This window comes from Balaenoptera physalus (assembly GCF_965194825.1).
Source record: "Balaenoptera physalus genome assembly, chromosome: 11".
Taxonomy (NCBI): Eukaryota; Metazoa; Chordata; class Mammalia; order Artiodactyla; family Balaenopteridae; genus Balaenoptera; species Balaenoptera physalus.
The window spans coordinates 34,187,857-34,473,033 of NC_138896.1; the positions used below are offsets into that span (position 1 = coordinate 34,187,857).

At 45.5% G+C, this 285,177-nt stretch overlaps 10 protein-coding genes across 38 annotated transcripts; 6 read left to right on the forward strand and 4 right to left on the reverse strand.

The window, feature by feature from the left end:
* Positions 1 to 14,596: 14,596 nt before the first annotated feature.
* TREM1 (triggering receptor expressed on myeloid cells 1) lies at positions 14,597 to 34,944 on the forward strand (the record flags this gene model as incomplete). The annotated part of the gene is given in 9 exon segments (XM_082413776.1): positions 14,597 to 14,691; positions 14,816 to 14,891; positions 15,001 to 15,160; positions 15,343 to 15,447; positions 15,795 to 15,834; positions 16,647 to 16,734; positions 23,414 to 23,922; positions 27,788 to 27,930; positions 27,933 to 34,944. Coding segments are annotated over 9 exon segments (1,245 nt in total). The 3' UTR covers positions 27,962 to 34,944.
* An 8,919-nt stretch (positions 34,945 to 43,863) lies between these two features.
* On the forward strand, positions 43,864 to 51,246 carry LOC309638357 (trem-like transcript 2 protein). The gene is made up of 5 exons (XM_082414194.1): positions 43,864 to 44,144; positions 46,247 to 46,567; positions 49,082 to 49,502; positions 50,575 to 50,681; positions 50,983 to 51,246. Exons 1-5 carry the CDS (start codon positions 44,090 to 44,092, stop codon positions 51,075 to 51,077), a joined length of 999 nt encoding a protein of 332 aa, XP_082270320.1. The 5' UTR covers positions 43,864 to 44,089; the 3' UTR covers positions 51,078 to 51,246.
* A 4,492-nt stretch (positions 51,247 to 55,738) lies between these two features.
* Positions 55,739 to 73,792, forward strand: TREM2 (triggering receptor expressed on myeloid cells 2). The gene is made up of 7 exons (XM_082414945.1): positions 55,739 to 58,813; positions 59,742 to 59,954; positions 68,772 to 68,876; positions 70,341 to 70,691; positions 72,127 to 72,217; positions 73,338 to 73,531; positions 73,614 to 73,792. Exons 2-7 carry the CDS (start codon positions 59,915 to 59,917, stop codon positions 73,628 to 73,630), a joined length of 798 nt encoding a protein of 265 aa, XP_082271071.1. The 5' UTR covers positions 55,739 to 58,813; positions 59,742 to 59,914; the 3' UTR covers positions 73,631 to 73,792.
* Positions 73,793 to 76,608: 2,816 nt separating this feature from the next.
* TREML1 (triggering receptor expressed on myeloid cells like 1) lies at positions 76,609 to 84,973 on the forward strand. Of its 3 annotated transcripts, none has more exons than XM_082414942.1 (6): positions 76,609 to 77,728; positions 77,915 to 78,247; positions 80,346 to 80,463; positions 80,852 to 80,937; positions 81,432 to 81,484; positions 81,844 to 84,973. In XM_082414942.1, exons 1-6 carry the CDS (start codon positions 77,686 to 77,688, stop codon positions 82,156 to 82,158), a joined length of 948 nt encoding a protein of 315 aa, XP_082271068.1. In that variant the 5' UTR covers positions 76,609 to 77,685; the 3' UTR covers positions 82,159 to 84,973. The 3 variants fall into 3 exon arrangements, with proteins under 3 accessions (XP_082271068.1, XP_082271069.1, XP_082271070.1); XM_082414943.1 differs by having other exon boundaries at positions 80,855 to 80,937; XM_082414944.1 differs by lacking the exon at positions 81,432 to 81,484 and having other exon boundaries at positions 81,844 to 81,987.
* Positions 83,542 to 131,080, reverse strand: LOC309638181 (adenylate cyclase type 10-like; the record flags this gene model as incomplete). The annotated part of the gene is made up of 30 exons (XM_082413777.1): positions 83,542 to 89,598; positions 90,117 to 90,324; positions 90,845 to 91,043; positions 91,660 to 91,777; positions 92,041 to 92,159; positions 92,612 to 92,708; positions 92,798 to 93,002; positions 94,403 to 94,559; positions 95,113 to 95,285; positions 97,620 to 97,745; positions 98,087 to 98,306; positions 99,492 to 99,555; positions 101,776 to 102,105; positions 102,962 to 103,231; positions 105,435 to 105,560; positions 106,243 to 106,379; positions 106,903 to 107,174; positions 109,181 to 109,267; positions 110,496 to 110,685; positions 110,846 to 110,999; positions 114,126 to 114,181; positions 114,676 to 114,865; positions 114,970 to 115,046; positions 119,412 to 119,533; positions 120,225 to 120,452; positions 121,059 to 121,334; positions 121,614 to 121,819; positions 126,442 to 126,630; positions 129,894 to 129,998; positions 130,924 to 131,080. 30 exons carry the CDS (start codon positions 131,078 to 131,080, stop codon positions 89,531 to 89,533), a joined length of 4,926 nt encoding a protein of 1,641 aa, XP_082269903.1. The 3' UTR covers positions 83,542 to 89,530.
* On the reverse strand, positions 129,598 to 157,034 carry NFYA (nuclear transcription factor Y subunit alpha). 17 transcript variants are annotated; one of them, XM_082414925.1, is made up of 13 exons: positions 156,845 to 157,034; positions 151,879 to 151,964; positions 150,701 to 150,848; positions 149,022 to 149,108; positions 146,158 to 146,304; positions 142,054 to 142,185; positions 141,746 to 141,851; positions 140,414 to 140,562; positions 138,237 to 138,410; positions 137,352 to 137,453; positions 130,924 to 134,701; positions 129,894 to 129,998; positions 129,598 to 129,757 (listed from the first exon to the last, which is right to left on the reverse strand). In XM_082414925.1, the coding sequence occupies exons 3-11, from the start codon at positions 150,773 to 150,775 to the stop codon at positions 134,648 to 134,650; spliced, it is 1,026 nt and encodes a 341-aa protein (XP_082271051.1). In that variant the 5' UTR covers positions 150,776 to 150,848; positions 151,879 to 151,964; positions 156,845 to 157,034; the 3' UTR covers positions 129,598 to 129,757; positions 129,894 to 129,998; positions 130,924 to 134,647. The 17 variants fall into 17 exon arrangements, with proteins under 17 accessions (XP_082271051.1, XP_082271054.1, XP_082271052.1 ...); XM_082414928.1 differs by lacking the exon at positions 151,879 to 151,964 and having other exon boundaries at positions 149,025 to 149,105; XM_082414926.1 differs by lacking the exon at positions 151,879 to 151,964 and having other exon boundaries at positions 149,022 to 149,105.
* Positions 157,035 to 158,224: 1,190 nt separating this feature from the next.
* On the forward strand, positions 158,225 to 163,368 carry OARD1 (O-acyl-ADP-ribose deacylase 1). 2 transcript variants are annotated; one of them, XM_082414955.1, is made up of 5 exons: positions 158,225 to 158,310; positions 158,659 to 158,803; positions 159,826 to 159,884; positions 160,915 to 161,027; positions 162,420 to 163,368. In XM_082414955.1, the coding sequence occupies exons 1-5, from the start codon at positions 158,272 to 158,274 to the stop codon at positions 162,520 to 162,522; spliced, it is 459 nt and encodes a 152-aa protein (XP_082271081.1). In that variant the 5' UTR covers positions 158,225 to 158,271; the 3' UTR covers positions 162,523 to 163,368. The 2 variants fall into 2 exon arrangements, with proteins under 2 accessions (XP_082271081.1, XP_082271082.1); XM_082414956.1 differs by lacking the exon at positions 160,915 to 161,027.
* Positions 163,369 to 165,064: 1,696 nt separating this feature from the next.
* Positions 165,065 to 176,294, reverse strand: APOBEC2 (apolipoprotein B mRNA editing enzyme catalytic subunit 2). Its single transcript, XM_082414954.1, has 3 exons — positions 176,012 to 176,294; positions 167,910 to 168,473; positions 165,065 to 165,482 (listed from the first exon to the last, which is right to left on the reverse strand). Exons 1-2 carry the CDS (start codon positions 176,140 to 176,142, stop codon positions 167,930 to 167,932), a joined length of 675 nt encoding a protein of 224 aa, XP_082271080.1. The 5' UTR covers positions 176,143 to 176,294; the 3' UTR covers positions 165,065 to 165,482; positions 167,910 to 167,929.
* A 153-nt stretch (positions 176,295 to 176,447) lies between these two features.
* On the forward strand, positions 176,448 to 204,604 carry UNC5CL (unc-5 family C-terminal like). Of its 3 annotated transcripts, none has more exons than XM_082414917.1 (9): positions 176,448 to 181,083; positions 194,067 to 194,512; positions 195,035 to 195,335; positions 196,077 to 196,339; positions 197,051 to 197,152; positions 197,414 to 197,481; positions 198,349 to 198,449; positions 198,602 to 198,715; positions 200,593 to 204,604. In XM_082414917.1, exons 2-9 carry the CDS (start codon positions 194,128 to 194,130, stop codon positions 200,813 to 200,815), a joined length of 1,557 nt encoding a protein of 518 aa, XP_082271043.1. In that variant the 5' UTR covers positions 176,448 to 181,083; positions 194,067 to 194,127; the 3' UTR covers positions 200,816 to 204,604. The 3 variants fall into 3 exon arrangements, with proteins under 3 accessions (XP_082271043.1, XP_082271042.1, XP_082271041.1); XM_082414916.1 differs by lacking the exon at positions 176,448 to 181,083 and adding an exon at positions 190,363 to 190,449; XM_082414915.1 differs by lacking the exon at positions 176,448 to 181,083 and adding an exon at positions 190,486 to 190,870.
* On the reverse strand, positions 185,566 to 191,096 carry TSPO2 (translocator protein 2). Of its 8 annotated transcripts, none has more exons than XM_082414948.1 (5): positions 191,008 to 191,096; positions 189,591 to 189,747; positions 186,797 to 186,989; positions 186,303 to 186,444; positions 185,566 to 186,070 (listed from the first exon to the last, which is right to left on the reverse strand). In XM_082414948.1, exons 2-5 carry the CDS (start codon positions 189,667 to 189,669, stop codon positions 185,870 to 185,872), a joined length of 615 nt encoding a protein of 204 aa, XP_082271074.1. In that variant the 5' UTR covers positions 189,670 to 189,747; positions 191,008 to 191,096; the 3' UTR covers positions 185,566 to 185,869. The 8 variants fall into 8 exon arrangements, with proteins under 8 accessions (XP_082271074.1, XP_082271076.1, XP_082271079.1 ...); XM_082414950.1 differs by lacking the exon at positions 191,008 to 191,096 and adding an exon at positions 190,046 to 190,329; XM_082414953.1 differs by lacking the exon at positions 189,591 to 189,747 and having other exon boundaries at positions 191,008 to 191,051.
* Positions 204,605 to 285,177: the final 80,573 nt, after the last annotated feature.

Sequence of the window (285,177 nt, forward strand, 5' to 3'; positions counted from 1 at the left end):
GGTTTAGCATAAGTGACTCCATTTTGGGTCTGTTGTCTTGTTTTTAACAGAGCTCATGTGAAATCATGGCTATTCTGACTCATCTTCATCCCCTCCATTTTCTAGAGAAAGAAACAGAGATTCAGAGAGGGGCAGTGACCTACCCAAGCCCACACAGGGAGAAACTAACCCAGGTCTTGGTTCCAAGCCTTGTTCACCCTGGACCCCTCCACTCACTGGGCTTATGTGCAGAGCCCTTCCCTGCTTCCAACAGCACCCAAGGGGCTCCCAGGCTTCCGGCTGGCCCACAAGAGAACTGAGGATCTGAAAGGGTGATGATGGAAAAACAGAGGGCAAAGTGGAGAAGGTGGTCCCCTAGAGATCAAAGGTGGGAATACAGGGCAGAGTTTTAGAGCTTGAAGGAAATGTAGGAAAAAATATATATTCACATAATTTTATAATCTACAAGGCTTGTTCATTTGCACCGTTTATCTTAATCCTCACAACAGTGTGGAGGTAATATGCATCTCCCTACGGGTGAGGAAACAGGTCCAGAGAAGGTCAGTGACCTGCTGAAAGTGGCAGGTGGTTTTATTGGCGTCCGAGACTCCTGAGTTCCATCAGGATTTTCCATTGCGGCTCCCCCTGCAGTCAAAACAGGAAGCCAGGAGGGGGTCATGGTCTGCTGCAGAATGGCACACAGACGCAGAGGCAACCCCGTCCCCATCCAGTCGTATATCAGGTTGGTGGCCCCAGCCTCCTGGCGAGGAGGAAGGCTGCCCCTGGCTGCTGCTGACCAGAAAGGGGTATCGGTGAGGATGCGTGTGCTTTGGGCCCAGGTGGGTCAGTTTCTCACCCGGATTCTTTCCTGTGTCCCCTCTGCTATCCACAGAGAAGAGGAGCTGACGTCCTGTAGGTCTGCAAGTTCACCGTCTGCCCACACATTATCTGTCCCTCCCGCTGAGATCAGCTCTTTTGTCTCTGCTGTGTCACAGGCCAGTCCTCTCTCTGCTATACCTCACTCCCTCTAAAGCTCCGCATTTGTTCTGATGCTTCATGAAGAGGTGATCCTACTTAGTAATCCAAATAGCTTGGCAATGTGGATATTTTCAGTTCTGTTCTTAAGCAATGAGGAGATTGGAGGTAGAGACCATGAGAACGTAGACCAGGTTCACTTAGCCAGTAGGTGAGGAGGAAAGGGGTCCCTGTCATGTGGTGGCGAAAAGTTTGGCAGCACTGCCACCTGCAGTAACGTGGAAAGTGGAAAATGTACCTAATGGACTGTGTGGTGTAGCTGAGATCTCCAGGCAAAGTGGTGAGGGCGCTGCCTCATTCTTCTTGTGGCTTATTATGAAATGTGAGAGGAGAGAGAGAAACTACAGGCAGGGCTATTAAATGTGAAGGGAGCTGGGACTTGATGGCTTTGAAAATTCTCAACCTCTCCAGACAGTAAATGTTGCTAAAATCAAATCCAGAGCACTCTCAGGAAAATATGGTCTAAAGATGAAACCAAGGGTATGATTGTAAAATCCTCTGTGAAGACCTCAGAAAGATCAAAGATAGTGCCTCAGACCAAAGGCCCTTAATGAGTTTAAGGGCATGTGCCTCACAGATTCTTTCAATCAAACATGAGGTCTTCTAAGAAGCTTAAAGACAGTATGGAGGTTTCTAAAAAACTAAAAATAAAACTGCCATATGACCCAGCAATTCCACTCCTGGGTATATATCTGAAAAAAACAAAAACACGAATTCGAAAAGATACATGCACCCCAATGTTCATAGCAGCAGTATTTAGAATTGCCAAGATATGGAAGCAACCTAAATGTCCATCAACAAATGGACAGATATATACATATATATATACACATACATACAATGGGATACTACTCAGCCATAAAAAAGAATGAATTTTACCATTTGCAACATGGATGGACTTGGAGGGCATTATGCTAAGTGAAATAAGTCAGACAGAGAAAGACAAATGCTGTATAACATCACTTATATGTGGAATCTGAAAAACACAACAAACTAGTGAATATGACAAAAAAGCAAAGTCACAGATATAGAGAACAAACTAGTGGTTACCAGAGGGGAGAGGGAAGGGAGGAGGGGCAACATAGGGGTAGGGGAGTAAGAGGTACAAATTATTCTGTACAAAATAAGCTACAAGGATATTGCACAACATAGGGAATATAGCCAATATTTTATAATAACTATAAATGGAGTATAACCTTTAAATATTCTGAATCACTATATTGTACACCTGTAACTTATATAATATTGTTCATCAAATATAGTTCAATTAAAAAAAGAAAGAAAAGCACTATTCCTCAGCAGCAGAAGCCCAAGGTACAGAAGAGATCTTATCTTGAAGAGATTTGCGGGGGTGGCTTTTGTCTAATTGAGTGAATCCCAGTAAGATACACAGGAGACCCACAATTTTTTTTTTTTTTTAAACTTTGGGTTTATTTATTTATGGCTGTGTTGGGTCTTCGTTTCTGTGCGAGGGCTTTCTCTAGTTGCGGCAAGTGGGGGCCACTCTTCATCGTGGTGCTCAGGCCTCTCACTATCGCGGCCTCTCTTGTTTCGGAGCACAGGCTCCAGACGCGCAGGCTCAGTATTTGTGGCTCACGGGCACAGTCGCTCCGCGGCATGTGGGATCTTCCCAGACCAGGGCACGAACTCGTGTCCCCTGCATTAGCAGGCAGATTTCTCAACCACTGCGCCACCAGGGAAGCCCTTTTTTTTTTTTTAAGAGAATGACATTCACAGAACACTGCCAGCTTGGACTGAAAGGCACGAGGGAGCATAACATTTAAAAAGGCCTTTGTGAAGATATACAGATTGCCAACAAACACATGAAAGGATGCTCAACATCACTAATCATTAGAGAAATGCAAATCAAAACTACAATGAGGTATCATCTCACACCAGTCAGAATGGCCATCATCAAAAAATCTACAAACAATAAATGCTGGAGAGGGTGTGGAGAAAAGGGAACCCTCTTGCACTGTTGGTGGGAATGTAAATTGATACAGCCACTATGGAGAACAGTATGGAGGTTCCTTAAAAAACTAAAAATAGAACTACCATATGACCCAGCAATCCCACTACTGGACATATACCCTGAGAAAACCATAATTCAAAAAGAGTCATGTACCACAATGTTCATTGCAGCTCTATTTACAATAGCCAGGACATGGAAGCAACCTAAGTGTCCATTGACAGATGAATGGATAAAGAAGATGTGGCACATATATACAATGGAATATTACTCAGCCATAAAAAGAAACAAAATTGAGTTATTTGTAGTGAGGTGGAATTACCTAGAGTCTGTCATACAGAGTGAAGTAAGTCAGAAAGAGAAAAACAAATACCATATGCTAACACATATGTACGGAATCTAAAAAAAAAGTAATGGTTATGAAGAACCTAGGGGCAGGACAGGAATAAAGATGCAAACATAGAGAATGGACTTGAGAACATGGGGAGGGGGAAGGGTAAGATGTGAGAAAGTGAGAGAGTGGCATGGACATATATTCACTACCAAATGTAAAATAGATAGCTAGTGGGAAACAGCCACATAGCACAGGGAGATCAGCTCGTGCTTTGTGATCACCTAGAGGGGTGGGATAGGGAGGGTGGGAGGGAGACATAAGAAGGAGGAGATATGGGGATATATGTAAATGTATAGCTGATTCACTATGTTATGAAGCAGAAACTAACACACCATTGTAAAGCAATTATACTCCAATAAAGATGTTAAAAAAATAAAATAAAATAAAATAAAAAGGCCTTTGTATCCCCCTAAGAGAGGCAGGAAGCAGGCTGAGAAAGCTATGAAAGTGTAAGCATGGGCTGCCTTTCATGGAAAGTGGGCAGAATCAGAACCCGGAGGGAGGAGCCAAGAGCCATGGGAAATTAATCCCAGGTAGGAGCAGGGCAGAGTCCTCATCAAGGAATTTCCAACATTTGCCAAGCTGAATTTTAGCTTTTCTATGGATCCGTGACTCCTTTTAGCCCTTATTTCCTGCTCTTTTGAACAGGTACATCTATCAGGGTTATCCCATGCCGGTACCACCTTTGTCTGTTGGGTGTGTGTCTGATACCTTGTCTCTCCAGCTCACAGGTCTGCATGTCGAGAACTGTACCTGAGGAGCCTCATCTACACCTGGGCTGGATTCAAATGACAATTTCCTGGACCTCATGCTGATGCCATAAAGGGATGAAACTTTTGGAGGCCTTTCGAGTAGATGAGCATATTTTGCATGTGGGAGAAATGTAGATAATTTGTGGCCAGAGTATGTACTTTGGTAGTTTTAGAGCATGTCCACAAATTCTTTGATATACCTAGCCGAACCCCTCTCCCTCTGAGTGTGAGCTGGACCCAGGGACCAGCTTCTGAGGAATAGAATACAGCAGAGGTAGTGGTGTGTGACTGCAGAGACTACGCTGGAAAAGGCACCGTGACTTCCTCTTCACCCTCTCTGGGATCAGCCACTCTGGGCAAGGAGCCGAGACCTTGTTCCAGCTATCGTGTGGGTGAGCTGCCCCGGAAGAGGTCCTCCGGGCACTGCCAAGCTTTCAGGTGACTGCAGCTCTTGATGACACCCTGACTGCAACCATGGGAGAGATTCTGAACCGGGAACACCCAATTAAGATATTCCCAAATTCCACACTCCTCCAGCGCACTCCGTGAGATAATACATATGTCATTTATTGTTTTAAGCTTCTAAATTTGGGGACAACTTATTATGCAGCATCAAATGAGTTAGAAGGAAAACCACGAGTCTTTCCTTTCCTTTCCTTTGTTTTCCTTTTTGCTTTCCTTTCCTTTGCCTTCCTTTGCTTTGCTTTGCTTTGCATTGCTTTGCTTTGCTTTGCTTTGCTTTGCTTTCCTTTCCTTTCCTATCCTTTCCTTTCCTTTTCACTGGAAGCCACGAGAAGAAAGCATTTCAAGAAGGAAGGAGAGGTGAGCCATACCCACTGCTGCTCATCTTTCCAATATGATGATGTCTGAGTATTGGCCACTGGATTCAGCAGTGTGGAAGCCATTGGAGACTGTGACAAGATGTTTCAGCGAGTGGTACAAACAAATTGGTGTGGGCTCAAGAGAGAACAGAAAGAGCGGTGCCGGAGGCTGAGAGTGTAGGCAGCCCTTTTGGGGGGTTTTGCTGTGAAGGGCAATAGAATGTGGGGCAGTAACTGGAGGTGCCATGGGGCCCAGAGAAGGTTTTTACTGTGTCATAGCCCATCGTATTCTTTTTTTTTTTTTAAATTGGAGTATAGTTGCTTTACAATGTTGTGTTAGTTTCTGCTGCACAGCAAAGTGAATCAGTTATATGTATACATATATCCACTCTTTTTTAGGTTTTCTTCCCATTTAGGTCACCACAGAGCATTGAGTAGAGTTCCCTGTGCTCTCACTACTAGGTATAAAATAGACAACTGATGAGAGCCTATTGTATTCTGATGGTTACGACACGTGAGAGAGGGAGAAAAAGATGATGCAGGAGACGGGAGAACCTCTAGAGTAATTTTCTCCCGTAGACAAGAGAAGAGGGGATTTGGGGCTGACGCAGAGAAGTCAGCCTGAGGTGGGAGCAGGAGAGTGATGGGAAGAAGAGAGTGTGTGTGGTGGGTACAGAGGTGGGGTGATTGACAGGTGCGGTTGGACCGAATGGACATTTCTTTCTCAGGGTTGCACTGTTTTCAGTGAGGCAGGAGACACGGGCACCAGCTGAGCGTGAGGAGAGGGATGGGCAGCGGGGTTTGGGGGGCCAGGGGATGGTGGGAACTAGAGGTCTAGCCTGGAGACCACGGTTCACAGTGAGGTGTTTCAGCGTGATAGATTGGGTTTTCCAGCCCCATTCAGCTTTGGGAAAGGATGCAGGACAGAGTAAGTGGGAAGCTGGTTTCAACCAGGGTTGGAGTTTTGCTGGTGGTGTTCAGTGAGAGGGGAGACAGACAAAGAAATTGAGACTGTGTGCTAAAGCGTGATTATATGGCTGGATCGTGGGATCCAAGGGGAGGGAAGGGATGAGTGGGGTGAGGGAGAGGGATAAGGTGGCAGGGCTAGCGGACCACGATCCCGTGGTGAGGAAGGGGTGCTGTGATCAGGGTAACAGGACTGAGCTAGGGAGACAGGCGCTGGTTGGAATGTGGGCATCTCAGAAATGAGCTGTCCCAGGACGGGGAGCCGCTATGCTTGCTGACCATCTGAATGGGTGGCTGTGGCAGGGAAGAGGACAAGACCATTGCGGGAGACGAGGTCAAAGAACCGAGAGGCAGGGATTTGGAAGGACGGCCCAGGCTCACCACGGATTAGCAGGAGCAGCGTGAGTGACAGTGAGCCCGGGGTTAAGACCAACAAAGAGGAAAGAGGAGCCTTCCCGATTGTATAGGATCCGCGGCAGTGACGGGTGGCCTACGGTTCAGCCTGACGGGCGGGAAATCCCACTGTGGGGCTGGTGTAAGGAGGCTAGGAAGATAGGAAGTGGCAATGAGGAGCGAAGAGGACCCCAACTCTGCCTTCTGGCCTAGAATCAGGAGGCAAAGGGGAGCAGAAACCCAGCAGTTGGGAGAACTATGGAGACAGCAGTGTTCCCAGGGGAGAGGCACATCCACAGAAGCTGAGGATATAAGAGCTTGTGCTGATGACTCGATGTTCCAGAGAGCAGAGGGAGAAGATTTATGGATTTGGGGAGATTGGGAAATGGGGTTCATTTAATGGATTTGTAAGGCCTTATGGAGATGTGATTCTGGGTGATGCGGGAGGACCAGGGAACCCTGGGCATCTTGTCCTTACTGGAGGAGAGAAGAGAGATAAAGGTGTGAAGAGGGTGGTTTGGGGGTCTCAGCGATGGCTGTGGGGGGTGGAGCCAGGATCTTTCACAGGAGCAAGTGGAGATCTGGGCTCTCACTCACTCCTGCCCTTGGCGGTGGGTGGTGGGCGGTGGGTGGGGTGGTCTGATGAAAAACCTGGGGTCCCTCTCTACTCCTTCTAAGAAGGTGTGGAAACTGTGAGAAAAGTGGCAGTAAACTGGTACAGATTGTATGAATCCATCCTCAAGGATAAAGAGAGATAACGAGACAACTCCGGGGCTTCCCTGGTGGCGCATTGTTTAAGAATCCACCTGCCAATGCAGGGGACATGGGTTCAAGCCCTGGCCCGGGAAGATCCCGCATGCCGTGGAGCAACTAAGCCCGTGCGCCACAACTACTGAGCCTGCGCTCTAGAGCCCGCGAGCCACAACTACCGATTCCACATGCCACAACTACTGAAGCCTGCACGCCTACAGCCCGTGCTCCGCAACAAGAGAAGCCACCGCAATGAGAAGCCCGCGCACCGCAATGGAGAGTAGCCCCTGCTCACCGCAGCTAGAGAAAGCTCGCGTGTAGCAACGAAGACCCAACGCAGCCAAAAATAAAACAAACAAATAAATAAGTTTATAAAAAAAAAAAGAGAGAGAACTCCATAAACGTTTTGAAGCTGGGTAATAATTGGATGACTTAATGGACCAGAGAAGACATTAAGAAGCATTTATTTTTACCTTAGAACAGCAAAAAGCCTTACAAAGTGGAAGCACGAGTATCTCAGAAGGCGGAATAAGAAGTGGGGTCTGGAAACCCGAGAAGAGGTTGAAAGCCTGCATAAGAAGCCACTTGGCTCCTAGCCTCCTGTGAGACTGAGGGTGGGTTAGCTGCCCACATCCTCTCTTTCCTCTCATTCACCTTCCTGCAGAGAACTCGAGGTTAGTCTCTGATGAGGGTGAACCTCAGAGATGTTCCGCTCAAGACACCAGGCACGACTGAGAGGAGAGTGTGTTACAACAGGGGGGCTGAGTGAGTGAAAACAGTCCCTGGGCAGTGAGGCCCCTTTGCTTTGCTATGTTTGGTGCCTAGAACCCTGGCATCCAGGCCAATACCCCAGGGAGGACAGTTAAAAGAGTCCTTTTTGGAGAAACTGAGACGTCAAAGAGAAAAAAATGAAACCATGCTTGTCTTAGTCTGTTTGGGCTGCTATAACAAAATACCATAGTCTGGGTGGCTTAAACAACAAACATTTACTTCTTGCAGTTCTGGAGGCCAGGAAGTCCAAAATCAAAGCACAGGGAGATTCCGTGTCAGAGGAGGGCTTCCTGGTTCATAGAGGGCTGTAAACATATTGCCTCACTAGACAAAGCCCGCATGCAGAAGCAAAGACCCAATGCAGCCAAAAATAAATAAGAAAATAAATAAAAAAAATAAATTTATTAAAAAGAAAAGTCTTGCTATGAAAAAAAATCAGCAGAACTGAACAGTGTGCTTACCAACATGGTAAAAATTGTGAATTATATAAAGATGAATGGCTCTGTTTGAGCATCTTTGAGGAGGCTTGTAAATCATGGGGACAGCGTGTGAAGTGGGTGCGTGTGTGTGTGTGTGTGTGTGTGTGTGTGCGCACACATGTGAGTCCCCCTGGGCATGTGTTCCCAACAGCCTCCCCAGGAGACCAGGCTCGGGGGAGGAGGGCAGCCTCGCTTCCACGACTAGGCAACCAGGAGGCACCGAAAGGGAGCCAGGGGACCCCAGGGGACCCCAGGAAAGGGGCTCAGCTGGAGACACCAGCAGATAGAACCGCATAGACCTGGAGACACAGCGGCTGGAAGCATGGTAGATTCGACACCAGTAGTGTCCTGAGTCTTCCTCCCTCAGACCAGTCATGGTGACAGTGAAGAAGCCAGAGCCCGGGTTGTGCCAGATTGAGAACCGAGAGGCCTAAGCCAGCATGCGGGGGCCGAAGCTTGCGATCAGCCTGGTGCACTTGAGCGCGGACACCTCCTTACACCAGCCTTTCTGCTCGTAGGTCCTGGCCTTGGGCGGGTACTGGCACCTCACCGAGAGGGTCTGCCCTGCCACTTTTTGAAGGTGCTGAGCCTTTGAGAGTGCCCAGAAGCCTGGAGAAAAGGCTGCCCGTCGGGGCCGCACCACCTACCCCCAGCGCCCTGGCCACAGAACCACATTCTTGGCAGCCTCTCCGCTCTTCCCCGAGCTTGTCCCCTCCCTCCTCACCTGGGAACGGCAGCGGCAGCAGCAGCAGTCGTGCTCTCCAGGCCACGTGGCCCTTTTCCAGTGTGCCAGTGGGAGGGGACATGGCGGGGGGCTCTGGGGAACTGGAAGCTGGGCCCGATCCTGCTTGGCTCTTCCAGCACCTCTGAGACGGACACAACGAGAAAGGCCAGGCCTGGGCTGGGGAGTGGGAGAACTGGGGGGCTAGATTCTTCGGGCAGAGGGAAGTGGGGCCCTCCAGCTGCAGCTGTGACTCTGGACCTGAAGGATGCAGCCCCGCTCAACACGCAGCCCCCAGTCTCTGCAGAGGCTGCTCCTCTCCTCTGTGCCCACCTGCCCCTTCCCCACCATGACCTGCCCCTGGGGGAGGAGCTGAGAAGGCCTGGAGGAAACTGCGGTCAGGAGATGGGCTGTCCCCTTTTCCTCGTCTTCCTCTCTCTGTGCACTGCTTGGCCCAGGCTCTGCCCTCCTCTCTGGGGAGTCATGCTGAAGGTGGGTGATGGGCTCAGGGGCACTTAGAGGACTAAGAGCTGTCAGCTCCATAGGCCCCCAGGTGGTCAGAATCTTCATGCCTGGCCGGGCCTGACTGGTGGGTCGGGAAGGTTTTATGGGTGCTGGAGGGGAAGAGAGAGGGGAGGCAGAGATTGAATTCCAGCAAGGAAGTGTAGGAGGGTCCCTGGCAAAGGAGCAGGAGAGGGGAGCTGGGAGCAAAGAGATCAGGGGTCCTCAGAGGGGCTGGTGGGAGGGATGGATCGGTTGTCACAGGTACGGAGAGAAGGGAACACAGGAGCCAGGGGACCTGGTATCACCTCTGCACCCTCAACTGTCCACCTGGGGACACTAGAGAAACATTGGTGTAATTAATACATAAACAGATGAAAGACCCTAACATTCTTTTCTTTAACAAATGTTAGCACTTTTAAGATTTTATTTTATTTATTTATTTATTTGGCTGCACTGCGTGGCTTGTGGGATCTTAGTTCTCGGATCAGGGATTGAACCCGGGCCCTCGGCAGTGAAACCGCGAAGTCCTAACCACTGGCCCACCAGAGAATTCCCTAAGATTTAATTTTAAAAAGATGCAATGTACAAAGAAAGAGAAAGAGACGAGAGAGACAGAGAGACAGAGAGAGAGAGAGAGAGAGAGAGAGAGAGAGAGAGAGAGAGAGAGAGAGAGAGAGGGATTGATAAAGACCACGGACCTGTGCTGTGTGGATGTGTAATTCCAGTTGTGGCCACTGGGGGCTCTGCAGCCTAACACCTGCGCTGGGAGCTCTGGATACAGAGTTAATGACGGATGTGGGAATTTGAACCTGTCTATCAAGAGGACTTGATTCTAAGTCCACTGCTTTGCCTTGGACCCCTGACTCCTGCTCCCCACTCCGCCTCGGTGCAGTGGCCTCTTCCTTACAGTAGGAGTGAGCAGAGACCAAGGGCAATGGGACAGACAAAAGGAGGACACAGTAGGGACACTGGCTGTGAGTGCCCGAGGTCCACAGGTGGGAAAGCAGGATGGAGCTTTAGAGCTAGGAGAAACCCTGGGAACAGCGCCAAGCACCCTCTTGCACAATATTAGTTTCCAAGTCGTGTTCCTGGGCCCTCTCTCTTAATTCCCACAATAGGTTCGTGAAGAAGGTATTGCTTTTCTTTCTCACATAGGAGGCGCAGAAACACCAGTGATCTGCTCAAAGTCGGATGGTAAGGTAGTGATGTAACCAGACCAGGCCGCCTGACTTCCGGCCAGACCTGACTTTCAGCTGAAGTCGGACCCACAGACAGGACAGGAAGTATAATCACATGGCACATGCATCGAACCCCCTCTACGAACCTAATTACACACCACACGGGGGAGGTACCCTCCTGAGGGGAGGGAGGGGGCTCTGGCTGGCATGAAGGTGTGTCAGGGTGTGTAGCAACTCTTTTCCACTCCGATTTTCCCCTTGTCTGGCCACTGTGACCGCTGGGCAGGGCCATCACCTTCCGCAGCCCCGAGATCGCTCTTTGCCCAGGTTTTCCTATCTCTGTGTTCCCCCAGCCTGCGATCGGCTCCGAGCTGTTTTCTGCTGTGTCAGTGTGGGTCCTTGCTCCCCAAAACAGGAAGTTCTCTGAGGGTGGGATCTGCCTTTTCTCGGCACAGTGGCCTCCCCACCAGTGTGAGTGGGGTGAGCATCCTCCGCAGGGAGTGGGGGGCTAGGGCACCCCAGGGAAGGACTCTGCTGGAACAGTCTGGATCCTGGCCTTCCTCTGGCAGCTGGGATCAGGAGCCCCAGGTATGGGAGCTGGAGGGAGGGGAGCCTGGGCTTAAGGTGGGGCTGGCCCCCCTCCCAGGGGCTCACAACAGCCCCCGGCACAGTTTGAACTTTTGCAGAAGGGGCTGGCATGTCACTGTGGTGGGATTTGGGGCTCCTTCAGAAGTGTCCTCAGGAGATGGGGGCAAGGAGCCACTCTCGCACTATCAGGGCAAGATACAGCCAGAAGTCCTGTCAGAGGGTGTGGGGCTTGGGGGCCTTGGACCCTCTGTCCACCTTCTGAGAAGGGAACTCAGGAGTTCACACCTTCTCTTCCCAACCTCACTGTGCCCCACGCAGGAGCCTGGAGAGGTTGCTGGGAGAGCCGACATCATGTTCCCAGGGAGTTCATCCCTACCTATCTCCCAGAACGGGTCTGGGCACAGGCTAGAGCTCAGTTTCTCTGTCTGTAAAATGGGCATATTCTGCCTTTTCTCCCATCCATTTGGGTTACCCACTTACCTCCCTTTGGGGCTTCCTACCTGTGCTCCCTGCTCTGGGGACCCTGCAGGGGACCTCAGCAGCCCAGGACACCGAGGCTGAGTGGATCTAGGTTCCTTTCTCCCCACCCCCCTCCTTGATCAACACAGATGGCGCTGATCAGGGACAGCTCTGATTTCACTCCAGGTGGACCTGAGCCCACACTCACTAGCTTAGCTCAGCATTGGCTCAGTGTCTTCCATATTCTGGCAGTTAATATTCATCAGCCCTTCCATTCTTCTGAGAGTTCTGTAAGGTGGACCTCGGCAGTCCCATGGTTACCAGTGAGGAAACTGATGGAATGTGTGCCAGGCTCACGTACCCAACTGTCACCCTCACAGCCTGTGCTCTCCAGCACCTGCCCACAGATGGGCCTCGAGGTGGGAGCTCAGTGTGGGTGGGCCGGATGGGCCCTGATCATGGCAGAGCCACAGGAGCAGGCTGGGAAGCCTGGGCTTCATGGGGGAAGCACTTGGGAGCCACGGTAGTTCTTGAGCAAGGGAGTAAGGCTGCCTGCAGGACAGGTGGCTCTCACTATCTTTGATGAGGACCCAGGGAGGAGGAGGTGGGAAATCCAGGGGCCTGACCTGGACACGTCTGCAGGACTTGGGGGCAGAGTGAATAGAAGCAATAAAGGAATGATGTATATACAGGTTTGATTGTTTGTTTTGGAATGTGAGACAAGACATCCAGGTTCTAGCTCAATCAGCCCCAATCACTCATATATCATAGTGTACAGTCCAGTTTCAAAACTTCTGTTGTTATTGAATGATTAGAGTGTCTATTTTGTATACTTGGTCCCATTAGTCACGTGTTTTGGGGGATGAGAGTGTATAAGCATCCTGGAGCTCTCAATCTATGAATTAATCTTGTATCTTGATTTCAATTAAAGGAGCCCATTTTGCTCTCCTAAGCAGTGAAGCTGTTCATATAAAGCCAGACGTGTATAAGAAAAGGTTGCAGCATTCCTGCAGTAGATAAACACCATTTAGGGTTTCTATATTTCGCTGTTACTTTTATTAATCTTACATGCCACTCTGAGCAGAGCACAGCCGAACCCAGCCTACAATAGCTGACCCTAAGCCGACTCACAGATGCATGAGGAAGAATAAATAAAAGTCGTCTCAAGCCCTGAGTTTTGCGGTAGTTTGTTATGCAGCATTATTGTAGCAATAGCTGACTGAAATACCATAGCAGTTTTATCAATTCATCATAGGTTCACCTGGAAGTAACAAATAATAATAATGATGATAATAATAATAATGTTAGGCAACACAGTTTATCTCTCTCTCTCAAAAAAAAAAGATTAGAGAGAGGGAATCCAAGCCTAGCAAGTTAGCTCCAGAACGCCAGCTCCAGAATCCTTCCATCTTACTGCTCGACCATGTGGGACATCTATTCCCAAAGTTACCACATAGCCCCATATAGCTGCTAGGGCTCCAGCCATCACATGTTCATGCTAGGCAGCAGCATAGAGGAAAAAAAGATAAGAGAAAAGAGATTATATCAGGAAGGTTTCCACAGGGTGTTATGGAAAGCACAGAAGACACTTCTGTTTACAAATTATTGCCAGATCTTAGTCACAAGAGCACACCCAGTTTCAAAGGAGGCTGCAGAACTTAGCCTTTGGTGGGGACACATTGCCATAAAGATAAATTCAAGGTTTTTTACTGGGGGTGGGGGAGAAAGGAAAACACTTTCTTTTTCTTTTCTTTTTTTTTTCCTGTTCTTGGTACTCAAATATTCACTTTATCAACTTGCAAAATATTATGCTTTGTTCAATTTGAAAACCCACTATATTGAAAGTACAAGTGTGTGCAAGTGAGAACGTTCCAGTTGCCCATGAATACCAAGACGTGGAGTGCCTGCAATTGTGTCTCGGCTGTTCTCTAATGGGATAGACGGACGGAGTGGGGGTCCTGGGCTTCCCAGTGTTTAGTTCTGCCAGGTGCCTGGGGGTGCAACCAACCGGGTCCAATTTAGACAAAATCCTTAGTAGCTTTAACACATTGTTTCATGTTTAATGACATCACAGTTGTGTCCACTACAGTGTAGAAGGGAAATGTAATTTGTATCCAACACTATATAGTGCCTTTGCCTGCTGCTCACAAACCTACCCATCAAATAGACTATTAACAATTAAATTATATAGTCGTTGGTATTTTGGTATTTAATATTGTGCCATACACCTTGGGGTGGGTTATAGTGGTGGTAAGTAGGGCAGTTGGTTGGTGGCGGGGGTGGGGGGCGGTGGATGGCCTGGGAATGCTTTACATGTTTGCTGTTTATTATAACGAATCCAAGCTCACGCTCTCTGAAAATCGCCACGAGACCCATTCTCAGGAGCAGAGATAGCCAGGGAGGGAGGTGCGCCTGCGTCATTTCAACCACACACCCTCCAGGCCGTGAGTTCTCTGCTCTCCCTGGGAACCAGAGGAGGGTAGGGGCTGGTCAGGCCCCCTGAGCCCCAAGGGAACGAAGGAGCACGGAGAGGGGAGAGGAAGTACGTGTTTGGGTCGGGGGTGGGGTGGGCAGGGGGACCCAAGAAGCAGCCACAGTGCCTGGGCTGCCAGGCTGGGCAGGGCTGAGGCCCCTGCAGGGCAGAGATGCTCTCAGCGGCTGGAGATCCCCTGGGGGGCTCCCACTCTCCCCGCTGCCCACAGAACCCGCCCTGCAGACCTCACACTCACTCAGTCAAGGCCTTTCCTTTCTCAATCTTGCCCGTTGATGTGCTGGGGCACCTGGGCAGCATCACCCCGTACTCCACTCTACCCAGCCCAGCCCAGGGTGACGGCACCATGGCCCCGGAAGCCTCACACCTGCTGCTGGTCCTGCTGGTGCTCCTGGCCGCGGGCGAGGAGACAGTTGAAGGGGCAAAGGGAGGTAAGGACAGGTGTGATGGGGTGAAGGGGATAGGTGAGCAGGTGAAGTGCTGGCGCCCGAGGGCCATGTGGGGTCAGGTTTGGGGTGAGGGCATGTCCCATCACTCAGCCTGACCTGAGGGCTTATTTCTTCAGGTTCCTGGAGACAGAGACTAGAGGGGTAGTGGATTTGGAGGAGGCTGGTGGGGCAGAGACTCTCCAAGAGCTGCAGGTACTCAAACAAAACAGAACATTCGTATAAAGCCAAAATCTGGCGTAGGAAAAAAGCATCTAAGTGCATCTGGTTAGTCTCCACTTCCAAGCCCAGGATATTGTCCCAGGACTCTCGCTACACGATCCGGGATGACCCTAGCTCTGGCTTCACTAATGTCCCCATGGCTGAGCTCAAAGAGAAGGATTCAAGAAGCTACCAGCGTGCAACCAAGGGTTCCAAAGGTGGCACCATTCTGTACAAGAAAATCCACCTGCTGGAGTTCCCAGGTGAGCTCTTTGCTGAGGGAAGAGGCCTTCCTGGGGTGTCCGGGGACGTACCCCTTCCCCAGCCTCCCTTACCCCAGATCCCACCAGCTCCCTGCTCCCTCCCATACTGACTGTGGGCAGTTGGGTCCCCAGTCCCCAGATTCAGGCTGGCACCTCCATCCTTGGGTGTCCTGTCCCAACAGGTAGAAGCTATACTGGGGGTCCACTGGCTGTCCACACGCTGGCTCAGACACAACCTCAACCCCCTCTGGAGCTGGTTATCCCGTGTGGGCACAGTGGGGGTCTGGGTGAGGCCCTACGGCCTAGGGTCTCCTGCAGACTGGACATTCTGGTTGTTTCAGCCCTGTGTCTGAGGCAAGATCAAAAGGAGCTGGGCCTTTGGGACAAGTGCCTGTACTGTCTCTCCACAGGAGCCCCCTGAGCTCTCCCTGCCTTTGGGGGGAACTCAGTCTCGGGCTTCTCTCTCTGCCCTGGCCTCCCTCAGCCCCTGCCTCGCTCTTCCCACCAGCTCTGGGAGAGGCTCCTCCCCCAGGGACCCTGAGGGGCTGGCTCTGGCCCCGCCCACTCTCCCTCTGGGGACTCTGGGTGGTCATCGCCTTCTCTGTGTTGTCATGATTCACACTTGTTTCTCCAGTGACAACCAGTCCAGTCCCCATCAGTGACTCTGAGCACAGGTAGGTCTGGGGTCTTACCAGAAGGGAGGGGTCTGGGAAGGGCTGGACAGATGACTTGCACGGCCTCTGACTCAGGAAGGGGGAGACCGGGGGCAGGCATAAAGGTCTGAAAGGGGCCCCAGGTCTCAGCTCAAAGCTGGGCTGGCAGGGGAGAAGGAGGGGCTCTAAACTTCCCGCACGATGGAGCTGGGAAACAGCTACGTGTCAGGAGTGACAGAACTTCCATCGTGCTGATTTCATGCATGAGGGAGATGAGGTTTGTCCCCAGTCACTTGGCTACTTCAGGAAGATTCTCCGTGGGCACCTCTGGGTAGTGCATCCCCACCCCCGGCCCAGGTTTGCTTATTGCAGATCTGGGTGTCTTCCACCTGTATCCCAACTGGTCTGCTTGTACCTCTGGCCCCAGTGGCTCTCTGCTCTCATTCCAGTCCAATCTGTCTGCCACCACCCCTCTTGGCAGGGTCATTCCTGTTTCCATGACCTGTGGACTCTGGTCCCTTCTCGGTCCCTTAGAAGCCTCTGACTCTCTTAGGATGCCAGGTTCCCCCAGACTGGGCTCAAAGCAGCTTATTCCCCACAGGTCGGAGGAACTCTAGATATTGCCCCACATGCTGGCACCTTGAGCCCACTGCTCCTTGACCGTGGCCCGGGCGGAGCAAGTACAGAATCAGGCTCCAGCTCCACGAGTCCCAGGGCCTGGACTCGGGGAGTGCCGGAGGCAGCGATCGTCCCAGCCTGGGTCCTCCCTGCTTCTTCTCCTTCCTCTCTCCATGGATCCAAGACTCCCTCTCCTCTGGCTTGGCTTCCCCCAGACACCTGATCGCCGTGCTGTGTGGACTCCTTGTGGCCAAGAGCCGGCTGCCGTCAGCTCTGCCTGTGCTCCTGTGCTGCGGCCGTTGGGTGAGTGGCGTGGGTTTGGCTTGGGTGCAGAGGGCAGGGTGATGGCCCTGCTGGGAAAGATGGTCGGCAGGAGGGAGCGAGGCTGCAGTCACAGAGGTGAGGTTTCAAATCGTATTAGATCCTGATTGGAATATCCCAGGGCTCTGCCCATCTCTGCCTGCTTGTTGGCTTGTCATAAGCCACCAAGGTCCTTTACCTCCAAACTCTCAGGTCTCTTGTCCAAATGTAGCCACACCCACACAGACACACACTCATCTGTCATTCACTCCTTCAGTACAACATCTGTTCAGCAGGGGTCAACCCCTCGGGGAATGACGGATACCCGGAGAGGCGGAGCAGGCTCCGGAAAGGGGCAGGACCAGACAGTACATACACTTCACTTGAAGAAAGCCCTTCTCATTCCCCAGGGCTGGAAGAACGCTTTGGGTTCTGAGGTTTCTGATGCCACCACACCCCCCCACCACGCAGCCCAGGCCCCAGGAGCGACACCCACCTGCCCACATCAGCTCTTGACCTCCATGACGACTGTGATCCTTCCTGAGGAAAGGGCTGTTCCGTGCCTGGGGAATATGCCTCCCAGCCCCTGGATCCACTGCACTGTAACGCAGACCCACGCCCATTGGGACCACTCCCTGTGCATCTGGTCCCATGCCCCAGCCTCTTTCTCCCCAACGTTAGAATCCTCCTTCTCCAGGGCTCCTTCTCCTGCTTTTAGGTTCAGAAAGCACCCAGACCACCACCTCCATCAGCTCTGGCTCCCCTCTGCCTCTCCCTCTCTTCCCTCCTTTTCCTCCACCCAATTCAGGCTTCTCTACCTCACACCATATACGAGAGTCTCTCCCTTACTGGTCCCTTGCCCTCAGCCTCTACCCACCTAGGGGCTCTACAAATGGCCACTGGTCCATCCATCCCTCCTGGGCAGAGTCTGACATTGCCCACCCTTCTCCCCTTCCCCTGCAGAAAAAACCTGCTGGGATTTCTGCTCCATAAGAAATCCATTTCAGCGTCATCAAGGCCTGGCCTGGTGTGGTGTCTCATCTCCCGTCTCCAGCACAAATGAGCCTCTTCAAACTCAGAGAAAACCCCAGTCTCGGAAAGACAGGTGGTGTGTGTTTCCCGCACATCCAAGCATGTGGGGGAGAAAGGCCCAGGCCCACTGGTGTTTCTCTCTTCCCACCCCCAATCTTTGAAAATGGCAGAAAACAAATTGAAAAAGAAGGTAAATCCAAGTTAAGGAGACTGACCATCAACAGATTCAATTTCTGAGAGTTAAAAATTAAGATCAGAAAAATTAGAACGTCCAGAGATGAAGGCTCAACAGCCCAGGATACAAGCAAGAGAATATACCCTCCATTCCCCTTTAGGAAAATCAACAGCATTGCTACCGAGTCCAGGGTCAGTCTGCTCACTGAACAGACAAGGTGCTGGGGTAAGGAATAACGATTTTATTCAGAAAGCTGGGAGTCCAGGAAGATGGCAGACTAATGTCCTGGAGAACCGTCTTATCCAAGTCATAATTCAAGCTTCTTTTACACTAAAAAAAGGGGGAAGGGTGGCTGGTTGCTGCAAACTTCTTGTCAGAACCCTTTGTTCTTGCAGCTGTGCCCCTAGGTCAGGTCAGGATGTTACTATAAATCTCCAACAAGACAAATGTTATTCTCTGTTCTGCAACTTTTTTTTTAAAACATCTTTATTGGAGTATAATTGCTTTACATTGTTGTGTTAGTTTCTGCTGTATAACAAAGTGAATCAGCTATACGTATACATACATTCCCATATCTCCTCCTTCTTGCATCTCCCTCCCATCCTCCCTATCCCACCCCTCTAGGTGGTCACAAAGCACTAAGCTGATCTCCCTGTGCTATGCGGCTGCTTCCCACTAGCTATTTATTTTACATTTGGTAGTGTATATATGTCCATGCCACTCTCTCACTTCATCCCAGCTTACCCTTCCCACTCCCCGCGTCCTCAAGTCCATTCTCTACGTCTGCGTCTTTATTCCTGTCCTGCCCCTAGGTTCTTCAGAACCACTTTTTTTTTGGATTCCATATATATGTGTTAGCATACAGTATTTGTTTTTCTCTTTCTGACTTACTTCACTCTGTATGACAGCCTTTAGGTCCATCCACCTCACTACAAATAACTCAATTTCATTTCTTTTTATGGCTGAGTAATATTCCATTGTACATATGTGCCACATCTTCTTTATCCATTCATCTGTCGATGGACACTTAGGTTGCGTCCATGTCCTGGCTATTGTAAATAGAGCTGCAATGAACATTGTGGTACATGACTCTTTTTGAATTATGGTTTTCTCAGGGTATATGCCCAGTAGTGGGATTGCTGGGTCGTATGGTAGTTTTACTTTTAGTTTTTTAAGGAACCTCCATACTGTTCTTCATAGTGGCTGTATCAATTTACATTCCCACCAACAGTGCAAGAGGGTTCCCTTTTCTCCACACCCTCTTCAGCATTTATTGTTTGTAGATTTTTTGAAGATGGCCATTCTGACCAGTGTGAGGTGATACTTCATTGTAGTTTTGATTTGCATTTCTCTAATAATTAGTGATGTTGAGCATCCTTTCATGTGTTTGTTGGCAATCTATATATCTTCTTTGGAGAAATGTCTATTTAGGTCTTCTGCCCAATTTTGGATTGGGTTGGTTTTTTTTTTTTTTGATATTGAGTTGCATGAGCTGCTTGTATATTTTGGAGATTAATCCTTTGTCAGTTGCTTCATTTGCAAATATTTTCTCCTGGCGCTCTCCTGCTCTGCTGCAGACCAGCCCTGGCTGAGCTCCCTGTCCGGCCTGGGGAGGTACCAGCATCAGAAGGAGCTCTGAGCTCGGAGGCCTGGGCCCTGGTGATGCCACTAATTCACTGGGAAACCTTAAGAGGATCAACGAGACTCCCTGCACCTCAGTTTCCTCACCGTGAAAGGGGATAGTGACAACTGCTTCACAAGGATTTTGTGGAAATCAGATTAGACCACTGGTAAAATAGATAGCTAGTGGGAAGCAGCCGCATAGCACAGGGAGATCAGCTCGGTGCTTTGTGACCACCTAGGGGGGTGGGATAGGGAGGGTGGGAGGGAGGGAGACGCAAGAGGGAAGAAATATGGGGACATATGTATATGTATAACTGATTCACTTTGTTATAAAGCAGAAACTAACACACCATTGTAAAGCAATTATACTCCAATAAAGATGTTTAAAAAAACAAAACAGAACAAAAACAAAACAAAAACAAAAAACACTGATGCCTGGTCCCACCCCACTGGGATCATTTCATTGGTCTGGGTCTGGCGTGGGCATTGGCATCTTCTCACACCGCCCAGGTGATTCTAAGGTGCAGATAAGTTTGGGAATTCCAGAGTTAGATACTCAGGTGACCAGGCTTTGGAAACTCTAAAAGTTGAAAGTTTGTTTTTAACTCTTTCTCCTAAGGTCCCTTTTTTTGCTACCTTGTTTTCATAAAATTCAAATTCCGTCTTCTCTCTCTTTGTATCTTCCTAGCTCCTGCATAACCTCTCGAAATGGAAAATGTAGATTTCCCTAACAATCTGAACTCAAATTACTCAACTATGCACTCCTACCACCTATGATGTAAATAAACCTGTGATGTAAAGACACATGAAATCATTAGTTAGCCTGAGCTGAGGGCTTGTTTCCTAGGCTCCTGGGTGGTGTGGGCAGTGCAGGGCCAGAAAGTTGTGAAATGCCAGTTCTCTTCCCAGGAAGGTGAGTATAAGAACAAAACCCGGGGTAAAGAAGTGGTTCCAGGTCATTGTTCCAGGTTAGTCACCAGCTCCAGGACCCAGGAAATGGCTCAGAACTCTCCATATTTTATCTGGGGCAACCCGGCTGCTGAGGAGTCTGACAGACTCCAGTGGGAAGGAGAGACTTCAAGGAATGAAAAGGGACCTGGGCCAGGAAGAGGGTCTGATGGAGGAGAAGGCATGGAACAGGGAGTGAATGAACTTCACATGCTGAATTCCCCCCTCCTTGCCCTGCTCAAAAATAAACAAATGAGACCTAATGAAACTTAAAAGATTTTGCAAAGCAAAGATAACTACAAACAAGACAAAAAGACAACCCTCAGAATGGGAGAAAATATTTGCAAATGAAACAACAGACAAAGGATTATCTCCAAAATATACAAACAGCCCATGGAGCTCAATATCAAAAAAACAAACAGTCTGATTAAAATATGGGCAGAAGACCTAAATAGACATTTCACCAAGGAAGACATACAGATGGCCAAAAGGCACATGAAAAGACGCTCAACATCACTAATTATTAGAGAAATGCAAATCAAAACTACAATGAGGTATCACCTCACACTGGTCAGAATGGTCATTATCAAAATATCTAGAAACAATAAAGGCTGGAAAGAGTGTGGTGAAGAGGGAACTCTCCTGCACTGTTGGTGGGAATGTAAATTGATACAACCACTATGGAAAACAGTGTGGCGGTTCCTTAAAAAACTAAAAATAGAACTACCATACGACCCAGCAATCCCACTACTGGGCATATACCCTGAGAAAACCATAATTCAAAAAGAGACATGTACCACAATGTTCATTGCAGCACTATTTACCATAGCCAGGACATGGAACCAACCTAAATGTCCATTGACAGATGAATGGATAAAGAAGATGTGGCACATATATACAATGGAATATTACTCAGCCATAAAAAGGAACAAAATTGGGTCATTTGTAGAGACGTGGATGAATCTAGAGACTGTCATACAGAGTGAAGTAAGTCAGAAAGAGAAAAACAAATATCGCATATTAACGCATATATGTGGAACTTAGAAAAATGGTACAGATGAACTGGTTTGCAGGGCAGAAACTGAGACACAGATGTAGAGAACAAACGTGTGGACACCAAGGGGGGGAAAGCGGTGGGGAGTGGGGGTGGTGGTGTGATGAATTGGGAGATTGGGATTGACATATATACACTAATATGTATAAAATGGATAACTAATAAGAACCTGCTGTATAGAAAAATAAATAAAATAAAATTCATGAGCAGTCAAAAAAAAAAAAAGGCACTAATCCCATTCCTGAGGGCAGAGCCCTCATGACCTAATCATCTCCCAAAGACCTCTGCCTCCTAATACCATCACCTTGGAGGTTAGGATTTCAACATATGAATTTTGGGGGGACACAAATATTCAGATTAATAATAGCAGCAATAGTTGTAGGTAGTGGTAGCCTGACTTTGGTAGTGGTAGGTAGTTTGACCCAGCATTACTGTCAGGCCCATTATTTGGTATTCCATGGAGGAAGGTATCCCAGGCCTGGGTGGATAAACTGTAGTCCCTCAGTGAAGTTATAGAGCCCTGCTGTGTCCAGCTGAAAACACAGACCTGGATCTTCTTACTTCTATTCTACTTGGCCCTCCTATCAGCAAGGCTCCATTGGACCAGACCAGAAAGTCATTCCAATTCTAGGTTCAACACCCAAGAGTGTGATTAAAACTTTTGTCCCTGTAATCCAAGGGTTCTCAGCCTCGGCACTATTGATATTTTGCGTGGGATAAATTTTTGTCATGGCGGCCGTCCTGTGCATTGGAGGATGTTTACCAGCATCCCTGGCCTCTACCCATTTGATGCCATTAGCACCGCCCCGCTCCCAGTTATAACAACAGAAAACGTCTCCAAGCATTGCCCAATGTCCCCAGGGGGAAAATTGTCCCCAGTAGAGGACCACTGCTGTGACTCCTTGACATCCTATAATATTTAGAACTCTTTTGGATGCAAGCAACATAAACCCAACTAAAGTAAAAATAGGAGGGGGGATTTCTTGGCTCAGGCAGCTGGGAAGTATGAGGGGTGCTGGTTTGGAGCACAGCTGAGTTCCTGCCTCAGATAATGTTGCCAGGTCTCTCTCTGTCTTTCTCTCTCTCTTTTTCCCTTTCTTTCTTTGCCTCTGCTTGGCCTCATTCTCAGGCAGACTATTTCCTCACAGTGGAAATGTAGCAACTGAAGTTTCACATCCCACTGACCAATCAACACAGCCAGAAAGAGCTTTTTTCTCAATAGCTGCAGCAGTCTCAGGGAGGATTCTGATTGGCCCAGCCTCAGTCATGTGCCCATTTCTAGGCCAATCAGCATGGCCAGGATGATGAGCTTCTTTGATAGGCTAAACCTGTGTCTGTGTGTCCATCCTGGGGAATAGGGTCAGCCCCATCAGTAGGGCTACATAGGATGAGAAAGATGGGCACCCTGAGAAAGAGGTGCTCTGCTACCCAAGGAAGGGGGAGGAGAACCACACAGCCAGACATCAATGTCCACCATGTCCTTGAGATGGCTTCCTCACCGTTTTTCCAATAGTCTCTTGAACTGATCTCTCTCCCCTGACTTAGATGAAGTTCCTCTAGCTGTTCAGTGGAATTACTCTCTGCTAGTAGCATGTCTTCACATCCACTCTGCACCCTGCACATCCTTCTCTATAATCTTTCCCTCCCAACATGCCCCTGTTACTCATGGTCTTAGCATGCATCCCAAGCTCTGTCTTTATTCAGTCAATTTCTTCCTCTCAAAAACAATCATTTATAAAAGTTGATTTGCACAAACCATATGCAGTCTAGCTCTTGTAGTAAAAAAACCAAAAAAACACAAAAGCTCCATAAAACTACTAACAGTGATAAGATCTGGGGTCTAGTGCTAACTTGCAGGGAAAGTTGCATCTTCTCGGGAGATCTTGAGGATCTTGTCTGAAAATTGGGTGATTGAACAAGTAAAAGAGGTGGCTCCTCTTTCTTTTTTTCCAAAGAGAGAAAAGCTATTCCTCACAGAGCCTAACTCTAATTCTCTGCTTACAGAAATCCAAGCTGCATCTGAACTACCTGAGGAAAAGTGTACTCTAGCAGAGGGGCAGACCTTGAAAGTGGGCTGTCCCATCACCCACGACACGGATTCCAACAGCTGGAAGGCTTGGCAGAGTCTGAAAGGTAAAGGGGAGGTCCAGACGCTGGCAATCACAGAGAGAGTCTCGGGGGAGTTCAGTCAAGTCCAGGTGGGGAGGTACTTCCTAAAAGACGTCCCCAGTGAGAGCATGCTGCACGTACGAATGACCAACCTTCGAGTGGAGGACACAGGACTGTACCGATGTGTGATCTACCAGCCTCCCAAGGACCCCGTCATCCTGTTCTACCCTGTCCACCTGGTGGACCAAGAGTGAGTAACCTGGGGGTGGGGGGTTGAGGGTGGGGAGAGCCAGGACGGATGGGGGTAGAGCAGTGGTGGTAGCACCAATGGGGCTGTGGCTCAGGATTTCTAGAAGCCTGTGCTCCCCCAGAAGCTCCTTGTCTCTCATTTGAGGTCCTCGAGAGACATTTGGTCCAACAGTAAGAAGGGGCTTCTTTGGCCCGCGCACCGCGATGAAGAGTGGCCCCCACTTGCCGCAACTAGAGAAAGCCCTCGCACAGAAACAAAGACCCAACACAGCCATAAATAAATAAATAAAAAACCCAAAAGTTAAAAAAAAAAAAAAAACCAATTTAAAAAAAAAAAAAAAAAAAGAAGGGGCTTCTTTGTATGGGATTCCTCTTGGGGAGTAGAGCCTAACGTGCTGTGCTGTTGTAGGAAGTGGGTGAAAGATGAGCGGTGGATTTGGGACAATTTAGTCTCATTCTTCAGGTCTTCACGTAGAAGTCACTTCCTTGGGAAGCCTCTGTGAGTCCCCTCCCTCTCCTAAGGATGCATTTGAGGGCCCTCCTGTGTGCTTCCAAAGCAGTGCTCCCCAGACCTTACTGTGGGCATGAATCACCTGGGGATCTTATTTCAAATGCAGACCCAGATGCAAGAGGTCTTGGGTGGGACCTAGATTTTGCATTTCCGATCTCTTTGCAGACAATGTGGATGCTGCTGGTCCATGGCTCCCGTTTTGGGTAGCAAAGCTCCAGAGCTCACTTTGTGCCCCCTTTCATAGACAGCACTATTTCCCTGGGTTAAGTAGTGGCCAGTTTCCTTATCTGTCTCCCCTATTCATATCTGAGAACCTTGAGGGCAAGACCTGTGCCTTGTTCGGCTCTACATCCCTAGCAACTAATGAAGTGCCTGGCACACAGTAGGGCCTCCGTACATGTTGATTGGATGAATTAAGGAAAGCAGATTAGAGGGAGGCAGGTTCAAATTCCTAGCACCTGTGGAATTCTAAGCCTAAGGAAGACAAGATACATATGCAATATATTAATAAAGATAACTTGTAAAGCAATATGCCACAGGTACAGGTGAGTGCAAGGCAGAGAGAATGGTATAAGGTAATCAGGGAATTATTCTTGAAGAAGGTGGGGGCATATGGCTTGGTGAAGAATAGTAGGCAAGTGCATTTCTAAGGACATGAATAGCCTGGAAATTCCTTTCTTGTTCCCTATCCCCCTCCCTCCCTCTTTCCCACTCATGTTCCCTTCTTCCCTCTCTCCTTCTCTCCCTCTCTTCCTTCTTTCCTTTTTACTGTCTCTGACCCAGACAGATGCCACACTATTTCTTTAATTTTAGCAAAAGGAAACCTTGCTTCATGAATGGCCATGTTCATTTCCCTCCTGAGTTCCATTTACCCTACCACTCATCCATCCATTTGTCCAACCACCCAATGTGCCTTCTTACAGATCCTTCAGGTACCCCTGCCTCAGGTAGAATCCTACCCAGAACTTGGCTCAGATTCCCACCCTTCCTCCTATCACCACCAAGAACTGGAGAAAGCTCCATCCCAGCCCCAGGACTGTGACCCAACCCCTCCCCATGTCAACTACCAGCGTCTCCTCTCCTGGCCTCCAAGTCACCCCCAACAAATGTGACAGATGTCACCAGGTATGGTTTCCAGGTCTCTGGGCCCCTGGTTTGGACACCAAGCCCTTTGATTCCCAGTCCATGTGCTGAGAGTGAGGGATGGGAAGGGTGCAAGGCAGGGGTGGACTTGAGTCATCTCAGTTTGGTGGACCTTCCCAGGGGAGGAAGGAGGTGGTGCTGGAGTGAGGAGGCGATGATATGGCTGCCACTCTCCCCATGGTTCCCCTCTGTTTTGCTTCTTGCCTGCCAGAGGAGTAAGAGAGGGAAATGGCATCTTTGCTGAATTCCAGTGGCTCAGCCAACCCCTGATGGTGTAGTGGAAAAAGAGATGCTGGATTCTAATGTCAGTCAGACCAACTGAAAGTGTAACTCTGGGCCAGTCAGGAGCCCTCTCTGGCTTCAGTTTCCTTGTCTCTGCAGTAGGGTGGGGTGGAGCTAGAAAAACCAGAGCTGGAAGCGACAATCTAGCCAAACAGCTCTGAGCAGCTGCTACGTGTAAAGATTTCCTGGATTGTTAGCTTTGGCTTTGTTTTTTCTTTCTTTCTTTTTTTTAATACTGATGCATGTGACCTACTGCAGACCAACAGAATTAGAATTTCTGGAGGTGGGGCCTGTCTCACTATTTTTTCTGAGATCTTCAGGAGACTTTTTTAATGTGCAGGCAAAGCTAAGAATCGCTACCTTTGCATGCACACCCCTCTATACAGTTTATTATTAAATGTTGATTTATGTTAGAACATGTTTATCATTAAATATTGAATTAACAGAGAAAGAAATATTCTTCCGTATTTCCACTAATCTATCATGTCTTTTTTTCTCCGTCTTCTCTTCTAGTTTTTATTCATGCTTATACATATTTTAGCATAGCAATAATTCTAATTATACACATTTTCATTATTTTTCTTTGCTAAAACTGTTCTCCAATGTTGCTACCTAGTCTTTGTAATTAGAATTTCAGCATACTTTTTTGTCAATAGAAAGCCATGTATAATCATTCGCCTGTTTTTAGACATTGAGATTATTTTCATTTTTTGTAGTATTGATAGCTCTGAGATGAACATATATTTGCAGATGTCTTTTTCTTTTTCCTTTTTTAAAATATTTATTTATTTATTTATTTTGGCTTTTATTGCTTAATTTTATTTTATTGCTTTTATTCCTTAATTGTGCTTGATTCTATTTCCTGGTTACTTCTCTATTTTTTCCACTTTATTTTAATCTTAATCCATGGAGGGGGGTGTTATTTTACTTTATGGTATAAATTATAGAACAAATGCCTTTTTCTTCATCTTGTTATCCAGATACCACAAGACTATTTACTAGACAATTCTTGCTTACCTACTGGGCTACCGATTTCCTTAGATGCTAAATTCTTAGATATCCTTAGATCTATATCTGGACTTCTATTTGTTGCCCTGCTGCCGATTTCTCTTTTTGACCCTGTGTCTCTATAGATTAATTGTGCTCGAACCTATTTCCACATCTGCTGAGTCTAGATAGGCCAAGTTTCCTCACTCATTTGCATCTCTTTCTTATGGTACCTACTGACGTTTACCCAGGACTTTTAGAATCATGTTGCTAAAGTCTATAAAAATTCATGATGGGATCTGGATGAGGATTGGATTTTTCTCAGTTTATAGATGAGGAAACTGAGGCCAAAGAGGTGAGATGACTCTCCCAGGAAGTAGGTCCTGATGCTGAGAATGGAAACCAGGTTTCCTTGCTCTGGGAGCCCTCGCTCTCTCTGCTGCATCACAGCAGGAAGGAGCCTCGTCAGCCTGCCCTTTCTCCCTGATGCCTCTCTGGACATGGACCCTATGCTCTCTACTGAGTATATTTCTAATCAGTAGTTGTTTTTTTTTTAAATTAATTAATTAATTAATTTTTGGCTATGTTGGGTCTTCGTTTCTGTGCGAGGGCTTTCTCTAGTTGCGGCAAGCGGGGGCCACTCTTCATTGCGGTGCGCAGGCCTCTCACTATCGCGGCCTCTCTTGTTGCGGAGCACAGGCTCCAGACGCGCAGGCTCAGTAGTTGTGGCTCACGGGCCTAATTGCTCCGCGGCATGTGGGATCTTCCCAGACCAGGGCTCGAACCCGTGTCCCCTGCATTGGCAGGCAGATTCTCAACCACTGCGCCACCAGGGAAGCTCTAATCAGTAGTTTTAAGCAATGGAACAAGCTAAATGCACAGGACAGGCCCAACTAGTATGGGGAAAGGAAGGATGAGAGCAGATGAACTAAGGGGCGTGAAGGACTTTTGCAAACACTCAAGTATGCAGGAGCATCTGTGCCAAAAGCAGCACTGAATCTCCTCTCTTCCCCAGGGCCCCTGGGACCAGCATTGCCATTCCCGTGGCACGTGGACTCCTGAGTAAGAGCCTGGTCTTCATTGCTCTGTTGTCACGCAGAGGTCATTTGCATCCTAGGCGCTGGAACCCATGAGAATGAACTCTGACCTCCATCCAGGTCCAGCTGGCAGTTGTGTCCAAAGAGGAGTGTGAGGGGCAGGGGATGGGGTAGGGGGTCAATGACATGTGTTGAAGCTGTAGCACAGGTACTTTCTAAGGCTCAGGATCCCACCTTCTTGGCCCTGCTAACTCCCCTCATTTCACTGATAACCTTGGGTGTATGCTTTGCCCCCTCACAAGAGAAGCTACGGCCCCAAACATGCCATTCCACCAGCAGCTCAGGGTGTGCATTAAATACACTGCCCAATGCTTTTCACTGTCAATGTCTTATGGGGGTCGTGAGGCACAGAGCTCACAGCTGCTAACTCTGCCCTGGTCCTTGCCCTGGACCACAACATTTTGGCCTGAATTGGACAGAATTCCCACTAGAGAGCATCCTGTTCGCCCGACTACCAGGGCCGTCCTCTCCTCTACAATCAGATGTTTACATTTCTCCCCTTAATTTATGGCCCTTTCCAACACTCCCAGAAAAGACTGTTGAAAACCACGGAACGAAGAGAAGATGAGATGCCATGGTGAGGATTCCATATTTGGGAAAGGGGAATACTGGGAGGATGAGCTAGGATCCAAGGCATAGGACGGAAAAGAGGATATCATTTGTCTACTGTGTGCATTTATTGTGTGCGTCATCAGGGATGCATTTTGCCACTGGATCCTCAGAACAACCCCATGAAGGCAGAGAAGTACGTGGCTGGAAGGAGACCACATGAGAAGTAAGTCTCCTCTTACTGGCAAGAGCAAAAACTAGAGCTCCTTTACTGAAGACCAAGCACCTCAAAGCCATAGAGAATGGAATAACCGGGAGTCTGCTCTATCTAAATGCTTCTTCCTTGTACCACACGAGGGGCAGGGATGGTGGGTGACCGGCTCTCACCGGTTAGGCTCCTGGAGGCTGTCCCCCATGCTAGTTCCGCCCCCTGCCTTCCTCCTCCTCCCTCTCTCTGTTCCTATAACTCCCCTTTCACTCCCAAGCTCTTCCATGAAATAGGTGTCCAGGGCCACCAACAGATTTAAATCACTAGTTTCTCATTTTCTGCCTCTTCTGACTCTAAAGGGGAAGGGGCCTCATTAGTGGGGAAGAGATGATAGGTCCTTCCATCCCCATTCAGGAACGGCCAAGGCCAATGTCATCCTAAATTCCCCAAGAGAAAACACACTCTACCACCCACAATCCATCTTGTGTTAGGAAAACATATTCTTACCATCAGGTCGCCCTTCCCCTACTCCTGTGAAATAAGTACCCTGAGAGCTAAGGTACAGTCTTCCCCTCCCTGACCCCACTGCCATCATATGAGGACTTCCTCCCCAACCTGGGGACTGAACCCTCCAAGAGGATGGCACTGACCCCAGACAGATTATCTCTGATCATCCAACTGAGTCCATTAGAAGGGGATGAAGGGAATTCATGTCATCTTGGTACCGTGGTGAGAGTCTTCTGAGAAGCACTGGATCCAGAAGCTATTCAGCTCAGTACATCTATTGATATTTTCCTGGCCAAGAGAACCCAGCCACACGGAGGCTGTAAGTGCATGGCATGCATTTCTGAGGTGGCTTGTTTGGGACCTGCATTTTAGCAGTTCCAATGCTTCCCCTGTTTGTGAAGTTGACAAAAAAGGCCAGGGCGAGGGAGGAACCACCGTTAGTTGCTCTCTAGGAGAGGCAGAGCACTTTAGGGCAGTCTCTCTCAAACTGTAGTCCTTAGGCCACCCACATCAGATACTCCTGGAGCATTTGTTTAAAATGCAGATGCCTGGGGTCCCCCCAGACTCACTGAATCATAGCGCGGGCTGTCTCTTGGTGGTTCTCAAGCTTGTTTGGGAGATAGGGTTCTAAGGAGTCATCGTGCTCCTTTCCAAACACCATGACACATTTATATATTCATCCTGAGTTAACCAACTGCATGATTTGGTGTGCTTGTGTGATTAATTTAATTATAGATGAAATAATACTTCAGTTCAATATATTAAACTCGCCTGAGGAATTACATACACTAAATTGGAAGGCAAATGGTTGTACTGGACGCTCTCCCGTTTGCACCATCAGGCCCACTCTCCATCCTTTTCCTCCCTGGTCTGTTCCTGGGAACTGACCGGGCTCCCTTTCCCACCAGCTTCTGGTTGGGTTTGGCCAGTAGGCAGCAAGAAAGAAGGGCAGGGGATGGAAAGAGAATGAGGTCAGAGTTTTTATCCTCTGGGTTCCTTCTCCGCGGAGAGGCACGAGGGGCCCTCAAGGCCCCTTTAAGCCTCGCATCAAACAGCTGTTATCTTCAAGTTTGGGCAACTGCTCCGGTCCCTTGATTTTAGGCCACGGCAGGTAGTCACTCACCACTGCTCCAGCCCCAGCGTACTGCAGCCTCCCTTAGTGGTTTCCCCGAATTCTACCCACACTTTCATTAAACACTTCTCAGTCACCTGTTTCAGTGAGCCACCTCTTTCTTGCTGGGACCTTGACCTACACAGCAGTGTTATGTGGTTAATTACACAGGCCTTGGAATTAAACAGGACCCAGGTTTGAATCCCAGCTCTGCCACACCCTTGACATATGTCTGATCTTGAGTAACTCAGTTAATCTTGCTAGGCCTCAGCCTGGAGATATTCCTCACTGCCTCAAAGGGCATAATAACCAATACGAGTCATGATTCTTGATGCTACCAACTGAATCCAATCCTGGCTAGCAAAGGAATTTAGAAGGCTATTGGTAGCTCATAGGGTCGATGAGAAGGCTGAAGGGCCCGGTTTAGAAAATGGCAGAAACCAAGTTATAACTTGAGACAGTCCAGTGGTGTTGCCGTTGTCACTACCCCTGTACACTTGAAGCCACCAAGTACTTGCCACCATACTATTCCTGGACTCTCAGTGCTTAAATTGCCTCTGAGTAAGTCACTTACAACTGGCCCTGAATCTTGTATCACACCCTTAGGATCCAGAATCCTGGGCAGAATCGTGCATTCGGCCATACTTAGGTCAAGTCACATGTCTGTACCATAGGCGCCAGGGAGAAGGGGCAGGAGAAATATCTGCCTCCATGCTCAATAGAAGGGGAAGTAGAGCTCTGTGTCCTCGTGAGACCCACACATTGGGGCATATCCCCCAAACGGGAAAGGTATTGGGTGCTGGAGAGCCAAAAGATGACAAATATTCATTACACAATCCCAAAGCTGACAGAATTAAATGAGATAACCTGAGTAAAGCACCTGGCACACAGTAGAACTTCAATCCATGGAGGTCACTCCTAGCGCTGTTATAATTGTGGTCTCCAAGCTCATGCCTAGACTAGGAGCTCAGGGAAGTACACACCTCAGACACAGGGAGAGCACCTGAGGAATGCTTTGGGGCCCACCTGACTCATACAGAGCTTTTACAGGTATCCTCTGTTTGAACCACTTGCTTCAGAATCACCTGGGCTGCTTGTTAAAGTGCAGGTTCCTGGGCCCTCTCCAGACTTACCAAATCAGTATGTCTGGGGTGGAGCCCAGGCACGTGTATGTTTGCCGAGCTTCCCGAGTGATTCAGCCACATGCCCATCCTTGGGAGTTGTGGTGTGGCATAACATGGAAGATGGTGGGTCATCAGGAAGGCTTGACTCGGGCCTCGAAAGGCAAGTCAAATCTGGATGCGCAGTGTCAGGCAGGCAGCGATAATGGTAGGAGGGGTTGTGGAATGTAGTGGTCAGTGGTCAATGATGAGAATGCCTTGGTGGCCTGAGGAAGTGAGTGGAGCAGAGGTGGGACATCAGATGGGTGGGTCTAGACTTGCTCTGGTGGAGAACGGGGAGCTACTGAGTGTTGCCCAATTGGGCTGTGACAAAATGAAAGCAGGAAGAAGATGTCACAAGGGCAGTGATCTCTCTTTTCTCCTTCTTCTTCTGCATTTTCCTGAGCTGTCCCCTCTCATCACATTTTCCTCAGGGTTTCTCAACTGCAAACTGACAACCAAGCCTCTCAGGGAAGATGGAAAACATCCAAGTGGGGCCACATCCTCCAGTAAATGGAAAAGGCACTGAAGCGACTGGCACACAGTGGGTCCAGGGAGCAGGGTGGAGTGGAGGGGAAGGGCTCTGGGGGTGGCCATGGCTACTGCTGCTGCTCTAGGTCTCAGGTAAGGAGAGGCAGGGAGAGGGATGTAGACGGCCAAGGGGAGGTACCTACTAAGAGGGGTTTTTCTCTCATTTCTTAAGGAGGGACTGGAATGAGATCAGGGTATGTGCGTGTTAGAGACAGGAAAGCAAGAAAGGAAGGTCATGAATGCAGACTGTGCTGGTTGACCCTGTCCCATCAGGGATTGGATGATGAAATAGAAGGTGGAGATTCTTCTAGAGCATCTTGAGGTTGAGAAAATTATGTGAAGTCAAACAAACAATCTCTCATCGCTGTGCTGATATCCTGGGAGATGTAAAGAAGTGTAAGGCAGTCTCCCCCTAAAGGAATCAGGCGCTAAGGTATAGGAGCATTAATAGAGGAAAAGGCAAATAACGACAAAAGGGCCAAGCAGCAACACGAAGGCAAAACTACGGTGGAAGTCACTCTAGCAAGCCACAGAGAGGGGATGTGGAAAGAAGGTAAGGGCAGACAGAGCTGGGTTCAAATCCTATCTCTGCCATTTTCTACATACGTGACCTTAGGAAGTCCTCTCTCCTCTTTGAACTTCATTTTCCTCATTTGTAAAGAGTACCTACTCAGAAGCATTCATTTGTAAATGGTACCTACTTCAGAGGGTGTCCTGAGAGTTTAAAAGCAGACTGATGTAAACTACTGGCTCAGGATTTACAGCACAGTAGGTGGCTAGTAAAAGTTATAGTGGATGATGATGATGTTCCCAGGTGTAGGGTGGTCAGTGGTATTGGGGGTTGAGAGGAGAAAGAGATTAGTGCCAGCGGACCTGTTCAGGTACACTCCCCATGCTTTTCTTTCGTCTGTATCTGAAGATGGTATTTAAGCCAGAGTTCTAAACTACCCTGGGGAGCTCCTCATTTTACCCTGGGTATTTCCCACATATACATGAGGTATACACGTTTAAAAGCTTCTGTTTGTTTTTCTCTTATTAATCTTCTTTTATTACAGGGATCTCAGCTGAGAACTCAGAAGGGTAGAGGGAAAATGATTTTTCCTCCCCTACATCTGTCAACCTCTAGCTTCCTTCCTCCGCTGAGGTCTCTCCAACTTCAGGCAGCCTTTTTGGACCAGATCTATGAAACCTATGCTGGTGGTTTCACATACGTGCAGCCCACATCTGGTCCATGGGACGTACCCACTTCATTCACCCCAGCAAACTCATGGAGCCCTGGTGGATCCCCATGCAGCCATCTTTTCTTCACTCTACCGTGGGGACAGCCAGCCATTGGCAGTCTCTGCCCATTGTAGTTCTCAGGTTTGAGTCAGACTCCAATCTGCTGTGTCCCCCAAACTCCAGGGGACGCTTAACAAGCTCTCCAAGTTGTGACCCTGAAGCCCCTCTCCCTAAGCTTGTGGTAAGGGGCAGATGTCCACTCCCTTCTGCCCCCAGGGTCATAGGACACCAAAACTGTCTCCTAATCTTCAAAATCCCCACAACTTTACATCCTTGATGTGGGTAAGGTTTAGATACCTTTTTGCGTGTGTTACACTGGTCTCCCAGCTCACTCTGGAATGTGGCATCTATTTCCTTGGGACTTGCATTAGTCAAGGTTCAGCTGCAGACAACAAAATCCAATGTACCTATGTTAAGTAGAAAGGGATCCTTTTAAAATAGAATATTAAATGGCTTACGGAATCAGATCCTACTCTGAGCTTCCGGGAATGACTGTCAAAGCCACGCTGCAGGGTGGGGAGATTAAGGGGCCACTGCTCTTCCCACACTCAGGACTCTGAAGAATCAGTAAACTTTGCAAATCAGGAAGCTTCTGGCATAGTTTCTCCAGACCCACCCCATGTCAGTCACACTCTGTACCACCGAAATGGACGCCTTTTTTCCTACTTAACTCCGTTCCAAATTTGTTTCAGACAAATGCCTTTGATTGGTAAAGCCTAAATTATCTCTGGAGCCCTAGCTGCCAGAAAAGCTGAGAAATGATTGTGCAGACCTTTCATAATAACGAGGCCCACGAGAAGGAGGTGGGAATGGAAGTTAATTCCACAGCATCTGCCCAAACAATCTCAGCGAAAACTGAGATGAAAATAGTTCAACTTTTAAAGATTTTCTTTCTTGCTGTCAATGAAAGACACATTGAGTGGAAAACAAACACCCACTCTTTGTTGTGTTATGGCAAATACCTTCTTTTATCTATTATAGAGTTATGTTATAACAGCAAGTTCCTATTCACCAAAAATAATATTTTGGATATTATTATATGCTATATATCACCCTCAAGCCATAAAAAGATACAGACCCAGAGAATAAATTCCAAAATTTATGGTACTTTTCTTGGAAACTTCAGTGTGTTCTAAAAAATGATTCCTATTTCCCATCAATCTACTTTATTCTATTCCTGGGATACTGACATGATCACTCATTGTGCAGTGACATTTGGAAAATTCAGCTTCCACGGCAGTCACAAAAGTAAAAATAGTTCCACTTTAGCATCCTGTAAATTGAGAGTTTTCAGAACTTCATAAAATCAGAAATGAGTACTTTAGGAACCAAGTGCAGGTCTTTTGGGGTAGGAGTTGCTGTTTCTACCAATTGGGGCTATTATATTGTGATCCTTCCTCAATCTTAATCCAGCCCCGTCTTTGAAAGACTTGCCTTGAACCAAACTTCCCAGTACATTCGGACCTTGCCTTATCTAAGACGCTCTCAGAGCTCTGTTGAGGCTGAGTTCTCCTTGACCTCCGTGAGCAATAAGTTCAGCTTTCTCTTATCAATACGTTGTGCTGGGGATATTTGAGAAGCCAGCATTGGACAATGTAATTAAATCCATCCATTTCCCCCTTATGACTTATATTTTGGGATCTTATTTAAGATGTCCTTCCCAATCTGAAGCACAATAATATTCTGAATAATTGTCTTTTAGACAATGTATGAAGATATTCTCACACATTACCTTCTATTAGCTTTACAGTTTTGACACAAACAGAACACAACGAAGAAATCTGCCCCTTAGGATGGCAGCAGGGTCTTGTTAAAGTCCACCTCCGTCATTTACAGCTGTGCTAGTACTCTAGCCATTAACCACATGTGCCAGTACTCTAGCCACTAACCACATGTGCCTATTTGCATTTAAGTTAATTAAAATTAAACGAAAAATAAGAATTCAGTTCCTCAGTTGCACTGGCCTCATGTCGGAGCTGAACAACCACACGTGGCTGAATGGGCAGGTACAGAACATCTCCATTATTGCAGGAAATTGTGTCAGACAGCACTGCTTTCTGTATTTCTGTTTCAACATAACTGGCCGGCTAACAAAGCTTTCAGTTCCTTGTTATAAATTTAGTGTCATATTAATACAGATTAAAACTTTTTATAGCACACTGTACTTTCACACCTGGGTAGTTTGCTTTAGCGTTTCCATTTAACTAAAGCAGATTTTCCTCTTAGAGAATCACACCTCTGATTTTTTACTTACCTTTCTCAGAGAAAGGGTTTATATTATTTTGGTGCTTCAATCCTTTTGCCCTATTCCCCCCAAGTCTCCTCCAAAGCCTTCTTGTCCTCGCACAAAGCAAGTGCAAGCGCGGCCCATTTGGATGGATGAGGGGGATACACTGCCGGAAGCCAGGGTGCATGGGGGCTGCTCGACAGTGGGCAAAGCGCTGGGGGGCCGGGTGTTGGAGGACAGGGTCCAAATGCCCAGCTCGGCTTTGATATCTGTCTGTGAAGTCTGTGAAACGTGCGCAAGTCCCTGGCCTGCTCTTCAGCTCAGCCTCCACAAGAAAAAAGGCTGGAGACCCGCTCTGGGGTCCCCTCTGCATGCGACCAAGGCACATGCGTGAACAGCGATGCAGAGTTGAGCAAAGCAGGGCTCACACGGTTAAGTTAAGCCCCCTCGGCCCTCGGGGGACTCGCAGGCTGTCTAGAGAGGATGGAAGAATGTCCACAACAGGGTGTTGACACAGCACAGAATCAGGGCCAGAGTGCAGCCAGACGCTACGTGCTCAGGGCAGGGTCGGATGGTGGCGGCAGGCTGGAGTCCTCTGCGCCAGCTTCTTGCAAGAGGGCCCCCTGGTGGCCCAACACAAGTGAGGCTAGTTGGGGAGTAGCCCCCGGAGGCACTCCAGGGGCTGGAGAAGGGGACAAGCTCCAGCAGCCTGAGGCAGGACCAGCGTGGAGTGGGGCCATAAGGGGACTGGACACCCCGGGGGCTAGAGACAGGGTGGGCACAGATAATGGGGTCTTAACGCAGACCCAGGCCTCTAACTGAGCAGAGAAGTCCAGTTAATGCAGGGCAGCTGAGCACTCTCGTGAGATCAGTAAGCAAGACACACAGTCAGGGACACGTAGCTGTAGACCCCTCCCCACTTTGTCCCCTCTTCTCTGGGCTGCCTAGTGACCACTTGGCCTCCAGCTCTCCTCGTTACTTTCCTCAGAAACTCCAGCTTCCCAACTCCTCTCTCCTGTTGTCACCCTTCTCCCTGGGGCTCCTGGAGGCCCAGCTCCACAGCAGGACCAGGGCAGGGAGACTTCTGCTCATTTTAGGGAGCTGAGATAATTATGTTACCTGAACAGGACACTGTGAATACCAAACACACCCAGGGAGAGCTGGGTTATAACCAACTGGGAAAAACAGTGAATTCAACACCCACTGGAATGTATGCCTGATCGGTGTGCAGTGCAGCAAACCCACCTAAAGTAAACTAGTCACTGAAAATGACCCTAATCGGTATTCTTTATGCCTAATCAAACTAAGTGTTTTAAAAATGTTTTCTTTGTTAGCTATCAAGTACTTATAAATATTTTGTACAAATAGTCTCTCTCCCTTTTTAAGTGAAATTTTTTGTTTTAGAGTAGTCTTAGGTTTCAGAAAAATGAGGATATTACACAGAGTTCCCATATATCCCACACCCAGTTTCCCTTATTGCTAATATCTTACATTAATATGGTGCATTTGTCATAATAACTTAACCAATAATGATATATTATTATTGACTAAAGTTCATACTTCATTCATATTTCCTTAGCTTTTACCTAATGTCCTTTTTCTGTTCCAGGGTCCCACCCAGGACATCTCATCACATTGAGTCTGCATGTCTCCTTAGATTCTTCTTGGCTGTGACCATTTCTTAAAATTTCCTTATTTTTGATGGTTTTGACAGTTTTGAGGAGCACTGGTCAGGTATTTCATAAAGTCTTTCATTTGAGAGTTGTTTGATGTTTTTTTCTCATGGGGTTAGGGGTTTGGGGGAGGAAGACTGCAGGGGTAAAATGCCGTTCTCATCACATCACATCAAGGGTTCATGCTATCAATGTGATTATCACTGTTGATCTTAACCTTGATCACCCGGCTGAGGTGGTGACTGTCAGTCTCGTCCACCATAAAGTTACTCGTCCCCCCTTCTCCATGCTGTCCTCTTTGGACACTATGGATGGCCCACACTTAGGGGGTGGGGAGTTATGCTTTCCCTCCTTGAGGGCAGAGTATCTACATAAATTATTTGGAATTCTTCTGCATGGGAGTTTTGTCTGTTCTCCCCCATTTATTTATTTTTTCAATCATTTCCTAGGAACCATCTTTACAGTTCCTCGAATTAAAACTTTGCCCCCCCCCCAAAACCTCCCAGGGTGGAAACACATCATTGACCTCCCCCATGCCTGGAACTGGGGGTCCCTGTATTGCCCCAGGGACCAGAGGGACTCAGGACCCAGCTCAGGCCACCAAGGGCCCCCTGACCACTCATAGGCAGAGCACAGAGTGAAAGAAAAGAGGAACAGCCTCTTATTTCACCACGGTTTCATTTTGGGCATCCTCAGGCTCCCCCAGCAACAGTGAAGGAGTGTGATGGGGTGGAAGGTGTGAGCTGTGGAGAGGGGGAGGAGTTGGGCCACAGGGAGCAAGTGAGGCTTTTTTCCTTTTTTAAATTTTTTGGTCGTGCCACGTGGCATGTGAGATCTTCGCTCCCCGACCAGGGATTGAACCTGCACTCCCTGCAGTGGAAGCGTGGAGTCTTAACCTCTGGACCGCCAGGGAGGGCCCAGCTTTTTTCTTTAAAAGCATATTTTTTTTGAAGTATAGTTGATTTACAATGTGGTGTTAGTTTCAGGTATACAGCAAAGTTATTTACATATGCTGGATTCAAGATCTTTCTCCCAATCCATAGCTTGCCTTTTTGTTTCCTTAAATATGTGTTTGATGGGCAAAATTTTAATTTCTCATTAAGTCTAGCTAATCAAAATTTGGAATTTTGTGGTTAGTGTTTTTTGTGTCCTATCTAGAAAACATTTGACTAGCCAAAAGTCATGAAGATATTCTCTAATGTAAGGCTTTTTTCTTTTTTTAAATTTTTTAAAAGAGGAACAGCCTCTTATTTTCTTCTAGAATGACATTCTAGAAGCTTTATAGTTTTAATCTTTACATTTAGGTTTATGGTCCATTTTGAACTAATTTTCATATATTATATGAGGCAAGACTTGAGGTTCACTTTTGTCCTTGATTCAGTTGTTTAAGCATCAATTTTTTAAAAAGACTTTTTTTCTTATTTAATTATCGTTAGCAAACATTGATTTACTGTATATGTGGGTCTATTTCTGGATCCTCTATTTTATTCTATTGATCTATTTGTCCTTACACGAATACCACACTGTCTTGATTACTGTAGCAAATATTTACATCAGATAATGTAAGTACTTCAACTTGTTTTTCTTTTTCAAGATTGTTTTGGCTATTCCATAACCTTTGCATCTCTGTATAAATTTTAGGATCATATTGTCAATTTCAACAAATAAAATGTCTATTGACTGATGAGTGGATAAACAAAATGTATATCCATAAAATGGAATATTATTCAGCTATTTAAAGGAATGAAGTACTGATATAACGTTGCAGAAAGTACTGCTACAACATGACCGAATCTCGAAAACACTACCCTAAAGGAGCTGATCACAAAGCACCAATACTGTATGATTTTGTTTTCTTGAATTGTCCAGAATAGGCAAATCTATAAAGATAGAAAGTAGTGGTCGCCTGGGGCTGCTGTGTGGGGAGAGGCAGGAAAAGGGAGAGTGATAAGCTGGAAAATGGCCTCCCCAAGGATATCCACGTCCTAATTCCCAGAACCTGTGAATGTTACCTCATATGGCAAACCAAGGGTCTTTGCAGATGTGGTAAGTTAAGGATTTTGAGATGGGGAGCTTATCCTGGATTATGTGTCTGGCACTAAATGCAATCACATGTATCCTTATAACAGGGAGACAGAGGGAGGTTTGAACACACACAGAAGAGACGGTGATGCGGAGATGGAACAGAGGGATTTGAAGATGCTGGCTTTGAAGACTGGAGTGATACAGTCACAAGCCAAAGAATGTTGGCACCCACTGGAAGCTGGAGGAAGCAAGGACTAGATTCTTCCTTAGAGTCTCTGAAGGGATCACAGCCTTGCTAATACCTTGATCTTGGATCAGTGATACTGATTTCAGACTTCTGGCCTCCAGAACTGTGAGAGAATACATTTCTATTGTTTTAAGCCACCACATTTGCAGTAATAGGAAACTAATACAGGATGTGACTGCTAATGGGCGTGGGGCTTCATTTTGGGGTGATGAAATGTTCTAAAACTGGACTGTGGTGATGGTTGTACAACTCAGTGAATATACTAAAAACCACTGAAGTGTATACTTTAAATGGGTCAATTTTATATTATGTGAATTATATCTCGGTAAGACTGATATAAGATGTTTGTGGGGACTTCCCTGGTGGTGCAGTGGTTAAGAATCCACCTGCCAATTCAGGGGACATGGGTTCGACCCCTGGTCCAGGAAGATCCCACATGCCGCAGAACAACTAAGCCTGTGTGTCACAACTACTGAGCCTGCGCTCTAGAGCCCGCGAGCCACAACTACTAAGCCCATGTGCCATAACTACTGAAGCCCATGCACCTAGAGCCTGTGCTGTACAAGAGAAGCCACCGCAATGAGAAGCCCATGCGCCGCAACTAGAGAAAGCCTGCACGCAGCAATGAAGACCCAATGCAGCCAAAAATAAATAAATAAAATAAATAAATTTATTTTAAAAAGACATGTTAGACTAAAGAGCCCTCAAACTCATTAAGAAGAAAACAAACAAATAAAAATGAAAAAATCTGAAGAGACCCATCTCAAAGAAGATATGTTGATGGCATATAGATACAATAAAATATACTCAGTATCATTAGTTATTGGAGAAATGCAAAATAAAATCACAATGAATACTACTACACACTATTAGAATGGGAGAAAAAGTACCTGACAACAATAAAATGCTAGGAAGTATAGGGAGCAACAGGAACATCAATGCAAATGCAAAACGGTGCAGCCACTTTGAAAAACAATTAGTCAGTTTCTTTAAAATTAAACATAATCTTACCGTACAACTCAGCAATTTCACTCTAGGTATTTACCCAAGTGAAATGTAAACCCATGTTCACACAAAAACCTGTGTATAAATATTTGTAGTAGTTTAAAATATTTATTTATTTATTTATTTATTATACAGCAGGTTCTTATTAGTTATCTATTTTATACATATTAGTGTCAATCCCAGTCTCCAAATTCATCCCACCCCCACCCCCCTGCTTTCCCCCCTTGGTGTCCATACGTTTGTTCTCTACATCTGTGTCTCTACTTCTGCCTTGCAAACCAGTTCATCTGTACCATTTTTCCAGATTCCACATATATGCGTTAATATATGATATTTATTTTTCTCTTTCTGACTTATTTGGAATAGCCCCAAACTGGAAACCAAATATGATTGTCCCTGAACTGGGAGGCATATGTATAAACAATTGTGATACAGCCATACAATGGGGTCCTGCTTTGAAGTAAAAAGAAACAAAGTACTGATATACTCAACACACAACATCTCAAATGCATCATACTAAGTGAAAGAAGCCAACTTAATATGCTTGGCTGGAGAAAAGGGAACCCTCCTACACTGTTGGTGGGAATGTAAGTTGGTGCAGCCATTATGCAAAACAGTATGGAGGGTCCTCAGAAAACTAAAAATAGAGTTGCTACATGATCCAGCAATCCCACTCCTGGGCATATATCCAGACAAAACTATAATTCAAAAAGATACATGCACCCCTATGTTCATAGTAGCACTATTTACAATAGCCAGGACATGGAAACAACCTAAATATCCATTGACAGATGAATGGATAAAGAAGGTGTGGTACATATATACAATGGAATATTATTCAGCCATAAAAAAGAACAAAATAATGCCATTTGTAGCAACATGGATGGAACTAGAGATTATCATACTAAGTGAAGTAAGTCAGAAAGACAAATACCGTATATCACTTATATGTGGAATCTAAAATATGACACAAATGAACTTACCAACCAAACAGAAACAGACTCACAGACAGAGAAGAGACTTGTGGTTGCCAAGGGAGAGGGGGTTGGGGGAGGGATGGATTGGGAGTTTGGGATTAGCAGATGTAAGCTATTATATATAGAATGGATAAACAACAAGGTCTTACTGTATAGCACAGGGAACTATATTCAGTATCCTGTGATAAACCATAATGGAAAAGAATATAAAAAATGTATATATGTATAACTGAATCACTTTGCTGTACAGCAGAAATTAACACAACATTGTAAATCAACTATACTTCAATAAAAAAAATATGCTACACACTGTACCAGTTCATTTTTATAACATTCTGGAAAGGGCAAAACTATACAGGGAAAAAAAAAACACAGATCAGTTTCCTAGGAACTCAGGGTGGAGCAAGGGGAGGACTAAAAAAGGACACGAGGAAACTTTGGCGGGTAATGAAACACTTCTATATCTTGATTAGGGTGGTGGTTACAAGTTCCCATGGGTTTCTCAAACTTCCAGAACTTTCTACTGAAAAGGGTGAATTTTACTCTATGTAAATTAGACCTTAATTTTTTAAAATCCAAAATAGAAAGACACAAAAATATCCTGCTATGTTAAATTATTTTGTACATAAAAGCCTAATTAACATATACACAGTTTTAGAGATTTTGATAAATCCTTCCAAATTTCCCTTGCAAACATTGGATCCAGTTTATACCTCTCTGTCAATGGAATGAGAGCATTTGGATTTTTATATCCTTATCAACACAGCTATCAGTGACTGCACTTTTCACAAGGCCTCACTCAGGGCTAGGGACACAGCAGGGATTTAATAGAAGCATTTATTCCAAGCACATGAAGTCCCCACAAGAGATAAATGAGATTTTCCCCGAGTCCCGAAGCCATTTACTGTTCTGATGGAGGAAAGGAAGGAAGATACCATGTGTACTGGGAGGAGAGACAGCCTCTGAACTCAGGGGTCTGAGGAGCAGTGTTAAACTGGGGGAGAATATGAAAAAGGAAAGGTGAATAAGGAAAGCATACTATGTCTTATGGGGGCTGAGAGGTCTGAAGTGACAACTGTATCTCATTTCTATACCCCAAACGCCCAGCACCAGGCATAGCACATAAGACTGTAAGAACAAACAAACTGATGAGTGAATGAATGAATGTTGAGACTAAAGTTTGGGATCAGCAAAGATAAAACTTCCTTGCTTTGGGATTTGGGGGTTCAAGCTCAGTTTAAGACTGTGGCCATGCAAACTTGAGGACGTTTTACTCCAAGTTCTAGCTAAGGAGAAGAAAGTCGGCATAGGTGAGTAGGGGGAGGGCACATAGTCATGAGGGTCCACCTGGGTCCCCACGCGCATAGGAGCCTACGACACAACTCCTGGATGTCAGAAGTCTATCCTTCTGATTCTCAGCCCTGGGGACTGAGTGAAGGGTGGGGTCTTGGGCCAAATGCTGGGTCATTTTAGCTGGAGCTGGGCGGCTGTATAGGAGAGATAGGGTTGGTTGAGAGGAAGTTGAGTGCGCATGCCTGTGTGCTGGCTGGGGGCTGGAGCAGGGGAAGAAGGGGCGGGGGCGTGGTTTCTGGAGAAGAGGTGGGGGAGGGGAAGCATTGGGGCTGCTTTAGGAAGGCTGCAGCAGGGAGCTGGAGTCTGGACAGAGCTGGTGGGTGATTAGAGATGTTGGTAGGAGAGGCAGAGAGAAGGATAAAGGTAAGGAGATGTGAGCATTGAAAAGGAGAGGCAGCTGCCCCTTGTGTAAGTATGAGACAGTGCGTGAGTGTGTGAGTATGAGAAAGTGTGTGAGTGTATGTGTGTGTGTGTGTGTGTGTGTGTGTGCGTGCGCGCATACGTGAGAGCACAGGGGCTCCTCCCCGAACCCAAACTTTATGCTCCGAGTCTTACAATTTGCATCTTCTTTTCTCCTGTCACTCTAACCATGACAAAAATAAGGTTGCATTTGAGCATGTAAGGGGTTATTTGCAAGTGTGAGCCTCAGTGACTGTTCTGACCAGCCAGGAGCCTGGGAGAGAGAGAGGCAGAGTGCCAGAACGAACGCACACATGCACGAATGAGTGCATGAATAAACAAATGGGAGCTTACAAGAAACTCCCTGTGAATGTGGGTTTGTGAAAAACGTTGGGTCTGAGACGCCCCACCCAAGCCCCATAGCCTATATCTCTGGGTCTCTGAGCCCAGAGAATTCCAGGGAAGTCTGTGCCTGAGGTTCTAGAAACCTCACACTAGCCCCCTAGATGAAAAACTGGCTTCAGAGGCTGGCATTCCTAATGGACCAGATTCCAGGAGGGAATCCAAAGAGGGTGAGGAGTCTGCTGACGCTGAGAGCCCTGCCTGGGCTGGGAGGCCCCGGACCGGGTGGAGCAGCCACACCTGCCTGAAGTTTTGAGTAACAGGGGGTGGAAACTGCACCAGCACCGCCCTCTCGCAGGCCCTGCGGGCCCCTGCGGTCTGCTGGTCACAGTGGGTCCCACAACTTCCTCACTTCCCTAAATGGGCAACTTCATATTTAGAACCCCAGGTCTTCCCTGGCAGCCCCAAGTGGCACGTCCAGCATAGGCCTGGGGCCCTAACCTTGGATCCCTGCCCCCTGCTGGACTTGTGCCCGTCCCCACTGCACGGCGCCATGGCTCCCACCTTCCTGCTGCTGCTGCTGCTGTGGCTGCAGGGCCCTGTCGCAGGTGAGAGGGTGGGTGGGTGGCTTACGGGGGAGGGAGTGGTCTGTTCCTGGACCCCCTTCCTGCTTTTCCGTGCTCAGTGATCTTGTGGGGTTGGAGGAGGAGGCGGTCTGGCTGACCTAGTAGCTCCTTACCAGAGACCAGTAAGAAGGTTCCCTCCTAGTATCTGGCCCCGGGCAAAGCTAACCCAGGCCTCACAAACTAAGATAAAGCTCTGGACCCTCTCTGCATGGGCCCCTTTATCTGCCTGTCTTCCTCAGGACCTCTGACCAGGGCCACTCCACTTCCTCACACACAACAAGCCCTCGTCCCTTGGCCTCTGTCGGGAAAGTCCTGTTTGGTTCCTACGGGAATCATTACCTTACATGTGTGCGCTTTGAACTTGCTTTTTCTTGGAATGTTTATGCCACAACCTCCGTCCCTAGCCCCTGTCCTGGGGTGGGGGTAGGGAAGCAATCCCTGAAGCAATCTCTCCCACCCCACGGCTACTAAATGCTCCTTGAGGGGGCCTCACCCAATCCTGCCTTGCTCGCTGCCATGACAACCAAGTTACCATTTCCTGTTCAGTTCTGGGCACCTCCTGTGTGAGGGGTGGAAGGTGGGCATACATAAACACAGTGCCCTGGAGACCCGTTCCAAGGTCGCCCTATCTGTACGCCTCTCCCACAGAGACCCGCTTTTCCAGAGCAGAAGAGTGTCCCCTGGGGTCCCCCAAACCTGCCACCTGCCAAATAATTGAGTTGGATCATTTAACTTGCGTGGGACAAAGTGATACGAGAGAGGGCGTTACCTTACTCCAAGCCTCAACTCTAGTGGCAGCTGGGTTGGAAACTAAGGTGGATGTCTGGGGTGCTGGGCCCTTGGCTATCACAGCTCTGGGTTCCATTGGGAAAGTCTGGAGCAACCTGCATTTGGGAGAAGGAGACGTGCACTGAGCATGTACTACATTCAAGGCACTGTCCTGGGGCACAGTTCTCAGAGCCAGCCAGAGACAGATAAGAAACAGAGACATTAAGTGATCTGCTCACATGGTTAGTCAGTGGTAGAACCTGAGTTTTAACCTATGTTTATTTAGACTCCAAAATGCTGTCCACTCTGTCCTACTGGGGAGAACTGTGTGCGTGTTTGCAGAAGGCTCGGAGGGTGTTCAAGGAGGAAATGCCAAGCTGAGGGTGGGTAGAGCGCTGGAGGGCCCTCACTGCAGCTTTCTCTCTCTCCGTGTCCCCTGATTCACCACCCCAGCCTTAGTTCTACCCTCTCCCCATCAGACCACGGGTTATGAAGCTCACCGACCACATCTTCTTCCTAGGCATAGAAGGCAACATATGAACAGTGAATAATTGTAGAATTCTTTGGTTTACACTCCACTGGGAGTGTATATAAATGTCTGGGCATATCGGATCTACGGGTTTTAGGTAACTAGAATATTTTAAAATTAGACATCACCTAGAATGAACTCAGACAACTTGCTATTTAAAAGATGACTAGAGTAAACCTGTTTGTAAAACAAATAACTACTCAATATTTTCAAAGATTGAATTTTCTTATCTACCTAGGTTTGTTGTGCTCTGGAATTTCAGAATGATGACTTGCATTTGGTTTGTGTCTCTGTCTCATTGAGGGCAGGACCTGACTCTTTCCCACAAGACCCTGAAGACAGGGCTTATGACTCTCCCATCAGACTAGAAAATGCCGCAAAGAAAACGGCTGCGTCTGCTGAAGTTCCCTGAGTGTGAGGGCTGAGTTTCCTTCATTAGACTAGGGGCTCCCTGTGGGCTACGCCTGTGTCTCCACCATCAGACTAGGAGTCCCCAGAGGGCTAGCCCTGTATCTTCCTCATCATTTTAGGATTCCCCAAGGGCACAGGACTACTGTCTCCCCCATCAGTCTGGGAGCTACAGGGCAGGGCTAGTGTCTCCTCCACCAGACCAAGAGCTCCCTGGAGGAGAAGCCCGTGTCCCCCTCCATCGGAGTTGGGCTGTATTTCTTCTTCACACTCTGAGTTCCATGACAGCAGAGAAATATCCACCTCCTCTCCCTTCACCACGAGCTTCGAGTTTCAAGATGCTTCCTTCCTCCTTTCTCAACAAGTCGTGTCTCCCCAGGTGCCCCTGTCGAGAGCGTGTACTCCAAAGTGCGGCACTTTGAAGGGGAGACTCTCTCTGTGCAGTGCTCCTACAAGAGCCGCAAAAACCACATAGAGGGTAAGGTTTGGTGCAAAATCAGGAGGAAGAAGTGCGAGACTGTGTTCACCCGTGTTGGGGTGCAGGGGCCGCGCTATTTGCTGCAGGACGATACCCAGGCCAAGGTGGTCAGTATCACCATGGCGGCCCTGAGGCGCCAGGACTCGGGCCGGTACTGGTGCATGCGCAACAGCTCTGGCATCCTCTACCCTCTGATGGGCTTCCTGCTGGAAGTGTCTCCAGGTGAGCAGGCCTGCTGGGGCACTGGGATGCTGGGGGGGTGTCCTCCCCGCCCTGTACTCCACTGACATCAAATATAACAATAATAATAAGCCATCAATAGGCATGATGTACAGTGGGGTTTTCACAGTTCCTTTACAGACACCTTCATGGGCATTCTTGTCACCCTTTTACAGATGAAGGAAATGAGATCTAAAAAGTCCTTGCGGCTCTGACTTTGTCCAGGGTCACAGAACTAGCAAGTGGACGAGATGAGATTAGAACTCAGGACTCTCTGTGCTTGTTTTATTCAATCATCTGTTCAGTATATATCCACTGAGCCCTGATTCTGTGCCAGGCACTATTCTAGGCTCTGAGGATACAGTGGTGAGCAAAACCAGACCCATTCCTACCCTATGGGAGGTGACAGGCAATAGCACATTGTCAGATAAACAGTTGCAGATAACAATAAATGTTCTTAAGAAAATAAAACAATGTGATGAACTAGAAAGTTCAGTGGTGGGGGAAGCTACTGAATTAGTGGGGAATCAGAGAAAACCTCCCTGAGCAGATGACATCAAGCAGAGCCTGCGTGTGATGAGAGCTTTCTAGCCCTGTTGAAAGTGGGTGATTCAAAGGGCTTTCCAGGTAGGGAGAATTGCATGTGCAAAGTCCCTGAGGTGAGAAGAAGCTGGTCCATATTGAGTGTGGGGCAGAGTGATAGAAGATGAGGTTGGACAGGCAAACAGCAGCCCTAAAGTCCATGATCTGGGGTTTGAGTTTTATCCTAGGTAGAATAGGAAGCTATGGGAGAGTTTAGATGAGGTGATATTGTGCCTTGTCTTTAAGATGATCAAAACTCTCCCTTGAGTATAGAAAAAGAGAGGAGGGCCAAGAACGTAGCCCTGCGCTCCTTCCACATTTATAAGATGGGAAAGGGTGAGGAGCCAAAGAGCCTGCAGAGAACAGCCAGTGATTGTGAAACTTATTATCCACCCTTCCCTGTCCCCCTAACCCAACTGCATCCCCATCTTCTGTTGGGTCTGAGCTAGGGTAACTGCTGTCTCTAAGATATGGAGCAAATCTCATCCCTTCCCTCTCCGGTTCTGATTTAGCCCTAGGGAAGTAGTCGAAACCAGTTTATTGAAGTCTTAATTTGTAGGGATACAAACATGAAATGGTTTTATTTTTCCCTTAGTGTATCCCTCTGTTGTACTATGTCAGATCTCACTTTCCATCTCTTAACCACAGTTTGGGGAGATTCCAACTTTGCGGACCTTTTCAATGATTAGGAAATAAAAAATGCACAGGCAATTAAAAATGCGAATCTTCTAGCAATATATGCTCTTCCAGTCCCCCTTGAAAACCAGGTTTATGGCCCCAGGCACTTGAAGTGGAGAAGGGGGACTGCTGCTGTCCAACTCCCCCTCCTTCATCTCAGGAGGGAGGGAAGGGGCGCTCCTCTCCATCACCTCCCCCTGGTCCTGCCCCTCCCAGCCCCTTGGTATATTGAGGCAGGGATGAAGGAGAGGGAAACGGTTGTGTGACTTCACTGACCCTTGTAGGAGGTCTCTCTCTGTTGGATGTCACTCCTTTTCTGCCCACTCTTAGATCCTCTGTGTATGAGTTCTTTGAAATGTCCTTTGGGGGGTCTTCACACTGCCGAGTAGGATGATGTGGGAGATCTGGCTCCAGATCAGCCCCTTCCCCCATCCCCACCCTCACCAATGCCACTTGTTCTGGTTCCCTTGCCCAGAAAGGGAAGGTCCCGCGCCTTCCACGGTGACCATCTGGTCCTCAGGAGTGCATCCTTGCATGCATAGTAGTGGGATGCAGCAGCAGCTAGCAGCAGCCCTCTCCCCCTCACCATCCCTCTCTCTTTATTTTCCTGTTCCCTGATGAGAAAGACTCAACACTGCCTTCTAGACTGAGCCCTCACAGCTCCTACCACTCCCTCCTCTTCCACCATCCAAAGTCCAGCCTTCTTCTAGCAAATGGGATGATAAAGGCCTGAACTGATGCACGAGGGTGGCAGGACCAGTTCCTGTGTCTCTTAATAAGCCCCCAAGGAAGGCACCTGGCCCTGCTGCTCACGGCGTTCTTTGGGATCTGGGCCTTTGATGCTTCCTTGTCCTCATCTCTGGATCCCAGTCGCCAATCATGGAGCAACTGGGAAAGTTCATGTTCAACATCAGAGCAGAGAAATCTCTGACTTACAGGAATGAGGAAGGTCCAGGGAGTGACAAGAGAGATGGGGGTGGGGAGGGAAGTGTCCTCTTGGCCCAGGTGGCCTGACGGGGGACACTAAAAATTTTGTGAAAGACTCTTCCTTCTTTCCTGTGCCTACTTCCTCCTCCCTGACCTCACCCTCTGAACAAGCACACACCTGGTCCCTCAGCAGAGCAGAACCCTAGGTCCAAGGTCAAGGAGCAAGACAAGGACAGGTCCTACCCAGACAAGTGTGTGGGCTGCCGGGAGCTGCTTCCAGCACCAAGGCCCCCAACTCAGTCGCACTTTCCTCCCTCTCTCATCCCTCAGCCTCCACGACCAAGAGAAACACTCCTCTTACGAAGCTGCCCACCATCCTCCAGAGTGGAACTGTCGTCACAGCTGGCCCAGCCCTCACCTCAGGCCCTGATGCCCCTTTCACCACAAGCACGACGGTGTTCACACCTGGACTCCTCACCTTGCCTAGACTCTTGCCCTTCCCTGCCTCAGGGAGCATCAGACTGACCTCTGTGACGGGCTACGGCTTCACTGGCGCCAGTCCCTCCACCACGGGGCCCAGGAGGACCATGGGGTCCCAGACAGTGACTGCGTCTCCCAGCAATGCCGGAGCCTCCACTGCTGGCCCAGCCTCCACCCCCACTAAGGCTGGGCACCTGTGCACCACGGGATCGCCCACCACAGGAATGTGCCCCACTGGCAGGTCTCTCCTCAACCAATTATCCCCCAGCAGGTACCCGGGGGGCCTGGGTTGAAGGCCATTTTCCCAGACATGGCAACAGTTCTTGGTGCCTGAAGAGACCCCAAGGTGAAATGTTACAGCAGACCAGCCCCTTTCGCCCACCGGGAACTCAGTTTGGCCTGTTGCTGAATGGGAGGTGGGAGAGGGAAGCTGGGATGGACATGGGACAGAAATGAAGGCAGTGGGAAAGGAGGTCAGGGGCTGGGTCAGCATAAGAGTCTGTGGATGAAGAGGAGAGCGTAGGGACCGGACAAGGGGAGCAGCCTGGGGAGTAGGAAGTGGGAAATGGGGACACTTTAATTTGAGTTCCCTGAGGAGTGGACTCTGAGACCAGGATTCACATTGTATTTGGAACACTGGAAAGAGCATGGGGAAGTGAGACAGGGAAGGGAAGGCAGCAGATAGAGAACTTACTGAGGCTGCTTATCACTGTGGGCAGCAAGAGCTCAATCCCGTTGGGGAGACTCTAGGGTCCAGTGTCTAGCAGCCACCTGGAGGGCAAGGGAGCTTGGGTATTTATACACCCACTCTCTTGGTTATTGGTAGAGGGCTGCCTGCCATGTGTGGCATGGAGAGCACCAGTGACCAGAGAAAGCCCTCAGGCCAAAAAATTTTTAAATGGAGTTGCTGAGGACTGGTGTACATGGAAGTGATACAGCAAGGGAATATAGGCAGGGCACCTATAGCATCTGTTCCAGAGGACAAAGGTGGGAAGTGCCATCCTCAGTCACCATGAGGAGAGTAAGAAGGTTGGTTTCTTCTGTCACAAATGGGGGTCTCTTAGAGCCCTTGTCCTCAGCAGATTTGGGGGAATAATGGAGGAGAGGTACTAAAGTGGAGAGATGCTTCCCTTCGCTGGGGGTAGGGGGCTGCACCCCTGACCTCTGAGCACCTCACTTCCTTCTCCCACAGGTGGGCCCCCAAGGAACAGAAGCCATCACTCCCCGCGGGGACTGGCAGGTTTCCCCTGGTCCCACTCCTCTCGCGTGGTGTGCAGAAGGACGTGGGCCAGGGTGGGGCACCCTGGTGCTCACCTCCTCCGCACTCTGTCCTGTCTCCGCAGGCACCAGGACTTCCATCCTGCTGTGCTCGTGGCGGTGCTGGCCTTGCTCCCAGTGCCTGTGATGCTGGTCGTGGTCTATGGGTTCTGGAAGAAGAGGCACATGGGAAGTGAGTAGCGCCCACCCTCCTGGTCCCCCGAGGACAGAGCGCTGGGGGGTTTGACACCCTTTCCAAAGTGCCCGACTGCCCTCGGTCCCCAGGCAGTGTGTCCTCGCCTGTGTCCAGTCAGGAGGACCGTACAGCACCCAGGTGAGGGAGGTGGGTGGGCAGGCAGCGACAGCTTAGCGTAGCCTTCTGGGGCTGAGCCAACAGGAAGCCGAGGGCAGAGGCAGAGGGGCTGGGCTGGCCCAGGAGCTGTGGGTGGTGAGTAGGAGGACCGCCCTCTTCATCTCTGTCCCCATCCTCGCAGGCTACAGCATGTGCCGTGATCCTGCCAGATCCTGGAGGGACCCATCCACAAGACCGGAGCCTCCGTGGAAGCCTGCTTGGTCTGAAGCCACTTAACTGTATGGTGGGCAGGAGCTTCTCCCAGAGGGGTCCCGGGAGACCAGAGGAGGAGTGAAGATGGGGACCTGTCTGGATCCGAGCCAGGCTGGGGATGAGGACTGTGCAGCGCTGGACTCAGGCCTTCCCAGAACCGGAGGCTGCACTGCATCCGCTCAGTTCCCCTGGGCTGCCCGGAACCTGGCGGGGGGCAGGGGGCAGAGCAGGGGGCACCAGGCGGGAAGTCTCTGGGGGTGGGGGGGTAGCCACTGAGGTGATTCTGCTGAGAGCCACAGACGCCTGGGCCCTGGCTGGATGGCAGAGAAGCCCCAGGTGTGCTGTTTGCAGACAGAGACCTCAGCTCCCATAGGCCTTGGAACCTCTTACTATCAAGCTGATGGGGGGAGGGGTGGACAGCTAGGGCTGCCCTCTCCCCACCCAGGGCTCTGTCCTCAGTTTCCCTCTGCTCTTTTCAAGCGTCCCCATGCCCTTGGGGGAAGAAAGAGTCCCAGAAACAGCCCGTGTCCCAAGGGTCCCACCCTGGAGGAGAAGAAGGAACAGTGACTAAGAGTTGGGGGTCAACAAAGGTGTTGGGGATCCCAGAGCTGTCCAAGCCCCCCAGCCCCTGGGCCAAGTGTCCTCTACGGGGCCTCTGGATGGGCCCTGATCTGACTGTGGCTGCTTGTCCGTCGAGTCCTGGGAGCCAGCAGGGACCGCACTCCCGCTGCTGCTGCCTGCTGGCCGGCGCCTCCAGGGAAGGCTGTGACCGGGCAGCTGAGAGCCCCTCACCCGCAGGACCAGCCTGTCCCTGGACTTGCATGCAGAGGCTGATCAGGGCTCTCTCCCCCAGTTCCCACACCCTGGCTCCGGGTCTGAGCTCCTGAAGAGAACAGGGGGCCCTTGAGGGTCCACTGGAGGGGAGGCCATGGCTCAGAGAAAGGGGGGGTCACCTTCCCTCTGGGGACTTATTGTGCCCTGGAAAGAGAGGACCCACTGGTGACACAGAAAAGACAACTCAGAGCTGACCACAGCCTGGAGGACTGCCTGGGCCGGGAGGGGCAGGGAGGATGGAGCCAAGGAGCCTGGGCCAGGGGCCCAATAGCCGGGGGCGTCTGCCCCTGCCTCACTGGCTCGTGCCTCAGAGTTGGCTTCTTCTGCGGCGATGGCTGAAGAATATGGACTGGATTCCTCCCCTAGGGAGGGGTATCCACCACCCTGGAGCCACTGGAATGAGAGACTGGGGGTAGATGTGGCCTCTCCACTCTTGGCCTCGGGACACAGCCCTCCCAGGTGGGAGATCAAATGTCATAGTCAGGGGAGTGACACAGCTGGGGCCTTGGTGGGCAGCCAGCCTGCAGGTGCCACTCCAGGATAGAAGTGGGGAGAGAGGAAGGGGCAGGGGGCAATCCTGGGGGACAGCAGGGAGGCAGCACCTCTTTCCTATGCCCAGGAGAAGGCACTAGAGGGGAGACTCAGACTGAGGAACTGACAGACCTGGTGCCAGGACACACACACACACACACACACACACACACACACACACACACGCACACGGCAATAACCGTCCTCCTGATCCCGGTGTGTAACTAGGACGGGGTTTATTCTCCACCCTAAAACCACACGCTGACGGCCCTGCTCCAGCTGAGAGCGGGATGTTGGTGGGTGCAGAGGCTCAGGACCGGGACCCAAGGATGCCACCTGTCACTGTGGGACCCTGTGCAAGTCACTAACCATATTGGGCCTCATTTTCCCTCTCTTGTGAAAGGGGACACTAATTCCTACCTCTCAAGACTGTTCTCAGGATAAAATGAACTAACACGAGCCTCATACACTGAGTAAAAGCCTCATGCTGCTTGGTCCTCCACTTCTTGTCCAGGTCTAATGCTTGTCACATTCTACTTTTAAAACCATCGGATCCTATTTCTCTGTTTTGTACTTGATGGGAAGGGGCTAGGGAGGGTGCAGGGGGACATGGTCTGGTCCCAGGAGGTGGGTCTGGGCCCAGGCAGAGGCCTTTGTTACCTGATGTCATGCCGGGTAGCTGCTAGGTGGACCGACCATCCTTATTTGCCCAGGATGAGGGGCTCCTGGAACCAGGCAAACTCCCACCCGTGGAGCCTGCTCCCATGTGAATCCATGGTAAGGAAGGACACAGGGTGCTGAGAAGGAGGTGCAGACTCTGTCCCCAGCTTCCCAGCTCTTATGCGCCAGGGTGGCCTCTTTGGACCTCCAGGCTCCAGGACATTTTACCCAAACCCTGGCCCCTTACATCCTCCTTTCTGTTTGCCCTTCTCCCCGGAGCTCCAGGGGTATCTAGATCCCCAGCAGATCCAGGGCGGGCAGGTGCAGGGCAGGGATGGGTATCAGGCCAGGGCTGCTATTGCCTTTGGTGGACGAGATGAGGAGTCTTCCTGAGCAATGGCCTGAGACTATGGGACATACCTGCGAAGGGCTTCCTGTCGTGGCCAAGGGAAGGAACAAATACAGGAAGCCCAGCACCCACGGATGTTCACTCTGTGAGCCCTGATCTGATCCCACAGGACACATGTGTTCTTGCTGTGAGGCCAGCAGGCAAGCCTGAGGTTCACAGTCCCAATGGCTGCAAATGTGCTTTTCACTCTGCATCACCCTGGGTAGGTGGACGCTGCTCTGTGCAGCCCGGCTCCTCCTTCAGGCTGATGGGCTTCTTGCCCCTGTGCTGGGAGTAGTGAGGGAGGAGGCAGCCTCGCGCCTGGGGCAGACCCTTCCCAGCACAACCCCCCTACCCCCACCGATTGACACAGGGGGTCTGAAGCCCCGGCACCCCCTGCCACCTTGGCAAGTTCTGAAGGGTATCCCATTTCCAGAATGGCTCCCAAAGTGACCTGAACTTCCTGTGGCCCAAGGGCAGCCTGACTTCTCCTGCCTGTCCTGCTTCCCCTGCCCTTCTTTTTCCCAGCCTGGTCCCCGAGCACTTTAAACTTCCTGGTGCTAATTGCTGCCTCAGAGTCTGCTACCCACAAGCCCAATCTGCCCCTCTGCTTGTTTACAGGGTTGTCTCTTTTCTTTGTTGTTTCTCTATTAACCATAAACGGCCTGTGACAATTGTTTTTCTGTAGCTCATATAAAAACAATTTAAAAAAATGTGTTTGAGTAGTGTGGCCTTTCAACAAACACTATGGAGTGACTATGGCAGGCTGGGAGCTGGGGCACAGGGATGACCTGAGGGGCAGAGATCCTTTCTCCTCCTCTCTCCCTCCCCCTCCTTCTGCACCCATCTCCCCCTTCCCCTCCCCTCTGATGTTCCTGCCCCCAGCTTTGTTCTCTCCCACCCCTGCCAGGGACACTCCCTGCACCTCCATTCCTGGAAATGACTCTCCATCTCCCTTCCCCTCTTCCCTCAGTCCCCACGGAACTTCCCAGTTCCCAGGCAGGCCTGGGCGGGAAGTCTCTGACCCCTGGGGACCTTGGAAGTGTCCCCTAACTCTGTCATTCACCTTCAGCCCCTGCTTTTCTTCGGTGGGGAGGAGAAAGTTGAGGCTTGGGAGGAAGTGGTAGGAGAGAAGGGAGAAAGAAGGAGGAAAGATAGGTTCTTAATTTGTTACCAAATCCAAGCTCGTACTTCTTCCCACACGACGGGCCAATCCATGGAGAGACAAGCTGTTGGGACAAGGAATAGCGATTTCATTTGGAAAGCCAGCAGACAGAGAAGATGGTGGACTAGTGTCTCGAAGAACCACCCTTGCCGAGTTAGAATTCAGGCTTGCTTTATACTAAAAGGGGAGGGGGTGTGGCTGGTGGCTGCAAACTTCTTGGTGCCGGCCAGACCCTGGAGGGGATGTGATAATCCTTTGTTCTTGTAGTTGTCCACATAGGTCAGGTCACCATGTTCCTGTAAATCTCCAACAAGACAAATGTGATTCTCTGCTGTGCAACTCTGTATCTCTATATGAATGGAAAAGTGTTATACCTTTAAAGGTCAGAGCCTCGAGAATGGGCTATTATGTATATTTCAGGCTATAGACAACATTCTTAACTCCAAGCAAAAGCAATAGAATACAAAGGTGAAAGTAAAAGAAACAGACCCAATATGGAGTCAGGTTTGTTCTTCCCTATTACAATTTCACCATGGTTTCCTCCTGGGCTTTTATGGCTTTCTCCACCCCAGAGCGAGGGAGACAGGCTGACGGGGAAGAGGCTGGGCACAAGAGAGCCAGAGTCCCCTGGAGCCTTGATCTAGTCTCAGATGTAGCACCTGCAGCTGAGGGTCCCACCTATAGGCCAAGGTCTCCCCCTCTTCTCCAGGCAGGCTTCGGTGGATGGGCTGAATCCCCCTGGCTCTGGGTTTCTCTTCTCAGGGGCTTCCCTGCTCCCTTGCTTCCCTCCCCCCATCCCAACTCAAGAAGAGGGCCCATGGCCTGGGAGGCCACATACCTGCTGCCACCTGTCCTGCTGGTGCTCTTGGCCTCAGATGAGGGGCAGGCGAGGGGGGCAGAGGGAGCAGGTCAAGAGGAGGGGCAGATGGCTAAGTGAGATAGGTATGAAGGGGGCTATGGGGAGGAGAGGGCAGGGGCAGGGTGGCACTGTGGCCAGAGGCCAGCTCTGGGGCTCATTCTGAGTGTAGACACAAAGAGGGTGGCTCCCTGCTGGGGGGAAGCCCTCATCTCACAGCCCTGCAGTGGCGGTTGGCGGGGCTCCGTGACCTGAGGGTTTATTCTCAGGCTCCTGGGAACAGAAGCCAGAGTCGCTGTGTAAACTAGAGGACGAGACAACTCTGTGAGATGCTGGTATCCACCCCAGCAAGGCTTAAAGATGAAAACCCACACAGGGAAATATCAGCACATAGTTGTACTGAATTAACCACCATTCCAGGCTCTGGACAAGCCCCAGTAGCTTTGATTCTCTAGCCAGGATGACCTCAGCTTGGGCTTCTTCATCATCGCTGAACTCAGGGCAAAGGACTGGGGGTTCTATTGGTGTGGAATCTACGAGTCTTCCAGGAACTCTGGTCTCAGAACCATCTGTCTGGTATATCCCAGGGTGAGTTCCTTTCCTCCTTTTGTGTGCCTCTCAGACTTCCTGAATCACAAGATGTTAGGGCTGGAAAGGACCCTAAAAATCACTTCCTTCAACCGTTCCATAGCTGAAAACTAGGGCCCCTTCCCCAAGGTCTTTGGTTGGTCAGGGGCAGAACCAGCACCAGAACTCAGGCCTGCTAGCTTTCGGTAGGTTCTTCTTTTCCCGTCACACACATTTCTCTGAACCTTTTTGTCGCTACCAACAGGACTCCTCCATTGATGTGTGATGATTGCAGAGCTTCCTCAGGCTTGAACAAGACTGGCTTATTGGTCCATTCCCAGGTATCCCTACCCCGACCCTGACCCCCAACTTTCTCTCAAAGGGCTGTGCTCGAGATGGGTTACAGGTAGCTGGGTAGGGGTCAAGAAATGTGGACAGACAGGAGACAGCCAGGTAGCGAGACAGACATGAGGCCCTGGGGGTGGAGCTGAGAGGCGTAGCAGCCGAGGCCTCAGAGGGCCTGGACTTGCCCCTGATAGTGAGAGACCTTACATGTCAGAGTGGGAACTTTGGGGTCATCCCTAACCCAAGGCCCTCAGTATTCCTCCTGCAAACTTCAGAGTTGCAAAGCATCCCCTGCATTCTCTGCAATGGTCAGGGCTTGAATGACACCTTCCCAGACTCCTGCCCTATGGGAGCCTGTCCAGCCGTTTGGACGCCTGAGGACCCAGATCAGTGGCTGGGTCATTCACTGCCCAAGCCTTGGCTCATTCCCTTCTCCATGTAGGGCATGGGGCTAGGCTCCAGGAGGGGAATCAAAAACCTTGAGACCCCCTCCTCAGCTGGAGGAGCCCACAGCCCCGCCAGGAAGACAGACAAGTAAATAAAGGATTATGATGCAGGGTGGTAGGTAACATCATAGAAGCATGTTGGGTGGAGGTCCAGTGAAGAGAGGAACAGGTTGATGGAGAAAGCCAGGGTTTGGACTCTCCTGGGGGACTCCCCAGAGGAGGTGACACCACCTGGGCCTTGTTGGATGAGCAGGAATTTATCCAGGGGAGACAACACAGGTTGGGAGGGTGGAGGGAGCCATTAAAGGTTGAAAGTGCATGCATGACATGTTCAAGTGAAAACAGAAGAGACTATAGAACACATCCAATATACAAGTGACAGTGTGATGCCTAATCTAAAATTGTGGCACTTCACAGTGAAGGAAATCCAACACTACTGAGCATAATAGCTCCATTCATCTGCAGGGCCATGTGTGGCCTCCTCTCACCCAGGCCTGGGGACTAGAAGTGGGGAGCCCTGGAGTGTGGGGCAAATAGAGAGGAGTGCTCCCCTCCCTGTCACCTCCTCCAGCTTCAACACTGCTCACCACCAGGAGCACCAGGAGGACCACTGGTGCCATGAGCCCTGTCATTGACAGGCACTGTCCCCTCACCCCTGTCCTCTCAGCCCTTCATTTCCTCCCACACACTGCTGACTGTGCCAAATGCCTCCAACTACCACATTCCCACAGACACCTGGCTCTTGGGATGAAATGGAGTCAGACAGTTCGTTTCTGGTCACTTCACTTCTTTGAGCCTCAGTTTTCTCATCTGCAAAATGGGACCAATAACATTCCCACCTTCATCTGGGGTTCTTACCTTTGGCACTATTGACATGTGGATATTATTCTGAACATTTCTTTGTTGTGAGGGCCCATCCTGTACATTGTAGGATATTTAGCAGCATCCCTGGCCCCTACCCGTTAGATAGCAATAGCACAAATATCCCCAGACTGCACAGCTGTGGCAACCAAAAATGTCTCCAGACATTGGCAAGTTTGTCTTGCGGGACACAACCTCCCCCAGTTGGGAACCACCATTTTACAGGGTTGTTGTGAAGATTAAATGAGATCATGGACTCAGAGGGCCCAGTGCCAGGCATGTGATCAGGGCTGCTTCTTTCTCCTCCTCCCCATTCCAGCCCTTCTCTATCTTTCAGTACAAGCAGGGGAGCTATCCCGGAGCCGCAGGGGTCTAGGGAAAGGGCACACTCTGTGGTTACTACCACCCATGGCCGGATTTCTTCTCTAACCCCGCCTGATGGTTTCCAGGTGGATGATGACAGCGGAGGTGGCAGAAGTGAGAGGCACTCGCCCCGCCTTCCTCCTGGAGGAAGACCTCATCCTTACACACCTGCCCACCGGACCCCAGACCACCCTCCCTTCTCCTCTCCAACCCCTCACTCCATTTCTGGCCATGACACAGGTCCTATGGGCAAGGCTGATGTCTCATTATGGCTGAGGGCAAGCAAGGTCCTGTCTAACAAAAACATTCCCAAACGAGCTATCTGAGCAGGAGGCAGTGAGATTGCAGAAGAGCCTGTGTGACTCACTGGGATTTTGCCCAGGGGGCTCTAGCATCTGGTTGGCAGCTGGATTCGATGACCTTTTACGTCACCCTTGAGAAGTGATGAATCTGCAATTCCAAGTAATCTTTCCCATGATGTGGCAGGACATCACCCTTCTGCCCACATGGCCTGGAGTTCCCAGAGTTCTGAGTCATTCCTTGGGGGCACTTCTGTCTCTGTGTGTGACCATAGAAAAAAGAATAGGTGAACATACATCAAAATATCACTATGATTATCTCTGGGCAATGGGATTAGAGGAGGGAAGGAAAATTCCACTCAATAAAATGAAGAGGACTGGCTCTGGAGCCAGATTACGTGGATCTAAATCTAACTTCTACCTTATATGAACTGTGTGATCCTGGGTAAGTTGTTTAATTTCTCTGGATCCCAGTTACCTGGAACAATAATATTATCTACCTGATGGGTAATAAGGTAACACATGTGAAGTATGTGTTTGCCTAGCACATAGTAAGCACTCAATAAATGTTAGTGTGTTTTAAGAGGTGGGATTATGGACAACTTTTACTTTTTAGAGTGAATTTTCATATATTTTTCTGATAAAAATTAACTGAATATAGTTTTTAAAAGATTTTGTAAATGCTGAATATATTTTACATGGTTATTCTTGTAATAGCCATAATCTCCCTTTAAAGCTGGGCACCACCTAAGTGTGGCAGCTAATCCTGGAGGAAATTGCATGTGGCTTGAAGGTATGATGTTTCATCTGCACAAGAAGTATTTACCAAGTAACTGTTGCTATCATTTGCTGTATGTCATCTACTTAGTAAGCACGGTTAAATCTTGAGTCTTATAGTTTCAATACTAGGTCTTTAAAAATTATCTAATTTTTCTAAATTGAGACTTTAAAAATCCTGCTAAAAAATTTTTTTTCAAAACAAGCAAATTTCGCAGCAACTAATTTGTCTTTAGGACTATTTTTGCTTTCTACTCTAATTAAGGCACAAATTATTGCTCCAGAACTCCTGTGGACGTCTCAAAATTTAGAGTAATTTTAAAAGGGTCTCATGACCAGATAATGTTAGGAAGGGCTGATCTAGATGCACATTGGTCTCAAGATTTATTTCCTTGTTGATCCCTGATTGCCCAACACACTCTGGGTGTAGAGGGAAGGACTTGTGACCTAGCTTAGACCAGGGCATCACAGGGAAACAGTGCCACCGTGTGGGGTCCAGTCTGTGCTAGAGGTGGGAATCAGCCCCTCCCTGAAGAAACTTTTTCTTTCTCTTCAGAAAGGCTGCAATTCTCTAATAATTCTCTTTCATTTTTAAGGCATTATGCATCCGACTATGGCAAGACCAATTTCAGTTGGCAGATCTCTGTGGTCAAAGCCTGGCCTGATTTCTACCCTGATGGGCATTCTGACTTCTCAACTCGATCTTGGACCAGAAGCCCAAGTGTGCCTTTCTGGATGAGATGGCCAGATATGTCCCAGACTTTCTCTGATGACTCATTTGAGGGCCTTCGTTCACTCCCCAAACCCAGGTATTAACCTTCTAGAATCCAGCCACTAAAGATTTTACAATATCAACATCACTTCCACATCTAGCAACAAAGAGGAACTGCCTCTTGTTTATTGCATCTCCCTAGCACCTGGCGTGGTGCTTGGCATATGGTAGGTGCTTGGAAAATATTTGTAGAATAAATGAATGTGCCCCTGAGAAGAGTGCTCCAGCCTCTCCCATTCCCTTCTACAAGAGGGAAAGGGATGCCAAGAAGGAGGGGGCATTTGTAGGCCAAGTTCCCTTCCACGAACAGATGGCTTACACAAAAGGGCTGAATTATCAATCATTTTAACAGGGTTCTTTACAGAGGAGTGGGCAAGGATAAGGGAACCAGTAAGGGAAGGGATCGTGATGCATCCAAAGACAGGGAGCTGTTAACACCCCCACACTTGAAAGAGCAGGGAGAAAGAATTGTGTTATTGGAACTGAGTGAGCGCCAGAGCCATGGAAGAGGGACCACCAATAAGAGCTGTAGCTACAGAGGAAAGCAGCTCCTGCTCAAACCACGGCAAACGTGGAGGGAGTAGGGGGAAGTAAAGACCCCAACTTATTTCTCCTCCTGGCCTCCAAACTCTTGCCAATATCTTCCCTTGACTTGACCCATTAGTAAGCCAGTAGGCTGGGAGCCTGGGGGATGCAGTCCAGAGGGGGTCAGTCTCCTTGGGACAGAGCAGGACTAAGCAGAAAGAACATGGGTTGGTGGAGGGGGCAGGAGAGGAGAATAACCAGCACAGTGGTCAAGGATGTCAAAGGCGGCAGAAAAGCCAAGAAGGGGAGGACTGGGAGGAGGCCACTTGTGACTTCTAAGGATCAGATTCAAAGGCACAGTTGAAGAACATGAACAGCAAAGCCATCTCTAAAATTTTTTTAAAATAAAAGAAATACAAGATAGAGAAGCAAGAAGAACTACAATTCTGCAGCCTGTGGAAGGAAAACCACATTCACAGAAAGAGAGACAAAATAAAAAGGCAGAGGACTTTGTACCAGATGAAGGAACAAGATAAAACCCCAGAAAAACAACTAAATGAAGCGGAGAGAGGCAACCTTCCAGAAAAGAATTCAGAATTATGATAGCGAAGATGATCCAGGACCTCGGAAAAAGAATGGAGGCAAAGATCAAGAAGATGCAAGAAATGTTTAATGAAGACCTAGAAGAATTAAAGAACAAACACCTAGAAGAATTAAAGAACAAATAAACAGAGATGAACAATACAATAACTGAAATGAAAAATACACTAGAAGGAATCAATAGCAGAATAACTGAGGCAAAGAATGGATAAATGACCTGGAAGACAGAATGGTGGAATTCACTGCCATGGAACAGAATAAAGAAAAAAGAATGAAAAGAATTAAAGACAGCCTAAGAGACCTCTGGGACATTAAACGCAACAACATTCACATTATAGGGGTCCCAGAAGGAGAAGAGAGAGAGAAAGGACCTGAGAAAATATTGAAGTGATTATAGTCAAAAACTTCCCTAACATGGGAAAGGAAATAGTCACCCAAGTCCAGGAAGTGCAGAGAGTTCCAGGCAGGATACAACCCAAGGAGAAACACGCCAAGACACATAGTAATCAAATTGACAAAAATTAAAGACAAAGAAAAATTATTAAAAGCAGAGAGGGAAAAACGACAAATAACATACAAGGGAACTCCCATAAGGTTAACAGTTGATTTCTCAGCAGAAGCTCTACAAGCCAGAAAGGAGTGGCACAATATATTTAAAGTGATGAAAGGGAAGAACCTTCAACAAAAATTACTCTACCTAGCAAGGATCTCATTCAGATTCGACAGAGAAATCAAAAGCTTTACAGACAAGCAAAAGCTAAGAGAATTCAGCACCACCAAACCAGCTCTACAACAAATGCTAAAGGCACTTCTCTAAGTGGGAAACATAGAGAAGGAAAGGACCTACAAAAACAAACCCATAACAATTAAGAAAATATCGATAATCACCTTAAATGTGAATGAATTAAATGCTCCAACCAAAAGACACAGGCTCGCTGAATGGATACAAAAACAAGACCCATATATATGCTGTCTACAAGAGACCCACTTCAGACCTAGGGACACATACAGACTGAAAGTGAGGGGATGGAAAAAGATATTCCATGCCAATGGAAATCAAAAGAAAGCTGGAGTAGCAATACTCATATCAGATAAAATAGGCTTTAAAATAAAGAATGTTACAAGAGACAAGAAAGGACACTACATAATGATCAAGGGATCAATCCAAGAAGAAGATATAACAATTATAAATATATATGCACCCAACATAGGAGCACCTCAATACATAAGGCAACTGCTAACAGCTATAAAAAATCAACAGTAACACAATAATAGTGGGGGACTTTAACACCTCACTTACACCAATGGACAGATCATCCAGACAGAAAATTAATAAGGAAACACAAGCTTTAAATGACACAATAGACCAGATAGATTTAATGGATATTTATAGGACATTCCATCCAAAAACAGCAGATTACACTTTCTTCTCAAGTGCGTGCGGAATATTCTCCTGGATAGATCACATCTTGGGTCACATATCAAGCCTTGGTAAATTTAAGAAAATTGAAATCATATCAAGCATCTTTTCTGACCACAACACTATGAAATTAGAAATCAATTACAGGGAAAAAAAGGTAAAAAACACAAACACATGGAGGCTAAACAATACGTTACTAAATAACCAAGAGATCACTGAAGAAATCAAAGAGGAAATCAAAAAATACCTAGAGACAAATGACAATGAAAACACGATGATCCAAAACCTATGGGATGCAGCAAAAGCAGTTCTAAGAGGGAAGTTTATAGGAATATAAGACTACCTCAAGAAATAAGAAAAATCTCAAATAAACAATCTAAACTTACACCTAAAGGAACTAGAGAAAGAAGAACAAACAAACCCCAAAGTTAGTAAAAGGAAAGAAATCATAAAGATCAGAGCAGAAATAAATGAAGTAGAAACAAAGAAAACAATAGCAAAGATCAATAAAACTAAAAGCTGGTTCTTTGAGAAGATAAACAAAATTGATAAACTTTTAGCCAGACTCATCAAGAAAAAGAGGGAGAGGACTCAAATCAATAAAATTAGAAATGAAAAAGGAGAAGTTACAACAGACACCACAGAAATACAAAGCATCCTAAGAGACTACTACAAGCAACTCTATGCCAATAAAATGGACAACCTGGAAGAAATGGACAAATTCTTAGAAAGGTATAACCTTCCAAGACTGAACCAGGAAGAAATAGAAAATATGAACAGACCAATCACAAATAATGAAATTGAAACTGTGATTAAAAATCTTCCAACAAACAAAAGTCCAGGACCAGATGGCTTCATAGGTTAATTCTATCAAACATTTAGAGAAGAGCTAACACCCATCCTTCTCAAACTCTTCCAAAATATAGCAGAGGGAGGAACACTCCCAAACTCATTCTATGAGGCCACCATCACCCTGATACCAAAACCAGACAAAGATACTACAAAAAAAGAAAATTACAGACCAATATCACTGATGAATATAGATGCAAAACTCCTCAACAAAATACTAGCAAACAGAATCCAACAACACATTAAAAGGATCACACACCATGATTAAGTGGGATTTATCCCAGGGATGCAAGGATTCTTCCATATATGCAAATCAATCAATGTGATACACCATATTAACAAATTGAAGAAGAAAAACCATATGATTATCTCAATAGATACAGAAAAAGCTTTTGACAAAATTCAACACCGATTTATGATGAAAAACTCTCCAGAAAGTGGGCATAGAGGGAACCTACCTCAACATAATAAAGGCCATATATGACAAACCCACAGCAAACATCATTCTCAATGGTGAAAAACTGAAAGCATTTCCTCTAAGATCAGCAACAAGACAAGGATGTCCACTCTCGCCACTATTATTCAACATAGTTTTGGAAGTTTTAGCCACGGCAATCAGAGAAGAAAAAGAAATAAAAGGAATACAAATTGGAAAAGAAGAAATAAAACTGTCACTGTTTGCAGATGACATGATCCTATACATAGAGAAACCTAAAGATGCCACCAGAAAACTACTAAAGCTAATCAATGACTCTGGTAAAGTTGCAGGATACAAAATTAATGCACAGAAATCTCTTGCATTCCTATACACTAATGATGAAAAATCTGAAAGAGAAATTACGGAAACACCCCCATTTACAATGGCAACAAAAAGAATCAAATACCTAGAAATAAACCTACTTAGGGAGACAAAAGACTTGTATGCAGAAAACTATAAGACACTGATGAAAGAAATTAAAGATGATACCAACAGATGGAGAGATATACCATGTTCTTGGGTTGGAAGAATCAATATTGTGAAAATGACTATACTACCCAAAGCAATCTATAGATTCAGTGCAATCCCTATCAAATTACCAATGGCATTTTTTACAGAACTAGAACAAAAAGTCTTAAAATTTGTATGGAGACACAAAAGATCCCGAATAGCCAAAGCAGTCTTGAGGGAAAAAAACGGAGCTGGAGGAATCAGACTCCCTGACTTCAGACTATACTACAGAACTACAGTAATAAGACAATATGGTACTGGCACAAAAACAGAAATACAGATCCATGGAACAGGATAGAAAGCCCAGAGATAAACCCACGCACCTATGGTCAACTAATCTATGACAAAAGAGGCAAGGATATATAATGGAGAAAAGACAGTCTCTTCAATAAGTGGTGCTGGGAAAACTGGACAGCTACATGTAAAAGAATGAAATCAGAACACTCCCTAACACCATACACAAAAATAAACTCAAAATGGATTAGAGACCTAAATATAAGACCGGACACTATAAAACTCTTAGAGGAAAACATAGGAAGAACACTCTTTGACATAAATCACAGCAAGATCTTTTTTGATCCACTTCCTAGAGTAATGGAAATAAAAACAAAAATAAACGAATGGGGCCTAATGAAACTTAAAAGCTTTTGCACAGCAAAGGAAACCATAAACAAGACAAAAAGACAACCCTCAGAATGGGAGAAAATATTTGCAAATGAAGCAACTGACAAAGGATTAATCTCCAAAACATACAAGCAGTTCATGGAGCTCAATATCAAAAAACAAGCAACCCAATCAAAAAATGGGTGGAAGACCTCAATAGACATTTCTCCAAAGAAGACATACAGACGGCCAAGAAGCACATGAAAAGCTGCTCAACATCACTAATTATTAGAGAAATGCAAATCAAAACTACAATGAGGTATCACCTCACACCAGTTAGAAGGGGCATCATCAGAAAATCTACAAACAATAAATGCTGGAGAGAGTGTGGAGAAAAGGGAACCCTCTTGCACTGTTGGTAGGAATGTAAATTGATACAGCCACTACGGAGAACAGTATGGAGGTTCCTTAAAAAACTAAAAATAGAATTACCATATGACCCAGCAATCCCACTACTGGGCATATACCCAGAGAAAACCATAATTCAAAAAGACACATGCACCCCAGTGTTCATTGCAGCACTATTTACAATAGCCAGGTCATGGAAGCCACCTAAATGCCCATCGACAGATGAATGGATAAAGAAGATGTGGTACATATATACAATGGAATAGTACTCAGCCATAAGAAGGAACGAAATTGGGTCATTTGTAGAGACATGGATGGATCCAGAGACTGTCATACAGAGTGAAGTAAGTCAGAAAGAGAAAAACAAATTCCCTATATGTGGAAACTAGAAAAATGGTACAGATGAACTGGTTTGCAGGGCAGAAATAGAGACACAGATGTAGAGAACAAACGTGTGGACACTAAAGGGGGAAGCGGCGGGGGGTGGGGGTGGTGGTGTGATGAATTGGGAGATTGGGATTGACGTGTATACACTGATGTGTATAAAATGGATGACTGATAAGAACCTGCTGTATAAAAATAAATAAAATAAAATTCAAAAATTCAAAAAAAAAAAAGAAATACAAAATAATAAAAGAACACCAATTGAAGGGGAAGCAGAGACAAACGAGGGGTTTTCAGGACAGGTGAGACTGTGCTCATGTGAACACGGAGGAAAAAATGGCTCTGGGGGTGGGAGGGCAGTAGAACTTAAAGATACTGGAAGAGAGAGGACATAGGTGAGAAAGCAAGTTCCTGGGGATTGTCAAAGGCAGGGAGGGGGGGGGAGGGAGAGACAGAAAGAGAGAGAGAGAGAGAGAGAGAGAGAGAGAGAGAGCAGTCATCTTGGAAAAGGAAAATGGAAATCTGGGATGGACATAGACAGGAGGAAGAAAGAAAGAATTTAGAGAAAAATATATTGAAGAGGGAGGAAAATAATGCCAGCTACTTTTTTTGAGCACTTGACAATGTGCCATACACATTTACATACCCAGATAGTGAAGCCACCCAGAGAGTTAGGAAACCTGCCCAATAGCTAGTAAATAACAGAGCTGGGCTTACTCACCGTAAGAAGCAGAGCCTGTGTGCTTAACCCTTACTCTGTAGTTTCAGTTTCTGTCCCACTCAGCCTACCAATCCTACACTCTGCCCCATGCTCAGGCTAGACATATTCCCCTGCCCCTGCCAGATCTGGATCACTCCTGATCCAATCAAGTGGCAGGTGAGATTCCCTACACCTATGATGCCTTTCATCAGGTTCAGTGCCTGGGTCCCTTCTTCTAAGCTCCGGTGTTCTCAACCAGATCTTCCCTTTGGCTGGACATCCTGCCTCACTATGGCCCCTGGACAGGGGTTGAGATCTTTAGCTTAGAAAATATGAGATCTTAATAATGGGAGAATGGCCTCAGCTGTAAGTGGCAGAGAGTGACAATGCAAATACAAAGAGAGAGGTGGGAGCACGTCAAGTCTGTGAGGGATCAGAAGTGAGAGAGAGTTTGGGGCTGGAAGGCAGGGGTTTGGATCCAGGAAGATGAGATCAAGCAAAAGCAGGACAGGACCAAAGAGGGAAGTGGGAAAAGGAAATCCTAACTGGCTGCTTAGCAGCAGATGATGTTTGTAGGCTCTAATGTTTGTGGTTGGTGGTCCCAGCTAAGGGTGGAGTGGGTACCACAAGTCACTCTCTCAAGTCCACTTCTCAGGCAGGGCTGGGCAGGGGATTTCCCAGGTTGGGTTGATGGTGTGCCTGGATAGAGTTTGAGTTGTTCCAGTTTTGAGAGGCTTATTTCCCCGCCAGTTGTTGGCAGCCACACCCTTCCCCAGCCCGGGGCCTGTCTGGGTGCTGGCCATGGTCCTGACCGGACTCTTGTACTCCTCTGGCCACCCAGGTTGGCGAGAGTGGGGATGGAAGGATAACAGAGAATCTGAACGAGGGTGAGGATGTTCACCTATGTTGATCTTGATTTATTTCTAGGGAAGGAGGGGGAGTAGAGCTGTGTATTTGAGGATAGTGATGGTTTGGAAGAGCTGCTATAGGCAGTTTACTAGGAAACTTCCGGACATTCTGAAAAGGATTACCCAGCAGCTGTGAAGTCTTAGCCAAAGTTAGACATCAGAAGTATATCATGTGTCCAGTCATGCCTCTGGTTCTAGGGCTTCCCTCAGCAACGGTCACCACTGTATCCAGGAACACTGAGGCTCCAAGAGACCTGAGTTCTCCAGCACGTACATGATAGTTGAATAAATGCATGCATCAGTGAATGATGGCATTCAGCTGGAATGATGTAATAGAGGGGAAAAGGTCTTTGTGCCCAAGTGTGAAGTGGCAGGTATCTTTGAACTCAGATTTAGCAAAAGGAAAGGAAGGGTCCTGTGCCTGGGAGTGGGGTGGTGCAGAAATGTTCCTATGCTCAGACATGAGAATTAGGGGATTGAACTACAAATTAGCACAAGCTAAGAGAAGAGAGAGTTTGATGTGCACATGCTGTGAATTCATATGCATGAATTGGCAAAGATTTCTTGGTGCCTGCCCTTTGCTATGAGGCTTAGAGGAATAAAAAATACCCTTTTCTCAGGTAGGAAGGATGTGAGAAGAAGAGGTCAGAATGGAGCGTAAGTGGGACAGAAAGTAAGATAAAGATTCATGGGATTTCTGAGCTCTGCTTCTGCCTAAGATACAGAAAGCTAGAAACATTTAAAACAGCACCAAAATTATGAAATACTTAGATAGAAATTTAACAAAATATGTGCAAGATTTGTATGCTGAAAATATAAAATATTGGTGAGAGAACCCAAAGAAGAAATATGTCCACAGATTGGGAGACTCAATAGTGTCAAGATGTGTAGTTCCCTCCAAATCGAGCTATAGATTCAGTGTAATCCCATCAAAAGCCTAGCAGGCTTTGGGGAGAGTGTAGGGGGGAGAAATTGACATACAGTGTCTAAAATTTACATAGCAAAGTTACTAGAACAGCTAAAACCATTTTGAAAAGGAACAATGTAGTTGGATTACTCACATCACCTGATTTCAAGACTTGTTATAAAGCTACAGTGAGCAGTCAAGATGGGGTGATGTTGGTAAAAGGATAGACACATAGATCAATGGAACAGAGTAGACAGTCAAGAAGTAGACCTACATGTCAAGTGATTTTCAATAAAGATACTAAGGCAATTGAATGGAGAAAGGGTAGTCTTCTAAACGACTGAGAAGGCTGGTACGGGCAGGACAGTGGGCTGTCCTCTTGGAGGTCTGGGCTCCTCAGCACCCCGCTGCTGGGCTGCAGTGGTGGCTCCTCCTCTCCTCCCCCACCCCACTCCCCCTCCTTGAATCATAAAGCCAGATCCCAGTCCTGATGATTGCTCAACCTCCAGGAGCCAGTTCCTGTGGGCAGCGCCTGACGAGCCTGACCCTCTCCTTTCTGCAGTTCAAGGGAAAGAAGAGATCTTGCACAAGGCACCCTGCGTCTGTCCTCCACAAGAGAAGGGTGACATGGAGCCTCTTGGGCTGCTCATCTTGCTCTTTGTCACAGGTAGGATTCCCTCCCGCCGTTGCCTTCTTTCCCTCTCCTTCCTTGAGTATATGGCAAGTGGGTGGGTGGGTAGGGAGCACTGAGCCAAAGTGTGAAGATGGCTGAAATTCTCGGCATGTCCTGCACCCCCTCTTCTCACTGTGCCCCATATTCTTCATCATCTCCCTCTCTCCCCAGCATCAGATTCTTCATGTACGTGGAAGTGTCAGAGGCTGGTGGATTCGGACACCTAGAAAGGGAAGGAGTTCTGATGGTGGCATCTCAGGCACTAGCTAGTAGTTGGGGGAAGTTTTGGGGGGCACTGGTAAGAGCCCCTAAAATTATGAACCACTTAACTGGCCCCAGAAGAGTAGCAGCGTGGGAGGGAGAAAAGAACCTGGTACTGGCAATCTGCATCTTTGGGGTGCCCCTTCGTCCTCTTGTCCTCAGCCCTGGATGGGAGGTGAAGGAGCTGAAGATTTTGTGATTGAGCAGGGGGGATTGGCACCCCAGATTCTTGCACATGACGGCCTTTTCTCGTTGGGGAAGGGTGCCTCTTGCTCCCCCCAGAGCAATAGGCATACCTGGGTGAGAGGAGAGACTGTTCCAATGGAGCTGGAGCTTCTTGGCTGGAGGTGGAGTAGGGGAAGAGGGATGCGTTGGCCTGCCCAAAGGCAGAGGGATGGACTGGGGAGTATGGCGGGGGCACTGCTCACCAGGTCTCTCTGGTTCCAAAAGACAGGCCACCAGCTCCCCAATCCTTTTTACAAGTTTCTGTCACCATGTGGTTGAAGATGTGGTTGAAGAGAGGGGAGGCTGAGGCAGAGGGCGCTGGGTGATTCTCTTATAGCCCCTGCCCTGGCAATAGACTGGCACTCTAAGCCCACCCCAAGGAGGGTCCCTAAAATAGCAGCCTCATGTCTCTCCCAAAATAGTTCTGAGACTCATCCCTCCTGAAAGGGGAACAAAGACACAGAAATAGGGAAGCTGGAAGCTAAAGGTCAGAAAGAGGAGAATGCAGTGCTGGTATGAGCGTGGGCAGCTGCAAAGTAAGCAAGGATGGCGGGCGTGGGGAGGGGGTGCCCAGCCCCACGTGGGAGCAGCCCCAGACCTGAGAGGGCCACTGGCCCTGCTCTCTTGAGATGGAGGGGGAGTGGGGAGGGCTTGATTTCATGTGACAGGAAGAACACGAGCGGACTAGGACTGGAGGGAACTTCAAGACCAAATGTCTCTGGAAATAGGCCCAGAGAGGGTCAGTTATTTCTCTAAAGATGTCCAGCAAGTCCAATGGTGATAAAGCCAGATCCAGGACCCGGGTTTCCTGGTTTCCAGCTTCCTATAAACACATACCTGGGTTATGCTGCCTTCTCCTAACTTGTGTAAAGACCTGAGTTCCTTAAGTGTGGGATTTCTGTCTCTTCTGTTCATTGAACATAGTAGGTGTTCAATAAACACTTGGTAAGTGAATGAATGTCTCCTCCCCAGAGCTGTCCCGAGCCCACAACACCACGGTGTTCCAGGGCACGGCAGGCCGGTCCCTGAGGGTCTCCTGCCCCTACAACTTCTTGAAGCACTGGGGGAGACGCAAAGCCTGGTGCCGCCAGCTGGGTGAAGAGGGCCTGTGCCAGCAGGTGGTCAGCACTCACCCCTCGTGGCTGCTGTCCTTCCTGAAGAGGCGCAATGGGAGCACGGCCATCATGGACGATGCCCTGGGTGGCACACTCACCATTACGCTGCGGAATCTTCAAGCCCACGACGCTGGCCTCTATCAGTGCCAGAGTCTCCATGGTAGCGAGGCCGACACCCTCAGGAAGGTCCTGGTGGAGGTGCTGGCTGGTGAGTGGGCAGCTGACTGCACCCTGGCCTGCCCTTGGGCCTGGGGTCGTCTTCAGTGTCTGAGCACAGGACCACCCTCAGGGCTTTCGGGGACCCTGGGAAATCCCACAGTGTGGATCTTGTCCCTCCCCACAACTCAGGGTCAACTCAGGGTCACTGTGGATGGTTGTGCAGGTTGCTAACTGCACAAGGGGGTCACAATCCAGCCCTGCTGTCTCTCTCCAGGCTGTGCTCCCTGGTGGAGGACTGCATCACTTGCAGGAAGGGTACAGTTCTCTAATTTGCACAAGGCACCTTATGAGCTAGCTGTGCTCCTGCTTCCCCCAAACAGCTTTATCCATTTGGCATCTGGTTAGGATGTGAGCACTGAGGTGGTCCTTAAGAAGTAGGAGGACGTTCATCTATTCCTTCACCCAACCACCCAACGGACCTACCAACATAGATTAAGCACCAACCTGGTACAGAGAAACAACCCTAGAAAGGAACACTGCTGTGACCCTGGGCAACGTGCTTCTCCTCTCTGGGCCTCCATTTCCCCATCTTTAAATGGAGGTGGCGGTGCCCGTGCTGCTGACCCCACAGGGCTCCCATGAGACACAAGTGACATGACAGAGTTAAAAGTGCTTGGCGTCAGTGACAGCCGTTGCCCCAGCCTCCTGCTGCTAACTGCTTGAGATCCTCATTTCAGGCCTGACTAGGTGAGACGGGCAGTGGTGGGGTCCTTCTCATCCCTGAGCTTGCACAGGGGATGCCCTTCAGGAAAGCTTTCTGTCTGTGTCTCCAGAACGTGGCTGTGTCCCAAAGGAGAACAAATCTGAGGTTACGTATCCCTTTTCTGACTCTCCCCTTGTCCAACTCCTCTCCCCAACATGGCCCCTTATCATGGAAATGAAGGTTGAAAGTAACATTCGTCTAAGGTGGGGAGGGGAGGGGACACCACCTTCCTTAGACCCCAAACCCTACCTCCATGGGAGTAGGGGGTGAGGACACACAGATTTTCAGCCCTATCAGGGTCTAAGGCTCAGCTGACTCCCAAGAGGATAGCAGGAAAAAATAACAACAACAACAACGATAACAATAACCCATAGCTGGTATAGGCAGCTTGACTGTTCACACAGGACTTTCAAAAGCACCCATTATTTCGTTTGATCTTCCCAAAGACCCTGTGTGGTGGGAGGGTGGGAGTTGCAGTTACTGAGCTCCTGTGAGGGGATGGGCACTACACAGGATGCTCTCATTGTATCCTGCAACACTGTTATTAAGAAGGTGTTCCTAACTGCTCCACTTTACAGGTGAGGAAACTGAGGCTCAGAGAGGTTAACAACTTGATCCACACAGGGCCATGTCCCAGAGAGCCTCACCCCACCCAGAGAGGTTCTCCCCACTGTGGCATCAATGAGGGGGGCTAGAAGCTCACAGGCTCTGTCTCCCACAGACCCCCTTGATTACCAGGACCCTGGAGATCTCTGGATCCCTGAGGAGTCCAAGAGCTTTGAGGATGCCCACGTGGAGCACAGCATCTCCAGGTATAGTGACAGGTCTTTCCTAAAATCCCTGGGCAGACCTCCACCCTGCAGAGCCAAGGCATGGGGTGGCAGCTGGGGGGCGGCATGTGCCAGAAGTACAAATTCCAAGGCAATCAGAACACTAAAGTGTCTGCATATGATCTTGTCTAAACACCCCTCCAACGAGCCAGTGTGTGTTGGTGTGACTGTGCCAGTTGTTAAAATACTGCAAAACTTCCCTAACAGTTTGTAAGTAGCTGCTGCTCCAAGACTCCTGAATGGTCGGCCTCCCACTCCCTCCCCTGGCAGCCCTCAGACATATCCACAATTCAGCAACAATGAAAGTTTTAGTATTTTAGTACAAAACTGGTACCCTCAGACCCCTGCTTCCCTGATGGGACCAGAATCAGTTCCGACTGGTTCTTTTTTTTTTTTTTTTTAATTTATTTTATTTATTTATTTATTTTTGGCTGTGTTTGGTCTTCGTTGCTGCACGCGGGCTTTCTCTAGTTGCGGCGAGCAGGGGCTACTCTTTGCTGCGGTGCGCGGGCTTTCTCATTGCAGTGGCTTCTCTCATTGTGGAGCATGGGCTCTAGGCGCACGGGCCTCAGTAGCTGCGGAACGCGGGCTCAGCAGTTGTGGCTCACGGGCTCTAGAGCACAGGCTCAGTAGTTGTGGCACACAGCTTAGTTGCTTCGCGGCATGTGGGATCCTCCCGGACCAGGGCTCGAACCCGTGTCCCCTGCATTGGCAGGCGGATTCTCAACCACTGCGCCACCGGGGAAGCCCCCGACTGGTTCTTGACTGGTGTTTAAACACTGTTAGTATAACCATGAAGTGCACATGTGCATGCGGACACATATACACACACACACACCATACCACACCATCATGCAGAAAACTGCTCAGCAAGGGAGGTAATTGTTTAAAAGCAGTCAGCAGGCAGATCCATGCCTGGAACTCAGGTCTCCTGACTACAGGCTCCCCCAAGCCCCGCAAAGCCTCATCCAGGGATGGTGCTGGATGGGGAGATATCCTCAACCCCCGGAGCTCCTGGTGTCTCCCCATTCCTTCTATGAGGGCAGATTCCAGTCTGTGGGTCCCCTCATGGCCTCCCACATGTCCTCTTTTTTTCTCCAAGGAACCTTTCTGAAGAGGAGAGCCCCTTCCCACCCATTTCCATCCTTTTCCTCCTGGCCTGCATCTTTCTCAGCAAGCTTCTAGCAGCCAGCGCTCTCTGGGCTGCAGCCTGGCATGGGCAGAAACGGAGGACACCCCATGCCAGTGGGCTGGACTGTGGCCATGACCCAGGTTATCAGCTCCAAACCTTGACAGGTGAGCTTGGAGAGCACGGTGGCGGCTGGGGGCTGGTGAGGTGGGGCTGAGAGGGGCCGAGTGAGTACTCTCTCTGTTGCAGAGCTGATAGACACGTGAGAGGAGGACCCACGGTGGAGGAGAGGCCCCGGAGAGGTCTGCACGGACGACCCCCGCCTGCTGCACACCCGCCCCTTGGCCACCAAGTCTCCTGGTTCTGCTTTCGCAAAAGGCCACTCTGCCTGTACCCTGCTTCTCCTGGCCCCTGGAAGCAGGGATTTGTGCGTGTGCGTGTGTGCGTGTGTGTGTGCGTGTGTGCATGGGAGGTGGGAAGGACATCTACCAACTTCTGGACATTGGACATTAAACACTCTCACAAATAAATCCAAGACTTTATGTTTAACTGATGGTTTAGGGCGTCATGAAGGTCTTCTCTTTTGCTACAGGGCTAGGAGAGTGAATTCAGATGAGGAAAAGATAAAAGGTCTGGCTCCTTGGGGCCTAGGGTCTTAGGATATCATGTCCTTCCATTCCCACAGGCTCCAAACTGGCCAATCTTTTTATTCTTCTCTCTCCCTCCCAGACATCTGATTACCAAGCCCTGCCTCCTCCTGTGGAATTTCTCTAGCATCTTCTCCTCTCCTCCTCCTGCCTCCTGTCCATCAGTTCCCTAGGATTACTGCTGGGCCCCCTGCCCTAGGCCCCCTGCCTCCCTCCGCCCCCCTCAAGTCCATCCAATTCCCAGCTGACTCAAACCTCTAGCAAACCTAGAGGTTTGCTTTTATCATGTTACTCCACCTCCGGAGAAATGGCAAGGGCTTCGGTTGCAGAGTGCAGCGTACCAGAGCTGGGGACTACTGGTGCAAGCCCCTTATCCTGTGGAAGGGAAACTGAGGCTCAAAAGGGAAAGGATTTACCCAAAGTCCCTCGAAGAGCCTGGAAATCCTACTTTCACTTGGCGTTCAAGGTGTCCTTCCCTCTAGCTCAATCCTACTCATTTATTTGTATATTTATTCAATAAATATTTTCTGTGCCAGGTACTAGTCTAGGCATTGGAGACACAACAGTGAACAAAACAAGCAAAGATTTCTGCCCACACAGAGCCATGTTCTAGTGGGAAGAGAGCAGACAAACACAATAAGTCAGTCAGATAGTTAGGAGTACGGGGAGTGCAGGAGGCACGGGGGATGACGCAATTCTGAAGAGTAGTCAGAAGGCACCACTTGAGAAACACTTTGAGGAAGCAAGGGGGAAGAGTATTCGGGGTACAGGCAACAGCCACGGCAGCTCAGGGAACCTCACCTTTCTCTTTAACACACACATGCCACCTGAGGTGGAGTGAGGAGAATGGGATGGAGACTACCCTGAGGGTGGGTTGCCCCGAAGAGGAGGAAACAAGTTGGCCACATCCTCAGGTTCTCTTTCCTGGGCCTCAGAGAGGTGGAAGCCCAGGAGCCCCTCTGGCCATGGCCACAAGGGGCTGCGCTGCCCCCTAAGCTGGGTGTGGGTACCTGGGGTTTTGAATCATTGGGAAGGAGCCCCTGATGCAGCCCTGTGTTCCAGCCTCATGTCAACACATCACTCCCCTAATTGCAGTCCTGCCCCAGCCCTGCCTCACCCACTCCCTGCTTAGGCTGCTCTGCTGTCTCTGTCCCCAGCTCCAGGACTCTGGTCCAGTCTGTGTTTCCCTGGTGTCCCTGACTCAGCGGCACGTGAAACTTCCCCATCGGGTCCTGGGGCAGTCGTCTCCTTCCTGCAGACACAGGCACAGTCTAGGAGCCAAGGCTGAGCAGAGCCCAAACTGAGCCCCCTGCACCTCCCTCGCTCCCGCCCCGTCTGGGCACCGAGGGTGATGAGATGGAAGGGGAGGCTCCAGGACGTGCCTGGTCATGGAGTGCCGCTGGAACTTTCCTCCTCTTGGGAGCTCAGCCTTTTCTCCTGCCTGCTCTGCCATGTCAGAGACATCTACCCTGGGATTCAGATTGCCATCGGGATCCCCTGCCTTGGACTCCATGGAGTGCACACTGAACAGAAGGGGTTTTCCAATTTCAAGTTTGCCTCCTACTAAGAAGACGTAAGCAAATTCCTTAACTCCTCTGAGCCTCAGGGTCCTCGCATGTAAAAACAAACAAAAAACCCAACACCAAACCAAAACAAAACAACCCTACTTTGGTGGGTATTTATGCGATTGAAAGGAATAACATTAAAGTCCTGGCCAGATGTCTGGCACATAGTAGGTCCTGGATAAGCACTGGTTTCCTTCCTCTTCTCTAATGCCCAGTGATAGGACACCCCCCTGGATCCTGGCCACCTCTGTCCTAGGCACCCAGCAGGGACTGTATCTGTTTTAGGCACTCAGTAAATATTGAAGAGAGGTCTCCTCCTCACACAACGCTCCCACATGGCTTGTTACTGTGAAAATAATTCTCTTGTAAGGAAATCAAAGAAAGCCTGATACATATTGGCAGGACAGATATACGTACTTCCATAATACTCACTGGGGAGACCCATCTGTCCAGTTAGCCAGAGACTCCGCCAGTGTTAGCACTGAAAATCCTGTCTCCCGGAAAGACCCCCAGTGCCAGGTAAACAGGGACAGCTCGTCACCCTATCACCATGTCCATGAGGCTCAGCTTAACACAGAAGCCGGCTTTCTCAGGCTCCTGCTCCCAGTTTCCCATTCTCAACTCCCTTGCTCCTGGAGGAAGGAGAGAGGCAGAGAGAGGGGAGGAGGAGAGAAAAGAGGACAGAGGAAGGAGGGAGGGTGGCTTTTTCATGCCCCTTTCCAGGTGTGACCATCTAGGTCAGAGCAGTGTATCCTCCCAGCCATCCCCACCTTGACTGTTCCTGTCTCTCTGAGCACTGGTGCTCCCCCGGTGTCAGCAGGTTTATTACTCACATTCCATGAAGGATCCCCAAACCCCAGTTCTGCACAAGGTGACGTGAATGAGGGCCAGATGTTCCCTGTGCAGGGAGTGGGTTTGTGTCATAGGACAGGAACCCCAAATTATGAGACTTGGAGCTTATATAGAACATCTGGCACGTTGGCCCTTCTTCCTCTCTGGAGAGGGAGAGAGAGAGAGAGAGAGAGAGAGAGAGAAAGAGAGAGAGAGAGAGAGAGAGAGATCTTTACTCTGGAACATGAACTAATCTTCTCCAGGGAGGGAGGGGAAGGATGGAAGCAAATCTCTCTGGAGCTGACACACTGTCTCTAACTCCCAAGGCAAGTTTGCTCTTCAATCGCCCTGGAACAAAGCTTGGTTAGTGCCCTTTCCTGGGAAGGCCCAAAAATGTTCATAGAGAACTGTTTCCTAACAGAGAGGATAATGCATTCATGAAACAAAAATAATATGCTATAAATAAGAAATGCTTGGAGAATAAAAAATCTTGTAAATTAAAAGCACTAAGGGATAAAAATCTGAAGGACAAGGAGAGAAGGGATGAAAGAAAAAGATGAGGATATCTTCTAGGAATCAGAACAAAAAAGATGGAAACTGAGAGAGAAAAGCTATGAAGATGAGATGAATACATGAGGGTCAATATCCAACTAATTATCAAAGCAATAATGCAAATCCTAGAACTGGAGCACGTGGTCCACACTCAAAGTGTCTAGGGAGCGCCCATCTGAGGGAATGAAGACAGGCCAGCCCAGGGCCGCACCATCAAGGTGGGGCTTCCTGGACGATCTCCTGAGAGCTTGGGTGGGGCACTCACACAGAATTTAAAATCAAGATGGCCTCGGGCCATGAGAAGGACACTTTATGTCCCTCCTTCACAGCTCTGCATCATCGGAGTCTATATTTGGAATACCCTGAAGATCATCTTACCCCTTTCTCTAATGCTCTCTGGTTGTCACAATCCTCCTCCCCCTCTTCATTCCTTACAAGGTGCGGGGGTGGGGGCGGGGGCAGGCTCCCAGCCTTCTGTTTTTCCTTGGGCCTTCTCACCCTACCTTGCCCATTCCTACCCTCAGGGATAGTTCCTGAGCACTGAACCAACCAGGGCTTGGAAGAGCTCCTTCTCCCCACCCATGGAGGGGCCCACCAGTGCCTGCTTCCCACCCCATGGTCACTGAGAACCCCACGTGACTGTCTGAGGCAAAAGTTTCCTGCCCCCAGGGGAATGCTGTGTCAGTGACCAGGCAAGCCCCAGAGCTGACATCTCCCTGCCCAGCCATGGGCCCCAACCTGCTCCTGTTGCTGTTCCTGGGACTAGCAGGTAAGGTTCAGAAGGAGCTGCACTCTGGGCCCCATATACCCCACTCCATGCCCAGGAATAACTGGCATTACCATGGCAACAATAACATGTAGGCCCAGAAGGTGGACCTCTAGATCCCTGTGCCCCTACGCAGTGGGTGGGCCAGGAGGTGCCCTGTCCAACATCCCTGCAACTTTCCTTCCCTAGGCCAGGGCTCGGCTGGCAGCCTCCCTGAGGTGCTGCAGGCGCCTGTGGGGAGCTCCATCCTGGTGCAGTGCCACTACCGACTCCAGGATGTCAAGGCTCGAAAGGTGTGGTGCCGGTTCCTGCCAGAGGGATGCCAGCCCTTGGTGTCGTCAGCCGTGGAACGCAGGGCCCCAGCCAGCAGCCGCGTATTTCTCACTGACCTGGGGGGTGGCCTGCTCCAGGTGGAGATGGTTACCCTACAGGAGGAGGATGCCGGAGAGTACGGCTGCGTGGTAGAGGGAATCTCAGGGCCCCAGACTGTACACAGAATCAGTCTGGATGTGCTCCCTGCAGGTGAGTTATCCCAGCCTGGCCACCACCGCTCTAACCTGCCTTCCTGCCCCACCAGCTGCTCTTGGGTCCTTGGTGGGTAGGGGCCCTTGTGGGGGAGGAATTGGGAGCAGATATCCTTTTGACAGCTCTGCAGGGAACGGAAACCAAACTGGGTGAGAAGTCTGAGATAAACCAGCCACACAGCAGTCCCCTTTCCCCTCCCGCACAAGTGGGTCTCCCCACAGGAAGGCAAATTCTCTTTCCCCACTCAGGGCCTTGGCCTCCTTGTCCAGCATTTTCAACATACTTGATGCTATTATTTTGCTTAGAAATGTTTTAAACAAAGTTTTAATTCAGACTATCAACTGGAATTAATTTTTTTACATCTTCCAGGTTTTTATTTCTGTAATAACAAGTCTGATGGCTTAAAAACTATTGAATTTATATCTAATTTAATTTTATAAATCTTCCCTGAGCATCTAGTATGTGCCTCACCTACAGGCAGGGTACATTCAATGCCTGAATTCCTTCAACTCATTCAGTTTTAAAAACAGAAAAAAGTGTCAGCAATAGTTAATATTATAGGGTTGAGAATAGTTAATATTATAGGGTTGAGAATAGTTAATATTATAGGGTTGAGAATAGTTAATATTCTCAACCCTATTTTCAGTATAGAAACTATATTCACAGGTTTCATTTTCACAGCCTATAACTTTCTCATGTCTAAATATTTATTGAAAGTACATTTTAAAGTATTAAATTTTTTCCAGAAAAATAGGATATTGTTTAAAAAAAAAATGTTCTGTCGGGAACATGGTCAGCTACCTGAGGAAGCAGAAACTGTCCTACCTTGCACTTATGGATGCTGACATTTTTTTCATTTTCAGGTCTTCCTTTTTCAAGTAATTTGTGCCAAATGCCCAAAGTAATGAAATTAAGAAAGGCATTTTTCCTTCTCTCAGTTTTTTCTCCATCTTTTAATTATGAGGATGGACTAAGCTGTCATTAGAATCCCTCTTGAGTCCACAATTATTATTTATATTATAAATATACTTCTGTTAACCCTAGTCATCCTTTGTTCTCCTTCTTCCTTGACACTAAGGTTTAGTAACTCAAGGTTAGAACTCCCTAAATGGCAAGTTGTGACAAGACAATGCACTGGGAATAGGTGGCAGGGAGACAGGTACCTGCAGTGGGGCAGGTGCTGGGGACCCCAACAGCTGTAGAGGATGGACGTTCAGGCAGGCAGGTAGAGCACAGTATCCAGGGAGGATGTGGGTGATTTAAAAAACTCCAGGAGATCAGGACATATACAGCAAGATTGGGGCCATAGCATCTCCAGTTCCTGGATTGGAATGGGTTGGGTAGTGGGAATGGTGAATCTCTAAGAACACGGCAAGACTCTCCTCTCAGAGGGTCTAGAAGGACTGCCCGGGTTCCCAAGGCAGATCCTCAGGCCCAGAGAAACCAACCCTGAGTCCCACAGACAGAAGTTGAGCATGTTGTTAGGATGACAGAAACCTTGTCACAAAACTGAGTCTCAGGGTCCAAGCAAGGCTCTCAGCAAGGATCAGCTGGCATTGTGTCATATCAGGGCTGACCCTAAGTTCCTTAGCTCCTGAGCGCAGAGCTTGGGGTGGGGCTCAGCCAGCCTGCAGGGGCGGTCACAGGGTTGCAGGTATGTGGAGAGGTCTAGCAGGCTGGGCTGAGGTCCCTTTGGAGAACAAGTGATGAGAGCCAGGAGCAAGGTCTCCAATGAGATGAGTGAGGTTGGGTAGGGAGGTGGGCACAGATCATCCAGTAGGGTTTCTGCATAGTCTGAGCAGCCTGGGTACAGGGGGAGCAGGTGAAGGAGAAGAAATGCAGAGGGGGAGGGTTGGGAGCTGGTGGTAAAGGGGAAAGTGAGCATATTCACAACCAGATAAAGACATAAAGAGGCCATTCCCTGACCTCCAGAATGAGAGGCCCCTAAGGAGTATCCCAAGCACCCCTTCTTTGTGTTCCTTACTTAGGACTTCTCCTTCCTCAGCTCTACTCCCCCAGTCCCTCAGATCTCAATAGGCCCTTGAACCCTGCCCACAATGGGTATGTTCTCATTAAGTATTTCCTTCTGACTCAGCTCCTGGCCTGAAAGAGGACGAAGAGGAGACCCATCAGGTCAGGAGTCTGGCTGACACCTCCTCTTCAGATCCTGTAGGCAGTGCCAGCCCTTTGGACCCCAGCCGAGATAAGAAGAGGTACTGACAAGAACTGTATTTGGGAGGCTGGGAAGGGGTGGTGGTGAAGATACAGCTTGTTTAGAGCCCCAGACTAAATTGAAAAGAAACTTTATGATTCTTTCCACTCCTGGGGAATTTCTGACCAGGCAGGTAGGCAGACAGACAGACATACCTCCCTATCCCAGTTCAGCACTGACCCCTTCATCCCAGATCTCCAGCCAGGATACCCTGACAGTGTGTCTCTCTGCCCTGCCTGAGTTTGTCCTCCTCATTCCATTCCAAAAATCTCTTTCTCCAACCATGGCTCACCAAGAACTGCACCTCTGTGCCACTTCTCTAGGATTCCTGGCAAGCAGCTCCCTGCCAGGTTCAGGGCTAAGCTCACCTACTCCTTTGTGTCTCTCAGCAGACCCTTGATTTGGGGTGCTGTGCTCCTGCTGGGCCTGCTGGTGATGGCGGTGGTGCTGTTTGCTGTGATGGCCAAAAGGAAAGGTAGGTAGCTGTCCACCTGCCTATCTCAGAATGGCCCCCTGGTCCTATATCAGCCAGTCTTGTATTCAAGGCTGAGAATCTAGGTCTGCTCCCCCTACAGATGGGCTTCAGTAAGGGTCCCCAGACCCTAGAATTCCCATGGCTGAGGGGTAGAGGAGAGCAAAGAGATTCAGTGGGAGGCGGCCTGGGGAGAAACAGGAATTGGAGAGGGTGAGACAGTGGGATTGGGGACAGGTGACTGGAGGAGGTGGGGGATTTCGGGAGATGGACTGAGTGTTGAGGCAGGTTGAGGGGAGCTGTGGAAGCAGTAAGTGGGTGGGGGGAGAGTTAGGGCTGGCTGGGGGTGGGGGCTGGGGAGATGGAAAACTTTGCTGGTGGGAGTGGGGAAGGTGAGTATGGGCTAGGACGGAGGTTTCCAAGGTTTCTGAAGGGCGTGAGGGAGGCACTGAGTCAGCATAAGAAGCAGACTGTGCTTCTGTCCTCTGTCCTGCCAGGGAACAGGCTTGCTGCCTGTGGACGATTTCAGAGCAGTGGAGTCTCAGGCTCGGTAAGAGACCTCTGCAGGCCCCCAGCCAAATTCCCCAGACCCTCCCTCTGCCACAATCACTGAGAAGTCCCAGGATGATGGGGTGGAGAAAAGACTGGGACCCGGCAGAAGTCCAAATCCTCTTCCTAAATGCTGTAAACTTGGCAACAATGGTCTCCCACCTTCCCACCTTGCTATCCACCTTCCCAGATTTGTGGAGAAACTTGGGGCTTGAAAATCTTCAAAGTGAAGCCTTCTTGCCCACTGACATACTCAGGATTGAAGAGACAGATCCAGTCTGGTCCTAGGCTTCCCATCTAAGGGAACTGGGGCAGAGGTAGGCATTTTCTCTTTGCCTGATTTGCCTGCTTTTGTTACAGGCCCCCTCCTCAGTGGTCCACCACATCAGTGACTCTGGACTGGCTGTTGACGTGCCATCGGATGTACCATATGTTAGGCTCGACTCGCCACCTTCCTTTGACAATAACACCTACACCAACCTTCCTCTTGATTCCCTGTCAGGGAAACACCCACCCCCAGCCCCATCCTGTTTGCCCCCTCTGCCTCCTAAGGCTGAGATCTGCTCCAAGCCTGTGACATACGCCACAGTCATCTTCCCTGGAGGGGACAAGAGTGGAGGAGCCTCCTTCGAGCCAGCCCAGGATCCACCTAATAGCGAGATTCCACCCAGCTAAGCTGTTCACCATCCTGTAAACTCACAGAGATCATCCCCAGGGTTCTGTGTAGCCACCCACGCAGCCTGTGCCCTAGATCCTTAGGATATCAGAGCAACTAGGGTCTTTAGGATCTGATCTAATATCTTGACTTTTCTCACCTGGTAAGTGATACTTGGAACGAGTGAGGTGTCTGGGGAAGTCCCCCACGCTAGTTCCTCTGCCATTACACCACAGGGCTAAATAAACTCTAAATGATAATATATGAGCTCTTGATGCTTGAGGGGGAAGGAAAGGGCCCAAGTTTGACTTCACATGGCCCGAAAACTGAAAAGACTGGTCCAGAGTTTGTGTTGTATGATCTCCTGCCTGTTCTGCTAGCGGGGAAGTGGTTTCCCTCCCTGGTCAGAATACTGCACACAATTTGAATTAAGGGGCATCAAGAAGACCTCTTCAAAAGTATTTTGTGTCTTTATCAGGATACCTGAAAGTATAGAGTCATTTTCTTGAGTCTAGAAATCTCTTCTGCTTTCTGCTCTATACCTTGTAAACAAGTGACGTCTTATGATGTAACAACATATGGTGGGAGAAGGGGGATAATAATTAGTTAAAGGAGATTCAGGACAGATGGGGTATGAGAGATGGAGTTGGAAAGAAACAGGAGTAAGATCAGAAACTGAAATAGATACCAAGCTTATTCCTTGGCAGGACAAAGGATTTTCAAGCACCAGGAAATAAAAGAACTTTGCAGACATCAGTTTTACCAGAGCTGGCTCTTTCTCAACTGGGTGATCATCTGGTAGTTCTGTTCCCTTTGGCCTGAACTCTGAGCCTGGGACGAGTCCAGTGGAAAAAGGGCATGGGGGTGAGGGGAGGAGGAATAAATGGTAAGGGTATGGCCATGGTTAAGTGTAAATGAAAGCTAGTCCAGGCTGGGGATAGGAGGCCCTTTAAGGTTTCTGCCATGATTTCTTCTCAACTGTTCAGTTTGAAAATATTTGCCCATACTGAGATGAGAGACTTAAATGGAGAAGATGAGGTGCTCAGGAACCCAGTCTTTTATAATCATGGAGAACTAAGCAAAAAGAGGTTTTCGCCATCTGGACCATCTGGAAGGGCCCTAAGCTTGGTCTAGGTATCTGAGGAGAAGGAACAGGCAGGGACTGTGTAAGTCTAGTGATGCTATTTTCAGGAAGCTCTGGCAGGATGTTTTGAGCTTCCTCTGATAGAGTCTCAGCCTGTGACAGAACCTAAATTTAGGGAGGCAGGAGCTGCCTACCAATCAACTAAGCCCTCATTTCCCCTGGCTAGGATGACTGGGGACTTGCCTGGTGGGAAGGCAAGGTGGGGGTGGGGGAGGGCAGGAGAATGTGGAGGAAGGGCAGAATAGGTCTAAAAAGTACCCCTCTGGGAGAAACTTACCCTGGTCTGAATGTAGTTTGAACTTTTTAGAACGTGACAGAAGTAAAGGTATATTTAACAATACAAAAGAAAATACTAAGATAATCAATTGGCTGGTAGAGAAGAGGGAAGGAGAAATATATTAATTCCATCATTGCTTTGGTTGGTATTCATAGACTTCCAACCAGAGTCATAGGTATAAAAGTAACTTCTAAGATGAGAATACTAAACTAAATTTCATTATAAGAGACACAAAAACAAAGCAAGGAAAATGCAGGTGACATGGTGAGATGACTGCTTCATATCAGAACCTTTGGAATTCAGTTAAAGAAGTTCTCAGAGGAAAATTCACACCCTTAACAAGAATTAAGCATCTTACTCAAATAGCTAGTTAATTTTAAAGGAGAAAAATGACATAACTAATACATAAATAAAAGAGCTTATTCTTTGAAGTAAAATGAAATAACAAAGTGTTAGCTAACTTTACTCAAGAAGATGGATGAAATAAATGACAAGGGGGAAATCATCACAGACATAAACACAAGGAAAAAAATAACAAGATTATTTTGTGCTGGTGGTGGTGGTAGAGTGGGAATGACTGTAAAGGGGCCTGAAAGAACTTTTGGGGGTGATTAAATGTTCTCTATCATGTTTGTGGTAGTGGTTACATGGGTGTATACATTTGTCAAAACTCATCATTTAAATAGGTGTACTTTACTGCATGTAAATTATATTTTGATAAAATTTATTTTAAAAAATACTTGAAAGGCCATTGGGGAATAGTTAAAATAATCTTACAGGAAAAAAATCTTTAAAGTATTACACAAAACTCAGCAGCCATAAAAGAATTCATAGATACATTAAAACTGACACATTAGGATAAATTAAAAAAAGACTGATAGTTTTCCCTTTATGACAAAAATACCATAAACAAAAGTCAAAACACAAAATGAAGAAAAATTTTGCAGCTCATACAAAGGCAGATGGCTCATTTCCCTAATCCCTACAAATCAACTAGAAAACAAATACTTAATAGAATACAGTCACAGGATACATACCTATAGCTCACACAAAATGAAATATAAACATAATAAAGATGTTTAACTTCATCTAAGGGAAATACAAATTAAAAGTACATTGAGGGCTTCCCTGGTGGCGCTAGTGGTTGAGAATCTGCCTGCCAATGCAGGGGACACGGGTTCGAGCCCTGGTCTGGGAAGATCCCACATGCCGTGGAGCAACTAGGCCCGTGAGCCACAACTACTGAGCCTGCGCATCTGGAGCCTGTGCTCCACAACAAGAGAGGCCGCGATAGTGAGAGGCCCGCGCACCACGATGAAGAGTGGCCCCCACTTGCCACAACTAGAGAAAGCCCTCGCACAGAAACGAAGACCCAACACAGCCAAAAATAAATAAATAAATTAAAAAAAAAAAAGTACATTGAGAGTGATTTTAAAAGAAAGTGGTTAGAGAAATCTGAAAATTCTCTCCTCCATAAAAGAAACAAGAAAACTGGCAAAAACAGAATTAACTTTTTCAGAACTCTGGAAATTAACCAATGGCTTGCATCAATCCAAGGAGTATTTACTCAAGAAAAATGCCTTTCCCCTGCCCCTATTTGATTTAAAAGACAACTTCATTAAGCAATAATTATATACCTGTGTTGATGGGTACACCATTTATTAAGATGTAACTTTTATGACAATAACAATATGAAGAAGGGGGGAGGGAATGGGGCTATATAGTATCAGTTTCTGTATATTATTGAAATTAAATTGGTATTAATCTGAACTAGATTGTTTTAAATTAAAATGCTAACTGTAATCCCTACAGCAAGAAAATAACACAAATTATATAGTAAAAGAGATGACAAGGGAATTAAACTTAACTCATTTAATATAACAAAAGACAGTGAAGGAATAGAGGAGAAAAAAAGACATAAGACAAGTAGAAAACAAATAACAAGATGGAAGACATAAATCTTACCTTACCAGTAATTATACTGAATGTAAATAGATTAAACATTCCAATTAAAAGGCAGAGATTGGCAGAATGGATTAAAAAACACATGATCCAACTATATGCTGTCTCAAGGAGACAAACTTTAGATTGAAAAACACAAGTTGGCTGAAAGTAAAAGAATGGAAAAACATAAATCATGCAAACTAGCTATAAAGCACTGGAGTAGCTATAATAATATCAGACAAAATAGACTTTAGGACAAAAATTGTTACTAGTGATAAAGAAAGGACATTCTATAATGATAAAAGACTCAACCCATTAAGAAGATATAATGATGATAAACATATGGGTACCTAACAACGGAGTTTCAAAATACAGCAGAAACTGATAGAACTGAAGGGAGAAATAAAGAGTAATGGTTGTAGACTTCAATATTCCACTTTCAAAAATGATAGGACAAGTAGGTGGAAGATTGCAAGGAAAGAGTAGACATGAACAGCACTATAAACCAACTAGACCTCACAGATACCTATAGAACACTCCACCCAACAACAGCAGAATACACATTCTTCTCAAGTATACATGTAACAGTCTCCAGGACAGACCATATATTTGACCATAATCAAGTCTAAATAAATTTAAAAGGATTGAAATCATACAAAGTATGTTTTCTGACCATAATGGTATGAAATTAGAAGTCAATAACAGAAGTAAATTTCGGAAACTCACAAATATGTGGAAATTAAACAACTCACTCCTAAATAACAAACAGGAAAAAGAAATCACAAGAGAAATTAGAAATACTTTGAAATGAGTGAAAATAATTTCACAACATACCAAAACTTAGGTGATTCAGCAAAGTCAGTGCTTAGAGGGAAATTTATAGCAGTAAATACCTATATTAAAAAAAAAAAAAAAAGAAGATCTCAAATTAACAACCTAACTTTCCACCTGAAGAAACTAGAAACAGAAGAGCAAACTAAACTCAAAGAAAGTAGAAGGAAGGAAATAATAAAAATTAGAGCAGAAATAAATGAAATAGAGAACAGAAAAACAATAGAAAAAAATTAGCAAAACCAAGAGTTGTTCTTTGACCAGATCAACAAAATTTACAAACCTTAGCTAGACTGGACAAGAAACAAAGAGAAGACGACTCAAATTACTAAATCAGGAATGAAAGTGGAAGGAGAACTACTGACCTTATGAAATAAAAAGGATTATAAGAAATATTATGAACAACTGTATACCAACAAATTAGATAACTTAGATGAAATGGACAAATTCCTAGAAAGACACAAACTACTGACACTGACTTAGGAAGAAATAGAAAATCTGAATAGACGTATACCAAGTAAAGAGGTTTAATTAGTAATCAAAAAACTTCCCAAAAGAGAAGCCCATGCCCAGATGGCTTCACTGGTGAGTTCTACCAAACACTGAAAGAGTTTTAAAACCAATCCTTCACAAACTCTTCCAAAAAACAGAAGAGGAAGGAATACTTCCCAACTCATTCTATGAGGCCAGTTTTACTTTGTTACAAAAACCAGACAAAGAGATCACAAGAAAACTACAGATCAACATTCCTTATGAATGTAGGTGCAAAAATCTTCAACAAAACACTAGTGCATAGGACCTAGGAACAAATAGAAAGGATTATACACCATGACAAAGCGAGAGTTATTCTAGGAATGCAAGGTTGGTTCTACATTTGAAAATCAATATGATACACCATATTAATAGAAAAAAACCCCCAAACCACATGATCACTTCAACGGGTGACGGAAAAAGCATTTGACAAAACCCAACACTCTATCATGATAAAAACACTCAACAAACTAGAAATAGTATGGGATTTCGTCAACCTGATAAAGAACATCTATAAAAAATTCACAGCTAACATCATACTTAAAGGTAAAAAACTAAAACTTTTCCCCTACAGTTGAGAACAAGACAAGCATGTCCACTCTTGTCACTTTTATTCAACATTGTACTGTAGGATCTAGCAAGTGCATTTAGGCAAGAAAAAGAAATAAAAGGCATCCAGATTGGAAAGAAAGAAGTAACATTATCTCTATTCGCAGATAACATGATCTTGTATATAGAGAATGCTAAGGAGTGCACCCAAACCAAAAAAACTTAGAGCTAACAAATGAATTCAGCAAAGTTTCAGGATACAAAACCAATATGCAAAAAAAAGTTTTATTTCTATACCTTAGCAATGAACAACCCAAAATGAAATTAAGAAAACAATTCCATTTATAATAGTACCAAGAATAATAAAATTATTTAGGTATAAACTTAACAAAAGAGGTGTAGGACTTGTGCATTAAAAACTACAAAACATCACTGAAAGAAAGTAAAGAAGACCTACATATATGGAAAAGATATGCCACTTTCATGGATCAGAAAACTTAATATTGCTAAGATAGCAATTCTCTGAAAATTGATTTATAGATTCAACATAATCTCTATCAAAATTACAGCTCTCCTTTTTGTGGAAACTGTGGAAACTGACAAGCTGATCTAAAAGTCATATGGAAATGCAAGAGACCCAGAATAGCCAAAACAATCTTGAAAATGAATAATAAAGTTGGAAGACTCACACCTCCTGATTTTAAAACTTACTACAAAGCTGCAATAACCAGGACTGTGTGTACTGGCATAAGGACAGACACATAGGCCAACGGAATAAAATTGAGACTTCAGAAATAAACCCATACATCTAATAAAACCATACATCAACAAGAATGTTCAGTCATTTAAATGGGGGAAAGAATAGTCTTTTCAATAAGTGGTGCTGAGAAAGTGTATATCCACATGCAAAAGAATGAATTTGGAAACTTACCATTCACTATATGCAAAAAATTAACTCAAAATAATCAAAGACCTAAATAAAAGCTAAAACTATAAAACTCTTAGAAGAGAACAGAGAAAAAAAATCTTTGTGGCCTAAGGTTGGCAATGGTTTCTAAGATATGATACCAAAGCACAAGCAACCAAAAAACAAAAACAAAACAGATAAACTGGACTTCATCAAAACAAAACACTTTTGTGCTGCAAAACAGTACCATCATGAATGTGAAAAGACAATTTACAGAATGAGAGAAAATATTTGTAAATCAAATCTGATAAGGGTCTAGTATCCGGAATATATAAGAAACTCTTCAAGCTCAACAAAAAGGCAAATATTCCAACAACAAATGGACAGAAGATTTGAATAGACATTTCTCCAAGAAGATATACAAGTGGCCAATAAGCTCATAAAAAAATAATCAACATCATTAGTCATTAAGGAAATGCAAATCAACACCACAATGAGATACCACTTCACAATCACTAGAATGGCTATAATCAAAAAAACAAATAATAATAATTGTTTGTGAAGATGTGAAAAACTGGAATCCTTACACATTGCTGGTGGGAATGTAAATGGTACAGCAACTTTGGAGAACAATTTGACAGTTCCTTAAAGAGCTAAACAGAGAGTTTCTGTATGATCCAACAATTCCATTCCTAGGTATATACTGAAGAGAACTGAAAACATATGTTCATACAAAAACCTGTACACAAATGTTTATCGTAGCATTATTCATAATAACCAAAAAGTGGAAACAACCCAAATATCCATTAGCTCATAAATGGATAAACAAAATGTGGCATATCCATAAAAAGGAGTGTTATTCAGCCACAAAAAGGAATTCTACAACATGGAAGAACCTTGAAAAGATTATGTTAATGGATCTCACCTTATTATATAAGACGGAATCAGTTCATCTCAAAGCCTCCCTGGAATCCGGTCGAGCTCTGATTCTAATTTCTGCCACAGTTGCATTCATGACTGTTAAAGAGTTAAGAAAGATCTAAGTTTCATGCTTTAGAAACACAGGCTTTTATTTTGACAAAGATACAGATAAAGGCTAGCATATTTAATATGTATACTATACAGTATCTTAAAAAGGAGACTTGGGGCATATCTTTGTATTACATGTAATAAAAGAATCATGGTCCCTTCAGATGATTTTTGTTTGTTTTAACATATACATTCTTGAATTTCTTCTTCATCTTTATTCTCCTTGACATCGGCCACTCTGACAAATCCTGAAAATAGGAACATAAAGAGTAATACAAACACAAAGAATTTCCTCAGCAATTACAAATTTAACTCATGGCCTGGAATAGGAGGAGATTTGCTGGGCCCTAAAGCAAGAAATATTCTTTCCTCTCTTTTACTTGCCCATATCTTATCATTTACCTTCACAGACATTACATTGTGGTTTCTAAGGCCTTCTTTCTCCCTTAGTGACTATCCAGCTACTCCAAGGGAACAATCTATTTGTTTAAGCTGGGACCAAGGAGGAACTTCCTATGCCTAAGGGTTATAGATGCTGAAACAAAGGGCCATGAGAGGCTCTTACACTGTTGAACAATATAAGGGGTCTCTGTCTAGGCTGGGTCTGGCACTGTGAGAGAAGGACAATTACCTCTGGAGCAAGGACTAATCCTAATATCTGTATGTCCCTTCTTATTTGGAGGTACAGTCTTTGACTGCTTGTGAGTAAGAATCTGAGACTGTTCTTTATGTCTCTCAGACAAGGGTTCCAGGAAGGAATGCTTACTCTGCAAATTTCCTTCAAAGGAGTTATTTTCCTCCAGGAATTCTCCCTCTATCCAAATCCTGGTCAAGCAGGTGTCAAAAGGTCTGATGATGTTAGTCAAGGACATGGACTCTCTCTTTCCATATCTCATTACAGAGGCTTTAAGCTCAGAGACCCACTGGTGATAGACAGGGCAGGTCACACATCGAGAGAAGAACTCCTTAAAGTACTGAAAGGAAGCGAAGGTCCATTAGCTCAGGGATTAGTACCTTCTTTCCTCCACTCCACTCCATCAGAACTTACAGCAGTCCCTACTCAGCATACTCACTCAGGGCTGGGTTAACAGAAAGGAGTAAAGTACACCCAGATGGTAAAGTAGGCCCAGAAAGTCTGTTTTGAGATACAGAGGAACTGGAATGTTTTAGACTCAGAAGGCAGGGATGCAGGGAGATGTGTCAAACTATAGACTGAGCCAGAGTGGTCCATTGAGAAGGGCTAAGTGTTAACTTTTTAATGGTACTGGGTAGTAGCTGTACAAATCCAGCAAGTTAAGGAATCCAGTCCTGACCATGCAAGAATACCTGGGAGGATACATGAGGTAGGTGGAAAGACTTTCTAGGTGGAGTAAAAAAAGGGTTCAAGGGGGAAAAAGAGACAGAGGCAGCAAGGAGAAGAGTAGGGGAGAGATGCAGGTGGCAGAAAGAGTACCATAACTTAGGTGTTAGTTGAAGGGTAACGGAGACAGGTACCTTGAGGGTTTGGTGGGGAGTCTCTGAGGGAGTATGCGCGAAGACACCCTCTGGCATCTTCTGTAACATTAGCACATGGCACTCTAGGAATCGGACAAAGCCATGTGAACCAAATAGTGAGGCATTGGTTCTTTTCACCAACTGGCGAGCCTTGGAGAAGTGGTGCTCAAATAGCTTCCACTGTGAGTCCTGGGCAAACCTGAAAGGGAAGAATCACAGCTCTCAGCTCTCTCCCCTGCTTACCAACCACGGCTCTTTCATAGAACTGTCACTTTTTTAAGGCTCTAAGATCTCCTGGACAGTCAGAATTGTGATTCTGGTAAGTGGCCAAGGCTACTAACTCACATGTAAGGAGACTTAAAAGGAAACCAATGATATTCAGCCTTGCCATGGGTTATCTTGCACTTAAATGTAACTCTAAACCTTAACCTTAATCTATAAGCCCAAACCTGTTAAGGGACAAGAAGAACCCTACGAATAAGATGTGGGGTAAATGGGAGGTGAATGGTCTTTAGAAGTGGGTTGGATGAGAGAAGCTGCCGCAATGAGAAGCCCACACACTGCAATGAAGAGTAGCCCCCACTTGCTGCAACTAGAGAAAAACCGCGCGCAGCAACGAAGACCCAACACAGCCAAAAATAAATAAATAAAAAAAATAAATTTATAAAAAAAAAACAAAAACAAAGAAGTGGGTTGGAGATGTGGAACAGTCCTGCCTGGGAGGGCAAAAGGCAATAGTTTAAATGAGTTCATGGTGTCTTCAAATTTCTACCCTTTCCCACAGCCCTGAGTAACACGCTGGTACCCCACATTACCACATGGCCAGAGAGGAGTGGACCCCCAGCATGACATTGCTCTGAGAATTTAGAATGCAGCTGTGCTCATAATGTTGAATGAAATGCAGACATTCCCCAAAGGGCCGACACAGCCATCCTGTGGACAGAGAAAGTAACCAAGTTAGTATAAGTTGTCCATGTAGGAAGTGGTATAGAAGGTGTGTGGTACAGGGGAGGAGACAGCACCTGAAAGGCAGACATCCCTGAATCACAACGTGGTTCCTAGACCTTAAGGAACCAGAAGCCAGGAGCAGAGGCCATGCCTAAGGGACAGGCTCATGACTGCCTACGTTCCAAACCCAGGACCCCACCTGAGGTCTGAATCCCTCAGGAGTACAGCAGAGCCCGGCACAAATTTACCTTTTCCGTAGAGCAGCAGATCTAAGCAAGCAGAATAGAAGCAGGCCAGGCCAAGGACATCATGACCCTGGGCAATGAGCGCCCACTGACTCTCCAGCACATGGACACACAGATCAAATCTGCCGAGAAACAGAGCCACTGGGACCAGCTAGAGAATGGGGAGGACAGTATAGGAGAGGAGGGGATCTTACACCTTCAAAGCAGCCTAATATCCCCTAAATCTCCTCTCCATAACTCTATTTATATAGAGAGCATCTGTGCCTGGGATCAGACCTGTCTCTAAGGCAACGGAAGTGGGAAAATCACTCTGAGACAATTTCCAGGGTCTTGATCAATTACCTACCTCCCTGCAGAAAAATGGGGGATAAAAGGAGTATCTGGTAGCTCAGACTCTGCATTTCTACTCCTGACCCCTCAAACTTAAGACAATGCTTCCTGGAGTGACTAGAGAAGAGACAGTCCTGGCTGTGGAGAGGGAACAGTTTCTCCCTCTCCACTCTAAGCTTCTCTGGAAGATCATATCCTCCCTTCTAAGGCAACAAATACAAAGGACAGAAAATGATCTTAATACTTTTTCTTCAGAAATGCAGATCTGAAGAGAACTGAGAGAACCAGGTTCTCCAGAGCTGGTTTCTTGAGGTGTCTGCATATCTCACGAGCTTGAAAACCTAAGGAGGTTAAAGAGCATCATGTGAGGTCTAGAGGTGAACCTGGCCTCTCTAAAAGCCCTAGGCCCACCAGCGTCAGGCCCCATTACCCAGCCTGATGGAGAAGTCAAGATGGCCGAGGCAGAGCTTGGTGTAGGCCAAGGCCTGCATGAGCTGGGCTGTGGCCAACAATCCCTCCCTGGAGAACCAACATAGGCTGTTCTTCTGAATGGCCACCTGCTCACAATGCAGCCACTTCTCCTTGTCACCCATGTTCTGGGAGAACTGGGAGAGGGCCACGTAGGCAGAGACAACCTGCAGGGCAAAAAACATGGGGTAAATATTCTGACTGTACAGTCAGGCTGCATCTCCATCTCGCCCCTCTCCTGCATAAGAGCCCCCTGCGTGCTTTGCTGCTCACTCAGTCAGCACTCCTGGGGGCCCCACCACTCACCTCAACTCCAGCTATGAAAACACACTCCTTCTCACCCCTACACTTCTAATTTGATCATTCTCACTGCCTGTTCTTGAAACAAACCACTTTCTCCATCTGCGCCTCTTGTTTCTCCCCAATCCAAGACTTTCCCCTTCAAAACGCTGGCCAAACTGCACGTCTTCTATGTTTTCCCTAATTAAGTCCTCTGATTCTTGCCCCTTAGAACTCTTCAGAACTGCTGCCTAGATCTCTGTTATCAGTTGCATGCACATTTGACATCATTGATGACACTCTTGACACACTGTGTTCGTTAGGTTTCCAATAGAATAATCTTATTAAAATATAAGCAGACTTGGTCACTCCACTTCTAAGAAACCACTAACAGCTTCCCACCTTCTTTAGAGTAAAAGCCAAAACCCCTACAGTGGCCTACAGGGCCTGCACCATCTCCCATCCCCCTCCCTACACTGACTCATCTCCTGGCTCTTCCACCTCTCCTCCCTCCCCTCTAGTCACACTGCCCTCCTCACTGTTCCTCAAACACAGACGGCGTGCCTTGTGCATTCGCTATGCCCTCTTCCTCGCCACCCTTCTCCCAGACAGCCAGGTGGCTTACTTTCTCATCTCCTTCAGATAGTTGCCCACATGCCACCTGCTCAGTAAGGCTTTCCCTACCATCTTATTAAAATTGCATCCCCACCCCTCACCCTGCAGCCAGTTCCCAGAACTGCGTGTCCTCTGGTCTTCACGTAATTTTTCTTCATTGTATTTATTATCACCTAACATACGACATATTTCACTTATCTGTTTCCCTGGAACCAAGATCAGTGCCTGGCACAGAATAGGTGTTCGTCAGATATTTGTTGAATAAATGGATAAAAGAGAGATATAGACAGATGGACACTAAAATTAGGAAGACATATTTCCCTTTCTTCTTTTTTCCTAAGTCAGCAATTCTGATCCTTTTTTTAGACCACTGGCTTCTTTGAGAATCTGATGAAAGCTATGATCCCTTCCCCACTTCCTATCACTCCCCAAATGCTCTTTTGAACACACACACAAAAGTCAACATTCATTTCAGAGAGTTCACAGATAGCTTCGTACCTGGAAGCCCATCTATAAACTGCAAATTGAGAACCCTGCTCAAACCCAAATCAGTGGTGTCCCGCTAAGTCTGGGCTACTGTGGAACCACACTTAACCAGGGACTTGGCAGGGTCTCTCCACCTAGCATTTTAGGTTTCTGCGTGAGGACAGAGGTAAACCAAGGGCTGGCTTACCTGGGCTTCACTGGCAGACTCCTTGGCTGAATTCTCCTGCATAAGAGTGGCCAGGTAGGCAAACCTGCGGCTGCTGGCTGTGGCCTCCAGGTTGTAGAGCTGCCAGAGCAGGGAGAGGCATTGCACCTGCTGCTGCAGGATTGCCAGCTTCTTCTTACTGGTGTGAAACAAAGGGTGGTTAGCGTGCCCTTATTCTTCACCAGTGTCCGCTATCCTTCCCCACAAGAAATCTGAGTCTACTCACCCAGACTTTCAGACTCAGAAAGGTTCCTGGGATCCCACTACTTCTAACCCAATATGCCTTTTAAATTCATCCCTCTCAACCAGAGAAAAAGTTTTCAAAGAGGTTTTTTAAAAAAGGTTTCATTCTTTGAATTGCTCTTTTGGTTGAATACATTTCCTATAAATTATTATAGCTCAATAACCAGGTAGCAATTTAGTATTATGTGTATATATATCAGAGAAATAATATTGATATTAAATTGCCATATATGTGTATGTGTACACACAATACACATATATGTATCTTTATTTGAAAGACACAGGATAATACCATACTCCAAAAACAAAAGAAGTCCTCATTCAGCTACAATGAATTGGCTGTAAAAAGAGCAGTCTTTATAGTCAAATAGGCAAAACTCCAGGCTGGGTCCTAGTTTAGTTCTCTGTGGCCCTAAATGGAAACAGGACAAGTTGGCTAGGCTTCTCACTTCTCACTAGGATTGTCTGGGGGTTGGCTCAGGGAACAGGAACGCCAGCATTTCTCTAGGAATGTTTGGAAAATGACACCAAACCAGGTCCAAGGGAAATTCCTTTTCAGCAGACGAAGGGCTTGCCTAGCCAATTTTTTGGCCAAGGTGATCTGTCCCATGTTGAAACAGACCTGGAGACGGTAAAATGAGAAACAGTAATGTAAATGTGGGAAGAATATTAAGGACAAGGTTCTAGATGTAACACACTGGCTTTTATTTTGGAATGTGTACTTGGGGCCCTTGAGGTGCTAGAGTGAGCTGAGTTGGAGCAGAGCCTGGCCACGCTACCAGGCACCAGTAGGGCCACGAGCCAAGTAAAGGAGTGAGAAAACAGAATTACGGAGAAAGCACTCTCCTTTCTCATCTCCCACACATTTGTCAGTGAGTAGTAGAGGAAGGCTATGATTTAGAAAGTGATGCTCCTAGACTCAGATGGGATTATCATTTGGACAGAGACTGAGATGCTTCAGATGCCATGGAAAGCATCTGAGATATCACCAAATCCCGTATCCCTCTTCATAAACAAGTTGTACCACCATAGTGCATTTGAGGGTAGGATCTGAGGAACTACCTTGAGGTTATCATATACCTGCATGTTCTGTGGCTAAATCCTCCAAGAAAATGATAAAGTCTATGGTAATTTCTGAACAATCTTAGGAAGACTGCACAATAATTCTTTCTTATAAAGGGAAAGAAATAATTATTTAACTTTGCTCCAAAGACCTTTTGGTTGAAACACAAATAATGCAATACCTTGGACAACTCTTAACACTCCCTTTGGTGTTCAAAGGCATTATACACATTAGGTTTACTCTCCTAACCAAGGTTATCTTAAGGTTCACATTGCAACTAGTTTTTATTTATTTATTTATTTTATTTTAAAGCTCGGCTCTCTAACAAAACATCCCCCATGGTTTTATGAAGTCATCATTTATAAACTGATAAATAATCATTCCAACACATTTTGTTCTGTTGGATTTAACAGTATTGAGGCTGGGGGAAGTTGCTGTTATGAGTTATTCATACAGAATAAGTAAGTTTACCCCTATTTGTCCTTTGAAAATGGAATGTCTCATGGCATGCTTTCCCCAGAGTTTCTATTTGATATACAAATCTCATTCCCTGGGAAATTTGTTATAAATGATATACAGTGATCTACAAGGTATATTTATTTATTTATTTTTAAAACAAGATGTGGAATGGAGTATAGAGAGCTCCTATTTGTATATAACAAAGGAAGGGGAAAGATTATATACATTTATGTATGCTGAGCCCCTCTGGTAGAATACATAAAGAGAGGACACAGTGGCTCAGTGGTAGGGTTGCGGGGAGAGACTCTGAAATGTATGTTCTTTTTTTCCTTCTAGCTTTATTGAGATATATTTGACATATAACACTGTGTAACTTTAAGGTGTGCAATGTGATGATTTTTTTAATTGAGGGATAACTGACATACAACATTGTATTAGTTTTAGGTGTATAACATAATGATTCAATATATGTATATACTGGAAAATGATCACTACAGTAAGTTTGATTAATATCCATCACCACATATAATTACAATTTTTTTTCTTATGACGAGAACTTTTAAGGTCTACTCTCTTAGTAACTTTCAAATATACAATATTGTTAACTACCGTCACATGCTGTATATCACATCCCCAGAATTTACACCTTTTGACTTACCTTCACCCATTCTGTTCACCCCTGCATCCCCCTGAATTAGTTTATATACACTCCAGTGAGCAAAGGACATGACAGGCAATTCACAGAAATAAATGACCAATAAACATTTAAAGAAGACTTATAATATCTGATGTTGGTAAGGATGTGAAGAAGTGAGAAAAACTCGAATTCATATAATACTGTAGTGGACAATTTGGCATTATATTTATTAATTGTAAAATCATTCATATTGTCTGCCTTAGCATTTCCACCTCTGGAAATTTCTCTTACAGAAACACTCTCACAAGGGAATAAAGAGATATTTACAAAAATATTCACTGTAGAAATGTTTATAATAACCCCAAATTAGAGACAACCTAAATGTACATGAAGAATGGAATAGTTAAGTAAATGTGATATATGGATATAACGTAGTACTTGGCACCTGTAACTATGATTGGATGTATGCCAATATGCAAATATGTTCAATCTGTATTTTTAAGAATAAAAGCCAGATGCAGAAAAAAGACAATGTAGAATTATGATTCTATTTTAAAAATAATGGAAAACAATAATGATATGACTATGTGTGTATAGCTGGTGGAATTCACACCAATTATTAACTATGCTGGGGGTGACATGGGATTAGTAAGCACTCTTTGACTTTCTACATGTATTTCTGCTTTGAATTTGAATCACATTTATAATTGCACACATAAAAAGAGATTTTAAAGGAAATAACAGGATATTCCTCAAGGAGAAACAACCCAAACTTCAAGGTTACCCCCTGCCCTCACCTCTGACCGAAGACAGCAGAAAGTGGCCTCCTCAAACTGAGAGATCTTCACCTTGTGCTTTTTAAAAAACGAGAATGCTGAGGGTTGGCCCAGAAGGCTGCTTGCCTTCCTCAAATAAAGGAAGGCCTCCAAACAAGACAAGGGGTGGAGAAACTGGATTAGGATTTGGATGTTGCTAAGCGTGTGACTGGGGCGAGGGCTAGATCAAGGTTATGATGAATTTGAACTGGGGCAGGATTTAGTTAGAAATGGGGAGCTGGACTGTGTGTGCAGGAGTTGGGGCAGGGCTGGCAGCACATGGTGCTCCTTCACTCCCACTTCGTATTTTCTCCTAGACCCATTACAGCTCCTTTCTCTCTCCCACTTTCCTCCACTTTTCATTGCAAGTTACTGGATGGTAAGAAATCCCTATCAAATTCCCCTAGTCATAGGGCTCAGCTCAGGGGCAGAGAGCAGAGCTTGCTCACCATGTAATTATCTGACAGGTCCAAGGAGGCAGCGGCAGCCTCCAGCAGGTAATAAAACGCACAAGTGGTTTCTCCAATGACCAGGCAGTGCTGGGTGAGAGGTGACAGTACTAACTTCAGGACTTCCTTACAGTGGCAGGGCTTCGTGGTCAACATGTCTTTCTCGGGGCTGGTCTGAGCCAGTTTCCTGTTCACTTGATCCAGGAACTCCTCCTCTGTTCTTTGTGGAGAGAAGATGAAGAGCTGAGAGTGGCCACACAGTAGCCGCTCTTGCTGAGGCATTACCAGGTCTCAAAGCCACTTTGTCCAGGAAGCTTTCCTTTATAATTCATTAATTCTATGTCTATCTTTCTCCTCCATCGCTCCATAAGGTTTTGAAAGTCAGGGACCTGGTCTATAATGGCAAAGCCAAAGTACCTCACAAACTAAAGGAAACGACCACACCTGAAGAGTAAACTAACACTGTTACATGAAAACATAAAAATGATACAAAGCAGTAAGTAATAATACCTTTATCTATTAGCACATTTGAACTCCATCATGGCATATTTGAATATTATTTTATATAACACCACCACCTTATCCTACAATAACCCTGCCATTCAGGTAGGCAAAAATTACCTCCCTTTTACAGATGAGGAAATTGAAGCTCAGAGAGGTTAAGTGACTTATGTATGACCTCACAGCTGAGTAGAACCAAAACTAGAGTTCACCTTTCTGACTACTAGTCCAATGCACTTTCTACAGGCACCACGAGTCCAAAAGAGGTCTGATCTTTTTGAGATAGAATGATTGAAAGAAGTGGGAACTGAGGAGGGCTTTGAAGGATGGTGAACATTTTGTTAAGTGGAAGGATGTGGATGTCACTGAGTATTTTTAAAAAGCAGAACTGTGTGAGCAGAGACACAATAAGTGTGGGGGTGATTCACGTAGAATATAGATTTTTGTTTGAAAACTGAAGGAAACCAGGTTGGATAAATATAATAGGAAACTCGAGAGTGGCTGGTGAATTCAAGGTAGGAACATGTAAAATTGATAAGATAGGCACTGGAAAGCCAGGAGGTACATGGTTATGAAATGTAAAATCATTTTAATATCATCTGGGCTCAAAAGTAATTGAGAAGGCAAATTTATAGCTGAAAAAAATCTGCTACATGTACAATACATTTGAGAGCTATTAAATAAAGTTTTTCTTAATCACTAAAAAATAATTTCCCTACAAACAATCAAAAATTGCCTTTCTGATTCTCTGTTAACTTGAATTTTGGGCTGAGTACAAGAGTCACTACTCCTGGGTGGTCAGATGCCTTCCTTGTCTGCAGGTAAGGTGAGTGCCCTAGTTTAATGGTTATCTGTGTCTCACTTCCTGGCCTCCTCCACGCCCACTCTCAGCATCTCCATCTACCTGCAGTGTTCCCTTGTGAAGGCCTCCTGACTTCTGGGTGATTTTGTCTGGAACTGAAAACTGTCTGTAGGGAGAAAGAGATGATTATCTTTAATTGCCCATATTTGTATTAACTGAGAATATTTAAAATTCCTGACTACCTTTCCACTGCAGCTTAGTTCATGACCTAATTGCCTCCCCCATTATAAAAATGATAAGTTTAGGTTTAAAATTAGCCTTACACACAAGATTAGGGTGCTAATTTTTTCCTTAAATGCAACTATTTGTGATTCAAATAGTAACTCCTTTCATTCTCAAACTTCCCAAACCAATTCCTAATTCTGTTTGCAAAAGAAATGAATAAAGAATGTGTCCATCTGGTTTGATGACTAATTCTAATAGTAGAAATCCAAGAATATATCTAGATCAGATTTACGACTAGATGGGAGCAAACCACAGATCCTAAGACCTAGTGAAGAAAATCATGAGGGCACACATCCCACCAGAGTCACAATGACCAGCAGAGGTTTTCAGCTTTACCTGGGTGGCCTTAAATAACCTTATCCTCTAGATTTGCCTTTTCCTCTGCAGCTGTCTTCTGACCAAAAAGCAAAGACTGGGAATGATGTGGGGATGTTACCTATTTGGGCTCAGGAGCACAGGTGGTGGGACTGAAAAGGAGTCTAAGAGAATAATTATAGGGAGGACTTGCGTTAAGTAAAAGGACTGGCTCTCTGATTATTTAATGCTGTCACCTAAGGTAAGGTAAAGTAAGGCTAAGGTAACTAAGGAAACTGGAATTTGGCAGCACTACTGCAATGCACAATTGTCAGGGCATCACCATATCATAGCCCATGTGAATAGCACCCTCTGTTCTGCATGGTCATGTACAACGGCCCTGGGTCTGAGAAGCCTCCTCAGGGTCCGGCTGTGCTGGAAAGGTCTTGGGCCTCTCTCACAGCTGGACTGACCAGGCTGTCGAATCTACAGCTGACAGTGACCTCTCAAAAACAAAAGGCCATATAGGAAATATGAATGATAGTGTGATTTCTTCATAATACCAACCAGGACATTTACTACTTTCCTCTTTCCCCTCAGAAATTACAAAAGTGCAAATGACTGTAGAGCTCATCAGCCAGTGACCAATTTCTCCAAGTTACTGGTCCACCTTCATAGAGTCATAAGAATGTTATGGCCAGAAGAGGTACGATCATAGATCAACATCTTCATTTTAGTCTTTTACTAGCACCGATTCACCATCTCTCTCATATCCCTCTCCCCTGCCAACACCAACACCAACTTCTCTTTTATCAAAGTAGAAAAAGAGAAGATTTGCCTGGGTCTTGACAGCTGTCTTCAAATATGAATGAAGGCACAACTCTGAAAAATGAGTGAAAAAGCTGCAGGAAGGTAGAGTTCACCTTGATGAAAGAAGCTTTCTAACAGCTACTGAGAATGAAATGGGATGTCCTACAAGGTAAGCTAACTGAAGATGGTAAAACAAAGAGGGTGAACTCTTGGCCCTCAGCAGTGAAATCATGGAGTCCTAAGCACTGGACCACAGGGAATTCCCGAGGGTGAACTCTTATCTGGGATGTGGTAGAGGGCTATAGGATTTGGGGAACATCTATCCACTAATCCAAGCTTCTTTAAGTAGCTAACTCCTACTTATCCCTCAAATCTCACTCAAGGGAGAGTCTTATCTTACTCATTTCTCAGGCTGGGCTAATGGCCCCTTCTCTAGGTACCCCAACACCTATGTAGTCCATTTTCATCATCTTTATCATGCCATATTGGAATTCTCTATTTATATGTCTGTATCACCCCCCAAAAACTGATAATTTCATTTTGTATTATTAACACCTAACTGCAGCATCTGATACACATAAGGGCTCCATATATGTGTACTGAGCTGAATAATTACTGAGCTGAATAACTATAATAATAAAAACAATAACTAAAATGTATTGAGCACTAACCATGTGCCTGGCACTATTCAAAGCACATTATATATTTTAACTCATTTAATCCTCACAACAACACTATGAAGTGTGTATTGTTATTTTCCTCAGTTAACTGAGGTTATGTAACTTGCCCAAGATTGCCAACCAAACCAAGAATAATCTCTAAAGTTCCTTTTAACTCTGAGATCACACTTTTCTTATTTCTGGTACTTCAGTGAGAAATGGCTCTCTCCACCTATTTTTCTCTTTTAATCTGATTTCACCTTTTGAATAAAGAGCTCCAAGTACACGAATAAAGAGTAGTGCTGCCCACGTGTCCTCTTTCTGCCCCCTAGATTTACCTTGGGGAGAAGGCAGCTGCAATTTGTCTGTGATCACTTGTGTTAGTATCGAGCCAGTATCTTTGTAGCTACAGGATCGGGAGGTCCCACTGGAGCTCTTAGTAGAACAGATGGCAAAACGGTGGAAGGGGACAAAATCCCCCCCATGACAGCTCCCACAGCGGCAGGCCAAATCTCGAAGGAACCAGGCACATTCAAGGTGTAGGGCTGTCTGTTGTGCCTTGGGCCACAGCTCCCAAGCCGCTTCCTGCAATAGAGGCACTCCAAATTCTAGCACCTCGGTTTGAGGTAGGGATAGTTCCTCTTGCAGCCTGAGAGGAGAGCCAGCATCTGAAATATAGGAAAATCTAAATGAGAGTCTCCCTTAAAGTCCTTTTATGCTACCAGGTAGCAAACTCCCAAGCACATGCTGCTAGTGTATAAGAAAATTTCATTTATAATTCCTATTTGGTATTATGGCTTCCTTTGTATAAAGAATTTTATACCAATCTGAGAGTGATATTGACCATATCTAGTATAAAGTACAACAGGGAAGAAATGATTAGTGGTAGAGAACTACATTGGATAGATTTCTTAGTTTTTCCTCCTAAATTGAGCTTTTTTACTACAAATTATTATAAACATCAAATAATCAGGAAGGCTCTGCTCAAATATATGGTCCAAACATATTTCAAAGTCAAAGGGAAATTGTTTGTGGATTATATATGCTTTGGGTAGCCTATGTCACAATTTTATTCTTTTTTGTGGAGAATATGAGATTGCAGCTATTTAATTTATATCTTGCTTTGTTCATATCTGTTTCAATATCACATGTGTTTAACGTCCTTGTGAATTTCTAAAATTAGAAACAGTTTATCTTATTTTCTTATTATTTATCCCAAGAAGCCAATAAAAGACTATGGCAATATTTTCTGAACCAAAAATCAAAATACAAATACTTAACCCATGGGGTTAACATGGAGCTGGAATTCTTGAAATTAAGACAATTCTGAAAAATACAGGCTATTCATTCACTATAACCATGGCTCTTCCATGATTAAAATAATTAGTTTCCCCAATCTCTTAGACATAAGCTTTAAGAGACTGAGGCCCATGATAAATGATATTGATATTCTTTCTGAACACAGATACCCTCACCCAAAGCTCTCTATTCAGTCCTGAGAACAAGGGAGGAGCTCTTCCTCACCTGACTTTCTCTCCTCTTTGGTTTGTTCAATAATCTCGATAGAGGAAGGCATTAATATTGGCTCAGCAGGAAGGTCTTGGCTCTTGCTGCACCAGCGGAGCACATTTATATCCACAAGAGCCCTCAGTACCTGAAGTAGTTTATTTTTACCCCAGCCAGGCAGGAGGTGCTGCAGCAGATCTATGTGGAAGGAGTGACCAATGACTGCAGCACACTTAACCAGCAACTGTTCCCCTGGGCTCAGTTGATCCAGTTGGTTCACTGCTATTTCTGAAGAAAAAAAAAATCTGCAATGAACCGGCTTTCTACAAACATAGAATACACTGTGTTAATAATCTGTTCATTCAAAAAAAAGGCTTGCTTTTTTGTCCATCTGTTCTCTACTCAGCCAAATCTCTTGAAAGAGCCTTATCTCCATGTCCTCTTTTGTCTCCATTCCCCATTCATTATTCAACCAACAATCAGGTTTTCAGCACAACACTGAAATTGTTCCTCATGGTCACCAAAACCTTTTGCTGGCAGATCCATTTTCTTCTTACTTTCAACTAAACATGGAGGCTGGGCTTCCTGGTCCCAGAACTCTAATTAGTATAAAGATCTTAACTCCAAGCATTTTAGTAAATCTCTCCATATTCTGACCCATATATTAAAGCAGTTGGTATTGAACCAGTAAGTCACCAAGCCCAAAATCTTGGAATAAATCTAAACTTTACCCTCTCCCTCACAACCAACTTGTCACCCACTCATTCTCTTTCTAAATGTTCTTGAATATATTTCCTCCTAAACAATTTTAGTATAAGCAGTCATTTTCACCTGGATCACTACACTACCTTGTTTTGAACATCTCCAATTTCCTCTCATTCTTATCTCAATAACACATTAACTAGTGGTAGATCTGTACACCTAAAGTACAAATATAGTCATGTCAGTCCCCTTCTTAAATACTTTTATAACTTACATGGCCTTTTACCATGTAGCTTTGGCCTTTCATTTAGACCAAGGCCTTGCTGACTGGACTGTTCATTTTAGCTTATGAGTTAAATCCTTTTTCCTTCCCTGTGGACAATACTGATCTTGGGTTAACTTTCTAGCTGTTTCCTAGGATCCTTATAAAGTTAGAATGTCAGCTGAGTTACCAGGTAACACTGCTTATGCAGAGAGTGATCCCTGATTGGAAACTGAATTTGGACTAGGAAAACTGAATAAGCTACAAATACCTGGTGGTAAAGCCACAGCTTTGGGGTTCCTTGAGTGTAGTAATTCTTGTAACAGGTCACAGTGCCTAGAAACTATGCCCACAGGACTATTATAAGAGATAGCAGTTCCCTGTTGGGAAATGGGGCATCTAAGCACCCATCCATCATGGGCTCATCCCATCACATGTAAGCTATTCCTTGAGGCTCCAGAGAATAGCAGTGGGTACTGCTGTGAGGACCCCCACTGAAGAAAACCACTTGCTGCTGTTCTGCTACAGTGCTGTGTTTCCTGACCTGTACACTTCTAAGTTAGTAAAGCCAACGCCAAGTGTGGCCTATCACAGTTGTAGGAATATGAACTGTCCAGGTGGACCTAAAACCACCAGAGTGAACAGCTTATAATAGCTAACAGTCATTGACTATTTATTATATACCATGATTTATTTCATTTAATCTTCAACTACCCCCATGAGGTAGGGGCTATCATTATCCTCATTTGAGTGATGAGAAGACTAAGGCTTAGATAAGTTTATCTAACGTTTCACAGCTACTAAGTGGAGGAAGCAATGGTACCCAGGTTTTTCTGATGCCAGAGCCCTGGCTCTTAATTACCAATGTGTCTGTACTGTTGTTTCACATGTGTGTCATATTCTCAATAAGACCATGCCTGACTTGAAGGCATGCTTATCCATCATAACATTCCTCAAGAAGGTTTAATAAAGTACCCTGGCCACCAAACATTCGAACAGAACATTAAAAAAAACCCTCCTCAGCTCTAAAAAGAACACCGTCTGTCTAATTATGCCTACCCAATTCTGATGACTTTATTCTTTATCTCATCAGTCATTATAAACTTACTTTGCACTCTTTTTATCAAACCCCTGCTATGTCCCTAATACTGTCTCTTCACCAGCACCATGGATTTTCCTAAATCTCAGCAGCATTATCTCCCTTGCTTATTGTCTCCTCTAGCACAGGAATATGCACAAAGGGAAACTCAGGTCATAGTTTTTATTAAACAACTAGAAAACTTTCCCAAGTTATCAGTCAGCCTCAAAGAGAACAGTGGGCTCACTTACATAAAACATTACTCAAGTAGCATTACAAGTCTTTAAGAACTCTTCCGGCAGTGCCAGAATTTATTTCTGGAAGGCAGGTTTCTTTTTTGAAGAAATGAAGCTAGCATGATAATGAGGGATCTATACTCAATCACCCACCAAATTACTAAGTGCAATGACACCTGTAATTGATTCACTTGAGGTCTTCAAGGGACCTGCCTTTTAATAACGGTGGAAGAAGCACTGTATCCAAGTTCACATCATCCTTGACTGTGCAGACATAAAGTTCCTGGTCTTCAGAGCTGGCAGGAGAAATACTATACATTGTGGATTTCATGGCATTGGCTGTAGACAAAGAAGACTATGACTGAGGAAAACACCATGCTCAGTGACTGTAGTTTTAAAGGCACAAAAACACAAAAATTTAGTCAAGAAACTGAAAGGATTAAGATAAATGGAGCATACACGTTTAAAGTGGTTTACCCCACCCATCCTGCCTGTTCTCTCATTTTCTCTTAAAAACGAACAACATTTTCTGTAACACACGGTGCCTAACATTCTCACTCTTCCTGTTTACCTTCCAATAGCCCTCTCTTCTATTACATCACAGCTCTAGGATGCCTTTCTAGATTTACACATATTTCTATCTCTTTCTTCCTCCCTTCTCCCCTCCCCCATTCAAACCGTCAAGTCATCTTTCTCATCAGTAATGTGCAATTCTCTATTAGACTGTCATGTTTATCAATCCTCTCTGATGTTTATAAATCCTATTTTCCTATCCCCGCCTCCTAGGCTGCTCAAAAAGGAACTAAAGTAGATTGACTCAATTACTTTATCTGAGGCAGGTATTTAGTGTTTTCAACACAGCTGCATATTATTTGTATAGTACACTTAGCCAGGAAGGCCTAATCTTGCTTATGATGTCAGCAGGGAAGAGGCACATGCCTAATTAGGACCAGGTGATGTCATGTTCAAGAATGAACTCCAGCAGTGGGATCAGGGTAGAACCCTGGGAAGCTCAGCTTACCTGAGAGGGTTTCCCACTTGCTGTTCTCCTCCTCCTCCTTTTGGAGGTCATGAAAGAGCAATATGTTCTTAGAGAGAAGGTCCTGGCATAAGACCTCACAGTAAAGGGGGTTTCCAAAGCACCTGCGGAGAAGGTAGCTGTAGAGAGGTAAGCAGGGGATTGCTGACTAAAGATGCCCACTTGAAGAGAGCCAAGCGTAAGGGTATTTCATACTGAGGAATATTTCTTCTTTTGTTAAAGTCAGTTCTTGATGATATACACTAACAGAGGGAAGCAGCAGCACAGAAATGTAAAAAAATGTTTCTGATTGGTTTTGGCAGTAACTTTTCTCTCAACTATTTTGCTTCTGTTGATGTTAAAAGGAACTAACATCCCCTTGCTAAAGGGTCTGGCAGAAATTGGCGTGACCACACATAATGGACCTATTAAGCAAGGCATCCAAGTCCTAACTGTCCTGTGAAAACCTGGGTGAAGAGCCCAGGGAGACAGCCCTTTACTGGGTTACTAGGAGATTGTCTACTTTTAAATCCAGTTTTGGGCCTCATCATGGTTTCTAATGCTATTCTCTCCCCCAACTCCGGTGTGAGACCTGAGCCCTCTCTTATATTATGGCACTGGCTCCTCCCTTAATGAAGTACCCAGCTAGTCCTAGCCACTCACATCTGCAGCTCTTGGGGGATGCTCACCACCCCCAGTTCCCAACATGCCATTCTCAACAGTGAGGTCGTTGCCAACTTCGAAATGGGCACAAAGATAGCCTGAGGGCTCTGCAGGAAGTGCTGGGCCCAGCCACACAGGGTGAAGGTAGGGGTCAATGTCATCACCATGATGATGGGCACACTGGAGAGCAAAGTTCCCAAAAACTCCCAGGAGGCTGCATCCATATACTGGGCCTCATCAATGAGGAAAATCAGTGGTGTTTCCCTCATTGCCTGGAAATAACAGTAAAGAAACAATGACAAGCTCTGATTAGAAATGAAGTCATCTGATTTTCAAATCTACCATGAATTTCCCATCAACAATTTAAATAAAATGTCAACAAAGGCTGGGATTTTCAGAGTGAAATGTATTCTTAGTCCAGGTAATATTTTACTTTATAAATATAAAATACAGCCTAATATCTAATTCCTAAAGAAATGTACTGAGTTTCTTTGAACAAGAAAATACTCTAACTGAAATATGAAATAAGCATCAAAATATTCTCCAAATCAAACTTGCAGCTTTCAAATATTTCATTTTAGCAAAAGAGTCAAACTGTGTGGGAATTCACAGTTTTAAACCAGTAATTTCCAAACCAGGCTGCACATCAGAATTACCTGTGAGTGCTAGCTAAAGCTACCAATTATAATGCCTACTCATGTAGACGTTAAAAAAAATGTATTCTCTTTTATCCACATTCCCTACTCCCATTCCATTCCTCACTGCCACAGGTAACCATGCCAATGTGTTTATCATATTACCTTCTGCTTGTATTATGCTCTTATAAAATGTGCATTGTTGTTTTGCCATGTAAATTGTTTTTATGTAAATGGTACTGTATAACAAGTCTCATTATTTCTTTTTACTCAGGATTTAAAAAATTGGTTTATAATATTATATACTTTTTATGTGTACAATATAATATTTCAACTTCTGTATACATTACATTATACCATCAAAGGTATAGTTTCCATCCATCACCATACAGTTGACCCCCTTTACCCATTTTGCCCTCCCCCCACCCCCCATCCCCTCTGGTAACCAATACTTAGTTCTCTGTATCTATGTGTTTGTTTTTGTTTGGTTTGTTTGAATTTTTTTTTTTTTGATGTGGTCCTTCTTTTTTTAAGTCTTTATTGAATTTGTTACAATATTACTTGTTTTATGTTTTGGTTTTTTGGCCATGAGGCATGTGGGATCTTGGCTCCCTGACCAGGGAAACCTGCACCCCCTGCATTGGAAGGCGAAGTCTTAACCACTGGACCACCAGGGAAGTCCCTGTTTGATTATTTATTTACTAATATTCCACATATGAGTGAAATTATATGGTATTTGTCTTTCTCCATCTGATTTATTTCACTTAGCATGGTACCCTCAAGGTCCATCCATGTTGTCACAAATGGCAAGATTTCATCTTTTTTTTTTATCCAGCTATTCCACTACTGGATATCCATTGGAAGAATATAAAAACCCTAATTCAAAAAGATATACGCACCCCTGTGTTCACTGCAGCGTTACTTAGGAGAGCCAAGATACGGAAACAACCTAAGTGCCAGTCAATGGATGAATGGATAAAGAAGACGTGTTGTATACATATACACAATGGAATATTACTCAGCCATAAGAAAAGATAAAATATTCAGGATTGTTTTTAGATTACTCCATGTTGCTATGTTTTCATCTACTGCCTTACTTCTAACTTCTGCACTATATACACTCCATAGTGTTCATCTATGAATTCCTGCCAACACCTCCCTAACCTCCACAAACAAACACTGCAATGAACAGACTCCCTGGGATATATATCCAGGAGTGGAAGTGCTAGGTATAGAGGATGAATGTTATTAAAATTTGACTAGTTACTTCAAGATAGCTTTCCCGAATGGCTACATCAGCATCTCCTCGTACAGATTCTTGACTCTGTAATCCTAGGTTGGGGCCTGAGTATCTGTATTTTTAATAAATAGGAGGTAAAATAGCTATCAACCTGCATCCAGAAGCTACTGTTCTAAGTTCCTAAAATTTCATTAAGGAACAGGATCAGGAAAGAGCAAAGACCTTTCCTTGTATGCTGTGCTGTAGGATGGATTCAAGGTTAAAGGTAGATACAAACAATGAAGATATCAATAAATAGGCAGGCCGAGAAATGGCCAAGTGAAGGTAAGATGTGGATAGATTGAAATGAGCATAAACCATTTCCACATATTAAGAGTTAATGGTATGTAGCAAAAGTACCCACCTTCTGCAGCACTTGAAAAAAACATGCTTTAACCTTCTTTTGTCTGGTCAGGTCATCCATGTGCGAAACTTTGAAGGATAAGGGAAACTGACCGGGAAAATTATTCATATATTATCATTCAAAATGACAATCTAATAAAAATATACAGGTTCTCAAAAGGGAACGGAAAATTATCCTATTTTGAGTGAGAATGCATTTCTACAGGATTAGGCATAGGGTTACAAATACCAATCCAACGTCAATATACAGTTCAGAGGGTGAGACTGAAAGTCCACTGGTGGTTAGAGAGATAGCTCCTTTCCATACTGGACTCTGGCAAACCCTTAAAGGACCATGACTAAGGAATAAAGTGACAGGTCAGAGTTAGCAATGTCACTTTGGACAACTCCAGTACCCCAGTTATTCCAAGTATACCAGAATGAATGTGTGCATGAGACTTGTGAGAAAGAACTGCAATGGACATCTCCAACACTGTGCTAGGCTAAGGCACATGAGCTACGAGGGACCTGAGAGCCAAAGTGAGGCTACTCCTTGACCACTTCGGCCAGGGCCCCAGGTAAGGCCTGTCTTAAGACAGGGCTATGCTGAGGGACTGGACAGATTTTTGTTTTCTCTATTTTTCATTAGATACAATGCCCTGCATGCTGGGTAGATTAGGAGAAGTGGTGGAGGATGGATAAATGGAATTGTGGACCAGGGAATTCTTAGCCTACTCGCTATTGGGTACCACATAAATCCTAGACCACTGGAAGCTTTTGAGATTCAGATGCTGGTTCAAGTGACATACTCCATGACCCAGGAATGGAAAGGTAAGGTTAAAGAACAAAATGCTGCAACCAGCTCAAGAACACATGCATATAATTGCTGGATATGCACATCTGGTCAATATCACATTGACAGATTTTAGTACTTTCACATTTACGATGCAGTCTCTTATATACTACATCCTCTAAAATCCATGCAAAAACCATATAAAGTACTACAACTGTCATTTCACAGGTGAAAAAAATTGAGGCTCAGCGAGGCCAAGTGATTTGTGCCAAGATATACAACTAGCAAGTTTCAGAGTCAGTCCTAGAATCCACTCTCCTCAAAAAGGAGAAAGCCTGGGGTCTGGTGTCAAAGACTTTTCAAATCTCAATCCTGCCACTGCTGACTGTGTGTTCTTAGGCTGTATATGTATATGTATATGTATATGTATATGTATATGTATATGTATATGTGTGTGTGTGTTTTAGATTAGAAGACAATCTAGGGTCCAACTAGCCACCAAAAATATCAGTAATCCAGTTCAGAAAGCCACTGCCTTCGTTACCTTCACAAAGAAGAGGTCATTAAACAGGCAATGAAGCGGTTCCTCCACCATCCCGTGGAGCTGTTTGTGGAGGCGCTCTTGCCGGTAATAGGCTGGGCACATATCAATCTCAAAGAAGATGGCCATGAGGGTCTGGATGGCATAGAAGCACTGCTTGGAATCTGCTTCCTTCAGCTTCAATGGCAACACCCTGGTGAATGTTACTATGGTCACTGGGAGTCCCCTGATCCAGAGAGGTTACTCAGTCCGCCAGCCCAAGGATGCTGAATCTAACGATATAAGAGTCTCACCAACAAGGGAAAGGAGCCCCAAGAGAAACAGACGCTAAGTCAGAAAGCAGGAGTCTTTACCTGTGCCCTTCTTTCTGGGCCAGGAAGTTTATTTCAGCCAACAGCTGACTTTTTCCATAGCCTTTTTCACCTTCATACAGAACTGCTTGTCCCTTCTTCTGGTGCAAACTTCCCTGCTGTGCCATTCGGAAGGCTTCCAGTTCTTTCTCCCGGTCTGTAAAGAGACAAGGAGAACCTAACACTCCTGTGCTTTTTAGCAGACACTTATTTATTTGAATTAATTTGTAAAGGTAATTCTCAGAATGGCTTTTTCCCCAGAATCCTTGACAGAATTCCATTATTTGATAAGCCTTCACATCTTCTTCCAGAAAATCAACTCCGGACTATAAAGAAATGTATGCTGGGCTTGGGGGCTTGCTCCAGAGCCTACGTAATAACATTTAGAACAACTAGGCACCACATGGACATGGGGGCTACTACATCTTCTTAGCTTTTTGTAAAAATTTCCATTATAACAATTTAGTGTTCAAAGTCTGTCACTACTATGTGAAAATAATGGACTAATGGATCTAGATAAAACAAATATAAAGATAGGGAATATATAGTGTGGGTGGAACAGTCTCAGTGCTATTGTCACTATCTCAGGATGAGGAATTTCCCTCTAAAGATTTCTCTCTAAAGATGAGAATCCTTACAAAGATTCTTACTAAATGTCGGAACCTGAAATTTAAACATTCAACATGGAAAAAAAATGGCAAGTCCTCTTCAAAATTAACATACATTCACTAAGAAGGTTGTTCTCTATTTTTTTTTTTTTTTTAACATCTTTGTTGAAGTATAATTGCCTTACAATGGTGTGTTAGCTTCTGCTTTATAACAAAGTGAATCAGTTATACATATACAATATGTTCCCATTTCTCTTCCCTCTTGCATCTCCCTCCCTGCCACCCTCCCCATCCCATCCCTCTAGGTGGTCACAAAGCACCGAGCTGATCTCCCTGTGCTATGCGGCTGCTTCCCACTAGTTATCTATTTTACATTTGGTAGTGTATATATGTCCATGACACTCTCTTACCCTGTCACATCTCACCCCACCCCCTCCCCATATCCTCAAGTCCATTCTCTAGTAGGTCTGTGTCTTTATTTCCGTCTTGCCACTAGGTTCTTCATGGCCTTTTTTTTTTTTTCCCCTTAGATTCCGTATATATGAGTTAGCATACTGTATTTGTTTTTCTCTTTCTGACTTACTTCACTCTGTATGACAGACTCTAACTCCATCCACCTCATTACAAATACCTCCATTTCATTTCTTTTTATGGCTGAGTAATATTCCATTGTATATATGTGCCACATCTTCTTTATCCATTCATCTGTCGATGGACATTTAGATTGCTTCCATGTCCTGGCTATTGTAAATAGAGCTGCAATGAACATTTTGGTACATGACTCTTTTTGACCTATGGTTTTCTCAGGGTATATGCCCAGTAGTGGGATTGCTGGGTCGTATGGTAGTTCTATTTGTAGTTTTTTAAGGAACCTCCATACTGTTCTCCATAGTGGCTGTATCAATTTACATTCCCACCAACAGTGCAAGAGTGTTCCCTTTCCTCCACACCCTCTCCAGCATTTATTGTTTCTAGATTTTTTGATGATGGCCATTCTGACCGGTGTGAGATGATATCTCATTGTAGTTTTGATTTGCATTTCTCTAATGATTAATGATGTTGAGCATTCTTTCATGTGTCTGTAGGCCATCTGTATATCTTCTTTGGAGAAATGTCTATTTAGGTCTTCGGCCCATTTTTGGATTGGGTTGTTCGTTTTTTTGTTATTGAGCTGCATGAGCTGCTTGTAAATCTTGGAGATTAATCCTTTGTCAGTTGCTTCATTTGCAAATATTTTCTCCCATTCTGATGGTTGTCTTTTGGTCTTGTTTATGGTTTCCTTTGCTGTGCAAAAGCTTTTAAGTTTCATTAGGTCCCATTTGTTTATTTGTGTTCTTATTTCCATTTCTCTGGGAGCTGGGTCAAAAAGAATCTTGCTGTGATGTATGTCATAGAGTGTTCTGCCTATGTTTTCCTCTAAGAGTTTGATAGTGTCTGCCCTTACACTTAGGTCTTTAATCCATTTTGAGTTTATTTTTGTGCATGGTGTCAGGGAGTGTTCTAATTTCATACTTTTACATGTACCTGTCCAATTTTCCCAGCACCACTTATTGAAGAGGCTGTCTTTTCTCCACTGTATATGCTTGCCTCCTTTATCAAAAATAAGGTGCCCATATGTGTGTGGGTTTATCTCTGGGCTTTCTATCCTGTTCCATTGATCTATATTTCTGTTTTTGTGCCAGTACCAAACTGTCTTGATTACTGAAGCTTTGTAATATAGTCTGAAGTCAGGGAGCCTGATTCCCCCAGCTCCATTTTTCGTTCTCAAGATTGCTTTGGCTATTCGGGGTCTTTTGTGTTTCCATACAAATTGTGAAATTTTTTGTTCTAGTTCTGTGAAAAATGCCAGTGGTAGTTTGATAGGGATTGCATTGAATCTGTAGATTGCTTTGGGTAGTAGAGTCATTTTCACAATGTTGATTCTTCCAATCCAGGAACATGGTATATCTCTCCATCTATTTGTATCATCTTTAATTTCTTTCATCAGTGTCTTATAATTTTCTGCATACAGGTCTTTTGTCTCCTTAGGTAGGTTTATTCCTAGATATTTTATTCTTTTTGTTGCAATGGTAAATGGGAGTGTTTTCTTAATTTCACTTTCAGATTTTTCGTCATTAGTGTATAGAAATGCAAGAGATTTCTGTGCATTAATTTTGTATCCTGCTACTTTACCAAATTCATTGATTAGCTCTAGGAGTTTTCTGGTAGCATCTTTAGGATTCTCTATGTATAGTATCATGTCATCTGCAAATAGTGACAGCTTTACTTCTTCTTTTCCTATTTGGATTCCTTTTATCTCTTTGTCTTCTCTGATTGCTGTGGCTAACACTTCCAAAACTATGTTGAATAATAGTGGTGAGAGTGGGCAACCTTGTCTTGTTCCTGATCTTAGTGGAAATGGTTTCAGTTTTTCACCATTGAGGACAATGTTGGCTGTGGGTTTGTCATATATGGCCTTTATTATGTTGAGGAAAGTTCCCTCTATGCCTACTTTCTGCAGGGCTTTTATCATAAATGGGTGTTGAATTTTGTCGAAAGCTTTCTCTGCATCTATTGTGTTCTCTATTTTTTAATACAAGCTTAGAAGCATTTAGTCTCAAATTTTTGCTTTTTAAATCACATTTAACCATCTACAGCTGAAAACAATATGATTTAAGGTAAAAAAGAAAACTTACCTAGCAAAGAGTGATTTTTATTTCTCACTCTGGCCAGATGTCTCTTCCCAAACATTCTGGGAAAGAGGACAAAGGGAAATGTGTTAATTAAAAACAGATTGGGATAGACAGATAATATGTTTTTAAATAGATAGAGGATGAGTTGTCCTTATAAATAAGTACTTTCAGACAACTAAAGAGGTCCAGAATTCTGTATCAAAGAGTTTTCAAAAGACTAAAAAATTTTGGAAGAGGAGAAAAACTATTTATTGTTCCAGGCTCAGGGAAGTAAATAAATTGTGAAGTACACATAGCAAAAAGAACATCTAGACTAGTGACCTATTGCTATTTTCTTCCTGTAGGACAGAAGTTGTTCACTAAGGAACTAGCTAAGAGCTAAACATAAAAGCTAAAGATCTCAGATATGAAACCCTCCTCTTATGTCTCTTATTCCATCAGGCCAGTACTAGATGCATCTTTCTTTCTAATTTCATACAATCAAGCATTGATTATTCCTATGCCCTGATTCTATAAAAGAGATGGGACTGAACTATCACATAATGACACTCACATACATCTTCTATGGCCAAGGTATTCATACATCTTCCCTGGGTTGGAGATGTTTTTCATCATTTTCTCTGGGAGTTTCTTAAAGTTGTAAGCAGGTAGCATAGATCTTAGATATGTTACCTCATCACAGGACACCAAACCTGGATAAGCAGTTATCATTCTTGCCACAAGGCTTACTTTTGGGCCAATAACTATATCAGAGAGACAGAAAAGAAAAGGATGGAGAATTTTTGGATCACCTCCTTTACCTTCACCCCCTAAGACACAGAGCTAACAGTCTAATGTCCTATTCTACCTGTATATTCGTGTCTTGCTACTGCCCCAACCATGCCACAGAATACTGGTCCACTGGTGATACTGATGGAAACAAGCCTGGGGATCAGAAAAGCAACAGTGGGTAAATATGCACTCAGAAGCCTCCAAGTCCAGCACTAGATCTGCCACTCCCTAGATCCAGAAGTCTAGTTTTAGAGCTCAGAATGCAAAAGGCCAGAGGCTGCTGTCAGTTTGCATCACATGGTGGGTACAAAGTACTGAATACTAGGGAAACAGTCAAAAGGAACAAAACGGTCCCCCTACTCTAGGAATTTTAGTTGAGGAGCTATTATTAGTAAAAACACTAAAAACACCTTATATCTGTCAGATACTCTTTATGTGCTTTTTGAAGTATTTTCAAATTCATTACCTCATCTGATTCTTTGAGGGATAATTAACAACAAACATGTGAGGTACGTAGGGCAAATATTTAAAACCCATTTGACAAAAGAAAAAAAAAACTGAAGGAGTTAATTAACTTTCCCAGAGTTATACAAGAGTTAATATTAGTGCCAGAATGAGAATCCAGGCCTCCTGACTCCCAGACCAATGTTATTTCCACCACACCATGCTGCTTAACATGAAACCCCAAAATGAAAAGGGGATCAACAGATCTATACAGGGTTAATGGATCAAATAACGCCAGAATGTGAGAGTTAAGGAATACTCAGAATGTCAGGCTGCTGATGGAAGGCTTGCTGAAGCAAATTAGTCTTTGAAATAAATTTTTTAAAAGGAATAATATTTTTTCATTCATCCATTCATGCATGCATACATTCACTCACTTAATAAGCTCTGAGAAGCATGTACAGTACCAAGTACTGGGCTAAGTGTTTAAAATACCCTGTCCTGGAGAAGTTCAGTCTGGGCTGCTGGTGGAGATTGAGGGAGGTGAAGAGATATATTCATAAGTTAGCAAGAAAATACTACATATTAGAGATCAGTACAGCAATTAACAGAGCAAACAAAGGGATGCATTAACTGATACTGGAGATTAGAAATAAAGTATTCATAAAGGAGAGGACATATGATCAGACCTTGAAAGCTGAAGTACTGCCAAAGTGAGGCAACAGCATTCTGTCCAGTGGGAAAAGGCACAGGCTTTAGCAATCCTGGTGTATTTGTGCAAAACTAAGTAGTTCAAGATGGCTAGAACACAGAAGGTGTTTGAAATAGGAAGAGGTGGAAGGAAAAGTGGTCCTACCTAGGCCATGGATGGAAAAGCACTAGAAATATAAATTATTTTTAAAAAGGGCATATACTATTCCAGGTGGGGCAAAGGCTCAAAGGTGGCAATGAACAATTCATGCATAACAGAATAAGAAGATTTACTTGACTGACGTGAAAATTTCATGTGACAGATAACAAGATATACATCTGGAGAAAGAAGGTGCAATGAAGCATAATTACTTTCAAGTTAAATTTACAAATAAACAATTTTCAGTTGTTCACGGACAGCACGAAAAGTGGCAACAATCCTAACACTGTTGTCTCCCAGACCATCAAAACTTTCCTGTCTTCCTCTAAGGACAGGATTGAGGACTCTTATATTCACTCACTGGGCCCACTGCCCAGGGTGAATCAGAGACACTCGAGACAAGAACTAGGCAGTTGGTTCTGCTACCACCCCAAGAATGACTGAAAATCTGCTAATGTTTCACAATGCTTCCTTTGTCTAAAATACTCTTCCCCACTTTCTCCACCTGCTGAATGCCTTTCCTTCACAACTGGCTCAAAAATCATCTCTATAGTCAAGACTTCTCTAGTACCTCTGGGGAGAACTATTTCTTCCCATAGCACTTTTTTGTAGCTCCTATGGCGTTTTATTCCTACACTTAAGTTTCACTGTATTAAAATTAGTTGTTTACAGAGCTGAGGAGGTAGTGTCTTATTTCTCTTTATGTCCACCACACCTAGAACAGTGCCTGGCTTGAGGCTTATTCAATGAATGCTTGTTGAATGAATGCATTTATGCATGCCAGAAACTCAGCTGTTAGCAAGACTATGATAATGAAACAAGTAATACTTTTTTTCCACTTGGTTATTTCTTATTTCTTTCTGTTGTACTTTATAATTCCCCCTTGCTCTTCCTGTGGTCCATGTTCCATCCTTTCCAAAAAATATTTTAAAAAGTGTTCTTCATTGAGGAAATATATATTATTTACTCATATATGTAAAGTATTTCTGGTGCTGCAAAACTGTTATGATGAGATATGGAGACTGCATTCCCTGGGTCTCAAAAATATCCTGGAGAAATAGTCACAAACCAGAAAAGCCTGATCAATCACTGGACACAGGGAATCATCTTTCTTCTGTAAAATGAACTGAAAACTGAAGGTTATTTCCTAGACTAGAAAGAGGAACTTAGAAGATGACCCAAGGTGAACAGGGAAAGGATACATGGATGTGGTTTTGGGTCTGGATGAGGCTGACGCGAGGCAGAGAGGCATGAGCAATAGTATCTGCTACCGACGCCACACAGGCACCTCTGAGACTCTGTCTCTAAACTTGAATTACAGGTGAAGAAGGCAAGCTTCAGTATCTGGTTAGTGCAGCATTTCCCCAAATATGCTCCTTAGAACATTCATTCTTCTGGGTGTTCACAGGTCTTGGTGTTTGGTGATCAAGTAAATTTGGGAAATGTTGAATAAAACAAAATATAACAAATTTCTTTACTGTAAGACTGCTCAGAAACTTTGATGTTAATGTATATTGTGAATCTTTAGGAAGGAAATATAGTTGCATCAATTCCCAAACATATTTGGCCATGAAAATATTTTTTCCAGGATTTTTTAAGGGACTAATGTTCTACCAAACACACTTCGGGAAATTACTAAATTAGTCATTATCTTCAAAGGAAAAAACACTGACCTGGAAACTAGCTTTTAGGATCTAACACTGTCAAACTATTTGGCTTTCCAATGTAACCTCTGGATTTTACTTTCCTTAAGTTAAGGAGGCCAAATGAGATGAACTCTTAAGATCCTATCTAGTGCTTAACATCTATTATATTCTCAACTAAAAAAGACTGAAAAGACCAAGTTATGGTCTAAGAGTCATAGAAGCCATCCTTAAAGGCATTGTAAGATAGCCTCTAATGACCAAGAAATGATTATCTTATTCAGGAGTAAGGGCTAACAGCAGGACTCTTGAAGACCAGAGGTCAAGGCAAAATTTGAAAACAGAATAGACCAGCACTGAAAGGAATGGCTTAGCACACTCACACTGGAGATATGACTGGAAAGTAGGCTGTAGGAGTATCTGCAGATCTCACCGAGCCTGAAAGAAGTGCCACCACGTATCTGCTTTGGACTAAGAGTTTGAGCGCCTATGAAGCAACTGTAGCATCTTTGTTATCTATAAAATAAGGAGTTGGATCAGATAATCTCTAAGTTCCTTTTCAGTACTAATGTCCTATGAGTATGCCTCTACAATGGTATCACAATAGTAACATATGCTATCCCTTTTGGGGAATATTTATATTTTATAAGAGGCAGCTGTGAGGTAATGAAAATAACACAGGATTTGAGGACAGAAGTTCTGGGTTTCATTACCAGCTTTGCTACATGCTACTAACTACTCTTCTGTGGTCTTAGTTTCCTCATGTGTAACAGATACAAATGTTCACACTGGTAGCATATACTAAAGTATTCTAAAAATGTTAAAGCATTATGTAAGTATGTGATATAATTTGTATTCATCTTGAATAAGTATGGCAAGCAAACAAATCTTTGACTCAGTGTTGACATGAGGAATGACTGTTTTTCAAATCTATTCATGTACACGCTTTCCTCATAGCTTTCTAGTGAAAAAAGAAAAAAGGTCATTTGAAAAATTCCAACCAATCATGTCATAGTTGCACTACAGAAAATGGAATTTTCTATAACTTCATTAGGGCTAGGCTTTTGTAGGTGGGAGGGTGGGGTGAATATGGAGGCAGGAGATCAGTTCAGTGTGAATTCCAAAAAAATCAACAGGACTGGGAAAGACTAAGAGTGAAAGCCAAGGAGAGCATTAACCAGCTGTGGTCCCTTCCTGTCTAGGCAACTGTCCCATGACATCTCTTCCCACGCCTCCCCTCCCCATAGACAGGCAGCCTTCTCTTCACATACAGATGTATTATGTGCATATTAATTTATATGTTTGCTTGTTGCTTGAATCTTGCTATGCGTATTTTATACCTCCCCCTCTCCCACCCCACTGGACAGAAACTTATATCCATTTCCCCTGGGTATCTAGTATATAGTTCTGTACCTAGTAATTTCTTAATATATCTTGTTTTCTGACTTCCCTCAGCATGTTCCCACCCCTTTAGGCAGACTCTGGATGCCCTCAACCCCTGCTACTTGTTACTGTCTCCTACCCTGCCTGAAGAGCCCCCTGGGCCTGAGAAGCTCCTCTCTGCCCCACCTTCCTCCTCACTTGGTCTCAGTAAGATTCTCCCAGCAGAAGCTGAAGATGCTGAAGGAGCTCTCCAGGGCATGTGCACACTCATCTGGCTTCTTATCCCCAGGAAGGCCGAAAACACAGAGGAACATGCAGCCCTGAGATAGGTGACAAAGAAAGAAAAGGGAAATTGACCTGGGGAAGAAATATGGCTTGCCTCAACTGAACCAACTTCCCTAAATGAAGCCAGACCCCTTCCTGGCTGGTTTTCTATTAGGAATGTAGGATTCTATAAGATTCATGAAATGGACGTTCTAGGCCACATCAACATGGACATTTTTAAAAAAGAAGAAAAAAAATCTTGATTTAACTATTTAAAGAACTGAAATTTAAAACACAAGAAAAATCGATGTTAAGAACTTTTCAAAAATTCAATTTCTAGTGTCTACCTTGAGCTAAGTCCATCTGCCTATATTTTCTTTACCTATAATGTCAAGTATGATACTGCTCTTTTTCAGGCTCCTAAATTACCTCAGAAGGATCTGATTATACTTACTTTACTAATAGAGACAGAAAAACATTCTTCATGCTTTCATAGGGATTTTTCTTCAACAAGAAGAGAATTAAAAAGATATGAAGGATAACACTCAGTTACCTTGAAAATTAAACTACCTAGAACATCCCGTTCCTTAAATATTATTACTTGAAGTATTAATGTAACATAGCTTATTACAAAATAAGAAGCAGAGAGTCTGACTTATGCCTGTGTTATGTGAGAGATAACATAAGATGTTATAATAATAACATAAGACTATTATAATTGTCTTAAGACTATTATTCCTCACTCACCTTTAATGTTGATATGTCAAGTTCCCTTGTACTTACTGTCTCAGACATAAAGATCCGGCTCAGCTGGCCACCCCCTTTCTCTACCACTGTGGAGATGTATAAGGCAGCCTCCTGGATAAGATGACACAAATGCAACATCCATGCTGTCTTGTGGAACTCTAGGCTGACCAAAACCATAGTCACAGTACGGAATTCGGATATATACTCCATAGGTTGGCCTTCATCAATCTACAAAGACACAGTGAGTTACCTTGACTGTATCTTCAACTTTTAGTATCATGTTTAGGCATTTAAATTCTATATTCCATGGTAAACATGAGAAAATGACTTATAGATGTCAGACATAAAACTTAAAATTCAGGTTTAAGAGGTATAGAAGATATACAACCAGTGCACTTGGAGTTAAAATTGTTGACTTTAAACCTAACTCACTGATGAAATTTGCCAAGCTTTTATATTTCCTCTCTAAGACACAGTTTGATATGTCCAATTCTATTAGTCATTATATCACTTACTAAGGGATTCACATATAAACAATCAATCAACACTTATTTACCAAGCATATACTCTATACCCTGTTTACAGTGTATTAGTTTCTAGAGGGACAAACAAACAAAAACCAAATATGGTTTCTACTTTCTAGGACTGAGAAATCTAAACTTATAAGACACGTCATCACAGTAATTGGTGCAGATGGGAAAATCTGCTAGTATTACAATGGGAAGCGGGAGATGAACTGGATCAATCAAATGGTTGTCACATTTGTACATGTACACTTGTTTACACAAACACACACACAGTCTACACACAATGACTCAAGAGCTAGGAAATAACCTTCTTTAAAAGGTTTTTCATTATGTGCTTCCGCAAGGTTTGCTCAAGTGCAGAGTCTGGATCCAACTCCAGGGCAGTTCTTAGAGTGTCTGAGAGAAGGAAAACAAACAAAATGTCTCCAGCCATGTGGAAAATTAATCTTTGAAATTTTGGGCATGGGTATAATAAAGGACAAAATAACTTACCAGCACTTGTCCGGTAACGTGGCAGGTAATCGAGGCACTTGTAAAAATGCTCATCAAAATCAAATGGGTCAATGATCCGCATATCTCTTAACTATAGAAAGGAAACTGCTCAATTCTGTGCCCACCCACCAACTGGATTACCTTTGGTTCCTTAATAGAGGGGCTAAGGATGGCATCTCCCTTGTTTATCACTTATCTTTTCAGCCTTACTGTTCTGCCTCGTCTGTCTTCCTGGGAGAATATCCCTCACCTCCCTCCAAAATAAAGTTCCAGTGGTTGGTTTGGTCTGGTGTTGAGCACCACCAGAGCACTGCCCTATGCAGTAGGAAGGCCTTTTCAGGACGTTCAGTGGATGTGACCAACCTCCTACCTTCACAGCTTCATCCTCCCTCATGATTTCCACTTCAAACATGTACTGCTCACAGAGCTTCCAGCAGTTCCAGGACAAGACAATCTCATTTGCCTGAGCCAACCGCTGAGCTAACTGGACACCGTCTACATCACGCCCAGTCACCAAGAGGTACTGTCGCTGCTCGTCTCCAACAATAACTTGGGAAATCTGCCCTGCAGACAGACCTATCCAGAGAAAACGAGACAAGTGGTGAATAGACAAACTCAGCTGGAAAACTATGCAAAGGCTGGGGTCTGGAATCCTCACATTGCTTTATGCATCACGCCAAATCTCGTTATTGCCCACAGTAGCAGAAATATTAGGTGAGCTCCCCCTCAAAAAGAATAGCTTGCTCCAGATTTCCTTCTGTCTTAAACACACCTAGAGACAGACATTCAGACAAGCCTGGGTTGTATGAGGGAAGAAACTCTTGGATCCTAGGCATCCAAGAGTCTTGTCTCTAAATTGCTCTTCTAATGGACAGCTAGGTCCTGATGGCAGAGATCAAATGATTATGCTCAGAAACTGCTGCCACCGTGACCACACCAGCTCTCCTCATATGTAACCAGGGCTGAGTGAGTAGACAATCAGTATTTTACCACACATGGGCTTCGCCATACCCTTTATTTCTGCCTCCTGTTTTTCTTGTCCTGGGGGATTTCTTAGTGCTAATAACAGCTGAAAAACTGGTTTGCTTGCCAGGGAAGAAATTACTATAACCAGAAGTATGCCCTTAGGCAAGTCACCCAATCCACACTAAAAACAAGGGAAAAAGCAGTTTTAAAAGAATGGCAGAGACATATACTTTTGGCCAAGGTGCAGCAACAGGCAGTGAATTTACCTTAATGCCTGGAACAACCAAGGAACTGGAAAAATACACAAAACAACAGAAACAACAGTTTTCAAGATATTGGACATGAGGTAATTAAGGACAATATGCTTGAGAGATGAGAAACAAACAAAGTGAACCCTCTGATGCCCCAGCTCACTGCCTAGAGAGAGTTTCCAGTACACATCTCAGGGAGGGTAAGCCCAGGTGTAGCCCGGAGGATTCCCTGAGTTGAGACAGAGGTAGGAGTCTGAGAAGGCCAAGCTAGCTAGAGCTCACAGGGCACTGTGAGTGCTGGAGAGGAGAGTGTGTAGAGAGAAAACTCCACAGAACTCCAGAGAACTGAGTCCCCCTCAGGTCTTTAAGTGCATCAATGTGAGGAAACAACCTGAGGCTAGGGAAAGAGCCCCCTGAAAAGATTAGAGGGAACAATCTTAGTATCACACAGGGCTGGGAATAGTTCCCATTTCCACTAGCCAGAGTATTAAACTTCATGCTTCACAGGACATTAGGTACAATACTCGGAAGTGGTGTGCCTTAGGAATGGGCAAAACTAGCTCTGGACTAAACACTGCTCTGGTCCTATCCAACAAAATTTGAAAGCAAAACCTATTAAGCTAACCACATCTCAGAACGAAGTTCAAGAATATTTATAGAAATATTTAAAAATCCAGCACTCAACAAGGTTAAATTCACACCTGGCACCCACCAAAAATTACCAGGTATGCCAAGAAAAAGGAAAATATGACCTACAATGAGAAGAAAAATCAATCAATCAAGCCCAATGTAGAATAACAGAGACGACAGAATTAGTAGACAGGACATTAAAAGTTATAACTATATTCCATATATTCAAGAACTAGAGAGAATACTAAACAAGTAGGGACATGGAGGATATGGTATCTTCATATGGATGAAAACCACAGGCCTGAGATGAAAAATACACTACAAAAATACACAAGAAAATATATTAGATCAAAGGCAAATTAGACTTTTCAAAATAAAAGGTCTGTAAACTTGAAAACATAGCAATAGAAACCATCCAAAATGAAACACAAGGAGAAAAAAGATAGAAAAACAATGAACACAGCATCAGTGAGTCGTGGGACAATTTCAAGCAGCCTAATATGTGTGTAACTAGACAGAGGAGGAGGAAGAGAGAAAAAATTATTTGAAGAAATAACGGCAGAACATTTTCTAAATTTTATAAAAACTAGAAACCTATAGATCCAAGAATTTCAATGAGTCCCAAGTATAAGAAAAATGAAGAAAACTGTACCAAGGTACATCACAATCCGATTACCTAAAACCAGTGATAAAGAAAAAATCGAAAAGCAGCTGGGGTAGAAGGGGAGGGACATTATATACAAAGAAACAAAAATATAGATGAAAGCAGATTTCCTGTTGGACATACTGCAAGCTAGAAGACAGTAGAACTGCAAGCTAGAAGACAGTAGAACAACAGCTTTCATGTAAGAGGAAAAAAATTCCTGTCAATCTAGAATTCTATACCCAGGGAAAATACCTTTCAAAAACAGAGGTGAAATAAAGATTTTTTTCAGACACACAAAAGCTAAACTAACCCATCTCCAGCAAACCCACACTATGAGAAACGTTAAAGGAAGTTCTACAAACAGACAACAATAAATGTTGACTAGGACATGGAGAAATTGGGACCTTTACACATTGCTGGTGGAAATGTAAAATGGTACAAACACTTTGGAAAAAAGATAAGCAATTTCTCAAAAAGTTAAACATGCATCTACCGTTATGACCCAGCCCTTTCACTCCTAGGTATTTAACCGAGAAATAAATGCTTAAGTCTACACAAAGACTTGTATACAGATGTTCATAGCAGCCTTATTTGTAATAGCCAAAAATTGACAATAATCCTATTGTAGATCAAAAAGTGAATAAATAACCCTAGTCAGAGAACTAAGATCCCGCAAGCTAGCCAAAAAAAAAAAAGCAATGATAGGAAAATCTGTGGTTGCTTGGGGATGGGGAGGGGAGTAGTGGGATGGAGAGTTTATAAAGGGGCACAGGAAACTTTAGTGAGTGTTGAATATGTTCATTATCTTGATTGTGGTGATGGTTTCAAAAGTATATAAATATGTCTATGTACAGTATCACTTATGAATTATCTATCAATAAAACAAAAACCAGAAGAAAAAAGGATGATAGGATAGGAGAGATGCCATACAACTCAGAATATGATTCTTCACTTCTGTTCCTCAAAATACAAATGAATAGCTAGAGCCAACTTTTGCCCTTACTTCAGAAACCCCTTGAGGTTTCTGGACTCCTGTGAAGCAGTTTTTTGTATAGAGCTTCGCCTTCAATCCTGACTCTGTTGAAACTATGGCCTCTGTGTACAGCTTTTAAATTTCTATGGCATTATATGATATATATATATATATATTTTTTTTTTTTTAAATTATTTATTTATTTTTGGCTGTGTTAGGTCTTCGTTTCTGTGCGAGGGCTTTCTCTAGTTGCGGCAAGCGGGGGCCACTCTTCATCGCGGTGCGCGGGCCTCTCACTATCGCAGCCTCTCATGTTGCGGAGCGCAGGCTCCAGACGCGCAGGCTCAGTAATTGTGGCTCACGGGCCCAGTTGCTCCGCGGCATGTGGGATCTTCCCAGACCAGGGCTCGAACCCGTGTCCCCTGAATTGGCAGGCAGACTCCCAACCACTGCGCCACCAGAGAAGCCCTATATTATATTTTTGATAATGTAATACAGTAACATAATTAAAAAACCAAACTATATAAAGAATATACATTGAAAAGTCTTGATTCCACCTATATACCTATCTACACTATTTTCCCCCAATAGGTAACTTTTATTAGTTTCTTATATATCTTTCCAGTGTTTCTTTATACAAATATAAACAAATAAGAAAAATTCTTACTTCTCCTCCTTACTCAAAAGGTAGCATACTAAACACAGTGCTTTGCATCTTGCTTTTTCTCATCTATATTTTGGAGATATTGCTATATCAAAACAACTTTTTTTAAAGTGGCAGAGAATCTCATTGGGTAGACTATTATTGTTTATTTAACCAGTCTCCTACAGATAATTTTCAACCTTTTATCACAATCTATATTGCAATCAATAATCTTATACATATGATATTTTATAAATACTCAGGTATACCTACAGGATAAATGTTGGGGTTGAAGGATAAATGTTAGGATTGCTGGGTTGAAGAATAAATGCATTTGTAATCTTGGTAGAGATTACTGAATCACCCTCCATGGAAGTTGTACCACTGCTGACTCCCACCAGCACTGTGTGAGAAGGCTTATTCCTCACAACCTTATCAACAGTGTGTTCAGCATCTGAATTCTTCCATATCTATAGGTAAGAAATGATCTCAATTGGTACTTTCAATTGACATTTTTCTTATTACGAAGTTGACCAGTTTTTCACAAGTTACAAGGGATGATTTCTTTGTTTATGTGTTATTTATGCATGTTCTTTGCTCATTTTTCTGTTAGAATGTTAGTCTTTTTATTTATTTATTTATTTATTTATTTATTTATGGCTGTGTTGGGTCTTCGTTTCTGTGCGAGGGCTTTCTCTAGTTGCGGTAAGTGGGGGCCACTCTTCATCATGGTGCGTGGGCCTCTCACTATCTGGCCTCTCTTGTTGCGGAGCACAGGCTCCAGACGCGCAGGCTCAGTAGTTGTGGCACACGGGCTTAGTTGCTCCGCAGCATGTGGGATCTTCCCAGACCAGGGCTCGAACCCGTGTCCCCTGCATTGGCAGGCAAATTCTCAACCACTGCGCCACCAGGGAAGCCCAGAATGTTAGTCTTTTCTTGATTTCTAGGTGTTTTTTCTATGTTAGGAAAATTCACCCTTTGTCTAAATGATATAAGTTGCAAACATTTTTTTCCAGGTTGTCATTTATCTTTTGAATTGTTTATACTGTTTTTTTTTTTTTCCAATTGATCACTCTTAGTAGCTAATACCTATCTTTAGCTGCAGGTCCTGGCCTTCTCTGGTATGGTAGATCCCAAATTTCTCCTGTATCTCCAGACTGCATTTTGCCACCAGGGTAATGATGTCACTCAGTTGATTCTGTTCCACTGTCCAGAGTGCCAAGAGCACATTCCCTGTAGAGACACAGATAGGCTGACAGAGATCAAATATCTGGATTCACTTGCCAGAGCAAAGCTCCCGATAATGCAGAAAATATCATGCAAGGTGTCAGACAAGGTTTCTTGGCCCTATATGTCATACTAGGTTAAAATATGGCCATAGATCCTTAAAACCATTCAGCATATAAAAACATGACTAAGTAGAAGCTGAAATGTTCCTAAAACCTAGGGCTATTTTTGGTACTCTTCTCTCCATCAGTATACTAACAGATCTAAGAGGTTCACAAACTGTAGGTTTACATTCAAGTTGAATTTTAAGATTTTAAGTGGTTTCTTTAAGTTTAAATGAAAAGACAGGTCAACTCTATGGCATATAGCTGTTAATAATCTTAAGAGTTTTCCAGATAGGAGACAAGCCAGACTTCTTCCCTACTTAGCTTCTGCTATTAATGACCAAGTTTCTCATTAGTTTTCTCATGAATGCTTTATAGGCACTTATTTTCCTGTCAGTCAATGTGAACAAAATGTAAAGTACTTGGGAGCTTAATATGGACAAGGCTTTTGCATTAGACTGGGAGATCCTTTGAGGCAGAGACTGTGTCCTCCTCATCTTTGTTTCCCCAGGGCCCAGCACATACTAAATAAACAAACAATGCTGAATAAACAAACATGCCAAATTCCACCTATAGTCTTCCTCGCTTACAGTGCTTTAAATATTCAGAAAAAAATGAAAAATACCTGTGATATTTAGGATATCCCCTCCAAAACAGAGCACATCTGAAATCAAGTAAGGGAGAGAGAGGAAAATGAGTCAAAATCAGAGATATGCCAGATCATGGCAGAATAATATATGATGAAAAGAATGGCCTGCAGAGTTTTTCCTCATATCTTTTCTGGTCAATTTATTCACTCCAAGGCTTAGACTCCTTCTTCCTTTCCCCTGGCTTCTCCTCAAATCTGTCTGTTCCTATATCCATCTTCTCTAAAATGGAAGAAAAGTCCTCCTGTTATCTTCAAAGCCATCCCCCCATTCATGCTCTGCATCCTAGTCCCTCTCACCCTCCCAAGAACGTCACTCCTTTCCTTATCTTCTCTCTACTCCATCATTCCCATTAGTATCTTTTTTTAAAAAAAAACAAAACACAACAAAATTAACCCACCTAGTCTTGACTCTGCCTTCTTCTCTAGTTACTAGCTCAATTTTTGTTACATTCCCAGCCAAACAATTCTCAGAAGAGCTGGCGATATACAAGTTTCTCCTCCTATCAAATTCATGCTTAATTTTTTTCCTCTACCATTCTCTTCTCAGTTTATTCCAATCTGACTTCCATTTCCACCACTTCACTAAAATGATCAAAATCATCACAGCATTCATCTTGCTAAATTCAGTATTTTTCAGACATCACTATATTTGACACTTTTCATTTTCAACCCAGCTAGAATGGCCCTCTTCTTCTAGAGACACTACTTCCCCTTTGGCTTCACAGAATCCTACCTGACTGGCTGCTTTATAGTCTCTTTTGTAGGTTCTTTCTTCCTGATCAAAATCCTCCCCTGGAGTTCCTTAAGCCTCAGTCTTAGGCTCTTTCTCTTCATTTACACTCTCCCAACGTGGACTCAATCAGTTCTTTAAGTAACATCTTTATGCCATCAATTCACTTTTCATCTCTAACAGATCTATTCTCTGAGCTCCCAGGCTCAGTCATACCTGCTAACTTCATTTCTCCAGTTGACTGACTTATTAACATCTTAAACTCAATATATTTAAAATAGAACCCCTGATTTTCTCTCAAAGCCATCTTTCCCATCTTGATAAGTGACATCACCATAAATTCAGTTATGAAAGGCAAAAAACTTGAGAGTCCCTTTCCTCACTACTTCCCACTGAAATCCAACACATTAGAAAATCCTGTCTGCTGAACTGCAAAATATATTTCAAATCAGTTTATCTCGGTACAGCTCCCTTCATTGCATATATCTAGACCAATGGTTTCAACTTTCACTGCACACTAAAATTGCCTATGAAACTTTAAACATCCTTATTCCTGGGCCAAACCCAAGACATTCTGATTTAACTGGGGTGAAGCCTAGACCTCAGGATTTTTAAAAGCTTCCTAAGTAGTTATCTAATGTGCTGCCAAGGCTGAGAATCACTAACCTAGATGAAATTTCCATCATCTCTCCACAGCTGCTCCAAATGCCTCTTCCAGCTTTCATTCTTACCACCTACCCTCCATCAGATCCCAATAATACAATCTCCATGAGGGCAGACACTGTGTCTTTCTTATTTTTCCATGTATTTCTAGTACCCAGCAGCTCCTGGTGTTATAATACACACATGATACATAATATCTATTTCTCCCTTTCATCTAAACTTGATGAGATCAATTGAAAGACTTTTTTTTATTTTTATTTTTAAATTAAAAAAAGTTGCAGTGCTGCTCGGCTTACAGGATCTCAGTTTGAACCCTGGCCCAGGGATTAAACCCCGGCCCCGGCATTGGAAGCGCAGCGTCCTAACCACTGGAACGCCAGGGAATTCCCAAAAGGTTTTTTATACTTGTTCCTCAGGGGTAAGGGGTGAGTCACATAGCCACTTTATGTGGCTAAAGAAGATGCCACAAAGTAATCATTCTGGTGAATCTCAGAATGATGGACATAACTCAACAGGATACTGTCAGTACAAGAAGGGAATGTTATATCAGTACTAAAGGGTATAGGGCCAGAGTAATTTCTGTTAGGTAGACCTAACTAGACTGAAAACTCCTCTAAGAGTAGGTTTTTGCACCCCCTGCACCTATTACAGTGTTACGTCACAGAGCAGGTACTCAAAACATGTTTACTGTACAAATGAAAAGGTTTTTTTTTTTTTCCCCCGGATTAGGCAAATATCCACAAGCTTAGTGTTGATACATGGCAGAAAATAAAACACTCAGTCCTACTTCACAGGATCAAAATGCAGTAATACAATGGGAAGGTGTTCTGTAAATTATATCTGATATACACACGAGGCACATTATATTACTGTTAGAAGACACAACCCGAGGAATACTTTATTTTGAAATAAAATACAAACATGCAAAGTAAAAATCAGCATTTTTCCCCCCTTTCTGAACACCGAGTCAACAGGATGTGCGACTGGGTAGAATGGCAGATACAGGCAAAGATCTAGCTCGGCAGAGGCAACCTGAAGAAAAAAAGGATGAGTGACACTAAAGGGATGTCACTTTAGTATGTCTTAAAGTGCCCCCGAGCCCCCTTCTGTTACAAACCCTCAAGAGCCCATCACCACACCTCCTTGCTCCCCTACAACGGTCACTCACGCTCCACGATGTCACTAATGTAATAACTGAAGATGTGCGCCAGTGTGTCCATGTCATGTTCCGACTTGCAGCTCAGGCTGAACCTGTCCATTAATGCTGTAAACCCTGACCGACAAAGCAAAAATTACTGTGTTAGCTGCAAGTCCTAAACTTTTAGGCTCTATTCCCTCCACACATCAGGCCAGTGGAACGGAAGCAGATCTTCTCAAGATGAGTAATTTCATTATCCTTTAACATGGTGTTACTTAGCAAGTACTCAGGGCCAGGCTGGTCGCTGCTGCCTCTGGGACTCCAGAGGGCCACCCTCCCCATGTTTCTAGAAGCTGCAGATGGTGAAGATTCACCCACAAGTGCCCTTTTCATTGGAATCCGGCTCCTGCTTTCCCATCATACTCTCTTAAGGCTCCCTGGCCAAGGGAACCTGTAGGATTCCCCTCTCCCCACCCACGTGAGGGATAGAGAAACCACTGACAAGGAGAATGGATGAAAGCTTTATGGAGAACTCATATGGTGAGCTCCTCCGAGGACAGGCACCCGAATCACTCATCTTCATATCCGTGACACATGAACTCCACAAATACCTGTTAAATGAACGACTCTCATAGTAGCTGCTAGGTCTCAACTCCTAGAACAATGGCGGGCACCTACTTACGGACCCAAAGAAGAAAATAACTAAACAAATAAAATCACTGGATGAAGCAGAATGCTTATTGGAAAATGCTCGGGACTGGGGAAAAACTTGGGTCCAAAGCCTGCCATATGGCCCCGAAAAGGTCCTTTCCCCTTTCTGAGTCTCAATTTCATCATCGCTGAAGTGAACTCTAGGGCTACGACAGGTCGTCCGAAAAGGCATCCTCCTGCTCGGAAAATGACCCTCACGTTCCGGCGGAGGCGGCGAAAAGTGCAATGAAACCGTGCCTTTAGCTCGCCCCAGGGCCAGGCCCGTAACCGCCGCGGCCTGTACCAGCTGAGGCCCAACGGCCGCCCCTCCGGCAGGTCGGGAGAGCGACGCACCTCCCCTCGCCCTCACCCGTCACGTGGACGCCAAGGAGGACGCCCTGGGCCGTGGCAAGCTCGTGTTCCGATCCCCGGGGCTTCCTGAAGACCAGCAGGTCTGGAAGCAGCGCCGCCAACCGGGCCTCTACGGGCCACAGAGGCGGCACCGCCGCCCCCTTGCCCGTCGCCATAGCGGCGGCGGCAGCAGCGAAATTTTTCGCCGAACGACCGGAAACAGCGTTCCTCCGCGTAGCAGCCAATCCGCAACGACGGCCCTGACGGGTCCCTCCCGCCAACCAATCAGTGCGGGCTTCCTTGGGGCCCCGCCCCCCTGTTTTCATCGCCTTTGCGCTGGCTGCGGATTGCGGGGTGGGAGGGGCGGAAGGAGGGCAGGGCGGCGCCTTCGAAGGAGCAAAGCCTGACGTTTTAAAATCTCTTTCAAACGTGAAGCTGCTTTTACGATAAAACTGATCACCTGGGATAAATATCAATAGGTTGGTCTTTTCTTCGTATCAGTTTCTAAGGACAAGTTCCATTGGCATGTGACTAAAGCAAACTCAGGATGGTTTTTAAATTTAACACCGTTAGACTAAGGCCGTTTAACACAGGAAGTCTTTTTCCTTGTTAGGGAACTTATTCCACTTCTGTTGTCTGCCAGGACAGGTCATTTGGTCTCATGGGAGTACTCCCCCTGAGCCCTTTTTCTCACACTTCCGTGTGGTAATGGCCCATTTGAGGCTCCCGGTCTGTGGCTCAGATTTGTGAACACAAAGCAATAAAAGGACGAGCATGTTGTGGATTTTTAACAATCAGAAATGCATCTGTTTTTCTGCATGAATAAATCTAAAAATTACATCTTTACTATCTTTAGTTCTACAATATATCATATAGCAATGCTGTTTTGTTGGTAACTGAAGGGCTAATTTTACTCATGGAATTAATTCATCGTGTTTTCATGAACACTTACAGTGGGAAGACCAAATGTATGATCAGTCCACAGGTGACAGAAAATATTTCCTCAGTAGGGTGGAAGGGCCAAAAGGGAAGGAAAAGAGATCAAGGGGAGACACAGCTGAAAGGCTGGACACTCTCAAGTTTGACACACTGTCCACAGAGCTTACATGTGTGTTTACAGAGTTCACAATATCAGCATTATAAACACAACCCAGAACCCAGGGGATATAGACTCCTCAAAATTCAAGACACTTTTAAAGCATTTTATAAATTTATTTTAAAAAATAACAATTGAAATGACATCAATGATCAATCACCTGTGCTCCCCCTACAGCTGAGGGGAAAAAACCTTCCGTAGAGTTGAGTCCCAAAGGAAAATCAAGACATTATCAGGCACCCATTAGCCAGAAAAATGCTGTTGGTCCAGTGGTATAGACACTGACATGTTCAATGTACCAGTGCAATTAAAATATATATTTACAATTATCCTGCAAAAAAAAAAGCACTCAAGAAGTGAAATAACTATGCATTAAACCAATTATTCACTCATCCATTTACTCTTTTTGCATCTATGAAGCCATCACTACAGTCACAAGGACAAATGAATAAAAGAACTTCTAGTAACAAAAAAATCCAAACCTCACCCCCACTTTGTGGGTTATTATGTGCTAAAATGACCACAATAAAAGGGCCATGAGCTACCTGAAATGGCAATGACAAAATGACAACTGTATTCATTTCAAATAAAACCAAACTCAAACTCATGAAAAAAAAAAATCCACAACAATATGAGGTTGGTATTACTATGTACAAACTTACACAAATAAATAGCATTTTAGAACTGTTGTTGGCTTAAGTACTAGAAATTAGGTCTGAGGAATTTCTTTCTGAACTCTGCATCTTGAAGGTTCCTAAACAAACCAAAGGATATAAACTCTTCATTGTTTTTAGTAATCTATCATCTGAAGAACTTGGGGCTTACTGAATAAAGTTAACACCTAAAACTCACATAAAGAGCCAAAAGTTTCTAGTGAGCCCACAGGTCAAACCCGCCTAACATCTGCAAGCCAGGAGAGATGGCTAGATTCAAGGGACTAGGGAGATACTTCACTTCCTGCTTTCTTTGCATAGCTCTGTACCTCTGTTTTTACCATTACAGTGATTTCCCTTTGTGATGTTTTCTTTAGAGGGTTTAATTTCTTTTCCCTCTTAATACAGCTAGAGTGAAATCAAAGAAAGAGCCAATCTCTACTCTTGGTATTTAAATCAAACCCAAATGTTCTTCAAAAGGATTATATTTTCCTTCTTTGTTTCCAAGAAAACAGCAACTCTTCTGAAATATCATCTTAGTTCTCCCAGGGTTCCAGGTCTAGAAAAGAAACTGATTACTGAGGCACAACCCACTCTGGGAGTTGTGGCCCTGTTCCTGACCCTGCAGGAATCTCTATTTCCAGTCCGCAGTTTATCCCCAGAACATGGATGCAATGTGAAAACCTTTCCACACAATGCCTATGGAGAAAAGGGGAAACAAACGGAAACTGGCACCAAAGAATCAGCTGCCACGGGAAGAATGAGAATGTTCGCTCCCCAGGGCCAGCACAAAGCGCAGGAGTGAAGCCAACATACACCTCAAGCTCTAGCAGGCAACCTGGACTATGTCCAGGATAGCCTGATTGAACAGTGCTTTCCAGAAATTGTCAAGGACCAAATCTCAGACTTTTCCCTTTCCGTGCTTAAAAGGTTATAGTATAAATGTAAATTATTCTCTTCATCTTAATGATCCATCCCAGGCATCCATCCACTGGCGAATCGTGCTATATGACAACACGAGAGTATATATACTACCCTTTGTCCTTCTAGACTGAAACAAACATGAACCTTTCTATTCCCCAAATGCTGTCACAAAGCATGTGATTGAAAATCTCTAGTTCTGCTCTGTTAAGGAGCTACTACAAATGTCCTCAGCACTTCAGCACAGAAGTTCTATGGTTTTGTTCTCTACTTAGGAAAGGCAGTGTCAAGGTCCAGTACACTCTAAATTGTCTTAAAAGTAACCACAGCAAGAACTACAGTCCATATGACCTGTCAACAGACAAGCAGACCACAACTTGTCAAAGCTAAGAGAGTCAGCTATATTTTTAGTGCTTGAGTCTTTTATCAGTCTATCCCCAGAGTTAGCTTTTTCTTGGCTGGAGTCCAAAAATACCAACCTATCATCTGGGTAGAAGGGATTCTTATTATTACCACAGATTAGATGAATGTATCTCAGAGAATTTATTGTTTCCATATCATGAGATGAAGCTTCCTTGCCTGGAAACCATCTCTGAATACAAAGTGTCCATTAGTCAGCCTGAGATCCCCCATCAGAGGGATGGGTGCTGTTTGGAATCCATGGGAAGGAGTGGGCTGCAGCTTCCCTGACTGCAGTTTAGGTTGAGAAGGTCGTTCTCCTCTGCTGAGATGGCCGGCTGGCATTACCAGTCAACATTAAGTGCTAGGTGTGGTACTGCTGGGCTGGCATGGGTCCCCTGCATCATCCCAATCCATGAAATGTCAATGTCACCAACAGTCTGAAATAAGTCCTGACTGAAAGGGTGAGACAAAGGCTTGCAACTTCAATTTGCCAGACATCCTTGCAATTATAATACTGAGCCACTTATTAAAAACTAAGTGGTTTCTGTCCTGTAGAAAAGGGCAGAATGTAATCGTCAGTGTCCCATTGGAAGAGTTGATCAGTTTCCTTGGAACAGTGGGAAACAGTGCCAGGAACATGACCTTGATCAGTTCCATCACATGGCCTGGGGTTAGGACACTCGGATGATCTGTGTCATAGCCTCTTCATCTGCTTGATTTGGATCCTACAAAGAAAGCATAACAATTAAAGTCCTTTGCAAAAGAACTGGGAACTCATGGCTCTCAGTACTTATCACCAAGGGAAATACACAAACTTTGCTAAGTAAACCAAAGGCTTGTGATGTATCTAAGTCTGCACACACGGATTGAAACGCAGCTCCATTAGGAAAGAAGAGACAATACACCCTACTCTTAAAAAGATTCCAAGTCTGGCCTGGCATTCCATTACTAAACACTCCAGAGTTGAGAGTATCTCTCTTTTCTAAGCACCTATGCTGTGCTCTATGCTTAAGGATTAAGGGTCCTTAGGCAGCTAAGAAAAAGACCCAGAGAAACCAAGTCATGTTGTATATTTTCTGATCATCATATTTAAATACTGAGCACTTAGCAGGGCTGGAAAGGACGCTGGAATTTATTTACTTTAATGCACTCATTTTGTAGGTAAACCTGAAGCTTGGATGGGTAAAGTGATTTGCCTGGACTAGAGTCAAAAAGTTAGTGAGGAGCCCAGCAAGAACTAACTCCCAAATCTCTTGGCTCCGATTTAATCTTCTTTCCATTAAACTCTGCCTACTGCCTGCCTTTTACAAAAAACCAGCAGTGTTAAGACAAGGATCAGTGCTTGGGAGGTCCCTGGTGGTCCAGTGGCTAGGATCTGGCGCTTTCACTGCCATGGCCAGGGTTCAATCCCTGGTCGGGGAACTAAGATCCTGCAAGCCGTGCAGTGTGGCAAAAAAAAGGGGGAGGGGATCAGTCCTTGGAAGCTTTCTGCAACACTCCACAATAACCACCTTCAGTTCCTCCACACCAACACTCTGAAGCCTCAACTGGTGTGATCCAAGAAAAAGCTGAAACATTTCTGCAGGTGGTAGGACCAGAGGCTGGGTCTTGATCAGTGAGCATGAACAATAACCAGCCTCTACTGAGCTCTCACCATGCACTAAGCACTGTGCTAAACAGGTGCCTAATGTGACTTACTGCATGAAATCCCAACATTCCTATAAAGTATCAACAGCATCCCACTTTACTGGTGAAGAAAGTGAGGCTAAGTAACTTACAGAAATAGTTTGAGATCTGCTGCAGAAAGCAATGAGCAACTAGCATGCATCCTTGAGCACGGGACTGACATGATTAAGAAAGCACCATCTTTTTTTTTTTTTTCGAAAGCACCATCTTATAAAGACAGATTTGACAGTAGTGCAGGTGGGATGTGATGGGTATACAGAATAAAGCATCAGCAAATGGGAGGAACCCATTAATTCAACAAACATTTACTGAGTGCTTGTTCTTAAATGGGCATCATGCTAAGTACAATAGAGAACAACAATCCTCGACTTTCTACACAGCTTACAGTCTAGTGAAGGAGACAACTACTGCACGATCACACAAATAAAACAATATGATTATCAATATTGTACTCAAAAGAAAAGGAAGATGTGAGAAAATAATGGGGTAGAAGAGACCTCTGGATATGGCCTCTCAGATTTAAACCAAGACCTAAAAGAAGGAGATAGCCAAGCAAAAGGATGGCATGAGAAGCTTTACAGACCAGCTATTTTGAAGACAAAGGTTCCTGAACAGTATAGCAAGAGCATAAAGACCAAGCAGCAGGAGGAAATAAAGCCAGAAGTGGGCAGTAGCTAGATCATGCAGGGCCTTGCTGGCCATGGTAAGAACTCTGCATTTTAGTCTAAGTGCAAATGGAAAAGGGTGGGAGTAGAAGGGATTTAAGCAGGATGATGATGTGATATGATACACGCTTAGAAAGATCACACTGAGATGTGGAGAGTGAACTAGAGGGGCACAAGAGGAGAAGAAGGGAGACTAGGCAGCTGCTGTAATAACTGAAGCAAAGAAGAGCAGGTTAGACCAGGCTGACAGCAGTTACGAGGGAAAAAAGTAAGCTGATTGAGAGTATATTTTAGAGTTAAAACCAAGAGGACTTCAAGAATTGGACAATTCTAGCTTTAATAACTGGGCGAATGGACATGTTACTTGTTGAGAAGAGTGTCTGGTTTAGGCATAAAAAAATAAAATAAAAACCAACAGTTCTATTTTGGACATACTGACTAGAAATGCCAACAAGATACAATCAGTGAAATTAGATGTAAGAACCAGTATGGTTACAGACTAAGTCCTGGAATTACACTGCCTAGGTATGAATTTCAGTTGCACCATTTTACTAAATATTTTACCTTAGGCAAACGACTTAACCCCTCTAAACCTCAGAATCAAATGTAAAATGGAAACTATAATTCTTACCTCATGGGGCTGGAGCTCGTTGTAAAGATTCAATGAAAAAATGCTTACAAAAGAAAAGTGCTTAACATAATGGCTGGCACACAGCAGTTAAGTGTTTGCTGCTGCTGCTACTACTACACTAAGAAACAAACTTGTTCTTTGAAAATCAAGAAAAGTGAGAATTTCAAGAAGGAATTAATAGTAATAGCTGGCAAAGACTGGAAGGAAAAAAGGCCACTGATTAAAGACCTTAGTTCTTTTAAGGTGAAAAGGGCTCTAAGACACACAATGTTGCATCCAGTTTAGAGACTGATGAGTCCCTAGTTTGAAAATATCAAGAGGACAATGCGAAGGCTTCCACCCAAGAAAATACAAGGCAGTAAAGAGAAGAATAAAAGGTATAAATCTTCTTACCTGCATATGGGGACTATCTTTTTCCTTTGGAGAGAAAAATCGTCCACCTTCACCACGCTTTCGTGCCATGGCATGACGGTGCCGAGACTCATGCAGGTATTTCTAAAATAAGAAAAATAAAACTACTAGCTGAAACTAGCATAGCTGTCTAATGATTAAGTTTAGGACAGCTGTGATCAAAGCCACCAGGGGCAATTATGACCTTGTATTATGGAGAAATCTTTGGAGAAAACACAAACAGCAGCTAACCATATCTAACTATCATAAGAATGTAAATGCCAAATAAGTAATAACTAACTAAAGATTCCCCAAAGATATAAAAGAGATGACTACCTACCTCCCAATATATATCCTCTCTTTCACTTTAATAACAAACCAAATTTTAGTTGGTTGCTCAGTAAAAAGACTGCATTTCCTACACTTATTTGCAGTTAAGTGTGGCCATGTAATTAAATTTTGGCTAATGAGATGTATGGAACTTCTTGAATGTTTCCTTGAAAGAATGCCTTTCTTATTCCCTTTGCTCCTAGGCTAGAGCCCAGACAGTCATCTTGGACTATGGACAGCATACTAAGAATATCAGAACAGTAAGAAAGGAGGAGAATGGGTCTAGAGGACTGGAAATGTGCTACCACAGCCCAAGACAATTTATCTCTGGACTTCTTTTACGTAAGATAAAAAAAACACACCCTATTTATGTCATAGTTATCTTTTAAATATTGTAGTTGAAGCTCCATATAGCAATAATAAATGCTTTTACAAAAGGTAACAGCTATCTAAGTTCAATGTTTGGAAGGTACTCAAGGAAACAAACTACATAAAAGGTAATTTCAAAAGTAGAACCCTGCCGTTCTCATCCTGTATCCTTCCCAATGTTATACATACCCTTCTCTCCTTTGGAATTTTCCCTTCTGCCTCTAATTTAGCCCGGGCTTGCCTCCTCTTAAGTATACGGTGGTACTGTTTGGCATTCACATAGAGAGGCTCTTCTTCAAGCATCTCTGCCCCAGGGAGAGGGATTCTCTGGATAGCAGGCACAGAGCCAGCACCAGGTACCATCTGTGTGAAAAGAAAATCAGAGCTTATTAACTAGTGACATGAAGTACGGCCATGGGAATCAGTTTATTGGTCCCTGTTAGTTTTCTTCTGAATGCTACAAAGAGCAGCTTTTATAGGACACTTAGTTAAATGCAGATTCTTGGAGAACATTTACACCAAAGGCCTGCATTTTATTTTTTTAAATATCTTTATTGGAGTAAAATTGCTTTACAATGGTGTGTTAGTTTCTGCTTTATAACAAAGTGAATCAGCTATACGTATACATATATCCCCATATCTCTTCCCTCTTGCATCTCCCTCCCTCCCACCCTCCTTATCCCACCCCTCTAGGTGGTCACAAAGCACCGAGCTGATCTTCCTGAGCTATGCGGCTGCTTCCCACTGGCTATCGGTTTTATGTTTGGTAGTGTATATATGTCCATGCCACTCTCTCACTTCGTCCCAGCTTACCCTTCCCCCTCCCCACGTACGCAAGTCCATTCTCTAGTAGGTCTGCGTCTTTATTCCCGTCCTGCCCCTAGGTTCTTCATGACTTTTTTTTTTTTTAGATTCCATATATATGTGTTAACATATGATATTTGTTTTTCTCTTTCTGACTTACTTCACTCTGTATGACAGACTCTAGGTCTATCCACCTCACTACAAATAACTCAATTTCGTTTCCTTTTATGGCTGAGTAATATTCCATTGTATATATGTGCCACATCTTCTTTATCCATTCATCTGTTGATGGAAACTTAGGTTGTGTCCATGTCCCAGCTATTGTAAATAGAGCTGCAATCAACATCGTGGTACATAACTCTATTTTGAATTATGGTTTTCTCAGGGTATAGGCCCAGTAGTGGGACTGCTGGGTCGTGTGGTAGTTCTATTTTTAGTTTTTTAAGGAACCTCCATACTGTTCTCCATAGTGGCTGTATCAATTTACATTCCCACCAACAGTGCAAGAGGGTTCCCTTTTCTCCACACCCCCTCCAGCATTTACTGTTTGCAGATTTTTTGATGATGAAGGTCTGCATTTTAAACAAACATTCCAGATGATTCTGTAATAGGGGCCAAGGAGCCATACTGATAAATGACACAACCACGTCCAAATTTTTGTCCACACAACTGCTCCATTTTCTAGGAATGTCTGCTGCCATCTAATGGTCATGGACGGTAATCGTAAGGCAATAAAAGGGCACAAGGAAAACACAAAGGAACATAGGTTCAGATTGACCAAGTGCTACTAAATGCTTTTAGTTATATAAATAATTTAATTAAATTGTTAACTTACTATATAATTCAACCCATATTTTCCTAAACAAACAAAAACAAAACACTGTACTAAATGTATGAGGAAACAAGTAACAGGCTCCCGTGCCCCACTACCTTCCCAACTATAACAACTTTGAATGGTTGTATTGTTTTTTCTGGTAGTTCCTCTACTTCTGTGCAGGTTTCTACTACTCATTCTTAATTTATCCATTTTTGGTACTGTATACTGACATCCTATTTTGACATATATGAGGATTTAGCTTTCACTCACACCACCCAACTCTCCTTCCCTATCTTCCCAATATATTTACATCACAGTTTTTGGTTTCTCTATTGATTACAATCTTTCTAATTTTGAACTTACTTCTTGTTTTACCCACTCTGGGCAATATACTTTCCACTTCCCGAAGATCAGTAGTTTGTATCTCCCTTCATTATTTGAATTATGAATAAGATTACAGAAAAGCAAATACATCTGTTTATCTTCTGCTGTATCTCTAGCACCTAGAATAGTCTCTGGCACATAGTAGGTGCTCAGAATGGATTATGGTTTGTTGTAATGTTTATTGTAAAAGTAGATCTGTGTAAGTGTCCTAAGGGATTAATCGCAATCCCAAGAGGTCAGCATTATAAACAAGCTTTGTGAGAGATATCAAATTGCAAGTTGAAGAAATTTTCAAAGACAAAGATACATGGAAAAACAAATTACAGATGAGAACAGTGAAATGAAAAATCAATTTTCTTACCATGACCATTCCTCCTGAATTGACCACATTGCCTGCCACTGGTAGTGTCACAGTGACAGTCCCTTGCCCACTGCTGGTTGTGTTGGTATTGGCTCCGGTCTGAACAATCTGTGCTCCTGCCAAACTGGCTGCAGGGATGGTGATCATGCCTGAAACAGGGACTGTAACTTTAAGAAAATAAAACATAAAACAAACAAAAAACAGGTACACAGAAAGGAGGGAACACAGTTAGTCCCTCTTCTATCTGGCACACATTTATTCACCCTGGAAAAACATACTCAGAAGCACAAGGGGAGAAAAAGCACTCCTCCATTCTCTCCCTGGTTTGCTGTATATAATCCAAGTAATCACAATCTTAGAAATTCTATTAACTATCTGGGTTCCAGTTCTGAATAAAACTACCCTTGAAATGGATAATTCCCTGGCTAGTCCAATAATAGTTTTCAATGGGTGACCAAAAAGTCTGGAGGCTTCCCTTTCTATGGGTATGACTCCAGCTACATCAACTGTTCTTATATATATGAATAACCTGCTTCAGGATGAAGATTTTTATAAACTTTTAATTTGTTTACCCTAAATCGACAATGAGTCAAACAGTTGCAGGACTAAAACTTAAAACTAAACCAGGTACTCCAAGCCCCCAAGCTATCACCAGCAGCACTTGAGGATCTGTTCAGCGTTCTCTGAGCTCCTGCCAGTTCAGGCCCTCTCCCGAGTCATGGGAGAGCACACTTACTGCACTCACTGCATCTTGTATACTGCCAAATTTTAATCACATGTCAAACCTTTAGTCATAGAATACATACCTCTAATAAGGGCTATGCACTGTGTTTATTTGGTCACATGCATGTCTCACTTACTAGACTAGAAGGTCTAGAGAAGAAAACTACTTTTAGTAATGTGCTACATATACAGAGTGGGCATATAAGTCTTTTTGGAATAAATTAATAATGAAGTGGCCCAGAAAAAAAAAAAAGCAGCAATAGCAATAAATGCCAACTTGACTTATGATGTTTGTCTCTACCACTAAAGAAACTCCATATTTCTAATCTTCTATTTAGAAAACATTTCTTCCCAGAAAGAATAAAAAGCTTATATAATCCTTAGGGTCCTAGTGGTTGTCTTTAACAACCACTGTAGTTCTACAAATGGAATCAACATTGGTCGCATATTGGTGACAAGGAACTAACAATCAAGGGAGACTTAGGGGAAATTTTGTTGTTTTTCAAAAATATGTCGTATAGAGGTCACCACAAAATTTCTAAAGCAGTCATTTGTTCAAGATAAAAAGGATGCCCCCAAAAGTGCCACAGAAATGATGGGCACACGTACCTTGCTGGAGAATGGTGCCATCTGCATTAACTGGCTGATAGACGATGGTCTGCCCTTCGGCAGTTTGTGCCACTTGCTGCCCCTGGACAGCAATCTGCTGTTGCGTCTGTAGGAAATAAATAATGACACAATTTAACAGATTCCAAAGACACCACAAAGAAAAGGACTATGTAGTCCTTTTTAAGAAAAAGAAATTTTTTGGATGGTTTTCTTCCCCATTTCTACTACATGTGAAATATTTGACTCAGTTGTCTAACCCTCCCAAAGCAGCTGTGCTCCTGTGTTGACACAGTGGGCAGTGGAATTACCTGCGTCTGGCCAGCAGTGACGGCTGTCTGGGGCTGCTGGATGATGATCTGCTGGGTCTGGCCCTGCTGGCCCTGCACCTGCACAGCCTGCCCACCCTGGATCTGGATCTGTCCAGGTGGGACCAACTGTATCTGGGGAACAGAACATAAAAGATTAGTATCCTGCTGACACTGGCCTCCTATGGTTCTGGAGTGTTAGTTACCCAAATTCCTCTAGAAGGCAGGAAATGCTCTAAAGAGGAAAAAAAGAAGTCCTGTTTTGCTCTATTATGAATTAGAGATAATTTGTTTTCCATTTATGAAACAATGGGGGAATTTTGACCACTGTCTGGATACTGGATGATATTATGGAATCAATGTCAGTTTTTAAAACGATGATAGGCTGGCATGGGTATATATTTCTAAAAGCATGTTCATTTAAAAATATACCCTAAATATACCTAATATACCCTATTTTTAATAGATGAAATGGTACTACATATATTCAAAATAATCCTTGAGTAGGGGAATATAGATGAAAATGGATTTACTTAAACATAATACTAGTTTGTGTGTTAAAATGGGTGATGAGGATTCACCATACCATTCTCTTTGTTTTTGTCTGTTTGAAGTTTTTTATAATAACATATTGAAAAAAAATTAAGTAATTCCTAATTTTTCCAACTGGGATTCTATAAATATGTACATACAAAATCCTTAAAAGATTTTGTACAGAAAGGTTGAGACTATCATATTAGACACCCCTGCAGTCAACACTGAGATTTAACAAATTAAATTAGAAAGTGTTGGTAAATAAACAAGTAAAGAAATTTATCTGGTTATCTGGATCTTTTTCTACCTGTTTTGGATAGCAAGGAATACGTCTTATTGGTCAATAGGGTTTCCTCTTCTATCTATTCATATTCTTTGCCCATTTTTCTACTGGATTGTTATTTTCATATCAATACATAAAAAGAATTTTTTTTAGTGTATTCTGGATACGAACCCAGTTATGTGTTAAAAATACCTTCTCCAAATTTTGTCTTCTACCTTTGTTTTATGATATATTTTGATGTATACAAGTTTTTATTTTAACGTAGTCAAATCAATTTTTTTTTGGCTTTAAGAAATCCTTCTGTATGCCACAGCATAAAGAAAATATTCCTGTAAAGAGAATATAAAAGTTTCCAAGTACGCTTTTTTCCATTTAGATCTGTAATCTATCTAGCAAGTATTTTTTTTTTTTTTTTTTTATAATCTAGGCATTGCTTTTTTTTTTTAATTTTATTTATTTATTTATGACTGTGTTGGGTCTTCGTTTCTGTGCGAGGGCTTTCTCTAGTTGCGGCAAGTGGGGGTCACTCTTCATCGCGGTGCGCGGGCCTCTCACTATCGTGGCCTCTCTTGTTGCGGACGGAGCACAGGCTCCAGACGCGCAGGCTCAGCAATTGTGGCTCACGGGCCTAGTCGCTCCGTGGCATGTGGGATCTTCCCAGACCAGGGCTTGAACCCGTGTCCCCTGCATTGGCAGGCAGATTCTCAACCACTGCGCCACCAGGGAAGCCCTAGCAAGTATTTTTGATATAGCATGAGGTAGAGATCAATTTTCTTTTTTGATATCATTCTTAAACCATTTCTTCACTGACACTTTATACTATTTTTGTTATATACCAATTTCCAATATTCTTGCATCTATTTCTTGGCTCTCTACTTTAGTTCCATTGTCTATATCAAGCCAGGGATATTAATCTGAGAGCATAGGTTTCACTGGAATTCTAAAACAGAAGATGCAATCCAAAAAAAGGTTAAGTACACTTCTAAAAGACACGGTTATTCAAAAAACACCAAAGCAACTTCTAATAAAAATGGATTGAAATTTTAAGCATTCTAAGGGAGGCTATGGGATCTCACCTAGAGACATATTATGTAACATTAATAGAAAATAATTTTTCCAAGATGGTTTGATTAGTTACAGTCCTGCTTGGAGGGAGGGGGATAAAATAAACATTTCAATGTCTCTTAAAGGCCAAAAAAAAAAATCCCGCAAAAATCACAGAATTCAGAGCTGAAATGAACCCTAGCAATCACCTGATATAAACTGCATTTTCAAATGAGAAAACTGACACTCAAATGACTTGGCCAAGATCAGAAAGTTTGTTTAATGGCAGACCTGTGAATGAAGTCAGGTCATTGCACTAGTGGTACAATGTTCCTAGCACTGAATCACACTACTTCTATTCAACAGAGAAGAGGGAGTGGCAAGAGGGGGCTGGAGACGAGGCAATGACAGCAAGGACAGAAATGAAATAGCAGTGTGAAACTGAGGCAAGTACACACACTAAAATATATTTAAAGGCTCATACATTTATGCATGGAGAAACATGGAAACTATTTTTAATCCTAACTAAAACTCTATCTTGGCAAAAATATGCCAATAGCTTTAAAAATGATCTTACCCTTCGCCCAACCAATTCTTCCACTCCAAAGAAATTACCATAAGATTAAATTCAACTGAAAAAATAAAGCTATAAAATTCAAATACATTTATAGTAATCTTACCTATAAAAGCAAAAAAAGAAAAATAAAACAAACAAAAATCCCTAACTACACTTTGTAAATTAGAAATTCTGATTCATCAAATTGACCATTATGAAGGAATTAAAAATGATAAGAAAATCATGTGGGGGGGGAAAAAAGCAAAGTAAAACAAACAAAAGCACCAAACACACAACAATGAAAACTATGTGCATGTGTATAACTATGTCTGAAAGGTGTGCACAAGACTACAAGGGAATATGCAAAACTTAAAAGTTTGATTTATCAAGCATAGCCAAATTTTTTTCAACTTATATTACATTCCTCCAGAAAAATGAAGACATTAATGAAATAATTGTAACTGTTAAAACAAATTAAAGATATAAACAGCTTTAGAAAATTTTAGTAAAAAGTTCATAAACATATATACTCATTGGGATTTAGCTATTAATTACAAAGGTGAGATGACTTAAGTATATACTTCTCTGCAAATTATTTCTCACTAAAAATACTTCAATATTAACCCCTCACCCAAAGTCAACAGTTCATCCTTTTTAACAAGGACATAGTACACTCCATATGAATATAGTATGATGTATTCAACCATTTCTTTATGCTTATTAACAGACACTCAGGCTACAATTTTTTTTTTTTTTTGCTAGTAGAATGCTGCAATAAATGTCTTTACATTTCTCCCTAAATATTGATGCTTTTGTTCCTATAGAATAGATTCTCAGAAGCAGAACAGGTAGATCAAAAGGCTTATGTATTTAAGAGTGAGATACCTTTCCAAAATGACTTTAGAATTTGAAAATTACCAAAAATAATGAATGTTTCATTTTCTTCACACCCATTCTAGCACTGGATATAATTACTGTTTAAAATTTTTGCCAACAAGATAAAAATCCCTCTAAAAATTTGATGCCACAGAGTTGTGTGTCCTGTTTACTTTTGTTTTCTGTTTCTGAATCAGTCTTTCCAGTGGATTTACCTAACTACTTTATATGTCTGTTTAAGGAATCAGCTTTTCTTTACTTTTCTACATTTGTTGGTTTTCTACTTCATAAATTTTAACCTATCTTTTGCTCATTTTGTTCTTTTCCTAACTTTCTAAGAGAAATACCATTGTTTATTTGCAGTTCTTTTAAAATATTTAAGTTTATAAATTTTGCTCTAAGTACAGCTTGAGGTGTGTGCGATAGGTTTGAACTGAAATATTTCCATCACTTGCTAGATAACTCAAGTTATAAATTACATGGAAGGAAATGAAGACTATAAAATTCCCTCCCCCAGTGCCCAGAAGTGCCAACTGAGATCATACCAATGAATTACTTTTATTAAACTAGATTCTTTTTATATTCTTTACATTGATTTGAGATCACGTCTAATATCTTAGTCCTTACCAGAGATGTCCAATTTCTGTATAGCTCTGCTTTATATCACTGACACTACAAAGGTGGGAAATCGACTAAATGCGAACAGAAGGTAAGAAACAATTAAGTGCAATATCAATTTTCAGTTCGCAACAACCTATTTCTTAAAACCTGTATCCTGTTATTCTGTCTAAACATTTTAAAAAATATCACTCACCTGCTGCAAACCCTGTGTCCCAGATACAGGTACTTGCATGATGGTTTGACCTTGTCCACCAGGAACAGCCTGGACCATGATGGGTTGGCCAGTTGATGTGATTAACTGGCCTCCACTGACCTGTACCATTAATGGCTGCCCCTGGACCTAGAATAAAGTAAAATAAGAACAATGAAATAACATAAGACACAAAATGGTTTTTACCAAAAGACAATCACTGCTTCTACTCTGCTGCCTTGCTAGAGAGGGAGAAGGTAGGAGAGACACTAAGAAAATAAGTCTCAAGTCCTCATCCTCAAGTAGTCTTCTTCGAAAATACAGTATCTTTGACTAAATGCCAAGCTGAATACTTTAAGGTCAGATATAATGGAGAATAAGCAGAGTCTTTGGGAAGTCTCAATAGATACAAGGCATTTATCATCAAATACAGGCTAAACCCATGAGAAGTATTTAATCAAATCATCAAAGCTATTTTCGTTTTTAGACCAATATCCAGGAATAGTCTCTAGTGAAGGCTGGAGAGGAGGCAATGAGAGGGAGGGCTGATGGTGGGGATGGTGGTTGACTGCAAATTCTAAGTAACTTGTAAGGAGTAAATCAAACTGCACCTAGCAACCACTCCAGGTTAGGCAGTGAGCAGCTCTGGAAGCTTATATAGAATGCCCTTCCTCTCTACAGTTTCTCAAGCATAAATGAAACATATACCTTTTACCCTCTTCACCTCACTGAGAATTCTAGTCCTGTGGTTATTTAAGGAGCCCACTAGCAAAAATGCCTAGAAATATATTGCTGGTGAGTTTGCAATCTCTGTGGTGGAACTTCTCACACTGGACCCTGCAATACCTGCATAGTTATTTTAGCTTTAACAAATATGAACATTATACAAAGCACTCAAGTGTACCAAAAAACTCCCAACTTTCAAGCTCCAGTGAGTAAATGGATTACTCTAGAAGCCAGGGCATTGTAAGTGCTCTGTAACATCTTGAGTCTCAATATGAAAATATCTAGCTAACTGCATTCTGAAAGCCAAAAAATAAGCCACTTTAGTTCAACAGAATAGCTACAAGTCCAAACTTTCTATCTTTGTTTTGAGGAATTATTTGTAACAGATCAAAAGAAAATTCGTATATCTGAAATAATCATTCTTAATGCTAGTGAAAGTATGTTCAAATAACAGGAATTAGTTAAAAGACCGATCTATCCTAGATTAGTAATTAGATATTAAGCCTCCCCCCCACCAAGCATATCATAATCTTCAGGAACATTCAAATCTTGTATTTTGTTAAACTGTTCATTGAGAAATTCCACTTTACTTTTTAAAGACTTGCATATGCTCTATGAGGAAAGACTTTCCAGAATATTTATTGCATGACTAACTGAAAGAAGTATTTAAAATTCTCCAAAATAATGAGAGCCCTAGAGGAAAGGTTTCCATTATTTTCATAAAGTACCTCCATTTCTTTAAATAAAATCTGCCTGAGTAGGAAACACAAGGTTTAAGGCACAACTATTAGTAATTTTCTGGCTATCCATCATCTTAACTTTTCCCTTCATTGACACACTTTCCCCTATATATGCACATGATGAACTATTTGAGACTCCAAGGAACCCACTGTTTTTACAACATATGAATGAATACAAGAATACATGCATCAGACAAGAAGCCATACAGTTAAGAGCATGTTACATTCCCATTCCACAAGTGGTTAATGACAATACTGTTTTATATTTCAATAAGATGAAGCAAGCATGAAAAACATGAATAACAAACTGCTGAACTGAGATTTGAATATAGTTTGGGAGTACCTATAAGCTCAGCTTATTTCAGCTTAATTTATGTGCAGAATTGGCTGTACATCATCATCAAACACTATGAGTGGCAGGTTTGGGAGTGGGGTTGAAAGGGTAAAGTGAAATGATTACAATAAAGGGTAGTTCACTGCAGGATACTTGCTAAGCAGCACTAATAATAAAGTGAGATGCCAGTTCTACATTCTAGGTCCTACTCTGAATCATTTCCATTCAATGGACGGAAAAAGGCAGGGTACTCGAATCTTGTCAATTTCTCAAAAATATGGTCATTTTAGTTAAAGTAACCTATAAACTCAGAAAAGACTTATGCTTCTTCACTTATCTTTATATAGGAACTGGCCAAAATATAACCCCAATTTACATATTTAACTTGGTCATACATAATGTTAGGAAACTGCATTGTTTAAGTAGGAATTCTTATGGAGGCTATAATACTTAAGACTTACAGAAAGCATATCCCACCTCTGTCCAAGAGCTATGGGGCAATCTCTGCAGATGTAATAATAAGACAAGTCATTATTTTCCCCAAGAAAGGTAATGAAAAGATAGCAGTTAAGAGATTAACAAGATTCGGTGATTAGATCAATCTTGTCAAGTGCAATCATTATTGCAGGACAGGACAGCCAAGTTGTCCTTTTAATAAAAATATAGCACAATCTACCCTAGTAAAATGTATATATTTTCTTCTCCACTATCATAATACAAACTCAAGAAAAGTTACCATGCGATCTTATTACAGTTTGATCTCTAAATAGGTTCTAATGCCACTTGTAAGAATTTCTTCCTGTCCCTTATACTGATTCTTTCCCAGACATTCCCAAAGAAACATTAGCCAAACGGCACTTTTCAGAAAATTGATACTGGGGTCACTACATGATTTAGCATGAAGCATTAGGAAACTGGCGTCTTCTAAGCCTCAAAGACAAGTTAGCAGTATCAAAGACATGCAACTGACTTTGCCATTTCTCCATGAGATCCTACCACAAACAGCACCAAACATGAGGAGAGGAGAAGTTCATGCAGTGCTTACAGAGAATCAGAGAGGGCACCACTACCTGGAGGGTCTGGACTTGCTGGCCTGAGGCGGATGCCACCTGGGCCTCAGTCTGCAACTGGACAGCAGTAACACCACCCTGCTGCTGAGAACAGGAACAGGAAGAGCTTGAAATGTGTCAGGAAGGAAATGTATAGTTCAAGACATGAGGTCACCTTACCTCTTGTGGGAGAGGGAGGGTCTTCTTTCAATAGCCCCACCCTACACAGGACTTTCAAACTGCAGGCTCCCTATACTGAAGCTGTTTTGTTGAAGGTAACAGATTACAGATCTTAGCCCTTTGTCCCCAGAGTGGAACTCAAAACACACTTCCATGACTCAAAAAAAATCAATATAGCTGACATCATTGACAAAAAAATTTTTAACACAGTCCTTCCCTCCAAAAATAGGTATTTGATCCTTCTCCGTGAAGTTATTTTAAAGCTCTTTTTATTTCCTCAAATGAATTCACAAGAACAAAAAAGTTCATCAGGTTTTAGCAGCTTTGAAGCTACAATGAAGAATTTCTGGAACTTGAATGCAATCCCCAGAAAGGAAGAATGAAGGTAATCATCATGAGCCAAAATCATCTCCATGAGGTCACTGCTCTTATGTCCCCAAACTAGGATTATTCCTACTCAGCTGGACTACCTTAGAAGCAATGTTTTCACAGATTCAACCTAATTTTTATTACTCCTAATAGTAAGTTCTGACAGAACAAGAATTCACCGACCGGGCATTGGTATGAATGGAGGGTCCTCTGTGGAATCCCCTTTTCTACCAAGGCAGTTGAAGGAAGCTGCAGTTACGTGGAAGGAAAAGCCAGCAAAGGAATTTCGATAATTAATCTCTTTTAATCAAGAGTAGCTCCTTTCTTTGATCATTAGATGGAAACACTCACCATCAAAACATCCTCTGCCCTCCCTACTAACTACTTTTCTATATTATCTAAGTTCCATTTTAGAAACAAAACATTCCCAATCTTGGCCTTAGGTTAAATCAATGCATAATAAATTTCTTTTCTTCCTGGGAGAAAAAACAAGTGAAATAACAAGTAAAACAAGTGAAGTTTTCCTAAAATAAAGCCAGGTATAAATCATCAGAAAATGTAATCTGTGTATAAATTCAAGAAGGCAACCTATCTTAATTAGGATAAACCAGCAGCAGGGAATTCCCTTCTAATATGTGCTTATCCATAAGTGTGGCTATCTAAATATTATCCTCATGTTAAACTAGAGCTTTTCAAAATAAGCACTGTGATGGATCAAATCAAAGGACAGTGGATTTCTTAGACGCTATCTTGGTTTGTTTATTGTGGCCAAAGCCTAACTAGACCACAAGGTAGCTTAATCAATAAGAGAAACCACCAAATTGAATCCAGGAAGAAGAACAAAAAAAACCCCTCCATAATTCCATCTGAAAACAGACTAGGTGTTTGTTTTCTAATAAGATAAAAGGGGGCAATTTACTATTAAACCAGGCTGCCATGAAATCAAATTCTAAGTGGTTATGGACTGGATATAGACTTCTGAACAGAGAAAATGAGAGAAACTGCAACAAATCCAATCTTTGAAAAGCACTTCAGCACAACTCACCAGACCCATTACTTATAAGATCTGAGAGCTCTCAATTCTGCTACTGAGCAGTGCTATTATCAGCTCTTTTGCTGTGATGTTTAAAGCAGTTTTACTTCCATACCTGCTGCTGAATCTGTCCAGCCTGTACAACAATCTGCTCTGTTGAACTATTGCTGTTTGCTGTATACTGTTCCATGGTCCCTCCAAGTTAGAGTCTTGACCACAGTGAGTTTCACTCTGGAGATCCTAGAAGACTTCAAGATGCACTCCTATTAGAAAGGTAGGAAAAGTAAAGTGAGATTGTTAATAAAGGCCTCACCAGATGCTTAACCTTGATAACGCTATTTAACATATATAAAAAATGCTCTTTGTCATTTCTCATCAGCAACCTTTCCTTTCAATACTACTATAGCAACACTTGCACCTTAAGAAATTCTCATTAAGCTACAACATCACTTTGTTACAAGGCCTATTTAACACTGATTTTCAGGTCTGCACATGTACTTTAGAGAACAGTTTCTTTAATTTGTAACACATTTGCACTACACATGGTAAGCAATTTAAAATTTCAGGGTTTATTATTTAGTAAGTAATTACCCAGACCTGAAGTCAAACATGTTGCTTATCAAAATCTCCATTAAGTAGTGTTAAGTAAGAAAGACCCAGCAAAGGTTTAGGAGTTTGCGTTTTAATCCAGAGCAAGGAATAAAAAGGAATTACAGAAACAGCAGACTATGATTTTCTCTGAAAAGAATTTAAGTTTTCCTCAGTCATGAATCTGAATGCCTAATAGTACCCCACCCTCTACTGTATAATTTTAACTTTTACTATGATAATTTTCAAAAATGTACCAACATAGTGAGAACATTATAATGAACCCCTATGGCCATTACCCAACTTCAACAATTTTCAACCCATGGTCAATCTTACTCCACATAGATCTCATCCACTTTCCACCCACCCCTGCATTATTCTGAAGCAAATCCCAGACACTTTATTATTCCAAAACTCCAAAAATACTTCAGCATCTATCTCCAAAGAGTAGATTCTTTTCTTTATCATTTTATCACAATGACATTGTGCCTCTACAATTACTTCAAAACATTAAAAAATTTGTAAGTTCTTAATATCAAATATGCAGTCAATGCCCAAATTTACTATTCTCATACACTTTAACAGCTGAAAGCTCCATTTTGAAATAAGCACACAATTAGATAAACTGAAGTGATATTTGAGAACCTTGAATAAAGACCTGATTCAAAAATTTAAAATTATATAAATTATCAAAGGGTAATTCACCTTGGAAACATGGGGGAGGTACAGCTGTATATAAGCAAAATGTAGATAAATCTTTCCCCAAACTTTTCTCCAGGCCTTCATGAATTCTAAAATTTGAATGACAAAGTTATATGAGTTACATGATCTGCACATCACAGCAGCAAAGCAGTGCACCACTCTCCACAAATCCACACATGGTGGATGATATGAATCACCCACCATGACTGTAAGGTGTCTCAATATGATGTGAAGAAATCAAACTATATTCAAGTACGTGCCCAAATATTAGGAAGAAGTATATTGATGGATGAATAGATGGAGATATATATATATATATATATATATATATATATATATATAGGTATCTCTCTGAAAAGGCTAGTACATTAACAGTAGACTCTAGATGAAGGGTATACAGGTGTTTATTGTAAAACACTTTCAACTTTACTGTATGTTTGAAAATTTTTATACTAAAATGTTGGAAGGAAAATCTAATAAATATCGATTGAGCCTATTACTCATAACCTAATTGGTATGTAGTATAAGAGTGTTAAAGTTATAAACAAGTGACAGGATGACTATGTCATCACAGCATGATGGTATGTGGCGTTGTGGTTCTTCAACTCACTACCCTTGCTCTAATGGAATGCTCACCAAGCACACACCTAGCTATAATTTGGATTTACATATACACTAGCCAACAGGGAGCAGATATGATCAGCAACACAAGTAAACTTGATAGTTATTTCTCATTGCATACTGAAAAACTGGCTTTCTGATTTTTATGTCTCTTCTGAATTGGGTGACTCAGTTGGCTCCTGAGAGATTCTGGGAACAGTACAGAAAATCAGATTTTCAGCCAGACTAAGTGGCTCTTCCAGGGAAGTGAATGGTCTTCCCTAAACTCTATCTTGTCTCTAACTGCAATATACACAATACATTTATGTTTCTAAACTAATAAAATTAAAAATTAAGGGTCATGATACAAAACAGTGGTGTGATTTCGTTTATATGAAACCCTGAGAAGGTAATAGTAATCTAGAGAGAGAAAGCAGATCAGTGGTTTCCTGGAAATAGAAAAGGGGGAAAAGGGGGAAGAGGGGCAAGTGGGAAGTTGATTGGAATAGAGCATTTGGAACTTTTCCGGGGTGATAAAATGTTTTATATTTTCATTGTGCTGGTGGTTGCATAGGTGTGTAAATTTGTCAAAATTCATCAAAATGTACACTTAAAATGATTATCCTTTATGTCCAAACTATATCTCAAAAGAGTTGATTAAAAAAATAAGGATCAGGAAGGAATGTCCTCTGTATTTCAACAACCCACCCCACCCAAATCCCCTTCCTGTATAAGATTTTTTCCTTGACTGCTAATTTCCAGAAGTTTACATCGCACTGGAAGTGCAGGGAAATGACTAATAAAACGTCATGCAGATTTTCTTCTTAACTAGCTTATCCTGGTAATACAAATGCCTCAATTTAAACACTTAAATCCACTATACTTTGAAGGGTCAAAAGGAAGCAGCTTCAAGTCTAACAGCAATTCTCTGTCATATTAACGAGGGAGCGATTCAGCGTGGAGCATGATATTGAGACTGCTAATGGTGAAGGCTGGACGCAACTGGCTTCTATGAAGCCACATGTTCCCATTACTGTGAGCTTCAGTTAGGAGAACTGCAAACATCGTCGTCTTTCCTCAAGTGCCTTTCGGCCACATTCTGACAGAATTAAGTCAGCCAGATTTAGTCTGTCTAGCTCTCACTCCTAACTCAAAGTTTGAATGTCTTTTCCTCAAAGAGAGAAAGTGAGTATGTTTATTCCAGTTAGCAAGAAAATTTCCCTTCCTCTTCACTTCAAGGTGCAGAACCTGAAATGCAGCTAACAACTTAGGAATCCATTCATTGTGGACCCACACACATTTTTATTTTAAAGCTAAAACTTCCAGAAACTCAACTATAAGTGAAAAACCCCGTAGAATTATCATATTTGACAATCACTACCAGGTAAAAACTAGAACAGCAGCTTTCAAACTTTTTTGACAACTCACAGTTAGAAAAACATTTCACATCACAAATGCACACGCAACATATTAAAAAAGTAACTAAAACAAAAGTTTCATGAATACTTACCTTTATAACATAAGATGAACTGTGATATTTTCTATTCTATTGTAAAAAATTACCAGCATTGGCCCACTAAATTGACTTCACAACTCAACAAACAGGTTCTGATCTGTGTTTGATAAAAGACTAGAGAACAAAGGGCTGTCCAGCTTCCCCAACATCCAAAAGGTTGTGGATTGCAGTTCCTAATTTGCTTCTTAATCTCCACTAATGATGTACCACCTGTCAGACACCATCCTGAAGGTTTTAGAAATAAAAGTAAAACTGTGACTAAGATTTTAACTTCAGAGTCTTTAAATTTAGTAAAGGAGTAAAAATCTGTACTGAACCCCTAAGAGAAAAACAAAGTAATATGGGAGTTCGGAGGACACAGAGTTCTTCCAATTGGGGATCGATAAGAAGGCTTTAGAAAAATGTGGCATCTGACCTGGTCTTAAGCATAAGCAGGATTTATATATGTGATGAAGTGGGAGGGAATGGAGTGCTCCAAATGAGGACAGAGCATAAAAACAAGGACAGAAAAATTTCCACATATGAACAGTATATACAAGGCCACATGTCAAGAGAAAGCTAAGGCCAGATTACTGTATCTCAACATTCCAGGCTAAATTCTTCTGCAGATAGGTGGAGTCTCCAGAGGGGTTTAGCAAAAAAGTGACCAAACTATAACTGTCGTTTAGAAAGAAGTCTAGCAAAAATGTTTGCTGGTTTTTTAGTGACTAGATATTACCATTTTTAAGTACCAAGGTATTCATCCAGTCCAAAAGCAAATGTAAACATTCTAAAAAATATCTAAACCACAGTGCTCCATCTATTAGCTATTTTAAGAATTAAATAAATTTTTAAAATGACTTAAACAATGAAAAACTCATTACAAAAAGTGAAAACAAAAACTGTCCCCAAATTTTTGGTAGTGAAAAGAGCACTACTCCTCAGGAGTAGTTTTCTGCAACCTACCAGTTGTATGACCTTAGTAACTGTGATTATACTAAAGGCCTACTCTATGTGGCAAGGACTGCTGCACTCGGTGCTTCACATGAGTAAAAACTTTTAAAGTCCTAGGAGAAAAATCTTCCTTTTTCCCCCAAAGTCAGCTGCTATTGTGGAGCAGAACCCCATAAGCCAGAAACTTATTTTTCCAATCTTAGAAAAAAGTGTGTTTCTAGATTTCTCTTATCCGAATCTCCACAAAATAACTGCTTCCGAAAAATTCCTTAGCAAGATATACAAGTGTTTTTACCAACTGGGCTTTCCAGCCTAAACTCTCATGGCAACTGCCCACTGCCCTATACTTTCTTCCCCCTTGAACACACAGCAAAGCTTGGTGCCTCTGCACATGCTTTTCTCTTTGTGAGCAATGCTCTTCCATTCTTTCTTGTCCGAAGAAATCCCATTATCCTTCAAGGCCAATCAAAAGTGTGGCAATGCTGGCCTTCCACCGGGGCTGTTGATAGCTCACACATCAGTGCACCACAGAACTGAACTTGGCCCCGTTACAGCACTAACCGTGAGATATTAATTACTTGTTCACCTGTCAATCTCCACCAGGCTGGGAAGGTTCTTATCGACCTCTAACCACTCCCTCCCCAGCACACAGATGGACGCCTGGTACATACTAACTGTTCGATACTTGGTTGTCAACGGAGATTTCCTTTCACCCTAACCAAAACCCCACAACACTGTTAAGTTTCTATAAATACCTGCTGAGAAAACATCAACATACTGGAAAAAAACAAACCAAGAGATGGTTGTGGACTGAGCTAATGAGTGAAACCTGACACGTTCAAAGTGACACAGAAAGGTTAAAAGAAAATAACTGTGCATTCCCAAGGGAGCGAGAATTCACAAGATGAGCAACAACAGGTAAGACTACTGAAAGCAAATTGTGCAGCCTCCGGTAAAAGGAATGCACAGGGCTCGCCACCTTCTATAGTGAGGTTCCAGGCACCGAATGGACAGGCCTTACAGCCCGGGCAAGGACGGGTGACCGCCTGGTTGCGCTCCAAGACGGAGGTGTGCAGTTCTGCCCGGCGATCGGGGCGGGGAAGAGAGGAAATGACGAGCCAAAAGGGGGTGGTAACGGCGCCGGGCCGGAGACCCGGGCCGAGCGTGCTGGGAGGAGGGGCGCAGCGGGGCCGGGGAGTGGGTGCACTAATGGATCCCCTCCACCGATCAGGGGGACAGCGGGGACAGCGGGGACGGCGGGGCGGGGGCGGGGGCGGGGGCGGGCCCACCCGGGGCGGGCCCACCCCCTCCCCGCGATGCACGCGGGGCCCGATGGTTGCGGCGTGCGTCTTCCCCGGGCCTGCCTCCCGACCCAGAAGGGCTGCAGACAGACAGACCCGCTCACGGAGGGGTGGGGTGCGCGGGCCCCGCGGGGGGAGACTTCCCGTCCCGAGGGCCAGAGCGTGTTGAGTGCAAGGGCGGGCTTAAGTGTGAGGCCGGAAGGACCAGGAGGAAACCGCCAAGGCCCCGGGCCCGCGTGTGTGTGTACACCCGAGCGTAGGGGCCTTCGTGGCAGGCAAACCCAACACCCCCCGGCCTGGGGCCTGAGAAGCTGTGCCTAAGGGTCGGGGGAACGGGGCGCATCGCATCCCCAACTGGCTCTGGCACCCTGCGAGGCTCTGGACCCCGAGATGCCTGCTCCCGAGGGCGCCGTCCCCGCGCGGGGCGGCCCCCTGCAGGCCTCGGCCGGGAGTGCCCCGGGACGCTCGCAGGCTCCGGCCTGGGCCGTCGGGAGCCCCGCTCGGCTAGGCTCCCCGGGCTCGACGGGCGCCTGGGCCTCTCCTGAGTGGTCAGCGAGACCCGCCAATCGGGGCGCTGGGGCCGGCTCTGGGCCGCTGGATATTGGCTCCTCACACTCACCGTGCCTCGCTCCCCCGGTTCGCTGCCCGCGCTGATTGGCTCCAGTACCGGACCCCGAAACCCAATCAGAGGCTCCAGCCGCCGCTGCCGCCGCCACTGCCGCTGCCTAGCAAAATGGCGAAGCCGAACAAAGGGGAATCGGGCCTCCCTCCAACTGCCTCCGCGCAGGCGCCTCCGAGACCACGCCCCCTAACCCGAGCTCGGGCTCGCCCCACCCCCAGTTGAAGGAGCACTGCTCAGGCGTCCCCTGAAGCCACGCCCACTTCCCTGATTGGATCACACCCCCCGGCCGAAGGAATACGCAGGCGCCTTCTAGACACCCCAGACCCTTCAACCCTTCAACCTTCAAACACCGCCCTGAGCATAGTACCACGCAGGCGCTAACTAACTCCTTTGCTAACAGCCCTCCCCCGTCTCTGCGGCCCCTGGAGATACGCTCCTGGGGCTAATGCGCAAGCGCCGTTCTACCCAACTCGCTGTCTCGTTACGCATGCCCGGGCGGCGGCGGGGTACTCCATGGAATTTACCACCGGAAGTTCAGCGGCCATCACCAAAGAGTGCAGGTTCGGCTAGCTAGCTAGAGGGGCTCGTTTCCGCCCCGCTCCCAGGTGGTGGGCGGCCATCTTAGGTGCGTGCAATTAAGAGCTTTGGCGGGATTGGCTCCACATCTGGGCTCTTCTCCTGCTCCCCACCTACCAGAGCCCTTCCCCGCGGGGCGGGACCTCCTAACGGCCGACTCCTTTCCAGGGGAAGGGTAACCCCGGTACGTTGGGGCTTTGAACGAGCCTCCTCGCTCCCTACCACAGGACCTCGGGACAGGCCCCACGCCCTCGCTGATCCGCCCTAGGGTAGGAAACAGAGAATGGGACGCCTCTCTAGACTTCTTCCCCCAACTCCCCCCAAAAGATGATGGTGAGCCTTCCTTGAGAGGCCGCCTTCCCTCTCCACTTGCCCCCGCCTCGGCAGTACACTCCCCCAGGCCTGTATACTCCCTAGTTGCGGCTTAACGGGACTGTGGCCAAGTCCCACCTTTTTGCTTATGGGCCAGATCCAATGGGGAAATACTTTTGCATCTTGCAGGGAAAAGGAGACTCTTGAATCAGCCTTGCTCGGCGCGGGCGCGGGGAAAGGAGGAGGCGGGTCCTAGGACCGCCTTTCTTCCGCTCCAGGAAAGCGCGAAATGCGAGCGGGGCCCGTCAGCCTCCGAAACCAGGCATTCTTTCTTTTTCTTGCCCCAGAAGAGTTTTGTATTACTTCCTAGAGGCGAACTTACTTTTCAGCGATAAACGGTGGGGGGAAAATGTTCGTACGTGGGTGGTCAGGGCAGTCTGAATGTAATATATTCAGGTTGCCTAAGCATTTTTACTTCCTTTCCCCTTTTTATAGCTGAAGAAACACTTAAATTCTGGAAATAGCGACTCAGTATCATGGCTGGCAGCCCTAATGAAGATTCAGAAGGAAGCAGAGTGCGTAACAACTATTAATTTATTGAACTGAAATTCAGAATAATTGAGGTCAAAAGCATAAACACTTTTTAATTAAACCAATAATTGAATTGTCTTTTTCTCTCTCTCTCTCTCTCCTGCTGATTTACTTTAGAAAGGCTGATACAGTCCTAGGCAGAGACCACCCATCGCTTTCTTTTGCACATGCTTTAATTCGCTTTAGATAACCCCTTAAATTAAATTCTGAGGATTTGTCTTTAAATGAAGGAGGGACGGAGGAGAAGTGGTGGTGGGCACAGTAAAGGAAAAGAAATAGCTTAGTATTTTTCTGTCACTAATAAAACTTTTCTTTCCCTTTGCACATTTTAGATTACTTATGTGAAAGGAGACCTTTTTGCATGCCCCAAAACAGACTCTTTAGCCCATTGTATCAGTGAGGACTGTCGAATGGGCGCTGGGATAGCTGTCCACTTCAAGAAGAAATTTGGAGGGGTGCAGGAACTGTTAAATCAACGTGAGTTTTGAAAACAGCTGACCTTATCTGCCCTGGCTAGAGCATCTTTTGATGCTCTTGTTATACTTAATTATTAAACAAGATATACATGCACAGATGGGGTTCCTAACTACTGAGTCCTATTAACTCTGCAGATTTTTTCCTCGACAAAAATGGCCTCTAGTTTGGGTCCTTATCACACGAAACCTGAATTCTTGTAAAAGTTTTAAATTTCTTTCCCCTCTTTTATAAATCTTGATAACATTACTCCATTTCTCTGAAACCTTTAATAACTCTGAAGTGCTTAGCAAAGTCCACAGATTTTAGCTTGGCATTCAAGATCCCCTGTTTACCTATATTGTGCTTATGCTTCAAAGAGTTTAGAACCTTTTCCTTACAGACTCCTCCCATCACTTTCTATCAGTGATTTTAAACCAGAGATGTGTATCAGAATCACACGTGGGCTTCTGAAACGGTTGCTCAGGCCACAGTCCAGGCTTACTGAATCAGAGTCTCCACTGGTGATTCTGATCCCAGCCTTTAAGAAAGCAACTTCTTACTGCTTTGTATTATATTTATTTCTAAGCATGACACGTTCTCCTGATTGAAAACTCTTTAATAATTAAGAACTTTTTAATACGTCTATGTTCCCCTTAATGCTTAACGCATTAGCTGTTTTTGTATGTAAAAGGATTATTATTAAACATATTTGGCAAGTAAAAAGTGCTGTACATTCTAAAACATTTCACGGCAATGGACATTAAAGTTTTTTAAGTGAACAAGTAAGAGTATATTTGAAAATGCAGCAGGACCAAAGATGGGGTGTGAGGAAAACATGATTCAGAAAACATTAATAAGAAAGCTGGAAGTTAAGGAATGCAGTATTTAGGAAGGCTGATAAGGATCAAAGTGTTCTTCAGGGTTGAAAATTCTAGTTCTGAAGTAGACTCAAATTTATAAAGATTTTTTAAAAAATCTAAGAATGGAGATCAGTGTTTTGGTTTTCAATTTCTTTTTTACTATTAAATAACTGTTTTTCTTAGAAAAAAAGTCTGGAGAAGTGGCTGTTCTGAAGAGAGATGGGCGATATATATATTACCTGGTAAGATGGGGCCAATTCTCAATAAGTTCTAAGGACTGGTAAACCAGTGGGCTGTACTGCATTTATGTTGATCACAGTGTTTCATTCCAGACAACCAGAGATGTCAAAAAGCTGACCTCATGCCAACTCAGATCCAGAAGTGGTGGCTATTTGGTGCACTGGATTAGAAAGGAACATGAGGCTGCATCCCAGCTCCATGGGAAAGAGTAGTGATATTCACCAAAGACCTGTGTTATGAGACTTGCAAAAGTTAGGGATGCCTCCCATAGTTTAATTCCTTCCTAATCACAGTAAGATAGAGACAATAAAGTCTCAAGAGATAGATTGCCCAAAGGAGTTTTTCTCTCAGTCTTCCCTATCAAATGCAGTGCCAAGTAATACTCATCTCCTTTCCTGCCTGCTTCCTCAACGTGGGATTCTTTCACTATCCAAATGGTCTTTGGCCTCAGAAAGAGTGCAGCTTCTTGGCGATGGTGCTAGATGACTTATAGACAAGTCACTACAAGCCTGATTTGGACAGCACACTGAGTGGGGACATGTCCTAGCCTCTTTGAATGTCCTTAATGCTACTGTGACTTCCAGTCTTGTTTGGAATGCTACCAGTTTGTCTCTGTTCTTTTATAGGGAAATAAAAGGCAAGCACAGTTTTTAAATAAATAAACCTAACAGGAAATTTTTAGGTGTTATGGATTCTTCCTTGTTACAGATATGCAGCTTATCTCTTGGAAGTGGCACAGAAACTTTCACCTACTTTGTTTAAAAACAGTAGACAATAGGCACACCTGCTAATCTGGTTTTCTTGGGAAAAGGAAAGATTATTATATGGCAGTGTCTGGGTTTCTCAGGCTCTACGTAGTGGATTTCTGAGGAGCTCCCGTAACTGGAAGGGACAGTATGACATTTGTCATCTAGACTATTCTATAAAAATATACTTATTATTTTAATTATCAGGATGTTGGGAGAATATGATGACTTTTCTTTGGCTCTCATTTTGGACTAATGGAAATTTGAATTCGTTCTTTGTACTTAGATTACAAAGAAAAGGGCTTCACACAAGCCAACTTACGAAAACTTACAGAAGAGTTTAGAGGCCATGAAGTCCCATTGTCTGAAGAATGGAGTCACCGACCTCTCCATGCCAAGGCAAGGAAATCCAGGGCCCTAAATGAAGACTTGATTAGTGGGGTTTACTGTCTTACCCAAAGACAAGTGACTTAAAAGCTTAATGTAACCTAAAATACAGACGTAAAGGCGGAAAAATTTCAAAACATTTAAAAATCATCAGTAAACAAGTTGTCAGATCTTAGCCTAAGGCGTGCCCATCTTTTAGCCTGGGCTGAATGAATCAGGATGATTAAACCACAGACCTGCCTCAGCCTACTTAGTAGGGAGGAGCCGTCGTTCACAGACACTTGTTGAATTCTGGGCATCCTCTACCTGAAGCTTGGCCTCTGTTTCTGAAGCAATACAGCTAAAGAACAAAGACTGAGCAATTGTGATTTCTCTCTGGGCCACTTCAGGTGTCCCAAACCTGTTAATCCTGTGTGAAGAAAGTTGTAAGTTATCACTGCGTTTTAAACTGCATGCTTGTTTGTGTTCAGTGTGGACAGTAGCCAGAGGGTAGGTCCCTGATGTAATGTCTTAGACCCTAGATATTGGGGACTTAAGGGACTGATGTTAGGGGTTCAATATCCCCTTTGTTTCCTTTTCAGGAAATAGGCTTGGGGTCCCTTCTCTTCTTGTCAGACTAGTTTTGTCAGTGCTGAGCATGCATGCGGGTTTATTCCAAGGTCTAAGTTACTTAAGAGCGTGGCTACATGGTCCCTCATCTTACGCTGGTCTTTAATATATTCATCGCTTATGTACCAGAAACTTTTTTTTAACACAGTTTTTTCAGGTACTTAACCACATTTATAGAAAATTAGCAATTTTAATCCTCTCTTTTTACCCTAGGGATATTGAGGATCAGTTAAGTAACATCTTGGAAGAAAGGTGCCAGGTAGTAAGAGTTTTGTGGGCCGATTGAGGTTTCCCACCAGAGTGCTGCAAAGATCTGAATTACAGTCAGCTTGGCATTTCCCAACATTCCCTCTTGACTTCCTGTGTGCAGAGATCCTGTCCCTTTGTCATTCTCCTTTTTATCTTCCTTAACATTTCATTATCATAAGTGTATTTTAAAAATACCAACCTTTTGCCATCCACCCACAGCTAGTTTTCATCAGTAGAAATAGAAGGATAGTAAGTTCTTCCATCTCACTGCAGTTATACACTTCTAAACGTAGCCTGAAGTAACTGGGAAGTGGTACTTTATTAGGCAAAAGAGAAGTGACAGCTATTGGATGTTAGGGCTGTCTAGGAAACAGCCTTCGGTGACTCAAAATAGGAGTTAACTTCCCAATTCCCACCATGGCTGCCTATAGGTGTGAGACCAGATAAGATCTTAGGCTTTGGGTGGATGCAGCCTAGAGGAAGAGGGAAGGAGTGTTTTCCTAGATACCTTCATCACAACCAGTGGGGATGTTTTGTCTTTTTCAGGATTGGATGTGGTCTTGATCGTCTGCAATGGGAAAATGTATCTGCGATGATTGAGGAGGTCTTTGAGGCAACAGACATCAGAATTACTGTGTACACACTCTGAACAGATGAGCATTTTGGATATGTCTACCTTCTGTGTCATCTGGGCCTTAGGACTGAGTAAACTGACCTTAAAATGGTCAGAGGAAAGTTTCATGTGAAGTAGTCTGTGTCACAGGCCAGACTTCGGTTGCTGTATTCTCATGATTAGACTGGGACTCTGGAGGAGGGATTGCTTGGGAAGTGTTGCTGGGAATTTTTTTTTTTTTTTTCCAGGAAGGTAAGGCATAGATGGCCTGATATTAGGTGGGGAAGCCAAATGTTGGGCCTATGACCCCTGTTTTGCTAGGGATGCTACTTGATTTGTTTGGGTTGCCACTAGGTGTCAGCATTGCTTCTACTTCTCTGCTGTTTACGAGAAATTTCAGGAAGGATGAACATTTCAGTTAATTTTGCATCTTTTGTCATTTGTGCACTTACCTGGTATTATCCTTATGTCATAAAATTCATCCTAGGAGAGAATTATGGGTTCGGTTTTGTTTAAATTACAAGAAAGAGTTTTATGTTGTTGACAAGGAATTTGTGGTGACAAGAATGGAAAAATAAATATCTTCTTGGGGGGGTGGGCAATGATGTCCTGTGCACATGTCTGTGTTGTTCTGGACTTGGGTAATGGAGGGTTCACCTGTAACTTAATCCGGAGGAGTCAGATAGAGGGTCCAGTACGAAGAGCAGCAAAGTGAGAAATAAGACATCAGAATGGGCAAGAACTGTGGGTCAGCACACTGGAAAGGCAGGCTTTTAGAATCTCCCCGTGGTGAGCTCCTGCTCTCTTTTGTCCACCACATAGGTTCTGTGATTGAACCTGTCTGAATTCAATCATGAAACAAATAAAATACTGTATGTGAAATATGTGGCAAAGTTCTTAGTGTGGAGTAATGCCTCAATAAATCAGTAGTTCTCAACAAAACCCATATGAATCTCCTTAAAAAAAATAAAGGTCCACTTCCTCCAAAAAAGAATTCTAATTTGGTAGTGGGCGGGGGGGGGGGGGGCGGGGGAGAGTGGCCCTGTTTCTTTGTGTTTTTAAGCTCCAGAGGATTCTGATGTGTGGCCACCTGGGATCGAAAACTGTAAATATTAGTCCCCTTTTTTTCTAAGAGAGCAGCGCTTTGTCCACTCTTGATTTCCATGGTGGAAGAATAAGGTTCATGGATTTAGCCAGTGGTTCAGTATCAGAGGTGTGGGGAAAACTAGTAGAGTATTTCAACCCTCCGCCCCCTTACTGTGGTGTTGAGTTCAAAGAGACAGACCTACTATTGATTTTCTCCCTAGAGTGAATTCTGGGTCTGTCATAGGACTTGCTGCTTTCCCAAGTGTAAAAGAACTGGATTTTAGAAGGGGCTCGTTAAAACACCAGGAAAGCACTGGTTAAATATAATCTTTGTACCTTAGATTTGTGTTTTTATCGCATCTCAGCCTGAATGAGGCAGCAGTTTCAAAAAGTATTTCACTTCTTTTGTATCTCTGTGTGTAACAGACAAGTTCTCCATGTTGTTGGGGGTGGGGGTAGGGGCAGTGCCAGGGGCAAGTTCATTGTCAAACTTTTAGACTAAGACTTTTCTTGGAGCTTTGTTTCTGTCCACATACACACAGTAAAATTGAAGGGGAAAAAAAGGGAGAGAATGTCTATACAAAACAAAATGAGAGTGGAGTGGTAAGAGGAAACTTAGAATTAAAGTATTTTGCCTAACTATGCAAATAAATCTTAACACTGGGTCAAAACATTGATTTTTCTAGGCTGCTTCTACATTTTAAGGGATTAGGGTTAATTTTTTTCATGGAGTATGAGCCTCGTTCATATTTCTTTTAACAAAACCTAGTCTTGTGGAGGTCTGGCTGTGAGTGGAATTCAGCAGGGATGTGATAAAGTGCTTTGTCATTTGCAGATAGTCTTGGGGTCAAATTCCAATGACTTACCACACTTGAAGCCTGGGGAAAGGAGGCATGGCCTGATAATCAGAATGGACACATTATTCCTGGAAACCTAGTTAGAGTTTGGGAAACACCCAGAAATTCACGTGTGAAATTTTGCTTCTACATAGGACTCAAACAAGCCTTTTAAGAAATGAGACTTTTGACACCATCCTGCCGTCGCCATCAAGTACCACATACTGACTATTCTTACATTATGTGTATCTGAACATTGAAATCCTACTTCTTGCCCTTTCCTCTTTAATCAAGGTGCTAATTGCCTATGAATTGGCACTTGGGATGTTTATATACCTTAGAAACAGATTTCTTGTGCCTTTTGTTTCATCCTCTGCCATACTCCTTGTCTTCAGAGGAGGGAAAAGATACTCATTTACAACTAATCTCAGAAGAAAATATTTCATGAAGGTCAAGACCAAGGTGTGAAGTCTGCATGGGAGAGTTAGTACATCCCGTGTTGCCTAGGCAAGTTCTGGTTTAAGCCTTCCTCCCACTTTATATACTGTCCTGGCTCGGTTCATAGCCTGGGACATCCCTGCTCCTGCCTGGGACTTGCTCACTGTCCATAATAACTTCTAAATGTCCAAGTTCCTTAAAAAACTTGGTCACAGAAAGACCACACCACCTCTTTTATTAATGTTGCTGTTTTTCTTAAAAAAAAGATCCCAACTTAAGATGCACTTCTGGACGTATTTCAAAGATCTGTGCAGACTTTGGGTCTGAGGCTCTTCGACCTAAGCAGCCCAACTGAGGGAATAATGCGGACCTTCAGCCCCACGGATGCCTGGTGCCCATATATGGTTGCCGTTTCTCTCTTCGCAGCTCACTTTCCTCTTTCCCAAGAGCAGCCTTAGAGAGAGAGGCACAGCTTAAATGATTTACAGCATAAGTGTATTTTGAGTCCTTGGAGGGCGTTGTGCGGTAGGATTGGTTCGTGTCAAATGTTGTCCAGCTCCAAGTGGTATTGGGAAGTCAGGCATGTCCCAGATGGCCACATGTGTCATTGCTGTCTCTTGGTGGCAGCAGACAGACCTTAGTGAGAAAACAGAAAGCATGTTACTGAGAGCCCTGCTGGCCCTAAACAGTGAAGGGTTTTCTTTTTGAGTTAGGGTTTCTTTGTGCCCTCCCCAGCAAGTGCCTGAATTTCTCCATAGTCTCCTGTGATTTCCGGTTTACTCAGGACTGGATTTGTTTCATTCATGTTTTGGTGTGGTTCGCACAGAGAAAGCCCCAGAAGAGATCTGCTTTAAGTATGTTATCTTGAGTTAAATATATGGTTAAATCCTATTCTGTCATTTTTCAAAAGACGGAATAAGAAATATGAGACAAATTTTCTTTAACAAATGCTCATTTCTTGAGAGTATTTTAATTAAGCAGAGTTCTTTGGGGCTTTTAGATGACAACTTGATTTCATGCCAATTTTTTTTTTAACTTGGTACATTTTAACCTTTCCCTTCAGGAATATGAGCAACGAAAACAGAGTATAGGGAAGCATGTTAATGGGTCCAGATAATACGGTTATGTACACTAATGGAAGGAGGCTTATAATGTGGAACATGTCCAATAATATTTTATTTAAAAATAATTTGACTTAGAAATGGACTTTTCCCTCAAACTGATTTATCTATTTTACTTGTTTATTTAGATTAGCAAAAGATATAACTCCCAGTTATCCAAAATTAAAGGCTCTTTTTAATCCTCCTTGAAATGCTTAATTTTTATAGCAGGTTTCGCTATTTAATTATTTGACTTAATGGAAAACGCACACACACGCACACACACACGCACACACACACACATCCATCTCTGAGGTCTTGTTAGTTTGGCAGCTGGAAGAAGTGGCCTGTGACTCTAAAAGATGTTTAAGAAGAAAGTACACTAGTGTTAAAATTAGGCTACCAGTCATCATTCTACAGAATCTATGTAGGGTTTATAATTATGAGTGACAGTCCCTATACTAATAAAATCTTCGAGGAATTTAAGTTAATTTTGTATTTTCAGAGGTCATCCTTAGAAATCTGTTTGTATTACTACTCACCACCATTCAGAGTGGTCTTATTTTGTGTGAGCAAAGTACCATGTGGCATTACCTGACCATAGTCTCACTGAATTCAGTGAATGGGTCCTGCTTTTTGTAAGAAATGGCCGAAAACTGTGTCTTCATGGATTGGTGAACGCTCAGCTGGAGAATGATCAGGCACCCCGCGTGCATGTCTAATAGCAAACACCTGCCAACATCAAGCCCTGGAACACTTACGTTTCCAAAACGTGTCCGTGAAGCAACATCTTCTCTTTAGAGTATTACGAGTGAGAGACACCAAAAATAAGTTGAATATCTTCATGGAAGCAGGCTGCTTTCATGTTTTATTAATATGTGAGGTGTTCCAGAATTAAAGTTGGATAAGAGGGTGGTGAAGACCCTTTCTCTGTTATGGGAAAATTTTGATCGGTAACTCAGGTCTTGTAAAGAGACTTAGTCATTGCACTTCTATGGGAGCAAACTAGATCAGATGAAATTCAAAAGGAGACAGTAAAGGATCCTTTACCCTCTTTCCTGAGGGCAATCGGCCTGTTTCTCTAAGAGTCTAATTTACCCTCAGCAAGAGGCCAAATTGGCCTTAATTGTGTCCTAATTATTTGCTTAAATAGCTAATTTTTACTTCCAGTTCTCCTATCACATCTTGATATCTATAGGAGGCTACTTCTGAGCTGCTGCCTAATTTACAAACATCTTTTTAACCCTTTAAACATTGCTGTATAGCAGAACTTGTTGCTATATTATCCTCATTCCCACATTCATCATTTTTCTGCGAGTTCTGATGAGGTCTTCTCAACATTAGGGAAATGTTCTTGCATTGTACATTCAAACAGCAATTATTGGTCTCCCTCAAAGCAGAACCATTTGTCTGAAAACATGAAAGCTTCTCTGGCCCCCAAAAAGTTGAATACAGATCCATTCGGGGACTTTCAAAAGCACCAAAAAAAAAAAAAAAAAAAAAAAAAGCCCCTGTAGGAATGAAGAACCTGCATTAGGGAAAAATGGAATGGTAAGATTGCAAATGGGGTGGGGGCAGGGCATCTAGAAGGTGTCCAGAGTTAGTAAGTCTGAACAGGTGGACATGGGGACATGCTTAGGGGACTGAAATATCTTTGCTGTTCAGTAGCAGGTCCTTGCACCATCTAAATCTTACTATGAAAGTCATTCTGTCTCATCAAAGCTTCTGGATTCCTGTCACCCTTGAGCACTCCAAGTTATGGGGAAAATCAGTTTGAAATAAAAGGGTAGGAGAGAAAAGGATTTAGGGAGAGGAATTTAGAGGAAAGAGAAAAGAAGGAGGGATCTTCTAAGAATGTTTTTACAACCAACCAAAAACACAGATGAAATCCTATCAAAGGAAAATCAAAGAGACCACTCATTCCACCTGACCTTCTACCCAAGTTAACAGTGAAAAGACTCACGTGAGGCTGAGCCCACTCGCCTACTTCAGGATGTCAGCCAACTTCTCGTCATAGTACAGGAAGTTCTCCTGAATGTCCTCCCAGGGCTCAAAGGCCTTGGATTCGCCTTCTTCTTGCTCCACGAAATTCTGCCAGACGTACTCGAAGTCTTGGGGCTTCATGATGCGCAGTTTGCAGCCAGCCTCCTTCAGCTTCCGGAGAGCCGCCTGGATCTCAGGCTCCTCCCACATGAAGAGCCGCCCCGCCAGGAGGAGCAGGCGCAGGTTCTTGGTCTTGTTGAGGGTCCTGACGATGCGGTCAGCGCAAGCTGCGCAGGGGCTGGAGGACACGTACCAGGTGACCAGGTAGCACAGGGCCGGGTCGAAGGCTGGCATGATGGTGTTGAAGAACGCTTCCTCCGCGTGCGCGGCGGCGTGCTCGTCCTCTAGGTATCCCCGCGAGGCCTGCACTTGGCCTCCCTTGCTCTGCGCTTCAACCACATAGCAGAGGAAGGTCTTGTTCCGCCCGGAGCTGTACTCCACATTCCGGAACTGAAACTTAAAGAAGTTGGCAGGCAGCCGCTCCCTGTGGGTCAAGGAGGCAAAGCACAGGGAAGGAGAGAGAATGATGAGTTCTTGTTCTAGGACTAGCGTGGAGTGGGTGGCTCTCCAAGATAAGTACCTCTGAGACACATTCACTCTCACTACCGAAACAAGACTTGCCTACTCTGACAGCAGTGACAAAAAGACACGAAGGAATTCAAATGTTTATCTAAAGGAGAGGAGAGAATTTGGAGTGAGGCGTGCATCCTGGACACCTCATTAGCACAGGTCTCCAAACACTCCACCTTCACTCCCAGCACACAGCACACGCTCACATTTCTAAATCAGTGACTCTTTAACCTGGCTGTACATTAGAATCCTCTCGAGGAGCTACAAATGTCCATGCCCAGGCCCCACGCCAAGCCAATTAAATGAGAACATTTGGAGGAGGCCCAGGCATTAGCGTTTTTAAAAAAGTGCTCCAGATGATTCTATGTGGCCAGGTTTGAAAAGCAGTGTTCAAATAGTAATTTTACAAAGTAGCAAGCCTGTAAAATATCTCACGACAGAGCAAGAACATTTCATGCTTTCATATCTCTCCTTGTCAGTCACGGGTATTGCATCTTAGGTACAGGATGGCCTAAAACTTGCAGTCCCAGGCTCTCCCAAGGACTGTTTTTCTCAAGTCTGTCTTTTCCCTCAGGTGAAAGAAGGGTTGTCATGTAAGTGTCCAAGAATGTTTATCTTTGAGGCCAGACTGCCTAAGGGTACCTTGATATGAATTAACTTGTATAGTATTGACACATTTCAAAACCATAAAAGACTTGGCCTCTGCCCTCCAGATGCTTGTAATCTAGCAGCTAGATTATAGCTGGAAAGAAAAGATGTAAATAAGACAGCTGCGAACAGTAGAGGACTACTAAAAATGAAGAGTTAGAGTGGAGGACATGTGATGAAGGTTCTTGAGAGTTTAGCCTTGACTCAGGAGCCAATAGAGAATTGCTACAGGTTCCTGAGGAAAGAAAGGTATAATGAAAGTGAAGTCCATGGAGGAGTACCGGGGTGGCTTTAGGCAGAGAGAGTGAAGCTGGGGAAAAGCCTGAAATTTAGAAAGCCCATTTGGTGTCTTAGAGCACCAGACTTGGTAATGAATATGTCCAAGGGGAGACGGCTGATTAGGAAATGAAAGCAGCAGAAAAAGGCCAGGTGTTTTGAAAAGTTTAGTAGTAATAAGGGGAGAAAAAATGAGAGGGCCTAACGAAAGCATCAGAGGTGAAGATTGTTTTCATCTTTACGTGTATGTGCATGTTTTTCTAAAATAGGGAAGATTTGTGCAGGTTTGAAGTCCCAGGAGAATGAAGAGGCTGCAACAGGAGAGGTTGAAAAGGTCAGAAGGAGAGGAGTGGATGAGTACCAGCTGGAGAGGCTGAATGTTTTCTTTTAAAAAATGTAATCTCTGTGGTTGCCCCAGAAGATACCCTATGGCAACCATTAACTCTGCTCTTGCTTCTCTACACCCCTTCCCTTCCCCCAGAGAGGTCACCCAACTCCCTGGGCTGCAGGGGGATCCCTGGTATCCCAGGGTCTTGGCTTCTTAGGGGTAAGTTGCAGGTGCCAAAGAGCTGAGGAAACTAGAGCTATTTTCCTGCAATCCCCCCTTCCCCCATCACCAAATTTTCTCCACCCGGCTTTCCATGTCCCTTGCTGTCAGGTTAAGTTTCCATTGTGGAGATGGATGTGTTTGGGGACCCAGCCCTGGGATTCCTTCGGGTACTATCTTTAGCTTCCTAAGCCCCTCTGTCCCTGGTTGAATGTGTTTATATTTACTTAACATTTGGGGAGGATGGATGGCCTGATGATTCCCCTCTCCTCTTTCAATCCCTGCTGGGAATTCACTTACACTGGGCTTTCTTCCATTAAACTCACCCCACCAGACCACTCCTGAACTCAGCCAGTTGCTAAATGATCCCTTCACTTCCTAGAGTGGCTTTTTTTTCTCCTGAGAAGCATAGAGCTTACCTTTCTTGCTGAAACTGTTTTTGTTTGTTTGTTTTTTAATTGGAGTATAGTTGCTTTACAATGTTGTGTTAGTTTCTGCTGTACAGTGAAGTGAATTAGCTATATGTATACATATATCCCCTCTTTTTTGGATTTCCTTTCTTCAAGGCCTTTTGCCAGACCACTTCCCCAAGTCCAATCCAGAGCTACCTGTAGGATGGATTCTCAGGTAAAACTTTTGGAAGGATTCATGGCTGCTTGATTGGCTTGGGGGCTTCAGCAATAGCTGCCTGTTGGTCCCTCAGGTTTCCTTCTGGAAACCCCGAAGTATTGCTCCAACTTTGCCAAGTACAGCCCAGCCGAGAGGACATGTGTGGCCCAGTGTGCAGTTGCATGTTGGCTGGATGGTCTACAACTGATGCTTCTCTCAGCCCATCCTCCTCTTCTTTAGGCAAGAGGAGAGGACCCAGAGAAACTGGAAACCCAAGGGAGAGGAAGAATGTTCACCTCTCTATAAATATCAGTTTCCAACCCCGTGGGCCAACAGCCCCATGGTCTACCCTGTCCCTCAGCAGGGCCTTCTGGACTAGGGACCTCAGGAAGGGAAGTGCATTCAAGGGGCAAAGGAAAGTCACGGAAGGTCTTGGCTCCCAGTCTTTCCTTGGGCTTGCTCAGAGACTGAGCTTGCTTGGCTTCCCAGTGGGATTCTTGGTCTTCTAGAAGGAGCATAAAGGTTGAATGAGGCTTCCCATTCTCGGGCTTCCCACAGACTGAAACAGCTCGGCCCTGGAGGGCTACCAGGAGAAAAGAGGCAGTAGAGGTCTGAAATTTCTCCAGAGAGCTAGCCAACATGGCCATCTTGGGTTATATTATAGAATCACATAACACTATTATGCCCACTAGTGGAAGGAAGGAAATAGTGACAGTGATTTCATAGATAATCACAAACATCTTTTATTTTCTAGTAGCATGATATGCCCAAGTACCACATTTACTTATATTATAGCCCTTTGCTGTCAACCCTAGCAGATATTTTACTGCTAAATTGTGTGTATGTGTGTGTGTTGGAGTGGTGGTCAGGAGAGAGATGCTGATGGTAGATTTCTTCACCTGGACTCAGTCCCTTCTTCAAGCACAGAAACCAACAGCATGATTCCTACCCCCTCCTGCCAACTTCAGCACCTCTTTAGGCACCACTTCCTCATACTTTCTGCAGACAAGGCCATTCATACTACATCTGCTTAGACCCCGGTTTCTGGGCATTGCAATTCTCTAGGCAGGAAGTGGAGAATCCTTATATCTGGAAAAAAGTGGGACAAAGGTCTGCTTGATGGAGGGAGAAGAGATGTGAGTCAATGAAATATATATATGTATTCTCGCTTTCACATTAAAAAACATTTGCATTTCCTAAGCATAAATCTAGACAGTGAAAGGAAGCAACCTGGAGGGCAGTGGAAGCTAGTCCAAGTTTAAACATTTGCCCCCAAATAATCCATGGAGTGGAAAATCTACTCACAGGTAATTGAGTGTTGACTCGTTTCTGCTTTGCTCACGAGACCTTTCGTGACCCACTTGAAAGAGGCAGAATTGCCAGTTTCAGTTTCCTTTTCTCTTTTTCAGACCACTTTTCAAAGAAGATGCTAGGAGTGGGCATCGTCAGAAGGAGGAGTGTAGGGAAGCAGAGAGTTCTAACAGCCGGACTTCCTAGAGCTAAGAAGGGGTTTGAGGAGCTGCTGGCTCCTGACTGGCAGTTCTGGATGGGATTCCGAAAGCCCTGGGCCCGCCCTGTTTCCTGGGGAAACACCATCTCTGCACATGAGCTTCCACCTTCCCCCAACCCTCAGTGGAGGCCAGGGTGGCCAGAGTCAGTGGCTGTCTTCTGTTCTTTATAGAACAAACTTTCCCAGGCTGCTCCAGACTCCAGGTGAGGGGTGAGGGGACATGGCATTAACAGTGGTGTCGAAGGCCCCTCACTCCTTGCCTGGCCCTTCTCTGAACCCTGCTTCTCCTCTCTGTTCCTCACGTGGGTGGAGTAAACTACTGGGGGCTAGAGAAGTGGTTGGAAGGAGATTCGTCGCCTGTGCCATTTATCTCTGTTCTAGAATAACCCCTTTGATAGCAGGTTCAGCTTATGTAAAATCATACACACACACACACACACAAAATCATACACAACATAACTAGAGATAAAGACAAACACAGCAAGGGGAGCTGCCAGGCAGAGCTGCAGCTGGGGTGGAGACATGGGGAGCCAACCCGTTCCGGTGCCCCAGAGCTTCCCTCAAGCATGCTGAGCTCAGAGGCAGGCGTGATCCAGTGGAATTCTCTTGTGAGCCTAGCGCTGCTGGATCTTCGTATATATTTCCTGAACTTCTCTCCTCAAGAAGCCCTCCCCCCAATTAATTCCCTACCCGAATGCCTGGCAGAGAGCCTACCACACAACAGGTGCTCAATCATGAGTTCACTCACTTATTCAGCAAATGTTTATTGAGTACCAGTTAGGAGCTGGGTACCATTCTTGGTGCTAGGGAGAAAACACCTAAAAGGAAGAGTCCCCGTCCTCATGGAGGTTAAATACTTCTGGGGGAAACAGGCAGTAAACAAATGACTCCTATTCAGAAAATATTTGTTGAATATAAAGGACCCTTCTTTATGGCGTTTTTAGATGCACTTGCATCACTGTCTGATGCAAGTCAGACAGTCTTGGGGTTCACACCCTGCTCCATCCACTAGCTTTGGGCCAATTATTTCTCCCTCTGAGGATTGGTTTCCTCATCTGAAAGAAAGGTTGAGTAATCCAACCTCTCAGATTTTGGACAGCAGTTGACACTCGAGAAATTAAACCTGGTACCGATGGATGGTACCTTCTCTGGGCCTCAGATCTTACCCCTTAAGCACATCCCTCCTCGGCTCTCCTGCTCCTGTTCAGAGGGTTCTCTCTTTCAGTGCTGTGCTGGTTTAACACCCAGGTCTCTGAAAGAAATTTTTTTTAAAAGCCCTAATTTCTAACATTTGCTGATTCCCGTCAACACACCCATTATGGAGATTTCAAGAAACCAACAGGATTTAGTGAACACAGACTTGGTAAGAGATGCATCCGATTGACTCTCAGCCGAGAGGCGTGAGCGGGCCTGGGCACACTGCCGCAGTTATAGACCTTTCTCTAGCACTTTCTACCACATTATTTTTAATGTTCTTAGGTCTGCTTTCTATTTATTTTTTATTTTTTTGGTCATGCCACGAGGCTTGTGGGATCTTAGTTCCCCGACTAGGGTTTGAACCCGGGTCCTTGGCAGTGAAATCTCCGAGTCCTAACCACTAGACCGCCAGGGAATTCCCTTAGATCTGCCTTCTATCCCGAGTGCCCTATTCAAACCAGAATCACGATAAGTGGGCATGTCTCTCCTTATTCCCACCCGGTACTCCCTCCTCCCCTCAGACTTGTTTCCTGAAAAGCCATCTGCGGTTCTAGTCTGGGGCCCTGTTCTAAGGGTCAGTGTGGCTAGACCTCTCCCCCATGGGAGTCCAGGCTCTGCTGGTCCTTTGACGCCAGGGCACCTGGAGAGCGAAAGAGAGGAAAGCTGTTCCCTCTTCCTGTCCCCGCACAGACATAGCCACACCTCTAGGCTATTTTAAGCTGTCTGTTTACTTAGAGGGGCGCAGGAGACAGATCTCCACAGCTGTTCCTTGTGGCTGGGAAACACGAAGGGCTCCACCTCCCTCCTGAACTGCTCTCAGAGCGCCCAGAAAGCTGCCCTACTGTGCCTCTTTTTCTGAGCCTTGGGTCAGGGAAGCGTCTGAGCCTCACCACCTCGAGGATGGAGAGAGGTGGAGTTCTGTTTGGGAGACCAGTGGAAAGGATGCCAGGGTGGAGTCAGAAAACTTGCCACTTACTGGGCCTGTGGTCTTGGAGCAGGGACTGGATCTCCCCTACTCTCAGCTTCCCCATCTGTAGAGCGGCAATGATATAGCTCCTCTCCTGTCCTTGTGCCGAGGCTTGAATGCGCTCAGGCCTATGAAAGTGTGCCGGGATTATAAAGCCCCAGACACGTGCAAGTGACATCAGAGGATTTAAGCTTTCAAAACCAACCACCCTGAGACCTCAAAGCATGTTCAACTCAATAAACATACTCTAATTCTGTTCTGAACCAACCCTGCCCCTGTGCCGGGGAGATCACAAGATCACAACACTGTGCAGACTGGGTGTGCATGTGCCCGTGTGTGTGTGTATGTGACCAAGGCCAGCAAGGACCAGCATGTTCAGGTGTTAGAAAAAGGATCTCCTTCCACAGAGAGCCACTGGAATCAAGCATTCTCCTGTCCTGGTGGCCCTAGGCTCTCCCTGTGAATGTATTAATCTGTGCCCCATTGCTCCTTTAATCCTGGGTTGAAAGTGACATTACTTGGTTGGCCATGGGTGAGTGCAAGTTCAGGGACTCTTTCCTGAAGCCTTGCCTCAGAAACTAGGATGCATTTCCCTCAGGTTCTCTTAGAAATCAGAAAATATCTGAGTTGGAAGGGACCTTGGGAATCAACTAGCATAACTTCCTCATGTTACAGATGAAAAAACTACAGCCAGGACTGGAAAAGCACTTGCCCAGCTTCAAACAGCAAGTCCGAATTGCCTCCCAGGGCCCCTTCTGCCCCTTGAAGGCATCAGGCCTCCATTCTTCCTGAAGTTTCTCTTCCCGTGGCCCTTCGTCTGCCTGTGGGCATTGTTGGAGATAAGGAATTCTAGTGGCCCCACGTATTCCCTTCTTATTCTTTGATTAGGAACTTAGCAGAATCTTCTGCCAAAGGGACAGAAAGGGAAGAGAAGGAAGACAGCTTGGTTTCATTCCTGGAAGTGGCATAATCTGGACGAGACAGGGGGACCCTGTGTGCAGCCCCCTCTTTGGAGCCTCAACACTCTTTGCTCTAGATCCTGCTTCCTCCAGGCTGTGGCTGAGGGTGTTGGAACCCCTCCTCTGCCCAGAAGCTCTGGGCCTGGCCTGTAACTTCTCTGTTTCCCTGGGTGGGGGGGCGGATGTAGGCAGCCCCCGGGGAGACTCAAAAATGATTCAGCAAGCAAAAAAAAAACAAAAAACGCTTCTCACTCTAGCTTGGGAAAGGATGGATGTATCTTTCCTGTCTTAGGATCTTCTACTCCAGGGAGAAGCTCTAAAGAAAGAGTGAGAGACATACAGGTAGAGGAGAGGCCCACTCAGAAGCAGAGAGAGACGTTGAGGGAGGAGCTACTTTGGGACCATATTGAAATGTACCGGTGGCATGCCGGGTTTTTACCAAATCCCCTGGGACTAAACAACCTCTACCCAGAGAGGCAAGTGATGCCTCAGGGGTGGTTTCCTCCTCTGGGCCCTGGCCTCCACGGAGTTCCCCCTACCTCCCCTGACTGGAGGTGTCTGAGAAGCCAAGAGAGATTTGCTGCTGCGTCCCCTGCAGCCCCTGCTGTGCACACCTGTGCACTCTCACGGCTGCAGCATGGTGACCCCAATCCCTACTGTTACCATCTAAGTCCCCCCAGCCTGTCCCCAGCCGGTGCTCTTCTAGGGAGGGCGGGCCCAGTCCACACCCAGCTCTCACCCTGTGACGATCTCAAAGGGCGGCAGCTCCACCAGTTCCTTCAGATTCTTGAGGTCCTCCGGGTTCTCCAGATCCTCGCCATCCTGCGAGGTAGGCGCCGCGGCCTCAGCGGTCTCTTCTTTCTGGGCCATGGAGGGCCTGAGGCTTGGGAGTCGCTGAGAGAGAGGAGAGGCGGCGGGTCTGGGCCAAGGCCTGGCGGCAGAGTCCCAAGCAGCTGTCAGCAGCTAAATCTGCCTGGGGGTGACAGGAAAAGGATCTGGCAGTCCAGCAGTGCGCTCACCCGCTGGCCCACAGGCTTTATAACCAGAGGCCCCTCCCCCAGGCTCTCTCGCTCTGTCTTTTTTTAATTGAGTGACAGCGGGTGCCGGGATGGGGGGAATGGAAAAATCTGGCCGTCGGTATCCCCTATTTATCAGCGGCAGACAGGAAGCTGGCAGGTGGGGATGGCTTGGCCTGCTCTCCCTCCCCACACCAGGTCACACATGTATTCATATTCTCTTTCTTCTCCCCCTCCCTCACCATGTATCCCTCACCTTTCTCTCCCCACCCTGGGGAGATCGTGGAAGGGACCTAGGGTGGGTGAGTTTTCGGAGGGAAGCTCTCTCAGAGGTTTAAGCAGGACAAGGCTTGTGTTGAACGGGGCGTTTGCAAAGAGACCCAGGCCAGCTTGGTTGGGGAGACTTGGGTTCAGGGAAAGAGGGTCCTGAGACAGGGGGCGATGAGTACTGCAAATTGGGAAAGAAACTGTGAGTTGTTACTCAAAGGGAGTGGATGCTGATTTGCCTGTTATGAGGCATAAGCAATGTCACGTTGACTGGGAGCCTCCAGAAGTAACACTATTGCCATTTACTAAGCTTAGTTTTGGAAATAGGCCAGGCAGTGAGTTTAGTGTTTTATATGTGAAATTGGACTTAATGCTCTCAATAGTCCTGGGAGGCAATGTGGATTATCCCATGTTACACATGAGGAAACTAAGATGCACAGAAGTGTTAAGGGCGTTTTTTACGGTCATAAGCCCCAAAATGGCAGGGCCAGGATTACAACCAGGCCTTTTCACTCCTGAGGCCAAATGTCCAACTGCCATGTATGTTCCCTCTCAGTTGGTCCTTTATTCATTTAACAAATATTTATTGAGCATCTACTATATGCCAGGGGCTGTTTCAGGTACTGGGGTATGGCAAAGAACAAAACAAATGAAAATCCTTGCCCTCACGGAGCTCGAGGATGTTGAATATTATACAGGATAAGTAATATATATGGTCTATTTGGTGGTGCTAAGGAGAAAAGGCAGGGAAGGGGGACAGAGTGACATGTTTTTATAGGGTGGCCAGAGAAGAACTTTGAAAAGGAAATAATTGAGAAAAGATCTGAAGAAGGTGAAGCAAATAGTCATAGGGTTATCTAAGGGGAAAGTGTTCCAAGGAGGGGAAAAGCAGGTGCAAAGGTCCTGAGGTGGGAGCTTTCCTGGTGTGTTTGAGGAACAAGTAAGGACATACACATGGCTGGAGAGTCCTAGGAGATGAGGTCAGAGAGATAAACAAAGGCTAAGTAGGCTGGGGCCTTAGGGACTGTTATAAGGAACTTGGCTTTTTCTCTGAGATAGGAAGCCATTATCTTTGAAAAGATGGGACACATGGTCTGACATATTTTTGTAGGATCACTCAGGATGCTTTGTTGAGAACAGAGCAAAGGTGAGAAAGAGCAGAAGCAAAAGGACTGGTTTTAAGACTGTTGAAACTAATGAGAGATGACTGGGGCCCCTGGAATAATCCCTGAGCTGGAACAGCATCGGGAGGGGCTGGATGATTTTTGCAGTTGACACGGTGGGTGCTTAGCCGGAGCCATGGGTTTTCGTGTCTGGGGCAGTGCAGACATTCTAGGACATTCTAAGGGCAACAGAAGTGTGGTTCAGAGTCACCTAGATGTTGAAAATGAGGAACCTAAGAACGCTGGGGACCTGATCTGAACACAGCTCCCAGTGCAGGTGGGTGGTGGGAATGAGAAGGTAGGGGACCCCTTCCATGGTCGGGGTAGAGAATAGGAGTTAGGATGATTTGGAGGATTTGGGGCTCTCCCTTCCGGAGAGTTCTGAGCAGCATTGCACCCTATGAGTAAGATGTCCAAGCATTTTGGTTTGCCCAGGATAATCATAGTTTATATCTGTTGTCCAGGCATAATTGCTACTGCCTTCCCTTTCACTCCCAAAGTGCCCCAGTATAGACGAACTATATGGTCACCCTACCTATTAGGCTTATTACTTAAAGCATTCTTATCCAGAAGTTATTTTTTTTTATTCAGTCATTTTTCCAGGGATGTAAAGCACAGGGTAGCGGTAGTAGTGCCTGTGTCCACAAAGAAAGGCAGTGATAACTGATAAATAGCAAACACACATTATTATTATTATCATCGCACAAACATACAACATTTAAATGCAAAGAGTTTACTTCGTTCTTTTATTTTATCAACATTTATCTGGGGCTCCTACATGCCAGGCACTACTGTAGTAAACACCAAGAATCCAGAGAGGAATAAGGTGCTGCCTCACCAGGAGCAGCTCCCAGTTTTTATAGCATTTGGGGTCATTCAGGCACTCAGGCTCTCATTATCGCCTTCGGTCCTCATGCCAGTCTCACGCGGGTGTGTATTATTGTCTTCATTTCACAGGTCAGGGCCCTGAAGCTCAGAAAGGTGATTTGTATAAGATCACACAAAGATTTAAGTCCAGGTCTTCTGAGCCTACATTCTTATTTCCAGGACTGCACCCAGCTAGTTCTGATGAATACATCTTTAAAGCATTCCGGTCGCAGCTACAGTGATGTGCTTGGATCGACTAAGGAAGAGTAAAATGTCTTGCAGGGAGGAAAGTGGGGAGAAGGGATCCTTTCAGCTCACTGTTCCCTTGTGGGGAAGACTTCCTCCCTGAGGATAGGTTCTTATATTTTGGCTGTAGTGTATACCCTGGATTGGGAGTAAAAAAAAAAAAAAAAAAAAAAAGATCCATGTTCATATCCACATCTCGATCCTTGATTCACTGTGTGATCTTGGCCAAATCACTTAGCATCTCTGGGTGGGCCTCAGTGTTCCCACCTGCGATGCAGGCTGAGTTATTGCTCTCTATTCCAGGATGGTAAAGGGATGAAAATGAGGAAGCAGGGCTGGCTCCCGAAGACCTGCAGGGTGGAGATGAACAGTGTGGAAATTTTCTGACTCTGAGTGATGTTGGGAGATGGTCCCCAAGCTGGTCCTCTCTGAAGATGTGACCCCCTCACTCTACCGCATCCATACACTTTTACCTTTGACATTTGGGAGAGTGCCCTGGACCCTGCCTGGACTGATGACTGACAGTTTCCTTTTCCACTGCTCCTTTCCAACCCTCCTTCCCTGGAGGCCCTCTGACTCCCTCTGGCTATTTATGGCACCTCTTGGGGGCACAAATTCCTGCATGGTCCGTGGCTCTCCTTTCCAAGTCAGTCCAGTTTCCCCTGCTGGCCCCAGAGCGCAGTAGCTAATCTGGGGGATCAGGTGCCAGGAGCCGGACTCCAGCTCCTGCAGCTGCCACTGTACCCTTTTTAGTGCAGGCATTCCCCAGCCCCCCGTGTTAACACTGTTGGGTACGTTTCTATCAATACACCCCTTTTGCAGAAGAGGAAACTGGGAAATAAGGTATCTATTTATTTCAGTGGGGTCAGTGGAGTGCTGGGATTTGAACCCAAGTCTGTCAGCCTCCAAGTTCCATGCTTTTCCCACTGGGTTATGCTGCCTGGAATTCAGTAACATGAGAGCTGACACGGGCCCAACCCTCCCTGGGGCTTGACGTGGCTCTAAGCAGGTCACGTAAATGAACTCATTTACTCCTCATAAGGATGTCGGGGTAGGTACTATTATTATCCTCATTTTATTGGTGAGGAAATTGAGATCAGAGAGGTTAAGTGACTTGCCCCCAAAGTCACACAGCTAGTGAGAGCAGAGCTTTGTGCTTCTGGAGTCTTAACTCCTTCACCATTTAGTCCCGACTGCTACCAGGACCCCTGAGGCCAGGCTCTGAGGGACGAGGGGCAAGAAGGGGACTAGGGGGAGAAGGAGTTCTTGCAGGGAGATTGGGCTCTGGAAGCAATTAGTATATGAGGGGTGTGTGTGTGTGTGTGTGTGTGTGTGTGTGTGTGTGTGTGTGTGTGTGTGAAGGGAGTATAGGTATAGAGACACCAGAGAGCGGGTGAGTGGGGATGGAAACCCAAAAGGGAATTCTCCCAATCTGTCTCTGTAGGCCCCAGCCCCTCTCTGTGTCTGGGAGGAGCTGGGTTAGGCCCAGGATAAGCTGCGGCCTGCCTCTCCCTGGCCCATTTCCCACGGTCATTTCAGAAAATATTCCAAGGTTCTAGGAGGTGGCTGAGAGGAGGAGACAGGGTCAGGCATGGCTACTCCTTGGGTCTCGGCGGGCTGCCGAGCTGCCCTCACTGGGAAAGGAGTAGAGAGGCCGGGGTGGGGTGGTGGGCTGGAGGAAAATAGCAGCCTCACCAGGGGAGGGTTTACATTCTCACTCTGGGAAAGAAGATACCTTGGGAGCCCATTGACAGAGTGGGTGCTTTATGTGCAGGGACAGCTGGGACCCCCAACAATGCGTTGCCCCAGAGACCCAGCCCTGGCGTGCCCGCCCCTCGGTCACTACCAAGACGAGGTACACAAACAATGGGCCACGGGCACCAGGCACCGCCCTGGCGGGCAGGAGCCTGCCCCCGCTAGCAACCGCTCTGTTGACATAAACACAGGGGTGTCCAAGAGCCTTGGCAGGGTGTGGGATGGGGGCCAAGGGTCTCCAGAGTCTGAGGCCAGGAAGGGAGGAGCCTCTAGAGTCACAGGGCAGGCGGGAGTTTCCAATCTCCTCCTGTGCAGGACATCACGTTTGGCTGGCCATGCAGGACACACCGCCCTGGGGAAAATGGTGACACCTGGGACTTTATTCTTGGTCACCGCGGTCTTCCATTCCAGTGGCCACTCCTGGCACCGCCCAGCTCCCGTGGCGGGTGCTTTGAGTCTTTGAGGAGAGTGAGCTGATAAGAATCATGCCCATTAAGGTGAGTAATAGTGTTCCCCTTTGAAAGGGTGTTTGCAGGGCCGAAGAACCTACTGGGAGAAAGCAATAAACTTAACAGTCAGCTTTTGAGAGGAGACTTTCAGCCCTTAGAAATGTGTTGGAGTAGGTGGAGGGGGGAGGGGCTTTTTCCGGTGCTCCTCTGAGCAGATCATTTCTGGGCAGGCTGGGGGACCTCACAGATATAGACACTAGAGGGACAAACGGGGTTGATTAGATACCACTGAGGCTCCTGGCGTGACAAAGAGGGCTTCTCCTAACTCCCACGCCAGAAGAGGGGACCTCTGTTATGAAGGGTCCTTGAAATCTAGGTAGGGGGAAGGGGCCTCAGTGGACTCTGCTTGAGGATGGATGTGACAGGGGTGGTCCAGATCTGAGTGGATCCCCCAAAGTCAGGCTTTGTTTGGATGGGTAACTAGTTCGTCACTGATGAGGATCAGCAATAAATCTTTAAAACAAAAGGGTCTTGTGCTTGTTTTCTGGAACAACAGGAAAAGGGATCTCTGGGAAGACTCTGATACTGGGCTTGGAGTGCAGGGAAACCCCAGGAGATAGAATGGATGGTGGCCACCACAAGGGAAGCAAGACTTTGGAGCCCTGGCCCGGGCCTGATAGTACTCGGGGGCCTTACGCCTCCACTAGGGCATCACCTCTACCTGCCCGTAGGTAAGAGGGACCACAGATGCACAGAGAAAACACTTGCTGCACTCTGCCTGCCTCCCAGCCCAGCTGCCCAACGTTTATCCACTGGACATACGCCTACCGTTCTGCCCACCTCACCTGCCCCTATGTATCCCCATTCTGCAGACATTGGCAAAAGGAAGAAGAATGAAGGGATCAGGGGAGAAAAGAGGGAACTAGGATACAGTAGAATGAGACATCACACTGCCTCCTGGGGTTGCTATTTCACTTGGAGCTGCTCCCCACCTCTCCAGACACTGGTGAAGGCCTTGTCTCTCCCCTACCCACCGAGTGAATCATATTCAGACACCAGGTGCCCACTCAGAGGCAAATGGAAAAACACTGCCCAAGGACACAGAAGCACACACACGTGACTTGGACGGTGGAATCCCGGGACACATCTGGCAAAGAGAGAAGGCAGCTCCGATTCGATTTGGGCACAACTCTAGGTAACAGGAGAGGAAGGGCTGAGGGCAGTGTGTACTCCAAACCGGGCTCAGAACTGGGAGGCGGGGTAGAGGAAGGGCAAGAGGCCAGGCAGGTGGGGGGGCTGGAGGATTAGAGGCTCGCACTCAGGAACCAAGGAGCTGGTGCTGAGGGGGATTTTAAGGATGACTTTGGGGTCGGAGGATAAGAGTTTGGGGTTGGAGATCCTGCCCTTTCCAGCTGTTTTGGCACAAAGCCAGGAAGCTGTGCCAGGCAGTCATGCTATTCCAGGGCTTGGGACACTGCCCAAATCAAGCTTCCTTCTAGGGCCAATATCCCAAACTAGAGGCATCTGGACCCCAGGACTTGTGGTATCAGCTTGCCCTGCAGAGGTCATAGTCACATGACAGGCATGGTGCATCCTCTCGGAGGGCCAGTTTAATTTCTAGAATTAGTTGGCAACGTGAATAAAATGTGGTAGCAAGTATCTGTAATGCCTACATGAGATGGTGATGGTAATGACAATGACAAATACTTCTGGGGTGTAGACTTGTTTCAGTGGAACTAGGATAAGAATCCGTGCAGTGTGGCTCCTGAGCCTGTCCTCGATCAGTATTTATACATTTATAAATTTAAAACAGTTACCTGGATCAATGGCGTTATCAATTTAACTAAAAGCTTTAAAAAAGCTGATTGAGGGGAAGTCAAAATCCATGTGAATGTGTAAGATAAAGAGCCCATCATTTTGTGTGTGTAACACTGGTCAGGCTGGCCCACAGACCTGCGGGGAAGGTCACTCACTCTCCCGGCCCTTAGGAAGTCTGGGAAGTACTTCCGCGGTCTCAGAGCAGGGTGGGTCCCCATCGCAGTGTGAATCAGAACCATGGGTGCTCATTAAACAGGTGGCCTCCCGGGGTCCCCTCCTAGGACAGCTAACATTTATTGAGCACCTCCTCTGTGCCACACACATTTACTCTTACCCCGAATTCTCTGAGGTCCCCATTTTACAGACGAGGAAAATGAAGCACAGTGAAGTAAGTTGTACCTGGTTACCAGTTAATGACAGGGTCAATATCCAAGCCCAAGTTGGTCCGTCTCCAAGGCTGGAACTGCAAACCACCGTACCTTATGGCCCGCATTCCTCAGGTTGATCTGATTCCGTGAGTCTGTGAGCCAGGCTGGAGTCCAGGCCATCAACAAGGGCCCCAGGAGGTCACTGGGCCGCACTTTGAGAAGCAACGCCCCACGGCAGCTGTTCTCAATGTGCCCGCACATTAGAACCACCTGAGAAGTTTCAACAACTATTAATGCCTTTCCCTCCCCCAAGAGAGAGGCTTTTTCAATTGGTCCAGAGTGGGGTGTAGGTGTTGGTGGGGTGCTGGTCGGCATTGTCTTTTAATGGGATCACGTGTTCATTTATTCAATCAACCAATCAACAAAGATATATGAACACCTCCTCTGTGCTCTGTGCTGCTCTGGGGTTGGGGACACAGAGGTGGGTGGGACACTATGCGTGCCCTCCAGGAATGCCAGTGACCGATGTGCCCAGCTGGGCAGAACACGCCCTTAGTGGAGGCGGGGAGGATGCAGATTCCTTCTCGCTTGTCCTCACTTGGTGAGCTCCAGGAACAGCCAGTCTCCTTCTCAAATGATGATGTCCTCTGGCTATTCCCCCTGTGTGGTCCTTGGTTCCAGACCCAGAACTCAGCTCACAGAACCAAAGGTTGTCAAAGCAAAAAAGGCCCTGGGCTTCCCTGGTGGCGCAGTGGTTGAGAATCTGCCTGCCAATGCAGGGCACACGGGTTCGAGCCCTGGTCTGGGAAGATCCCACATGCCGCAGAGCAACTGGGCCCGTGAGCCACAATTACTGAGCCTGCGCGTCTGGAGCCTGTGCTCCGCAACAAGAGAGGCCGCGATGGTGAGAGGCCCGCGCACCGCGATGAAGAGTGGTCCCCACTTGCCACAACTAGAGAAAGCCCTCGCACAGAAACGAAGACCCAACACAGTCATAAATAAATTAAAAAAAAAAAAAAAAAAAAGAACGTGAATTTCTAAAAAAAAAAAGGCCCTGAAAGACCATCCGTGCCTGGAGCTCTCAAATTTCAGCGAGCAGCTGACTGAAGTGCTGGGAGCTTGTTAAATCTAAAGATGCCTGGAGCCCACCCCAAAAGTTCTGATTCCTAGGTCTTGGGTGGGGTCCGAGGAATACGCATTTTTAATAAGCTCCCAGATGGCTCTGGGACACCCTCAGCAGTGTTTCTCAGGTGGGCTGCACATGAGGGGGTCCTGGCAGTTTTAAAAACACTGATGCCCAAGCCCCTCCCTAGAGAGTCTGGTTGGTATTTTTCAAAGCTCCTTCCGCAAGGCGCTGGGGCCTTCCAGCTGGCCTTGTTTAAGATTTGGGGAGCCAGCCTCGGGGCAGTCACTTCTTGCCACCATCAGGGCTTTGAGACAAGAGGAGAGGAAAACAAGAAGAGGGAAGAGAGGAAAATAAAAAAGCCAATAAGAAAATTTAGAAAGAGAAGTAAGAGAGAAGGTTGGACAAGAAGCTCCTTCTGAATTCACTAGCCAGCACCGAGGCTTACATCTCTCCTTTTTCAACAGTTTTTCTTATTACAGTAATAATTAATTGATGTAAAAAACTAATAGTATAAGAGTATATGAAAACAAAAATAAAAAAGATCTATAATCTTATCAGAGATAATGACAGAAGGTCTTCATATGACAAATATAATGTATAATATATCATAGAACCATAATATATACTATGATACTGTTATTAGTGAAATTAATATAATATAGTAATTAAAATAAATTAATTAAATAAAATTAATATAATGTAGACTAGATAATATTTTATATGTGATACATAATATATATTTATATTTATATATGATACATAATACAAAATATATAATCAATATAATATATAGCTTGACAAGTGGAATTGGTATACTTTTTTACTTTATCTACTTTTTGGTTTTGATTTTCTGTAACTTTTCAAAAACACTTTACTTTTCAGGTAATTAAAAATTTAAGTCCTGGGAATTCCCTGGCGGTCCAGTGGTTAGGACTTGCCGCTTTCTGTGCCAGCGGGCTAGGGTTCGATCCCTGGTTGGGGAACTAAGATACCACAAGCCTTGCAGTGTGACCCAAAAAAAATCTGTTAAAAAAAATCCAAGTCCTAAATTTTGGGGTCAGGTTTGTGAGGGCATGTGAACAGAAATGGTGTGCCCACTCTTCCCACACGTGCGCTCACACCTTCATTCACGTGTGCACATGCACACAGATGTACAGACACGTCTATTCCCACCCTGCAGCCCTGGACTTCATACACTCAAGTATACATTTCACATCATACCCTCAAAGATAGTTAGGATTTTATTTAGTGATACTACTAAATTAATTCTTATTAATACAGAATTTATTATTTTATATTAAGTGTGAAATAAGTTTCCTTCCTTTCCCATGTCTCTGAATCCTAATGGAAAGTGGCACCAGGGGACCTAGGACAGTGGCCACATTGGAGCGAGTCACCTTCAGGGACTCATCAAGCCCTGCCACCTCCCCACCCCCCACTGTCCCCACCCTAGCTCCACAGCCCTGCCTGAGGTCTCCTCTATCCCCACCCTGGCCCTCCCTCCTCTCCCCTGCCCCCTGCCTCAGTCACTCTTCTCCCACGTGGGCTGGGGCTGGTGCTCTGGACAAAGGCTGTCCCTCCACAGGCGATAGGTGATGGAAGAAACCACGGTGAGCCAGGCCAGGTAGGGCAGCAGGAGCAGGGCAGCCAGCTTGTTGATGGGGTGCCAGATCAGCGCCGTGCTCACCACCAGCCCGAAGAGCAGCAGCAGGTGCAGCAGGGCCTGGGCAGGGGCAGGGCGGTCAGGCAGGCTGCCCTGGGAACCGGCCCTCGACCTTTCTGCAGCACCCTGGAACTAGCGAGCCAAGTTCCCAGTGCTCTGTGCATGCCACGGAAGCTCAGAGAAGTCTGCCCAACCTGCCCACACCTGATTGACCTGCTGTGCTATCAGCTTCTGGGGCCTGGTGGCCTCATCTTCCCCTACCCTATTCCACTGCTGATCACTGGCGCCTTACCAGACTGGGGGTGTGGGCTGTGAACAAGAGAACCAGGACAGTCCAGCTGATGGCGAGCTGCACAGCATAGAGGCCGAGGGGCAGGGCCAGGGGCCGCCCAAAGCCCCCTCCCAGGTCCTTCCACACCAGGTAGGAGGCATATCTGTGGAGAGATGGTGGCAGCAACGCTCGGAGGAGGGTGTCCTATGGTAAAAGGAGAAAGCCCTCTGGCTTAGGGCCTTTCGGTTACCAAGAGGGAATCCTTGTGGGCTGAAATCGGGGTAAGTGGGTCTAGGCATCATTTGAGGGCCGGGGGCGGGGGGGAGGTGGGGGAAGGGATGGGGATACTGGGAGAGGGGAGAGGAAGAGGGAGGGGTTGGAATCCGAGGTAGGCACAGAGGGGACACCCCAGAAGAGGCAAGATGAGGTACCATCCCTTTAGAGGTCAGTGTACGGCAGCAATTCAGGGATAGGAGACTTGTTCCCACCCCAGGGCATGAGAAACAGACACTCACCCTGTGATAGAGTAGATGGCTGTCCACACCAGCAGCAAGACTCTGTGGGATGGGCACCACGGCAGCCTTCTCAGGCTGTCACACCAACCAGACATCCAGTGATGGGTGAGCAGCCAGACCAGGGTGGGCCCCAGGAGGGGCAGGGCCACAAAGGCGGCCCCTTGAGGCCACATTCTCCTTGAGGAGGTACAGTCTGGGGAGGGAGAGAACACACTGATGGTAGCCTTCTCCTAGTCCTTTCCCCGTGTCTGCCCGTCTGTCTCCTCCTACCTGACACTCTTCCCTGGCCTGGGCCCCTCATAGGCCTGGCCTGGGCCTCCTCCCCATGATTGACAGGATTAGAAGGAAAAAAAAAAAATGTGGTTATTCTCAGTGTCTGGAGTGACTGCCTACTCCGTCCTTTCCTGTCACGTGTCCGTGAACATGTCCTGGAGGTGCTGGAGACAGGGCTGACCAGCCCATCTGCCTGTGCATCTTTCCATCTATCTTTCATAGAGGCCCCACTGGGTGAGCCACATCTTCCTCCTCTGAGCCCACACTACCTTCCCCCTTTTCCACCCTCCATGGACTTCCTTTCTCCACACTGCTTATTTGGCACTGGGAGCGTACTGTCTAGTATTGATAACTGCTTCTTAGTGAAAGACTCCTCTCCCCCAACGTGTGTCTGACTCCTGGATCTCAGGTCCAGGTAGGCCCGTCTTTTGTGCCTCTCTCAGTGGGTGGCACTTGGCCAGGTACATAGCAAGCCCTTGATGGGGACAGTGTCTCAGACTGAACTCAACCAAGCTGACATAACCAACCTGGAAGAACCACATTTGGAAGGCAGGAGCCAGAGATCCTTGGGGGTCTTTTCTAGTCCAGAACCGGCCTGCCCAACTGCCCCGGGCTTATCTCGCTATACCAGACCAGCAAACCCCAGGGGCCCACCCTGCTCGAGCTCCCGCCCAAATGCAAACTCAGCTGAGTGACACTGTAGATTCCTTTCTCCAAAGTTCTCATCTTCCCCTCGGGAGCTGGGGGAGGTTCCCCCTCCATCTCTCTGCTTCCAGAGGGTTGGGGCCACAAACACAACCACCCAGATTTTTTTGTGGCCTGACTTCTCAAGGAAACCACTGCTTGGTCTTTGATTAAAACACTGCCATGCTCATTTGCATGTTGCTTTGCATGTCCTTTGCATGTAAGATGATGCACAGACCCTCCTCCAACCAAGGCCCCCACCCAATACCATGCTTCTCATTCGCCTGTGATATTTCAGCCTCCTCCCCATGACTGACAGGATTAGAAGGAAAAAAAATGTGGTTATTCTCAGTGTCTGGAGTGACTGCCTACTCCATCCTTTCCTGTCAAGGGTCCGTGAACATTTCCTGGAGGTTCTGGAGACAGGGAGAACCACACTGTCTGCCTGTGCATCTTTCTATTTATCTTTCTCTGCTTCTCACTGTCCATTTTTTCACCTTCTGCCTTCCTGTGTCTCTATGTCTGTGTTTTCTACTTTTCTATCCAGTGTTGGAGGTTCCCCCTGACCCCCCTTCCCTTTTTCCTGTCCTCCCAACTCCTGGCGCCCCTTTATTTATTCCCAGGCCTGTGTTCTCCTTACCTCAGGCAGCATACCTCCCAGACTGAGTGCTGGGGATGTAAGATGTGTGGAGGGCAGAGGAGGGTGGGGGATGGGGAGAAGGGTGGAGTGGGGCTCCTAGCTGGCCTGCCCTTCTCCAGTGACAAGGGTGGAGACACTGGCTGGGGAGTCCAGGCTGCTGCCTGCATGGCCCGGAAGCGTTCCTCTCAGCAGGGGATGCCCTGGTCTTCTAGACCCGGCCTCTGGAGGAGTCCCCTTGATGGAACTGTTGAGGCTTTGGTGCTGTGGGACCCGGACCCCTTGCGACAGCTGAGCCCCAGGCTGCCAGACTACTCATGCCTGTAGTCGCTGCATCCCATGAACCAGCTTTGTGTCCATAGTGGTGGTGGGGACCCTCAGATTTCCCCAGAACTGGGGCTGTAACTGGGGCTGTCCCCAGTGAGGCAAGCACCAGCTTCGGAAATGATCTCATGAGACATGGACACAGCCCCTGGTTATTGCCTGCTAGTTGGCTTGGAGTTGAGCTTGACAGTTGTTTCACAAACCCCTAGAACCTCATGACTCAGAGGAAAAGGCAGCCAGCCTCCTGTGTGACTCAGACAGACCTTTGTCCAGCAAAGTCCAACACGTCCGCTCTTCATTCCTATCAAAGTTCTGAGCACCTCTTCCTTGCTTGTCCTTTAGACATGAGGTCCTCTCCCCAGGCTGGCTGCTCTCCACCATTCCTTTGCCCCATCTCTCCACTTTGGGGACCTGGGCACCCCTGGGAGGTGTTTATCCCCTTCTCCCAGGGAAGGCAGCCCAGGGGAGGGGGTGGCAGTCCGGGACAAGAGGCTAGAGAATCGTTAACTAAGACGAAAGCAGAAGCAGTTACTTATTTTCCATGGGAGATGATCACTTCAGGGCTGGGGGAGTGACCTCCGCTGCGGGAGGCCAGACCACAGTGACAAGTTACCACTTACTGAGTAACCATTTCGTGGTGTGCACTTTATATTTATTAGCTCAGTAATGACCATCATTATCCCTCGCAAAGTAAATATTATTATGTGCATTTGACAGGCAAGGGAAGTGAGGCTCAGAGGGGCTGAGCAACTAGCCTACGATTACACAGCCAGCAGGTGGGTCACTGGGTTCAGTGTTGGCAGTCTGGATCCAAAATGCCTCCCCTTTTCTCTCAGTTGGCCCATTCATTCATTCAAATCTTTATTGAACACCTACTTTGGATTCGGCTGTACTGAGAGCTGAGGATACAGAGCAAATGGCTGGAAAAACATCCCTCTGCACAGGGAGCTTTCATTCCAGTGGCAGAGTGTCAACGGAAGGACCAGGCTGGCAAACGGCCTGAAGTTCAACTCTCCCCCAAGTGGCAGCATCCCTGTGGGCAGTGGAAAGAGCACTGGGTAGGGAGCAGATACGGCTGTGCCCCAATGCCACCAGTAGCTGTGGGTCATTAACTCGGTGCCTCCACCATCATATCTGTGCAGGAAGGGTATAGAACTAGGTATTGTCTAAGCCCCTGGACAGGCCGCAGTGGCATCACCTGGGGGTTTCTAAGATGTAGAACCTTAGGCCCCACCCCAGACCAACGGGATCAGAACCTGCATTCTAACAAGGTCGCTCAGGTGGTTCGTGCGCATTATAGTTTGAGAAGCCCTGGTTAGGGTTCCTCTTACCTTGTGCCGTTTTAATAGTCTCTGGCGGGGGACAGCCACTGACCAGCAGAGGGCACTCTAGAGAGGTCTCACCTGTACCCAGGTTGTCTCCCTCTGTCCCCTCCCTTCCAGACCTAGACTACTAGTCCTAGACCTAGTACTAGACCCAGTCCTCTGACTCCTGCGATCCTGCCTCACCCTGGCTGGACTTTGCCAATAGACAGGGATAGACTCCCCACCCCTCCTTAGGGCAGCTGAGAGGCAGGACTTTGCCGGGAAGCGGGAAGTGCCAGGCCACTGCTGCCTGGATTCCCCGCCCACCTCCACTTGTCCGCTGGCTTGGCGACGGGGTCTGGCTGACCTCTCTCTCAGAGAAGGAACTACTGTTCCTGGAAAAGCCGGCAGCCTCTGGGAGCACCTACACGGTAATGTGAACACCCCCTGGGGCAGCTGGGGGTGGGGTGAGCGTTGCGATGGGGCCACCTGGGGCTCAGGGGAGGAGCCAGGCCAGCTCAGCTGGGCCTGGCGGAGTGTGGAGACCCTGTGCTGGAGGAGGAGAGGCGGAAGGGGCTTGGGAGAGGGCCACTGCCCAGTGGGTGTGAGGACCAAGGGGAGGCACTATGGAAATATAAACTATGCTGATGAATGCTGCCCATGACTTAGATTTGGACTCATCCATCCTGGTACCTTTTATGTACTTCAGTAATTGGAGATCTTTCAAGGAGTAGACACAATAAGAACCAGTGACGTGGGAGAAGGGTTGAGAGTTTCCTTAAAGGATATGAGCAGAGCTTTGCAGCAGGAGCCTGGATCCTTGTGCTGGAGGAGGCAACTCCCTAGGGACAGGTGATGGCAGCATCCTAAAGGACCCTCATCTTGGGGAAGTGCTACCCAGCATGATCAAGGGTCTGGGGCAAGACAAACCAGAGGCCTGGGTAATAAAGGGTCAGCCATGGGGTTGGGAGGCTTCCGTCTGCATTTACCTGGTTGCTGTGCTAATAGATTTGGGACCCTTCCCCTTCCTGGGGCAAAGGGGAGAATGGAGTGAGGGCCAATGCAGCCTGGAGAGCTGTCAGCCTGGGAGAAGCGGGGCTGAGCTGGGGGACGAGTTAACCTGCTTCCGGCCAGGTAATGAATGGGCCCCTGTGAGAGGCCTTCCAGGTTGGAAGGTTGGGCAAGGGGACTCTTCTGCGCCACCCAGTGGGGTGGAGGGGATTTGGACTCTGGTCTTTGGAAGCCCTGGAAAGGTTGTTGCTATAGAAATAGGGAAAGCCCCTCCTTTCTTTCCCAAGAAAGAAAGCTGGCCCATCCCCTGCTGCTGGTGCCTTGGTGGGCAGGGGGTTGGGGGGGCATCACTCGTTGTGGCACCAAGGATGTGCCTTTAGTTCCTTATGTTTATTTTTCCTTGTATTTATTTTTGTTTCTTTCTCTTCTAACTTCATTTCCTCTAGAAGTGGAAACGAAGAGACCCTGGGGAAAAAGAAGGGGCAGGGAGAGAAAGGGAGTGTTTCTGGAAGCTCTTGTCATCTTTGCTCATCCTTCCCTTCTGCTTTCAGTTGTAGCTTAATAATCTACCCTCTGTCCTCCCTGGGGGAGATAACTTGGTTTCCTTATCTGGGAAATGGAGATAAAAATAAAAGCTAGCTCATAAAGCTGCTGTGAGCATCAAATGAGCTAGGCCACGTAGAGCGCTTTAACACACTGGCTCAGCAAATCTCCGTGAATGTTAGCGATTATTATTACAGTTATAATTCCAATTGTCTTTACTATGGAAGGACCGAAAGGATTGGATGGGACGTAAAGGGAAGTCTGCGGCTCCGACCCCCATCCCCACCAGATTCAGGCATCGCCGGCTCACTTACTTCACTTGTGTCCCCAGCCAGGGGCACGGTCTGCAGGGTTGCATGTTAAGGCCAAGGGAGCAATGCCACGCCTTCCCTTCTTGTCTACATTTTCAATGAGGACACTGGGGGAAACAGATCCCGCCCCAGTGCTCCATCCTGACAATACAGAGGAGCTGTGGCCCCTGTTGGGGATTGGCGGGGGAGATGGGAAGGGGGCTTAGGTTTCATGGGCCCTGAGAAGGAAGGAAGAAGTTGGGCAAGGAAGGGGCAGGAGGCTTGGGGCAAGGCCTCAGCTCTGGGTGGGTGGCATAAGTGAAGGGATGATTCACTAGTGCAGATCCTAGTGAATCAACCATGGGGACCCTGGCGACTTTGAAGGAGGATATGGTGTCTCACAGAACTCAGCCTCGGAGTAAATGAATCCCATGCCCTCAGAAGCTCCATGAGAGCCGAATAAGACATCATTGTTGGCAGGACTGAGCTTCCCACAGTTCCTGGTCCACAGCTGGTGCTCAGAAATTGTTCATTTGAGTGGGAAAGCCACACGTGACAGCATATGGTCAAGAGTTACTTAGTATGGTGGGAGGCAGCGGTGAGAGATTTCAGAGGGCGAGACTGTCAAGGGCTGGTGAGTGGGGGCCGGGACGGTGGATGGCAGTTACTCCTGAGCAGGAGGGGTCCAGGCAGGTAGATGAGGCAGGTGAGGAGAGCATGAAACAGAGAACAGCAGGACCAAAGGCCAGAGGCTAGAATTAATGAGCTGTGAGGAGCCTGGTCTTGCCTGAGGGTGGAGGTGTTGGAAATTAAGGGAGGAAGAGGGAAAGTAGGAGGGGGAGGCAGTGGATTCTGAAGGGCCTGGGGAAGAGCTGACATCCTCACGGGAAAGTTGCTGGAAGGCCCCAGTCTGATGCTGGGAACCAGGTGAGCCTCACCGGAGGCCCCCACCTTTGGTTTTCTTTCTCTTTTTGCTTCCACTTTTAACTTTTGTTACTCTTGTATTTTACATATCCCTGTGAACTACGCTCCAACCTTTCTGGCAGAAGGAGGGGCATAAATAAACAAACATATTTGGACAGGGTTTTATCATCTACAGAATGATTTCCACATGATCTCATGCCATCTTCACCATCACTCTGAGAGGCTTTTTTTTTCACTTTTATTCGTTTTTAAAAAGAATTACAAAGTTAATATACAGACACGCTTGGTGGGGGGATTCAAAGAGTACAGAGAAAAGAGTTTAAGAAAATAGAAAGTCCTCTTTCACACCTTCCAGCTCCCCAATTTTTCATCTCTTTCAGTAATGACCAATGGGAATAGTTTGGGGTGTGTCCTCCCAGACCTGCACGTCCCAGGCAGGAATCACTAGCACATGTGGCTACTGAGTCCTTGAAGTAGAGAGAAGCCCAATTGCGATGTGCTGTGAGTGTAAAATACACATGGATTTCGAAGACTTAGTATGAAAAAAAGAATGTGAAATATCCCAGTAATTTTATATTGATTACCTGTTGACATGATAATATTTTGAATATATTGGGTAACATAAAATATATTATCAAAATTAATTTCTCCTGTTTCTTTTTACTTTTTTAATGTGGCCCCTAGAAAGTTTAAAAGCACATCTGTGGCTCACGTTATATCTTTATTACAGAGCACTGCTCCAGACCTTTCTCTATCATTTATATCTATACACCCATAAATATGTATCTACAGTTGTATATAGTTTTGTTGTTTACATTAATGAGATCAGAGGATGTCTAGCTCTTTGTGACTTGCTTTTCTACTTTAAGATTTTCCTATGTGAGCCCATGTAGATCAAGGGAGCTATTTTGACAGATGAGGAAACTGAGGCACATTAAACAATAGGACAAGCTCACAAACATAGTGACCAAGGTGGCATTTGAACTCACATTCTCTAACTCCAAACCCAAGCTCTTTCTGTCTCATGAGAGAGAAATTTGATGTACTAGGTCATGGGGAGCCATGGCAGTTTCTTAAGGAAGAGAGAGAGGGAGAGAGGGAGAGAAACTAATAAAGAAATTAATTTCTTTAATTTCCGTTAAAGAAATTGATCTGACCGGGGTGCATGGGTGCGCTGGGATGAAGACAATTTGATCCTTCATTGCAGCTGCTTAGAAGTCAAGTCTTAGCCTCCACGACCTTGAAAAGGCTTACCTGACACTGACCTCTTTTCTCCCCAGGCCCTTGGCCTCGGCTGGCACAGGGGTGCAGGGGAACCGGCAGCATCAAGTGACCAGGCGGATGTGCTCCCATGAGAGTTCCTTCCAACCCGCCCAGTTCCTACTGCTGGTGGGGGTTCCAGTGGCAAGTGCTGTCCTTCTGGCCCAGTGCCTTCAATGGCGCTGTCCTCGCCGGCTGCTGGGCACCTGCTGGAAGCTGGAGAGCCAAGAGGAGCCAGCCTCCCATCCCACTCCCCTACCTGAAAGTGAGTCCTCTGCGGAGGGCCCTCCAGCCTCGCTGCAGGAGATAGCTGCCTTCTACCAGGAACTGCACACGCCCACCCAAGGCCAGACTGTCATCCGACAGCTGATGCACAAGCTGTTGGTGTTTTCGGCTCGAGAGGTGGACCACCGCGGTGGCTGCCTGATGCTCCAGGATACGGGCATTTCCCTGCTCATCCCGCCAGGTAACAGCACCCAGCTTCCTTCTCAGCGTACAGTTGTTCACATTGCACATTGGACAAGGGCACCAACTCCAAGGGAGCACCATTCAGAGACATCTTCATAATTTTGAAAGTTGCTTATATGTTTAGTATGACGTTCTTGACTCCAAAGATGGATATATTACATATTTTTTACGACAGTTTTGTGGCAGGTGGAGGTAAAGGGCCTTGTTTTAGTGAACAGTGTGTTATGATGATTCTCCCATAAAGGGAAGTAAAATGTCTGGAGGAAGAGCACCTTTTGCAAATTCACACAAGGCCCTGAGCGAGCTGGCAGCAGCCCTTGGAGAAGGGGGCGACTTGCTCAGGGTCACATCCCAAGTCAGTCACAATCACCTTGTTCTCCTTCCACACTGCCTCTCCAGTGCCCTGCTGCACGCCCGCTCCTGGGCTCCCGCCCCACCTCCTCTCCCACTCTGTCCTGGCCTCCTCTGCCGCAGGGCTGTGCCTGCCTGCTGGGCCAATCTCAGCTCTCCCCCTCCCCAGGTGCTGTGTCTGTGGGCCGCCAGGAGCGGGTGGCACTGATCCTGGTGTGGGATCTGTCAGACGCCCCGTCGCTGTCCCGAGCCCAGGGGCTGGTGAGCCCCGTGGTGGCATGTGGCCCCCATGGGGCCTCCTTCCTGAAGCCCTGCACCCTCACCTTCAAGCACTGTGCCCAGCAGCCCAGCCAAGCCCGTACCTACAGCAGCAACACGACCCTGCTGGACGCCAAGGCCTGGAAGCCGCTGGGGCGGCCAGGAGACCACACCTCCCGGGATGAATGTCGCATCCACCTCTCCCACTTCAGGTAGGCACCAGCCCGTCAGCCTGTACTTCCTGCCCGCTTTCTTTGTCTGCCTGATCGTCACCTCTCTGTAGGGGTCTGCCCCTTTATCTGTCCAAGATGGCCTGCAAACCCCGTATCCCCCTGTCCTTCCCCAGTCCCTCTGTCCTGGTGCCTATGGCAGCTTATCTTGCTCCAACCCCATCCAGAACCGTGCGTCCCACCGTGGTCCCTCTGCCTGTCTAGAAGGGTCTGGCCCAACCCTGGTCCTGTGTCTAGATGGGGCCTGTCCCATCTCCACTTCTGTCTCTAAAATTGTCTGTCTCTTCCCTGTGCCCCTGGTCAGGACTGTCCCCAAGCTGTCTAGGGCACTTTGCCCCTCCAGTTCTCTGAGACTCTAGCCCATGGCACGCCTGTCCTTAGCTATGTCTCTCTAGGGTCTTAGGTCCCCCTGCCTCCCAGTCTCCTTGCCACCCACTGACTAGAGCAGGGCCATGCATGGTGGCCCTGAGCCCAGTGTCTTCCTTTCCCATGCTGGCTCTTCTCCCGACCCAGGGACAGTCACTGTGCCATGACTCACGTCCCTTCCCCCTAGCCGACCCCTCCACCCCAGTTCTTCCCTACATACCCTGGAATGTTCTCCTCGCCTCCTTGGGAGCCCGCACAGCGGCCCCTGGTGCGGTGGGAGCCCGGTGGCAGGTGGGATGGTCTCCCAGCCTCCCTTGCCCCACTGTGCACGGTCCCTGTCACCGTCTCTCCCCGCAGCCTCTACACCTGTGTGCTGGAGGCAGCTGTGAGCAGGGAAGCCCGGAAGTGGCTGCAGCTGGCCGTGTTCTGCTCGCCGCTGGCCCCCGGGCAGTCTCACCTGCAGCTGCGCGTCTACTTCCTCAACAACACACCCTGTGCCCTGCGGTGGGCTGTAACCAATGAGCAGCCGCACGGCGGGCGCCTGCGTGGGCCCTGCCAGCTCTTCGACTTCACCGGGGCCCGAGGGGACCAGTGCCTGAAACTCAAATACATCTCCGAGGGTGAGGGGGACAGGGCCAGGCGACGGCGCATCGGGGAGCCCGCTGGAGGGAAGGGTCTGCGCCTCCCCTGTGGTGGAAACCTGGGGGCCTCGAGTTTCTTTTTGAGATTCCTGGGCAGGCAGCAGCTTCAAGGGGGCCTTCTGGCTCTTGCTGCTGCCTCTTGGAGGCCCCGGCTTTCCCACTTCCTCCCTCTGCTGAGGAAGCCCCGGTCCCTCCCTCCGTGGGAGGCCAGCCGAGCCAGGTGTGTGGCGAGAGGAGAGGCATTGCACCCGCAGGGGCAGGGACGGAGCGGGAGGCTTCTCTTGTCCCACCTGGATGGAGCCGGTGTCGGAGGGGGAGGCCCAGTCTTCTTTTCCCTCGTTCTTTTGTGGGTTGGCTGCGGGAATTGACAGTGGGGCTAAGAGTGTTTGTGGGGTGTGGACAGGGCGCGCATGCGTGGCTGCACCTGGGCTAGTGGATGGGAGGGAGGGGGTTGAAGGGGAGGGTGGAGAGGTGGGGGGAGGAGTCTGGGTGCTGGTAGAAGGAAGACCGCTCCCAGGGTCCCCACCCAGGCTCTGGGGTCTCCCATCCACTTGAGTCACCCTCCTGCCTTTGCTCCCTCGCCATCCCTCCCCTCAGCACCCTGCACAGTGCCTGCCACAGGGTGACCTCCTTAAACCCTTGTGGAAGTCTCCCCTCTTGAGGCCCTCTGTCCCTCTGCCCCCTCCCCAGGTTGGGAGAACGTGGACGACAGCAGTTGCCAGCTGGTTCCCCATCTGCACATCTGGCATGGAAAGTGCCCCTTCCGCTCCTTCTGCTTCCGGAGAAAAGCAGGTAGCCCAGGAGCCCCGTGTCTACCTCCTGCCCTCTCCTCTCCCCTCCTGGTCACCCTGGAGCCCTACAGCTCCTCATTCGGCCATGCCTGCAGACCCTCTCTTAAAGGTTAGGGGCCGCAGCAGATCTCTGCAGAGAGAAAGATGGGGGGCTACGCAGCTGCTTCAGATTTCCAAAGCCTTACATTGGAGTCCCTTTTGCTCTCCTGCTCTCCTCTCCTGGGCCTTTTCCTCTCTCACCTGCTACGTCTCCTCTTTGTAGCCAATGAGAACGAGGACTGCTCAGCACTGACCAATGAGATCATTGTCACCATGCACACCTTCCAGGATGTGAGTTGGAGCTGAGGGGCAGAGGAAGGGCAGGGCCTGGGGGAGTCCTGGGCAAAGTGGGTGAGGGTCTGGTGCCTAGGAAGTATGGCTCTAATCACATAATCAAGCCGGTGAAGAGGGCATTCTTCCAGGGGCAGGGACTGCCTGGCCTCCAAGTTACCCTCCATCTTTGACTCTCCTGTCTATCCCTGGATGAATCTAGCAGGAGGGTAAAAGAACCAAACCCTACATGAACCCTTTCTTCCAACCTGGAGGAACTTGGGCATCAAAGAGAAGTGGTTTCTTTCTGGCCAGATTGTCTACATCTGAGAGATGGTGCTGTGTATCTTTAGGTGGAGAGTGACCCAGGAAGGGGGTCTTGAGTAGGTGGGATGGGAGTTAGAGATCCCACTCTCCCGAGGGAAGACATGAAGAAATCAGGATTGGAGAGTCTTTGGGGAACCATGTGGCATCTTACTGGAGAGTAGGCAGATACCCCTCTGGGTATCACTTGGGGAGGAGGAACCAAGGAGAGGAGGAATGGAGGAAGGGGGCACGTATGCCCAAGTTCAATGTCTCTATTATTAGATGACCTCCCCTGCCCTTGACCCCACCCAGGACTTCTCCTGGTGTCTTAGGATGTACCTTGTTTGGTCTTCATGTCCCAGGTCCCAAAGAGCTCTGAGCAAACTTAAGGCTGAAGGCTGTGGGGTTGGGGAAGCAGAGGGTAGAGGGTGTTGATTGGGGTGGGGCTGTGTCTCCTGGTTAAGTGTCTCCGGTGACAGGCTGAAGGAGAGACACGAGGCATGGAGATGGGTGCCCCGGCTTCTGGTTCAGAGGGATGTCTCATGATCCCTAAGTGTGTTCCCCGCCCCTCTGTTGGCTCAGGGCTTGGAGACCAAGTACATGGAAATCCTCAGATTCCAGGCATCGGAGGAGGAATCCTGGACAGCGCCACCCCCTGTGACCCAGCCACCCCCATGCAACAGGTGAGGTGGCGGTTGCTTGAGCTGCTGCCCGGGGGGATGTTTGGGATTCCTGCCTTTGGGCTTGCAGGGCGAGCACGGCATTAAGGTGTCTGTGGAACCAGGCTGGGTCTCTTGATCCTCCCCTCCAAGGACACCCTTTCCCCCTGCCTCAGGCTGCCCCCAGAGCTCTTCGAGCGGCTGCAGATGTTGTTGGAGCCAAACAGCATCACTGGCAATGACTGGCGACGACTGGCCTCCCACCTGGGGCTCTGTGGTACGAAAATCCGGTAAGAGGGATGAGGTCCGTTAAGAGGCACAGAGGGGGAGGGTGGACTGGGGTGGGTGTTCTCAGGACCCCTTGGAGACTGGACCATTCACAAAAGAGTGACTTAAAAGTCAGGGAGCGGCTACTCCCCACCCTATTTCTCAGAACAGGGTTGATTTCATTGACAATGATCTCATTGGTTTGGGCCAAGCAGTCCTCGTTCTCATGGCTACAAAGAGGAGAGGACACGGCAGGTGAGAGAGGAAAAGGCCAGGGGAGAGGAGCAGGGGAAGTGAAAGGGACTCCACAGGAAGGCTTTGGACATCTTTCTATTTTATCACTGTGTTCTTGGTACCTAGAATGATGCCTGCCTCATGGCTGGTGTTCAATACATAAATATTGGTTCAATAAATATTCAAAAATGGATCGGTTGACACGTAAGTCATTGGTACATACTGAGTGCTTGACATACTGTGCCCTGAGGGGCAGAACGGCAGACTATAGGATAATGTGTATAAAGCATGTAGCTGAGTGCCTGGCACAGGTTAATTCAATAAACATTAGCAGTAGTGGGGACAGCGCAGCCATGGTCTCAAGAGAGATCAGTAAACCAATTCTGAGCTAAGCCCCAGCACCCGGATGATGACGGGTGGTCAGGGAAGACTTCACCCAGGAGATGGGACTAGAGTTGGATCTGGAAAATAGGGTAGATTTTAAAATCACCCATTTATTAAACCTTTATCAAGTACCTTCTGAGTCCTGGAAAACCTATGCTAAGCATTGGGATACAGGATGAATGAGATATGGTCCCAGAACCAAGGAGGTCACCCTCTAGTAAGGGATACAGAGAGCTTAAAAAAATCAAGGCAAGTGCTCCTTTGACCTTACTGTATGTATCCCATATTGCATAGCAAGTTGAAAACAGAGACACAAAATGGCTGAAGCAAGAATAATGAAGACTTATGTCAATTACAGTTGACCCCTGAACAATGTGGGAGTTAGAAGTGTGACCCTCCATGCAGTCGAAAATCGTAGTATAACTTATAGTCGGCCCTCCATATCCACGGTTGTGCCTCCACAGATTCAACCAACCAGGGACCAGGTAGCACTGTAGTATTTACTGTTGAAAAAATCTGCATATAAGTGGACCCACATAGTTCAAAGTGGTGTTGTTCAAGGGTCAACTATATATCTCCATTAAATAAAAAAGAATAATAAAGACTTGTGGGAGCTATGCCCAGAAGTCTGAACTGAGGGATGCAGAATGGTCTCCTCCACCTGGGAGGTGGGAATGAGGGCTTCAGAAACAGGTGTTGGGGAAGTAGGGGATCCACCTTCCTGTTTGCGGGAGGAGAGGAGGAGAGGAGGTGGTGGGTCTGGTGTGTTTAAGGTGAGAAGGAAGCTTCACGATGGGAGCAGGGAGAAAAGGTCAGAAAAGACAGGGCAAGGCCAAGTGGTGGGTAAGCCAGAAAGTCAGGGGAAGGGGCTTGGTTAGTAGGTGAAAGAGACTCTGGAAGGTTTTTGAGCAGGGGAGGGTCACGCCTGGGAGCAACTGTTTCCTTAGTGATGGGTAGGATGGGGCCTGGGCTGGGGGGCTGGGGGAGAGTGTGTTTGGGCTGGGGGTGGGGGATAGAGAAGGCAAATACAGAACATCAGAGTTGGAAGCGACCTTAGAGGTCCGCTCACCCAAGCCCTCGTGTAAGAAGAGGAAACTGAGGTCTAGAGGGAGTAGGCTTTGAGCCAGGGCCATCTCCGATTTCAAGTCCTGGGCCCTCCCACCATCCCGAGCGCCCTGGAAGGCAGTTAAGAGCAGGATGAGGACCAGAGCTGGGGGAGGGGGTGGATCTCCCTGTAGTGCCCCTCCCCCCCCTCACCTCCTCCCCGCACCCTCCCGGCCAGGTTCCTGTCCTGCCAGCGCAGCCCCGCGGCAGCCATCCTGGAGCTGTTTGAGGAGCAGAACGGCAGCCTGCAGGAGCTGCACTACCTCATGACCATCATGGAGCGGCTGGACTGCGCCTGCGTCATCCAGAACTACCTGAAGGGGACGCAAAGCGATAGCCCAGCCCAGGTCTGCTGGGTCGCCCAGGAGAACCAGGGCCTGGAGCTGGATGAGAAGCTCTGAGAGCCCCGCTATCGGGCAGGGTGGAGCTCTGTCCACCGGGATGTGCCCCTACACCTAGGAAGAAAACAGCTGCAGTTCCTGGCTGTGCCCACCGACCTCATCAGGACCCTTGGACGGTGCCTGGGGCCACCGCGAGTCCGGACGCCTCCTCGGGTCAGGACCACCCTTTCGGCCCACGTCGTCCTGCGTGCAGAGCCCGTCCTGGCCGGCAGGGGGCGCAGGAGCCCAGGAGATGGCCCCAGCGTGGCTAGCCTTAGGGAAGCTATTTAATAGACCAATGGACTGTTAGGCTGCCCTGTTGGCACCCCTTGGGGACTGGTTAGTCCACGAGTATTCACTGAGCACTTAGTGATACCCGGCACTGGACTGGGTATCATGGGGACTCCTGGAATATATGAGGTCGGGTTTGGAGCCTTGTGGAAACCACAGTTCTCCTGTGGGAACCAAGATGCCCTCGTAGGAGCTGAGGGCAAACACTAAACCAGCAGCACATGCCCTGTGGTTAGGGGATGTGGATGTGGTATGAACTGTACCTGCATTAGGAGTTGGGAAGGGAGGGAGCTGAGTATGGGCTGGAGCAGTGAGAAAGCATCATGCAGGATGTAGGAGAGATGATTTACAAAGAGTGAGATCTTAAGGTGGGGGAAGGTGGGGACGTGACTGGACTTACAGTGGGAGCCGGGTGAGCGTGGGGTGCTGAGTCATCAAGGAGCCCAGCGTGCTGGGTGTGAGGTGAGAGCAGGACAAGGGTTCAAGGCCAGATCTAAAGATAGACAGTCATAGCTGGCTGTCCACCTGTCTCCTTTGACTTCCTTTGTCTCTTTATCCTCCCATCCTTGCCTTGTCTTCCTCTCTCTGTGCCATTATCTCTGTCATAAAACATCAAAGCTGAAAAGAAACTTCAAGATTATTATTGTTGTCCAAACTTTTAATCTCTTTATCTTGAACTGTGTGAGTTTTAAGTCTCTCTGACTTCATTTTGCTGTCGCTGGCCCCTGCAGTGGCTCCGTCCCTGAATCTGTCTCTCTTTTACTCCTGGCCTTAGCATCTTTTTGTCTATACCTACTTAGTGTACCTGCCCTTGTGTGTTTCTTTCTCTGAAATCCTCAGTCATTTCCCTCAGGTAAGTGTCTCTAAACCACGGTTAAGGATCAAAGGCTATTGAGAGACACTGGTCTACCCTAGGAATGGATGGGTGGGGATTTTACCCCATGAGTCAAGATCCACTTTAGGGTCAGGAAATAGAGGATAGGGATTAAAGAACATCCCATTCAGTCAACTCTTTATTCAGCACCTACTGCGTGTTAGACACTGTATAGAAAATAAATCAGTAGTCTGGGTCCTGAAAAGAGAACAAAGGATTTGACTCAATTTAAGCAATTCTTTTGTTTGCAAACAGGTGTTGTTAATTTTTTCAAGGGCAGACAAATGATCTCTCTGGCAACACTAACAATTTCTTCTGTATTTAATTAAAAAATATTAAAGCTTTTTCTATGATGAACAGCATTGTATAATAAAATATGGAAACTGCCTTTCTTTGTTACTAGCTGTATTTTGCTCAGACTGATAAATTTGAATGTGGGTATGAATGGTTTTATGTGGTAAAAATTGTACTGATGGGGGCCGGCTGGAGAGAAGCATTTTGTAGATTGTGCTTCCAGCGTGGTAAATCAGGGAGGTTCTCTTCCCTTTCTGTTAGAAGCAAGCCTTCAGGGTGGGGCCCTCTCCGCCTCTCCCTCTTCCCCTAACCCCATCCATTCTCTGTTAGTCCTCCCACCGCATCGGGGGCTGCCAGCCACTCCAGGCTGGTACCTTGGCCTTCTCCCTCTTCATTTGGCTCAGGATTGAACTACTAAGAGCATCTTTCTCCCCTGGAGTCTGGTACAGTTTTCCCCTTTCCTCCTATTGTCTATTCCTTGCTTTGCATGCCAGCCAGAGTCATCTTTATTTTGTGTTACTCCCTACCCTGGAACAAATCACTTTAAGAGTGTCAAGTCTTTTGGAATTGTGAATAAAAGCCATGAAGGAGGGACTTCCCTGGTGGCACAGTGGTTAAGAATCTGCCTGCCAATGCAGGGGACACAGGTTCGAGCCCTGGTCTGGGAAGATTCCCACATGCCGTGGAGCAACTAAGTGCATGAGCCACAACTACTGAGCCTGCGCTCTAGAGCCCGCGAGCCACAACTACTGAGCCTGCGCGTCTGGAGCCTGTGCTACGCAACGGGAGAGGCCGCGACAGTGAGAGGCCTGCGCACCGCGATGAAGAGTGGCCCCCGCTCACCACAGCTGGAGAAAGCCCTCGCACAGAAACGAAGACCCAACACAGCCAAAAATAAATAAAATAAATTAATAAAAAAAAAAAAGAAAAGAAAATCTGCCTGCCCACATAGGGGACATGGGTTCGATCCCTGGTCTGGGAAGATCCCACATGCTGCGGAGCAACTAGCCTGTGCGCCACAACTACTGAGCCCACGTGCCACAACTTCTGAAGCCCGTGCGCCTAGAGCCCGTGCTCTGCAACCAGAGAAGCCACTGCAGTGAGAAACCTGCGCATCGCAACGAAGAGTAGCCCCTGCTCGCTGCAATTAGAGAAAGCCTGCACGCAGCAACAAAGACCCAACGCAGCCAAAAAAAAGCCATGGAGGAAGGGGGGTTCTAGGATGGGAGGGACTACCTTCTGGCCCCCACCTTAATCCGTCAGAATGGGCTCACAGTGCAGGGAAAGGGAGTCTTGGATATCTTGAGGTAGGTGGCAAGCTCCCTGATGCCCGTAAGGTGGATCTTTCCTTTCTCAAATCAAACCTGATTGGCACACATTTGCCAGCACCTAAAGCCAAGAGATGGCGTGTTCCGGGGGCATTGGGACACTTAGTGGTCAGCCCTGACTCTAGTGCTAATTAGCCTGGCTCTTCCCTTCTGGTTTCAGTCTCTACTTTGGGATGAAGGGACCATGTTCAAGGCTCTCCAAGGGCCTCTTTTGTTTCATGGGCCTGTGCAGAGATGGCACACAGATGATCGAGGGAACATGCACTTGGGGATTTTTCTTTGTGTATTGCCTTTAAATAGAGCAAGTGGTCACTGCTTGTGGCCTTACCTCCAGCCCTTTCCCTGGTGGGTTACCTCCCTGGTCCCTAAAGACACCAAATTTGTGACTTCTCTTACGCATGTTGCAGAAGCCCATGCCTAAACTTCCACCTGTTGTGTTTAGAGCCGGGAGGAGAATGAACAATAAAGGTCGTGTCCAGGTCTGCAAGGTTAGAGGCTCCAGTGCCCAGAGGTAACACATGTCCTTGGGACCTCATCTGCCTGTGAGTGACATTCATGCCAATGTCAGATCCAAGCTGTCCATCAGAATACAGTGAAAGCCACATAGTGAAGCCTACAGTTTCTAGTAGTCACATCAAAAAATGTAAAAAGAAGCAAGTGAAGTCAGGTTATAATAATATATTTTGCTTAACCTAATATACCCAGAATATTATAATTTCCACATGTAATCAATGTAAAACTTATTAATAGCATATTTTACATTCTTTTTTCATAAAGTATTTGGGATCTGGTGTGTATTTTACAATTACAGCACATCTCGATTTGTATCAAAAGTGTGCTAAATTTTCATTGGAAATATTTGATCTATATTTAGCTTTCATAAAATTTATAGCTGAAAAAGTATATTTACATACACAAGTTAAACAAGCTGAAAGTTTTCCAAAAATGAAATGAGGTATGCATTAAAAAAATTTAAATCAATTGAAATAAAATAAAAATTCAGTTCCTCAGTAGCACCAGCCACATTTTAAGTGGTCCGTAGGTATGTCTGGCTACTGGGTTCCGTGATGGACAGTGCAAGTCTGGATTATGGACCCAGCTGGGTATAACTTTATAGTATACTCGTCTATTCATTCATCAAACATTTGCTGAACACCTGCCCTGCACAAAGTGTTGGTTATAAAACTTCAGTGAAGAAGAGCATTCTTGTTCTGTTAGAAGCTCCTGGGATGGTGGGAGTCAGAGAAGAGCACTTGCCTTCCATCCCTCTCTGCACCTGACTTAAGAAGGAAATAGGGGATGAGGCCCAGGCAGACACGCTGTGCTGCAGGAATGGCTCAGATGGCAGCGTGGTACTGAGGCATGGATTTAGAGTCAGGTGTTCCTGGCTCACCCAGCACATCAGGTGGGTTCTCAGCTGCTGGCAACAGAATCCACTCTTGCTGGGGATTACAGACAGGAGATCTTACCCTGAAGAACAAAGAATCATTTGGAGGGCTGAGAAACAGGACTGAGGTCAAGTTTCCAGAATGGTGCCCTAAACTGTGTGGTAGCATCAGCCCAAAGGGGGAAACTGGTGTTACTGTGGCTGCTGCTACCAGGCTCTGGAGAGCAGGACCTCAACTTTACTGCAGCCCCTCCTGCCACCACCTCTGCTACTTCTGAGTTGGGAACCAGACCTCACCACCACCTCCGAAAGCTGAGGCCTCTGCTGTCATCCATGTCGGCCGAAATGGAAGCTCCAGGCACTGCCCACCTTTTCATACTACCCATTTCTGAATCAGACCTCAAGTGGAGGGAGAGAACATCAGAGAGTCAGAGCCCAGATCACATGGTGAATCCTAGCTGCAAAGGAGTCTGGAAATTTGAATTCTGACTTTAATACTGGGAAGATGGGACTCATTACCTGCAGATATCCCCAAATATGGAAAAAACTACTCAAAAGGTGATGGACAGCTGTGAATATGATAGATGTCCACGATAGCCAAGGTGTGGTTAATGCTGTGGTTCCAGGGAGCAAACTCTCTTCACGAAAATAGTCATGCCCTCAGCAGGTGCTGGCCTTATTCCCTGACTTGCAGAATCTTCTCAATAAAGCACAACTGCATACAACCCTCAGGGCATTCCTCTGATCCCTGCACAATCCAGGATCAGTCTTGGACACGTTTCATGAGCACACAGCAAAAGGTCGCCAGCAGTAGTGAACTGATTTACTCAATGCCTTCTCCAGCCCCACTTGCCGTCCTGTACTGCAGAGGCTGAAAACTAAACCTACATTTCCCAGACTCCCTGGCAGATGGGGATCTAGATGTGTTTAGGTTCTGCCAATCAGCTGAACTCAGGTCGGACTTTGACTTGGCATTGAATAATGGGGGGAGTTGAACAGGGCAAGAGGCTGGTGCCTGTTTTGAGGAGTGGATTGAAGCAGTCCAGGAACCAGCAGCTGTGGCTACACCTTCCTGACATGGCAGCTTTCTCAGTGGCATGGTTCTGTGGTGTGGTTTGGGGACTCAATACTGGAAGTCCTACTTCGAGTCTATTCCTTTAGCCTTTCCAATGATTCTGTGAACTATCTAGGGTCCATAATATATTGCTTTCTGCTTAAACTAGCTCGAGGGAGAATCTATCATGTACAGCTAAGACCCCTATCCAATGTGCCCATGAGTCTTTCTCTGGAAAGACTGTCCTTTGTTCTGTGATCATACCCTTTCTTCTTTGCTGATGTCAAAGGGCCTATTAGCTTATGAAAGAATAGTAATGGAGATGATAGTTTTATTAAAATGCCCTTACTTGTCAAAATAAAAAGGTAGTGATCCTATGTTTATTTTCCTCTTCCCAATTTAAAAACCAAAACAAATAAATTTATTGGTCTTCGAAATTCAAAAGCCTGGGAATATTCTTTTATGAGTACTGTCATCCTTATTCATCCTTTTTAAAGCCTTACACAGGTATGTTTATTCATCTACTCAGCACATTTTTGACTATTATGTGCTTAGAATCCCTCATTTATTTCCTTATCTTCAGGTAATCTTTCTCACACTGGCTTTGTTCTAATCTATGCTAGTTTCTTATTGGTAGAGATGTTATGGCTCCTGGCCAGCAAAAACTATCATCAATACTAGCTGGTTAGTGTCATGTAATAAAGACATTAGCCTGAGGACAGGAATATGCTTTATACTAGCTATCGACCCTCAGGTGGGAATAGATTTTCCAAATAAACTAGGAAAGACGCACTCCAAAAATTAGACTAATATTTATGAAATGCTGAAGTGGGTGAAGATGGGATTGTAGAAATTTCCTTAGTTGGGTAGAGAGTAGAGATGGGAATAGGGAAGAGTCTAACACTTGATCCAGGGAGGAACTGGCCATCCTGCCCCTGGGAATCCCAGAAAAACATAAGGAGAGTGTGTGACAGAGAAGGGGACCCAGTGGCATTGGTCATCTTGGAGATCTACCAGGAAAACCTTCACATCATGCTTGTGCCCATCCACGGGGCTTCCCCAAAGTTGGGGCTCTTGAGCTCTGGCTGAAGAGGCCATCTGTGGCTAGGTGGCAGAAGCGGACCACTTTCAGTGCACACATCCTGAGCCCTTGGGAAGTTTCAATTTCTGGAAACTCTCCTTCTTTGTGTGTCTGTGCTGTCCTTTCTGCCGATGACTACCCTATTCTTTCTGGGCCAAGCTGGTCAGATATGACTAAGGTACATTCCATCCTGGGGAGAAGATCAGGTGACCTTTTTACTTCAGCCTTTGTTTTTCTCCCTTAATGAACTTTTAATGTTATTAGATTTTTATCAAAGCATAATGTGGCTCCATTCCCTTGAGGCCAAGTCTTGGAAGACTGGAAATATGGCCTGACTCTGCTGTTTACTAGCTGTGTGACCTTGAGTGAGTTGATTAACATCTATCTGATTCCATTTCCTCATCTGTGAAATGGGACTAACAGCAGTGCCACAGTAATAGTGCCAGGCTGCAGGGTTTTCAGGGTTAAATGAGACAGCATATAGAAAACATTTAGCTTTGTGCCTGGCACTCAATAAGCCCTCACCAAACGTGAGCTGTTGTAATGAGTATCAGCTTCATCTAGACAGATTACATATTTTAGTAACTTGCACAATGGATTGGTTCGTCTCACTGTGAACACACTCACTGGCGCTTGGAAACAAGAAGGCTCTCCCTTCTGTAGTGTTTGCTCTTTCTTCCCCTTCCTCCTCAGCTATCTTTTGTACTATTCCAATATTTGAAGAATGCGGGGTTGTAAAAATTTCTAGGGTTCCTGTATAGCATCCAATTTACTGCAGGCTTTCAGGAAACTGTGTTCAATAAGTACTTGTTAACTCACTCAAAAATCAAGCCATCCATATGGATAAATGACTAGTTGTCCAGCTGGCTGAAGCAGCGCACATGCGCGCCTGCACAAACACCCACACACACCCACACACCCACATAGAGGCAGAGGTGTTCCTGCCATGCTCCTCCAGGCTCACCTTTGGAAATCTACTCATCTGAAGCCCAGACCTTGGACAAGGTTTCCAAAGGCAGCTTTGGTGGTAGAATGCACAGGTCCCCTCAGACCAAAAATAATCCCAGACATGTGACAGCAACTTTCAGCCTAATAGGCCATGTGACATCCATTGTCTTCCTGGATTGTCTTCTACTGAGAACTGAAGGCTGAGAGGTTTAGTGATTTTTCCTAAGTGAAGGCCCTGGACTCAAGCCCAAGCCTCCTCATTCTAAAACCTGGATTATAATGCTGCTCAAAAAGGGCTGCCCAAATCCCCACCCCCGTTAGAGCTATACTTCTGGGTTAAGTCTTGCATCTGCATTAGATCCCTGTTAGTAAAACATGCAAAACACACATTTTATCTGAAGGGGACCCAGCTCTACCTCGATGGCTAAAATTAGTTTGTCAGATTGGATAGCTGTTACCTAGAGCGAACATTTATCTGTATGAGCATCTCTGAACGTAACTGAGTGGAGGCTGACAGCTGTCTCTCAGAACACGTTTCCCTCTTCTTCACTGTCAAAGAATTGCACTGGGCACACATTTCCCAGCCTCCCTGCGGTTAGGTGAGGCCAGCAGAATGTGAGTGGGGTGGGGCATGAGACTCTCCCAGGCCCGGTGCCTTAGGGCCATCAGCATCCCTCCTCCGCGCCCCCTTTCTCCTCCCCACTGGCTGCAGACAGACCTGGCAATGAGCCAGCTTCCACTGAGAGGATGAGGACCATGTCTTGAGGGATGGCAGAGAAACAAGACGGAAAGAGCCAGGGTCTCTGACTCTCTGCCTGAAGTAGAACATCCCACTGGCCAGGAAGACTCCCTCAGATGTTACGTGAAAGAGAAATAAACTTCTAACTTTTTTAAGCCACTGGGTTATTGTTGGATCTCTTTGTTACGGCAGCCTACCTATCTGTCAGAATTAGATGTGTTTAGCCACATGAAATGCTTGGCATGGGGCCTGGAACATAGTAAATGTTAGCTCTGCCTATGACGCTATTTGGGTTTCAGAACTTTGCATTCATCTCTGAGTCTCTGAGTGGAGAATTCAGGAGCGGTTTTCACAAGGGCTCTGTTGGACCTGGGCTGCCCTGTGCTAGTGCCCAGGTGACCAAGTGTGGCCTGGAGTGGCATCTGCCCTCATACCACATGGAACATTGAGAGGCTTCAGGCCAGGGGAGTCCAGTGAACTTAGTTGGGTTTGCTGATATCAGGAGGTAGCTTCTTGAACCCAGGCCCTGGTGACCTCCATGCCTGCTAGAGGGGCTGCAATGAGGCACAGCTGCAGGTGGGATGGGAGTGAGCTGCAGAAGACAGTGGAAGACCGGTGGGCTCGTGGGAGAACCTCCAGAGGTTCCCAGCAATAACCAGGTGAGATTTGGCTTGGGGTAGAAGCTCTGGAATAGTAAGTAGGGGCAAAAACTGGTGAAACGTGGGCAACGTATGTAATTGTGAGTCCCTGTGTAGACAGGTAAGACTGGAAAACTTGGGTTACCCTAAAATAAAATTACCCTAAAATAAAAGAGTCTGCTAAGTAAAGGGGAAGCTATCATGTTTTATACTTGTGTTTAGAATGAGGGCCAGTACTGCACTCTTAATATTCTTGGGCTGTTTTTTACTTGCTTGGAGTTATTCAGAATTTACCCACCCCGACCCCTGGCCCTATATTTTCAAGAGGATGTTTCTATATATGTATACATATTTTTTTAGATTTTCACTTTTAACAAATTATAGACATATCAGAAGTTGCATAAAGAGTCCAGAAAACTCCAATAAAGTCATCGCCCACTCCTCCCAATGGTGGCATGTTACTAATTATCGGGCATCATTAAAATTAGAAAACTAACATTGGCACAGTACAATCCACAGATGTATTAGATAACAGACCTTACCCAGATTTCACCAGTTTTTGCAAGCACGCATTTTCTGGGTATGTCTTTGAGCATAATTCTCTGCTAGTTTATCACGTGTATAGATTCCTAGACCACCACTGCCATATCTAAATACCTTTTGCTTCATAGCAGCAACAAGTGTGTTAAAAACCTACAATGCAGTGAGGAATAGCAGGAGTTTTGTCAACAGACAGACGTGATTTCGAATCCTGGCTTCTCCACTGGGCAGCTGTGGGACCTCGGGCAGGGGTGGTAACTCAATCTTCCTGAGCCTGTTTCCCCATCTGTAGAATGGGGATGATAAAAATAGTACCTGCTCTCTGGATCGTCTTAAAGATGAAATGAGATCATTCCCAGTAGAGCACATGTATATGTTCTTCTATTATCAGTATCCCGTTGTCAATGTCTTTTGACTTTATGACTCAGGGCTGTTGACTCAGCTTCTAGAATAATTCAGTTCATAAGACAAAAAAAAAAAAAAAAAAAGATGCATGTGACGTACTCAGCCCACTGGGGCTACACTTCTCAAATCCCCTCCTTAAGACTCTTGCCTGTGACAACCCTATGCCAGGGTCCCTGGCATCAGCCTCACTGTCACACATCCCACTCTATCCCCTCCTCACAGATGTCCCATAAGGGAAGCTCCTCAGAAGCCCTGTTTGACTCTTCCCCATCTTCCTTTATCTTTCCAAGTATCTTTGCAAAACCTCTCCTCTGCTTTGCATCTGCCTTACCACCTTTTCCCCCTCCTTACCCTCACCTCCTGATTTTTAAATCAGGGCCAATGAGAGCAACTTCCATTGCACTTCTGAGACATCACATATAGAAATACACATGTGCAAACCAGGATTTTATTTAAGGGGAACTTGGTTGGAGAGAGATTACTATACCCATATGGATATCTCTCTCTCTCTCTCACTCTCATTAGACTGTGAGCTCTTTGAAGGCAAAGATTCTTTGAGTTGTTCAGGCACATTTCGGGCGCCCATGAACACTAACCTCCCAAATAATAATCCCACACAAATAATGGTAGCTTCCATTGATTGAATCTCTACTACGTCCTTGTCATGGTGTTTAAAGCTCTAATTCATTTAACATCCTGCAGAATAGGTATTGGGATGATCTCCATTCTGTGGATGCAGAAACTGAGGCTCAGCATGATTCAATGACCAGCCAGAGCTTTTTCTGTTTTCTCCCCAGAACCGATGCACTCTCCACTTTGACAGGCTGCCTCTCCCTCCATGTCTGCTTGATTAATAACGTGAAACTCCTTATGCAGCTTCCTTGGATAGTGACGTCTGTGAAATGGTGCTATGCGTCTCTGTCTTGTTTATGTCACAGGACCCTTAGTGAGGATCCAATGACTGGTGTTGGGAACGGCCCACTGCAAACCACGGCACAGTGAACAGGACGCATGCGTGAAGGGACCTGCCATCCTCCACTACTTGTAGGAGAGACACTTCCTACTTTTACATCCCTTTTATTCCGTCTCCTGTCCCTAACCTCACCTGCAATGCTCTCCTAGGCACATAGGAAGAAATACATTCAGATTCACCGTACATGATCGAAAGCCGTCTTTGTTGTAGCCACTTCCACACTGCTTTTTTTATTTTTTATTTTTAACACATTCTCAGTGAGTGCTAACAATAACCCTGCCATATAGGTATTATTCTCACCCTTGTTTTACACATGGGGAAACCGAGGCTCAGAGATCGAAGCAACCTGCCCAACGTCACACAACCAGTGGATTTGGGTTTTGAACGCAGGTCTGTCTGACTCCAAGTGCAGTGCTCTTAAGCAAAAGTCTATATATTTTTAACAGTTTAAAATTCAAAATGTATAAAAGGGAACTCAGTGACTCTCTTGTCTTTTGGACCCTTGGTTTGCTTCCTCAGAGAAAATATTACCATTTCTCGAGTTTTCTTCCAGAGTTATTCTAAGCATATTAACTAGATATGGGAGTATATTACCTTTTCTCGCTTTTCCCATACTCTTCCATACTCCGCTTTTTTTTTCACTTGACGATGGATCTTGAGACCTTTTCACAATCAATTTATAGAAATTTCTTCTTATTTTTCTGCAGTTGCAGTTTACAAGCGATTCACACCCAGAGCATCAGTGAACCCTAAGACCCTTGGCCAACTCCAAAGGAAGCTCACAGCTAGAGACGCTGGTGGTGGAGGTAGGCTACAGGCTTAATTTAAATATTAATAATAATATTAAACATTTACTGTGCCTTAATTCAGTGCTGGGAACTGTGTTAAACACCTTACATGGATTACCTCGTTGAAGCCTCCAGATAACACTGCAAGACGGTACTGTCATTATCCCTGTTTTAAGGATAACTAAATGGAGATAATGGGATTGAGTACGTTTCCCAAGACCACATAGTTAGCAATGACACCGCTGGGGTTTGAGCCCTGGTTGTTTGATTTCACTCTCAATCACTGCACCAAAGCACAACTCAGGAGAACAGAGGATGACCTTTCTGAATCCTCCCCTCCTTCATGCTTAGTTTCCATCTTTTCAAGAGACACCCCACCCTCCCCAAGGCTGCCTCTTCTCTGGCAAGACTCAGCTTCCCATCTCCCTCTCCCTTCCCCAGCACAATTGATCTCTTCTTTGTCTCAGCCACCAGCTTCCCAGAGGGGCCATGTTTATATTGATACAAATAATAACAACTACATAGGTCTCCACTGGACCTAAGCCTGGGGAATTTCAGGTGCTGAGATGAGCCAGTGGGGTGGGGAGAGGTCGTTTTGTGATTGTGTGTGTGTGTGTGTGTGTGTGTGTGTGTGTTTTCTGTCCTCTTAAATCACACTGAGCAGCTGCCACTGTGAGAAGCTTGGCTGAGGGCCTACTGACACAGTCAGGTGTTAGTTCAGGAAGCCTCTGCCTCTGTAGCAGAGATCTGTGTAGAAGAGCTCGGGCGGCTGACACCACCCTGGGGGGTGCGCACTGTTCTCCTTGCACAAAGGGAGGCTCTGTTTCTTGCCAGGAGATGTCTGGCCTCCTTGGAGGTGAGGGGCAGCAGGGCTTTCCCGGGGAGGCAGTGCAGTGGAAAGGGGCTCTGGTCTGAGAGTCTCCGGTTTCAAATCCTGGGGCCATCACGTCCTGGCAGTATAACCTGGGCACGTCACTCCAGGTCCTATATTGCATAACTCTGGAGGGGTGTCTGGGTCTCAACAGACTCTGGGTGCCATTCACACAGAACACAATGCAGATGGTGCGCCTTTTAGCCTTGGACAACATGATGGAACAGAATCACTTTATCTCAGAGTCCATTTGCTGAGCTTCATCTAGAGGAGAAGATAAGATCTACTTCATGCGGCTGCAGAGAGAATTCAACAAGATAACATCTTTGGAGGTGCTTGATAAATATCAGCTCTTGCTTCCCTTCCCTTTCCTTCGAGCCCCCATGTAACCAGTAAGGTACAGCACAGTGGTTAAGACCGTGGGCTTTGGTCCCAGATTACTAGGGTTCAAGTTGTGCGATACTGGACAAGTTAATCAACCTTTCTGGGCCTCATATTTCATGGCATAAAATCAGGACAACAGTAGCACCTGCCTCATGAGGCTGGGCTGTTGGGTGGATTTCGTGAGATACGGTGGGTGCAGCACGACTGCAGCGCCTGCACCTAGAAAGGCCCAGTGTGAGCGAATGTGACCCTGCTCTCTGTGAAAGACCGTCTTCCTTCCCCCTTCCTCTCTTTTCTTCTTTGATCTTCTGCCTCTGGGCTTTTCTTGGCAAAGGGAAATCCTTTCTTTGAGATCAGGTGCTTTTTCATCTCTCGCACTGAGGGTGACTGTGGGGGACGCAGTGTGAGTGAGCCCACCTGGCAGATGTTGGCTGAAGCTGTAACCAGGAGGCAAAGCCCTTGCTGGAGGCCATGGGAGCACCGCGTAGGAAGACACGGCCTCTGGCCTAGGGGTTCTCAAAGGCAGAGCTGAAGGGCAGCGTGAGCCAGTGCCTCAGAGGGCAGAGGTGCTGGGGAGGGGGCCCTAGACGGGAGAGGCCATCCTGCTAGAGGGAACCAGAAGGACCTAAAAGTGGTCAGGGTTCCTGTGTTAAGTGGAAACTTCAACAAAGTTGAAGGAAGTTCTACTTCCTCACTCTCTCCTCCTCTGACTGAGCTTCTGAGTCAGAGCTGCAGAGGCCAGCTGGAGACTGAGATGCCCCTGTGACCTTTAAGGTCCTTAAGATGCCCCTGTGACCTTATTTCTAGAGTCCTTGGAGGCTGAGGGCAGATGGTGGGGGTGAAAGATGCTATCATGAATCATGTAGGTCAGCAGGTCCTCAACCATGGTCACACAGTAAAAGCTTCTGCAGAACTAGAGGTTGTGATTTAAACGGTTTGAGGTGGGACCCAGGCAACCCCTACTTCAACTTGTAATTTTCAAAAACTTCAAATCTGTAGATAAGTTGAAAGAAGGGTACAATGAACATTTAGTACCTTTCGCTTATCTGCACATATATTTTTATATACATATATCTACATATATACTTCCTATATATGTACTGAAAAAAATCTGAATCGTTTGAGTATAAGTTGTAGACATCATAATACTTCCTCTTAAATACTTCAGCATGTCTCCTAAAGATACTCTAAACCACAATACCATATTACACCCAAGAAATGTAATATTGATATAACATTATTTAATATATCATCCATATTCATGTTTCCCCTATTGTCCCCAGAGTGTCCTCTATAGCCTTTTCCCACCAAAACAAGGATCGTGGTTTTTTATTATTCTTGAATAGAGAATAGTTTCCTCCAACTTTCTGGTCCTTCTTGACATTGACATTTTTGAAGAATCCACGTAACTTCTATTGTGGAGTGTCCCTCAGTATGGGTCTCTCTGTTTCCTCTGATTGAATTCAGGTGAAAACTTGGGTAAGAACACTGCAAGGATGGGGTGTGCTTCCCAACGTAGCACATTGGGGGCCGTTTCATGTCAGTTGGTCCTGCTCTTAGTCATGCTTAGATGATCCTTTGGTCAAGTGGTGTCCATCATGTTTCTCCATTGTACCTTTCTAATTAATAATTAATCTGAGGGGCTTGTACTTGGATTGTCTGAATATCCTACCAACCTCTTACCCAGTTGTAAGATAGTACACTGATGACCGTTAGTGGAGTAGATTAGTACACTGTGATAGGGTAAATGGTAATTTTCCTAATTTGATTATTCCTTCTACTTCATTAACAGACTTTCTTCTGTAGAGTTTCTCCACTCTTTTGAATATCACCATGAACTCAAGGATTTAAAAAAAATTCAGTGTGTCATAATTCATTACAACTATTAAAGCTCAAATTGTCCCAAATTTGGCCAATGGGAGCCCCTTTCAGATTGGTTCCTGTGTTCCTGTGACATGTCTTAAATTAGAATTTAAGCACTTTCTTGATTTTTACTATAACCTGATATTCTAGGCTAACCTTGTACTCTGCTGCAGAACTGAATTAGTCATTTCTCCAAGGAGCCCTGCCTGGTTCCTTTTAATGGAGAATGGTATTTAAAAACCAAGATCTGGGGACTTGGTATGCTCATTATTGTTGGTGGTATTGTTATTTCTAGGCCTTTTCAGTGCTAGGAAATACTCTTTTTTTCTAAAACAAATCTTGAATTGACTTTGATATTTCCAATCAAATCCAACACCACAGGTTCTTCCTCCCCTTCCTGCATTCCATATTGATGTTCCCTTTCTCTCACAGTGAGAACCTGCTTCTCAGCAATATCAATATCTTTCTTTACTAATTTTCTCTATTCTGAAATACACACAAAGTCATTTTAGAATTACTACCACAGAAATACTACTAACAACAAACCTACCAAATCAGCCTACGTTTGAGGCTCCTGTGTAGTTCTTTTTCTCTTTAGAATATATCCCACTAAGGATGTATAGTCAGAATACTGTGTCCAAAATTACTTGAATTATGTTTTGTTCCTATATGACTTAATATAGAGTTAGTTGTTGATTTTTCATTTTATTTTTGAAACATGTAAAACATTTAAATAATTGAAAACTCAAAAATACATAAAGAAGTGTAAAGGCGGTGAAGTCTCATCCTTACCACTTCCGCTACATTTCTACCTACTTCCTGCAGATAACTATTTTCATTAGATTCTCATTTACTCTTCCTGGCATTGTTGTTTTAAAATAGTAATGATCCAGCTGAAGAGGAAAAGGGGACTTTAGCTAAAGAGCTAGGTGAATCTCTTAGGGTCTAGGTTAAAAGAGAATAGTACAAAAATGGAAGGAAAAATAGTAGTAGGAAATGGAGGAACACATAAGGCAGAAGCTGGGAACCAGGGGGTCACTCGGGCTAGAGAGTCTCAAACATTCAGAGGTCCCTAAAGACAATTGCCTGGGGCCCAACCTTGCAGGAAGTGAGTGCTTCCTGAGGGCAGGTCACATGGGTCTCCTCTCAAAGTGATGGAAGGGGGCAATTTCATGAGCTCTGCCCTCAGGAATAAAAGCAAAAAGATTGGGCTTCCCTGGTGGCGCAGTGGTTGAGAATCTGCCTGCCAATGCAGGGGACATGGGTTTGAGCCCTGGTCTGGGAAGATCCCACATGCCGTGGAGCGACTAGGCCCGTGAGCCACAACTACTGAGCCTGCGTGTCTGGAGCCTGTGCTCCGCAAGAAGAGAGGCCGCGATAGTGAGAGGCCCGCGCACCGCGATGAAGAGTGGCCCCCGCTCGCCGCAACTAGAGAAAGCCCTCGCACAGAAATGAAGACCCAACACAGCCATAAATAAAAAAAAAAAAAAAAAATAAATAAAATAAAATTAAAAAAAACCATGATAAGACACTACTACACTCACTATAGCAGCTGAAATAAAATTTAAAAAAAAAGGCGAAAAGATTGGAAGTATGGGCCAAGGAAGATGACTGAGAACTTTTTAGTCAGGCTCTTAAGGAGGGAGATGACAAGGAATAAAGAAGGAGGAACAGCTGTCAGCAAAACAAGCAGCAGGCTGGGTCCCAAAACAGGTGGCCTGGGATTCAGAAGTGGCCATGGAGGTTAGGTTTGTGTCAAAGGGCCCACAGGGTCCCCTGATGACACAGGGGGAGGGCTGAATCCAGCAGTGCATCCCCATCTGTAAGAACCAAGGTGGGAAGTCTGATGCCTTGAATGAGCTAAGAGTTATGAACTCTACGAAGAATCCTATTTATCTCTGTTGAGCATGCAAAGATTAAGGGCAGGCATTGCTTAGAGAAAATGATTTAATGTTTGGGGCTGAAGACAAAGTGAAGGCAGTGCTGCTTAATTACTATTTTACCTCCTCTTTCTCCAGCGGGGGAAAGAGGTCTTCCAATCGGAAAGGGTGGGAAAAGCATTGCAAAGAGGGGATTGAAGTCAAGGACAGGTGAGGAGGCTGGAAAGCCAGGCACAGCAGCTGTGATGAACTCGGGGCTCTGAGCCTGGTGAATTATGTCCTGCCGTCTTGGAGGGACTTGACAAGCAATTTCAGAGCCACTGTCGTTAATCTTTGATAAATTATAGAGGAGGAGATTTGTGCTCAAAGACAAGAGATGGGCATACGTGCTCTTGACATTCAAAAAGTGGAAAAGAGTGGATTCTGGAAGTCATAGCACGTGGGCTGGGATGTTCTCACCTCAGGGTTATGAGAAGGTGTGTGTGTTCCTTCAAGAGAGTTGGTTTTGAGTTCCAGCTCTGCTCCTGGACTAGGGCAGGGCTGGGGAAGAAATTTGGAGGTTATATCCCCACGTTTAGGACCAGGATGGGGGAATTCCCTGGCGGTCCAGTGGTTAGGACTCTGTGCTTTCACTGCCGAGGATTCAGGTTCAATCCCTGGTCGGGAACTAAGATCCTGCAACCTGTGCAGCATGGACCAAAAAAAAAGAACAGGACCAGGATGGTCTGGAAAAGGTCAAACCAGGGGGAAGGTAGATGCTTTGAGGTTTTCTCACTGCTCCTTCTTTAGTGATGCCTGACTTAGCACTGTGGACAGCCATGTTTGTCTGTCTCAGTCTGGGTTCCCCAGAAGCAGACCCTGAGATGAGGGTTTGTGTAAAAGTGTCAGGAAGTGTCCCCAGGAAAAATCAGTAAGGGTGTGGGGAAGTGGACGGGGAAGAGAAGGCAGTATACAGCAAGTCCCAAGGGTAACTTTGGACAGTGTAGGTCTCACTTTGGAGTTGTCTTTATCGGGAAGGAGGCAGCAGTATGTTTACTCCTCATATTGTCACAGTGATGAAGGGATGCCCCAGGAGGATGTGAATTCCCAGGCGTGAGGCAGCTTGAGATCAGCCCCTGTCAGAGACTCAGGTGCTGGCTGACTCAGGTGGCTGAATGCCAGGAGCTGGACAAGGGTTCTGAGGGGACGCGGGTGGGGCGCTGACCGCCTTCACACACTGCCTGACCCCACAGCCCTGGCTGGACTAGCTGAGCCTGGGGAGGGCACCCATCCAAGGTCGGCCAGGTTTAGCCAATCAGGTTCCCTCTCCTGGGAGCTTGGAGCAGAGCCTGAGATCTGCAGGGTGGAGCCTGGGCTCTGTGCGACAGCTATGCTCCACTATTCGGGCTCCAGGGACATTTGTCATGTTGTCTGACCACATGGCACCTATCGAATACTGTTCTAATGCTTGCTGGAATTCCCAAGGCAGAACCCGGATAACTGGGATTTTTAGCATCCCTTGTAGCTGGGGCCAGGCATGTGACTCAGGCTGCACCAGTCAGGAGAACCGACACGAGACTTCCACTCAGAAACAAATACAAAGCTCTGGGTGGGGCACTGTTTTACTGGTGTTGCTGGCAGCCTAGGCTTCTCGCTTTTGGGATACAATGTCTAATTCCTAAGGCATAGGTGGCAATAGCACAGCTGCAGGAGAGTTGAGTTCCTGGCGTTCAGTACCCATCTATTTCCTTTTGTGGGAAGGCATTAAGAGTGACAGGTCTGAGGAATGTTGTGGGCAGAGATTCTTTGGAGTCCAGAGAGGCATTTGATCAAGTCTCTTGGCTATTCCAGTGGACAGATGTCAGGTATGTGATGGAGTATCCACTGATTCGACCATATCAAAGGAAAAAGGTGACTCTAGTGGCATACCACAGGGATCTGAGTTAGCTCTGTCCACTCAACATTGTTATCAATGACTTGGACGAAAACATAGAAGGTGTGCTTCTTGACACTGTGGAAAACACAAAGCTGAGAGGGCTGGAAAATGCATCAGGTCACAGAATCAGTTTTCAAGAGGATCTTGATATCCTGGAGAACTAGGATGAAAATAAAACTTACTGGAATACATCAGTTCTACCTTGAGTTAAGAAAAAAATGCCAGTGGGTGGAGAAAACACTTTGGAAGAAGATGGAAAAAGTATTCCTCTTTCTATATTTATACCCCACTTATTCCACAAAGGATTTCAGGGGGATTATAAAATTACGTGAAGTGGAAAAGAGTTAAAACATAGCTGATAGAATTGAGGCAGAATTAAAAGTAGAAAAATACTAACAGCACAGTTAAGACGAAGTCTGAAACATGCATATCACCCAGTTCTGTAGATGTTACAAGAGGTCCCCTGAGCTCCCTTGTGGCTGAAGCAAACGGGGAAACTTAATCTAATTTGAGATTTTTCAGCCAGCAACCACCTCGGTGTTGGACTCACTCTCTCTGCTTTGAAGGCCTCCCAGCTTCCGAGCTGTTCTCCTGGACCCCCTTTCCTCTCCTGAAGGCTGGCAGAAGCCTTGTGGGGAGGGGAGGGATGGGGAAACATCCCAGCCTTTCTCACTACTAGGCTGACGACTCCCTACTCTTAGAAATGCCCCTAGTTCAGGGGACTCTCTCTACACCCCTCAACTTTTCTTGGGGTGCTGGAGGTGGAGGTGACAGGGCTGCATGATGCACCTTTGAATAAACCCTTCAGGTATGTTCAGATCACTTCCTCTTTAGAACGTGGGAGCAATTTTGCCTTCTGCTAACTCCTCGCTGGGGTGTTAGCAGAAATTCCTAGTGCGGCAAAATTCCCATTCAACACCCCACTAAGCGTTCAAACTTCCTCTTTGGCTGGGCCCCCTTCCCAGGACCCGCTTGCCAAGGCATAACCATAACAAGGCCAAGGCCAACCCCTGGCTCGGGACAGCCCTCTCCAGTGGCCACAGGAACCAGATAAAGAGCTGTGGACACGGCTGCTCCCGGGGTTAGGGATTGCTCCAGACCGTGCCTTTCCACAGTTTCTCAGGAAGCATCTCTCATCACTCCCTCTCTGCTGCTATTAAGGAAAATTTCCTACCTGGGTTTCCCCATTTTGCTGTGCCTACCAAGTTTGTTAGGAGCAAAATTCTAGACGAGTTCAGAGCTTTTCCTCTCTGGTGCCCTCTAAAGGGGGTTGTATGTTGGACCAGCCCAGTTCCCGCGACCTCACCTGCTGATTGGGACGATGGGTGAGGAGGATGGGAAGAATGTGAATGTAGTATTACATGGAAGAGAATGACAAGAAAGGAGTTGGGAAAATAGATGCTGGGGGTTTGAGACATAGGTTGGAGTTCTGGGCAAAGAGAGAGAAGAGAGAGCTTGGGCAAGGAGAGCAGCCCTGATGAGTGGGATGCTGTGGGCTATGGAGGGATGAAGAGGCTTTGGGGGAAGAATGCAAGTTTCTTCAATAAAACCTTTTGTTATTTCCTATGTCTTTGGGAGCCAGACTTTTTTTTTTTTTTTTAAATCAGGAACCTCTAGATTCCTAAAGGTAGACAAACAAGAAGGTCTAATTTTGTTGTTTCATTTAGTTTTGGGTTAAACTGGAACTAGTGAGCCTGCTCCAATCTGGCATTTTGAGACATGAAGTTCATGTTCTTCCCGCTCGGCTCCAGACACTGTGCCATTGTCTGGGCACAGTGTGGTTTCTGAAACACACTAAGCAGCAGGGTCTCAGAGCTTCCAGCCCTGATTCCCTAGAAAAGAGAATCAGCTGGTTACCATGTCTGAACTCTAAGTGGGCTGTCAGGAGCGTAATGACTTTATTTTTTTGGCCACACCACGCAGCTTGCGGGATCTTAGTTCCCCGACCAGGCATCAAACCCATGCCCTCGGCAATGAAAGCTTAGTCTTAACCACTGGACCACTGGGGAATTCCCAATGACTTTCTCCTCCTGGTAAGACTGCGTCCCTGTAGTGAGAAAGTCTGGGTAAGGAAGACTCTGCCACATTTTAGTCCCATGGGTGACGCATTAGTCAGATAGACTAGGTTTTGCTGGAATCACAGCACAAATAACCACAACTCTGCGGCTTACGATGGAGCCTTATTTCTCACCAGTACTACATGTCCACTGCAATCCAGTTGCAGCTCTGTTCCATGTTTTCTCCTCTTGGGGACCATGGCTGTTGGATAAGGCACTTTCTAGAATATTAATGGTCATCATGATAGCAGGGGAAAGCAAAGCCAGAAGGCCACATGCTAGTTCTCAAAACTTACCCAAAATTGACACGTGGGACTGCTGCTCACATTTCCTGGGCTACAAGTCATATGGTCACGTCTATGTACAACAGAGTGGAGGTGTATATTTCTCCCACCGGGAGGGGCACTGAGTATTTGGGACAATAATACAGTCTTTCATGGGAGGCTACCAATTCTGCCTAGAACAGCAGTTGCATGCCGTTTGAAATCTGACAAAAAAGATCATCAGAAAAGATCTGAAGGAGGCTGCCACGTGGGGAATTGTATTTTTTCTCCGTAAAGATTGTTTCGTGCTTGTTGGATCCATCATATTCTGAAATCCTTTTGTCGTCCAACAAGTATTGATAAGTAGAAACTGTTTGGTCACACAGCTATTAGCCATATCTCTCCAGAGCTCCCTGACATACATTTACTGGCTGGCTTAAATTTCTCCTAATTTCTATCTCCCTGATCCCCTACCTTTTTGGCCCACTTTATGTCTTCTCTGAGCTCCAAGACCTAGATGACTGTGACTCCTCTGAGGTCACCTAAGATTTTCAAACTCCTCTCTCAAGAGGCTGGTAATTTCCACTTATGGGATTTTCCTACTGTTTGTCCAGCAGAGCAGTGGGGTCTTAGGAAGTCTTTCTGTCTGAGGAGCTGAATTTCCACTATAGACGTGATTCAATGAGAGAGATTAGCATGCTTTTTGCTCTTCATCATCATTACCAAGAATTCTAATATTTTATTAAATCATCTGGTCAGAAAAGCAATGACTAAAAATCATAGCTGTAAAAGCACCTTAAGGAAATAAATACCTGGGACCCGTTTGGTGTTTCGTCACTGTTCTTTGGGCCAGTGCCATCTAACGCTCACCCTGGATGTACTCCCAGATTGAATCCCCAAGTGTCTGTCCTACTCCCGAGGGGCCAGCCTGTGTCCTGGCTCTGGGACCCTTCACCAGCAGTGACCAGAAAGCTCTCCTGGGGGGGAAGGTTTTGTTTTCTTGCAGAGATGTTTCTGGACCATGGCCACAGGCAGCCCGTTCACCCACCTAGTGGGGAGAGCTCATGAAAAAGGCAGCCTTATTCATGTTTTTCTTTGCCTCCTTATCAACTGGGAGTGTTTGTTTTTCCCTCTGACACAAAGATTCAGAATTTCAGGACTGGAAAGGGGCTCCCCTGCTGTTTCCTTCAAGTGACAAAACACAAAGAACGTAACTACCGGCAGTGCATCGTTACATTTCAGCATTAAGAATATTTATAATTGTCTTTTCTAATCAGACATTTCCCCAGCCAGTATATTTACCTTATTTTTGATTTGAGGAGGTCTATGTCCTACTTTGTTTTGTTTTGTCTTACGGGCCTTAGCTGGGTCTTTTGTGAGCTGGTAATTTGTTCTCTGGTCTCTTAGCAACCAGGAACTTTTCCAGCTCGCCACTGAATCAGACCTTGGAGTTGCAAAGTTTATAGCAGAACCTGCTGAAGGACAGTATCTCTCCCAGAGCCAGCTATGTTAAACCAATGTTTGAACAAGAAAATTAACCGGGGTTTCAGGACGTGTACGTTCCTAAAGGCGACAACTGACAAAATACGCGTCTGGCTCTCCGGAACGTCTCCCCTGGTCCCAGTCCCAGCTGGCTGAGTTCTCTTTGTCCTCTGCTGCAGCGCAAGGCATTTCCCCGTTTCTGCTCCTGGGCCGATGTGAAGCAGATGGAGCCTGCCTGGAGAGGAAACGACCATGCCCTCCCTGGAGGAGGACGAGGCGGAGGAGGTCCCGAGCGTGACTGATCACGTGGTCTTCTCCAGTTTCACTCCACACACATTGATTTCGTGCCCAGTATTTGCGAAGCACTGGCTTGAGAAATGCACAGAACACAGCCGTGCCCTGTAGAGCTCACAGTCTAGTGAAGAGACATCAATAAATCACTATGCGGTGTGCTCAGTCTGACATTCACGATATAAACAAGGACTCCTGGAGGACAGAAGAGATCTTGACCTGGGGAGTGGGGTGAAAGCCCATGCGAGTGACTGCACTGGAGGCAGGATGGGGGGTGGGGAGGGTGAGGAGGCGGGGGCTACCTCTCTCCACCTGCAGCAAGTGTGCTGTGAGTCCAGAACTCCCAAACTCCTGGCATTGGCCACTCAGGGGCAGGAAGCCCCAGGCTCACTTATTAGCCCGTGTGAGAGGCGACTGATTCTTGGAGTTACCTATGGCTATGTAAAAAAACCACCCCAAAGCTTAAGGGTATAAAATACCTCTGGTTTATTGTGCTCTTGGATTCTGTGGGCCAGGAGTCAGAAGAGGGCAGGGAGAGGCTCTTCTTGGCTCCATGGTGTCTGGAGCCTCAGGTGAGGACTTGAATGGTGGGGGGTACCTTCAACTGGGGGGGCTGGACCACTTCGAATCTAGCTTCTTCACTCATACGTCTGGCAGCTGGGCTGGGCTGGCTAATGTCTCCATGTAGCCTCTTCAGCGTGGAGTTCTCAGGATTGTTGCATTGGAGGCTCAGGGCTCTAAGAGCAAGTAGATGGTCTCTGAGGGTGAGGCAGAAGCTGCATGGTCTTTTTTGCCCTCGCCTTGGAAGTCGCATAGCATCACTTCTATACGCCCTACGCATCAAGGACCCACCCAGATGAAGAGTAGGGGACATAGACCCACCTCTCAAGGGAAAGAGGGTCAAAATATTTGCAGTCATGCTGAAATCACCATACAAGGAGCTAAGAGTTCTAACTTCTTGTCTGACTCTGCCCCTCACTTGCTGTGTGACCTTGGGTTAGCTGCTTCTCCTCTCTGGGCTCCGGCTTCTTCATCTATACAGTGGGAGGGGTTCACCAGATTAATCTAAAGTCCCTTCCCATGAGGAACAGCAGCATAGCAAGTGCTCCTTGCTACCTATTGATTCCGAGTGAGCTGAATTTTAATTATAGGAATGGATCTCCAGTTGAATCATGTGGATCACTGGGTAGACATGATCGTTAGAATTTTCACACTGATGGAAACTTGAGGAACCTTGGTCTAACTCCCTTGTTTTACAGATAGGGAAACTGAGGTTTAGAGAGGTTAAAGGTCCAGGAGTAATATAATGATGAACATTAACTAAAGAATAGAACCTGGGCCCCTGAACCAATCATCCTGTGTGCTTTCCACTTACCTTATTATATTTGGAATTATGTATGAAATTTCATTCAAATAACCACCTTCAGGAAGACATCGCTTACATAAACTGAAGGGTATCTGTAAGTAGCCGTCTGGAAATTTTCCATTGTGTCCAATCTGAATAGTTGTTAATTGGGCTTGAGGGTTTATCTGCCAGATCCATGCTCACTGGTTGGCCCCTCTGGGGGCCTTGGCCCAGGGCTGGTGCAGAATGACAGTGGAATTAGGAGGAAGGTTGAGAAAAGAGGTGAGTTTGCTTCTGGTTTGGATTCTAACTTTTTTTCATAGCAGCCATATTCAGAAATGGTTCCTGTGCATATATAATAAGGTGATTGAGTTAAATAATAAATGACAAGAGAGGCCACTGGAGGTGGGGAAGCAAAGGCAAGGGAGAGGGAGTCTGATTTCAGCTTAAATTGGAAAGGACATTGAGCTGCTGAGAGAGGGAGATGGGAAGGCAGAAGGGCCCATGGTAACAGGAACAAAAAAAGAACTGACGAAAAGAGCCATGTGGCTCCTTGCAGCCTAGGAAGGCTGAGAGAGCAGGGACAAACTCAGTGTGTGGAAATATAACAGGACATTGGGCATTTAAAAGTAGAGGGAACCTGGAGTCATATTTAGTGCTGGGGAATAAAGCAAAAAAAAAAAAAAAAAATAGAGAGTAGGCCATGAAGCACTGACTCTTCATGATAAATGGGCTTTTCCAGAGCTGCATCCATCACAAACATGGCCTTAAACAGAGTCAACCGGGCAGGACTGATTTTGTCACGTTGTTTGAACATTGACCTGGAATAAGGCTCATTTGTGCTTGGCCACAGATGGATGCTGGGAGGATGGAGGAGAGGAAACACCGAGGAAGCCACATGGGCTTTTGGAAAGAGCCTGGCTTCCCTACCCCATCCACCCTGTTCTCAGCACACACGAATCCCATCCACTCTTTCTCTAACCCATCGCCCCCTGTTCTCGGCACAATTCATGTTGGACCTGCCTCCATGCTCATCCCCTCTCATCCATGCCACCAAGTCCCAATCCAGCACAACCTTTCATCACAATTTTCAACCAGCCCATTCCCATCTCAACTCCTCCTTTTTATCCTCTCTCATTTCGTTTACAAATCTCTTTATTTGGTGCTCATCCCTATGACAGTCTAAGCCTTTATAGGATCAAACTCTCAAGACACTAGACCTTAGGGGTCTAGGAATTTGACATCCCTAAAGCAGGGCATTTCAGCCCTTTATTGTTGTGAATACATAGAAAATGATATTTGTACTGCCCGTTAGGGTCGAGAGCTCCAGCCTGATCCAGGCCCCAACCTAACTACCCCATGGGCCAAGATATCCAGGCAAAGCTGAAATCCATTCTCAGAACTCTGTTTTGGAGGCTCTGCAAAGGACTATAGGATTTTGCACCCTCCCAATCAAACATGTTTTCTCTGTAGAGTTGTGTGTTGCCTATTTGCCCTTTGGCTGATTCAACAAATGACATCCGTTCCAGTGACATGAAAACCCCATTCTTCTTCTGGCATCTAAGATAGCAACAAAATGGAATAGCTGGGTGGTGGTGCAGTTCACAGCAGGGCCACCTCATCTTCCTTAGTCTGGAAAAAGCAGCCGGGGTGTTCAAATACATTTAGGGGGGAAAACCATCATGATGGTTGCAGAGTGAGTAACAGTGCTCGGGTCTGAGAGGGAGACAAAAGGGAGTCTCAGGTGGTCCCTGCTTTTGTGAGCTTTTATTCTAGTAGCAGGGACCAGACAAGCCTGGGAGAACGGTAACAGAAGGCCGGAAAGATGAGAACTGGAAGAGAGGTTCACAGCCCCTGGGGGGTTGAAAGGAGGCACAGGGTCTGTCCAGCTGGGAGAGAATCCTACAGAGTTCCTCCAAAGTCGTGTCATTTCACATGGGCCTGAGGAGGGACAGGATTTCCCCAGGAGTAGAGAGGGCTGGAAGAGTGCATTCCAGGCCCGGTGAGGAATATGAGTAAAAGGCTAAAGGGGCAAAAACAACAAATGGGGTGGAGAAAAGCATGTAGGCCAGGAAACAGGAAGAGTGTGTAGACTGCCCAGGGATAGTACAGGGAAGTATAAGTCAGAGGCAGGGTGAAGAATGGGATGAGATTAAGAGGCAACAGGGAACCACTTGTTTGAACTCTCCTTCTGGACCCAGGAGAGCACTGGTTATCTTTAAAACGTGCTTCCAGTGTGTGGCCAGAGTTGAGACTGCCGACCCACAGGATGAAGTCCAAACTCCTGTGCATGGCGTGCAGGCCTCTCTCCCTGCAAAGCTCCTGCTTATCTCGCCCGACTTATCTCCCCCTGCTTGCTCCCGGAGCTCAAGCCGTCTCCTCCCCTGCCATTCCCTGAACACTCCATGCAGTTTCATGCTTCTGCAACTTCACACCCGCTCTTGCTCTGCTCGGGAAGCCCCTTCTGCTTGTTGGTTACGTGGATGTCTTTATTCCAGGCTCACTCAGCCTAAGAGCTCATCTCCATCTGGAGGGTCTCCTTGGCCTCCAAGGTGGAGTGAGTGCTTTCTCTTGGGCGCCCCCACCTGGTCCTGTTCTGCCCTTACAGCCCCCATCACCAATGGTACAGATATGTATGTATTCATCTCTCTCAGGGACTTTGCTCACTCACTTACCGTGAGACTTTGGGCAAGTTGCTTCAGTCCTGTGGGTCACCGCCTTAGCTGTAAAAGGGAAAATGATACCCACTGCGTGAGTTTATTCTGAGGATTGAATGAAATGATGTGTGTCCAGTGTAGACCATGCGTAGAGCATGCTACACGTGTGGTAGTTATTATCATCTGACTTGCTGTCTCTAGACCAGCACTGCCCGATGGAAACAGAACACAAGCCACAAAAGTGAGCCGCATATGCAATTTTTAATTTTCTTATGGCCACATTAAAAAGGTAAAAAGAAGTGAAGTTAATTTCAATAGTATGTTCTATTTAATTCAATATACTCCAAGTATCTTCTAACATTTAATCAATATACAAATTATTAATGAGCTATTTTTATTTTTTTCATATAAGTATTTGAAACCCACTGTTATTTTATAGTAACAGCACATCTTATTTTAGACTAATCACAACTCAAGTGCTCAGTTGCCATATGTGGCCGGTAGCTACTGTCCTGAACAGTGCAGTGCTAGATTCAAGAGATTCTGTGAACTTCTTGAGGCTATGCATTGCACAGTGGCTGATTTTTCTCTGCGTCACTCAATACTTGGCACGGAGTAGTGTTTAATAAACGTTTATGAAATATTATTGAGCTAAGTCAGGTCATTGGGCAGGTTGCCAAGGACAATAAACTGATAAACAATCACAAGCTATAATGACAGGCTAGGGAAACCAGGCAGTGACCAAAACTGAGGTGCTGCCTTGTGCTGACAAAGCTGGAGTGAAAGAGCACGAGCTATCTGTGCAGCAAGCCTGGGGTAAAAAGCCTAGGATGGGAAAGGTTCAGATCTTGGTCTTGATGCTATAGCCACTAATATTTGTGTTCCCTTCAAATTAGAGGCAACCAACTTTACCCAATGATAGAACGGCTGGTCTTTTTGGAGGGTAGTATCTTGGGACCACTATAAGCAAATCGCTTCACTCCAGAAACCTCCCTGACCAGGCTGAATCCCAGTGACTGGTTATAGAAATATATTTGTGTTTGAATTCTGCTTCCACCATCAATGAGCTGTATAACTTTGGACAACTTACTTAACCTTTCTGAGTTTCAGCTTCTGCCATCTGTGAAATGCAGAGAATAACAATAGCATCTATCTCATAGGGTTACCATAGGAGATCATGTATTGAGACCATGTCTTTAAGAGATCATGTGCTTCTGACAGAGCTCCCAATTATCCCTGCCTCTGGGTGTTCGCCCTTGTGTATCCTCTCCTTTTGAGCGTGTGTGGACCTAGTGACATGACTCTAACCAATAGAGTATGGCAAAGTGATAGGACCTCACTGCCATGATTCGATTATAAAAGGCTGTGACTTCCATCTTGCTAGTGCTCTCTCTTGCCCTCTCACTTGCTTGCTCTGATGAAACAAGCTGCCATGTTATGAGATGCTTTATGGAGAGGTCCACGTAGTAAAGAACTGTGGAGATCCCAGTTGTGAGAGCTCCAGGAGGAATGGGGTCCAACAGCTCAAGAAGAAGTAAGTCTTGATGACAAGCAGGTGAGTGAGCTTGGAAGTAGGTCCATCCAGTCGAGGCTTGAGATGAGACTGTGGGCTTATGAGAGCTAGTGGACCCAGCTAAATTGTGCCTGGACCCACAGAAACTGTGAGACAATAAACGTGTTTTGTTTTAAGATGCTAAGTCCTTGGATAATTTGTTACACAGAAATGGATAACAAATACATGCATGCAACAGCTTGACACAGCATCTAGGATATAGAAGATGCTCAGTAAATTTAAATATTACTCTTAGCAATGGTATTGGAAAATTCTGCCATTGGTAAGGGGGTCTTGTCCTATGCATAGAAAATCTCTAAGCTAGGCAGACGATCAATGGCCTTCATGAGCAGCCAAGATTAAATCAGACTTGCTTAAGTGGAGTCATTTATATATATATATTTTTTTTTAAAAAAAAATAAATTTATTTATTTATTTATTTATGGCTGTGTTGGGTCTTCGTTTCTGTGCGAGGGCTTTCTCCAGTTGCGGCGAGCCGGGGCCACTCTTCATCGCGGTGCGTGGGCCTTTCACTATCGCCGCCTCTCCTGTTGCGGAGCACAGGCTCCAGACGTGCAGGCTCAGTAGTTGTGGCTCACGGGCTCAGTTGCTCCGTGGCATGTGGGATCTTCCCAGACCAGGGCTCGAACCCCTGTCCCCTGCATTGGCAGGCAGATTCTTAACCACTGCGCCACCAGGGAAGCCCCATTTATATATTTTTAATTACAGTTCATTCTTTTGCACTGGAATCAGCATCTGCCTGTTCACTCCAGGCACGGTTTCGACCCCATCCCATTACTCTCCACTTCCAACCAGTGCTAGTACATTCACACTGTGAGGACACAAATGAGACCTTTTCCTGGGACGGGGAGTCACAGCTTACCTGGGGGCCAAAAGCAGTGACAGGCCTGAGAATAAGGTATAATCAACCCATAGGTCAGAGTAGTGTTTTGATTTTTTTCTCTTTTTTTTTTTTCAGAACTTGGTTGTCCTCTGAGAGAAAAACTAGTAAGAAGAATCCACGCGTAATGGAGTTTAGCATCTGTGATTGTGAAACCTAACCAATTGTGAAATATAATCGATCACAATGTGCCTTGTCTGGGAAACAAATGTGTTAACTAAAGGGCGGTGGTCTGTGCGTTGTCTCGAGGAAGAGGAACCTAAGGAACAGTGATTTGTCAGTGTTTTTCCAGCGTGGTTCAGAGCAAGGGTGCCCGTCTGGCTGACAGAAACATCCGCTCTGCTTGACAGGCGGGCCCGAGAGATGCCGGGAGCATCAGGCAATCATAACTCACAGACACGAGCCATTAAGATCATCTTGCTGCTCTTAGGCATGAAGTCCTTGCTTACCATGCAGCCTTCTGATGAGAATAATTCATTTCTCTTGTACGTTGGCCTCCCACCAGTGGACATGAGGTTCTGGTTTTCTCAGAAGTTATGGTTTTCTCTGGAACTAATGAAATGATGTTCTGACTTATTCATCAGTCTACTGAGAGTTTGCACAGCCTGGGTCAGTCTCTGACCTCTGACCTCTAAGGCATTGACCAGATAGAGCTGCTGCCTCTCCAAGTGGAGAGCAAATGCCTGGGACCTAGGGACCTTCTGTATTCCCTCCACCTTCCATCCCCCCTTCCTTTTTTTTCTTCCTCTTTCTCTTTCTTTCTTCTACCCCTGCCCACCTTCACCAAAGATAACCTTGAATTACAGTGGCCAGAGTGGGGAAATTTTTTTTTTTAACATCTTTATTGGAGTATAATTGCTTTACAATGGTGTGTTAGTTTCTGCTTTATAACAAAGTGAATCAGTTATACATATACATATGTTCCCATATCTCTTCCCTCTTGCATCTCCCACCCTCCCACCCTCCCTATCCCACCCCTCTAGGTGATCACAAAGCACCGAGCTGATCTCCCTGTGCTATGCGGCTGCTTCCCACTAGCTATCTATTTTACGTTTGCTAGTGTATATATGTTCATGCCACTCTCTCACTTTGTCACAGCTTACCCTTCCCCCTCCCCAAAGAGTCATGTACCAAAATGTTCATTGCAGCTCTATTTACAATAGCCAGGACGTGGAAGCAACCTAAGTGTCCATCATCGGATGAATGGATAAAGAAGATGTAGCACATATATACAATGGAATATTCCTCAGCCATAAAAAGAAACGAAATTGAGTTATTTGTAGTGAGGTGGATGGAGTTAGAGTCTGTCATACAGAGTGAAGTAAGTCAGAAAGAGAAAAACAAATACAGTATGCTAACACATATATATGGAATCTAAGAGAAAAAAAAAAAAAGGCCATGAAGAACCTAGTGGCAAGACGGGAATAAAGACACAGACCTACTAGAGAGTGGGGAAGTTTTTAACCTAGATAAGCGTATTTACGAGGTGTTCTAGAAAAAAAAAGCGTCCTGAATTTCCCCAAAACAATGGGATGCATTTTTTTTACTGGTATGCAAAAGCTTCTAAGAAACCAAATGAATTAAAAATTGCCTCTTTAAAGATTCTTTACAAAAGACAAATGAAAAGCTTACCATGGTGAATCTAAAAGGACATGTACACTGACCCACTTCACTCCACTGCTCCTTCCCTTCCTCTCCCTAAAATACTCAGAATCTACTAACCCCTTTACTCAATTGCCTTTCATGCTGCAGATGGGCCAGATGTTAAACAAATGGCTTTTAAAGTGAGGCCCTTCGATGAGCCTGGAATATCAGATGTAACCATCTTTCCTCCATGGTCAAGGGCTGATCTTAGATCCACCATCTGATATTTTTCAAACCCTAAAGAGAATCCTCAAAGATTTTATGAGGAATTTAGAATTCTAATTGGAGCTTATGATCCGAGACTCCTGGATCTTTCCCAATTTATTCATATGGCATTAGGATCTGGTGATGCCTGTAAACCGATGGCTGAAGCCAAATGGGAAGATCCAGGGAGTGATATTTAAGACCCACATAATAATCGCTCTGCCAAGGATGGCCCAAAATGCACTAGAAAAAATAGCCCAACACCTACTTGAAAGTATTGATAAGGTATTTCCTCAAAAGATTGACTGGTCTATCCTTCAATCTTGCAAACAAAAAAAGGACGAACCAGTCAGACTGTAAGACGAGATTGGAAACCCTTTTTGTAAAACATTCTAGGCTTTCTTTATTAGATGCGGGCACAGAAAATGCCCTGAAGTCCTTATTCATGAGTGGCCTCTGGACCAAAATAAGGAGCCTGATAAAGTGACACAAGCAGGGCTGGGAAGCCACCCCTCTTGCTGAATTAATAGCCCTAGCTGAGCATGTTGAAAAAACTTTGGAGCAAGATAAAATTCAAAAGCCAATAAACATATGGCTCTGCAGTTATAGCAGCTCTAAGAGCTGGGAGGACCTTCAGGTACACTTTTCAACCCAGAACATAGAGGTCCTCCAATCAGGAATCCTGCACCCTGAAATGTCTGCCTTCACTGTAAACAACTAGGGCACTGGAAAAAAGGAACGCCCCCTGCTGAATGGGACATTAAGAGACTTCCACCTACTAATCCAGACTGTTTGTCCCTGGGGGGAAGTCTTAAAAAATTTGATTACTGAAATAATAAGCACTGATGGGACTCAGGGATCCTCTGGTAAATTGCTCCCCATGGTATCTCTAAAGGAGCAAAGGGAACCTATGATAAAAAATAATAGGGGGACTTCCCTGGTGGCGCAGTGGTTGAGAATCCGCCTGCCAATGCAGGGGACGTGAGGTCGGGCCCTGGTTCGGGAGTATCCCACATGCCGTGGAGCAACTAAGCCCGTGTGCCATAACTACTGAGCCTGCGTGCCTGGAGCCCCTGCTCTGCAATGAGAGAGGCCACCGCAGTGAGAGGCCCGCGCACCGCAACGAAGACCCAACACAGCCAAAAATAAATAAATGAATGAATGAATGAATAAATAAATAAATAAATTTATTAAAAAAAAAAAGAATACTTGAAAAAAAAACCGTAGGGAATCCTGTACCGTATTGGTGAATACTGGAGCCAATTTATCTACCTTAAGCCCCATTTTCATAAAACAGTAAATCCCTCAGAGTAAAGAGAATGTTTCTGTAGTGGGGGGGAGGGGTTTCTAATGACATTTTTTTTTTTTTAAATTTTATTTATTTATTTATGGCTGTGTTGGGTCTTCGTTTCTGTGCGAGGGCTTTCTCTAGTTGCAGCGAGCGGGGGCCACTCTTCATCGCGGGGCACGGGCCTCTCACTATCGCGGCCTCTCTTGTTGCGGAGCACAGGCTCCAGACGCGCAGGCTCAGTAGTTGTGGCGCAGGGGCCTAGTTGCTCCACGGCATGTGGGATCTTCCTAGACCAGGGCTCGAACCCGTGTCCCTTGCATTGGTAGGCAGATTCTCAACCACTGCGCCACCAGGGAAGCCCTCTAATGACATTTTGAGTGTACCTGTGTCTAAACCAGTCAGGATGACACGAGGACCATTTTGGGGAAACTGTACTTTCCTTCTGTGTGACCCTGCCCCAGTAAACCTGTGAGGACGAGGTTTGCTTTCTAAATTTAGGAGTCATATAAAATTTAACTCAGAGGGAAAATTATCTGAGTTAAATTTCCTGTTTTTTTAAAAAAAATAAATTTATTTATTTATTTATTTATTTTTGGCTGCGTTGGGTCTTCGTTGCTGCGCGTGGGCTTTTTCTCTAGTTGCAGCGAGCACGGGCTACTCTTCGTTGCCGTGCGTGGGCTTCTCATTGCGGTGGCTCCTCTTGTTGCGGAGCACGGGCTCTAGGTGCGCGGGCTTCAGTAGTTGCAGCACGTGGGCTCAGTAGTTGGGGCTCACAGGCTCTAGAGCGCAGGCTCAGTAGTTGTGGTGCACGAGCTTAGCTGCTCCCCAGCATGTGGGATCTTCCCAGACCAGGGCTCAAACCCGTGTCGCCTGAATTGGCAGGCGGATTCTCAACCACTGTGCCAACAGTTCAGGAGTAGAATTTCCTGACCCTCCTGAACCTGAGGGGCTCTGCTCTCTGCAAACAGGACTTGATGAAATTGAGGCTCTAATGCATGAAAGCCCTAATCTCTCCAAGGTCCCTGAATGCCTATGGGCTTCTTCCTCATCTGACATAGGCAAAGTAAGAGTGCCGAATGCATAAAAATCCAAATAGATCATTTCAAACCCCAGCCTAAATTGCCTCAATATCCACTAAAACCAGAAGCTACACTAGAAGTTACCAATCCACTATCCAGAAGCTACCAACTGTAGAAGACTTAGTTGACTTAATTAAGCAAGGACTTATAATTCCATGCACTAGTCCCTATAACACTCTGATCTTACCCACGATAAAACTGAATGAATGAGGTTGTAGATTTGTCCATGATCTAAGTGCAATTAAGAAAATTGTGATACTGGAACTTCCCTGGTGGTCCAGTGTTTAAGACGCTGCGCTTCCACTGCAGGGGGCTTGGGTTCGATCCCTGGCTGGGGAACTAAGATCCCACGTGCCATGCAGGGCCGCCAAAAAAAAAAAAAAAGAAAGAAAGAAAAAAAGAAAATTATGATACCAAGTTTCCCTGTAGGTCCAAATCCCACTACTTTGTTATCTGATGTACCTACAGACTCAAAATGACTCACAGTGGTGGATCTTTGCTTTCTTTAGTATTCCAGTTGACAAGGAGAATCAATATTTATTCGCTTTCACTTGGAAAAACCAACAATATACCTGGACTCTAAAGCCACAGGGTTCACTGAAGCCCCATCCTATTTTTCACAGATTTTACATCAAGACTTGGCAAACTTACAGTTCCCTAAGGACTCTATACTCATTCAATATGTAGATGACTTATTTCTATGTTCCCCTACAGGGTAGGACTCAGAAGTAGACGTGATTTATCTATTCTAGCTATTAGCTTGTAAAGACCATAAGGCCTCCAAGGAAACACTTCAATTTTCAAAAAAGAATGTCCACCGCTTAGGACATGATTTGACTGCAGAAGGCATTTCTGTCTCACCTGAAAGAAGAAAGACAATCCAAAACTTCCACAGACCTACAACTAGATAACAATTAAGGAGTTATCTTGGACTTGCAAGATGTTGTAGATCTTGAGTTCCAAATTGTTCTCTGATTGTAACTCCCCTGTATGAACTTACAAGGAACTCAATTCCAGAGCCTTTACCCTGGGAAGATAATCATGAGCCAGCCTTCAGCCAAGTAAAATTAACCCTGCAACAAACTCCAGCCCTAGGGCTCCCAAAATACACTCAGCCTTTCACCTTATTTGTCCACACGCGTGGTAACCAGGCTCTAGGAATTGTAACAGAAGAGTGTGGAGGAAAGCATAGACCTATTGCTTAGTGTAGCTTACAGTGAGACCCAGTAGCCAGAGCACATCCAAACTGTTTGAAAGCGGTAGCTGCAACAGCTAAGCTGGTGGAAGCCTCAGCTGAATTGGTTATTAGGATATGACTTATATTGACAAGTACCTCATACTGTTGAGTCTATTAAATTCTGATCAGACTCAACATTTTTCAGCAAACAGACTAACATCTTATGAGATCCTTCTTTCACCAGTTAACCTTCATCTTAAGCGCCGCAACTTGCTCAACCCTGCTGCCCTAGCCTGATGATGGTACAGATCACTGTAACTTTATAGACGTGGTGTGTCATGGTTATTGACCCCCAGCATTGACTTATAGGAGACACTATTAGAAAACTCAGATTTGATACTCTTAGTTGATGTTAAGAATGCAGAAGGGAAATATCAGACAGGATATGCGGTTACAGCTCAATATGAACTATTGGAAAGGGGACTCCTTCCCCAGTTTAAGACTGCTCAACCAGCAGAACTACATGCCCTCACTTGGGCTTGTCAGCTATCCAAAGGAAACTCAGTAAACATTTATACCGATAGCAGATCTGCCTTTGGGTGGGTCCATGACTTTGGTATGCTGTGGAAACAGAGAAGGCTCCTCGCTTCTAACAGGACCCAAATAAAAAATGGGCCACAAGTAAATGAATAGCCCTCTGCCATTCTATTGCCTAACTGAATTGCAATTATTAAAATTGAAGCTCATACTAGAAAAACAAAACCCGAGTATCAGGGAAATGCTGTAGCAGACTTTCATGCTAAATCAGCCAGCACTTAAACTGTTCCAATATGCAACTTGAAAGAACTCCATAAGACTGATTCTAATCAAATTATTTATGATCATTTACATAAAAGACAAAAATCAGGCATCCTAGCTGGAGCAACAATATTGAGACCAGTGAGGGTGGAAATTTAATATTAAATGAAGACACCGAAGGCCCAGACAGCCACCTGGTTCTTCCTGAGTCCTTAAAAGTGCGATTACTAAAAGCTCTATATTCTGCAGTGCATCATGGCACAGATAAAATGATCCAAATTATGAAAAAGTATTGGTGGGGTGACTGCTTCAAGGTTGCAAAATTGGTTTATGACCAATGTCTGATTTGTCAAACCCATAACCCTGGAAAGACCATTAAGGTATTAGATGGAGCCTTCCCACCACCTACTGGGTCATTTGAACATTTCCAAACAGATTTCATTCAATTTCCTCCTGCAGTGGGTTACCAATACGTTCTTGTAATTGTCTGTGTGTTCTCAGGATGGATTGAAGCCTTCCCGTGCGGAAAGACTGACACCACAATCATGGCTAAAGAACTTTTAGAAAATATATTTCCTTTATGGGACATCCCCAGAGAAATCTCCAGTGATAAGGGAAGTCATTTCACTGGACAAATAATTAAGCAATTAAATAAGGTGCTGCTGACACAATGGCATTACCATTGTCTTTACCATCCTCAGTCATCTGGTAAAGTCAAATGGACAAATGGTAACTTAAAACGAAAGCTATCTAAATTAACAGAATCAACTGGACTGCCAAGGCCAAAAGTTCTACCATTGGTTTTGATGACAATTAGATCACCACTTAGGGGAAAGCATAGATCAACACTTATGAGAAAGCATAAATTAACACCTTATGAAATAGTAACAGGAAGACCTATGCCTTTGATGATAGAGTCACATGTGTCTCCTGTACTCATAAATTCTGATATGACTCAATATTGTAAAGCTTTAATGCATTATGCCAAAGTGTATTTCCGCCAGGTAAAGGAAGCTTTCTGTGACCCTCCTGCAGATGGTCAAACCTTCCACAACTTAGAACCTGGAGAGTGAGTCTTCTGAAATGACACTTAAGAAAGGCTATCCCTGAAATCTCGTTGGAAGGGACCACTCCATGTTCTCCTCACTACCCAGGAGGCAGCAAAACTTTAGGGACCTGAACTTTGGGTCCATATCTTCCAATTGAAAGGGCTCCTCTAAATTCTTGGAATTGCGTACCTGCTGGAGATCTAAAGTTAAGATTGATCAGGGAGATTCCGCCCCAGAAGCAGGCAACGTCTTGAGGTGAACAGTTCTCCCAAGATGATGGATCAAGATCATCTCTAATATGAAATCTTTACCTCTTTAGCCTATTTGCTAGCTGCTTTTTCTCTCTGTTAATGCATAGGAAGACAAAGTTATAATTAGGATTTTACAAACAATAGCTGCCGCAGGAAACTTAACTAACTGCTGGATTTGTCATGCTAGACCAAAATCAGTATGTGAATGGAGAGACCTCATAGTTCACCCTATAAGTAATTCCAATTTCACTGGAATACCAAATGCCACAGCATGCCTCAATTGTTCCATAGTTTCCTTTCGTAAAGTTAAAATACTAAATCCTCATATCACCATTCCTTACCTCAATTTAACCCACCCCTGGGATGGGAAAATGAGATCCACTGAATATATATATAAAAGACACTGCAGAGCAGGCAGTGCAAATCAGACCATTTGTAGGCTTGCTGTCAGGCTCATATATTTAGGTGGTTTTTCAATATGTAATAACACAGTATTTGAGTTTGGATTGAATGATGTTAAGAATTCTATACCAATGGGTGGGTCCATGAATGTAATATTTATGAGGGAGCCCTCTGTATACCTCCTGGCTACTCCTTTCTATGTGGAGGGTTTGGCAATGGTTCCTATGCTTGGGCAACTCATTGTCTTGACAGCTGGAGGATGAAAGGACAATGTGCTCTTGCTGTATTTACTGTTCCATTGTCCCTTCATACTACCTCAGAAACTCAACATTGGCCCACTCCCTTGAATGTACACTATCAATTAATAAGAAGTTTACCAGCAGATGATAACCCCTCTGGATGGGTGTCATTTGGACCATCCCTTCTTCCTCGGCTTGGAGTTAGTACAGGTGAACATATGACTGGAAACTTATCCTTAACTCTGGCAACCATTGCTGCGTCTACTGCTAAGACCATGGCTGCACAACAAAAGTCCCTAAGCTCTCTTGCTAAGATGGTTGTAGATCATAGAAGTGCTTTAGATTCCTTGTTGGCTGAACAAGGAAGAGTCTTGCCATAGCAAATACTTCCTGCTATACCTGGATCAGCACCTTGGTATTGCAGACACTCAAATACAAGAAATTAACAAACAAGCTACTTGGCTAAAACAGGTTGATACCTCATCAGGTGCACCCTTTGATTTATTTGATACCAACTGATTTGGTTCATTGGGGGCCTGGCTAAGGAGTATACTTCAGTTTCTCGGTTTTATCCTTCTAATAGTCATCATTATAGTCTCCCTGGTGTGCTGTGTTCTCTCAAAGACCCTAAATGCATGTTTGCAGCCATCAGCAGCACATCAGATGGTCTCACTGCACTTGGAGAAACAGAAACAAGATGAACAATGGGATAAACAGCACAAGCAATTCTTCCACAGATCTGACATCATAACCTATGAGTTTCACAGTGAAACAAGAGCATTTAACTCTCATAGTGACTGAGAGTGGCATAAATACCACATTTTTGGTCAATCTTTCATGTATGAGAGGATGACCAAAAGGGGGGAATTGTTAATTAAACAAGGAGGCCCTTAGACTGAGGTGGCTCCAATGTCCTGGCACCTACACAAGCAAACCAAAATCTAAGCCTGTAAATACCTTAGGGTTATGAAAGTGAAACCCAGGCAGAGCCAATCACAAATAGCCAACTAGGATTTAAGCTCTAGGCTATCAGTAATTTCCTTACTTTTCTCCCACCTTTTCTCTAAATTGAGTTTTCCCCCAGCTTCCCCCGACAGAGTACTTCTAACTACTTCCAGTTTGGTGTTGCCCTATTTGAATCGAATTTTGCTCAAATAAATTTCTGAAGTTTTAATATCAGTTTATCTTTTAACACAGGTCTGTGCTGGGAGATGGTGATGGATGATTCAGAGACACCCACCTGCCTCCAGAGCACTTATTGGGAAGGCAGGGAGGCTGGGACATTGACAGGCCCCTTCAAAGCATCCCTTGACCAGGTTCTGGCTCACTTTGAGGGCTGGGGTCCTTCGGGATATCAGAGTCTCATTGCTTCTTAATTTCTCACTGCCACAGGGGTCACTGCCCAGGTCTAAGGGGGTGCAGCATGAGGGTCCAGGAGCCTTGTGTGGGAGGGGGCCTGAGAGAGGGGCAAAACCTACAAGGAAAGGTGGGAAGGGCATGGGGGATGAGGTTTGCTTCTGTCCCAAGCTCCCCTGGGGTGATGAGGGCTGGACCTCACATCCTGTACTGGTTGGGTAATAATAGGCTCAGCGGTGAGGTCTTCTCTCCTGGTTTCTGGCCACTGCAGCTCTGGTGGGTCTCCCAAGTGGGCAGGAGGGCGTGATGGTGAGTCTGTGAACGCCACGTGATCCTGATGAATCTTTGTTGACACTGGGACTGACAGTGGTCTGCTGGCTGAGACTGGCAGTGCCCAGGGAGACCTTACGTCATTTCCAAGAGGAAATGAAGAGATACGATTGCCTCCTTAGAGTTATGGGAAGGGAACCAGAAATCTCACACTACTCTCTCCCAGGGCTTTTGAGCCCCTCCCCTGAACCTCCCACTAAGGGGTTTGCTGCCTGAACCTGCTCACCTGAGACCTCTGTCATATTCTACTCTTCTCCATTTTGTCAAATGCTTGAATTCTGTGTCTTTGCTAAAAGATGTTGCATTTTAAAACGATTTTTAAAAATCAAATTAATTTCTTTTCAAATTATAGGTGTTAGGAATAGGTGATGTGTTGACATGCATAACATTCAAAAAACAAAAAGGTACTAAAGGGCATGTGAAAAATGTCTCTACCATCCCTTTCCCCAACCACCTGGTTCTTCTCCCCAAGACAATTAGTGTTACCAGTTTCTTGGGCGATAGTAAAATCTTTACATAAATGGGACCAGGAGTTATAAAATGTATATCAATTCAACAGTTCTTTATTGAGCATCAATTAGATGCCAAGCGCTGGGGATAGGAAAACCAATGGGAATGGTCTCAGCCCTCTGAGGTCCCACGGTCTAGCAGGGGAGCAGCCAGGTGGGCCAGCAATTATAATCTGGTTTTATTAAAGGAGAAATAGAAATATGTGTGGGGTGCAGCGGTAGCACCAAGGGGTGGAGAGAAGAAGATAATCTAACAGTGGAGACAGAAAAGGGTCCATAACCCACCTTTTGAGCAGTCCACACCCACTAGGATGGGGGTATTATAGAATTCACTTCTTCCTTAGTGAATTATTTTTTGATTCTTTCTCTTAGTCTCGTCTCAAAGATTGGAAGTCCATATTGGACAATCTGCCAACTTTTAAAAAAAACAGCTTTATTGAGATATAATTCACATACCACACAATTCACCATTTAAAGTGTACAATTCAATATCTTTTCGTATATTCGTAGAGTTGTGCATTAACCCCATAATCAATTTTAGAACATTTTCATTATCCCAAAGGGAAACTTCACACCTCTTAGTTGTTACTCACAAACGTCCCCATCCTCTTAGCCCCTGGCAGTGACTAATCTACTTTCTGTCTCTATAGATTTGTCTATTCCGAACGTTTCATTTAAATGGAGTCATACAATATGTGACCTTTTGCGTCTGGCTCCTTTCATTTCACATAATGTTTTCAAGGTTTATCCATGCTGTAACAGAGATCAGTACTTCCTCTCTTTTTATGGCCAAATAATATTCCATTGTGTGGCTACACCACATTTTGTTTATCCATTCATCAGTTGATGACATTTGGGTGGTTTCCGTGTTTTGACTATTGTGAACAGAGCTGCTGTAAACATTCATGTACAAGTTTTTGTTTGAAAACTTGTCTTTAATTCCTTTGGGTATATACCTGGGAGTGGACTTGCTGAGTCCTATGCTAATTCTATATTTAACTTATTAAGGAACCACCAAATTGTTTTCCACAGTGGCTGCACCATTTTACAATCCTACCAGCAGTGTATGAGGGCTCCAATTTCTCATCTTCCTGCTTTTAAAATTAGACTTTCCCCCAAGATGCTCATTCTGGAATCATCCACTTAGCTTCTTACTCTGCTGCCCATGGACTTGTGACCCTCCTGAAGTCACCCAGGCCTCAGCCGCTACTTGCCCGGTAGCAGGCCTGGACAGAATTCTTAAAATGTGTCTATTTTTAAACTTTCAGTGTGTTATCCACAGGCCACCACGCCAGTCCTCACTTCTGGAGAGCAGGAGGAAAGATCTTAGAAAGCAGAGAAAGGGAGGCGGGGTCTATTCAGTGGCTGTACTGAGCTTCCTTTTTGACCCCAGAGGAGTGACTAGTTTCTTCTTTCTCAATGGTAGACAGAGCCCAGTCTGGGTGAGTCCAGTGGGCAGGAGAGGGTGAACTGGGGAGCCAAGGACAGGGACAGGCAAGCAGAAGGTTGAGAACCTTGTAATCATTCAAGGTCAAGCCAGGACAGACATGGAGGCCAGGCAGTGTCTGGAGGGACCAAAGAATGTGCTGCCCTGTGGTCAGCAGCAAGCCAGGAACCTGGAGCCAGGAAAGAGCAAGGTCAGGCCATGGTCTACACCCGGGAGGCCGGGCAGGCCAGTGCTGCGCCAGCAGAGTACTTCACAGAGGCTGCTGGCTCTGGAGCCCGACTTGATTAAACACCCAGCTGTGGGCTGCTGGGTTTGGGGATGCAGAGGTGATTGCGGATGTTGGGAAGGAAGACTCTTGTTGCTACTGGCAGGGGCAGAGGGAGGGGACCTGGGGTGCTGGGGATGGAGAAGTGTGACTGCTGGGGAGAATGGTTGTCCCCAAGAGACCCCACCCCACATTCCTGCACCTCCGCCCCAGGCAATCAGCCCCCAGGCATGCTATGTGGCTATCCAACAAGGCACCGACTGACAGAGAAGTGGCAAACCCAGTGGCTCTGGCCAGCCTGGCCTTTGAGAAGCCGCTAGATAAAGGTAAACACCAATGTGCAGACCCGATCTGGCTCACCTCTGCACAAGATGGTAACTGACATTCGTATGTGCCAGGCACTGTTCTAGGCACCTTATATGTGTCCATCCATTTAATCCTCAGTAACATACGAGTGGATTCTCTGTTTTTTAAATTTATTTATTGATTGATTTATTTTTGGGTGTGTTGAGTCTTCGTTTCTGAGCGAGGGCTTTCTCTAGTTGCAGCGAGCGGGGGCCACTCTTCATCGCGGTGCGCAGGCCTCTCACTATCGCAGCCTCTCTTGTTGCGGAGCACAGGCTCCAGACGTGCAGGCTGAGTAGTTGTGGCTCACGGGCCCAGTTGCTCCGCGGCATGTGGGATCTTCCCAGACCAGGGCTCGAACCCGTGTCCCCCGCATTGGCAGGCAGATTCTCAGCCACTGCGCCACCAGGGAAGCCCGTGGATTCTCTTTTAATGCTAGTTTGCAGATGAGGATACTGAGGCACGGGGTGGTTGAGCAGCTGCTCCAAAATACCCGGCTGGTAAATGCCAGAGCGAGGAATTTGAACCTAGACAGTCTGGTTCCAGAGTTGGTACTTTCCACTGCTAGGCTGTACTGTTGTCTCTTAACTGTTGTTCCCTGCTCTCTGCCCCCCCCCGCCCCCCCCCAAAGTCTTGAGGACCCAGGGCACGTGGTCTCATAGATCTGGGTGAGATTCCTCCTCCTCCAGTGTCCTGTCCAACATCTCTCTCTGCCGCCCCTCGGCCTTCTCACATGGCTCTTCCAGCTTCCCTCCATATCTCCCTGTCTAAGGTTACAAGACTTAGCAAAAAACAAAATTAAAGATACACAAAAAACAACAAAGCAAACAAACAAAACCCACAGAAAACCACAACACCCAGTATCAGTTCCATTTCAGAGAACCAATGAATACTTCTGTAGTGTAAGTACGTCCCCACTATTGCATGGGGCATACTTATACTTGAGATCTACTTATACGACACAACTGTCTGTGGTCTCTCTGAAATGCAAATGTAACTGGCAGTCCTGTGTTTTATCTGGCAACCCTATCCCTGTTTTCTGAGCTTTGGGCTGGGGTCATATGTAGATGAAGGGTTGCTGCTGGTGAATACTCCCTCTTCTAAATAGTTCCCGAACTGGTCACTTCCTGTTGGTCTCAGTGACATTCCTGAGTGAGCCCACCATTAGCAAGTCTCTATTAAGACATGTGCGTATTTAATCTTACCTCCAGTTTTGAGGCCACAGTCTCACCAATCCCAGAGTACATGTATGTTTATGAGCCTGTGTTTTAAAACCACACCACAGATTTTTTTGAATTCTACATATGACCTGTCCACTGGTCCCCTCCTTCTCCCTCCCATCAGGCCTCTCTAACTGCTCTCTTTGAAAAGAGAATTTGCAGATTAGCCTTTTCTGAGTCTCCTTTAGGAAGAACCCTGCCAGCTTTCCACCAAGTTCATGTTCTATAGGTTGTCCTGTGATCTCGCTTACAGATTCTATCAGCATGTTTGGAACAGAAGGCAGACCCATTGCTCTCTGGTTCTCAGGCTTCTCTCCAGGCAGTTTTGTAGGTGGGAAGGACTTTAACCTTCCTCCAGGCTTCTGGGACCTGAGGCCTTTTATATTAATAGGTCACACATTTTGGCCAACATTTCTGCAATTACACCCTTCAGAGCTCTTGGGTGGATGCCATCTGGTAGGCAGGATTTATTTACATCAAAATTTTCAATTAGGTCTAGAGCATCTCATTAGTTTACCACTATTTCATCTATTTCATCCCATGTCTTGTCTGCTTCAGTAGACACTTTGAGGGGTAGAAAACTCCCTCGGTCCTTTCCCATCTGCTAGCAGATGGTTATTAAGGTTGATTATAGGCTATGCCCTATATTACATGCTGGAGAAAGCAAAGATGTAGAAGATATGGTCCCTGCCACTAAAAAGCTCTCAGTCTGGTAAGGAAGATGATTGAGTTCGGAATGCTTTTAGATGCAAGTAACAGAAAAATTAACTAAAAGTAGATTAAGCAAGTAAGATTAAAAAAATTTTTAAAGTAGTCTGAAGGTGAGTGAATGCTGATGTTGGTTTAGCCGCTTAACAATGTCCTTAGGGACCAGGCCCTATAGGTCCATTTGTAGCAACTGGCTTCTCATCCTTGTGCTTGTTTCCTCATGGTCACAAAATTGCTGCTGCAGCCCCAAGCATCATGCCAATGTTTGAGGCATGAACAAAAAGGAAGGGTAGGATACCAACTTTTCCTGTCTCTTTTATTGGGAGAAGTGCTTTTCAGAAGCACCCTCTACCTCTACCTATTCCACTCCCACCAACCCCATGGCGTAAGACTTGAGATTATCTGTCATTGGCTACAGCAGGGTCACATGGGCATCCTAGTATTAAAAGAGGCTGGGAACATGAATGTTTAGGCTTTCTGGCCTCTGTGGTAGAGGTAGACAAGGTTGGAAAGAGGTGGTAGTTAGCCAGCTGACAGCATCTGCCTCGGAAGGGAAGCCAAAAACATGCAAAGGTCACTGACAACCTAAGGCAGTTCCACTGACAAAGGAGTAGCACAGGTCCAGATCCAGCAAATCCTTTATTCGCCTGGTTTCTTTTTTACATGGAATTCAGAAAGAAGGAAATTTCTCATGAACTGGGTGTAGACGTGGGACTTGAGCTGTGCCAGAAAGGTTGGATGAGAATTAAACATGGTTGGGTCAAGGACATTCTAGGCTGGGGAAATGACGGAAAGGACTAGAGATGGGGATACATAGTTGTTTTGAAGGGCAGTGAGCATGGAATGGTGGGCTCATGCAGAGGAGAACATACCAAAAGAACTAATTTTGGTTAATTTTCAAGGAGCTGCACTCTTGCCTTTGTCAGAGACTGCAGCTTGCCTTACATGCATGGAGAAGAGTAAGCACTGCGTGGGGAGCAAGTGCCCAGCAAAGCTGGCTTCAGATGCATCATGTTGCCCAGCATCAGCCTCTTGGGCTCGGAGCAAACACGCTTCTCACTGCTCATGGTGAAGGGCCTCTTTGGCTCCAGCTCCAGCACTTCTGCCCATGTGGTCCTTGTTTCTGGGACCCAGTCTCTTGCTTCTCCTCTCTGTACTACTTTCTACCTCTAGAATGAATCTGTCGCCTTGACCCACTTTGGGATGTTGTCCCTTGTGCTCAGATGTTGGCAATTACATTCCCTCCTCAGTCTTGACCTTTTTTGACCGTTGAAAACCCTGCCCACACTCAGTTACCTCTTGGCAACTGGTAACCTAACTTCATGCTTGAAATCTAACCTTGGCCACCATCTTGGCCCAACCATTCAACTGGACTTGGCCAAGCCATTCATCCAGCCCTTTGTGAGGGCTCAAGAGCTTTGAATGTCAGGCAAAGCATTTGCTCTTTATGTAATAGACACAAGGCAGTCATTGAGAACCTCAGTTGGGAGAATCCAAGTCGGGAGAGGGTGTGGTCATGGGAAGCTCTCTTTGACAGTGGCATTTAGAAGTGATTGGGGAGAGGAGATACAAGGATGACCAGACCAGTCGGGAGGCTGCTGGAGTAGCCTATAAAGATCTGGAGTGGGTGGGGGCAGGGGAACGGTTGGATAAAAGAAAAATATGAAAGGATGTGTCAATAGGATTTGAGACATGATGAGTTGGTTTGGGAAGAGAGGAAGAAGCACAAGGGGAAGCCAGTGTTTCTAGCAGATCTATTATCAGGAATAGCAGATGAGGACCCACTGAAACAATTTTTGTTGGTTTGGTTTTTAAGAAGCTGCATTTGGCTTTAGGCCAGCTTAGTAGGAAGGAGCAGCGGGGCTTCTACTCAGGGGTGTGTCCACGAGGCAGTGGGAGAGATGGAGTGAGAGTTGAGGAAAGACCCCCTGTGGAGGTGGAAATTTGTAGGTGCTAGCTGGGAATGGGGAGAAAGTGTGGGTAGGAAAGAGCAGAGAGAAATAAAGGACCCTTGGAGCAGGCGCTGTGTGGAGGTCGGGAAGAGGAAGGAAAGTCGGAGAAGGAGCCACAGGACATGTCAAGGGGCTCAGAAACTAGGAGAGAAGAGCGCTTCAAACAGGAGGGAATGGCCAGCAGTGGCAGACCCCAAGTGTCTTCCTTCGCAAGGTAAAGAATTTGAGTCCTTTTTCTGGGTCCTTGTCAGTTCTGAGTCCAGCCCTGGCCCTGTGATAATTAAGTCCCCTCTCCCGCTCTCCAGTTTTCTCCCTTGGGGTTCTTATTTTTACTTTTGAAGTTAAGTCAGATCCTGCAAGACACTTTTCCAGTACATTGTGACCTGAGTTAATTCTGATTTTTACCTGCCTGTCACAATGAGTGAGCTCCCCAATTCTCCTGATTTGAACATTTCTCTGTTTTCATTTTTTTGTTTTTAAAATGAAGACAGAACATCTTATGTGGCTTGCTAGTCAAGCAGTGCTGTTAACATTTGGTTGCCTTGTAAGGGTTTTTTTTGGCTTCTTGTTGAACTTTTTCCCTGGGCTTCCTGAGAGATGTTGGTGAACATTATTCAGGATTCCTGTGGCCTTTTTCTTCTTTCCATTCTTAGCTCATTCTTGTATTTTCCTCGTTCCTATGTCAAAGCCCGAGGTATCTTATTATGGATTTCTTTTCTCTTACATTGTTGGAGTTAATTTTGTGTTAACAACAGCTAACATTTGTACAGTGCTTTACAATTTACAAAGCATGTCACATATGTTTTCTTATTTTATCTTCACAGCAATTCTGTGAGGCAGTTTAGGTACAGTTGTCCTTATTTTACAAACCAAGCCTCTGAAGACTTGGCTGGTAATAAATAGAAGGATTCGGGGTGACTTAATGTCTTTGACTGCTTTCTTTTTTTATAGTAATACTGCAAATAGAAAAAAAAACCCAATACATGACCATTTGAGGAAATTTGGAAATTCTAGGAAAGAATAAAGAAGGAAACATACATTACTGGCCAGCCTAGTCTAGAAACTACTACTGACAGCACTTGTGGTATTTCTTTCCAGCCATATTTCTATGAATTGGTAAAGACTATATAATTAGATACTAACTACATCTTGATGTTGGACTCTGATTTTTAATTGTAACAGATTGTGAGCATTTTCCCACGCCAGTCAACTATTTCAAAATGTATTCTAGCCTATGGCTATACCATAATTTATGTAACCATTCCCCTCTTGAAGGACCTGGAAGTTGTTTCCATTTTTGGCGCATACAAAAAAACGTTAAATGGACAACTTTATGCCATAAACACCTGTCTGAGGCTCTGTTCTAAGCATAAGGGTGGAATGGCTGGGCTAAAGAGCATATTGTTCAACTGCCTTCCACAGATGCACCAGCTTTTATTCCAACAAGAAGTATGCACTTGTGTCTATCTTACCACACCCTTGCTAACATTGAATATTATATTTCAAACTCATAGTTAATATTATGGATGAGAACCAAAATCTCATGGCTTTGTTTTACATTTCTTTGATTGCTTGTGAGACAGAACTTTTCCCCTTTTGATGCTTGGAAGAAGTTAAACTCTTTCTGGCTCTTAAATCTTAGCTGTGCTGAATCCTCACAGATGCAGTGACAAAGAACATCCAGTAAAAGCCCCCAAACATCTCAAATGCTGTTGACAGGAGCAAGGGAAGATTCCCAGTGAGAGGACTGGGCGAGGTGGGAAGGATGTGATAGAGCTGGAGCCAATATGTGTCTCTCACGATGCTCTTCCTTAGGAAGACGCGGGGAGTGTGAGAAGGCCACTTCATTCTAACTATATTTATTGCACTGATTTCTGCTGCTTTGATGAGGAAAACTTCCAACAGGAGATGCAAATTGCCTCAGGACCTACAACTCCTGCTAGCACAGCCCTGGCATTCTCAGACCAGACCAACCAGTGTGGTGATTTCTTCTCCTATGAATAGGTGTCTCTGAGTTTTGCAGTGGAGTGGGAGGAGTGTCCAGGGCCATGGGGTGGGGTGATCCAGCCTTGTGGTCTTGGCCTTGGGAATCTCCACTAGTGAGGGTCTCAGCTTTCCAATCTATGGTCACAAAGGGCTACCTCTACCAACACGCTGCTGTGAATCAGACAGCTGGCTCCACCACTAACCTTGAACAAGGTACTTAAGCTCTGTAGCCTCAGTTTCCACATCTGTGAAATAGGGATAAAAGCAGTACTTACCTCACAGAATTACTCTGAAGAGTAAATGAGTTACTCTAGGTAAAGCACCTAGAACAGCAACTGGTTCATGGTAAAATGCTATGGAAATGTTGGCTCTAAAAATGTTTCCTTGCCAGACTGGAAGCTTTCTAAGGGCAGGATCTCGACTACCTGGTATAACATCATGCCTGCGGTGCCTACCTCTGTGCCTGGTCTGTAATAGAGCTTTAACATATATCTTTCAAGTAAATGTTGAGTGAATGATAGTGCTTTGCAAACTGATAACTGCAACCCAGGAGTCTGGCAGAATTATTATCTGTTACTAGTTGTCATCTCCCAGTTTCTTTTGAGGAGTCTCCTGTAGCTCAGAAACTGGAGGGTACAGAACACCTTGGGTCTGGTTCATTGATCTGATGCTTTCTGTCAAGATGTTTAGGGTCTTGGGACCCATCCACTAGTAGTCACTGGGCAAGGTCTTGAACACATAGATCAGTTGAGAGGGAAGAGGCAGTGGCAGAGTATTGTAGACTAAGTGCATACTTTTGGTCAGAAAACTTGTTTAACCAAAGCAGGCATTTGAAACACAAAATATCCTAAGGGCCAGAGAGGTAACATAAAGGGTAGTGCTGGGGGAGGGGTTGCATTTTTGCTGAGCCTTATTTGGCCTGTATTGTTTTGAAACACACATAGCATATTAAGCCCCTGTAATTATTCTTCTCTTCCACCAAGAACTGCACTCACTCATATGATCTCATACTGTGCTGTCCTGTGGTCCAGGCTTGGTGTTCCTGGTTCTGATACAGACACCGATGCAGAAACACGTGTCTTCACTGTTGGAAGAACAAGGCAACACCTGACGCCTGACTCCCAGTCTCCCAGGGTTGGCACGCTGGAGAGTATGGCAGCTCCAACCAACTGATGCCAGTGGATGCTGCACGGAACCGTGGGACCAACATGGCAGGAGCTTCCGATTTTTCCAGAGAAGGTAAACATCTGGACTCTTAGATGGAACCTCGTAATGTTCACACAACAAATGGAAAACGTGTTGTAAGCTCTCTGCAAGTCAAACAGAATACCTCTGTGTCCCCATTCGGTCTGCAGTCTCTACTTTTTGATTCTGCCAGAAGGTAGGGAGGTAGTTCAAGTTCAGATGAGGCAGCCCAGGGCAGCAGCCATCGACCCCTGTTTGTAGAGTTGTTCTTCTTTAAGCAGTTCCGGGGGCTTTTACCTGTAGCATCTCACACCTGGTTATGGAGGTAGAATGACAAGGACGAGGGAGCTGAGGCTTGGAGGAATCGGGAGGTGGCTTAAGGTCCAAAGCTACGTACACAACACAGGGCTGAGACTCACCTCAGGTTTTCTGACACCAGGCCAGGGGCCTTTTGCTCAGCGTCCCTCAGTATTAGCACCGTGGGTGTCCTTTGTGAAATGAGGGGCTGGTTAGCATTCTGCCCTCCCTCCCTGCCCCCCACCCCCCCTCCCCCGCAGCCCAGGATGTGTGTGTGTGATCTTGGACAAGTGACTTCCCTCCAGTCAAATTTTAAATAGGAGCAGCAATAAAACCTGCCTTCCCAGGTGGTAGCAAGAATTAGATGATGTAATGTGAGAAAAGGGCTTAACTCAGAACCTGACACGAAGAAAGTGTTCAAGCTTTCGTCACCATGCAGCCCCCTTGCTGTACATTATACGCCGAGTGTACGCACAGACAGATCCCGCACCAGGATGGGGTTGGGGGGAAGCCATTCCTGCCCTTAGCAAATATTTACTGAGGGTCTACTGTATACAAGACCCAGTGCTGAGCATTCAGGAGACAGTGGTGAGCAAATGGGGCTGATCTAGGCCCAGTGGGACTTAAATTCCAGCAAGACAGGTAACTGTTAATGAAATATCCATATGGAAAAGATACCCTGATGATGGGTGACAAGGTTCATGAAGGAAAATCTGGGGTGTTTATAAAAGAGAGTATATATATACTACTCCTTGATGCAGATATAAAAGGACCCCTCCTTTATACAAATAAAATATGATACTTAAAATATATATAAAAAATATATAAAATTCTCGGGAAGTGATGCCTAAGTTAAGACCTGAGGGATACAGCAGGACACGGAGGACCAGAGGTGCATTCTGGCCATGTGAAGCTTGAGAGAGACGTGGTCAGCCAACCAGGCCGCTGGCTCTGTGATGACGGAGCTCAGCAGAGAGGCTCTGGCTACAGATAGAAATGTGGGAACTGTCCTCACACAGGTGGGATTTAACCCATGGGATTGGATGAGCTCACCCAAGGAATGAAGAGCTACAAGAAAGTGGCTCAGACACAAGAAATGAGAGACCTGGTCCCTCCCACTGTGGGGAGCTTGGAGTGCATTTGGATGGAGAGTGAGTTCCCACACTTGGAAAATGGCCAGAGGCAGGCAGCAAGTAACCTGAGCTAGAAAGAGAAAAGGGAGCTGGAATCTAGTAAAGTGAGGAAGATGGAGAAAGGCACGTTCTGTCAGTTGGGGTTAATCAGAGGAGGGGAGGCTGGGGCCAGGCTAACGATGCAAGCACGTACCCAAGATTTCCTGTTGCCCCAGCAACAGCATCCGAAGGCTTTCTGGCGCCGAAAAGGACGGATGGTGATAGGGAGTCAGCACCAGAGGCAGAGGACTGTGTGAGAGCCGAGTGCTCTCAGGTGTGTGTGTGTGTGTGTGTGTGTGTGTGTGTGTGTGTCTGTGCACATGCACAACTCATCTATTTAAAACAAACAAGTTTTTAAGAGCTCTCTTTGAACCTTCTTTTTTAAAAAAATTTATTTATTTTTGGCTGCATTGGGTCTTCGTTGCTGCACGCGGGCTTTCTCTAGTTGTGGCGAGCAGGGGCTACTCTTCGTTGCAGTGCATGGGCTTCTCATTGCAGTGGCTTCCCTTGCTGCGGAGCACAGGCTTTAGGCACACGGGCTTCAGTAGTTGTGGCACACAGGCTCAGTAGTTGTGGCTCGCGGGCTCTGGAGTGCAAGCTCAGTAGTTGTGGTGCATGGGCTTGGCTTAGTTGCTCCGCGGCATGTGGGATCTTCCCGGACCAGGGCTCGAACCCGTGTCCCCTGCATTGGCAGGCAGATTCTTAACCACTGCGTCACCAGGGAAGCCCCACTTTGAACCTTCTGATGTCTAAATGGCCTGTGCTATGTGTTAATGCCATGAAAGTTCAAAGTGTCCTTAATTTGAAAATGTTACTCTCTCCTGCCGGTGCTGTTTTGGTTAAATGCATTTCACCTGCATTTGGGGTAGACAGTGGCCATGCACACTGGCTCTCCCTTCTCACATGCCCAGTCCACTTCTCTGGGTTTTTCAGGTACCACGGGAGCTTGCTCAGCCTGGGTACAGAGTGACCCAGCGGGGCTGGAGGTGAAAGCCCCTGGGAGTGAGTGAATGAGTATTTTTCTGCCTTCCTGTTCAGCACTGGGAGGCAGAATTCTCTACAGTGTCTCCTGGTGGGTATGAGCTATGAGCGCAGGTACCTGCAGCAGTCACCCCCGCGTTAGCAGCCCCTGCCCCCAGCCACTGTGGGTTTTCTTCCCCTCCTCATCTCATTTCCCCTCCGCCTCACTTGGTATCTTGGGATCACCTCTCAAATAAACCTCCAGCACCCACGATCTTGTCTCTGGGTCTGCTTTCAGGAAACCAAAACCAAGGCAGGCAGGGTGGGGTAGAAGCATTTCCAATACTATAGAAACAGTCAGTAACCCAGAGATTTTCCTGCGGTCCTGACTCTCCAGCAATCTGCTGGCACCATTGCCCTTGATCCCTGGTGGGGAGGTGGAGTTGGGGGTGGGGCAGGGAGCAGCAGAATGTAGGGAAAAGGCAAAAGTCCGGGTGTCAAGGGTCCTGGGCTCTGCCTCAGATCTGCGACTAACATGCTGTGTGCCCTTGGCAAAGTCCCTCTCCCTCTCTGGACCTTAGTCTAGTCACTGGCCCAATGAAGTGGTTGGGCTGAAGCTTCTTTCTTGCTCTGGGACTCCAGCCTCATGGTTTGCTTTTCTTCATTTCTCTCCTCCTCATTCATTTTTTTTTTTTTTTAAAGATTGATTGATTGATTGATTGATTGCTATGTTGGGTCTTCGTTTCTGTGCGAGGGCTTTCTGTAGTTGCGGCAAGCGGGGGCCACTCTTCATCGCGGTGCGCGGGCCTCTCACCATCGCGGCCTCTCTTGTTGCAGAGCACAGGCTCCAGACATGCAGCCTCAGCAGTTGTGGCTCACGGGCCTAGTTGCTCCGCGGCATGTGGGATCTTCCCAGACCAGGGCGCGAACCCGTGTCCCCTGCATTAGCAGGCAGACTCTCAACCACTGCGCCACCAGACAAGTCCCCCCCTCATTCATTTTAATCATCTGCATTTGCCTCCCTGTCTCTCTCTCTAAGTCCGCATGCTGGGCCAGTTTTGGGGGGCTGGCTGGTAAGATACACAGCTTTACCTGTCCCTGGTAATGAGAGGTGAGGCTTAATCCATGCAGCATTCATTGGGAACATGGAGAAAACCATTTTCTCTACATCTGAAGTGTCATTATTGTTAATAATGATGACATCAATCTACCTCATCAGACCCACAAGTGCTTAACAAAGAAAAATGCTTATGTCACTGTTAGTAAATATAAAGTGTGCCCACTCAATCAGAATGACACTCCCCAGACAGCGAGATTGTTCCCTTCCCCACACCCTGACTGCTTGTTTGCAATCCTGCCCTTCTTCAAACGACACTGCTTATTTTTTATTGCTGTTTCAGCACTTTGACAAATACATTTTTCCATGAAGAGAAACATAATTAACTTAAGTCATTTATATTAATCACAAGGGGGGTGGAAATCATGCAAAACAGGGGTAATTTTGTATTGAACAAGCCACGTTATCTAATGAATATAGATGATGCTGATTTATGTGTTTATCCAAAAAGCATCAGCGAGAAAAAAAAGACATAACCAAACCCCACCCCATGCCCCCCAAAAAGCTGAAAAAAATCCTTCAATGATGCTTCCTGGTTTGGTGGCATTCTGCCCACAGATTGAAAAATAAAATGACTTTCCAAGTTTTTAGAGAGCTTGAACAGCAAGAGAAATTTTCTCCCAGCTTGGGTGTCCTCTGCACGAATCCCAGGGAAACTGTAACTACTTATTTCTGCAAACATTGTGCTGATGGGCCAGGTCTACACAGGCGGGATGGTGGGGACTGTTTCCCCACAGCTTTGGGACAGGTCCTGTGGTCCGTCATTGCAGGGTGTGGTCGGCAGGGACCTGGCCACATAGCTCAGATTCCCCAGCTACGTCAACCGATGGAGGTGGCTCATTTGATGGCAAAGTTGCAGTTGGAACAATTCCCCACCGTGAATAAGAGCGCAATGCCTCTCATTTATGTCAAGCAGTTGCCTGGGGCTCAACAGACACCAAGTAGAACTGTGAGTAGGAGGAGATAAGGAAGCATCACAGGTGTGTCACTAAATCACAGAAAGTTCCAGCTGGAAGTCCATATCCAGCGTGAGACCCACCCCCTCATTTTCCCATTGAGGAAACTGAAAACCAGGGAATAACAACAGTTGGCATTTATTGAGCACTCACTCTGTATCAGGCTTTGTTCTCAGTATTTTTGGGGTTGTAATCCTTGCAATCATTTTAACGAGATAGGTGCTATCATTGTCCCCATTTTACAGATGAGGAAGCTAAGGCTCAGAGAAAGGAAGGTGCTTCTGCAAGGCCCCACAGCAAGGGATGGTCTGAACCAGACCCCAGATTGTGGTCTTTCTAAACCTCATCCAGAAGGAGAAAGAAGCTGGTCATCCTGTGTGTATGAAATTCCCATGGGGAGATTTAGAGCAAGACTTTGGAAACATTTTTAGAGCTCTCTTCTATTTCTCTTCTTTTTGTTTTATGTGGTCTGTTCCCTTTTGCCGTCACTAGCCATAAATATCCCTACAAAATCTCAGAGGACTGTGAGCTTGCCTCAGGGACACAGAGGTGACAGTTTAATGAGCTGTAAGATGGTATTGCAAGGGGGGGAATCGGGGTGGAAGTTATGGGGCGGCAGTAGCAAAAGTGTGGAAGCAGAGGAACCAGGGCCTGGGGTTCCCAGAAGAAGAGAGGGGCCAGCCTCAAAGCTGCTCTGGCTCCACAAGACCCTGCAGGAACAGCAGTGGCAGCTACTCATTTTGCAGGTGGAAACCTGAGACAGGATGGCGGTTCCTGACTGCTCAGCAGGTTAGTGGTGAGCCTGGCGGGGAAGCTGGATCCTTTGTCTCTTCTTCCTGTTGTCTGTCCTGGGCCCACAGTGAGTTCCCCTCCACCCTAGACCCTCAAATAGAAGTCCCGAGGGGCAGGGGACGGTGGAGCCAGACTATCTGGATTCATATCCTGCCTCTGCCATTTGCTGTGTGACCTTGGAGGAGTCTCCTAACCTTTCTGGTCTCAGTGTCCTATACCTGCACTGGGGGATGGCTAAGGACAAATGTTCGGGTTTAGGACAGTGCAGCATATATGAGTGCAGGCTATTATTATAATTATTATGAAAAGGACCAAAATCTCACGAGCATCCTCCTCCTTATCTATGACCCCACACAAGTCCTAAGTGCGTGTCAGGTTTGACCAGCCTGTGCGTGCGAGGTGCGGGAGGAGCAAGGAGAGAGCAGGGAGGGCCCGGAAGGGTTTCTGGCTGGGAGCAGAGAGGTGAGGCAGGCTCTGAACCTCCTTGCCCAACCGCCGAGCAGGCTGCAATTTGTCGCTTGCCTGTGGTCTGCGGCTCCTGCACAGGTGGACTGAACGGGTGCCAGGACCCCATCCATCCTCGGCTTCCTGGACAGCGGCGCCAGAGAGCCCATCCGTCACTGTCTCTGGTGGCATGGATGACTGGCTTGTCATCTTTGACAAATGTCTGTGCCAGCGAGTTCTGCGCGGCTGTGTGTACTTACAGATGCCGAAAACTCACAAACACAGACAGGAAGCTCCACACACCAGAGAACACAAATGAGGACCAGGGCCAGGAGTGATGGGAGGGGTGGGGGGGAGGGGAAGCCTCAACCAGACGACCTGGGCTCTGCCTCACTCTTCATGAAACTCTGGGCAAACCATTTCCTCTCCCTGTGCCCGGGTTCCACACCCCCTCCCCTGCCCCCCATGAAGGGGGGATAAATGTCCCTGTCCTGCCCTCAGTGGTCTTGTAGGAATCAGTCATAATTTTCATCACACGGTTAGCAATTAACCCTTATCAAGAAACTGCTTTGGGTCTGGTATTTTGTGCATGCATATACTAGCTCGCCAAATTCCCCACAGGAGCCCATTTTATAGATGAGGAAACGGAGATGCAGAAAAGCAACTTATCTGATTATCCAGGAGGGGATGGCTCTCTACTGCCTGGGTCTGGCAAACACAGGTGGGAAGAGCAGAGACTGAGGCCAGCCTCCTCCTGTCCAGACACAAGCTTTGGAGGCCCTTCTGTCTATCCAGGCACCTGATAGACCAGCTCATTCCCAGCCCAGGACCTTGTCTCCTTGCTAGCTGCTAGAAGCCTCCATATTCTGGTCTGGAATGTTAATATTCCACCAGGGTCATTCAGAGGAGAAAATGAAATAGTGCTCACGGCAGGGCCCACCTTAAAGAGCCACGTATCACGTTTAAAGCATCTGAGTCTCCATAGGACTCAGGGCTTGGCTTTCTTGCGTTTCTCCCCCTTCCCACGTCATCATTTGACACTTCTTTCTCCACTTCGCTCATCCATGTTTCAATACCAATAAATACGTTGATAAAGCCTGTTGCCCAGAGATCACCAGGAACCCTCACAGAGTCAAATAAAGTTCAGTTTCTGAACTTGCTGCCACGAGGTAGAGCATGGGCCATGGGCAACCGTGGAGCAGCCTCAGGAAGAGGCCGTTGTAGGGTTTGGGCTTGTTTTGCATGATTTTAGAGAGGGTTGAGGAACCAAGGGTTGTTCTCGAGTGGGTGCTGTCAGGAAGTAGGAGCATTTTGCCAGTTGGATATCATCATCATTCTTATCTAGGAGACAGCAGGAATGAAGCAAGGCCAGAGCTGTCAGTGGTAAAGAAAGAGGAGTCATTTTTGTCCGCTGAAAGAAAAGGATATCCGCGCATCCTTTGCATAACGTGCTTGTGTTTATCACGGTCACAGAGAGGCCTTGTCTGATGCTGATATTGTGTGAAGTTGTTTGTTTCAACAAGAACAACTGGGGCCCAGGGCCAACCTAGTAGTGTCCAGGCCAGGTGTCTAAACTATTTTTCTTTTTCATTCTCAATATACAATCATAGGTACTAACCTCTAGAAAACTCAAGTGCCCCCTGACCCAAGGGTGATTTGTTTGTATATTCTATATTGTGTCTATTCCCAGCTTTTTCCAGGAAATGTTACCCCTAGTCATTCCCCAAGGAGGGTTCAACAGACCTGCTTCCCTTGTTTTAGGAGAACCAGCAGGCTGGGCCATTGGGGTAGAGAAATGTAGACCAAGCACCCCGCCATTGTTCCTGGAGAAAATGGTGATGTCACCCAAGTTTGGACATCCATTCTTTCAACAGACAGAGGGTGTGTTCTGTCTAGTCATGGAATTTTGATGTGTTTCACCAGTCTGTGTCCTTGAGGAATTAGACAATGTGTTTCTCTAATTACACAGACCTTTGGAGTCCCTGACATAGTGTGGTTTCAGGCTGAATAATCCGGATTGTGGGAGAAGATCTCTCAGCTATTGTGATGGCTTTGTCTGGTCTTGGGGGTCAGCCCAGCCCTGTGGGTTCAGGTGTGGGGTTTCCCTTGAAAAATGACAGCATCTCAGCTTTCACTGGGTCTGAAGGTTCTATTGGGAACTCAGGGGAGGGTGGGGTCCAGTGATTCTGATGCAAGGGTACTCAGCTGGCCCACCATATGGCGCCTGCCAAGGGTGGGCAGAAGCCCTGAGCTGAGGGCCAGGCCTGTGAGCTCAAGAGTAGCAATCTAGGGCAACAGCATAAGTCACCTCCTGTGTTGTCCTTGTTAGGCCACAGGTGTTCAGTGAAGCTTTGCTGGGCACCTCTAATCTGGTTGCAGCAACTGGATAATAAACGTCTTATCCTCCATCACTCCATGGAACACTGGCCTTCTTGAGCTGCTTCTCCAGGACACATGTGCCCACCCCATGGTTGTCACACTGCTGTTCCCTATGCCTAGAATGTCCTTCCTGGCTCTTTTTTCAGCTGTCATTTCTCAGTAACATTTTCCCTGACCGCCCTGTCTGACAGTCTAACTTCCTACCCCCGCTATAATTTTTCTATTTAGCATATATCCCTAACATCATATATTCTTTCCTTATGCATCCTGTATATTGCCTGTCTCTCTTACTAGAATATGAGCTCCCTGATGGCAGGGAATTTTTGTCTGATATGGTCACGGCTACAATCCTTGGAACCCAGTTAGATGCATAGTAGGCGCTCAGTATATACTTATGGAAAGAATGAATGAATTTCTTCTATTTTGATTTTACTTGGAGTTTATACTTCATCAAACACTTTCATCATTTATTGATATGATCATATTTTTTCCTTGGATTTGTTAGTGTAATGAATTATGTTAATTGATTTCCTGTTATAAATCTGTGTTACTAGGATAAATCCCACTTGATCATAATGACATTTTGCCAGATTTCATTTACTAGTGTTTTATTTCAAATTTTTATGTTTCTATTCAGAAGAATAATTGGTCTAGAGTTTCCTTTTTCGAAGCACTCTGCATCAGGTTTTTGTACTAAGGCAAAGTGGGCTTCATAAAGTGAATTGCAGTGCTTTATCTTTTCCTATGATCTGGAAGAGTTTAAATAACATTGGAATTATTTGTTCTTTAAAGTTTACATAGAACTCAGCTGTGAAACCATCTGTTCCTGGTGCCTTTTATAATGGTAGATCTTTAATCACCTTTCTAGTCTCTTCCGTGGTAATTGGCCTTCTCAATTTCTACTTCTCCTTGGGTCAATTCAGGTAATTTGTATTTTACTAGGTAAATATCCACTTCTAGATTTCCTATTTTGTTTCTGCTGAGTTGATGTAGAATTCCTTTGTAATCTTTTAATCCCTAGTGCATCTAGGTTTATGTCTCCTTTCTCATTCTTAATTTTGCTTGATCTTGTTCTCTTTCTTTCCCTTTAATCAGTCTCCTAACAAATTTGCCTGATCTCAGTACTTTGGAGAAATAGAAAGGCCAGTGCCCCTGCCCGGAACCCATAGGTTCACGGAGAGGGGCGCCTGCAGGATGCCGGCATGGAACAGTTCCTGATGGCGGCAGTGGCAGGACCCCAGCAGGTGAAGGAAGGTGGCTGGAGCTGATGGCTGGGTTTTGACTCTCCCACTTCCCGCTTGTGTGACCTTGGCAAAACACTTTGCTTCTCCACATTTCAGTTTCCCTGTCTGTGAAGGGGGATGATGGTAGCAGTACCTAGCTCACATGGGTGGAGAGGAGGGCCAGATGGGTGTATACGTGCAAAGTGGTGGGCACAATACCTGGCAGAGAGTAAATGTGCACTTAACATCAGCCTTCACTATGGAGGGAACACGGTGGAGGGAACAAGAGGTCACAAGAATTTCCAGAAATCACTGGGAGTCCTATAGAAGAACAGAATTTGGACCCTCATCCTGCAGATATTTGAGAGGAGTAGTGATTCGGGTACTAGGGGGAAGGTGACCTTCCTTCGTGGTCCTAAGCTAGTTAGATATGGGGCCACAGCAGTGACACATATACTCCTCTCACTAAACTGTTCCTACAGTCCTACGAGGTAGGTATTAGGTGGGACCTAATATGGAAGTGCCAATATTCAACCATTTTTAACCTACAAAAAGGCTCTTTCATAGGGTTCAGCCTAAGGTTATTATTATCATCTCCATTTTTCTAATGACCAGGTCAGAGGGGTTAAGCAGCTGTCTGAAGGTCACACAGCCTGTTACAGGTAGAGGTACTTGGGTCAGACCTGGGCCATACAATCCCAAAGCCTATTTTACACCTCGCAGTGTGGTCAGAAAAACAAAAAAACCCGCAAAACCGTGCAAAGATAGGCTGCAAATGCAAGTTGGATGAGGTGGCCGATGCTGATGGCTGAAAAATGGTCAGTGTATGAGTACCTGGGAGGCTGATCTGAACAGGATGGGAGGAGCAGGCCTCCGATGGAGGGAGCTCCTGAGGTCTAAAAATCCAGTCCCCAAAGCTCTGGCCTGTGTGTGGAGCCACTGCCGTTCTGACATGCTATTTATGGAACTATTTCAGCGCGTACCTGATGAAAGAGCAGGTATTTATTTGCAGGACCTGGAAGCTCTTGAAAGGCAGGGATCCTCTCTCATTTATCTTGTAACCACCTTACAAGTAACAGTTTCCTGACAAATGGTCAGCTGTACAAGTTTGAGCTGTTTCATAAGGGACTGCTCATTCAGATTGAATTTTGGGGAGGGAGGGATGGGTGCTGTTTATCTAGTTGAATCCAATATGGGCAAGAGAAAATGGGGTCCAATAGTCATATAGGATCTATCCATCCAGAGGTCTGTGAATGACAATACTTAGGGTGGGCTCTTAAACTTGGGACTTTATGAAGATGACAGAATGATTTGTTGATGTGAATGCCTGTATTTTCTCAAGGATGCAGGCAGATGTATAGTACACATGCACATAGGATAAACTGACAAGGATACAGAGGGTGTGATGTCAGTCTCCAGGTCCCTACACTAAGGAACGGGGCTAATCCTTAACTAGAACGCTAGAATGCTAACTCCATGGTCTGGCTTGCAGCTCTGTGCTCCAGAAGCCTCCTTCCTGTGCCTCAGCCACTGCTTATGCGCTTTCTTAAAACACTCCACTAAGAGCCCAGAGTACTGGATCTCAATCTATTTCCGGGGGAGGGTTGCCTCTCCCCAACACACTGCAAAATTCTCACTCTGTTTGGGCATTGCCACGGCCCTGGTCTCCAATCTGAGAGGCCCCAAGGGTGCCTTCCCTCTGTCAGGACCAGTGAGACTCTGTTCTGCTCTGTTTTCTAGCTCTTCTTACAGGAATGAGAAGAATCATTTATCTCAGTCCTGTTTTCTGGGATGAAGACGGTTCTCGGAGTCTGAACTAAGGATGGAGAGCCCAGGCAGTCCCCGTGGAACCCACCGTGGTGCCCACTCACCCTGGTACTCTGGTTTCAGCTCACACCTACAGCTTCCTACTGCAAACACTGCTGCTCTCTGCTCCAGGGAATTCTCTGGCTGCTGGAGAGTAGACGACTCAGGTAGGGGACAGACCAGAGGTGTTGGGGAGTTAAAACTCTATGGCAAGAGCTCTCAACCAATAACAAATGAGCGTTAGAGGATAAATAGCCCAGTTCCTTGCCTCTCAGGTGGGACAGCCCTGTGACATGTTCTATGCAGTGTCCTGGAGGGTACCCATTGGAACCGAGCTCATTAAGACACTCCTTCTCTGTCTTACCTCCCCACTCTCCTGCTGCTGCTTCCTGGGCTCGCTTCCCAAATAAACTACTTCCTGCCACATCCTTATCTCGGTGTCTGCTTCTGGGGAATCCCACTAAGACCTCCCTTAAAATATTCTTCCCTCTCAACCCAGCGGCCCTTGTGTACCTGCTGATGGATTGGGTGATGCTTTGTAAATACCAGCAGGCAGCTTTCCTCCTTAGCTAGTCTGTCCTCTCTGTAGCTCGGGCCTTTGGGATTTGTGGATCTAGAGAATATTAGTCGAATGTGCTCATCCTGCTGTCGGAGCGAGGCTTGAGCAAACCCGTATCACTCATTGCAAAGCAAATTCTCCTGTGAGCTCCTGGGGGTCTTCGAGGATGGATGCACCTTGGGGAGGAATTTACCTTCACTTTTTTCTGGACACAGCATGGGCTCAAGTTGAATGTCAGTGCTCTAGTGTGCTAGCTCTTCCGTGGCTGTGATCCCTCTGTGCAGTCTTGCCCCAAGGACTGCTTGGAGCTTCTTCATCACCAGCCCAGCCTTTCTCAAGTGATAGACTTTTCTTTCTTTCTTTCTTTTTGTTCATTCTTGAAGGAATAAATAGGAAAGTCTTAGCTAAGAGAATTTCTGGTTCGAAAGATGCCAGATAAACTAGCATTTATTAGAATTTTTGAAACCTATTTGAAAGCTTAATATTGTATTCAGTTATGATTTCTAAATGATGGAGTTTTCATTTTGGAGCTCGAGGAATTGGCACTTCCCTCAGAGGCAGTGTGGTCTGTGAATTCTGGGGTTCAAGGCCTGGCTCTGCCTCGTGACCTCATCTCTACACTGACTCCTGTGTCTTCTACCTCCTGTCCACTGTCACCTGATGTCTAAGGGCACCTTGCGTGACATGCTCAGACCAAAACCTGCTCTCCCTCAGTCTCCTCCATCATGGTTAATGGCAGCTCCGTCTTCTAGTAGCTTCAGACAAAACCCTTAGGGTCATTTTGATTCCCCTCTTCCTCTCACACTCCCGTCCCATCTTTCAGTAGATACTACTGCCTTAACCCTCCAATCTCTGTCTGATTACATCTCCCACCTCCACTGCTGCCTCTCTCTTCTGAGCCATCATTCTTTCTGGCCTAGATTTGTGCAGTAGCAAAATCTCTTACACTGGTCCCCCAGTCTCACCCTTGCTACCCTTCTGTTTACTCACAACACAGCAGCCAATGAAAACCCAAGTCAGAGCAGGTCTTTCCCTGCCTGGAACCCTCCAGTGGCTCCCATCCCACTCGAGTAAAGGCCACGTCCTTACAATGGCCTTACAATGGCCTCCAGTCCCCGTCAGAACTGCCCCCAAACCTCTCTGTACCTCTGACTTCAACTGCTCCGTTCCCCCCCGATTAACTCTATTCTAGCTATACTGTCCTCCTTGCTTCTCTTCAAACATTCAGCCATGCCCCTGCCTTAGGGACTTTGCACTTACGGTCCCCTTTGCCTGGAACATTCTTCCCCCAGAAGAGGCTCCCTCACCTCCTTCAGGTCTCTACTCAAATGTTTTCCTGCTTAAAATTTTCCTCACCTCAAAGGCGCTCTCTATCCCTCTCTTCGGCTTTGTTTTTCTCTCTGGCACTTATTGCCACGTGGCATCCATGTACTTTACTTGGTTATAACTAACTAGAACTGAAGCTCCTTGAGAGCAGGGACCGTTCTTGTTCACTGTTATATCCCCACCATCACAACAAAGCTTGGCAGGTGGTAGGTGTTCAGTAGGTGTTTGTGGAAGGATAAATACACGTACAATAGGATGTGATTGCGAGGGAGCCATTCAACTTCTCTGGTCCTCAGTATCAGGGAGAAGCCACCCTGAGTGATTTCCAAGGTCCTCTTCCTGCCCTTGATCTCTGGCATCATGAAGAGACCCCTCTGAGAAGCTGTTCTAAGACCTGGGACATCCCCAGCCTTTGTCAGCTATGTCAGGATGGAGCTTCTGGCTTTCTCAGCTGAGGGATCATTTACTGGGAAGAAAATGTGGCCAGGGTCAGAGATATATTTGCCCTGATCATCTGTTGGAATGGATAGAACCTGGGATTCCTACGATCCAATAGGCACCCCTGAAGTCTGTGCCCACTGGTCTCTATCTACTTTGCTCTAACCCTGGAGTTGAAATTTTAAGTGCCTATAATAGCTTTCTTTATGCCCCAGGCAGGCGCGTGCACGCATGTGTGTGTGTGTGTGTGTGTAAGGACCCACTAACCTAATAAGTAAGGACCCGGGAGTATGAGGCGATGTAACAATGGCAGCAAGAACGCAAAACATAACCACAATTCCCCAGCCCTCTCCCAGAACTGTGGCCCCCAGCTATTTCAGGTGTTCTAACCACTCTTCCCACAGCCGGGGGTCTGTGCCCCTCACCTGCCTCCTCCGCTGGGTGGCCCCTCTTTCTGTGACTCTGACACCAGGGCAGCTGTGCCACCTGCGTCCATCCCAAGTCCATGTCCTACCCTCCCATGTGCACCCCTTTCTCTTGGACGCTGTCACAGGGGCTGCCTGGGGGTCTGAATGGAGGCTGAACTTGCCAGTTGAGGGGCTGAACTGGGAGTGAAGTAGTTTGTGCAGGACAGGAAGTGTCTCCCCATTATAGTAGGGCATGTTTGGGGACAAGGTGGGTCTGGCCTCCTCTCCCCTTGCTCTGGCTGGGCTGGCTGAGCTGGATAACTGCAGAGCCCTTACTGGCCATCCACCCCTAATCCGTCCTCCACACAGCAGCCAGAATGGCGTTTCCAAATAATAATCTGGGATGGTTAATTTTACGCGTCAACTTGACAGGGCCAAGGAAGGGATGCCCAGATGGCTGGTGAAATGTTATTTCTGGGTGTGTCTCTGAGGGCATTTCTGGAAGAGATTAGCATTTGCAATGGGGAATGAGTAAAGCAGGTGACTCTTCCCACTGGGTGGGCACTGCCCAACAAATACATCTGGGGCCTGAATAGAACAAAAAGGTGGAGGAAGATTGAATTATCTCTCTGGCTGACTGCTGAGCTGGGACATCCATCTTCTCCTGCCCTTCATGCCCTTGTTCTCAGGGCTTCAGACTCAGCCTGGAGTCTCTACCATAGGCTCCCTGGCTCTCAGGCCTTCAAACTATACCGCCGGCTTTCCTTCCTGGGTCTCCAGCTTGCAGACGGCAGACCGTGGGACTTCTGTGATCATGTGAGTCAATTCCTTATAATGAATCACGTTCTAAATATATATATATTATATATATATATATATAATATATATATATGTAATTTTTTCTGTTTCTCTGGAAAACCCTGACTAATAAAAAGTCAGTAATGTCACTGTCCTGCTTGAAACTCCTCCCTTGTTCCCCACGGCTCTTAAGACAAAAACCCAATCTCTGAAGCATCAGTTTGGCACATAAGGCCTTTCATGAGCCGGCCCTTGGCTGCCTCCCAGCCTCCCCATCTTCCTTTCCCTTGTGGGGCAGCATCAGGCGTCCCTCCTCTGCTCCTCTGTGCTGCCCTGCGGCACCTATTAGCCTCTCCCAGCAGGATTCACGATTCACGCTACATTGTAATCACCTGCCTCCCCCTCTGGACCATGAGCTCCTCAAAGGCAGGGGCTGGGCTAAATATATTTTGAATCTTTGACCCTTGGCACTGTGAGTAGAGCTCAGTGTGTGTGTGTGTGTGTGTGTGTGTGTGCATGCACGCATGTGTCTATAAAATGAATGGATGAAACCCATCCTCTCAGGGTCCAAGATGTGAACCTAGTTTCCCTCTCTCCATTTTCGGCCTGCTGTGGGTGGAAGTGGCCGGGGTGGACGCTCCAGTCCCCTCTCCAGCTCCCACCTGAGAGCTGCAGGCTGCCTGCTGCTTCTTACCTCTCTGTACAAAGCCACTGCAAAACCCGCTGCATCTTCTTCCTCCCGACTCACCCATCCTCAGAGAGCTGGTGGCTCCTCCCCCTTCCTTCCCAAGCCCCGCCCCACCCAAAGAGTTGGGTGGCCCCTCTTCTGCACGGCTCTGTAGCAGATGCAGTTGGTGCTCTGTCACCAACTGGCTCTGTAACCTTGGGCAAGTCACTTAAGCTCTCTGAGTCTCAGCCTCAGGGAGACCACACAGGGCCCCCAGGCTGGGCGCTGCACAATTACAGACTCTGCAGCCTGTCCCATGGTGCTCTTGGATTGAGCAATGCAGTGACCTGCCTCAGGTTCCTCCCATGAAGGTGGTAATACCACTGGGTGGATGACTATAATATAACATGTGTAAAATTCCTAGAACATACACCTAGAACTGGGCACTTAATAAGCACTTAAGTGGCAATCTTTAGAGTTGTTTTATTATCATAACTATTATTATTATTGCATAAAGAGTGCTATCCTCCTTCTCTTCTGACCCATAGGGTGTGGTTGTAGGGTTGGTGGGAAGTTGAGGGTTTCAGCACCGAGTGATGACTCTGGGGTGGGTCACAGCAGTATGGACTGTTTTGTCACAAGGAAGGTGTCTCTATTGCCCACCTGTGACCCAGGGACCGAGCCTGCTGCCATGATGGTCTGGGCTGAAATGAAACACATCCACAGACACACACTCAGAGAAGAACTATCTGCTCTTTACTCAAAGGATCTAATGATGAATGCAAGCACACAGGGGAAACTGGGCATTGGCCCTATGATCTAGTGGACTTATCTCCCTGCACCATGCAGGGGGAGCCTTGGTGCCCATTCTTTTGGGACAACCCATGATGAACATTCCCTAGGTTTTCTGAGTGTCCCATAAATACACCCCCTTCTTTCCTCAGGCAACCACTCTTCCCCAGGGTCAACCTCCCGGGTTTTAGGGCCCTCTACCCTTCTAAGCAGAAGTTCCCTTTTCTGATGAGTCTGCACTTCTGTGACCTCAAAGTGAGTGCCTTTTAAAATTTTGTGCCCTAGATGCCTCACCCTATTTCTGACCCCGCTTCTGCCTGGCATATATTCACCATCTGTCTTGATTTGTGAATCAAAGTTGTTCCTTCACTTCTTGACATTTTTTAGGCAACAGTTGGTTTCTCCCCAGCCAAGGAAAGTGGGGAGAGCAATGAGCCCCAAAGAAAAAGGGTGTCTCTGTCAGTTTGGGCTGCTCTAACAAATACACTGTAGACTGGGTGGCTTAAACAACAGGTACTGGAGGCTGGAAAGTTCAAGATCAAGGTGCCAGTAAATCTGGTGTCTGGTGGGGACTCTCTTCTTGGTTTCAGATGGTTCTCTTCTAAATGTATCCTCACATGGCAGAGAGCAGAGCAGAGAGAAGAGAAGCAAGCTCTTTTGCCTCTTCTCCTGAGGGCACAAATTCCATTCAGTAGGGCCCCACCCTCATGACCTAATTACCTCCCAAAGGCCTCACCTCCTAAAACCATCACATTAGGGGTTAAGATTTCAACATATGAGTTCTGGGGAGACACAAACACTTGGTCCATGGCAGACAGGAAGGAACCCCTTCTGGCTATCCTTCATATTGTGCTATAGTTGGAATTTTGTTCTTGTCCTCAAGTGTCTAAATACACGTAGACCATCTTGCACCACAAGGGCTGATTTCTCTGCCAAAAACCATGATCAGATCTACATGGGAGATTCACATTCCCCTTGCTGCCATTACTCTGACTTTATTATGCTTAAAATTGAATGTGCGTCAGAATCACCTGGAGGGCTTGTTAAAACATAAATTGCTGGGCTCTGAATTTCTGAGTCCGTAGGTCTGAGGTGGGGCCTAACATTTGCATCTTACACTTTCTAGGTGATGCTGATGCTGCTGGTCCAGGAACCACATTTTGAGAAGCACTGAGCCCCTCCCCCAGCCACATAATCCTCTTCTTCAAACTTGGAGTCAGGATTCTCTTGACTGCAAAACGTGCGTTGGGTTGGGGAGAGGGATGGAGTGGAGAAGGGAAGCTTCCTCACATTCTCATTATAGTTGCACACAAAAACATTAGCTCTTTATGAGCCTTATTATGAACAAGGCATTGTGCACAAATATGACTGGGATGAGATTGCTGGGTTCAATAAAGTACGAGAAATACTATATATTATTAGCACAGTGCTTTGTAGTGTATAAAGGGCTTCCACATGCATTTTCTACTTTGATCCTTAGAGAGATCCTGGGAGGTGAGCAAGGCATAGATCATCACCCCATTTTACAGATGAGGAATAACAAGGGGAATTAACATTTTTGCTTGCCTGCTGTGTTCCAGGCACATTCCATAAAGATGCTCATCTAGGCCTCACAACAACCCTCAGAAATTGGTATTATTACTTATCATGTAGATCAGGAAGCTTGGGGCTGAGAAGCTGAATGATTTGTCAAAGGTTGTGCATTTAATTAGCAGCAGAGCCAAAACTAAAATCAATTTCTCCCGACTCCCCATTCAGGGCTCTTTCTAAGACACAGTTACACATATTTTGTGTGTGTAACTGGGGTGAAATTTATAACTATTCAAGTAGTTGTAACTCTTTTAAAGAGAATTTTTTTTTGGTCCTTTCAGATTCTGTCTTGACTCCTCTCTCTGTGTTCAGTTTTTTCAATCTAGGTTTTCAATCCTTTGTGACACAGAATCAAGGTACTCAGAAGAGAGTGTTGGAACCAGAGGCTAAGCTGAGTTACATTCAGAAGAGGGAGTAAGTGGAGGGGAGGTGGTTGGGGAATGCCTTCTGGGCTGAGTGTTGAAAGTTTTGTGGGTTTGGCAAGTGGGAGACCCCAGAGCAGCTGCTGGGTGGGAACTGGGAGAAGAGAGAGAAAGGGATTTCACAGAGTTTGCCTCTGGATTTAAATTGGATCTCTCTTGCTATTCTTAAAGAGATGCAGGGAAAATTGACACAAATGTAAAATTACTTTTGGCTACTGAACTGTGCTCATTTGTATGTGATGCTGTGCAGAAAATGGGTTACATGGGACCCCAGTTTATACTAAGGCTATGTATGCATGTGTTTGAAAGTGAAGATGTTTGAATGTGAAAAATAAGGTGTAAAAAAATGATTCAGTAGCAGAGATACTAAGGCTGGGAAGGAAAGAGATAAGGGGAGAAGGAGAAATAAAAGAGAAAGAAACAAAGACAGACAGGGGTAAATATACAGAGAAGTATCTGGGAAATAGAAACCAATTGGCAGGAAATAGAAACCAATTGGGATAAAGTAAGTTTGTCTTCTACTCGTTTCCCAAGGCTCTGTGCTACTGTGTTTCTCAAACTGTGATTAACTATTAGGAATATATTTTCCATTGCTACTCACTACTTATACACATATATAACTGGAAAAAACCTCTTTTTTTTTTTTCAGGGACTAATGCTTACCTTACGGTCCCCCATGAGCCACATTTACCAGTATTCGTGTCCTTCCCACAGTGACTGGCTTCAACTAGCAAGACATTAGCAAAGGTGATGCAAGGGGAGGCTTGCTAAGCTCTTGCACAATGGGGCCTGTCCTCTTGGGATTTTGCTCTTGTGATGTACTCCCTTGGAACCCAGAAATCATACTGTGGCTGCCCAAATTAGCTATATAGAGAGGCCACCGGTTGGAGCCCTGAGGCCCTAGCTGACACCCAATCTGAGCTCCCAGCCAATAGCCAGCCTCAACTTGCCAACAATGTAAATGATTCATCTTGAAAGTGGGTCCTCCAGCCCCAATTGAGCCACCGCAGCTGGTGCCCATGGAGCAGAGAAGAGCTGTCTTCACTGAGCCCTGCCCAAATTCCAGAATTATGAACAAATAAATGTTGTTGTTTCAAGCCCGCCAAGTTTTGGGTTAGGTTTGTTATGCAGCCATAGATAGCATTCTAACTACACGCAGTGCACTGTGGTAGTTTCTATTGTATTCAATTCTGTCTTATTTTTCAAGATGGTGAATTGATTTCATGACTTACTAATGAGTCATGATCCACAGTTTGAAAAGTGCTGCTCTAATCAATGGCAGATGTGTTTGAGACAATCTGTTTTCCAACCTCTCCCTCTATCCTGTTGCTCTTAGCATCTGTGACATATAAGAGATGAGAGGTAATCTCAAGATGTCACCCAGTCCAGGGCTGTGTCTCACAGAGGGCTGCCCCTAAAGCCATCTGGGTCTCCAGGTAGACAATTCTATTCGGTAGATAATTTTACTCAAGCAATTATTTAGCCCTTTTGTATGCCTGGCTCTGAATCCTGCAAGCACAGTTTACAACCAAGCATGGTCTGCTGGCACCCAAGATACTAAATTTTTCACTACAAAGGGAGGATGGATATCACTCCCCCAACCCCTGCCCCATATACCCATCCTACGTCTTCTATTTCTGAAGACTCTGGGTTAAGATGAAGCAAGCATCTTCCTATGTCATTAAAGCTTCTTATAACGCAGTCCTGCCACTTCCTTGTTTTCCCCCCAAATACAGCAATCCCTGCATCATATTCCACAGAACAAAAATATCAGGACCACCAGGGAAGCCTGTTAAATGCAGATTCACAGGCCCAACTAAGTGATATGGGCTCAAAAAAGATCCCTGGAGAGTGGTACCTGGAAATCTGAATTTTAACGAGGCCCCCAGCCAGTTCTGCTGCACATGGACGTATAGGTTTAACTATTCTAGGGGCTATGGTCTGGTTCAGTGCATTTCAGCCTTTCCTGCCTCAAGTCATGGTAAGAAATATGTTCACATTCTGTTCCTACACACACATATGTATCTGTAAAGGAAACAGAAGTTTCATCAGACTCTACCATTGATGTATGTTGCACTTTGAATTTTCTATACTGTTTTATTTTTTTCAAAGGCTGATAGTAACTCATTAAACTGATTTTATGATTCACCAGTGGGTCACACTGTACCGTTAGTAACAAACCTGGCCTAAGCAAGCTATGTGTCTATCCAGTAGACATGGCAGATTCTCCAGAGTTTTGCTGTAATAATGATTGTTTGGAGTTGCAAGCCTGGTCTCCATCTTTTTCCAATGTGCCTTTTGATTCTACTGCTACCAGGGCTTACATTCACATAGCACTTACTTAACCATATTCCTCTTTGTCATTGTCGGGTCTCCAGCTCAGCCTAGGCTGGAACTCAGAGTACACCTGAATCAGGGCCTGGGGCTCCCTCCAGGGCTCAGTTTGAAAGAACCAGTAGCTCTGGGAGCTTTTGGCTGCTGGGAGAAGGACATAGGACAGGGCTGTGACAGCTAACCTCTGCTTTTTCCCCATGATGGTTGTTCCTGAGTCCTCAGGAAGCAGGAACTGGAGTTCCAAGTCCATGAATGGTATCTACGAAGGGCTGTGTGCACCTCCTGCAAGGGCAGAGCTTCTCTAACGTCCAGCTGCTCTAAGGACCTACGAGGCACCTCTCAGGACTCCCAGAAATGAATTGGAGAAGACGGCGTTATCCAATAATTTAAGTAACTTTGTCTTGAATTTGTATTTTCATCTTACATCACTTCTTGGGCTGAGAAGTTCCCTAGATTTATTGCCTTCTGTATAAGTAGGGCTTGCTTGTCCCTAACTCTTTCAAGTGCAAATTGGGCGACTATCACAGGCTACTCCAGGACTGGGCACCTGTCCTTATTCCCTGTCCCATCCTCTCTGGGATGCTTGACCTGCTTCTCAGTTTCATCCTTCAGCCAGATGAGGCCCCATCTTCTCTGTCCTCAGACTTCAGACTTTCTATCCCCTCCGTCATTTTTGACATTTGAGACAGCCACCGAAATCAAAGCAGATTCAAAAACATGCCATTTATGGTGTCCAAGAAAGCCAAACGGATCCCCAAATGATTGATTTAGTGGTTGCAGCTGGGCCTGGATGCAGACAGACAGCTAATGAGGTAATTTTTCTAAATGCAAAGTGTAAACAAGATAACAGCTCCCTTCCTCTCTCTGAGTCTCTCTGGGTTTCTCTCCCTTTCTTTCAATTTTCTGCAGAGATGCACATACCAATTTGTATTTTATACTGTTACGAGTTGAAATGTGTCCCCTCAGAATGATGTGCTGGGAGTCCTAATGCCCAGAATGTGGCTTTATTTGGAGATGGGGTCTTTTCAGAGGTGATCAAGTTAAAATGAGGTCATTAGGGTGAGCCTTAATCCAGTATGATTGGTGCCCTTATGAAGAGGGGACAATTTGGACATAGAGAGAAGCATGCATAGAGGGAAGATGATATAAGGAGACACAGAGAAGCCGTCAACTACAAGCCAAGGAGAGAGGCCTGGAACAGATCCCTTCCTCACAGCCCTCAGAAGGAACCAACCCTACTGGCACCTTGATCTTGGAATTCCAGCCTCTAGAACAGTGAGACAATACATTGCTATTGTTTAAGCCACCCAGTCTATGGCACTTTGTTACAACAGTTACAAACGAATACACACACATTTAAAGGGGTTTGCTTCTGTATTATCTCAGTTGGTCATTCTCCTTCCTGAGGTAGGGGAGAGCAAAGAAGGTGAAGATTTCCTGTGAAGCTGGTGAGGCTTATTCAGGGCCCTCAGCAACACTGGCCCTTGCAGAGCCCTGGCAGGACCGCCTGTGATGTCTCCACGTGGTCACACGTTTCTGTAAAATGTGCAAATGATGTTTAAACTGCCAGGGTTACAACTGCTGACTGTTCACGGCAGCTTCCCTGCCAGCACACTTTCCATCACGTCATATGGCCTTCGGGTGGCCACACGGCATTCTTAGACCTGGATAAAGGGCATTTGAGTTGACAATGTAGATAGTTGGGGTTCAGTGGGATACATGTATGGTTTGTGGTCACTCCCACCTATAATTAAATTTTGCTAGTCACCCCAGTGGAGGAATGGCTTCCAGGGATGCTACTACTGCCCTCTGTGTCCATTCACCTTGTAATGGGACACAAAGGTGTAGACCAAAGTCAGGTCACTGCGTGAAGAGAGCCCACGGCAACCAGCACCAGAAGTGTGTGGGGAGTGGAGGAAAATCAGGTTTGAAACATGGAGCCAGAAGTTGGTCTATGGAAATTCTTCCACTCATCAAATGCATAAAATTATTAGTCCTTAAAAGTTTAGTATCGGAGCTTGAACCAAGATGATGGAGGAGAAGGACGTGCTCTCTCTCCCTCTTGTGAGAACACCAGAATCACAACTAGATGCTGGACAATCATCGACAGGAAGACACTGGAACTCACAAAAAAGATACCCCATATCCAAAGACAAAGGAGAAGCCACAATGAGACAGTAGGAGGGGCGCAATCACAGTAAAATCAAATCCCATAACTGCTGGGTGGGTGACTCACAGACTGGAGAACACTTATACCACAGAAGTCCACCCACTGGAGTGAAGGTTCTGAGCCCCACGTCAGGCTTCCCAACCTGTGGGTCTGGTAACGGAAGGAGGAATTCCTAGAGAATCAGACTTCGAAGGCTAGCGGGATTTGATTGCAGGACTTCGACAGGACTGTGGGAAACAGAGACTCCACTCTTGGATGGCACACACAAAGTAGTGTGTGCATTGGGACCCAGGGGAAGGAGCAGTGACCCCAGGGGAGACTGAACCAGACCTACCTGCTAGTGTTGGATGGTCTACTGCAGAGGTGGGGGGTGGCTGTGGCTCACCGTGGGGACAAGGACACTGGCAGCAGAAGTTCTGGGAAGTACTCCTTGGCGTGAGCCCTCCCAGAGTCTGTCATTAGCCCCACCAAAGAGCCCAGGTAGGCTCCAGTGTTGGGTTGCCTCAGGCCAAACAACCAACAGGGAGGGAACCCAGCCCCACCCATCAGCAGTCAAGCAGATTAAAGTTTTACTGAGCTCTGCCCAGCAGAGCAACAGTCAGCTCTACCCACCACCAGTCCCTCCCATCAAGCCTCTTAGATAGCCTCATCCACCAGAGGGCAGAGAGCAGAAGCAAGAAGAACTACAATCTTGCAGCCTGTGGAACAAAAACCACATTCACAGAAAGATAGACAAGATGAAAAGGCAGAGGGCTATGTACCAGATGAAGGAACAAGATAAAACCCCAGAAAAACAACTAAATGAAGTGGAGATAGGCAACCTTCCAGAAAAAGAATTCAGAATAATCATAGTGAAGATGATCTAGGACCTTGGAAAAAGAATGGAGGCAAAGATTGAGAAGATGCAAGAAATGTTTAAGAAAGACCTAGAAGAATTAAAGAACAAACAAACAGAGATGAACAATACAATAACTGAAATGAAAACTACACTAGAAGGAATCAATAGCAGAATAACTGAGGCAGAAGAACGGATAAGTGACCTGGAAGACAGAATGGTGGAATTCATGGCTGTGGAACAGAATAAAGGAAAAAGAATGAAAAGAAATGAAGACAGCCTAAGAGACCTCTGGGACAACATTAAACGCAACAACATTCTCATTATAGGGGTCCCAGAAGGAGAAGAGAGAGAGAAAGGACGTGAGAAAATATTGAAGTGATTATAGTCAAAAACTTCCCTAACATGGGAAAGGAAATAGCCACCCAAGTCCAGGAAGTGCAGCGAGTCCCATACAGGATAAACCCAAGGAGGAACACGCCAAGACACATAGTATAATCAAATCGGCAAAAATTAAAGACAAAGAAAAATTATTGAAAGCAGCAAGGGAAAAACGAAAAATAACATACGAGGGAACTCCCATAAGGTTAACAGCTGATTTCTCAGCAGAAACTCTACAAGCCAGAAGGGAGTGGCATGATATACTTAAAGTGATGAAAGGGAAGAATCTACAACCAAGATTACTGTACCCGGCAAGGATCTCATTCAGATTCAATGGAGAAATCAAAAGCTTTACAGACAAGCAAAAGCTAAGAGAATTCAGCACCATCAAACCAGCTCTACAACAAATGCTAAAGGAACTTCTCTAAGTGGGAAACACAAGAGAAGAAAAAGATCTACAAAAACAAACCCATAACAATTAAGAAAATGGTCATAGGAACATACATATCGATAATCACCTTAAACGTGAATGGATTAAATGCTGCAACCAAAAGACACAGGCTCGCTGAATGGATACAAAAAGAAGACCCATCTATATGCTGTCTACAAGGTCTACAAGAGACCCACTTCAGACCTAGGGACACTTACAGACTGAAAGTGAGGGGATGGAAAAAGATATTCCATGCAAATGGAAATCAAAAGAAAGCTGGAGTAGCTATACTCATATCAGATAAAATAGACTTTAAAATAAAGAATGTTACAAGAGACAAGGAAGGACACTACATAATGATCAAGGGATCAATCCAAGAAGAAGATATAACAATTAGAAATATATATGCACCCAACATAGGAGCACCTCAATACATAAGGCAACTGCTAACAGCTATAAAAGAGGAAATCGACAGTAACACAATAATAGTGGGGGACGTTAACACCTCACTTACACCAATGGACAGATCATCCAAAATGAAAATAAATAAGGAAACAGAAGCTTTAAATGACACAATAGACCAGGTAGGTTTAAATGATATTTATAGGACATTCCATCCAAAAACAGCAGGTTACACTTTCTTCTCAAGTATGCATGGAACATTCTCCAGGACAGATCACATCTTGGGTCATAAATCAAGGCTCAGTAAATTTAAGAAAATTGAAATCATATCAAGCATCTTTTATGACCACAATGCTATGAGATTAGAAATGAATTACTGGGAAAAAACCGTAAAAAACACAAACACATGGAGGCTAAACAATACGTTACTAAATAGCCAAGAGATCACTGAAGAAATCAAAGAGGAAATCAAAAAATACCTAGAGACAGATGACAATGAAAACACGACGATCCAAAACCTATGGGATACAGCAAAAGCAGTTCTAAGAGGGAAGCTTATAGCTATACAAGCCTACCTCAAGAAACAAGAAAAATCTCAAGTAAACAATCTAACCTTATACCTAAAGGAACTAGAGAAAGAAGAACAAACAAAACCCAAAGTTAGCAGAAGGAAAGAAATCATAAAGATCAGAGCAGAAATAAATTAAATAGAAACACAGAAAACAATAGCAAAGATCAATAAAACTAAAAGCTGGTTCTTTGAGAAGATAAACAAAATTGATAAACCATTAGCCAGACTCATCAAGAAAAAGAGGGAGAGGACTCAAATCAATAAAATTAGAAATGAAAAAGGAGAAGTTACAACAGACACCAGAGAAATACAAAGCATCCTAAGAGACTACTACAAGCAATTCTATGCCAATAAAACGGACAACCTGGAAGAAATGGAAAAATTCTTAGAAAGGTATAACCTTCCAAGACTCAACCAGGAAGAAACAGAAAAATCACAAGTAATGAAATTGAAACTGTGATTAAAAATCTTCCAACAAACAAAAGTCCAGGACCAGATGGCTTCACAGGTGAATTCTATCAAACATTTAGAGAAGAGCTAACACCCATCCTTCTCAAACTCTTCCAAAATTTGCAGAGGAAGGAGCACTCCCAAACTCATTCTATGAGGCCACCATCACCCTGATACCAAAACCAGACAAAGATACTACAAAAAAAGAAAATTACAGACCAATATCACTGATGAATATAGATGCAAAAATCCTCAACAAAATACTAGCAAACAGAATCCAACAACACATTAAAAGGATCATACACCACGATCAAGTGGGATTTATCCCAGGGATGCAAGGATTCTTCAATATACGCAAATCAATCAATGTGATACACCATATTAACAAACTGAAGAATAAAAACCATATGATCATCTCAATAGATACAGAAAAAGCTTTTGATAAAATTCAACACCCATTTATGATAACAACTCTCCAGAAAGTGGGCATAGAGAGAACCTACCTCAACATAATAAAGGCCATATATGACAAACCCACAGCAAACATCATTCTCAATGGTGAAAAACTGAAAGCATATCCTCTAAGATCAGGAACAAGACAAGGATGTCCACTCTCACCACTATTATTCAACATAGTTTTGGAAGTCCTAGCCATGGCAATCAGAGAAGAAAAAGAAATAAAAGGAATACAAATTGCAAAAGAAGTAAAACTGTCACTGTTTGCAGATGACATGATCCTATATAGAGAGAATCCTAAAGATGCCACCAGAAAACTACTAGAGCTGATCAATGAATTTGGTAAAGTTGCAGGATACAAAATTAATGCACAGAAATCTCTTGCATTCCTATATACTAATGATGAAAAATCTGAAAGAGAAATTAAGGAAACACTCCCATTTACCATGGCAACAAAAAGAATAAAATACCTAGGAATAAACCTATGTAGGGAGACAAAAGACCTGTATGCAGAAAACTGTAAGACACTGATGAAAGAAATTAAAGATGATACCAACAGATGGAGAGATATACCATGTTCTTGGATTGGAAGAATCAATATTGTGAAAATGACTATACTACCCAAAGCAATCTACAGATTCAATGCAATCCCTATCTAATTACCAATGGCATTGTCCACAGAACTAGAACAAAAAATCTTAAAATTTGTATGGAGACACAAAAGACCCCAAATAGCCAAAGCAGTCTTGAGGGAACAAAACAGAGCTGGAGGAATCAGACTCCCTGACTTCAGACTATACTACAAAGCTACAGTAATCAAGACAATATGGTACTGGCACAAAAACAGAAACATAGATCAATGGAACAAGATAGAAAGCCCAGAGATAAACCCATGCACCTATGGTCAACTAATCTATGACAAAGGAGACGGGGATATACAATGGAGAAAAGACAGTCTCTTCAATAAGTGGTGCTGGGAAAACTGGACAGCTACATGTAAAAGAATGAAATTAGAATACTCCCTAACACCATACACAAAAATAAACTCAAAATGGATTAGAGGCCTAAATGTAAGACCGGACACTATAAAACTCTTAGAGGAAAACATAGGAAGAATACTCTTTGACATAAATCACAGCAAGATATTTTTTGATCCACCTCCTAGAATAATGGAAATAAAAACAAAAATAAACAACTGGGACCTAAAGAAACTTCAAAGCTTTTGCACAGCAAAGGAAACCATAAACAAGACGAAAAGACAACTCTCAGAATGGGAGAAAATATTTGCAAACAAATCAACGGACAAAGGATTAATCTCCAAAATATATAAACAGCTCATGCAGCTCAATATTAAAGAAACAAACAACCCAATCCAAAAATGGGCAGAAGACCTCAATAGACATTTCTCCAAAGAAGACATACAGATGGCCAAGAAGCACATGAAAAGCTGCTCAACATCACTAATTATTAGAGAAATGCAAATCAAAACTACAATGAGGTATCACCTCATACCAGTTAGAATGGGCATCATCAGAAAATCTATAAACAACAAATGCTGGAGAGGGTGTGGAGAAAAGGGAACCTTCTTGCACTGTTGGTGGGAATGTAAATTGATACAGCCACTATGGAGAACAGTATGGAGGTTCCTTAAAAAACTAAAAATAGAATTACCATATGATCCAGCAATCCCACTACTGGGCATATACCCAGAGAAAACCGTAATTCAAAAAGACACATGCACTCCAATGTTCACTGCAGCACTATTTACAATAGCCAGGTCATGGAAGCGACCTAAATGCCCATCAACAGACGAATGGATAAAGAAGATGTGGTACATATATATGATGGAATATTACTCAGCCATAAAAAGGAATGAAATTGGGTCATTTGTTGAGACGTGGGTGGGTCTAGAGACTGTCATACAGAGTGAAGTAAGTCAGAAAGAGAAAAACAAATATCGTATATTAACGCATGTATGTGGAACCTAGAAAAATGGTACAGATGAACTGGTTTGCAGGGCAGAAATTGAGACACAGATGTAGAGAACAAACGTATGGACACCAAGGGGGGAAAGCCACGGGGAGGTGGGGATGGTGGTGTGCTGAATTGGGCGATTGGGATTGACATGTATACACTGATGTGTATAAAATTGATGACTAATAAGAACCTGCTGTATTAAAAAAATAAATTAAATAAAATTCAAAAATTAAAAAAAAATAAAAATAAAAATAAAAAAATAAAGCTCCTTAAAAAGAAAAAAAAAAGAACAAGCAAATTAAATAGATGTAAATGGATATAGAGAGTTGGGAAGAGAGAGAGAGAATCTTACCTTGTATAATTTAACCTTGTGTAATTTTAGCTGACTACAACTGGATGAATTTGTTATAGTTGTTTTAAATAAGCTTTAATATCAATTGTGTATGTATGTAATACTAAAACTTAATTTTCCTTCATCTGCTGAAAGGCAAGTTTTCTAGAACTATTGGTCAGCTCCTGATAAGAGATGACAAAAGGATTTTCTTTACCTTTTAATTAATCTTCCTAGAAAGCAAAGATTTTGTATTTTATCAAAATAATTTCCTGTGCTTCATGTTGTCTTTGATTACTTTAGAAAACTGAATCATCTCAACATTAAAAGAGCTGTTTTGTTCACAATTAAAAAAAAAAGTTTAGTATCAGAGGGGTATGACAATTTCTTTGGTTAATAAGAATAATTAAATTATTTTATTAAATGATTATTATAATCAATAATAATAATTAAATAATTTAATGCATACAAATGTATTTTTCTGGATTGTGTGACATTGGTAGTATCTGTCAGCTCTTTAGAATTTGTCATTTGTTACGATTTCTTTTCTTATTTGAAATATTTGCTTTTGTATCTGATTTTGTTGATTATTGAGCTCCTGCCACGTGTTAGGCCCCGAGAACCCAGGAGTGAACCAAACAGGCAGAGAGCTTACAGTCAAGTTGGGGAGGAGGCCGACACCACCAACCCTGCAAAGGGACTGCCGTTTGCACCATCGTTAAGGTGTTCTGTTTCCCTTGGTGGGGAAAAGTGGTCATTTTCAGTAGGAAATAACATTTTCTTAACAACACTTCCTGATGATCACTGCATACGTGGCAGATGAGCAGAGTGAAATAAAAACTGAGTTTAAATTTGGGTGCTGGACGGTCTGCCAGATTCTCTCTGCAGGAAAGTCATTCAATTCCAAAACACCAGCCTCACCACAGGATGTTAAAATCTGCTCTGCAAAATCACAAATTACCACCAATTTGGGCAAATGATTCAAACCGGAAGTTATACCTGCTCTTGCCAAGCCTCCGCCATATCAGGGAGGATTATCAGACTCAGACGGGGCTGACCAGGATGGGCTCCTTCATTTGGTTATTCAATCTTGACCTGAAGGACATACTGATCACTCATCACAGCGATATTTGGTCTTTGGGAAGGTTCAGAGTTGGTACTTTTGCTTCAGCCATGGGAATGGATTTGCTGATGAGAGGACGGTCTACTTCGAGGTGGGGAGAGTGGAAAAGTGATGATCTGGACCAGAAATGGCAAGGCTCGAAGGGAGGAATTTGGCTAATGCAGACAAGCCTTGATGGGAAGTAAGGAGCTGACATGGTGGAAGGCAAGGGGGCCGGAGATAGTTGATGGGGGTCTTCCATTCGAATGTGGATTTTATTCTATAGGTCATAAGGAGCTACTGAATATTCCTGAGCCCTAGGGGCAAAATGAACACAGCTGTGCTTGAGGATGATCAGCTTGTCAGCTATAGGGCAGGAAGATGAGTTTGGAAGCAGGGATATAGGTTCCTGGTTCCTCTGTTAATTCTGGGGAGAGGGGTTGGACCGTGAGGCTGATGGTGGAAACGGGGCGAGAGTTTGTAACTCAGGGTGTGGGGATGGGAGAAAGAGGTGCTCAAGAATGGAGGGGGTTAACATGAGAGGCACCACGGGTCCTGGTCTCCAGGCAGAGTGAACAGCAATCAGGGCCCGGGCCATGCTGACCTGATTCAGCATCACCCAATCATCACCGTCATTAGAACATCTAAACCCAAGTGGCTGGCTGTGATTGTGTGCTTTTGTACTAATTAATTCATCCTCATCAGAAGAAGCAACCCAGATGCTCAGGGTCCCCCACCCCAACCAGAGTTTGGAGACCAGGGGCGGATGAACTGCAGGCCGAACTTTCCAAACTTCGGTGGCCCCGCAGGAAGGAAGATGTGGGACACATTTGCTGTGGTGAATCATGGCTGTGTCTTCAGCAGGTGCCCTGTGAAGGAAGGTTGGATATCAGAGATATCTTTCTGAGACTGCATTATAACAGCCCGTGAGAATCTCCTTCTTTGTTTTATGTTTCACTGAAGCAGAGCCTCTGAACCATGACTGCTTCCCAAACAGCAGCCGAGGCTGCAAATCAAGGCAGTCTTGCACCTGCAGGACGCAGGTGGCCAGAGGTGGCTCTGGACAATCATCAGTCTTTCTCTGCCACACCTTGGGGTCCCCAACTCAGCAGCAGCCACCTGTCTTTGTGTCAACTTTGGCCACGAAGGCAGAATATACCTATCCCAGTAAAGCAGGTCCGCATCCAGGCCCTCTGTTACTTTTCCTGTTCATCCAGTTGCCACCCAGTTGGGCAACCCCTCCTCTGCAAAGCCTTCCATCCCAGCCTAGGTCTCTTCCTCCTGTGACTCTGTGAAGACTAGACTCACTTGGTATTTAGCCTGTGCTTCCTGTTTCTTCTCTTAGGTATCTTTTCTTTTTTATTTCTTTCAGGTTTGAGCCTATTCTTAGCCATCCTCCAATAAATTCTTTCTTTGAAAGGAAGGACTGTGTCTTATACTTAAGGTGACATAGATCTTTCATCTAAACCCAGATGCTTCCAAGAGTGGTATAAGCGTTGCCGACGCCTGCTCATATTTTCTTGACACCCGCTGTTCTTACACATGCTGACATTTTCTGACTGCAAGCCTGAGGCCTTTCTCTGTTCACTGGAGCAGGCGGGAAAGGCCAGAGTTTACCTACAACCCAGGAGCAGCCCACAGCCAGTGATGGACAGGACTTGGCGTGTGTGGAGACCCAGCTTCCTCCGTTGGGACGGCTCTCCTTTACAAGGTCACCCAGAGGCCCCTAGCGGGGCTCCCCGAAGTGGTAATCTGCTCGTTAATAGACCCTGGATTGACTTCTTCCCTTCCTGTGTCATTTCCCCACCCCCCTACCTTCACCGCCCAAATCAACTATTTGCATTCAAATCTTTGTCTCAGGGAAACTCTGGGCCATTAGTGAGGTATGGTGACCCTACTTAAAGGCTTCTTGGTCTGGCACTGCCTAGCCCTCACTCACATTTTGTCAAATGAGTGTATGAATGGGCAAAAAAATGTTACACTGTACCCCAGGAAGGACACATGAACCAGTTTCTCACGGCACAGAAAAGATTACACATTTCTCCTGTCCATTCTTGCTTCCCCTCTGCTATATAAATATTTCATAGCTTCTCCCCTCTCCTCCAGATGCTAACATCTCCATCCCCATCCTCACACTCAGCTGATGACCTTGCTTCTTATTTTACTGTGAACACAGAAATCATGGGAAGAGGAGCTTTCACGTGTTCCTATTGTATCCACCTGCCCACCTGCATCCGTGCTTCAGCTCTCCTCCTGCCCTCCTGTTACTGCAGATGAACTGTCCACATTGCTAAGGCCCACCCTCCACTGGGTCCCTGACCTGGGGTCCCTGCACCTCCTGCCGCCTCTGTTTCTCACCCCTCCTCTTGGCCCTCCCTCATTTGTTGCCACTTGGGAAGGTCTTTCTCAGTTAAAATTCCATCCCTCTTAATCCTCATCCCCTACCCTCTACCTGACGTTTCTCCATAGAGCTTCTGACCGCCTGGCAACCTGTACATCTTGCTTCTCTTTATTGTCTGCCCTCTCCCCCTTAAATGTATACTCTGTGTGGGCAGAAATCTTTAGTTTGTTTATTACATTAAAAAAAGTTCATGGAAAGAAGAAAGGTGGAAAGGCTGGCAGTTGTTTGAAGTGAGAGAATTAAAAATACTTTAGAATGTAAGACCAGAAACGGACCTTAGAAATTAATCTAGTCCAAGTCTCTTGTTTTATATATGGGGAAATAGAGGCCCAGAGGCCCCCTGGCAGTTAGATGAAGAGCTGGGATTGGAAGCTCCCAGTCTCAGAGCCCCAGTTTGGGGTTCATTCCACAGCTAATCGTCCCAGACCTCCTGGAGTTCTAATCTCTAGTTCTGTGATCCTTGGGGGTTAGCTTACCCTCGGTGCCACTGGCCATTAGTCACTGTTTCTCTAATGTGGCATTAGCTCCCCCAGAGACCAGAAGCCCTCAGGATCATGAATTGGGGCTTCTTCCTCTGAAACTCCCAGTGCATAACCCAGTGCTTTAAGTGACGTGAGTGGGAGACCCTGGGGAGGCACCCTGCCCACCACTAAGCCCATGACTGTAATGAGAGCTGTTGTTACTGAGCATCCTCCAAGTGCCCTAGGGGCTTACAGTACATGAATACATTAATCTTAGAAAGTGCCTGGAAAGGTAGGCACTGTTTGCCCATTTTATGGATGAGGACACTGAGGCTCAGAGATTTGGGCAAACTGCCTCAAGCTAGAAAGTGTTGGTGCCAGAATTCATTCCCACTACATTATGGATGGAGAGCCATTCGGTGGAAGAGTGGAGGAAAGAAGGCAGATTAGAAAACTCACACTTGGCCATGTGCTTTTCCCTGATGCCTGTATGTCCCCCAGGAAGAGACAAAGCTGTCCTTTAAACAGGGTGAGCTCAAGAGCTCAATGACTGAGCTGGAGTCTTTCCTGAGACAGTTTGGATCAGGCAAAGGAGGGAGAAGGAGGGTGCTAGGTATTAGAACAAGGCAGGGGGCCCAGAAGGTGGTGCAGGGGTGGGGGGGATGGGAGAGCAGGACCACCAAAAGCAAATTCTGCCCAGTTCACAATTTAGCTGATGGCACAGGATAAGGAGTCAACAAATATTGATTGACTGGTTGGTTGATTCCCTCTGACACATCCTACTTTAGCCTCAGAAACAGAACCCAAGGTGCCGGACTCTGTGGATTTAGGATTTTAGTGATAAAAATTTTCAAGCTGGAACCAAATATAGATCCACACTGAGCTGAGCACGTTGCTTTGCAAGTAAATTGCACAGTCCTTGTAGCCACAACAAGCTTTGAGAAGTAAAGGCTGGGTTGATTTCCTGGCTGTGAATCTCACAATGCCTTTCATTGGAGGTGTTGATTGATATGCTAAGATTCTAAAGTGAGCATCACACCTGCCTCTTCAGGACAAGATAAATAGTATTTAACAACTTTATGGGCAACTCTGTGGAGGGAGGGCCTAGCCTGCCTTGGTGGCTGGCAGGCCTGTGTGAGACCTGTGCTTCTACCACCCGGCAGATGGGAGGAGCAGAGGATGGACGAGATCTAGTCCAAAACTGTGGCTTCACTGAAGGGGAAACAGCCTCAGGGCGGGGCAGATCAGCCAGGGAAAGGGATCTGGTTAGAGGCTACCAGAAATACACCTGGGCCTTTTCATGTCTGTCCCTGGACCTTGTGCCATGGCATTTTGGGCAAAATGGATGTATACGTGTCGTGTCTAGATACCTAAACACTCAACACCAAGGCCACAGTCTGGACACGCTATGTTATTATTAAAGAAAGGACCACCTGGGCAAAGGCTTTAGCTAGAAGTACACCTAGAAAAGGTTTCCATTTCCCTGAGCTGGAAGAACTTAAAATGAGTACATGAACCAAGTCTCAGGAAACTGCAGCTCCTGGGACTTGTACTGGGAAGAAAGCTGCTAGTACAGCCATTTTGGAACAAGACAACTACAATATCGCCTGGAAGAAAAGGAATATATAACAAGAGCAGACAAAAAAATAGTCCCTGAAAGTGTGAGATTGCTGAGTTTCTCCCTGAGGTGCTGCCTTAGTTCAGGTCTTCATCGTTTCTCTCCCAGACTCTTAGAATTGCCTCTTCAAATGATTTTTTAAAATGATGAAAATATTTTAAACTACAAGAAAATACAGAGAAAAACGAAACATGTGTTTACTACCACAATTTAACATATATGTACATATACATATACATTATATACCTGTATACATTATATGCATATAATACATACCACAGACTGGGTGGCTTAAATAGTAAAAATTTATTTCCTTGCAGTTCTGGAGGCTAGAAGTCTAAGATTAAGGTGTCGGCAACGTTGGGTTTTTCTGAGGCCTCTCCCCTTGGCTTTCAGCTGCCATCTCCTCCCTGTGTCTTCACATGGCCTTCCCTCTGTGCCTGTCTGTGTCCTTACCTCCTCTCTTATAAGGACACCAGTCACAGTGGATAAGGGCCCACCCTCCTGATGTCACTGTAACTTAATTGCCTCTTTAAAGACCCCATCTCCAAATACAGCTACATTCTGAGGTACTGGAGGGTTAGGGCTTCAGTTACAGACCTTGGAGTGTGGGACGCAGTTCATCCCAAACAGCTGTTATTATTATTATTTCTTTTATAAACAATTCTGTAATAAACAACTTTGTATACGTCTCTGTGAACCCATGGGGGAGTTTCTTTGGGGCCAATATTGGAAAGTGGAGTCCTGGATGCAAAGGTGTACACACCGCAAGTTTATTAGATATTGAAAAACTGCTTTCCAAAGCAGGCCTATAGTATATTGTGTATGCTTGGTATTGTCAGACTCTTAGCAATCTGATAATTGTGAAAAGACAGCACATTGTGGTCTTAATTTTAATTTCCTTGATTGTTAATGAAGTTTACGTATATTTAGGGGCCACTCATGTTTTCCAATCTACAACTTGCTTGTTCATATCCTTGGCTATTTTCCTATTCTGTTTTTATCTTACTGATCTGCAGGAAATTGATACCTATTCTAGATGCCACTCTTCAGTTAACCATAAGTTATCTCTTATTGGGTCTCCTGGCTTCCACCGTCTCCATTTGTCAATTCCTCTTCAAGAATTTTTACCCTCCTTCCAGTGACCACAGGATAAAGTTCAGACTTGGTAGAGCATTCCAGGCCCTCACGATCTAGCTGGAACCGAACTTTCCAGCCTCACTCCCTCACCACTCTCTCTAGATTCCCACCACTCAGGACCTTTGTGTGCTGTTCCTGCTGCCTGGAATGGCTGGCTTCTCCTTTGCTGACTGCAGAAATCACATCCTTTCAAATCCAGCTCTGATGTCAACTCATGGGTAAGACCCCAAAGTCCCTGGGCAGAGACACAGGACAGCTTCTGCATACCATCACCATGGCACCTGCCACCTGCTGCTAAGGTTGGTGGTTGAGTTCCATTTCCTTGGCCAGAGCGTGAGCCCCACCAAAAGCAAGCAATTTTCCCCCCTTTATTCATCTTCATGTTTTCCATATTAGTACATGGTAAGTGCTTGACGTTGGTTGAATTTTATTTTTTAAATCCTGAGATGTTATTTATTTATTTTAAAAATATTTATTTATTTATTTGGTGTGCCAGGACTTAGTTGCGGCAGGCAGGCTCCTTAGTTGTGGCATGAGAACTCTCATTTGCGGCATGCATGTGGGATCCAGTTCCCTGACCAGGGATCGAACCCCGGCCCCCTGCATTGGGAGTGCTGAGTCTTAGGACACTGAGAGGTGGTTCTAGAAAAGCTACAGCAATGTTAAGACAGGGTAATGAAAATGTAGTGTCTAGAAGGAAACAATAGTTCTATTCTTCTCTCATCAAATCATCATTGGACCGTTGAGTTCCAAGCATTATACTTTAAGGGGGGGGCTGTGGTGGGACACAGACAAACTAGGGTACCTTCCAGAGGGAGGGCAGCCAGGAGAGTAAGGAAGTGAGAGTCCACGTCATCTGAGGCAGGATGGACAGAGTCAGGGCTATTTATCCTGGAGGCTAGAGGAAACAGAGCAGGTGTTAACTTCTCTTCAAATACCAT

What these genes read in the sequence shown, in the direction of transcription:
- APOBEC2 (XM_082414954.1), bottom strand. Translation starts at nt 176,142, where the DNA reads ATGGCCCAGAAAGAAGAGACCGCTGAGGCCGCGGCGCCTACCTCGCAG. An exon ending in CCCTTTGAGATCGTCACAGG is followed by an intron (nt 168,474 to 176,011) that starts GTGAGAGCTGGG and finishes CTTGACCCACAG; the next exon opens with GGAGCGGCTGCCTGCCAACT.
- LOC309638357 (XM_082414194.1), top strand. Translation starts at nt 44,090, where the DNA reads ATGGCTCCCACCTTCCTGCTGCTGCTGCTGCTGTGGCTGCAGGGCCCT. An exon ending in AACCAATTATCCCCCAGCAG is followed by an intron (nt 49,503 to 50,574) that starts GTACCCGGGGGG and finishes CTGTCTCCGCAG; the next exon opens with GCACCAGGACTTCCATCCTG. An exon ending in GAAGAAGAGGCACATGGGAA is followed by an intron (nt 50,682 to 50,982) that starts GTGAGTAGCGCC and finishes CCATCCTCGCAG; the next exon opens with GCTACAGCATGTGCCGTGAT.
- UNC5CL (XM_082414915.1), top strand. Translation starts at nt 190,806, where the DNA reads ATGAGCAGAGCTTTGCAGCAGGAGCCTGGATCCTTGTGCTGGAGGAGG. An exon ending in ATCCACCTCTCCCACTTCAG is followed by an intron (nt 195,336 to 196,076) that starts GTAGGCACCAGC and finishes CTCTCCCCGCAG; the next exon opens with CCTCTACACCTGTGTGCTGG. An exon ending in CCATGCACACCTTCCAGGAT is followed by an intron (nt 197,482 to 198,348) that starts GTGAGTTGGAGC and finishes CTGTTGGCTCAG; the next exon opens with GGCTTGGAGACCAAGTACAT.
- TSPO2 (XM_082414946.1), bottom strand. Translation starts at nt 188,560, where the DNA reads ATGCAGGCAGCAGCCTGGACTCCCCAGCCAGTGTCTCCACCCTTGTCA. An exon ending in TGGGAGGTATGCTGCCTGAG is followed by an intron (nt 187,010 to 188,393) that starts GTAAGGAGAACA and finishes GGCTACCATCAG; the next exon opens with TGTGTTCTCTCCCTCCCCAG. An exon ending in GCCATCTACTCTATCACAGG is followed by an intron (nt 186,445 to 186,796) that starts GTGAGTGTCTGT and finishes ATCTCTCCACAG; the next exon opens with ATATGCCTCCTACCTGGTGT.
- OARD1 (XM_082414955.1), top strand. Translation starts at nt 158,272, where the DNA reads ATGGCTGGCAGCCCTAATGAAGATTCAGAAGGAAGCAGA. An exon ending in AAGATTCAGAAGGAAGCAGA is followed by an intron (nt 158,311 to 158,658) that starts GTGCGTAACAAC and finishes TGCACATTTTAG; the next exon opens with ATTACTTATGTGAAAGGAGA. An exon ending in ACCGACCTCTCCATGCCAAG is followed by an intron (nt 161,028 to 162,419) that starts GCAAGGAAATCC and finishes TGTCTTTTTCAG; the next exon opens with GATTGGATGTGGTCTTGATC.
- TREML1 (XM_082414942.1), top strand. Translation starts at nt 77,686, where the DNA reads ATGGGCCCCAACCTGCTCCTGTTGCTGTTCCTGGGACTAGCAG. An exon ending in TCTGGATGTGCTCCCTGCAG is followed by an intron (nt 78,248 to 80,345) that starts GTGAGTTATCCC and finishes CTTCTGACTCAG; the next exon opens with CTCCTGGCCTGAAAGAGGAC. An exon ending in GCAGTGGAGTCTCAGGCTCG is followed by an intron (nt 81,485 to 81,843) that starts GTAAGAGACCTC and finishes CTTTTGTTACAG; the next exon opens with GCCCCCTCCTCAGTGGTCCA.
- TREM2 (XM_082414945.1), top strand. Translation starts at nt 59,915, where the DNA reads ATGACTCATTTGAGGGCCTTCGTTCACTCCCCAAACCCAG. An exon ending in CATCTTGCTCTTTGTCACAG is followed by an intron (nt 68,877 to 70,340) that starts GTAGGATTCCCT and finishes TCTCCTCCCCAG; the next exon opens with AGCTGTCCCGAGCCCACAAC. An exon ending in GTGGAGCACAGCATCTCCAG is followed by an intron (nt 72,218 to 73,337) that starts GTATAGTGACAG and finishes TTTTTCTCCAAG; the next exon opens with GAACCTTTCTGAAGAGGAGA.
- NFYA (XM_082414921.1), bottom strand. Translation starts at nt 150,775, where the DNA reads ATGGAACAGTATACAGCAAACAGCAATAGTTCAACAGAGCAGATTGTT. An exon ending in GGACACAGGGTTTGCAGCAG is followed by an intron (nt 142,186 to 146,157) that starts GTGAGTGATATT and finishes TCTGTTCCCCAG; the next exon opens with ATACAGTTGGTCCCACCTGG. An exon ending in AAATTCCAAAGGAGAGAAGG is followed by an intron (nt 137,454 to 138,236) that starts GTATGTATAACA and finishes TTCTTATTTTAG; the next exon opens with AAATACCTGCATGAGTCTCG.